The 288,358-nt window shown below is 34.8% G+C and overlaps 4 protein-coding genes and 1 non-coding gene across 6 annotated transcripts; 4 read left to right on the forward strand and 1 right to left on the reverse strand.

Moving 5' to 3' along the window:
• Positions 1–808: 808 nt before the first annotated feature.
• LOC120624779 (leucine-rich repeat-containing protein 70) lies at positions 809–165,374 on the forward strand. 2 transcript variants are annotated; one of them, XM_039891509.1, is made up of 12 exons: positions 809–1,014; positions 76,806–76,855; positions 143,998–144,084; positions 149,893–150,076; positions 151,551–151,719; positions 153,409–153,518; positions 154,997–155,109; positions 156,896–157,032; positions 157,843–157,995; positions 158,242–158,422; positions 162,148–162,287; positions 164,071–165,374. In XM_039891509.1, the coding sequence occupies exons 4-12, from the start codon at positions 149,903–149,905 to the stop codon at positions 164,334–164,336; spliced, it is 1,443 nt and encodes a 480-aa protein (XP_039747443.1). In that variant the 5' UTR covers positions 809–1,014; positions 76,806–76,855; positions 143,998–144,084; positions 149,893–149,902; the 3' UTR covers positions 164,337–165,374. The 2 variants fall into 2 exon arrangements, with proteins under 2 accessions (XP_039747443.1, XP_039747444.1); XM_039891510.1 differs by lacking the exons at positions 809–1,014; positions 76,806–76,855 and adding an exon at positions 135,769–136,124.
• Positions 165,375–172,780: 7,406 nt separating this feature from the next.
• Positions 172,781–181,200, forward strand: LOC120624269. The gene is made up of 4 exons (XM_039890718.1): positions 172,781–172,838; positions 175,456–175,516; positions 177,775–177,994; positions 178,829–181,200. Exons 1-4 carry the CDS (start codon positions 172,781–172,783, stop codon positions 180,668–180,670), a joined length of 2,181 nt encoding a protein of 726 aa, XP_039746652.1. The 3' UTR covers positions 180,671–181,200.
• An 18,317-nt stretch (positions 181,201–199,517) lies between these two features.
• Positions 199,518–209,158, forward strand: LOC120624543 (troponin C, isoallergen Bla g 6.0101-like). The gene is made up of 6 exons (XM_039891159.1): positions 199,518–199,682; positions 200,348–200,375; positions 201,120–201,263; positions 205,760–205,879; positions 206,930–207,061; positions 208,640–209,158. Exons 1-6 carry the CDS (start codon positions 199,680–199,682, stop codon positions 208,672–208,674), a joined length of 462 nt encoding a protein of 153 aa, XP_039747093.1. The 5' UTR covers positions 199,518–199,679; the 3' UTR covers positions 208,675–209,158.
• Positions 209,159–225,022: 15,864 nt separating this feature from the next.
• Positions 225,023–231,708, forward strand: LOC120624586 (troponin C, isoallergen Bla g 6.0101-like). Its single transcript, XM_039891223.1, has 6 exons — positions 225,023–225,143; positions 225,253–225,280; positions 226,938–227,081; positions 227,665–227,787; positions 230,435–230,566; positions 231,435–231,708. The coding sequence occupies exons 1-6, from the start codon at positions 225,141–225,143 to the stop codon at positions 231,461–231,463; spliced, it is 459 nt and encodes a 152-aa protein (XP_039747157.1). The 5' UTR covers positions 225,023–225,140; the 3' UTR covers positions 231,464–231,708.
• Positions 227,344–227,415, reverse strand: Trnah-gug. Its single transcript has one exon. It is a non-coding gene; the product is annotated as a tRNA-His (tRNA).
• Positions 231,709–288,358: the final 56,650 nt, after the last annotated feature.

A 288,358-nucleotide genomic window follows, 5' to 3' on the forward strand; every position in this document is an offset into this window, starting at 1 on the left:
TTTGTTTTCCTGGAATAAAAAGTAGCCTATTTTACTCTCCATACTTTCAACTAACTCTGTGCCATATCAGGTTGAGTGGTTGCTTAGTAAGGACGTGATAAAATGACGAACAAACGAACAGATTTTTACATTTATAATTTTTAGTAAGCATTCACATTCGAGATAGAAAGTTATCAATTATCATTAATATGATTCCTAGAGTCAATATTCTGCTTATGGAGACACTGTAAGTTACTTTGATACCTCAACGGATAAATAAAAACAAAAAAGAATATACGAGTAAGTATGCGGTTACAACCAGGTCTAAAAATAATTACTAAAGAAACTTTACTTTAGTCAAAAATTTTAGGTTTTTATATATTAAAAAATATGAAACTGATATTAATGAAAAATGGAAATATAAAAAAATCTTTATGATAAAACCTACAAAAAGGAATAGAGTAAGCCAAATGTATAAAGCTTTTGAAAGCTCCCTCAATACGAAACTATTTTAAAACGATCAAAGAGAAATTGAAATCAATAGAATATTTCCAAGCTGTAAAGCATAAAGCGGCATAAAATTATTAAAAAAATACATGACTGTTATACCACTTTTGACGAAAAAAAAATATAAAAGGGAAATAGGTTACAGACAATTTATATAGTGTAAAGTTGCCAAAAGCATTCGCTTTTGAACAAAAGGTTCAAGTGTCACAAAGGGCGCGAAGACTAAACGAATTCATGAAGGTTTCATGAGCGAGGGGTGCGGGGTGTTCGACGCGGGGTGCGCGGCAGAGTCGAGCGTGTGATTGTGGCGGAACCACGCCGCGAGTTTCCCCAACAAAATTCCGAACATTTTGATACAAGACATTCGAAAATGGAACATTTATGAGTGAAAAAATTCTAGTTGAACGGCTATGTGAATTGTTAGTTAAACAATTAAATATTTCTACGCGTTTTGTGCAATAACTTAGCTGTTTCCCGCCTTTCTACAGAGGCTAAGCCGCGCCTTGCATTTTCGTCGATATTTTAAAGGTAAGAAAATTATTTTTTGTTTATAGAGTCGATTACAAACCACCCAACAATAGCGATAACTAGTTATAGTAATATTATTATAATTGAAACATTAATAAAACACGACTCCAAGAAGTATTTTAGAAGTAAATTATATCTTAAACTTTCCCGCTATGCGCAAGTTTAATATTATAGGTATCCATTCAAAACGTTCAAAGTTCACTTTTTCAATAACGATTTAAGTAAGTTTTATATCAGTAAAATGATGATTTTTAAGAAGTCTTTGGATGTTAATAGCAATGAGGAGCTCTTAAAGCGCTTTATTATTCAAAAATTTTAGGAACACTCGTTGAATATTTTGAATGAACTATAAATTTTTAAGGCATATAGTAATGATAATATTCAGTGTTTATCGTATCTTGATTTGAACTTCAATTTAATCGTCTGCTTTACTTAATCTCTCTTTTTAAATTATTAAACTCAGGATTTTTTTGTTAAAAGTAGAAAAATATTATTCATTTGAAATTCATAAATACCTTTAGGCAAATAAATAGGTAACATACCCAACGGTGATTTTATTATTGACACGGTTCAACTTACAATATTTTTGGAGAAGCAACCAGTTAGCGGTCCACCATTTTGTTTTACTCTCTTTGTGTTAAGCATCCTATACATAATATACTGTGCTAATATAAAACAAAGAACATATTTTAAGTATAATGCGAATTATATATTAAATTACATATTTTTACTCAAAGAGTTACTAGTCAATTTATACAGTTATTTTTAGATCGCAAACTTTAGTTAGAATAGTTTTGATAAAGGATTCGTTAATAAATGCAATCGTTTCTTTATATATTTATATCATAAGATTATTTTCTTTATCTGTTTTTATAATGCAATTAAGTAAATACCTACTATTTATTTGCGCGCCAAATTACGGATTGATTTTGCAATGACTGATTTTTAACCAACTTTAAAAAGGAGGAGGTTTTGAATTCGCTTGTAAACAAAAAAATTTAACTGCAAGTGCTTATTAAAAAATAGCACTTGAGTTAAAATTGGCCTCATGATGTCACAGTTGCATAACTAGCTAATTCAAACCTTATTTTATTTAATATAGGTCTGGATTTTTAACTTAACAAAGAATTTGAGATAAAAGAGTGAAAATAGGATTAAATACTTATCTTTTTATGTGATCATCGGGACCCTACTTAGATGAATTAGATAGAGAAATTTTCTAAGTTCAAGGGATTGGACCCGTGTTAATCTTATCAAAGTGAGGGAGTCTCTCTTAGGAGCAGTTGAGCCTCATCAATCTTAGGTACAATTAGGGTCGAATGAGATGATAGTGTCAATCTTCCTTAATAATAGATAGGTACCTAAGAGCCCAGAGTTAGGAAAATGGTGTTGTCCACCGTCGTGCCCAGGAATTCTTGTTAAGCGTTGCGGTCCATGTTATAACAAGTGCTAAAAGCTTAACCTGCATTGGAGCAGCGTGGTGGGCTTACACGCTGACTTTGCTTTTCTTGCTGGTTTAATATCGCTAGAATCAGTGGCGTGCATAGAGAGTATTCACCGTTCTGGAAAATAATTAATTTTACCGTTTTGTGGTGGCCATCTTGGATTTGAAATTTGAAAAAAATGTATAGTATTCTACTAGTCATGTCCTTTCATTTAATTCTCATATTGAGGGACTTGTGAAATAATATGTAATCCAACATTTTGTAGCGGAGGCTATCTTGGACCGTTTTTCTCAACATAGCTAAGAACAATTCACTTTTTAGACAAAAAAAAATCAAAATCTGTCCATCCGTCCCGGAGCTACGATGCCACGGACAGACACACACACACAACTAACTAATGACACCCGTCGTTTTTGCGTCGGTGCTTTAAAACCCAATAGATACGAAATCAAGTAGAGTTTCTCCATTATACCTTTTGCCAGCCAGTCGTGCGTGATCCTTTAATGTGCTACGCAGAATGGCTAGGTGAGCCTAATAATATATGGAGATTTATGATAATACGAGCTTTTCGATCCGAAATAGCTGTACAACCTTTCGTGAATAAAGTTAGTTACAACTTAGAAGTAGCGAATTTAATATTGTTTTGTTTAAAATTGGCACATATATACGTTAATAATGTTCTGAGCCCACCCAACTAAACTTGAGTGGTGGTTTAATCATCTGAAGTACGCACCACTTTTCAAAGAGAATCTTCTCTCTTGGTGTGAATCAAGAGTGTGCTCAGAAGGAGGAATTACCTGAGTATGATGAACGCCCTGTATTTCGATCTAGCATCGAGCGATCGATCGCTTTTGCAATTTAATACAGAGGATTTTTCTCACTCTTCATTAATTTTTGGATCTTCGATCAGTAGATTTTGGATTAGACAGATTATTGATTTTAGGCGTACGCGAAATTAGGCGTAGCACAGCTACAACAGTAGGTACACGAAATTGAAATAATGTTCTGAACGAAAATTCTCTAGTACATTTATATGAATGAGTAGGTGCTGAATTCAAAGTATAACTTTTAACAAGAGCAAGCCGTCCCTGGAGGTATGGAGAAATGGCAATCCTACGATTAATACGTAAAGTCATAACTTGATTTTACTACTATAAGTTTATTTAGGCTAGTTCTCTGTATATTAATATGAGTGTTTAAGAGCATAGACCTGGTGGGTCTATGCTCCAATGTTATTATGAGGGCTTCTTGGAAGTCCATCCCTGCGAGTTTGTGGCAACTGAAAACCCAGCTAAGCTTATTTTAGACAGCTCCTCAAACCAGAAACATTCGTAGCTTTAGTTTTAGATAGATAGATAAAGTCTTTACAACAAGATAACAAAACGAAAAAAATATATACTCGTATAAAATAAGGAAAGGCTGTCTTTTCGCTTTAAGCGATCGCCTCCAGCCAACCCTTTATGGAAGAATCACCTAAAAGAAAACTGTAACAAATAAATAAATAAATTAATAAATAAATATACTACGACAATACACACATCGCCACCTAGCCCCAAAGTAAGCGTAGCTTGTGTTATGGGTACTAAGATAGCTGTTGAATATTTTTATAAATATAATACATAAATACTTATAATATACATATAAACACCCAGACACTGAAAAACATTCATGCTCATCACACAAACATTTTCCAGTTGTGGGAATCGAACCCACGGCCTTGGACTCAGAAAGCAGGGTCGCTGCAAACTGCGCCAATCGGCCGTCAAACAATAATGATATTACATTATTTTATACAATGATAACGAGTATTATTAAAAGCTTCTGGAAAAGTCAGAGTTTTTACTTCGAAGTTTTATGTCTTAACTTTAAAATTAAGGTTACAATTATTTCTCACTGAGGATTCATAGACTTTCACTAGTGCTAGCAGCACTATTTAAAGGTCGTCCATGTGAAGTTTTATCAGAGTCCACGTGTGTTTTATGTGGTGGCTCCGAACAGCTTTATGATTTAGGACATTTACCTACTAAGCACAGTTAGTGGAATACATAATACCGTAGGCGCTTGGCTCTCCTTTGAGACTAGACCGTTATTCAAACTCGTTAAAACTTCGTGACTCGTATTGCGTGATATATTACGTCACAATTGTGCGTACTAAACAAAGAACTTAGCCCAGCTGAGAATAATGAAAGATTGTCGGTCGTTCATCATAAAATATCAAACTATAAGATATTTGACTCATGATATTTTTCAGTCGAAATAAAAAAAAAATGCTTCTTCACACTAGAAGAATTTAAAAATATTAAGTTACATAATTTAGTTTATGTTATACTAGCGGACCCTCACGACTTCGTCCGCCTTATTTTAGTTGACACATACTTACATACATCCATACATCCAACCTCACAAACTTTCGCATTTATAATATTCAGAAGTATGGTACGCATGTATTCGATCGTCCCACATGCCTTGCTACTTGCTGTTATTTGTGAAGAATTATTTCCTTTTTCTCCGACAATGTTTATGAGATCTTCATTAAAATTAGACACTACATGTTTTATAGTATACACTTTAAAATAAAGAAATAATTATTAAAATCCGGAGGTTTTCCGGAGGAAACTTATTGTTTATCGGGATAAAAAGTATCCTATATGTTGACCCGGTATATCAGCTACCACTGTACCAAATTTTATTAAAATCCGTTCAGTAGTTTTCGCGTGATGCGGACAGACAGACAGACAGACAAAATATAAAAAAAAAACTATTTTGGACTCAGTATCGATTATAAAGCTTCCCCCGGTCAAAATTTTCAAAATATATTAAATGTACAGAAATCTTCCAGTTACAGTTTTATTATAAGTATAGATTCGGAAATAATATATCTGAGAAGATGTATGTAACATTGCACCTACGAGTAAATTATGTGACATCATTATATAAAAAAAAGGATGTAAATAAATTTAGTAGTAGTAGAGCATTTTGTTAGGGCTCAGCCGAGGAAAGAAAGAAATAAAGAAAAAACATTTATTCATGATAAGTGTTACAAACAGTACATCTCATAATAATAAAGTAACAACATAGTATATAACATACAATGTCTGTGTGTAACACCAGACTGAAAGGGTGTACAGCTCAGCATTGCCATTGCATTGTACCTAAGTACATGCATGCCGCTGATTTTCAGCTGAGACCCGAGTGACGATACGGCAAACTAAATATATAAATAAAAATAATGAAACAAATAAATAAAGTGAAGCACATGTTATTCCCATTAAAGTAGGTAATAAAAGTGATAAAAGCAGCAAAATTATGATTATACTAAAAAATTATAAAAATACTGTTAATTACATAATAAATAAATAAAATGTTGCAATTAGTTGGAAGTACCGCCACGCTTATTTCTGCCGCGAAGCAGCATTGTTGCAATGCTGTGTTCCGGTCTAAAGGGCGTGATTGCTGGTGTAATAATAGGTACATAAGGCTCAACCCCTACACCTCATGTAGACACAGGGCGACACATTGCAGGACGCGTTATTGTATACCCTTAGAAGTGTTGCACTGTTTATAGCCATCCATCCGCTTGGTCTATTTACCATTACTATAATTTTTTTTTGTATCCTCAATCTATTATGAATGTATGTTACCTACGAAAATGTGACGAAGTAAAAAAGGTGACTTTTTCACTGTAAACTTGAAATTCTGAAACCAGTGAAAGACAGCATAGTTTTTTTTCATTCATTCGTTGAACTCAGTGGCGTGCATAGGTCTTCGGCCAGGGTATGCATAAAGCAGATACATGGCATAAAATGTAAAAATTCTCCTCCACTACGAGCTATATAAAATAATTTGGGTAGGCAGTGCTTTTGCTCATGTATGAAGTGCACGCCACTGATTGAACTATACTACCTGATACTTATTTACCTTATTATTACGCACTATTACACAGTGCCATAAGCTATAGGAAAAACTGTAATAGCGTAAAACAGACAACGAAGTAATCCTATCAAAGTTCAGTTTTCCTTTTTTTCGTTAAACTCTAAAACGTCACCTGGTTTTAGAGCGGGTGCTGTGAAAAAAATAATTTATTCAGGGCTTTTACGATTGTACGGCCGTAGCGCGTAGTTAATCCAGTTATGTTACTTTTATTGCTTGATCTGGCGACGGCGGCGGTGCCAGTGGTCTGAACAAGATTATAATGCAAAGCAATCTTCGTTTTTATCTGCGAGGTTTTATTGTTTCTTGGAAAGTTGTTACATAAATTGCTTATGTTGAAACAAAGAACATATTATTATGTAGGGGACTTAGTAAAACACAACTAATCATATCATAATATTATGTAAATACGTTATGTAATCGTATGCTATGGTTTTTAAGGCAAAATCTAAGTAAAGTGTATGTTATTTATTATAATGTACCACCTGCAGTTTGTTCTCCTTTTTTCCCTTATTAACCCCCGACGCATAAATGACGGTTTGTTATAAGTTTGACGTGTCTGTGTGTGTATGTGTGTATGTGTGTGCGTGTGTGCATGCGTGTTTGCGTGTTTGTTTGTGCGTGTGTGTGTGTGCGTGTGTGCCTGTATCGTGTGTGTGTGTGTTTGTGTGGCATCATATTTCCCGAACGAATTAACCAATTTTGATATTGTTTTTTGTTTGAAAGATGAATTAGTCGGGAATGTTCTTAGCTATGTTTGATGAAAAACAATTCATGATGGCTGCCGCCATTTCGCAACTTTCACAATATAGGTATCAAATGAAAAGAAAGGACTTGACTATGGCTTGGTATTTCAAATCCATGATGGATGCAACATAAATCACATTTCTTTCAGAATTTCCGTCAAATTGGTATGGGGTATCAGATCTTCCAACTGATAAAACAAATTACAAAATCACAATCTGTTCATCCGTTCTTGAGCCATGACGCCACAGCAGACACAATCACACCAACGCACACACACACACATACACAGCTGCGTCAAACCTCCTCGTTTTGAGTTGGGGGTAAAAAATTGTAAGCCTTTATTTTGTTTCACTTTTCAGTTAGTAGTTGTATACGCGGTACTTAAATACATCCCATTTAATCTCCTATTGCTTGGAAGAAGACACTCGGGCTGCTGAGATCATTTATCTTTTAGAATGTGCTATTTCACGTGTCACCTAATTGAGCTATAAAATATATACAGTGTTTTAAACCGTGGCGTGGGAGAATAGAGCAAGTACGAAATAAAACGATAGTAATATTTTAAATCAATGGTAATAAAAAACAGAAATGTTGACGACCTTCTTGGCGTAGCGGTGAGAGCTTTGGATTTAAGTAGGAGGTCCCGAACTCGATTTAAAATTTGTTAATTTTCTCGTCTCTACTGGTTGGAGGCAACTGCCGTGGATAGTTATCACCCCACCGACAAAGATGTGCCGCTGTTATATTGGACGTTCCGGTACGATGCCGTAGCTTAATACTAGCGCATACGTCACGAGGATGTCGAGGTCAACGGTGACGCGAGTGAAGTTTTTCCCCTACATAAAATCCATTGATTACCTTCTTCTTGAATATATCAAGTTTTTATTGAGGTAACCATCGATTTTCTTTCAAAAAAAAAGAAAAGGAATAACATATAACTACATATTTTTTTAGAAAACTTGTTTCAAGTAGATATAAAATGAGATCCGCACTAAGCGAAATCGTGATAAAATTACCTTTGAAGCAGGTGAGTAGATACCTAATTTCCTTCTTAAACCTGCTGAGTGTAATTAAGCTTTCATTTATTCACTCCATTAAAAATACTCAGAAAAATAAAAATGTACCTTTATGTAATATTCTAGTAGGTTAATTACCTGCCAAGAATATTAAATTCACGAAATAGATAATTTATATTTTGAAATTGTTATTATATTAGCTCGTGATTTCTGGGATTATAAAATTCTATGAGTTCACGAAGCCTTTCGGAAAGGTGTTTATAGAACACCATCCATATTAATTATATGAAAGTTGGTGTTTTTTTTTAACAGAGGCATCCTCCAATCCTTTCCAATCTTCTCTATTTATAGTCAGATTTTTTTCTGCTGTCCCTTCCTCTTCTTTCCCTCTCTGGGGTACCACACACTGACTTCATTGCTCCGCTCAACGATCCCATTATGAAGAGGTATATCCCTAAATATATTGATCACAGGAAAAGGTTGTGATGTGAAAAATGTAATATCCTCGGCATAGTATCCCATTCCAACAAGTCTTAAATAAATAGGTATTCAGTATGCGATAACACGGAGGGAACAGGTTATTCGGTTTATTACCGAGCGGTTACTGTCTGACGTTTGAAGCCTATCAAGGTCGAATTTACCGTGTGATCGATGAATGAACCGAAATTGCTTTACCTAATCTTATACATAAGGTGTTAATCAGTGTTCCCTGAATAACATCAGAGCAGTAGGTAGGTTTATTATCTTTAAGGTACAGAGACCATTTGTGTGATTGAGGGCTTTTATAACACGAGTAATAATTGACCTACCAATGCATCATCATCTTCATCACCTACTCCAGGGTACGTGCGTTCAGCGTCTTCAATACTGCCTTTCGAATCGGTGGTAGAGGCACTAAAAACATACTGACAACTGAGAGATCTCTATTAAAGCTCTCCAATAATTATAAAGGCCTCCAAATAACCCTTGACCAGCGTTGCCGGCTTTGACCCTTCTCAATCTGCGGATACCCGTGGCCCGTGCCCTGTAGTGGGCAGGTAATTTTTTTAAATTTTTTTTTGTTAAAAACATATTATGACAAAACATAAGAACAAAAACCAATAACAATAAAACTAGTTACTCTCCACCACGTGTATAAATGCAGCCAATAGATGTGACGGACTTACGTTCTTGGATATTTTCTTTAAATGAAAAAAAAACAATTTAAATATCATATAAAAGAATATAGTATAAGAGAATACAGTGTCGAGTTAAATTATGAAAACATATTTAATTATTGACATTTGTGAAGCGAGTGCTACAACTATGCAGAGATTAAATGAAAGAAACCGATTTAAGATTAAAGATGTCAAGATTTCCTGTCAAGCAGGAGGAAACCTACTCGTTATCGTTATCGCTATCGTTATATACGTCGTCGGTATGTACAAAGAAGTGTGGTTTTTGTATACGTTAAGACTAAAAGTTTTACTGGTTTTGGGATATCTGCTACAATATTTAGTATTAATACCTATCAACGACAGCAGTAGGAGAGTCAAGATATAGGTTGATGATGATGATGATGATGATAAAATGACATAGTATGGATGAAATTATAAAGATTAATATATGTTGTATATTAATTGCTCTGTTTATAGGCGACGGTTTTCCATTTATGCTCAGGTGGCCCATCTGCTTGGTACGAGTACGTTAATTATTACTATCTAAATAAATATATATTCATATAATATATGACATCCCTAGCCATCCTGTAGTTCGTATCTATAATATAAACACACACACACAGTCACACACTAAATCTAGTGGAACATTTGTATAATTACTGTACTACGAGTATAACTCTGAGGTGGGCGGTGGTACATGCAGCACAGTTTTTACTATTGCAGTGCCACCCTTGCTAGTATTTTAAGTGCCATTGTAACTGTTCCAAATAAAGATTTATTATTATTATTATTATATAAGAATTTATTGTAAATTATTCATAAAAATATTCATCAGTCATTTTAGTACCCATAACACAAGCTACGCTTAGCTAGATGGCGATGTGTGTATTGTCGTAATACATTTATTTATAATTATTTATAGTAGTTGGCTAATATTTCGACCCAGTTACAAGGATCGTTGGTACCACAGACAATAATTTATGGAACTGGGTCAAAATATCGACAAACTATGGATTAATATTTGTCGTGGAATGTTACACCTGTTTTTGGTTAATTATCCCGTATATAATATTTACACCGTTATAATCGTTTGTTGGAATCACAGTAGACTAGTTGCTTTAAAATTATATTGGTGGGTAAAATGAGGGTACTGCGATGTATGGCTACGAATTTCCATCTCTTACTCCCGTCTTTAAGTTCATCGAGTTTGAGTGGGCTCAGGCTTTACATAACCACTGCGTTTTTTTTGCTCAACGGAGGGGTATGCGTCAGGCATTTTCTCTACTTACATAAATAAACGTAACTTGTATAAAACTCAATACTTGTAACTCAAGATATTAAAAATCAAGATTGAATCAAGCGTCCAAAAGTAAAAACATGTCGTTTATATTATGAAAACTAGCAGAACTCTGCGACTTCATCTTTCTGCGATAAGCAATTTTTTCTCTTTCCTTCCCATTTATCCGCTTCGATCCACTGCATCGCATCGCTCTCCGGTTCATTTACATCAGCGATGTTTAATATATAGAGAAGTGGATTATCAAATACATCCATTGATAATCCATTGCTGTACTAAAGGCCTGTCCCGATGGGAGGGTTTGAAACTAGCCACCACCCTAGGAAGACGAGTTGTTGTAGATTGTAGGAGTAGTACAGAGGCCGCTGCTGTGCAATTTCCGTTATATTCCTTTAGTAGCCTCGCACAATAACCGCGTGACAACTGTCTTCTGTTCTGCAGTCACCGCACGGCACTGTCAAATTAAAAAAAGATCATTCGAATCTTACTTTAGACGGCCGATTGGCGCAGTGGGCAGCGACCCTGCTTTCTGAGTCCAAGGCCGTGGGTTCGATTCCCACAACTGGAAAATGTTTGTGTGATGAACATGACTGTTTTAAAGTGTCTGGGTGTTTATATGTGTATTATAATTATTTATAGAATAGAATAGAATAGAAAAACTTTATTGGAACACAACAGAATAAGAAAAGTACAAGGAAAACAGTAATAGTACTTAGTGCTAGGGTGCAAAGGCGGCCTTATCACTAAAAGTGAACTTTTAAAGGCAACCTGAGCGTACGAAGCCGATAAAAAAGTGGAAAGTGGGTGGTGCATATTTATGTATATTATTCATTCAAAAATATTCATTAGTCAACTTCGTACCCATCACACAAGCTATGCTTACGTTGGGGCTAGATGGCGATATGTGTATTATCGTAGTATATTTATTATGGTATATTCATTATTTATTTACGGGTAGTTCAACACATTAACGCGTTTAAACAAAGAATAAAACAAACTCTTGTTAATATATTTCTTTTATTTAATTAAGAATGGCACAGTGAAAAGTTTTCACCGTTCCATTTTTAACCATGTTTTTAATTTGCTTCAAAAAATATTCTACGGTCTTTAATATTTCGTATTTTGGTAGAATAAAACATGAAAGAAAATAAAACATGAATAATTTTCATATGGCTTATTCTTAAAACGAATGTTAAAATATACTGCGTTGTGTCTAGTTTGCCATTAGAACGTCATAGGCAGAGAGCTGGTGAACAATTATTTCTATAAATAAATAATAAAATTTATAACAGTTATAAATTTACATAGTATTAAATTTACTGAGTAATAATGAAATTTTTACTTCTTGCAAGTCTGTATTTCTTGTTTTTCTCTTTGATAATTTTGGAGAATACTTGGATTTAAATTCAACACAGAACTTGAATACTACAATTATGATTATAGATGGATGGTATTTTCAGATATTGTTGTACTCTGACTGAACTCATAAAGGTTGCTTTGTGGTGCATTTGCTACTCTGGTAAAGTTTAGTGTGTAGATAGGCATCAATATCTACGCTAGTGCATTAGGAAATTCCTGTAAACTAGTCGTAAGTTGGAAATAAATAAATAAAAAAATAAATAAATAAAAATATTTAAAATTATAAGTAAAAAAGGTATTCATATGATTGAAATGAAAAAGAACATAATTATAGGTGTTTTTATAAATTGTGACAGTCGGAGAGTCAAAGTGGCAGATGTAGTATCAGCTCATACAACAATCCCATTACATTATAAATATGCCTATAAAAATATGCGTAGCGATAATAGCCTAAGGGTTAGAGATTCGGCCTCTCAGGGAAACCGAATTCAATTCCCGACATGCAAAACTAACTTTTCGGAGCTATTTGCGTTTTTGATTTAAGCCATTAAAATATATTCGCTATAACGGTCAAGGAAATAGTCGTGCAGAAACCTGTACGTCTGTAAGTTTTCCCGAATGGTTTTAAAGGCGTGTAAAATCCACCAATCCGCACCTGGCCAGCCTGGTGGACTACGGCCTGAACACCCTGTAGCGGGCCGTAAAGGGTTGACAATAATATGACAAAATAATTGCACTCTTTTTCCTTAAAACTTTTTTTTTAATTAAGTCGTTCAATTGTTTTGTTAGGACCTGAAGGAAGGACGATAATAATCATATAATTAACCCATTCCGGGGCCACTACAGGCTGCGGGTCTCCTCCGACAATGACAAGGGGTTAAGGCCTTAGTCCACCACGCTGGCCCAGTGCGGGTTGATGGACTAAGGACGACATTAATTAGTGTAAAAATACTAATGTTCCTGTCCACCCTTGGAATCTGTTGTTTTTCCAGGACCAAAAGTAGTCTATATTGCTCTCCGTCCTTTCCTTTTTTTACCATGACAATACACACAGCGCCGTCTAGCCCCAAAGTAAGCGTAGCTTGTGTTATAGATACATAGATGACTGGTGAATATTTTTATGAACAATGTATATAAAAACTACACCCAGACACTGAAAAGCATTCATGTTCATCACACAAATATTTTCCAGTTGTGGGAATCGAACCCACGGCCTTGGACTCAGAAGGCAGGGTCGCTGCCTACTGCGCCAGTCGTCCGTCAAACTCCTTTCAATTAACTCTATACCAAAATTCAAGTCCATTGGTTGTTTGGTTAGGGTAAACAAACCAACACACTTTTGTAATTATAATATAAACATGGATTGAAGCCAGTTTTAACGCTTTGAATAAATTGCTAACCAGCTTTCACACTAGCACATAGAAGAAAACATGTTTTAATGCATCCGCCGGGAAAATTTCGATGTGAGCGGTTGCAAAGTTATGATAGTTGTTAAAAATATTAGCCCCGTTCCTCTGTAAAGTTCTCGCAGCTCTTTCGGAATAAATTTGTTTTTAAATAGATATTGGATTTTTAGTTCCGAGTTCTTTACCACCCCGCGCTGTTCTGGGGCAGAGTAAAAATAAACTAATATTTTCTTGGCTTGAGTGTTTCATAAATTGGAATTTCTCTCGGTGTTTACCTTTCACGAGCAGATGCTCGGGTCTCCACCTGTGCAGTCGTTGGAAAATATTAGAATCCTTTTGAGATGACTGGTTACACTGAACAAAGGTATTATATTCAAGGATACTTTACCTAAAACGCAATGTCAAAATAGGTTTGCTAATTTTGGTACCTATGTGGTCCCTACTAAAAATCAACAACATGGATGCAACGTAGATTTTAATTGTTTTTGTTTTTCTTTTTCTTCTTTTTTATAATCCTTTGTATGTTTATAGTTGTGTTTGTGGTAAATAAAGCATTTTATTACTATTATTTTTCTATCATTTATTCTTTTCAATTCTTAAATATCTTAAATTATAAAAATAAGAACAATACTAAAAAAAAAAACATTTACTTCTCTGCTTGCGGGGCAATAAATTTTCATTTACTTCTTTATTTCATTTTTATTGTTATTATAATTGGAACACTTTATTACACCTTTTGTAGTGCGTAATAGTAGCGTATAGTGAATTTTATCATAACTTGACTGAATTTCATATTGATTCCAGCTATAGGACTACCTAATAGGTTTTCTAAAGAGATATGTGATATTCGTACCAATTTCGCTTATCCAAAACTCGCAATTAAACTGATTGTTCCAAACGTATTTTATTTTGAATGTTATGTGTGGAAAAGAACAGCTTTCAATAATCTGATTGGTACTTATTCTTGCGTGTGGTTAAACTTCAGGACTTTATACTAATGTTTGTGAATAAGAGTATAACTTCCTTACAAATTAATACTGGTTTTCGTTAAATTACTTGAATGCATTCTTATGGTAAAAATCATATGTAAATACAAGCTTTTGTTCCTCGTAATTATTTGTTGCGGTTTTTAAAAATCCCATGGGAACTGTTTGTTTTCGTGGGACCTATAGAAGCCTATGTTCCTTTCAACTATCTCTATGCCATAAGTCAAGTCGATTGGTTGCTTGCTTAGGACGCAATGTGACGACAAACCAACAAAAACACTTTCGCATTTGTATGGATTACCAATACATCGATATGACAATGTTTTATTTATTTATTTATTTATTCGTAATCAACAGCGTTACAATAAAAATATATTTATAAATAGTTTCACTTAAATCCAAAAACACATGTTACATAAACATTTTGAATAGTACAGTCTCGGATTTAACATAAAAATAATTAGGTGTTTTGAATAAATAAATAATTAAAAGAGGTAATAACCTAAAAGTGTGAACAAGACGTAAAGAAACAAAGAAAACACTTAAAACTAATCGATCAAAAAAAAATCAGACAAAAATGTATTCGTCGCAGCATGTGAAAATGCATATTTGTGTGTGCGAGCGTTGTTGCGTGCGTGCGTGCGTTTGTTTCGATAGATATGGTAATCAATAAAATATCGATAAATATCTAGAACTTTTGCATTTCCTGCCGCCCTCGATTGAATTAAGTATGAGCTGAAAAAACCCTTGCTTTTCTGCCTGCAGGGAATGCTTAACAATGATGCGAGCGCACATTAAATCACATGCCCAATAAGCATACGACACGTGAATCACAGATGTTACAGGTGGGAAGCGTAAATAAAACATGAGCTCGACACCCTTGCGAATAAATATGTGCCGTAACAATATAAAACACAAAATATTTGCCCTAGGGAGTAAAGTAGGTACAGTCCGTTCAAAAATGTTTGCAGGTGATGTTTAATTAATTTAATTTATGATTAATGCTTGTCCTTTGATCATACTTCCTTCATTTGCGTTTACTTTAAATTAATTAAATATTTTTATAAATAAGGAAAATTTTAAAATTAATGTAATATCAAATTTGAATACGGAATGACGACGTCATAATATAATTAAGCAGATATTAAAAATAACTCTAAATATTTTTTTTTTACATTTTTAGTATTATGGCTTTTAAATTAAAACTTTGATATAAAAATGCCCCTTTTACTATTAAGTATGAAAATTGAAGCAGCAAAACCCCTGACTTAAGGCTCAACTATACTGAATATATAAAGCGTAACTCTTATATAATCCATTTACTTAGATCAACATTGCTTACCTATACCTACTAGGCCACACATTACTTGCAGTACTTTGTGATAGGGAATTCAAAGAACATTAAGTAAAGTGTAACTGCAGTAGGTTCCTGGGACGTACGTTTGCGATCGGCAATGCTTACGTGATTGAAGCTCCAATAGCAAGCAAATTAACATTAATTGTAACAAATTATATGTTTGAACGCTTCTCATCTCTGTCTATATGAAAAAAACATTTTTTTTTTTAATTTACTATGCCAATCTGTAATTTTTTTTACGTTAATAGCTCTTTTTGTGTAGATTTTAGCAGGGCTCATCTAACTATAAAAATGATAAAGTTCCCTGGACGGTTTGAGACACCAACTGGTATAACCAGTGAATGTGTGTCTAAACACTTTTACACAACAGGTCCATAAGGTATTATGTTTAATGTCCTGTGTTATTACTTTATGTTACGAGGCTTGCCGTAAGATAAAACAGATATAATGCCGTAACAGAAATTATTACACTGTTATGGAAGTAAGGACGAACCTAAGCTTCAGCAACAAAGTCCGCGCATGTAATGATTCAGTTCTCGTGTTTAGGGTTTCATAGTCAACACTTAACCTAAAAAAACGCTGTACGAGTATCTTAAATAATCGTAGACATTCTGTAGCAACATCCGTTTGTCTGCACTGTAAGTAAGTCATGGCGATTTTTAACCCTCGATGCAAAAACGACGTGGTGTTATAAGTTTAACGCGCGCGTGTGTCTGTGGCATCGTAGCTCCTGGACGGAGGCTTTTTTTTGTTTGATAGATGAATAGACCGGGAGTGTTCTTATCTATGTATGATGAAAATCAGTCCAAGATGGCCACTCTCTGAATATGCGTATCAAATGGATGGGCTTGACTAGTATCGTGGGTTAATTCAGCCTGCCTTAGCCTGTAGAAACGCCCGAGGTAGTGGTCACTCGACTGGTGGTCAACGCAAGTTTTATTGTCTGTGCAAGGTAGTGGACGTATTCCTCTACACACATCTTGATTACCGAAGATTTACTTTTTTTCTGTCGAACCTCTATGTTTCTACAAACAGGCGCTGGCACTAGTTCTGCTGAACGATTGGTAGATCGATTTGCTCTAAAACCATAATGGTGCCCGGATCTTGAGCTTCATTTTCAAGTCACCTTTAAGGTTATAGACAAACTCACTAGGAGGCTATGGGGGAGCTCCTATTGATAGTCGGTCAAATCATCATCAACCCATTTCCGGGCTACTACAGGGCACGGGTCTCTTATCAGAATAAGATGGCTAAAGGCTGTAGTCCATGACGCTGGCAGAATGCAGATTAGTAGACTTTACGCGTCTTTGAGAACATTATGGAGAACACTCAGACATTTCCCAACGATGTTTTCCTACACCGTTAAACTTAATATTTAATTCTTAAAACGTACTTACCTTAGGAAAGTTTGAGGTGCGTGCCGGAATTGAAACTCGGTCCCCAAAAAATAAATCCGAAGTTCCACTTACTAGACTATCAACCTACGACCTGGGTCAAATAAAAACATTTAGTTATTCGTTGAAATATTTAAAAAACAGAAAGATTTATTCTGAGCTAAACAACAATTATTCCGTTTATTCCGTACATTACTAGGTGCGTTACAAAACACAGAATAATCACTTTTACAATATTAAAGATATGTTGTCATTTCAGGAAGTAATGGCAGACATAAGCTTCATATACAAAGTCTATCCAGGCGTGTAATGGCTCATTTCCCATTGTGATATAGGAAGGAACAATATCGCTTTTATGTAATATAAAGGTGCTTTCATAATGCGGATGTGTATTGTGTGTTGGCGAATAGGTGGAGCTGTAATCCGGGCACGCAGTTAATTGAAGTTCAGGTTATTATGCAAGAAAAGATCATGCGATATTTTATTAGCTAACTTCGCTTCGCACGCCCTCACTATTCCCTAATTCCCTGATAATTATAGAATACAAAAGTTGCTGTGAGGGAGGCTATAACCGAAATGTGTATTTATAATATTAGCACGTTTTTGAGATACCGAAACTTTGGTTGGCGAGCATGAAGGTAATATAAAATTATTGACCTATAAGACCTATCCCGTTAAACATTTGTATAGAAATGCCTTTCTCACTCGTCGCGACAAAAACTGGATATGGATCTCTGTACAAAAGAGTCGGAAAAACATTTCGATATTACCTACGCAGAAGAATAAGAGGTATGATAAATAAGAAACGTTCTTTGCTTTAAACCGCAAGTGATAATTAAATTATAAATCTATATAAGGTATTCTGAAGCTGAAGAGAAGTGTTCTAGCATAATTATCTCGAGTAAGCTTTTAGTTTTACACGTGCCTTCTCTTCGTTATCTGGAATAAATGATTCCTTTATAAAAGCAGGTTAGTGTTCATTAAAATGTAATTATCGTGTGTTCGAGAACAAGTTAAGCCGCCGGTCTCGGTTATTATTTTTAAATATGTAAGTAACACAATCGTCCAAGCCCGTAAGGGTTAAATCTCTCTCTTTTGTGAGGTAATGCTCATGAGATTATTATTTATTTTATAGGTATATATATCAATGTACCACCTAACTATTGTCTGTTTTGTTTTCTTCGCCATTGCCTAGAACTATCGCTATGAAACGATAAGGCCACCGAATTGTATACGTTGTTTTGTTATACTTTTCTTTTTTTATGTACTTTTTGTGGTGTGCAATAAAAGTATATTTATTCTTTCATTATTCCCACAAATGGACATGAGCCTCCTATCTCACAAAAGAGGATGATGATGAGGATGAAAATGCAATTAGTACTCAGATTTAAAAGTTCATTTATTTCAATTAGGCCTTATCTTATAAGCACACGAAACTGCCGGTCTGTCTGTTATGTTCGTAGTGACCACCGGCTCCCAGCATTCGAGTTGTTTAAATTTGTTTTTCTTTTGTTCAATTATTTTATATTCCTTACTAATATGGTAAATGCAAAAATGAATTTATTTGTTTGTCCTTCCTTTATATCCCACCTAAGCAACCAATCAAATATATTTTTAGCATAGAATTAGATGAAAGGGAAGAAAGAAGCTTAGGCTGATACTATTTCAGTTAATTTTAAGAAGTTTTGAGCTTTAACAGTAAACAATATCAGTATATACATCATTAATAGTACACAATTGAAGTATATTCTTTCGTGGTAGAATATCTGTTATCCTTAATACAGTACTAGCTAGTTAAGAGTCATGTCATGACCCATGGCCAAAATAGGACTTTTTCTTTAATGTATTCAAATATTTATGAATCATAGAAAACCTTGTTTATATATATATACATACTATATTTATATTAATAGAAAAAAAAAAACTTTTTACCTCAGGAAAATACACAGTTCCCACGGTATTTGTTAAAAACCGTAATAAACGTGCTATAAAGGTAAAAGAACAGATTAAATGAAGGAAAATAATTCCCCAGTACCTTCTGAATAGATAATAATAAAATTATAAAAAAAAGATTTTGAACAATAATAGTAACATCTGTAATTGATTATTAAAGCGAAACTTCTTTGGTGTGATTCAATAACTTGGCGTCAAGTTTGGTATATTTCGTTACATGAGAGAGCGGAAAGATATATCGTAGAAAGAAGGAAAAAGAAAGCGTGCGTGCGGTTAGGAACTTAACTCTGACTATTTTATTATTGTTATGAATCTGGTATAACTACTTAGCTGATCTTTCTTTCGTTCATAGTACTACTGCACCTTAAGTTAATTCCTGAAATAGAAGAACCATAAAGAAGACAAGACAATCAGTTAAACATTCGGATTTAAATAGTAATTTGTGGAAATGGAAAAATAAATGGGCTGCTTACGTGAAACCTCTGCGGGGATTGGTTGTAGAATTGTTTGCGTTCCGGTCTACAGGTAGCTTGTCTTTTGTGAATATATAATTTTCACTCTACCATTTTATTTGAATTTACTATTTGATTGAAAAAAGTCTCGGCGAGACCTGCGTAACTTCATCTGCACCAAATCGGTTACTACAAGTATTAATATCTGAAATAAACCTAGAAACTAATATCAGCGCCACCTACCGGGTCCAGTTTTACCCGTCGTAACTTTTTGCCTTCCCGGAACCTCTCCACAAAATTAACTTCATAGTATGATTACGTATCGTTTGTATTGGAGTATAAAAAAATGTTGTTTTTACACTTTTTCAGGCAAATTTTGAAACTATTCATCCTCAGTATTTTCTCAGTCGGTCAGTCTTGGTCCTTATGACTAACATAAATTATTTTAAATTAATATAATAATGTTTGTCATTAAAAATTAAATCTGAATTAGTTACGAGAGCCTGCCAAGTCGCATTATATCAACGTGGTGACTCAAAGCTCTCTCCTATGTGAGATAAGTCCTATACCCAGTGACAGAACATTTTAATCCGTGCCATTGAGATTTAACACGACTAATTAATAAACTCATATTAGTATCTATATTCTAATTAACTGACCCACGTGATGTTAAAAGGAAAACCATTGCATATAAAAAGAGCTACTCTTTACAGAGCATGCAAAAAACGTCCTACACAGTGCCCCGTTGTTTCCATCCACCTGAGGCGTAGGTTTTAACTATCATTTGCCTGTAATTATACCTATATATGATGTTTAATGGCAAATAACAAAATGATCAATACTGTTTTTTTTTAATATTCACATGAATTGTTGTGTCCTAGAAAAGGATCGCACATAAATAATAATAACATCAGTCCGAAGCCATCGAGAACTTCACTAAAACAAGAAGGTATAAGGTACTCATGCCCCGAGAGTGGTCCGTACCTGCCATTACATGTTTTACATTCCACCAACTGTAGTTTTATTTTGCGAGCGTACACTCAAAGAAGAAATAAAACAGAAAACTTTTGTGTAGCGGGCCAGATGAATAATAGCTGTCGTACGTACCAGCTCAACTAGTATATTATTGGAATGTGAGCTTTTTTATTCTACTACAAGATGGCCTTTGACTGCAATCTCACCTGCTTTGATGACGCAGTTTAAGCTGGGAACGGTCTAGCCTGTTAGGGATATGGCAGTCATAATAAAACAACTCTCCTAACTCTCCTACTTTTCTACGTAACATACAACATCTATTTATTTTTATTTTATTTATTAAACTCTTTATTTGTACACCACTATAAAGTAAGGAAAATAAAAGAAGAATAGAAATACAAAAAAACGCGGCCTTATCGCTTAGTAGCCATCTCTGCCAGGCAACCTTAGGATTAGTAAAAGATGAACGAGAACGGACAGGTGGTGTAAATTTATTATAAACCAAAATTAAAATAGCTAAAAACAAATACATAAACAAAATTGCACAGATCAGAAAAATATAATAAACTAATATATACTCAATAATACATAAATAATTAAGAACATAATATAGATAATGAAAATAAAAATAAACTTAGTTCTAAAAGTCGTCATTGATACGATATGCTTTAAGACAAAATGCTTTACATCACAACAACGTAGCGGAACGCTAAATCGCTTAGCGACAAGTCTTTGTCGGTAAGTTGGTAACTAGAAAAAACCTCCCCCAGAACCAAACTAGAGCAAATTCAAATAAAAGTTTACTTTGTACCATATTATGTGGCAAAGTACTGAGCAACTTGATAAAACTTTTGGTCGTGTAAGTATTACAACTGAACTCAACATGTCCTAGTTTGATTGAGCTTTAACAGTATACATTTATGAAATGCTCTAACATTTTGAGTTAATTACTAAAAGGTAATGCACACATGTGGTGAAAGCTTTCATAATTTAGCTACGTTTAAATAAACGTAAATTAACACGTAAATGTTATTCATTTCAAGCTTTCCAACTGATTATTGTTTAGTTTATTAGTATGATTATGAATGCAATGTAATAAATATTTAATTTGGTCTGGCGAGAGGCTTTGTTTTGGCTAGATACCGTATCGATAAAGACGTTCCGCCAAGCGATTTAGCGTTCCAGTTTTTCATTCATTACTTTTTTATTTCTCTCTGGACCCATTCCGAATGCAATGCAGCTAAGCTAATAGAGCTATGTGATAAAAACTACAACGGGTGTATCCTAGGCAACGCGGCTAAAACCACTGGGCACGGCAGTTGAATCACATCAACCCATTACCGGCCCACTACAGAGCACGGGTCCCACACTGAAAAAGGGTTAAGGCCGTAGACCACCACGTTGGCCCAATACAGATTGGTGGACTCCACACACCTTTGAGAACTTTATGTAGAACTCTCCGCCATGCAGGTTTCCTTCACCTTTGAAGCAAGTGATATTTGAATAATAATATAATTTAGAAAAGTTAGAACTAGGATCCGAACTTGGCCCCACGAAAGTGAGGTCGAGCTCCTACACAATGCGCTATCTCCGCTTCCCGTTAGTAAATGATATGTTATATTTATAAACAGATAAATAAACTGTTCTTTCGCTGTGGTATTTTTAAAGAGCAGAAGTTGGTTTAAAATGTCTGAACATGATATTTTGGGTAAAATATTCTTGTTTAGTCCGACAGATGAAACCGTCTCACATGCACAAAAGCATTTGCAATTGTGATCGCTTCCGAGTGGAGTGGTGTTTACTTATGCAGAGATAGCTGCAACAGTTTGTTTCTATTCTTAATGAGTAGCGCGTTTCCATTAAGGTTCAATCGCTGTGAGCAACGATGATTACTGTTCCACAATTGAAAGTATATTTCCCGTATTCCCGTAACCCTTCAAAATTAAAAAACTCATCTTTCATATCTCTGGTAATCGTGAGCGGCTTTTTAATATAGAGAAAATTACTGACGCATACCAATCAGTTGAGGAAAACGGAGTGGTTATGTAGAGCTACTAAAAGTATTGGCAGAGCTTTTTGTGATAGAGGTCATAGGTACAGGGAAGTGCTTAACGGTACATGCTTATGTCTTCCGTCACTGTCAAATAATGAATAATGACGGTGCATAGTCAGTGCATATTTGAAAATTTAATTTATGTCCATAAAAATCTAAAAAAAATTAAAAAGAAAATGGACTGTAACAATGTATTAGGAGCAAAAATAAACTCGTTGTGCAGTTTACTACTACACAAAATTGCTAATTCATTCAAGGGCAATTGTATATTATTTTATAACAAATTACCAAATGAAATCTTTGAGATGTCTCTCAATAAGTTCAAATTTTATATGGAACGTAAGCTTACAGAAAAATCCTATTATAATATTAAGGATTACTTGAACGATAAAAAAGCTTGGTGTGAATTGCTCTCGCTTCATAGCTTAATATAAATAAACTGTGAGATGGTGATAGCAAAAAAAAAATATTATATTATTTTGTTGTGGGCTCTTCTTAGACCAGGGCGCGTTTGGAACCCTCGTAGCTTTAGGTTTAAGTTGGCGTACGAATTTATCACCATCCCCTTTCAATTATTTAGACATAAATGTATGAACGCTTCATAAGTGCCTGTGATAGGCCTACATGAATAAAGAACTTTTGAATTTGATTGATGCGATGCTGGTTTCCGGTTTGAAGGGCGTGAGGACGTGTTCCTTTCATAGCCTGCGATGTGTTGCCCTGTTCAGAGCGCCGACTGGCGCAGAAATAAGCATGGCGATAGTACTTCCCCGGACGAGCTCTGACACAAAAAGCTTTACTACTACTAAATAATATATGTTATATCACCATGATAATAAACAATCGAATTACTAGAAACGATCATAAATTTGTGATATCAGCCAAAGGAACCGAGCTTAAAGTCAGAATAAAAAGTATCCTATATTCCTTCTAACACTTTTAAGGATATGTTTACAAAGTTTCATGAGGATCGGTTAAGTAGTTTTTGCGTGAAAGCGTAGCAAACAAACTTACATTGACATTAATAATATAAGTAGGGATAGGGATAGGGATAGGGATTATAGGCGATCTGTCATTCACTACTATTAAAAAAAAAACTCTGCCTGCTACTATGGGCCTATGGGCCAGAGTACAGAAGCACTTGAGTACCTATTCATCACGCTTTCGCCAGTTTTTGAGCCACACTAATTATGTCAAGAACTTCAAGCAGTTTTAAGTCTGTGAAAATTAGATACAGATAATTGTAGAATATATGTTTGAATTACAATTACTATAAAAAATTTAGCTATAAATGTATTTTTCTTGCGATTTATTTATGAATGGCTAAGATACTTTCAGTTTAATACTTAGTCATAATATAAGTCCAAGATTTCCATTACAATATGATTAAGAATAAACCAAATTTTTTACTTTTATTGATTAGCCCACTTACAATTTTTTGTAAGTTAATTAGCTCTTAAAGCATAATTTAAGAAGTATAATAAAATATAATTTGTACAATGTTCTTGTTTTAAAACTTATATTGTTATTTTCTTACCGATTTGTAGAAGTAGACGAAATTTCTTTAACTTGGCTATTAAAATTACTTATTATTTTTTTTTTACAAAAATCAGAAAGGCATCTGTAGCGGCCGTAATTTGTTGTAAAAATACGAGTAAAATTGTGAATTTGCATCAAAAGCTTTGCCGTCCGTATAGTCGTGCCAGTCATTACTTATGCAGGGGATGGCTTGTTAGAAAATAACTTGTGCACAGTCAACTTGTTCCCAACACAACTTGGAGCAGCGCTCAAAGAATTTATTATTGTTGTTGGCGTGCTGGAAAACATCTTTTATATCTGTCTCAGCTTTATGGAAGTTATATTGAAACTCACGGCGAGAAATGGCTGTGAATCTGAAGACTGGTATTTTCTACTGAGAAAAGATATTAACTAATATTTTGGATCAACTATTTGTAGGATTTTTTTTTTTACATTGGTAATGTTAAATTTCATTTAGTTTCTGCGTACAGCATGGTTGTGGTAGAAAAACTAACTGCTTCTTTGTTATGATGAGCTTAAATTACTAAACAATCATATTAAAGTACCTATTCGAATCGCAACTCTAGAAATTCTCATTATGGTGTAATTCCGGTAGCCACCCGTAGTCTTCAATATCAGTTTAAAATTCGAGCTACATTGCACTCATCTGGTGGAAGGTCTCATCTTTATAAACAAATATATAAAATATACTACGACAGTACACACATCGCCATCTAGCCCCAAAGTAAGCGTAGCTTGTGTTATGGGAACTAAGATGACTCATGAATATTTTTATGAATAACTAGCTGTCCCAGCGAACCTCGTACCGCGGGTTTTTTTTTATGAATGTTATATTTTAATACTTATTATCCTATTCCGTTCTAAGAGGAATCCAAAATATCAAATATCATAATAATTGGTCCAGCCGTTCTTGAGTTATAAATGGTGTAACTAACACAACTTTCTTTTATATTTATAGATATACATAAATACTTAGAATATACAGATAAACGCCCAGACACTGAAAGACATTCATGTTTATCACATAAACATTGCCCAGTTGTGGGAATCGAAACAATTGCCTGTGACTTAGAAAGTTTATGTTTGGTACTGGTATCATAAGTCTTACGTTCCCCAAGTGGGGTCAGGGCGTATTCGTCTCGGGCGGGGTTTGAGACCAGACTGTCTTAAGCCTAGCTAACTTGCTAGACACTTTAAGCCAATTTAAACGTCGACAAACGTTCAACAAAATAAAACGTTAACTTCTTTATTTGTGGTGTTTGTGATACTAAAGTTACATTTCATTACATATAGGATGCTATATTAATATTAACAAATTAAGATCCGCGTTGTTTGTTATTCCTATGGGGACCACAAATTTGCCGTTGCGTGATATCGTGTGAACATTTCAAGGATGCGGGTTATGTAAAAATGGCCAAAAAAAGAGCGGCAGGTGGCAAGACAGGACTTAGTTTGTAAGTTCGGAGTTAGCGCTGAATATCTTCGATGAATGTCGCTTTGACGTATAGATAGTGCTTTGCTCACTAATGCTTGGCGAGAGGATCAGCGTAGCTCACGTATTTATGACAGCTCTTTTAAAAATGCTAGTTATTTTATTATAGTGGTAGGTATTTTTACGACTTTGGTCAACATGATCATCATCATGTCGTAATAATACTTTATTAATATATTATACAGGGTTAAATAAACGAGTCTCAATCAATCTCGTTAGTTTAACGCCCACACATCAAATAAATCTGTTTAAGCCTAAGAACATTGAATAACTTCGGAATTTTGACAAATTATGTCCCAATGAGAAGGGGTTAGGGCCGTAGTTTACGCTGTGCGGATTGGTGGATTCCACATACCTTTGAGAACATTATGTAGAACTCTCAGGCATGCAGGTTTCCCCTCGGTACTCTTTAACCGTTGAAGCAAGTGATATTATAATTACTTAAAACGCACACTATTTCGAAAAGTTATAGGTGCGTGCTGGGATTCGAACTCACCCCGAATCACCCCGAAAGTGAAGTCAAACTCCTACCCAATGCTCTATCACCGTTTCCCAATTTACCAGTGGTGGAATATGTTAATATCGTATTTATAAGCTCACTAGTAACACATGAAGACGATGTTATGAAATCGGAGAATATTGACAGTTGTCTGGACATTTTCTTGAATTCTAGAACATTGGAAGTTCACAAAATGAAACGAAAGTTTTTTTTTTGACTACGTTCTGAAGTACTACCGTTCGGTATGGCCCTGATATCTCTGGATATACCATAAAACAAAGCCTCCATCAGAGCATGCAGACCTTATCATAACAAACATAAGGGCCACAACGGATCATTTCTCTAGATTATTCGAGTAAATTTTCAGCGGACCTAATCTTGTTTGGTACAGATGAAACCCCGGAGAATTCTCATGGGAAACATGTTTCACGGTAACTTCGCAAATTATTTAGTTGCCGACTTCCTTTATAAAAGTTTGGGTTATTTTTTTATTGCCTGCCCTGGTGAATAATAAATAAAAATCGCGTTCATTGCTGACTGTCAGTACCTAAGTGTGTTTATTACGCTGTTGGAATATGAAGATGGGGATTTCTTAAGAGGCCATAAATCAGCTTATCCTTAGTGTATAATCGAATTGCATATATAGTTTAATTCGCTCGAAAATTAATTAAATAGAAATAGTATAAGAACTATAACCTCTTAAATATAAAATATGGTCTAACTTTCTAAACTCGAGCTTCTTGCGTCAAGCTGAATCTCGAATGGTGTCTTAACCCTGGCGATGTGAATTTAGTACCCAGCTGCAGAATCGGTGACATGACATCTTGCAATTTACTTCATTTTATTAGTGCTGCTATTTCTGCTAAAGTCACAAAACATGGGTACCTTTGTCGATAACAATAGTTCTATTTAAAACATTATAATCAAAATTTACCAGATTCAGTAATTTTGTTTGTGAAACATTCATAACCTACAAGAGGACTGTTGATACATGTTTGTTAGGTTAGTCGTATTTACTTTTTTTTATAGTTGTAATCAATCGGCCAATCTGAAGGCCCGCGACAACACAGCAACGCTTCACAGGGCAAGCAAGGAGCAGGTCCTTCAACATGTGTCTATCAATTGAAGGCGTAGCTAGGAGCCTCATGTGCCTTTAATTACACCACTAACCACGTCCGTTAGTCCGGAACGCAGCAACGTAACAATGCTGCTTGGCGGCAGAATAAACATGGTGATAGTACTTCCCCAGACGAGCTCTGTCACAAGAAGCTCTAATAATACTACTTTTAAAAAACACACGTTACATTTTGTATACTTATCCCCGCCTTATTCATAACGTGGCGTAACGACGAAATGCAGTGTTCTTTCACGCTCTGACATCGGAAAGGTGCTGTCAATTGAAGTGTGTCAAAATAGGCAATCGGAGTTATGAAAACTTTCTCTTAAAATCAATGTGTGTGCCTCAATATGTTTCGGGTGTTACTTTAGTGGATCATATTGAATCGTTGTTTAATATTAATAATAAAATGTACTCGTGAGTAGTCAAACTCAAAATAAAATATAACGATAACTTTTCTCGAAACAATTCACAAATATGTGTTTCTGCATTAAATTGGTAGATTATCTTGAATTGTTCTTAAATAATAAAGTGTAATCGTGAGTAGGTATTGATAGGATAACACGACGCTCTTACATCACCGATTTATTTTACTACCAGATTGTATTTCTTTGCCACTCTGATACCAATTTAGATCTTCATCGAGGCAAGGTTAATTGTACGGTCGTTATTTGATTTTATTGGGGCGAATGCCGAAGGGTCGAGGTTAGCACAAGATTCGGGTCAAAGGGTTCGTGGATCGTAAAATAAAAATAAAGCAGAGTCACAACTCGCTGGGTAAGTGTAATTGGTAGCCTTCTTGCCGTCATTTAATTGCATTGGGCAGTGTACACAATTTAGCTTCATATATCTTGTTGATTTACTTAGCAACGATACATGAAAACATAATAACAACTAGTAAAAAACAGAAAAAAAAAAATTTTTTGTGGGCTCCCATACTACAAACGTGATTTTATTTGATTTTTCTAAATATAGATAACGACAACAGGTCGCTTTAAATATTTACATAATATTTAGTTATATATTCAGATTAGAAATAAATATTGAAATGAAAATAAAACCAATATTTATTGAGTACCTATATTTAGGGTCGCAGCAGGGTACGGTTTAAAAAGATGTTAAGACTAATATAAATTTATAAATCTGAAAATTTCATTATAAATTATTACATCATTAAAACTAAACTTATTAACTATACTTGGCCGATTTGTGAAACGAGCTCCCGAGCCTAGGTCTTATAATTAATTCCCATAGGAAGCGTGGTAAAAAAGGAAGCGTGGCATAACGATTCAAAGCTTGCCTCCGGAACTCGCTGCGCCGAACACAACTTAAAAAAGATGCGATACGGCCGCTTCTTGGTAAGCAGGCATACTATGGCTAACCCGTAGGTATGGCTATGTAACAGAGGGCTCTCGAACAATAGATATCATTTTTTGCCGTTATTATAGATATTATTGCGGCTTCCTTAGTGCCCAAGTGCAAAGCTAAAAGTTTTTTAATGTACGTTTTCTGTTCTACCTTTCTTTGACACAGTTATATACGAGTATGTACCTATTATCAGATTACTCGGTAAGCAAAGGCAAGTGTACATAATATTTTAATTAAATTCGAGTAGTAGTTTGCCTACACCGTTGATTGCGGTTTGATCGTATTTCACGACACAGTATCAGGTATACCATCGTCGCGTATTCATGTAACATCCTAGATAGCATCAGGTAATTTTATGCGGGCATGTAAATTGCAGAACTAGCTTCACTGTGCTACCTACACCTTATTGCGTAAACGTATTTATTTTCCTATAACTAAGATACGAAGTTATTATTGAGGCACGATACTGATTATGGGTTGCTTTTTTAATGCTGCTCATAGGCGCTGGTTAACCAGGTGAAAAAATTATCGATTAAACATTACGCCAGGATATTAAAAGCTTTTAACGGCAAAATTACAGTTTTAACTCAGTCAGTAAAGCTTCACAAAGTTAGCTGCGTCCGGCGAAACAATTAAAACGTCGAGAGTTGTTCTAGGCGGCGAGACAAACTCGAACAGTTAACAAGTTGCCTGTAGACAGATATTTTTAGTATATTTTATCTCATTAATGAACTATGACGTTGAGAGGCGTTAACGATGCATTATGGCTACTTATAGTCGGAAAAATGTAATAGGCCCGTTTTGACATTTGTGCAAGACCATAGAATGTAACTTGGAACGAAACTGAAAGAAACAAAAAAATAAAAATCAATTAGATACAGTGTTTTAAAAAATACGTAAATTTTTTTGGGACGTTAAATAATATGAAAGAATATATCGCGAGTATTCTTTTTCCGCTTACTTCATAGTAGCATGCAATTTATAATTGTTGCGAAACGTTCCGAAAACAGTTACGTTCTGTCTTTTTTTTTTTTTATACTAGAGCTGTAACCATTTTTATACTGAATATCGAAATTAAATATTGTGTAGTTATCTTTACTGCAAAGAATGAGCTTGGTTCTCAAAATGGGTTCTAAATAATGAGTCTGAGATAATGTATCTGACCAAGAGGCACATGACTGAAGCGTCCCCGCGCGCACTGCGCAGTTTTTCGTTCCTCATCTTGTAAAGTTGACTGTGCGCTAGTTTAAGTTTGATATATATTGTTTACTATTACGTTAACTATGGCTCTTCTATTTTGGACATTAATTTAAACATAGTGATTTGACTCGTTCGAAGTTAAAGGAATACTTTGAACGAACGAACACTTTACAATACATAATAATATCAATCAAGTACTGATACAAACTTGAATTGATTTATCGTGAGTATCGAGTACAGAGTCTTATGGTTCCATAACTAGTTAAGTCGCAATGACAAATGTCAAAACGGGCCTATTACATTACGACTTTACGACTATAAGAGTATGTATTTTCCTCATTGGCTTACTATAGAGCATTTTTTACTTCCGATCATGATATCCTGGTAGCTTCCATTACTCGTTGAGTCCAAAAGTGGTTAGGGGGATACTGCCGTCCTTAAGCTAGTGTCGTTAAATACAAAAACCAAGTTTCGAGATATGATCAAAATATTTAAACTATTTTCTAAGCGAACTATTTTTTATTTCAAACTATGTTCGAAAGGACATTCAAGAAACTTAAAAATACAATGAAATACTGTTAAAAAACAATAGAAATCGACTTACTATCTATAACAGAACAGCTCTAAGGGCGTTTTTAAACTATATTAAATAAAAATAAACGTTACTTTCGTAAACTGGTTACGAACGTACACATTTGTAATGCGCATAGGTTATTGTTGTTTTATAAATAGTTCTGTAGTAGTGTATTTCCACAATAGGTATGGGATGTTGAGGGTCTTAGCTAGACTACGGAACTGTGACTATTTCCAAATGCTAAGCGCGCTTGTATAGCGCTCGCGCCCTACCGATTACGTAGCCCTCATACTTAGCTCGCATCCATAACACGCATTTTTCTATACAAAAAACTTAGCTTCGTTTAATGCGCTTCCAGCAGTGATTAGTTAATCTATCTATCATCTATGCAAATAAAAGGATCTTATTGATGGGTATCATATAAATCTTTAGCCATACATAACATACCGAATAAGAAGTCAGAATCAGTAGTAGCTCCGGTTGCTAGAGGAATTTCTCGAAATTAATTAGAGAGTTTAACGGCTTCAAATGTCCAAGGTGCACTAAGGATGGTGAAATTTTGACGTGAGAGTCAGTTTACTTGTGAGTTTTCAATGTACAAACGATATATAGGAGACCAATTTATGAAAAACTTATCAAATTACAACGATTCGCTGTCCGTGCAAAATGACAGATTAACTTTAACTCCAATAACAGGGTAAGCTTGCATGAAAACTCCGATGAAATGTTTTTACTAAATATTACGTTACTACGAAAAGATTCTATACTATTAAAAATATTTTTTTGTTACCAACAGTGTTTCTCCCTAGACTAAAGGAGGTCGTTTAAGCTATTAGTGTTTATTGAAAAGTGCAGTGTAAAACCAAAGTAATAAAGTGGAAGTGTCAGTAAAGAGTAAGGCTGCCATAAAGATTGCTTGAGAAATAATTGTACTAATTTAGTTAATAGAAACTGCTGCTACTCTTGTGTCATGTTAAAATGTGGTCATATTTTTTCACCTTCATCATCATTCGCATTTCGTGATATTTAAATGAAGTGTCAGTTTAAAAGAGTTTTAAGATAGTATCATAATATGAGTGATAACTAGTTAGACACAGTTTTACTATAAATATATATTTTTTAAACTCGTACAATGCATACGTAACATAAGCTTGAATTGTTTCTGTTTTTGATATGTTGGTCAAAAGTTTTAATGTGAACTTCTGACCAACTTAACGCAACTACGGGAACCCCTTACTTAAAATAATGAATTAAGTTATTGCTGTCCTGTGACATCACAAAATAATTACAGCAGCACAATTTAAAAATTAGCATAATCTAGATACATGATTCAATATTGATATATATACCGCCTCTCTGTTTGTACGGGTTAGCGCTAACTCAGTTTTTACGGGACTTCTGCAAGCATCGGCTAGAATGTTTGTTATTTTTTGCCATACAACAGAGTTAACTGATTTGAACGAAAGGTTTTTAAGTTTTGTCGGAAGTTGAAAGCAGTGTTCAAACGGGAATCCAGTTTTGTAGAGGTAATCGTGCGTAATTTATAGGTAGTTATTAAATTATACAAGTAACTGAATCATTCAGTAACCGAATCATCTAGTAACTGAACTACGAGAATACGATACGCTTTGGAGCAGGCCATTGTTGCATTCCATTTCGCCGCCTCCAGCGCCACCGCAAACTACACCGCGCATCCAGCAATATCGACGGCTAAAAGCGTCGAACTGATCTCTAGTATGGGTTTCGAGTTGTATCCTAAAACTGCACCTATTTCAGAGAGGTTTCAAGTTTATAAGGTAACTTTGACGCCTTCGCCTAGTTGTTGCTTCCTTAGCCGAATCTATGTCTTCCAAACTTGCATTGATCAGGATCTATGATATGAAAACTTCATTGGTTTATATGATATAAAAATACGGCATTACTCTTATGTGTAATACTGTTTATTTCCCTTGAAACGCTAATAAATAGATACATTTTTTTCCAACTTTATGGGGCCGTTAATGGGTTGATATGATGACTAAGATGATGATGAGTAGATCGTCAAATTTTTTTTCATCAGGTGGCACTGGAGTGGATACAAATCACACGTTAACACGTAACAATCCGCACCAACTGAAATGACTAACGTGGGTGTGGATTACATACGATGCTATTCAGCGCGATAAATTGTTTACCACGCCGCACATACGCCTATCAATTTTGTGTACCGACATGGAAACTTTCCACTTTACCGAGTGACATTATTATTTTAGCGATTAACGTAGATTTCGGAATTAAAACTCCGCCTCAGTGTCGTGTATTAAAAGCACGAGATAAAAGCGTGCATGGAAATAAGCCGAACGTGATCAATTGATAAGTTTTACTAGCCTTATAACTATAATAGAGTGATAAGAAATCAATCTAAATTTTTTCATAAACTACACTAAACTACTGGGTAGTTTATATGAATAAATAAATAAATGTACTACCAGTGGCGTGCATTGCATATATGCAAATAAGCAGTGCATACCCTACCCTCAGGGTCTTAAAGAACCTTCAGATAGGACCATTAAAGTTTTGTAATTAAAAAAACACTAAGTAAAAAATATACGAAAGCGCCATCTAGTAATGAGCGGCCAAACTTCTAGGTCAAGTGTCGCTAGACAGGCGACAGCGCACGCGAGGCGTAGGTATAGCTTATAAAATAAAAATTTCTACTTCGTATTTTAATTTTTAACCGTAAATGCTAAACATTTACCTTTTAAAACACGTAAAAATACCTATATTATCATTTAAATCTCATGTTATCGATTGCAGGGTAAATCAATTATTATGAATCACTCGACATATCACGCCATCTACTGTTGCATAGAAATATCAAATAAAATAAGCACGCCCAAAGAAAGAATCGTTCTGCTAGATGTGTGCGTGCAAGTTAGTAGTGTGTGTCGTGTAATGTTATAATCGTGCGCTTGTACTTACAAGATTAGCATCGGTCTTGTGTGAACAGTTTCATTCATAAATTCTCTATGTATAGGTGTCTATAAGCACTGCTTACGGAAGTGGATAATCAATTACGTGTTTGATTTTTTTATGAAAAGTATTCCAGGAATTATTGGAAAGTGAGAAAGTTAACAATAAATATTGTTTCTATTTATTGTTGACATATCAAAATAAAATAGCGTTCGTACCCATACTTACAAAAAAATTAAAGACATATTTTGACTAATTTCGATTGCAATATTATCATTAGCATATTCAATCGCCATTATTGTTTACCTTCGAACAATGCTCTATGGCGTTGGTGATAAATAAACGGTTAAAGTGCATAAATTCAGCAACTTATAAAAGTTTGAGTAGTGATAGTTTAATGTGTTAACGTTATTTTATAGTTTATTCATTCATTTTATAATGAAAGCATATTCGGTATTTGTTTGGGTTCAGTGTGCCTGGAAAAAGTACTTAGAGACAACTTTAATTTCTATCCCTTTATCGTAAAATTAGAAATCATTCGCAAAGGAAGGTGTGTACCAATGTTACAAATATCCACAAAAAAAGGCGATAAAGTTAAACGTATGTGTAATAATAAATATTCCGAAAACTATTCTTGACTAAGCGGCTTTGTACACACCAATCGATTATTTTGCTTTCCTTTTGTTTTATTGTCCAATATACGTAAAGTTTGAAATGATAAAGGATATTGTGATATTAATAATTTTCATCAAGACGCTAAAAACATGTTGGAAAAAAATATTATCATCTTCAGTGTGCTTAGAAAATGCTGCCGAATGGTGTGTCATAATTTTGTGACGTAAATCAGGGTATGTACTTTTATTCAATTAGCAGTAGATAGACGATAGTATTAAATCAATCAAAAATATAACTTTCGTAAAGTAATTTGAATATAAACCGACATATCTAAAATATAAATTTTACTTTATGTTTGTGCTGAACACCTTGTGCATACCCTGGGTCCAAGGGCTATGCACGCCACTGTGTACTACGACCATATACACATCGCCAGCTAGCTCCAAATTAAGCGTAGTCTATGTTATGGGTACTAAGATGCCTGATGAATATTTTTAATGAATAATATGCATAAATACTTATAATATACATATAAACACCCAGACACTGAAAAACATTCATGTTCATCACACAAACATTTTTCAGTTGAGGGTATCGAACCCACGGCCCTGGACTCAGAGAGCAGGGCCGCTGCCCACTACGCCAAACAAATACCAGTAAATTGCATAGGTACTAATCCACCTAAAAGCAGTTGAAAATGCCAAAGGTAATATGCAATACTGCGGATGCAGAGGAAATGTAAACGTGGGAGTCACAATTTTATTTGGAATTACCTTATACGTGTAGGTAATTCACATTTCACTGTGGGAAGATTTCATTTAAAGGTCATTAATATTCATGCAACCTTTTAAAATCTCGTTTTAAATATGAATAAAAATATAGCGAATATCAGTGAGCTCAATACATCTATTTTATTACTTAATAGCTGAATTAAATATCCTTTGTCCAGGAGTGTATACTGGCTTTTAGTATTTTCCTGGTCTATTCAAATGTTCTTTAACTTTTCTAAGTTACGTGTATTTTAAATAATTTAATTATCACTTGCGATGTTTTGCACCTGCATGCTTGACAGTCCTACATAATTTTCTCAAAGGTGTGTGGAGTATGATGATGGGAGAGATGAGAAGTGTTGCTAGCTAAGTGGGTAGGACTTCGACTTCACTTTTGGCTAAGCGATTTCGAATCGCGGCACGCTCTTTCTTACTTTGTTAAGTTATGGGCGTTTTAAGCTTTTAAAATATCACTTGCTTCAACGGTGACGAAAGGTGTGTGAAGTCCACCAATCCGCACTGGGCCAGCGTGGTGGACCCTAGCCCCTTGTTATTGTGGTAAGAGACCCTTGCCCTGTAATGGGCCTGAAATGGGTTGGTAAGATGATGATGATGATACCAACATACATTTTTTTCATCCACTACTTTTAATTGATCTAATAAGTAATGAATTTGTGAGACAAGTTGCTAGTCATTTTACGGAATATATTTTGAAGGTAGTCTGTCGCCCTCTTGGGAAACGGTGCACGCTGTCACGAATGAAAACTGGACACGGTTAGTTATCGGATTAGACGGTAATTGTGTTATTCGAGCGGTGCACGGTGTATCTGCCATTGGGACAATTTGACAAAATACCCGTACGTTCGTTGAGAGGACATCGCAATACGTGATAATGGCTATTCAGCTAAGCACATTTGAGAAACTTATGCGATAATTTATACCTGTACAAACTTTTCTGGTTATTATAGCTGGCAATATCGTGTTTGCGTTGCTTAAAATATCGAAACTTCACTGCTTTTATCTGGCTGCTGAATGAATATTACTCTTTTCGGAAATCGGAGAACGGGTTTATTATAATATACCCGACAGATTTTAAGGGAACTTCTATAGTTTAGTCTGTCCCTTAAAATCTGTCGATCTTAAAATTCCCTATTAAATCATATCTTCCTCGGTGGACACTCCCAGCTCATATTTTTGACGACCTGCCTGAGTAGGTTGCGGTTTCTTTTTCCGGCAGGGGCAATTTGGAAACTCATAATTTGTGAATTATCTCAGTTCTGGTCTGGTGGGAGGCTTTGGCCGTGGCTAGTTATCACCTACATAAAGATATATATACTACTACGACTATACACACATCGCCATCGAGCCCCAAAGTAAGTGTAGCTTGTGTTATGGGTACCAAGATAGCTGATAAATAATTTTTTTTTGAATATAATACACATAAATACTTATAATATACAGATAAACACCCAGACACTGGAAAACATTCATGTTCATCACACAAACATTTTCCAGTTGTGGGAATCGAACCCACGGCCTTGGACTCAGAAAGCAGGGTCGGTGCCCACTGCGCCACTCGGCCGTCAAATATGCCGCTAAGCGATTTAGAGTTTCGGTGCGATGTCGCTTAGAAACTAATAAGGGGTATGACTACCATCCTCCCGAACCGGTTAGCCCACTACCATCTTAGACTGCATCATAACTTACTACCGGGTGAGATTGCAGTCAAAGACTAACTTGTAGTAGAAAAAAAAATATTCGCGATCTTCTAAGAACGCAACAGTTTGCAAGAAGTTACAACTTTCATTTTGGTTTTCTCTTAATGTTGTTTTGGGGAATGTTGGATCTCGCTTTTCTTCGTGACAGATACTTAGAGTTTTATGGTTTTTGGGACCCTAACTTTTAGTTCTTAACTATACTGTTCAGATGAAACCAGTTTTCGTTTCATCAAAATATAACTTTAATCTTATTTTTACTAACGAGATTCAATTCTTGCTTTTTTTTTTATTATTATTAGCTTTTTGTGACCGAGATCGCCTGGGGAAGTCCTACCGTTAAAATGGGTCATGGGATCCGTCAGGTAGTAAAAATGGGTATCCAGTTTTTTATTAAATATAAAGAAAAAAAATCTTACAAAATGAATATTATGGCCCTGGATTTGACAGTTTTAGCCTTTAAAAAAACTCGTAGGTACATACGGAGGTTTCAGATCCCAAGTTTTAAATGATGTTTGCGTAGCGTCAACTGCGGCATGGCTCCAATTTGCTCTCGTTAGAGTATTTTTGGTTTTTCCTTTATTTTTTCTCTCTATGACTAAGCCTTATTTGAAAGACGGCCCTGATTCTAAGAGACTATTATAAATTTCTCTTTTACAAATTGTTTGGAATCAATCCAAACGCTTAAAGAGAAAGTAAAACTTACAACTGAAAAAAAAATTATTTAGTAGCTGATGTCCATGAATTTTTCGCGGGACTAAGTCAAAGTTCTTCAATTTTCTATGATGAAAAGTATCCCGTGTAGGATGCAATCTATCTTCTCGTCGAATTTTATCAAAATTGGTTCGTCCATTTAGGCTTGGAGATGACAGAGAGTTTTTCGAATAATTTATAGTTTTAGTTTGCTATTAGTATCTATCATTGAATATGTTACTGTCGTAACATATCAAAGGATATTTTCCAATATTCCAATATTTTATATTTATATTTTTCTCCGTATTCATTCTCTTCTATTCTCTTCACGAGCGGGTGAAGATCATTATCTACACCCATGTACACCCAACAATAGAATATCATCATAGTAAATAGAAGCTGTATTTGACAGTTTGACAGTTCAAAAATAGGAGTGCTCCGATCGTCACTAAACTTTACGGGATAACTCGCCAGGTCAATCCGGAGATTCCCTGAAAGTTTCATTGAAATCGGTCCAACCGTTTCGGAGCCTATACGGAACATACCCACACACTTTCTCTTTTATATATATAGATTATGCTTGAATAAAATATTTTTGTAGGATTCGAATTAAGCTTTTCACGAAATAGAAAAGTAGATCTTCCTAGGTTATAAATAGCGCAGAGATAATTTATATTCGCCATTCGGATTTTCAGGAAAAGCATTGCATTGTTAGTTTTGATTTATATTCTCTGAGTTCACTTTCCTAGCTTGTGTTCCGCCAATTATACTGTTCTACCTAAAACTTCAAAAAAGACATAATCTATTCATTATGTTTTTTTAACGTAAGTATTTGGCATTACCTGCCCTTTACAACTGGTATTTGAAATCTGAAAATCCTGGAAAAAAATTATAATTACCCAAATTATATCTCCGCTTCTAAAACAAACAAACTAACATGTATTTTGCTGAGTGCCTGTTAATTACATAATATGAATTATTTCAAATTCCTAGCTGACTTTTAAGAAAGTCCGGAATGAGTTGTAAAACAAAAAATGTAATGCAAAATGCATTAGTTATTTACAAAATATGCATAGATTATCAAAAGAGTATTTTTTAGCTTAAGTTTGTTTTATTTTGTACTTAAAAAGAAGACGCTCTCTTGTTTTTTGTTATCAAAATGTAATCGCACGATTCCTTTCATACATATTTGATTTCATTTTCACGAATACAAATGTGAATACGGCAGAAATTGAGGATTTCTACCTTCGCCAACAATGTGGTTATAGGTTTCTGTGTGAATAGATTTGTCTTCTATGGCCTTGTATATTTCTTTTACTTTCATATCTTTTTACTTTTTGTATCTAGTATTTGGTATTTATAATAATAGAAAATAGGTAAAATTCGACAACCATTCTTTTGGTTAGTTGTTCGTAGTACTAAACGTAATAAGATATTTCAGATTAAAACTATTTTCGAAAATAAATATAAAACTCAATACAATAAATATTGACTAAACGATTTAATTGCGTTTATTATAATAGTTTTATTGCATATTTTCCAAAAATTAAAAAGTTTGTACCCTGTACTATGGCGTTTCTAGCATATTACATCACAAACACAAGGACGATTTTTATGCCTAAACGGCAGTACGCAACGGCAAACTCACTTTTTGGGTTTTCACTGTTCTTCACAGTTTTCGCATTTTCTATCAATATTCTTTAACTTTATCAAAAATATTGCATTACATCTTGCAAGTAGGTACTCAAAATTGTTTCGACTGCTTTGGATAATTAATTTTGTTTCGTTAACCTCATCTTAGGTGGGTGGTTTAGGAAACAAAAATGAAAATTCAAATTACAGCAAAAAATTACCAACAAATGGCGCTATTCCGGTGCAAACACTAATCAGTGATCTAGAAATTTATTTAAAAAAAAAGCGAGATTATTATAAACGTATAGCTTTAGCGTTGAAGTTACATAATATATATTTATATATATATATGAACATTTTAGTTGCAGTGCTTACCAAAAGTAGGTTTTGTCCTTTAAACTGAGATTTAAATTCCCTTTTACGTACTGTTTATCTGATGAAGATATTCACACGTTCGTGGTTTCCGCTTATCCGGATATTCAACTTAGAAGATCCACCGCCTCAGGCCAAACGGCTCCGATAAAAAACAAATATTGTGTACTAGCTTTTCGTTATTCTTTTTCATTTAAGCGGAAATGCCATCGTTTTGCAGTAGCTACAGCTTTTACTAAAGATAAAAATAATATGAGCGTTAAAATAACAAAACATAACTTAAAAAAGGTATGCGGTCGGGGGACCCCCGCCGTACACAAAGATCTGTAGAACACCATCGGAAAAAAAGTCACTTTAAATATGATGGTAATAAATATGGCAGACAGCACTTAAAGATATAATATTTGAACAACTCTGGATGGAACGGCACTACTTATATAGAGGGAGTAAATATAACTATACTGGACGTATACATGTGATTATTTATATAACGTGTAACCGAATTACGATATCCTGTTGAAGAGTGCGTATTCATAAAAATAGTATTAAAAATATGAAATCAAAAGAAGCATATATATTTATATTTCCTTATACACTAATTCAAAACATTCTAAGTGTTTACTTATGACAACAATATTGAAGATGAAAGACCGAAACGAGCATAATACGCTACCCCACGCGTACCTTATAAAGTAACAGGAGTCACATGCTTTTGACGGCCGATTGGCGCAGTTTGCAGCGACCCTGCTTTCTGAGCCCAAGGCCGTGGGTTCGATTCCCACAACTGGAAAATGTTTGTGTGATGAGCATGAATGTTTTTCAGTGTCTGGGTGTTTATGTGTATATTATAAGTATTTATGTATTATATTCATAACAATATTCAACAGCTATCTTTGTACCCATAACACAAGCTACGCTTACTTTGGGGCTAGGTGGCGATGTGTGTATTGTCGTAGTATATTTATTTATTTATTATTTATTTTAATTTTGCATGTGATGTTAGGGCTGTCTCTGATTTATTACAGTAATAATGATTAGCGTTTCGGTTGCACAGATAAGTTTCAGAGACAGTACATAATGTACCTCTAACGCCTGTGAAGTATTATTTAGGTTTTATTTATACGTTGTATAAGTTAACTCCTACTGCTAGTCGTTAAGAAACTTCGTTATAAATAACTGTAGTACAGTGTATTCGAACCTCTTGATCAACGATCGAGTTATTAATCGACTTCCCATTTCTTAGGCACATACCGTCTCTCTCATAGGATATCCACAACACTTAAAATGAAATTCTTATACCCAAAGTCAGTCATATAAACAAAGTCAAACTATCACTCAATCGCCTGATTCTCGTTGTCGCATAAAGGCACTTTTATCGTTCACATAGACATTATAGTATTTGAAGGATAAATGCATGGATGGAATCGTGTTTCTTATGCATTGAAAGAAAAATACTTAATATCACTTTAAATGCACAAATATACAATAATGTAGTATTAGAGCGCCTGACGGACACGGATGTGGAAACCGCAGTGACTAGGCGGATCTGGTTGATTACCGGATTCCACGGTAATCACGTTACCCGGGCGGCGCGACGCCAGAACAATTAAGTACAATTCGGAAAACTTGCCACGGTTATACGGCGTTTGGTCACACTTGACGCTTTGTGATTGTTATTTTATTCTACCAGAGTTTAGCTAGTTGTCAGAAATATCACGGACATGGTGTTTATTTTCTCGTTTGCAAAAACATTTGCTATTTTAGCTGTGTTTATATGCATATAAATACAATACATAATATAATCTTAAAAATATAATAAAGGTAAATATAAATAAAGGTTTATTACCGGATATGACGGTAATCACGTTACGACGTCACGTTAAGACGGTAATCAACGGGCCAGAAGAATAATAATTAACCTACGTTTTTTGAGATGAGTTACGTATACATTTTGAAATTATTGTTTTATTCTTTACGAGTATAAGCTAGTAGTAACTAAAAATTAAGTCAAATGGTCTTATAATGCAATTGACGCTATATCAGTCTGGGTAATCTAATTTAAGACGGCCACGTATGAGGAAACCGCAGTGACTAGGAAGACCTCTTTAACCGGAGATGACGGTAATCATGTTGCCCAGGCAACCCAACGGGTCAGAACAATTAAGTATAATTTGGGAGACTTGTTACGGTACAGTTATTTAGCACCCACCAAGTAGTATTTCATCCTACACGACTAAGATACGTTAGTAATAATCAAAAGTATTAAAGTAACGTATCTTTTTACCATTGCTTAATTACGCCACGCCATAATTTATTTATCTATAAATATAAATGTATACTTAAGTTAGATTAATTTTATTGTAGAGGGTCTCTACGGACGCGGAAACCGTAGCGACTTGGTGGAAACGGTTAGTTACCGGATTTATTCGTAATCACGTTACCCGGGTGATGCGACGGGTCAGAACAATTAAATATAATTTGGGAGACTTGCTTTTTGGTACAGTTGGTCACGACTAACGCACACGCTTTGAAATTTATAAATTTAAGCTAGTAATTATTAAACATCATCATTAACATCGGCTGCTGGATCACTGGTGGACATCCAAAATCCACGGTCCTGGGCCACTTATTTCCAGAGGCTCCCAGCGACTCGTTTGATGTCGTCTATCAATCTTATCGGGGGCTGAGCAATACTGCGTTTTCTGGTGCGGGGTCTCCATTCCGCCCACTGCCACTTCAGCTTCGACTCGTGGTGGAGCCAGTACCTTGTTTAGGTTCGAGGGAGCTCTGGCTGTCCAAATAATAGTAGCACTGTAGTAATAGGTTTGTTTATTGTAGAAATACTAAGTAACACAGTTCACATAAGGTTATCCGACTAACATAATAAAGTGATTGCTATGCGTATGAAGGTAAGACGCGCAATGTCCGTAGCATTCGTAAGTAACCGCTCGGCGCGTTGTTTCCCCCCGAACCCCGCATACTGGTGGCGGCCGAAGTTATACCGCTATCCGCGTCTATAGGTCCACTAGATTTAAATCCAGGTGCGCAATACTGTCTTGAACAGCTCGTTGAGCTATATCGATAACTCTGGATCATCTACGGATCAGAAACGTAATTTCCGATTTTATCACATAGAGATCTCCTAATATCTAGAGAACGTAGAGAACTCCTAATATAACTCTCTCCATCGCCCGAAAATTCAGTCACTAAGACTCTGAGTTTTCATATAAGGCCCGTTAAACATACTTTACTCGTAGAACTTTTCACCATTAAAATAACAATTATCGATGTAACTTTAAAAGTTAGGTAAACTGTACTGTAGAGGGCCTCTACGGATGTGGAAACTGTAGCGCCTAGGCGGAACCGGTTAGTTACCGTATTCAACGGTAATCATGTTACACAGGCGACGCGACGGGCCAGAACAATTAAGTATAATTTGGGAGTCTTGTTAAAAGATATTAGCATGCATAACGTACACATTTTGAATTTTTGTTATGTGTACACATTATTCATATATACAAGCTAGTAATTAACGAAATAATTCCTTTCTCCATTGGAAAAAGTGTTCAGAATAGTTATTATGGTAACTGTTAAAAGTATGTGGATTAAAATGTTTACGTCTATTAATTTAAAATCAGTGCCATGACCAAAATGCACGTTTTAAATTATCGAAGATATACTTTTCTTAAGACAAGGGACGATAATTTTTAAAATGGTAATAAGTGAAAAAAAATTATAGTAGGCATCCTACTATTATTTTTTTTGGTTTCAAAAATTATCGACCCTGGCGCGTTATGAACATTGCTAGTGCTCATATTTGATTTTCATTAACTGGTTATATGTATACTTAAGTACATAATATTATATTATAAACTAGCGGACCCCGCGACTTCGTCAGCGTATGAGTCAATCGACAAGCTAGAATATATCTAATCATCATAATCATCGTGGGTAACTATGTACCTAATATTATTTTACGTGGTATTTTAGTTGATACATACATACATCCATCTATACATCTATCCTCACAATCTCTCGCATTTATAATATTAGTAGGATGGTACGCATGCATTCGATCGCTGTCCCATACGCCTTGTGACTGCCAGTTATTTGTGAAGAGTTATGTTCTTTATCTCCGACAATATTTATCAAATCCGTATTAAAATAAGACCAAACATGCTTGATAGTATACACTTTCAAATAAAAAAAGAATGATTAAAATCGGTGCAAATTTAATATAGATATTAAGTAAAATTGATAAAAGTTTTCATCCCATTTCCCCGAGGAAACTTATTGTTTATCAGGATAAAAAGTAGCCTGTATGTTGTCCCGGAATATCAACTACCACTATACCAAGTTTTATTTGAATCCGTTCAGTAGTTTTCACGTGATGCCCGGACAGACAGACAGACAGACAAAAATGAAATAAAAATCTGTTTTGGACTCAGTATCGATTATAAAGCATCCCCCGTTAAAATTTTCAAAATTTATTAAATGTACAGAAATCTTTCAGTTACAGTTTTATTGTAAGTATAGATATCTTTCGGGACTTTGGCCAATAAAGTTATGTGCAGAAAGTCTTGGTGGGGACCGAGTTCCATCCCCGCATGCATTTCTAACTTTTCAAAGTTATTTGTGTTATAAGAAACTAAATATCTCTTGCTTTAACGGTGAAGGAAGACATTGGGTTGAAACTGAAAGCAGCATTTGGCGAGCCTGGTGAACAAAGGCAAAAACCCTGCTCGTTTAAGAGCAGACTCGTGTCTTGGAGTGGACAGTAAAGTAAAAATACAGAACGTAAAGACTGATGGGGGAATATACTATATTGCAACATTACTCGCTATGGTGTGATCACGATCGTCAAAAGTCAGTCGTGCGGTACTACAGAGAGATCAGCATAAATATGGAAATTAATTCCGAGTACTGCAAGTGGTAATTGGCAAGGGCAACGAAACGCAGTCATGTGGCAATCAAAGTGCTAACTGGATGCCGCACAGCGTCCAATTTACTCTCCTCAAATTTACGTCAATCGTATATATACCAAATTTTGAATCGTTTCTAGTGACACGTTTTCGACGTATTATTTTTAAAATTGGTTTTGAAACTTTTTCGCAGGTTCGCAGTTCGAATTAAAATTTAAAAAAAAATTTGAATTTGAATTGTGATACCCACCTGGTGGTAAGTTATGATGCAGTCTAAGATGGTAGTGGGCTAACCGGTTCGGGAGGATGGTATTCATACCCCTTATCAGTTTCTACGAGACATCGCACCGAAACTCTAAATCGCTTAGCGGCATATTTTTATGTAGGTTATAACTAGCCACGGCCGAAGACTTCCACCAGACCAGACCAAAGAAAACTCAGAAATTATAAACTCTCAAATTGTCCCTGTCGGGAATTGAGCCCGGGACCTCTACTCATAAGACCAAAGCGCTCACCACTGCGCCACTTGTGAGGTTGCCTCTATAATATTTTCAGAGTAGGTAGGTAGAAGTGTTTTGTTTTTAAATAACATACCATAGCGGGGTATATACAATGAGTTTGCGAACGTACGTGTACCGAGGGCTTCAAATGATTGTTAATTGTTGCTGTAGCCCGCCGTTTCACGTGATTACCGTCGAATCCGGTAATTATTACCGACCCCGCAGTTATACTGTACCTTTTGTTCAGCCCTTTACAGTTTATCCATTATCCAAGAATGTGTATTAAATAATACCGTGAACGTAAATGTTTGTTTTGAAGCGGTGATAGCCCAGTGGGTATCCACCAATCCGCACTGGGCCAGCATGGTGGACTACGGCCTTAACCCCTTCTCATTGTGGAAGGAAACCCGTGCTTTGTAGTGGGCCGGTAATGGGTTGAAATGATGCTGATGATGTTCAGTTTGGGAATTTATAATGTTCGCATTCTCTCCGTTCTGGTCTGGTGGGAAGTTTTAGCCGTGGCTGGTTACCGCCCTACTAACAGAAACGTGCACCAAGGGATTTAGCGTTTCGGTACGATGCCTTGTAGAAACCGATAAGCGATATGAGCTTGAGATACCTAACTGCCATAACCCTAAAAGGTTAGCCCGCTGTCATCTTAGAATGCTACGTCACTTACTTTTAGATTGTAGTCAAGGGCTCACTTGTAATGGGATAAAAAAGAGGAAATGAAAATCTGACCACAGTAACTCTATAATAATATAATACTAACTTAATGTAATAAATCGTAAGGAATGGGTGAGCTCAAGATAAACAAAAGTATAAAGATTTAACATAAGTGGGTATAAAAGATCCACAAAGAATATTCTCTAAGAAAAAATAGTATTTATAAGGGAACATTCCGCATATCTGGCGCAGAAAATCTCTTCAATAAGTAATTCATTTTTATTTTATATTTATTCTTTTATTAAAAGGTTATACAAATATTTATACAAAAGAATATCTAAGAATAATTTCGATAGGTATACCATAACCTATTTTATTCCTTGAATGAGATTAAGACGCGATTGTTTGGTGGAATAATATCAATTTTTTTACGTCCCCGAAAGTAATAAATCGTTGATATGGAAATTTATGATAATGTTTGCGTGTTTGCCATTTTAATAAAAGAAGTTTCCATTTATTTTCAATTTAAAAAATATAAAGAGAAACGGGGTTAGCCGAAATCTCAAATACTAGGTGACACCACAGATTTAAGAACACATAGAACCCTCATTCAGCCATGCAATAATGATGAATAATGTGTGCACACACATTGTGTCCAACAACAGTGAAATCGTCCCGCACACGTCTCTATTTACACCCGCGGAATTCTGCTAGCTCACAAACTTTTTTCCGATTTCCCCTTTCATGGTAAACGTTTAGAACAATACAAGGAAAATAATTACTATATACCTGTTCGAGACGCACTACTAAAGTGGAGTGGTTTTTGATGCTTCAATATGGTCGTTTGCACGGTTTCCGTAGGTCCTCAACTCTGTGGCTACGCCGTATTTCTCAAACAGCATTTCCTAGTAAGCTCGTTAATAAAATGTATTTCCATTCCATTTCTAGCGTAAACTCAAAGATAAACCTGACATAAAGCAAACCGCAGAGGCTAGAATAATATTAGATATGGAAATCGCAGCATGTGAGAGCTTTAGGCTATATAGGTATTAAACCTCGCAGGTGCCTTGGCGGATATTCGATAACGCTTTGAAGCCTTGCCATGGTTTTTATTACCTAGTGTCAGTGTTTATTGCTTGCAACTACGTGCCTAATCTACTACAGCCAATCTTCAATATCCGATTGCATATTTATGTAGGGTTCTCTTTTATATTCAGCAAAAAATTCGCCCAATTCATATGATATCAAGCGATGCAGTATCTACGCGACATCGTACCGGAACGTTGGGTTTATAAATCATCTCTCTATACGGTGCTCTAATGTTTCGATGATGACCTATTGGGCCTCATAATGGCTCTGAATCGCAGATCACTTAGCGGAAAATTAAGACATTTAGAGTAAGACTTCGGCGTATCTCTATGGGATGAATGAGAATGATGAAGGTGATTTTGGACCTGCCAATGCACAAGTTTAAAGAATTTGTTAAAACACATTTATTACAGCGAGGTTACTATACAATTGATGAATTTTTAAATGACAAGGTTGCTTGGAAGCATCCGGCTCCGCTTTCAGCTCTCACAAGATAGAAAAATGAATGTTAAAATGCAAAATGTAAATTGTTGATGTTGGAAAAGAGCAACTGCTGAGTTTTATGCCAGCTTCTTCTCGGTAGAATCTGCCTTCCGAACCGGTGGTAGAATCACTACAAACAGACAGACTTGACGTTTCAAAAGTGCTTATATTAGGCCTACTTGAAATAAATGAATTTTGAATTTTGAATGAGTCAGGAATGAGGAAATCACAGCGACGTGGCCCCTGGTTCGATCCCCTGCAGGGGCATTTTTTGGAATTATTATTTTTAGAAATTTCTTCAGTCTGGTCTGGTTGGAGGCTTCTGCTATGTCTAGTAACCACCATACCGACAAAGATAAGGCTAGAGATTTTGCAGAAATCGATTAGTGCAGAAAATTATTATTAAGACCATATTTCCGAAACAACTAAAAATAAATTTATTTCTAGGAAAATAATAATTACAAACTAAAATTAATATTTACAATAAATATAAGCCTTCTAACTGTTCACCCATAGTTACTAATAATTTACCACAATTGATTTTTAGAAGGGTCCATTGTTTATGTTATTGCAGTAACGCAGTAGATACCTAAGCGCTATGATTAAAAATTTTCACGATGCCATCATATGAGTTGTTTTTTTCAAGTTTAGTCTATACAGCTATAAAGAATTAATATTTTAAGGTAGAGACCGGAAAAGGAAAAAAAAAACCTACATTAAAATTACGACGAAGATACAAAATACATGAAAAATATCTTATTCAGCCATTACTCATATTTTTATATGCCGCTCTTAAGAACATAATATGATGTAGCATCCGCATACTTCACATTGTGTATTGCTGACTCGGCGAAATCACGCTTTACGACCAAGCGCTGCTGTGTACGTGCCAATGGCTGTGCAACTTTTATGCAATATTTTTGTTTCATTAGTCTTTGAAGCGCGGCGTTCGAGTTTGCGTTCTATGTGGGACCAATAGCAAGACGCGCCCGTTTCAACAAGCCTTGTGATTGGTCCAAGCCGGACGCAAACTTAAACGCCGTGGCGTCTTCTGGCGCAGAGGTGAGCGCTCTGGTCTTGTATGTAGTAATTTGGAAATTGTACCTTTTGAATTTTCTCTGGTGTAGTCTGGGCTGCAGCCGTGGCTTGCTTCCACCATAGCGACAAAGCCGCTTAGCTACTTAGCGTTCCAGAGCGTCTTGTAGAATCCGATTAGGGTTATGGGTTTTATATATATTAGAACTGTAGTAGGATAGCGATGAGGCCACGAAAAGATGCAAATAAACATACCATACCAATTTCACTTTATAAACTATGACAATATGGACTTATTGTTTACAATCTCGCATTTCACTCCCTGACCCTACAGAGAACGATCCAACCCGCCAATCAAAGAAGAAAACAATCTCCCGCCAAAACTCACAGCCGTCCAGGTAGGATACAATCAATTTGATTAGTTCCCGCCGTTATGCGTCTACCGGCGTTAACCAATCGAAGAATGACAACCGATAGTCTCGTTCAAAAATAAGATTAAATTAAAAAATAACAAACAAGTGGAAATTATAACGCTAGTTAAATTAAAATCCTAACATATATAACTACCGTACTCCTAACAAGTTAGTCGGCTACCATCTTAGACTGAATCATCACTTACCAACAGGCGAGATTGCATTCAAGGGCTAACTTGTAGTGCATTAAAAAAAGGTTACTTTTGTAAGAAAACTAAAATAATGAACGTTATTTCAAATTAGAAGCACTTGAAGTATTCTTTATGAGTGGTTCTAGTACTTCTCCCCTTTCGAACTAGCCTTGTATATACACGAAATAATAGTTTAGTAGTTTTGCTAAAACCATTACTCACATTATTAAATTTAAAACTCTAGCCACGTCAGTCGACGGAGTGTAACTATTTTAAGTTTTATGTTTTTGGTCCGGCAAAAGCTCTCTTTACGACCCGTCGCTGAGTACGTGGTAATAACTACTCTTTATATATTATACGAGCTCTACCTCTTACTTTGAGTGGGTATACTATTTTTGTGCACTTTCAAATTCAAAATTCAAAGTTTTAAATTCAAAAATTCAAACCCCATTTTATGAATGTTGTGCGGACGGAGGAGTGTAAATTTTCTGACACTTACAATTTCTATAGAGAAGGAGTCCAGAAATCTATTTTTTTTTTTAAATTAATCATAAAACATACATTAAATCAAAAAAATTAACAAACACTACAGTATATTTGGAACATACACGCATATATACACTTTTTTAATAATTAAGGATTAAGCATAGTTTGTAATAAAGAAGGCAAATTGACAGTGTAGCCTTGGGGAAAACTGTGATTAAAGAAGTATATTATTTAACCATAGAACTTTAATAATGTTCAAAATTTTTATTTAAATTAATTATGGTCGATTTTCGCCACGTGAGCGAGCACTAGTTATTATAAATATTTCAATATGATATTTTAAAAAAAAGTCTATTCTAATTCAAGATCGTGATAGCGTCTAGTGTCAAGACCTTTACAAGATAACGCAAATAACTGTGGATTTGTCCGCAATTTAAAAAAAAAAATAAACACCTACATATATAATATACAGAACACATATCTAATTCTGGCGGTGGTTCGTATTATATTAGAAATCCGGGTAACCGGAAACTCTCGAGCGCTTAACTCGGGTACTTCTATTACAAAGGATCTCAGTCAACAGTCAGGTTGGGTGACATTCGTAAAACGACAATTTGGGGTAGCTCTGCCGTTTGCTTCGTATAAATCGATTCTTGATTCTATACAGAACGCTAAGGCCTATTTATACGGCATATTTCTGTTGTTGTGTCGGATCGACTGCAGCAGGCACCAACACCCAATGACCTTGTTGTTGGCGATTACCATGGTTACCATAATAGTTGTTAAAGCGAACCGAGAGGTAGAGTGAATGCGAAACTCATCAGGAGCTACAACATAAAAAACTATAGATGTTACAGCAACGACTTCAATTTATATCAATATGCTACAGAGACAAAACTTTTGCTCCACAAAAAGTAGAACCCGACTTCAATAAATAGCAGCCACTGGCTTTAAAAAGTTATGTAATGCTGAAATAAATAAAGGCGGTATGTACTTTTAGCAAACTTTATGTTAGTTTCATAAATCTTAATGATAATTTTTCAATCAACAAAAGAGTATTTTCTAGTTAGTGTAGAAATAAGGAGCAAATTATTCCACGTTTTTATATTAGACGCGTTACGAAATGACGTACCTACGAGTACCATCGCCTACATTTTATATATGTGGTCCCCGCAAAATCACGGTTTACGACCGACCTCGCCGTGTACGTGGTAATATGAGCGAAACTTTTATACTTATGAACAATATAGGTACGTTTTTTTGCGCAACGAGAATCTAGTATGTTTGTTTCTTACCCGATGTATATAATGTGTTATTATATTTGTCGCCGTTGTTAGGTTTATCGCTGTAACTATATGCCTTTCTGCTGTTTATAAAAATATAATAAATGGATTAAACTCTGGGCTTTTTATTAGATTTTTTTTTTAGTACTACACACAATAGTTTTGTTCTCTGTTTAACACAACACAATTTGGGTATATGCCACTATCATTCGGTGTCGGGTACGTGTGAGCCATGGCTGCCATGTTGGCAGGATGACGAACGAGATTCTCTGAAGTAAGGTGCGTAAATTGTGAATCTTAATTTAAAAACTGTGATTCAATAATTCTGAACTAGATATTATTGATGTAGAATATTAGTGAAGTGATACGAAACGTAAATACATAAATATTGAATGTCGTAAATAATTTGTACTATATAACTATCACAATGTTCGAGTAAATCGCTAATTTTTCTCATTACAATCTCATGCCTTTTATTTTGGCTTACCCTTTTGAGATGATATGACATCTGTTAGGAATTTATATATTTTAACTCTATTTCAAGTCGTATTCATGGAAGACAAAATATATTAACTGAAAGAAAAGATGTTGTTTGGATTCACTAAGTTGGTATTCACCATATCACGAGCAGGAGAGCACCGATGTATGACTGAGCAGGAAGGAAGTTGGTCAAAGAAACTTGTTTCCATCTTCATCTTTGTTATTAAAGATTTTGAACTAAGTTTTTTGTGGTTAATCAACATTTCTTAACTATAGTTCAACGGGTACATACAACTATAATATTTTTGGATTTGTCGGTATTTCGATCCAGCTGCATGGATCGTGGTCACGACGGGACTGAGTTCATCTTTGTTGCATGAAAATCATTCATCAACATCATTTGAGCTTAGTGCTCAAATAATTCCTCAACCTTATCCATACGCAATTGTGAATAGACTTTATGAAATTAACAATTTATCTATTTTAAAACAAACTCACGGTTTTCCGTGTCTATGTCCAAGATTTTTGAAGAAACCCGTGTATTCAGTTTCTTTTGCACGGGCTTAATATCCCAGAAGATACCAAAAGCTTAGGTAGACAGACGGACATACAGTCAAAAATTACATTAGATCTGTGTCGGGGTTTCTGAAAATATAAATAATATTTAGCATTCCATAATTAAAATTTTTAGAAAATATTTAATACAGGAATTATCCAGTTACAGTTTTATTCACCACCTTCTGAGAAGTGTCTAAGTTTTGTTACTTTCTTAATTTCTGTAATTTGCACTACAGTGTAAAAATTTGTATGTACGTAAGCTTGACTATAGTTAAAAATATATTTAACATGAAAATATTATTTTTTTTCCAATCCAAAAATCAATAAAATAATGAATTAATATGTAAGTATAATATGCAATTCACTGAAAAGCCGACGTGCATGATCTTCAACTCGTACGTCTCTATTCATGGAATATATTGCTGAAATTGCTGTAGGCGAATAAGGTATTGTCGGGTAGTGTGATTCACACTTGTGACTTAATGCAATTTAGTTCAGAATGAACTATAAATATATCGCGCTATCGATCGTGGTAAAAGTTTCTAATGACACAGTAAAGAAAGAAAGGAAGAAAGAAAATTATGTCTACACAACAATAAAAAGAACGATGTGATCCCGAAATGGTTTTCACTCAGCACGTTGAGTACTTAACAGTGATGGACGAAAAAGGAGTAGGTGCATTCAACCGAAATATTAAGATGGATGTGGGATATGACAAAAATGGATTAAATTAAGCAATCAATTTTCAAAGAAGAAGAAGATTAGAAGATAATAAGTTTATTTCAATAAACAGTTACACAGTAAATTAAAAATAGTAGATTGTTAAATATGTATGTGGTTGAGAAGTAGTTGAATACCAAATTAGAAATATATATGAGACACCCCTTCTCTTCCCGCAAGAGTCCTACCTACGGTGACTTAAGGAATATAACGGGAAGCAAATAATTTAGTTGCTTAAAACGCACATAACTTAGAAAAGTTAGAGGAGCTCCCCCTGAAGTCTAAGTCATACCCACTTGGCTATAACCGCTTATATTGTGTGTCCAGCTCTCCTCGGGCAGGCCTGGAAAACCATGAGTGGAAAATGCTACTCTCAATCTCTACTCAAAAGCTAGTTAAGCCTCATGAGCCTGTCATTACACCGGCAACTACTCCCTTTAGACCTGAACACAGCAATGCCTGAAAAAGGCATTGCCTTAGTACTTCTACGGACAAGCTCTGTCAGAAAAAGTATCTATCTACACTACTAAACTTACAATCAACTATTGGGTACTTAACTTGTTGGACTTTATAGTGAAGTGATTATATTGAAGGAGTAAGATTGGTAGTTCCATAACTTTTATTGAGCATCACCTTCGTGTCCTATCTCTGGAACGAAGTTTGGAGGTCATTACGGGAAAAGTTTTCTTATCCAGCTAAGAAGTAGCTAAGTAGCCACTTCTTTTAATTCAGGGCAGGTGAGTCAAGTTCGTCCCCTTTTTTTTTGTCCACCAACTTGCTGCGATGTCAAATTTAATAGATTTCCGTTGATTTATTAAACTGCATTACTAGTCTAGTGATTAGCATGTTCGAAATCGTATAACAAATTCTGTGTCAAGCCAAAAATCACCATTTGGTTTTTTTTTGGCATTAAATAACGGCTTATAATAATAACTATAATCTTTATTTACAGACATTACATCCATTTATATAAATAATATAAAATTGAAATAATTACAAATGCATTCGTTAAACAATAAATAGGTACCAAACCCATATCAGTATGTTATTTGGTATACCTTCCATTTACAGAGCACTGCGAAAACACATGCATGCCCATCGAGTGCTGCATAAATGGATTTTCTGGTTTTTGTGAAAGCGTATTCAGAATACCGTTGGAGCTTCCGCCCATTCTGCTTCTCACTGATGCTACTCTTTTTCTCATAATACCATAGAAATCATTGGTTTGAGCTTCAGCAAACATCAGAGATGCATTGCTTAAACGCCGCAACCCCATCAACACTCTGAAACCATTATTATAAAGGATGCTCAGGTCGTCGTAGGCCCTTGGCATATATGTCACCCACAGGCTACATGTGTAAAAAGTTATTACCCGCGCCATTAAACAATAGATTTAAGAAAAGCGGCCCAAATCGCGTTAACTCTTCTGCACAAAATACGGGCGTAACCATCTCTATGAATTTATTATTTCTAAGCTTTTATATAATCTACATTGTTTTATTGTTAGATTTTAGCGTCGCGTCGACGCGTTAATATAATGTATGAATTGTTTGATTAACTCACCTGCGTGTACTTTAAAATAAGGTCAACCATTAAAATATACGACTCAAAGGAAAGCTCAACAGGTTGTGTATAGTACCTAAAATGTGTTAACTCCTTATCTACGAGTAATAAGTTAAATACCACTACAGTGAAAGCAGGTTGTTAATAATTTAACAAGATCGATTAGTTGTGCTAACATAATAGTTATAATAAAACCCGTAACAAATAATCGGCAATTAAACAGCTTCTATTTGTGGAAACAATGTACCAGTATTAAAATATCTTGGATAGAAGCAGCCGTTCCTACGTACATTTTAAAGCCAACATCTCCTGAGGATTCTCCCGCGTTGCGCATAGAGAGCTAAATTTGGAAGATATGTGTTGTGTGGTGTATAAAGATTGAAGGAAATACTTGCACCGTACAGGACAGACAGGCTTTCTCGGAATATAGCAAATGAAGCTTAATGTCAACAATTGTATCATAGGGTATAGGTATAGTTAATATGCCCTGTAGTGATGGCCGATCAGTATACAGTTTTCACCACCCCTCCATCTGCCACTGGATTCATATACTATCAGAATATTACAGGAAACAGGCAGCAGGATCTTCTGTGCTACTACTACCGTCTACTGCGATCACAAACTTATTGATTATGAGCAAACTCTCCTATCGGAAGATGCCTTTGACCCAGCATTGGACATAGGCTCTTGTCGATTATGATATACCTATACCATTAACAACAAAATATATATATTACGACAATACACACACCGCCATCTAGCCCCAAAGTAAGCGTAGCTTGTGTTATGGGTGCTAAGATGACTGATGAATTTTTTTTTAAATATAAATATACATAAATACTGGTAAAATACATATAAACACCCAGACACTGAAAAACGCAATCACCAACTGACCAGAAATACCCTTCTTTCTGACTCAAAGGCAGTTAAAGACTGACTGACTGACTGACTGCAGTGGCAAGAGACCCTTCTTGCCCACTGCGCCAATCGCCCGTCAAATAAATGATATTTAATAGGACTGCTAGAATGCCAAATGTTTATTAGAATCCAGGGAAAGAATGTTGTGCCTAGGACAAAATCACAACGTTCACTTAGACATAACTATTCAATTATTATATTAATCTACATTATCATATAGTATTCTATTAGTCTACAAATTCGCATTAGGTAAGCGTGGTGGACTACGTCCTAAACCCTCCCCATTCTGAGAGGAGACCCGTTAGCGAGACCTTTAGTGGGCCTGTAATGATTTTTTTTTTTTACTTAGTTCGCAAAACTGACAATCAACTGCTTACTCTAATATAAATTATAGGACTATTTTGCATGTGTTATACAATTGTTACTTCTCGATGCGAACATAGCATGCAAATCCGTTGGGTACCTACATAAGACTGCTGCAAACAGATAAAAAAAAAAAATTAAACTGGTCGACGACAAAATGATCATCAACGACACAAAATGGCCTATTCACTAATTTGTTCAATGAAATTATCGTTTCAAGAAACTGAAAGAAAAGTTGTGTTTGAATTTGTCCAAAAACTGTTGCGTGTACCCTATCTAATGAAATAAACTTTGTTTTCTTTAATTATGTCTGAAATACTTGTTTCATAATAAAGTTGTTTGTACAGAAAGTCTGAGAATTAAATTTATTCTTGCGGCTTCAAGTAATAAACTGAACTAAAAGGCTAATGTATAACGGTATCTTTTTAAGCCTCAGGGCTTAACAAACAGACAAATGTCAAGACATAACTTTATTAATTTGTTTGAGCTGGGTAAAACTTTATACAATGCAGAACGCTTTTTCTGTATTATATTAAAACCGGTAGAATATTTTTAAAAAAACCTGTACAACCTGTGTTTTTAAATAAACCAACTCATCAGAGTACTCTAAAAAACCTGTTTTGACACTCATCAAATATTCAAGATTACTTTATATAAACTTATGATGCGTATATTACATGAAAAATGTTTAGGTACATGATAGAGAGATGATGGAGATGACCATATTCGTAAAACTAGCTTTAGTTTTACGAATATGGTTCTAAACAAGGGTTCTAAACGCACTCTGGTCTAAGAAGAAGCGCACAACAAACATAGACGGGTGTTTTATTTTGCTATTACCATCCCACATTATTATTTAGAATTATAAGATGAGCAACCTGGTAAGACAATAATTCGCACCCAAACTTTTTTATTGGTTACGTAATCTTTTAAGATGTCAACCTGTTGGTTGGGTACTGGCAGTGAAATAAATTTATCTCAGTAATTACAGAACAAATGAAAGTGATATTAAGGAATATTGTATGTTATTGTTATGTATTGTTAATGGTGATATTTAATTGCATAAATTCCACATAGCTCCGAAAAGCTATAGTTCGGGGGATTGAACATGGTCTCCTGAAAGGGATGTCTAACCTAAAGTTGTCTTACAGACAGACAGACAAAAACGAAAAAGCATTACGGTTTAGCTTCATTATCTTTACACATACTATACAGTGCCCGCCAAAAAAATATTAATTGTATGTTTAATGTACAGAATTCAACCCATTACAGTTTTATTTTAAGTATATATATAGAAAATAGCTGTTGCCCGCGACTTCGTCTGCGTTTGATTTTGTTTTTAAAGTATTCAGTATCGCTAAGCCTTAAATGAGTATAGTAGTATATATATATATATATATATGTATAACATGTGACTGTCAATTAATTATAGACAAATAATTTGCAATAAAATAAAATTGCGACTATAATTAAAGATATCCTATCTCTTAAGTTGGACCAGACTGCTCACGGTGTGCCAATTTAATTCAAAATCGGTTAAGTAGTTTAGGAGTCTATCGCGGACAAACATTTTGACAGGAGATTTATATATATTAAGATATACATTAAGATCTTTAAGACTTACGAGTACACCTTAGAATTACTTTACAAAACTTGTGCTGTTATAACTTGCTGTAATGAAATGCTTTTTTTATGATTATGTCGAATCTGAAATCTGAATACGACAACAGATATTTCGAATAGGTAATAGTGTAGGGACACGTGTATAATTCAACATGACACCGTATGGATTATAGGTATGTTAGTAATTGCTCACCGGGAATGCATACAGCCGTCAATATCCAACTACGTCCGCTTACACGCGCAGCTAATGGCAAATGTAGTAAAAGGGAATTATAAATTGAGTGAGTTATTTATGAATAGATTTGTATTAGGACTTCACCGTTTTTAGAATCATATTCTCTACCCTAAGTGGTATAAAAGGTAAATATTAGGTGTGCTCATAGTTAGAGTTAGTGGATATATAATATATGATACATTATATATTGGAAAAGCGAGAGTTTATAACAATCCTGTTTATGACTGACCGTTTACCGAGAGATGTTTTACGCAATTTTTTATAACTTGTTTGATTATGTAAACAATGTTTTCATAACTTGTTAGCGTCATCTTCATCATCAACATTACCGGCCTACTACAGGGTACAAGTCTTCTCTCAGAGTGAGAAGAGTTTAGACAGTAGTCTACCATGCTGGCTGAGTGCGGTTTCGTAATTAGTATAAATAATTTTATAAAAATCAAATTAAAAAAAAAGTGTGATAAAAATAAAATGATGTTTTTTTTCTATTAATATGTAGTTTTTAATCAAACCATAGATACAATTAAAGTATTAAGGTTAATATTCGAATCCAGCACGAGGCAGCGCTCAGTACATTGCGCTTCTGAACACTGTCTCGTGCTTCTCAACACTGTGTCTCGTGCTACTCAATATTGTCTCGCGCTAGTTGCCAACAGTTAACTGAAGAGAACAACAATGTGTCATTGTGTACCTTTATTTATGTTAGCAAAGTAAAACAGTAAATAATAATAATAATAATCTATTTATTTCAGGCAAAGCCCATATTAATACATTTAAAATAACAATATTAGAGAAAAGAAAAAATTAACAATATACAAAATAATTAACAATATACAATATCGAATTAAAAATTAAAATTACAGTATAAATTGATACAAATGGCATGTCATAAATTTAAAATTAAAAATACATAAATAACAGGACAGTTATTATTACGAGAGGCCAAGTCACAGATGAGTATCAGCTAAAATAATAATGGTCAAAAATTACCATAATCCAAGGGGATCCCCCTAGAAGGGGGCTCCCCTTGGATTTAAACCCGATAACTTTACAGACATGACTCTAGAATAAAACTTTTTATTGGTTTTGCTTGTACTTCATCTTTCGCTCTAAAGCTTAAAGTATCTCTTGAACTTTGGTAGGTATCCTATATTTAAACCGACCTTTACTAAGTTGGAACTTTTGAACTTTGCTACAGATTATTTAGCGATAGGTTTGTAAGAGTTTGTCTCAAATAGATCTCGTTGACATATCCCAGTTCTCTTACTATTTCTGATATAGAATGTATGAGATGTTTATTCGTGGCAGACGATGAAAGATAGATCACAGTTATTTTGTTAATGCATTATGTGAAAATATATATATATATAGATTTTGCAACTGTATCAACATCATCATCATGAAACCCATTCTCCTCTCTTACTGGATATCCAGTACGGGTTGGCAGGCTTTAACGATTACTATGACATCTTAGCGATTATGATCGGGACTGATGTCCAAAACCCCGGGTCACAGGGGTGGACAATGCCCTTTTCAATATGTATGTAATGAGGATTTCGTAAGTGACAACTTTTGGCCAAATCCTAGAATTAAACTGAAATTATGTCTATATATTCCTTTATTTAACGTTTTGCATCGATGACGGATGTTAAATATCGTACTTATAGTTCACAATTTTAAATTTTAAAAGCGGACTTTAATCTTTGCTATGGACTATCCAAATAGACCGCATTAAATAAATTGCATCCTTGCGTCCTTTGTGCTAAAATCTAGATTTGTTTAACAGGCTGCGACTATACGAATATCACGTTTGCAACGTGCTACGCGATACGATAATACTGTTAAACATTAGCAATAGATCGTCTAAAATATCTCAGCATTAAAGACTCGCTGTAGATATTCAATGAAATATCCATAAACAAATATGGTGGACACAATAGTAGGTACACTCCAGAGTATATTTTAATCCACTCTTAGGGGACGTAACGATCCACACCCCTTTAGGGTGTAGATCAGGCTAAGAAGTTTTGAAATAATTGAATTAATAAGTTTTGAATTAACTACATAAAAAATTTACTGTATTGGCACATAAATTGCAAAAATTATACACGTAGTAGTAGCATAGTTAATACACGCTTTTGGCACATTTTTCTAGGAGTCATTCCGGATCCAATGAGCTATCGCACATAATTTTAAGAGCAGTATCTCTATTTTGTACCATTTTCAACAGCTCGACTAGACTAATAGACATATGCTGTACCGGACTTTTTCTTCGAGCTTTTAAAGGTGAACCACTTTGTCACACATGATTTTATAGAAAATTTAACCGTTTACGCAGCGCACGTAGCGGAAGCTCTTAAGAGGAAAAAAAAACCCGATTTTGATACAATCTTCATTAGTGATATGCTACTAGTGATATTAGTGGAAGTTAGTAGAAGTAAGAGAGACCTCTTACTACCTAGTGGTAGTAAGAGGTCTCTCTCTGAGAGGGTAGTCCTCCTACTACCAAAAACGTAGGACTTTCATACAATCTTCCAAAGCATCCCGATAGTAGATTTATGAAATAAAAACAGGCTTCATCATTGCAAAAAAAAATCCGTAGTGCGTTATAGTTACTTCGAGATTTTCAAGTGATGAGTTTCTGAGAATCTGTGTCATTGTAGATTTGAAATAAAATAAATATTTAAATTTGTACGCATCGTCCAGGTTTTCCTAGCTGTGTCAAATAAAATTAAAAATTTAAATTATGTTGGTTCTTGAAAATTCTTATAAAGAGACACGAAAGGTGAAACCCTGAAGTTAACTATCACGTTTTGTTTAGACGTATGAAATCGCTTCTAAAGTTAAAAATAAAAATATCCCAGACACACAGTCCAAGTTATCCGTGAGCTTCCGAGTTCAGAAAAGATAGGCCATCGATTAATACAAATTTGGCTCGCTTTCGTCTTTTAAGAGGATTGTACGGGCATGGCTACAAAGGTTGAAGGTTAAACAAGCGTAGTACAGGTGTATTTCGTGTTGTTAATAATAGGATTTTGTATTAATCAGATGCTTATACTTTCGCGTGTTTAGCATAAGTGTGTTTGTTTATCGCAGCCACGGATCGGTGGTTCCTTTTCGCAGATTTTTATCTGTGGTAAAAAAAATATTTAGTTGCTGCTGGTTCGGTGAAAATAATAGCCGTTTCTCAACCCAAGCATATTTAGCGTAAAATAATCATAATTGTATTGAATATTTAATACTTCATTGATATTGTAGGTTTATTAGTTTCTTTGAAAAGTTTGTTATTAACTACAAATTAACAGTACTCATAAAGAGTAACGGCGTAATAAAACTCGTAATACGGTGTTCTAACAAAGGTATAATGCCTGTAATGGCGTTAATGTTTAATGAATGTATCCAATGTGGTGCCTATAGTGGTATTACTTTGGATTCTGCGACTTATTCAAATGGTTTTAATTAAGATTCAACTACGTATAGGCGTTCGTAATGTTGGCCTCTTGCCAGTGTTGTTTTGTAGTCGCAAAACTGACATATTAGTATTGCTTAATTCAGCTACGTTTTGTCTGCGCAAATTTGTGCGAGTGGATAAGTAATGAGGGTTAAACAAAATATCGATTGTTCCAAATTTGGCTCGCTGCTCGGCAAAATAACATAAGGGACAATTTAATCACAGAGTGCAGGTGGAAATTGGAACATGGCTGGAAATACATATAATATAATGTTTGTTCAACTAATGTCAAGGCAGCTAGGATTCAGATGGCCTGTAGACGTTTGCAGTGTTTGTGTTATTCCAACAATAATATTTCAACACCGGCATTTGATTTTAAAACCTTTTATTTTGGTTGCTTAATAATAGATATTAATTCATATACAGAAATATTAAAAACTACATAATTTTAAATTGCAGCTTTAAAATGATCTGTCTACTAGATAAAATAGATACCGTTATAAAATAATTGATTGCTACGTTTGCGGAGAAATTAGCCTAGATAAACGCTGAATAACCCGAAAGGTCTTGCCTTGCTCTAAAAGACAAACCAGATTCTAAAGTTCTCGTTGAATAGATTAGAGGGTTGTTCATATTATACACAGGCTTTACCTCTGAATATATAAAAAGTAACTATACACGATGCGATGCATCGTAACTACTGTTCTTTAAAACTCAGAGGAGGTAATCATATTGTAATCTATATTGTATGACAACCAAGAACAAGCGACATTTAGTTAAAACCGCATACGCGCGCTGTCATCCATATAGGATAGTTTGTTAGTGCAATGTTATATCTATGGGTAAAAGAAGGTACTTTACGTGTAAAAGGTTCTATTTCAATAAAATTAATTTATGCAGTAAAGAAACGAACAATTTAACGCGCAATTCCACTAGGGGAGAGTTATGATATAGTTGTTCCGTGTATACTGTTACTAAATTAAATATTAAAATACGTGGTTGACGTGGGCACCTAGGTAAATTTTTGTTAAAGTAGTTTCAATGTCAAATGTTCTTAGAGATTTAATTTCAAAGAACTAAATACATTTTATTTTTGTACAGCACTGTTAAAAGTAATGAAATGATGGGTTTTTAGAATTCAACTAAAAACAAAATATTTGTGAGAAAGAGACAATTTTATTTGACCAATTTAATAATCCTACGGAACGGTATAAGTACAATAGAAACTAGTATACAGAAAAATGAATAGAATAGAAACATAACTATATAACAAAAAAATTAGAAGATTGAAGCACGTAAACCGCATAAAAAATTAAATTCGAGCTAATAAAAAGGCATCGTACTTCAATGAAATGACAGAGTTCTTGCACGAGCATCGAGTTTCGTGTCTCTATTCAAGAGGCATATTGCTTCGGCACTGAATATGTCGGGTAGAAGCATTCTTTACGACGAAAGACGTCATTTGATAGCCCAGTGTCGTCAGTTGGCTTTTAGTCTTCGTTCGCGGCGGACGTACCAGAAGAAAGGTAGGAACTTTTTAACTTTTACGTTTAGTGACTTCTATTTTTAATTAAAAAATTTGAATAACAAAGTAAAGCACCTATGCTTTTTTACCCCATTTGTGCTCGTGATAAAGTAATGATTTGTTAATGTTCGCAACTTAAAAGTTGTTTAATGTTTAATTAAAAAAGACATTAGTTGTTAATGTTTACCTTTCGGTTGCTAGGAGAAACTGCTGTAAGGTCAAAACTTAAACCTATTATTTTTAAATTCACTTTGGTCATACAAAGGTAGGTTCTCACAACGTTCTGTAGTTTATCACGATTTTAAAAGTATACTGTTTCAATTATCAGCTTATATGGGTATTGCAAGAGCTTCCTTGTAATAACTTGTTTTAGCTTAGCTTCAGATTTATTTCTTGTAGTAGGTGAGGTTAAAGTACCCGATTTAATATTATGAAGTGTCCATTACTCGCCATGTAAGTTAGGGTTGCTTTAACATCCATCACAGTTTGTAAAATTTCCTTTTATTAAATGATAAGTTCATAAGCAGTGATATTATTCAGGTCTGTGTACGATGTTATTTCAAAAAGTGAAAGATAGCAAGTTTGTTGGATAGTTTCACGCAGAGCGCTCGGCATTCTAGAAATGCTGTCTAAGTTAGAGATTTAGTGACACGATTGCTAAAGTTTTCCTGGAAACGCAAGTTTATACGTTAAAATGTATAGCCGGTTTATCTTGCACTTTTATATTCAGAAAGAACGTATAAGATTATTAAACACAAAGAATTTTTAGGAGTTCTTTTGATAATAAATTTAAATCGAAAAAAAAAATGTTTTTATTAAAAATATGAAAGCTCATTATACTCTTAGTTCAATAGCATCGAGACCTTTTTGTAACATAATGTACTTTTCTTAACATTTGAATTTTATTTAGCAGTGGAATAGCTTTTTGTTTCTTTAAATTATAATAACAACTAATTTCAATTTAATACTGATCTGATATGATTTAAAATATCGTTCTGCTCTTACCATAAAGTAATTTAAAAGTTAACGTAACATGTTGGTTTAATACCACTACAAGTTAATCCTTGACTGCAATCTCAACTAGTGGTAAGTGATGATGCAGTCTAAGATGGTAGCGGGCTATCCTGTTAGGGAGTATGGTATTCATACCCCTAATCTTTCCCCTAGCCTTACTTCTTGGGAGCATTACGTAAAACAAAGAAACTGGGAGAAGGTTAAATTACATAGTGCAGTTGGCACACGTCCCGTATTACGCCCTAAGTGGTTCTGAACAGTTATGGAAATTGGAAGACGGGAAATATTGTCTAGGAATCATAATAGAGTTTAAAGACAAGATTATTTTGGTTATGCACGTACCTTTTCTTCAAGTTTTAAGTATCCAATCATAATAAAAAATGGTGGTTGGTAATTATAAAAATAAAACAAAGAATGAAATTATAAATTAATTAATTTAATATACAGTGTCTATAAAACTGATAAAAATTCAAACTATTTTCGGTATGAATTTTTTCGGATTTCGGTATGGTTATATATGAAAACCGAAGCTCTGTTGGTAAAACGCACAAGCCGGGATTGCCAGCTGAGAGTTGGAGGTTCAAATCGTGCCCAGCTTTTTACATATATTTGAAATTTGAACGGCTGATTGGCGCAGTGGGCTGCCTGCTTTCTGGTTCGATTCCCACACCTGGAAAATGTTTGTGTAATGAACATGAATGTTTTTCAGTGCCTGGGTGTTTATCTTTATATTATAAGTATTTATGTATTTTATATATAGAAATATCATCGTCAGTCATAAGGCTACGCTTACTTTTGGGACTAGATAGCGGTATTGTCGTTGTATATTTATTTATTTAAGAAATAGAAGAAAATAAAAATTTATAAATTTGTAATAATTAAAGTTCAAAAGTGGGTTTCTAATTTATTTCCCAATAAAGCTTGATAAAGGTCTAGTCTATATGGTGTGTATTTTTGAATAAACTTGTGACACGTCAAACTTATGTACTTATGACAACCTGTCTTTTTTCTGTCGAGGGTTAAAAAACATACACAAAATATTTCATTTTAAATTGGTGCACAGAATGTTGAAAGCAAAGTTATAAGTATAGAGAATAGCACTGCAGATTGCCTTTTAGGTAACTCGCATAGGATAATCGATTTGAACGTTTCCAACTTCAATTGCACAATAAGTTTCAGTTGAACTACTCGTTGTCTTAAAAGTTTTCAATACGTTTAATAGAAGCTGGCGTTACTTTGCGTCACATACCATGCAATGCTTTGAATAATTAACATGTGTTACAGTAAATTTATAAAGTTGGTAAATAATTAAATTTTATATAACTATAAATTCATATTTGATAGATATTTTATTAAATTGATGAGGATTATTACAAATTTGATTAAAAACCAATGTTCATGGCATCGAATTGGTGGGTTTTTTATGTCATAAAAATATGACTGATTTTTCGATACATTTTAGTCTTATATGGACATGAACAATGCAAAGATACCTACCGGTGTCTTAGTCGTGGTCACATGTCTTTGATAACCAAGAAACATCTAAAAACCAATCATGTATCTATGTTTGGTGCATGTAGCTAAAGCTACTCGTCTGTTTTAGGCTACTTCCATATTTAGCTTGTTATAATAAAAATTAACTTTGATTAAGAACCTAAAACCGACATCTATTTATTTCTGTTTCTGTTTTGTACAGAGTCTGTACTATTAATACTGAGATAATTTTAACGGTATTAAAATTCTCTCAGTATTAATTATTCAGGATATTCATAATTCCGAAAAACAATATGGTTGCTTTAGAATTCAGGATGATAGTTTGAGTTGATTTTAAAATATAAACATATTCATGTCATATCTAAACTGATTTTAATAAACCGTTTTTCGAAAAGTTTTATTATCAATTTTGGTTCTGCTTAAGTTATGTGACGATCCAGTTTATTATTGGACATAAACGAAGACACAAGGAACAGCAGAAAACCTTCCACTTAAGTCTCAACTCATTTATGAGGCATGTTTGTTTTTACTAAGTATAGTATCAACAAACATGCCACATAAATGAGTTGATAAATCTGTGCTTATTATAATAAAGCTCAAAAACTGTTTGTATGTACTTCTAAATTCAGTCTTGATTTCAAAAATCCTATATATTGGGGAAGATGTAGACTGTGCGTGTGCACACTGCGACCCGTAATTGGCGCAGGTGAAACCGCAGGGCAATGTTAGTATCCAATAAAAACAAAAAACAACAGGAATATAATTAAACAAAGAAGACAGTAACATAAAGGTTATCAGATAACTTCGACGCTATGTTAGGAACTTTAGAGGACAAAAGGTAAAAAAATAAGTTGTAAATCAGTCTAGAAATGTTTGAAAAGTCATATAAATACACATAATAAAAAATTATGATACAGATGAAATCTAAAAATACCCTTCTGTTTTTGCAGTAATTTAAAAAAGTCGCCTACAGCTTAATTTCTTCCCACACTCTATATTAAAATATTTTGTGATTATATATTTTTAAAAATGAAAATTTAAAATAAGATATTTTATTTCATTTTAGTTACAGTAATTGAGAAGCGAATTCGATGAATTTTAAATGAAACATTGTTTAAAACACAGACACAGGGTACTTTAAAAACTTTGTGGTTTTTGCTATTAATTATCTTTGTTTTTTAAACTCTTTAAAACTCAAAATGTTGTTTATCTGAATATAGTTTCGAAACGCCAAGTGTTGAATTATTTTAATTAGAATAATCAGCTAAATAATTGTATTTTTTCTGTGTTTACTTTACTTAAAAAGCTTTTTATCACATGTTGGGTTTGACATGTTATTTATTTTACGTCTATTATATACAAAATAAGTCAGCTATGCTACGTTTATCTTTTATATTTCGAACAATTTGTGTGCTAAAGCAGAGTGCAAAGCTAGGACTGGTCCTAACATCGCACAGTTGACAGTTAAGTATATTGTCGCGTGGAGTTCAATAGAGTTCTTGAACAAGTAGTATAGAACTAAATGTGACAATCTGTCTGCAACAGATGAGCAGGAAAGAGCCGGTGCTGAAAATACATTGTTAAATGAATAGATAAACTATCTAGAAAGTGAAGTGAATAAGATATACTAGAAAGTGAAACCGGAACTCTTTTTAATATCGTTATACGCATGTTTTTAGAGATTGAAAAGTAACTGACTTCTCAGTTTGTAATGGATGTACGAGTAAGTAGCTGTTTGGAAATGCTGCTATGGGACGTAAAATCGTATCGTTATCAACGGCATTTAAAGTTTATTGACATTCGATATTCAGTAACCTCATAATCTACATGTGTTTGGAAAGTAAAAGTTACACACGAGTGATTATATTTTTTACACTATTCTTACTATTTATTTAAAATTTTCCGTTTTTCACGTTTGCTTAAGTAAAAGTTGTTCTTACGCATTATTTAACTAAACTCTTAGATTTTATATTGCCAATACCTGATCTTTAGCTTGAAATGTTTTAATATCTCATCCGCCTCGGCGTTATTTATTGTGTATACTCTTACCTAGTGCTATGATATCTACTCGAAACAAGGGATATACAAATCCGATATCCCCAAAAAGCAATTGGCACGGTTTACTCGCTCAGTTTGTTATCCGTAGAACAATCGCTTAGACAAATAAAGGTATGTAGTACAACCAGAACCAATCTGCGCCATGCGTTCATTTCATGTGCCTACGTTTGTGTTTATCCAATCGATCAGAATAATTGGTTAACTTCAGTAATTGTTAAATAACGTTTCGTTATTTCACTCCCTATTTGGTAACGCTTACTGATTTATTAAAACACTTTTGAGTAGTAGTTTTTGTGCTTTTAATGATCTCATATTTACTTCTGATAAATTATATTACAATTTTTATTGCACTCATTTCTTAATAATAAATTATAACCTTAGAATTGGAAGCGATATCCCAGTGGGTAGGGCTTCGACTTCACTTTCGGGGAGCCGATAATTTACAAATATAGTTTTATTTTATACAGACAGAATTAGACAATTTTATTTTATTTTATCCGTACCTATAGAATAATGGCGAAAGAAATCAGAAGTTTCTCAAACCTATCATTAGATAATTGTTGATCAGAACACACAATGTAAGTTTATCTTCATCTGTCATAAGTCATTACTCATTACATGGTGTGTGGGTCCTCCCTCATTTATGTCCAATAATGACTTAAATATTTTTAGTATAAAAAGTGTTTAAAAAATCTGGAATCTGCAGTTAAAATTGGATCACGCATCTCTATTTTTATAATTAATGTGCGTTTTAGGCATTAAAAATGTCATTTCTCTCAACGGGAAAGGAAAACATCGTGAGGAAACTCGCATGGCTGAGAGTGCTCCGTAATGTTCTCAAGGTACATACCTTGAGAACCGAGTCCACCAATCTGCACTGGACCAGCATGGTGACTACACCCTTACGGTCCTTCTTATCGTGGAAGGACACCCGTGCCCTCAACTGGGCCGGTAATGCATTGATATAATGATAATGATAATGATGTAACTTGAGGACTACGAGTATATTTTCTCTGAACTGCGAGTTCTCAATTACTATTTTATATTCGTCTTATGTTAGTGTCTTTGTTTTTTGTGACACTTTGAAAGAATAGTATTTTCGACTCTGCATTCTGTCTTTCGTACGACTTGAGAATTTGTACTACATTATTTTTCCTCCTACATCAGAGTCAAATTATTGTATCCCCTTCTATGAGCCATTTTATGATATTTTATTATGGCGCATAACTAAATTGGGTTGTCAGAATTGGTTAAACATACTCCCATCTGTTACACACTAAGATAATAAGTACCTAGCAAAGAATAGGGTCATATTTAGCTGCAATCCCACCAATGTTGTAAATGCGAAATGGATTGACGTATTTTTGCATAGTGACAATGATAAATTCCTCGAAAAGTCTGGAGTTTTCAGACTGCATACGAGTTATGTTATTCGAAAACCTGCACGTTGATTTGAAAGGGTCCGAGAGCGCACATTTCATGAAATTTACATTTCAAATGAAACCTTATTTAAACTGACGGACTCACATCTCTTTGTCAGAACCCTTCCACTGTTGTTTTATTATCTTGCAGACTGTTTATTAAAATGTAGACTGAAAATATTAGTATACAATCTTATTCAATTACATAATTTTTTGCTGGTTTTATTGCAGCGTTAAAAGGAGTTGTTATCGTTTCGACAGATTTTCGTTTCATACGATTGTTGAACCGTTCTTAATCTTCTTTCTTTCGAACTGCCTTTGTAATAAGGACCAGGCTCAGGTTTTCTGTAAAATTCTTAACGCGTTTGCAAGGCATGATGTTAAAGCCTAAATACACACTCATACAAAAACTACTCTTCAGTATAAAAGGCATAAGTAAGGAATAGGTATATTGGAAGTGTTATTCTCGACTCGCCGTTAGATATTATCGGTAAAATATGTTACGAATGTTTTTATTTTAATAGAACAGCTACGTGCTATTTTTGTGGTTTATATTAAGAAGTAGTCTAAATTTACGATCCAATACAATCCAATTAAGTAAGGAAAAAGATTGTAAATGTTGTAACCATATTACTTCGTTCAAAACACATTTGAATAATTTTATTCTTTTAAATTGTAAATTTTATATATTGATTTAAGTATTTATTTTATAGGTTTACATATATTTATTTGTATATATTTTTAGTAGATTGGGGATCATGTTATTTAATCTATATAAAATATATATATATAATAGTAATACATTATATTTATATATTTGTGTAATGTTTATATCATATTTATTGCACCACCTATCTTTGCTATGCTTTTTCCTTTTACGCCTTTGGTTGCCTGGAAAAAATCTCTATGTAGCGATAAGGCCACCAAATTATACCCTCTTGATATATCATTCATTCATTCATTCATTTGTATGTTAGCATTTAAACTCCCAATTGTTTTAAAAACTTCACGCCAAGCATCTCTGATGGTGTTAACATACAAATAGGAATGTAAATTATACTAAAAACTATCAAAAACAATTGCTTTTTGAAAATTACAATTTATTTTTATTACAAAACATTGAATTCACTAATAAAATCAGAATTACCAAAGCAAGCGCGGGGGTAAAATGAAAGTTTAATAAAACTGGCACTAATCTTTCGTTGTTCCGGTTCCGAAGAACGAATAAATAAGGTGAATTAGCAATACTGTTAAGCTATTACGGCTTAATGCATATATATATAAGTAATGGAAAATTACAGGCTGGGGTTACAAAGAATTGCAATATAGCCGAGGCCCCGATACCGCATATTTTATAGTTTGGGGGGCGGGGTGGGGATGCTGGTATTTGCGACTTATTTTGAATAAGGTGGTTCATTGGCTTTCGTATAATTTTCATAAGTATTTGAAGTAAATTAAGTGCGATATTTTGCATTCTTTATTTTATGAAAAACTAGCTGACCTGCGCAACTTCGTCTGCACCTAGAAAAAAATCTAGAAACTAATTGCAGCATTACCTACCAGGTGGACCTGTTTTATTTCCAAACTATGTTATTCGCGGCCGTACGTGTTAATCTATACGCTCCGCAACTTCTAAGCGATAGGTTCAATTTGAATATTTTAAAACTGAATTTGCATGTATATAATCAAAATTAATATTTATATTATTTTATTTCTTTAGCATTTATAATATTACTATTTAGTAAGATGATACGCATGCATTCGATCGTTGTCCCATATGCCCCGCGTCTGTGAAGAGTTATGTCTATATATATGTTTATCTCCGATAATATTTATCAGATCTTCATTAAAATGAGACAGAACATGCTTGATAGTATACACTTTCAAATAAAAAAAGAATTATAAAAATTGGACGAAATATAACGGAGCTATGAAGTAAAATTGATAAAAAATTTCATCCCATTTCCCGGAGGAAACTTATTGTTTATCGGGATAAGAAGTATCCTGCATGTAGACCCGGTATATCAGCTACCACTATACCAAATTGTATTTAAATCCGTTCAGTAGTTTTCACGAGATGCCCGGACAGAAAGACAGACAGACAGACGGACAAAAATTAAATAAAAATCTATTTTGGACTGTCTCGATTATAAAGCATCCCCCGGTCAAAAATTTCAAAATATATTAAATGCACAGAAATCTTTCAGTTACAGTTTTACTATAGGTATAGATAAGTTTCGGTAGTTGACAATAGTCTTATAAATGCCATATTATTTTGTTTTCTTTTATTTACTAAAACTGAAAGTAAGAGTAATTTCAACATTTTCAAGCTGCTCTTTTGATGAAATAATTGACTTAAAAATGGAGCAGTTCGTTGTTTGTACACCTTGAGCTGTATACAATCTCCTGTTCCTTAAGATGACATTAATCAGAAAAAATTGTCAATTTTCATAAAACTCAATCTAATGGTTCTTTGTATTATTTCATGAATTTAAAGTATCATGTATGTCTTTTTTTACATTAGAGTGTTTAAATTGACTGCCAGGGATCTGTGACTTCATTTTGCAATGGTAGAACATAACAACGTCCTGGATTTACGATCGGGATGGAGACTTTAACGACGCTTCTTTGAAATTAGTTCGGAAAAAACAAGTAGAGATTAGATTACTACGACCAAATGAGCTCTTCGGTAACTGCTTTGTCTTTTTCTTTTATTTTCGTTTGTATTAAACCAAATTAAGAGTCTTTTGTTACATAAATGGTGACCGTCTTACCGTTGTCGTATTTAAAATGTACTCAGTTTACTTAACTATTAATTACAAAAAAGATATATACACTTTTTAAACATTTTTATAACTGGGGTTGTGAGCGGAACAGTGATTGATGGCGCTGCCACAACACATCACTTGTGCTCAATATGCGTTTCTTAGTGCACTGACATTAGATATATTTACTGACATGGGAAGATCAAAAAACATCACATTATGAAATAGACTATATTCTCAACAGTATAAGAATCTGGCATCAGGACAAGTCACAAAAAACAGACATATTTGACTCGACCTTAACTCAGTCTATATTTTATGACCCCTTAATACTCCTTAAATTTCTCGGGATGAATATTATGATCCTATATCCATCTCCTGTAAGTTATCTTGTCAGTTCAACGATTGTGCTGAACATAGGTAAATAGATGTTAATAAATGTTATTGTAGAACTCGTAAGGACTCTTTGTTTTCCCGGGATAAATAGTATCCTTTGTCCGTGTTTATTTCTATTTCAAATTGCATCAAAAAGTTACAGTAGTTAAGCTAAATATAGACATACGTATTAATACTACAGTTAAAAAGCAAACAAACAAACAAAGAAAGAAGAAAGAGTCAAATTTTATCTTAGTTTTATAATTTCTTTGCAAATCAATAAAATTAAAATGTTTCAATGACTGAAGTAATAAAAAAAAACTTGGTTATGTTTGTTTTAGCTTCTTCTTAGAACAGTGCACCTTTCAAACCCTTAAAGCCTTATACTGCGAATGCTGTTCATCTCACTACCGTTTCCAATTATTTTATATACGCAACAGAAATGCATTCTATGGGCCGGTTTGAATAAAGAAGTATTTGAAAGCTCATATGATTTTTAAGAGCACAACCTAAACCATTTAAAATGTTTTTGCCTGATTACCAAGGCTAAAATTTTAAATACCTAAACCAATTTTGAAGGGAGATAACTATAAGAAACACTTTAGCAAGCGCTTAATTGCTTGTGTAAAATAATAATGCTAGCGCCGACATTTTTATTAGAACTAGCAAGTCAAACTTTATTGTCGTATTGCGTGTAGAGGTAGCATGTCTGGGAGTTCTGAAGTTTTGTTCTCGTAGCACTCGTAGGCAGCGTAGGTTCAGGCTACGTCATTCCTTTGCCTTTCGAATACAATGCAGATATACTTTATTGCAATAAATAAAAGAATACGCTATCGCCACCTTTAAAATATATGTACAAATATATAAAACTCAAGAGTTTGTTTGTTTGTTAATTTGAACGCTATGATCTCAGAGAGCTTCCGCTGCGTGCGCTGCGTAAACAGTTAAAGTTTCAATAAAACCATGACAAAGTTCTTAAAAAAATCTGCGACAGCATCAGTCTATTTTTTATATTTGTCTTACGAGTAACCGCGGACGAAGTCGCTAGGGACCGCTAGTAAATTAAAAATCAAATAACAAAGCACTAGCGCTGCACCGGTTCGAAAGGGAAATCGCCGAGAAGAATCCGACTTGCTCTTTTCCAACATCATTCAACAATTTTACAATAGTTTTTCGAGATGAAACCACGGACTTTTCATTCATTTATTTTATGTAGAACTCAATTATTATAAAAAAGGATGGGAGTTTTACAAGGGCAGCTAGTCTATAAATTATTTCGTCTCGTCGTCCAACCCTACATTCATAAAAGTTTCGCTGGACTATAACTAGAAAAGTTTATTTTCCTACAATGTTAGGGTTATGTCCCTGGTGAATTTCATGGGTCTAGTGGCTCTGCGGCTGTAAATTTTTGACCCTTATATGTGGGGTTTTACTGCTATAGCTTCAAGCTCAAATTGTATTAATATTTTTTGAAGCGGTTATATTCTAGCAATCAATTAAAGAAGCGACAATAGCGCATTGGGTAGAAGCTCGACTTCACTTTCCGGGGGTCGACTTCATCACTTTCTTCAACGGGAAGAATAACAGCGTGAGGGAACCTGCATTTCTGAGAAATCTATATAATGTACTCAAAGGTGCGTGGAGTCCACCAATCCGCACTGGGCCAGTGTGGTGGATTACGGCCTTAACTCTATCTCGTTGTGGTTGGAGACCCATGTTCTGTAGTGGGCCGGTAATGGGTTGATGTGAAGAAATCAAATATCAATTGCTTTCACGTTGAAGAAAAACATTCTGTTGTGGTTTTTTTACTAAGATCCCCATTAATTTTTATTCCACAAAAAGTTATCCCTTTAAAACCACGTTTCCACGCGGTACAGTACCGCAGGGTGATGACGTATCTCTCGTCTGGCTAGCGACAGGCGTAATTCTTGCAACCTTTGCTGTCTAACGTCGCAAATGTATTACGTTTGACAGCAATGATCGCGGGATTTACGCCTATCGGAAGCCAGTTGTGAGGTACGTTATTACCGTGCTGGAACACATCAATTGCTTGGTGGCATTGGCTTTATCGGTAGAGTGGCTAATGTCTCCCAACGGAAAAAACGTTGCTACCTTACGACTCCATGATCAGATCAGCTCCACGCCATAATAATGTTGCATTGTCTTCCGATAAATCTGTATGCTTTTAGTACTCGTAGTAGCCATGCTTATATGTGCCGCAAAGCAGTATTGTCGCAATGTTCTGTTCCAGTCTGAAGGGCGTCGTTGCCGGTGTAACTGCAAACATAGGGGGCTTAACTGCAAACATGGGGCTTAACATCTACGCCTCAGGTTAATGGCCACAGTATTACTCGCAGAAGTGTTCCTTACCCTAGGAATGTTTCTCTGTTTTGTTTGATGGCTATCCACTTACGAATAGTACTGTTTAGTTCGCAAAATTTTAGCTCAATCGGAAACCAAGTAAGTTTTACAGAATTTGTTTATAGTCTGACCGACACCGAGGCAGGTGAAACAAAATAAAAGCTTGTAATGTATTCTATGGGCTATGGATCTTATAGGAAGAGGTCAACCTCTGACGACCACCCCTCTCCCTCCTCCTTAAAAATTGCAGGTTCCGCGTTCGATTCCTAGCAGTGGCGATTTGGGAATTTATAATTTCCGATTATTCTCTGGTCTGCTCTTGTGGAAAGCTTCGGCCTTGGCTAGTCACCACCCTACCGACAAATACGTGCCACTAAGCTATTAAAAGCATTCCGGTACTTTGGTCGCGTAGAAATCGATTAAATATAACTAAGGTTAGCCCGCTACCATCCTTTACTGCGTCAGAATTTACCACCAGGTGAGATTGCAGTCAAGGGCTCGCTTTTAGTAGAAAATAAAAAGGGACACTCAGCGGGTGTTCGTGATAGCAATTCTCTAAGTATCTCTACGTGATCAAATCAGGAATGTGACGATCCGTAGAAGAACATAGCTCATCGAGTGGCGAAGCTAAAGTAGCAATGGGTAGAGAACAGAGCTCGGAAAACCAATGGATGTTTGGGTTCCAAGGTGCTGGAACGGTGACCTCGCACCGGTAACCGCAGCTTTGTTAGACCCCCGACGAGGTTGACAGATGACATCCAACGGGTCACAGTGAGCAGCTGGACCCAATCGGTAAAAGGCTTTTGTATTTGGAACTCCCTAAAAAAGACCTATGTCCAGCAGTGGACGTCTATTGATTGACATTAGGTATTCGTTTCAAATGACACAGCATTGGGCATAGGGATTAGGTAGTAGGCACCCCAGATTTACGATGTTAGGGGTCGCTCATAACGCTTTTTTCATATTGGCTTAGCGATAAATAAGATTAATATGACTCTAGGGCCATTAATTTATTTTTAACTTCCTGTTCATAATGAATTTATGATGGCCGCTATATTTTGTCAGCGCGGCTTTAAAAGCTTTTACGATACTCGCCTTTCTTACTTTTTTGTATGAGAATAAGAATATTTTTGAGACGAGATTAATATTCGCCTTCTATCCATTTAAAAGTAAAGTGAAAGCTTTTTCTTTCTATAACCTTAATCTTTTTATTCTAGTAAAGATAAAATAATGAAAAATTACCTAGACCTTTGCTAGAAGAAATTGAAAATAAAAACCTGAAGCAAATCAAAAACAAATTGAAACGTTATTACATTCAGGGTACGTGCAAAAACTACTAGGCGGAAGTTCATCCAGACCATTCCTACAAATTCCATTAATTATCACTATAGAAATGTTTCTTTTGTTTTTTTTTTCCTTACATTATACATTAATTAATATATAATAATCAATATATATTTGTGCAACCCTCTCAAGCGCAAAAATCTTCCATAATGAAGATTAGCGTAATGTAATTGAGATCTAAACAACCATGTATTTTTTATTTATAATAAACAGATTTAATTTTTTTTTTTTTTTAATGTATATCTGGTACAGCGAAAAAATATTTTATACACGATTGGCTATAAAAGTAGAATTGTGATTCGACAATACAATACACATCGCCATGTCAAAGTATGCGTAGCTTGTGTTGTGGGTTCTAAGATAATTGATGAATATTTTTTGAATAATTTACATACATACTTGAATACACAGATAAACACCCAGACACTGAAATATATTCATGTTCATCACTCGAAAAAATCACTGCCAACTGCGCCAATCGGCTATCAATATGTTTGTATGTGAGTTTGTTTGTTCGACCGAAATTCTAAATGCCTGAATTGAGTTATATGACGTATAGTTATAATTTTTGCGCAATCCCCAGTGACACTGGCTAACAATATTTTAAAAGTAAAATCAGAATTTCGAGTGGAGTTTTTTTTTATTTTGTACTTACGTACTATTTCAAAAACTACGATAAAGTTTCAATATTCATGTACGAATCAGTGAATCCACTACTAACCGATTGTAAGGGTTTACAAGTTAGCCCTTAACTGCAATCACATCTGATTGTAAGTGATGGTGCAATCTAAGATGGGCTAACTTGTTAGGCTTATAAGTTATAAGGCATACAACCAATGGGCTTTTACGCAAACTCGTACAGGAACGCTAAATTGCTAGGTGGCACGTCTCCGTCGGCACGGTGGAAATTACCAGCCACGTCCTAAGAGCCTCTCATCAGACCAGACCAGAAAAAATTAAGAAATTATAAATTCCCTAATTGCCGCTGCGGGAATTGAACCCGGGACTTATAAGACCTGTGGACCTGCGCTTATCACCGTCAAAGTCAAAGTCAAAGTCAAATATTTCTTTATTCAAATAGGCACATAGATGGCACTTTTGATGCGTTATTATATACAAAATGTGTACATAGCAGTGAGTAGTGATGGCGATAACTACAATCGTAAACTTAAAACTAAAGCTACGAGGGTTCCAATCGCGCCCTGGTCTAAGAAGAAGCCCACAACAAACTTAGCCGGGTGTTCTTTTTGTTATCACCATCTCACATTGTCATTAAAAACGTCAAAATTTATAGTAACTGAAGATGCAGTCTAAGATTGTAGTAGGCTCTAACCTAAATAAACGCACTTATATTAATCTTCGTCGCTGCGTGGAGATACGGAAAACTAACCAAACCAAGAATAGGATAGGATTCATTGTTGGTATTAGTAAATATATCAATTTTATGGATATATCTACTATCACAATTAACAATTGACATGAAATATATAATATAACTAGCTGACCCCAGCGCCATCTGTCGGGCTGATTTGTGAATTTAAACCATCCGGATTGCCACCCAATGCATACCGAAAAATTCATTCAAATTGGTCCAGCCGTCTATGAGTAGTTCAGTGACATACACACGCACACAAGAAATATATAAAGATTAGAATTTTATATATTAGATAACAATTTATTATATTATATATTTCAATTTATTACAATAACAATTGACATGAAATGCTATTATTTATAATCGTCACTGAAAAACGAAATATAACTCGTATTATTTCCGTTCTCGTATGGTTTTCCGTTGAGAATTTCCCGTATACGCGAATCCAACCAGATTTATTTAAAAATTTAAACGGGACTGGTAAAGTGACAACCCCCAAATTAGGGACGGATAATGCCGGCAAAGATACCGGGTTGACAGTTATTAATATTTAATGCGACGTTATGTAACTGCGGTTAGTCGTTTATTTGAAATTATCATGATATTTTCAGATCTCCATTCTTTGCTTGGGTAAATTAAGAAAAAGATCTTTTATTTTTCAATGATTAGTATGTCTTTTAAGTGCGGATTAATATTTAATGGGATGTTATGAAACTGCGGTGAATCGTTTATTTGATATTTTCAGATCTCTATTCTTTGCTTCGGTAAATTAAGAAAAAGATATTTTATTTTTCAATGATTAGTAAGCCTTTTAAGTGCGGATTAATATTTAATGGAACGTTATGTAATTGCGGTTAGTCGTTTATTATTATGGGGTTATAACGATTAAGGTTACATAGAAATTAGTGTGTTAATAGTTCGTTAGCTTAGTGTTTAGGCTAACATACTATTCCTGGTTGACAATAAATTATGAGAAGCTATGAGAGTAAAACAATATTTCTCCTCTTTTCAGAATTGAAAAGTTGCGTATCAACCAAGAATCTTCGGCTAAGAATTCTCAAGGTGAGTTTGCATTTATTAATGTTTTATTTCTTATTCCCAGTCTTAGATCTTCAGGGAATAGTAATATTGTTTCCTTGAGTAGAAAGCAATGTTACGAGTATATGAGTCGAGCAGCGTACAAAACTCTAAACTAAACTAAATTGAATTGACAGATCTAAAAATAGTGCTACCCTTTTCCACAGGGAACATTGTGAAAAGGCATTAATTTAAGTTTGCTCAAAGATTTATGTTCACTGGAATGAGCTGTATTATATCTTTAGATTACGTTTCAGTTTAATACATCGCCATGCTTATTTCTACCAGCAAGTAGGTAAGGTATTGTTTCAATGCTGTGTTCCGGTCTAAAGGGCGTGGTAATTACAGGCTTATCACATACGCCTCGAGTTGATGGACACAGCATGCGTTGCGGCAAGTTGCGAGACGTGTTCCTTGCACTGCGAAGCTTTGCTCTCCTTATGGGTGATTATTTACGCTCACCACTTGGTCTTGGAGTTTGTTTGTTTGTCCTACCTTCACGCCATAACTTAGCAACCAATTAACTTGATTTTTGGCTTAGAGTTACTTAAAAAGACGGAGAGTAGCATAAGTTTCTTTTTATCCAAGTTAAACATGTAGTTACCACGGGATTTATAAAAAAAACCTTAATAAACAGAGTAGCGTAAGTAGTAAGCGTCGCTCTGTCAGTACCCACCGTCCAAACTTCACGTCTGGCTTCATTGAAGATCAGCGGTATGTCTTTAACAGGCACTGCAAACATGCTGGGTGAAGACCATTTTGGGATCACACCGTTCCTATAATTTTTGTGACAAGTTGTATTTTAATTCTAGTGTGTGTATATGCAAATAGAAGTTTTTTCTTTCTTTCTTTCTTTCTTTTTAGTAGTAGAAGTTTTTGTGACAGAGCTCGTCCGGGGAAGTACTATCACCATGCTTATTTCTGCCGTTGAGCAGAAATATTGCAATTGTTGCAAATTGTTTCGTTCTGAAGGGCGTTGTTGCCTGCCTGCTTAATATCTATGCTTTAAATTGATGAATACAGGGCGGCATGTTGCAGATTATTGCTCTAACCAGGTTGCTCTTCTAATAATTTTAAATTACATTGTGAGATGGTGATAACAAAAAAAAAACACCCGGCTAAGTTTGTTGTGGGCTTATTCTTAGACCACGACGCGTTTGGAACCCTCGTAGCTTTAGTTTTAAGTTTCCGAATGTGATTATCGCCATCATCTCACTACCGTGTAATTCTTATGTACGCATCAAAAGTGCCACCAAGTGGGCCTACTTGAATAAAGATATTTTTGATTTTGACTTTGGCGTGCTCCTTGCATGCCCTGATAAGTGTTGCTCTATTTATAGGCGGTGGTGGCCACTAACCATCAGGTGGCCCATCTGCTTGGTCCGACATTTATAACTATAAAAAAGACAGAAGAACGCGGGTAACAGCTACTTATTACTATAAATAAGTAATAGTTTAAAAAAAAACTAAAAAACACGCTTTTTATAGAAAACCGAACTAAAAAATAGAAAATAAATTATAATAAATTTAAATTAAAAATAGTGAGAATAAAAAAAAAAAATTTAACACTATTCTTAATTTCAATTTATTAAAAAGAAAAAACTAAAACAATCTTATTTTTTATATTGAAAATTGGAATAATCTTCTCAAATTAGTGTATTGTCATCGGTCCTCGATATGTCTACAAAGTTTGAACAGAATCTGACCGTTTAAAGTGGGTCAAAATAGCGTCCAAAGAAGTCGGTTATAAACATAGTAACAAACATACATGCAAACATACAGGTGAAGCTAATAAAAGCGAGTTAAAAATTGTCTCATCTTAATTGTGCCATCAGATATCGTCGAGCTTTTAGCTATTATCAAGGAATATAAAAGCTTTGTTGGCAATGTGCAAAAGACTTGCTAAATACCGACGCTACCGGTAGAATGTCAGGCTCAATTAAAATCTGGTCCAGAACAAGCGTTCTCATTCATAGTTCGTTATCGTGTCAAGTGGAATTGTAGAGAAAAGACTTTTTCAGTTCGCTTCACAGTTTTGCAAAACAAACTAAAGTGACTTTATTTATGGTTATAAATAATATACTAGCTGTCGCCTTCACACTTCGTCCGCGTTTATTACGGTTTTTGGAAAATCCCGCGGGAACCGTTGGTTTTGCTGGGATATAAAGTAGTCGTGCTCTAAACTTACTCTATAAAGTCTGCAATAAGCCAAATTCAAGTCGATTGGTTGTTAAGTTGAGGCGCAAAGTAAGGGAAACAAACAACACACACTTTGCGTTGATATAGTATTGATTTTTGCTCTAGCCGATTACTTACATTAACAATGCCAAGTAGCGTGATGATTTATATTATAATGTATGATGACCTTTCATTATAAACAGGATATTTAACGGCCGATTGGCGCAGTGGGCAGCGACCCTGCTTTCTGATTCCAAGGCCGAGGGTTCGATTCCCACAGCTGGAAAATGTTAGTGTGATGAACATAAATGTTTTCAGTTTCTGGGTGTTTATCTATACATTATAAGTATTTATGTATATTATTGATAAAAAATAAAAATCAGTTCTCTTAGTATCCATAACACAAGCTACGCTTACTTTGGAACTAGATGGCGATGTGTGTATTGTCGTAGTATATTTATTTATTTATTATTTGAACCACAAAAATACTGAGATGGCAGACTAAAATATTGATGGTGGTGGAAAACCTTCAAACAGAGCTCACAGGGCCGTTCAGCAAGCTGAGGCATAGGTTATCATTCTCCTGAAATAAACCGGCAACCGCGCCCTTAAGACTGTTTTCGAGCAAAACTGCTCGACGGCAGAAATAAAAGTCGTTCTTGTTTCTTGACTACAAAGAGGACCTCTGAGCATCCGCTTACTATATCCAAGAGTTTTGGCTGAGCATTGATAGTCCGCAAAACCGCAGCGTGGAGCAGCGTGATAGGACAATGCTCTAATTCCTTCCTTCCTTGACTTCATTCACACACTCTCCAAGCTCTGAGCTACGTGATGAGATTTTAAATAAAATTGTTCGTACATCTACAAAATTCTAACACTAAATCTAATAAATTCCTGACAAAATCTAGAACGTAAATGTGGTTCGTAAAGAACCTTCGTTATCGTGCCACGTTGAAAATTGTTGGGAACAGCCTTTTTATTTCATTGTGAACTTTTACCGAACAGAATACTCTAGCCGCAGGCGGTTTAACGTAGCTGAAATAGCTTTGAAATTATCTGTCACAAGATAACAATCAACTAAGTTGGTGCGCGAGTTGTTGACATATTCGACTACGGATAGTAAGGTTCTGGGTTCAAATCCCGAGTCGGCCGAATACTCTTATGTATTGAATTATTCTGTTAAAAATTCTCAGTAGCAGTCTGGAGTGAGGGAATTGGAAGCCCATCAAACTTCTTTAAAGCAGCGTGGTGGAGTTTTTTGAGGATATTATTCATCATATCGACACATTACCGGCCCACTACAGCCCACGGGTCTTCTCCCACAATGAGGAGAGGTTAAGGCCTTTTAGGCGTTAAGAGAACATTATGGGGAACTCTTAGGCATGCTGGTTTCCCCACGATGTTCTCCTTCACAGTTGAAGCAAGTTATATTTTTATTTATAAGACGCACATAAGGATATTATCAACGTATCCTTAGTAAATGAAATAAAATCACCCTTTCTTAATTTTATAAGATTGAAATTGCCTTTATGTACTTAACAATTTAATTTAGCGTGATATCTTTAGAACAGTGACTTTTTTAATAGTTTATATGAAATTTGTCACGAGGTAAAGTCACATAAAACAAACAAACTTATCGTTTCAAAAGTGCTTACAAAGTAGGCCTGCTGTTTTTTTCAGCGGTTCAACGTCTTTTTCTGTACTGTGGTAATTAGCCAATTCGAGAGCCTCCCACAAGGTCACACCACAAAATTGACCAATTCCGCTTAGACGTTAAGCGATGTGCGCTCACCACTTCCCTGGAGAGGTCGTCAATAAGTGGTTATGTTGTTACCGACGTTAGCAGATGCATAATATGATATAGGCAGATCAGAATACAGTTGTTACTACTCCTCCGGGCGGAAAACGGGCAGCAGTGTCCGACCGCAGTAAATAGTAGTAACCGCTACTAACATTTACTGCGGTTACCAACCAGTCTGCCCAGCGTGGTGAGTATGGGCAAACCTTCCGTTCGGAGAGGCCTTTAGCCCAGCAGTGGACTCTAATAGGCTATTAATGGAATATATTATCTGGATTACAATAGAGTTTAACAACTCGTCGCTTATGTGATCTCCGCTTTATGAGCATTCCCGCAGAGCGTCGCTTCAAGAGCCCGCCATCGCTTTGCAACATATAAAATAGTTGCCAGTAAAGAGAAAGTCGTAATGAAGCGTGTGAGTGCTCATTGAGTTATAAAGTATCGTTCGTGGTTATTTCTATTTAAAGTGAATAATTATAAAACCTCTTTTGAACTGGAACTTTCGTAGTACGTATTTTTTATTTTTTTCAGACCGGAACACAGCATTGCAACAATGCTGCTTAGCGGCAGAAATAAGCATGGCGATAGTACTTCAACCGACGAGCCCTATCACAAAAGGCTCTATTACTACTGAAAGTCCTTAAAATATGTGAAATATCAGTTGCGTTATTTTAGTAACTATGGGAAAAAGTTTTGTTTATTCGTACATTTGTTACCCACCTTTGCTAAACCGATGTTCGGATCTTCATAAAATTGGGTATAAGGATAGTGGTATCCTGACGCGGACGTGACATTGTCGGATATACATTTTCCTTGGAAGTATACAAGCGACCATTTCTGTGGGATATAAAAATTACTGCTGTACCTATACACTGGTTAACAGTTTTAACTATGTTGACGAAGTTTATATAATGTCGCCAAGATACGTTGCACGTGCTGACGGACATAGCCCGGGAAAAAGCAGTTTTTGTGAGACTGTTATAAAAATGTAATAAACCGGACGAAGTCAGCGTAAACAGCTAGTAGATACAATATAAAATATATTCTATTTTGCAGTAATATATCCGTCTAACATTGTCAAATTTCATACTCGTATACACCCTAATAGATTTTATACGCAGTTACCTTTTATTCACACTACGCTGGCCTATTATAGAATAACGCGATGTGAAAACGTGTTCATTCCTCAAGAGATATTCGCGACGTGGTTTTGAAAGAGTTAGAGATGTGACGCTGTCTTTCAAGTTTTGCATTTTTTATCGATAACAGCATTGGCTTGATTAATTTCCATCGTGCATACGATCAAGATGGAGGTTTTTATAGTGCCTAAATCTGTAACCGAAGTCACGAAAATATTTTCTAAGCATTTACTTTTTTATTTACACTACGCGGGCCTATTATTGAATAACCCGATGTGAAAACGTATTCAGACCTCTAGAGATATTCGCGGCGTGGTTTTGAAAGGGTTAGAAACGTAACACTGTCTTTCAAGTTTTACATTTTTTATCGATAACAGCGTTTGCTTGATGAATTCCCATTGTGCTTACAATTAAGATGGAGTTTTTTTATGGAGCCTACAAAGCTGTAACCAAAGTCACGAATAGGTTTTCTACGCTTTCTTTTTAGACTACGCTGGCCTATTATAGAGTAACCCGATGTCAAAACGTGTTCAGTCCTCAAGAGATATTCGCGACGTAGCTTTGAAAAGGTTAGAGATGTAACACTGTCTTTCAAGTTTTATATTTTTTATCGATAACAGCATTTGCTTAATTAATTTCCATAGTGCATACGATCAAGATGGAGTTTTTTTATAGAGCCTACAAATCTGTAAACAAAGTCACGAAAAGATTTTCTACGCGTTATAGAATATATATCCTATTACAGAATAACCCGATGTGAAAACGTGTTCAGTCCTCAAGGATATTCCGATTTGAAAGTGTTAGAGATGTTACGACAGCTTTTTTTACATTTATCGATAACAGCATTTGATTGCTACAATGTAACTTGCATTGTGCAAATGGTGTAAGATGGAGATTTGTACAAAGTCTACAAAACTGCATTCCAAAGCCATTTAAAAAAAAAAATAACTGGCTTGTTCTTTTTAGTGGTTAGCGTGTTCGTCTACCGATCAATTCAAGTTAATTTAAATATTTCCTTATTCAAATGGGGCTTCAAACAAAATGGTAATACTTGAATTTTTAAACTTAAACCTAAAGTTACGAGGGTGACAAACGCGCTATAACGAGCAATAATGCATATATATACCCAATCTTTTCTAAATTTTACGTAGTTCACTATATTATATTATGACTGGATACAGTTCATTGTGGAATTGTATACAATTTCTTGAAAGAAGTTGTTAATTTTATAAAGCCCAGTATACTGTATAGTAACTGCAAGTTAATTGTTGCTTCTAATTTTGAAATTAATGCAGTCATATTTTGACTTAAATTTTAAAATATTTTTATTAAGATTTTTTGTATATATTCCATTGCAAGTAAGCCCTTGACTGCAATCTCACCTGGTGGTAAGTGATGATGCAGTCTAAGATGGTAGCGGGCTAACCTGGTATGGTAGTCTAGCCCCTAATCGGTTTCTACGCGACATCGCACCGGAGCACTAAATCGCTGAGCGGTGTCTTTGTCGGTAGGGGAGGTAACTAGCTACAGCCAAACCAGACCAGACCAGAGAAAATTCAGAAATTATAAATTTAAAAATTGCCCTGACGGCATTCGAACCCGGTACCTCCTACTTAAATTCACAGCGCTGACCGTTGCGACTTTTTTAGGTATTGTGTTAAAGTCAAGAACTCCCTTAGTTTCGGAGGACATGTTTAAGTCTTATGTCTCGGTTTTAATACACCAACAAGTGGTGGAGTTATGTCCCAAATCCCTCTCATAGGAAGGAACCGCTTTATCCATTATCCCTGCAGTAGACTTGTATAAAACTAGCTATTGAACTTTGACTACACCCGTGTAAAATTTGGGTCAAACTGAATAGCGGGTTCTATTTATAAAACGTCCTATCGAATCGATTTTGGACAAAGTTGAAGCAGTACTTGAAATCGTCAATAAATCTGACTAAGATAAACGCTTTCAAACTGCGAGAGCTATGTCTTAATTATTTGTCCACTTTTTTGCTTGGTTTGCGTTTTTGATTTAATTTCGATTTTCATTTTAATGAAAAATAAATGAAGTTGTAATCCAAATAGAAATGGTAAGTTATACTCGATAAGGAGAATAAATCGCCATTTTCAATTTGGATGGACATTGTCCGGCTAACTTTGTTACTTAATTTTAACACACCAATATTAGCTACATACTCGTATGTAAAACTTATAAAAAATAATTAGTAACATCTATGTTAATATATTGCATGTCCTACCATATTCTAGCAAAATAAAAATTGGATGATAATTTTATTAAAAATCTGAAGGTGTCTAAAGATAAATCTTTTAGATCAATGCATGCTTTAATGATTTACGGCTCTAACGGGTCGTTAACTATGGACCCGTTATCGAAGTTAAGAGTCACATATCAAGTGATCGAAAGAACTATGCTCGGAGTATCTAAAAATGATTTATAAGGGTACCAGGTTTTTCCAAAGCTAAGGCTAAATATACATTACTAAGTTTTCGAAGTAGTAAAGCTTCTTGTGACAGAGCTTGAGGAAGTACTAGAGCCATTTTCATTTCTAATGCCAAACAGCCTATGTGTTCCGGTCCGAAGGGCGCAAACTATATATAGGATATAATACTATTGTTGTTTCGGAAAAGGATCAGGAAAATATTACCACGGTGTTTAAAAATAGGCCATTGCTGCTATGACAAGCAAATAAAACTGTAACTGGAAGATTTCTGTACATTTATTACATTTTGAAAATTTTGGCCGGGGGATGCTGGATAATCGATACTGAGTCCAAAACAGATTTTTATTTAATTTTTGTCTGTATGTCTGTCCGGGCATCACGTGAAAACTACTGAACGGATTTAAGTTTTATTAAGTTTGGTATAGTAGCTAGCTGATATCCCGGATCAACATATAGGGTACTTTTTATCCCCTAAGGTAAGTTTCCCCCAGGAAATGGGATAAAAATGTTATAAATTTTACTTCATATCTTTTTTTTCAATTTGCATAAATTTTAATAATTCTTTCGCGGACGAAGTCGCGCGGTTCCGCTAGTCCGCCTACGCAGTAATGTACACACAAACAATGTTGGTAACTAACGTACGTGTCCAAAGCTTACGTGACTAGTGTTAATTACTTATACGGATTAACCGACATGTCTGACATGGCAGTGTTACAGTTATAACCCTTTGCTATACTCAAACTACCCCAGAGAAACACAATTCGAGTCCCCACGTGCAATTGTTACTTTATGTACCTGCTAGATGTGAATAAAGCCATTAACTGAAACAGTATTTTAGAATTTGAATTAATATATAAATAAACTTTTATTTTACACCGAAGAAAAATAATAATATGATAATAATATATAGATCAAGTTAGATATAGGATAAAATTTAGTGCCCGACCTACTTCCAGGCAAGGCAGGTAAAAGATAACATATAGCTATATAAATTTAAGTAATTAATATTATCTTTTTTTTTTCTAATTCTAAGGTTGCCTGGCAGAGATCGCTATTAAGCGATAAGGCCGCCTTTTGTATTACTACTTCTTTCGATATGTTTCTGTTTTTGTTATATTTTAAATATGTTAATGTTGTGGTATACAAATAAAGAGTTTAATAATAATATATTACTTGCTTCATCGGTGAAGGAAAACATCGTGAGAAAACCTGCATGCCTGAGAGTTCTACATAATGTTCTCAGTGTGCGGAGTCCACCAATCCGCACTAGGCCGGCTTGGTGGACTGCCTTAACCCTTTCTCATTGTGGGAGGAGACCCGTGCTCTTTAGTGGGCCGGTAATGGATTGATGTGATGATGATGATGATATAAATTTTACTTAATCAAAGTACACGCAATATAAAGAAAAACTTTACACAGAACATTTCACAGCATAGCAAATATACAGATAAATATATACATATCCGTTTTCACTAACGATCAGCAAATAAGTAACATCTTCCCTAAGGAGTAACCTAGGCATTCTTCAACCGTTCATTAATAGTTATAACCTAAGAGTTGGTGAAACGTTTTTTTAATAGACATCGCCTAAATCATTATGAATTCTTAGATTTAGTGAAAACGGGCAAAACTCTGCTTAATACTTATGTAGAAACTAGTATCTTTACACAAGGAAGACGAACAAAGTAATATTAATAGAAGTGATCCTTTTTTTATTCTTATTTATTCATCACTTCCTTAACGATACTAATGTACAATTTTATGTTACTTATTTAAAAAAGACTTGGGTGTTTAAATGACGATGTATAGTTATGGCGATCCTCATTATAAATCTGTACCACATCGGCGATTCTTCTCTTTTTCTGTTCTTCATTGGTAATCTTTCTGGCAAAGTGATATATAGTGATAAAGTGATATTTGACGGCCGACTGGCGCAGTGGGCAGCGACCCTGCTTTCTGAGTCCAAGGCCGTGGGTTCGATTCCCACAACTGGAAAATGTTTGTGTGATGAGCATTAAGTGTTTTTCAGTGTCTGGGTGTTTATATGTATTTTCTAAGTATTTAAGTATATATAATTCATAACAATATTCATCAGTCATCTTAGTACCCATAATACAAGCTTCGCTTACATTGGGGCTAGGTGGCGATGTGTGTATTGTCGTAGTATATTTATTTATTTATTTATTTATATATGCTGTGGCTTCAAGTGGAAAAATTGTAAAGTGGCTTAAGCGATTAAGCTGAAAAAGTTCTTCTTTGACACAAATTAAATTGCTTTACATAAAACGAATTGAAGCTATAGACGAAAGCTTAGGTTGGTGTTTTAAATTATTGCGAGCCTACATGCATTTGGAAAGTATACCTAACAATGCCTGGTATTCGAGTGACTGTTATTTATACGATGACTCGTGCCGCCTAAAACTAACTAACTATACATTGTAGTCAATCATTTCCTAGTAATTTTTTTTTTTTAATTAGCGCAATTCAATCGCAATGGAGCGATCTGTCAAAAATTATCTTAGCGTCTTTCAGGTTTTTGTATATTTCATTAGAAGTATGCCCTTGACTGCAATCGCACCTGGTAGAAAATTATGATGCTGTCTAAGATGGTAGCGGGCTAACCTGTTAGGGGTTTGATGGTAGTTCTTAAATACCCAAACACCTACCCGGTTTCTACACGGCATCATGGGGAAACTAAGGCTGAAGCTGGCCACTAAACCAGGTTAGAAAATTTTCGAAATTATAAATTGCTAAATTGCTCATGTCGGGAATCGAACTGGAACCTACCACATATAACGTAGGTTGGAGGTAAAGCTAAAAATGATCTGTCCTGTCCTACGTCTGCATCCGCCCTTTTTATTTTCTCTAATCAATGTCGACAAACTTTCCCATCGATATACGCTGTCACTACCGGGTCTCACCACTAGCTAATCCCTGTAATAAAATCTAATCACGTAACCCGTGCACGGAACTTTCTCTGACCTCGAATATTATAACTGAAACGGGGCAAGACTTGCATAATGGCGGACGCCGGAAATAGCAGTAAACATTTCAGGCTTTTTTTTCGTAGGTACGTACGCCTTGGCCACGGCCGTTTTATTTCACTGCCTATAATGATGATTAAAAATTTTTAGGTTTCCATTTTAGTTTTATAAGTGTCTTATTTTTTCAATATTAATCAAGCATAATACATTTTGAGATTTTTAGTTGTGTTAGAGCATTTTATGACAGAGCGGGTCGGGGGAAGTACTGACGCCATGCTTATTTCTGTCGTCAAGCATTGTTGTATTTCTGTCAGGTTGATGCACTAGTATGGGTTCCTACCCTGCGAAGTGTTGCTTTGTACAAAGGCGATGGTTTTCTAGGTTAAAAACCAGGTTATATATATTTCAGCGAACCATATAAAATCCAAAACCATTTTTCAACCAAATAACTATTTTTAAGTTTATTTACAATTCTTTGGTTCGCATAGGAAAAAGAATTATTTTATAGAACCCCTGTTTATGATTCTGAAATTATAATCGATAAATAATTAGTTTGAAATGTCATAATTTTATATTATATGCCAAATTGGTATTATTTAATGTTATTTTATTCATTTTAGTATGCGTATTTATACACGAAATTATAATTTGGGCTACTTAGTATGTAAATTTAAAATGAAGCTGGAATATTTAAAAAGCCATCACAATTTACTGCGGCGCGACGATGTGAAAAGAAAATAACTACCAACTGTAAAGCGAAAACGATTACAAAATGTATTTTAAACTAAAAAATGGAAATAGTCATACAACACATTTTTATTTCAATCTCGCCCAAATAACTTTAACTCGAATATTCCAGTAACTTTTTTAGAATTGAATATTTTAACAAGGCTTGGAAATGCAATTTTCTACTCCGTTTTATTCAATTTAAATAACTAATAACCTTAAATTTACTATCGGCCTCGTGGTAAAAACTCAATGTGTCTTTATTTAGTTTCGCGTACAATTTAGTTAAAATAATATAAAATAGTATAAACAAAATTTTGTAATATTATTCTTTGGTTTTGGTTACATTTTTTATTCAGTAATGTGATGTGAGAAGTACCACATAGAAGAAAATTTAGAATATAGATCTATCACGCTGCTCCAAAATGTTGAGGTAGTATAACGTTTTACGAGTTTTTGCTGTGTGTGTTTGTTTGTGTGTTATTCCTTCGTGCCCTAACTAAGCAACTGATGGTTCAAATAACCAGCACATAAGAACCCGATCAGCAGGTCCCCAAAAATTACAGGTACTAGGAAGAAGAATAAACGACCAAATCTTGCAGCGGAGTAAAACGAATTTAATTAAAATTTTGGTATTTAAACTTTCGATCATATACAATTTAAAATAATCGAATAAGATACTTTTCTCACTATCTAGTCACAAACATAGTTAGTCCACAAATTCAAAATTCAAATTCAAAAATCATTTATTCCCAGCAGGCCTAATATAAGCACTTTTGAAACGTCTCAAACTCGTCAAAACTCTACCACCGGTTGAAATTCATTTTTCTATTCATTTTTACTGTATCACAATATCAGCTTAATCGTGCTGCTGTCATTGGCGTTGACAGAAACCATCAACATGATTTTTGGCATAGAGTTGGTTGAAAGGACATAAAGTAACATAGGCTACTTTTCATACCACACGAGTAAGTAAAAAACGGGAATAAACATAGATTTCAGAACATGGGAAATTGCGAGTATAATCCCTTACATCTAAACGGTTTCTACCCTGCAGCGTACCGGATTGCTAAATAGCTTAGCGGTACGTCTTGGTCGGTAGGGTGAACCCCCACATCGCTCGACCAGTGAACGTTTCTGTAATAATAAATACTCAAAATATCCCTGCCGTGGATTTAACGTCCTGGGTTCAAATTAGTTAATTCTCCTAAGGAGTCAACTTTTTTTTGCTTTTGATCAACTTAGATTAAAACAATTAACTACAAGTAGGTAACCCACCTCGTCTCAACCCACACAGAGTCTATGTGACTAGGCGTAACTATATTAATTTCTTTATCTTTAGACTAACATCTGTAGGTATATGCCTACCGGCAGTCAGGAGTTTATGATTGCAACTTATACACTAGCACACCAAATTTTTACCCCACGTAACATTCACAATGATGAAATCAAGTTTAAATAGGTTCTATTTAGAATTTGGTAAGCAATTCAGTTTTATATATTTAAGCATTTCATCGACCAATAGATTCCTAGGGATAGAACAATTGGTGTTGCACTCTGGGGACGTGCATTATTAACGCATTTATATTTTTGTCTCATAGGGCGTCGAAAATTCTAAGCGAAGTAGTTGCGAACAACGTTACGTACGTAAAATATAATATAGGTAGATGGGTGCGTAAGTGTGACCTTCATAACGGAAAATAACTTTGTCTGACATAGACTAATGATCCTGCTTTTATCTAAATATACCTACGGCATGAAGAATATGCCGTAGGTATATTTATTTTACGTTCCACCTCGAAGTGGATAGACGACATGAAACTAGTTGCTGGGAGTCGCTGGAACCTGGTGACCGTTTTGTCGATCATCCTAGCTCAACGGTGAGCGCTGTGAATTTAAGTAGGAGGTCCTGTGTTCAATTCCCGGCAGGAGTAATTTGGGAATTTATAATTTCTGAATTTTCTCTGGTCTGGTCTTGTGGGCTTTGGCCGTGGCTAGTTATCACCCTACCGACATAGATGTGCTAAGCGATTAATTCTTCCGGTGCGATGTCGCGTAGAAACCAATTAGGGATTTGACTACCATACGCCCTATCAAGCCCGCAACCATCTTAGACTGCATCATCACTTACCACAGATGAGATTGCAGTCAAGGGCTTACTTGTAGTGGAATAAACAAAAATTGCGGGCCAGTCTTGTGGATTTCGGAACTTTATACGAAAGTCCAATATCCAGCAGTGGACGACAAATCATTTTAAGGTAACAATATTGTATTGAACAGCGACGTAAATAAAATTAAAAAAGTGGTAATAGCCTAATAGACAAGGCTTCGGTTTTCCTTTCTGGAGGATCGAGTTCGCTCCCCAACACGCACTTTTAACTTTTCGGAGTTATTATTAGAAATCACTTGCTTCAACGATGAAGGAAAACATCGTGAGGAAACCTGCAAGCCTGAGAGTTCTCCGTAATGGTATCAAGGGCGTAAGAAATCTACGAATCCGCACTTGACCAATGCGATGGACTACGGCCTACACCCTTGTTGTTCTTAGAGGAGGCCAGTGCGATGGATGCAGTGGACGGGTTTTGGGTTCATAATGATGTCCATAATAAAAGAAAAATAAAAACTCATTGCAATGCAGAGGGCTAAATCTCTCGTGTGCCTTTCAACATTGATAGGTTTAGTTAAATAATTTAAAACCAGTAGGTAATTGTATATATTTTATCCCATAATTAAATCAATGTTTCGTCAGATATTTAATATTTTCACAAATATTAACGTCGAATTTACATATTTCACGACGGATTGGACCAGCAAGAACTATAACGAGTATGCTAATGACTTTTATAACACACAGGAGTTTCAGGCCTCGCAATATTGTAGGCATTACAAACGCTCCGGTCAAACTAAAGCACAATGGGCAATTACTCTACACCTGACCGGGCACTGTTAGCTCGAGTTCAAGCCACAGGAGACAGGTGCTTTGGCAGTACGTGTGTATACCTACTATACATTGAATGTAAACTTACAATGTCTATAAACTTAGCGGTCTAACTAAGTTTGTAATGGTGTAAACTTTGTATACTTAAAGTTGCAACGACTCGTGGCAGCTAGTTTTTTTTAGTCTCGCAGTTTATTTTATACTATTTTAGATAAAATGTTTAGACCTGTCAACTTAGTCTCAAAAAGCAAGTGTATTATTTTTAAATGCAAAGCAAAAATAGGGGGTTATATGTTCTGTCTTGAATACTTGAACCCGAAATATAATATCTTATTTTTTGTTATTTTGACTTCCCATCGTGCACGAATTTTACGCACCTGTAAGCAAAGCGATGCGCGCGCGTAACGATCGACGGCTTTCTAGCACTAGTCAAAGCTTTGTATGAATAACTACTATCTGTTTTACCCATAAGATAAGATAAGATTGTTAATTTTTCCAAAGTTGGTCATTCTTGTTGTTACATTATCATACACAGTCCGTCATATTACTACCAGTGTACACATATTTTACAATGTGATATACTACAGTCGCTATCAGACTGATTTAAAGACATATACTAATTTCGGCATCGACGGTAGGAGAACCATTGACAGAGAGTCGCAGGTTCGAATTCCATCAGTTTCAAAAATTTTTATATGCGGTTTAAATTCATTAAATACTAGATATTCCTGCGGCTTCGCCCGCGTAAATTTCGGGACGCAGCGTACATAGTCTACACCTATAGTCATACATGAGATTTTCGACAAACATTTTGTTATCAATCGTAATTTTTTTTTAAATAAAATGTATCCTATATTACTTCCGATAACTCTAAGAATACGTGTACAAAGTTTCATGGTGATCGGTTAAATAGTTTTCGCGCAAAAACGTAACAAACAAACTTACATTCACATTAATAATATTAGGAGGATAATATGGAAATTCATTTATAGGTCCGATAAGGGGTTATATTACTCTTTGATTAATCTTTGACCGAGATTGAGTACCTATTAGTTTCTGGTGTAAAACTGTCCTAAGCAATTCGGATCAGCTGTATTTAAATAATAATCCAGTAGTAGTTATTAATGTTGTACACAAAAAAATATGTATGAATTAAAAATACTCCATGAACTCTACTCTAATCTACTCGACGCTGCAGTGTGATGAGAAAAAATAAATATAGGCATGTATCATCGTCATCATTATCACATCAACCCATTACCGGCCCACTACAGAGCACGGGTATTTTCCTACAACGAGGTGGGGTTAAGGCCGTAGTCCACCACGCTTACCAAATGCGGATTGGTGGACTCCAGACACCTTTGAGAACATTATGTAAAAATCTCAGGCATGCAGGTTTCCTCACGATGTTGTCCTTCACCGTTGAAGCAAGTGATATTGTAATTACTAAAAACGCACATAATTTAAAAAAAGAGGTGATTGCTAGGATTCGAACTGAGCCCCCCGAAGGTGAAGTCAAGCCAAATGCGCTATCACCGCTGTGTAAAGGCATACATATGCTGTGTTAATCGAACAAAACGGGCGCATAGCTAGTAAACAATGCAAGTGTTTTCATGCGTTAATACCGAAAATAAAAGAGAAGACCGTGTTTGTATTGAGAAAGTAGCCTACAGAAAAAGCAACAGTGATACCGTATTTTAGAAAGTATTAAGTAAATAAAAGAAAGAATAAACTGAATAGGTATGTGAATTGTACACGGAACTGATTGCGATGATAAAAATGAATGATTTTCAGGAATAAAAGCAGCCTATATTACTCTCTCTGTCCTTTCAACCGTCCATTGCCAGAAATAAAGTCGATTGGATCTTGCTTAGTTAAAGCGCAAAGGAGAAAGAACAAACAAAAAACACGCTTTCCCTTTTACAATATTAGTTAGGACGTACGTCACACAATGATACAGGAGCGGAGATACAATATACTATAACTAGCCTGTCTTTTGTGGTAGGTACCGCAGCCAACTGTATCTAGCACGTCGAGCGTGAAGCGAAAAGTCCATTTTGCTTTAGACGATCGAGCGTTTGTGATTCTTGCACCCTACAACGTTGCAAAACAAACAGACTCTCCCGTTGTCACAAAGCCCGTTTGAAAACGCAACAAGCATTAAACACAGCGAGAAATAAGCATTCTTGGTGTTTGCTAATTAGCGTGACGTCGAGTTCAGTTCATCTTCTTTTTTATCATAGCTTGATAACCTGCCCTCTACCGGATACCGCTTCTATACCGGATAGCGGTCTCCTCTAAGATTTAGAGAGGTTTATACCGTAGGCCACTACGCTGGGAAAATGCGAAATGGTTTATTTAAATACAATAATTGATTATTGTAATGGCACTAGACAGAATTTGGATACACATAATGTTTTTTTTATAAATGTAGTTACAATTAATTGCTGGTGTGTCTTATAAATAAATAAATACATCCAATCATATTTTTGAAATCGTAACAGTGTTCTATATGAATAGAATAAAAGTTTGTAAACGGACAAACAAGCCGATATTCCAAACTACTAAAATCCTTCTATAATTCAATGTTCGAGCTTCTACAGCATATAGTTTTAAAGGAAATTGTATAGAAATTTACAATAAACTGTCGGTTGATATATTGGAGCTTAAAAAAGTTCAAATTTTATTTTAAAGGTAAGCTTATAAAGTCGTTTTATAGTATAAAGGATTACGTAAACGATAAAAAGCTTGGGTCTGAATTGTAGCTCTAACCAGATTGCTTCTTGATTAGTTTCAAATGACAATATGAGATGGTGATAACAATAAGGTACACCCGGCTAAGTTTGTAGGGGGTTCTTCTTAGACGAGGGAGCGTTTGGAACCCTCGTACCTTTAGTTTTAAGTTTACGGATGTAGTTACCGCAATCATCTATGCACACATTTTGTATGTGATGAACGCATCAAAAGTGACATCAAGAAAAATTTTACTTTGACTTTTACTTTACTTTCTTAGTAGGTACCTAACTAAAATCCACTTGAAATTTTACTTTGATGAGTCCCGCATTATACAAGGGATTCCCTAATTAGTGTTTGCTAGCAGTCCATTTCATAAATTACAAATTAGCTACCTAACTTAGGTCTATCCTCATTCGTACAGAAGCCGCTCGGTGTTGTAAAAAGGTTTACTTTTGTAAAATTGTTATGTTACTTATTCAAGTCACTCAGCTCTCATCACGTTGGTGCATAAATACTTACCTTTCTGAGATACGGCGTCGCAAATTTAGTTTTACACAACTGTCTAAGCTGAATTGATAGAGTAAAAAAAAATGGATCTTATATTTATATTTTAGCAAAAGTTATTTTGATTTATTTTTCTAAGAAGAAATTACAAATGTAATTATTACTCAAAAGTTAATGCGTTAAATACAAACGAACTCACTTTCGCATTTATAATGTTAGCATTTTCACGGATTTTTGGGATATAAGTTTTTACGTGATTTATCCCAAGACATAAGATATTTTAAGTATATTTTATATATATATTAAGTTATATGAAATCTTTTAAGCCATTTTAGCATTTAAAGGTAAACAGAAGTAGTAAACAGAATCGGGTTTTGAATCTGAATATGGAAACAGTGTTTTAAAACATAATGGTTTTTTCCTTATCAAAGTAACTTAATAAATCATTCCGACAGTCTGTTATGATTCTGTACTTAATAATACAGTGTCCAATAAAGTCCAATAAAGTCAGCTTGATTTTGATGCATTTGCGTTTTACTTAAGTTACAAGTGGCGCAGTCAGTAGGATTCGATATTATAGTACTCCTATAAAAGGGAGTATGATTTTAAAAACACAAACACTTGAAAACAGTTTTGCATTTGCTATATTAGAAAAAAAAAATCAAACATACGGGCATTTACTAACCGATCGATCTTTCAAAATGACTCAGCATACTATATACAATTCTTTACATTCGTAGTAATTTAATTGTTAAAGTTATCAATATTTTATTAACATAAAGGAATCACAAGGTATTGTGCAAAATAAACTAATTTTATGGAAAGCACAAACCTTACTCTATGTATGTATTTTTAGGGTTTAGGGATTATTTTTGCGCGACGTTATTTTAATAAACGTAAGAATTATGAGAAAATGAAGTAGTTTATCTTGTTGCAAATGTTATAAATTTTGTTGTATTACTAACCTTTCTGAACGCTTAAATGTCAAAGACTTTTAACTAAAGGCCCCGGCGTGATCATTAGTCTCCGTCGAGCTAAATTGAATTTTTTTTCATCGTGCTTAATACCAACTTATAATGAACGTATTTTATTTATTCTTTTATTTGACTTTAATATGGAAAATTTATAAATATTAACGTTTGAACGCGCTTCATTTTTATTTTGTAGTCAAAAAGATGTTAATCAACATTATGTGTCTTTATGACAGGACTATAAGCGAGACATACAAGCGGACATATAAACTAGAACTGTATGATGCAAAATTCGAACCATCAAAGACGTAGACACGTCTTTGAAGGTTCGAATTTTGTAGTTACTTTCCCTGACGTCATAACGGTGAGCCGTGGTTCCCAGTCATTATCACTGGCACCTGATAACAAAATCATTATGGTACTTAGGAGTCGTAGTACGCTGAGTAAATAGAAGAAGAAGAAGAAGAAAAAGTCTTCATTGCACATACAAATATAAAACCAGGTTAACAAAAAATAAAATAAAAACGATAATATACATATGCACAAAGGCGGTCTTATCGCTTGATGCGATCTCCAACAACCTTTGGTTGAAGAAATATATTAGAGAAAACGGGATAGTGCAATACTTATATTGTGCTAATTATAAACATTACATACTAATACTACATATATATATAGTAAAAACATATATATTTATATATATGTATATAAATATAAATATATATATATATAATAAATAGGTAAATAGGTTAGTATTGAGCAGTGAAAACTTTACATCAATCTTTTTATGTGAGAGAAGAGTTATGCCTAGTTAAGTGGAACATGTATTAGGTTGTTAATAATAATGATGGGAAATAGACGTTTGTTATTACAATAATTCAATTGTTAGGTTTAAACTAACGATTGGTCTCGAACCGTAATATTCTTCTATCCCCCAAAATAAATAAATAAATAAATAAATAAATATACTACGACAATACACACATCGCACATCTAGCCCCAAAGTAAGCGTAGCTTGTGTTATGGGTACAACGATGACTGATGAATATTTTTATGAATAATATACATAAAATACTTAATAATATACAGATAAACACCCAAACACTGAAAAACATTCATGTTCATCACACAAACATTTTCCAGTCGTGGGAATCGAACCCACGGCCTTTCACTGAGAAAGCAGGGTCGCTGCAAACTGCGCCAATAGGCCGTCAAATAATACCAGATTACTAGCTCTCTGAATCTCATCTACTGTGCTTCCTCCAACAAACTCAAAAAGACTACGCCAATTACCTCAAAAATACATTTTCAACACATTTTCAATACATTTACAATACATTTACAATACATTTACAATACATTTTCAATACATTTATAATACATTTACAATACATTTGGGGATGTTCATTATCAATATCCGCTGCCTAATTACGCCCCTCTGCTGGCTACAGGCCTTCCTCGAAGGAGATACGGTTTTAGGGTACAGGCTCAGGACACTGCTCCGATCGGACTTTAACCATTATTATCACAAATTAGTGATGACCAAAACCGATAGCTTAACGTGCTCTGTTAGGCCCGGGGGAGGACACTCGGGGTGTTTATGTTCAGACTATTTATAACAATATTGTGAATTACAGTCATCTTTTAACCTTAGCGGTTTATAGAGGTATAGAGGATTTTCATGAAAGCTTGTTGCTTCCAATGGCATTTTATTTAAAGTTGGCCCGCTGCCAACATAGCAGCGAAAGTTTGATTGAAATGTATGCAGCGCTTTTTGCTCTTTCCAGCTAAAAAATGAACACAGCAGTTACTACAAAGTTAATTTTCAGATTGAATTTTAACGATGAAAAGTGTTGTTAGTTATTTTGTGAAAGGTTTGTAAACCACAAATTTATTTCATAATGTATTACTATTTATAATAAATATTTATGGATGCAAATCATAGTAATAATAGAAAGCTAAATATAAATCTAGTCCAAGAAAAAATTTGTAGGTTAAATTTACAGAAATTAAATAATTATATATAAAGGCTTTGTCTCTATTAAAATTCAAAAAAACAAACAGCGCGAAAAAAAAACAAACCTGAAATTTATAAATGAATATAATAAGTAACAACATTTATAATAAGTAACAGAAAATGTTGTTATCTAATCAGTTATTAATCTATAATTTAGCTTTAGTTTCTGCAGTTATTTTACTTAATAATCCTTTTTAACCCTTTTTTGTCATCCACCTTTTTTATCTCTTACATTATTCATCAACGAACTTAAGAGGAACTTAAACACAACACAGATATTTAAATAAACCAAAGATTAAGTTTGATACAGTAATATCACTTGAATTATCATTATTTCCAAGAAAAACTCTATGAATTATTTATGTCCTTGAGCTTTGAGATCCAAATAACTGAATAAATGATAACAATCAAAATCAATATGAAATGTGAATCATTAATTAAATTAAAGTCGTGGATAATTTTTTTCTTTTTATTTTAATAAAAATAAACTTAAACTTAAACCTAATGCATATTATGTCATAAACGTAACCACTTATTTATAATTTTTGTTGTTATTTTAATTAAAACGAGTAATCGTTCAATCACATTGATTCTGCAAACGATATTATGTTACGTAGTTTAAAGTAATTGAAAAAGTAGTTATTAAATAAAATCAAATTATTTCAGCGTCTCTTGAATACCTACCTATGGTAGCATAAAATTATTTTTAAAATGTATTAATAAAGTTAAATTTGGCAGAGCTAAGCGGGGTGTCTATGTCTGCATATCTTTACTGGGATAATTTTGTATATTGCTCTTTCATCTGTCTGAACCAATACATTCCACAAACGTGAAAGCCAAAAATTCTTTATTATTAAATTTACATTTATAAGAAATAGGACTGCAAAGTCCCCCACCGATTTTTAAACGAGACAGCCTGAAGAAGAGGTTCTTGACCTAGCCTTCTTTTGTATTGAACAAGTAGTACTTGCCTTTATGCCTACATTTTAATAATGAAATATAAAACCCGATTTTTTAACTTAATGTAGAGTATCGATGGAAAGATAATATCATAACTGACTTGTTATTTAAAAGCGAAGAGTCAATCTACTCGTGTGGAAAGTCATCTGGGGCATTGATGAAAATTGCGTGACGTTTAACTGATGTTGGTATTTTTAACTTAATTAAGGTGTTAGTAGCTCCATGGAAATGGTGCAATGGTATTTCATTCGAGATTCAGTTTTGCGAGAACGATAGAGTAAGCGGACCGGGAATTCCTAGAGGAGGTGAGCTACATTGCACCGGTGACGCCATACGCCTTTGCGAAATATCTTGTGACCGGAGGAATAGGAACGAAATATCTATTCGAGATGGTGACGACGGGTGTTATATATATCCGTGGACCGAAGAGGAACCGGAACGGCCGGGAGACATGGATTCAGTTTTGCGAGAACGATAGAGGAAGCGGACCGGGAATTCCTAGAGGAGGTGAGCTACATTGCACCGGTGACGACACACGCCTTTGCGAAATATCTCGCGACCGGAGGATTAGGAACGAAATATCTATTCGAGATGGTGACGGGTGTGATATATCCGAGGATCGAAGAGGAACCGGAACGGCCGCGAGACATAGACATTTCGTCAAAGGAGGAAAACGTGAAAACTTAGTAAAGTTCAGTGGAAACGGGAGTCAAGCGATTTATCGTTCTGGTATGACGAATACAATTAACCGTTAGACCGCTACCAACTTGTACTGTATCATCACTTATACTTACCTTATCTTATCATGAATTGCAGAAAAGGGCTACCTTGTAGTAGAATAAAAAACCTTTTTGCAAAGTACATAATAGTAAGTAAGTAAGTAGTATTTAACTAGCCATGTATATCGGCTACTTTTTAATAAGCTCTAATAAAAAATTGCTCAAGCATCTCAACGTGAAAAAACATGAGGTTGATGAGGCAATATCTACGATTTACATCGTTGGTGGTAGTCGTAAAAAATAAATGCCCAATCCGAAATGTGTCGTGGAAAAGTTGAGAAGCTGTCACCTGTTGATTTCGCGGAGCCGTAACATTTTATTGTGACAAATGATCTGTATTTGTCCCATATAAAAATATTAGTATTTTCGTGGATCACCATGAAATCATTGCACGTGTCGCATTTTTCGGATAATATAGATAGTAGTATATTTTTATGAAATAAGCAATTAGGTACTTTTTTTTATTTAATCTCCTAGGAGGATAAATATCTCGCAGACTATTGATGTCTATGCACTCTTTGCAAATGTAAGGTTATAAAAAAAACAGTCGCATACAAGACATGCCCAGGAAAACGCAACGACAAAAGTTTTTTTTTTGTTTGGTGGGCATCTTTTTTTAAACTTGGTAGTTTTAATAAAAATATAGAAAATCAGTCTCATTCAAAAGTGTCTACAACTGCTTTTGAAAAAACGGATTATAATAAACGAAAAATGTTCCTTTGTGAGTTGTGACGTGGGTTGTTATAACTTTTAATTTTGTTATTTGTTTTTCCATAAGTTCTGTGTTCCAATCAGTTCATTCATTCATTTATTCTGTCATCAGTCCATTAGTAACTTGTTTTGTTTGTAAATTTGAAAGCCTTTGTGCAGATCCAAATTATATCAAATTAGTTTGTACAAAGCATTATAACGAAATTCTAGTATACTTAACTGTGCGGCTTTCTCCATTAATACACGTATTCTGTAGTACACTTTAGTCTAATCTTTTTACAAAATATTCTCTCAACGAAGTCCCAACTAAACTTGTCTCGTCAGGTTTGCTATTGACTACCAATTCTATTACCGCTTACGATATGCTAAATTGTTCAGGTTGTCACGCAACAACGGATAACAGTCCTACAGTTGGCTGAGTTAAAATTGAGGTTATTTACCACCGAAAAACAATAGAGTTCCTTCGGTATAGGGGTAAAAGTTTTTGACGATTTTACACTCTATCTCGGTCTTTAAAATGATCCAACAATTTCACTGGAGGGTTTGTATCAGCTTGGATATGCCTAATTTAAGTAAATAAAATAATATTCGCTTCTCCTATCTTGACTTTGATACTAAGTAACTCTTGTTAGTATCTGCATAGATCCACATTACAAGCTTATGCTCTTTGTAAAGAAGAGACTGCAACAAGGTTGATAAGCTCCAGAGGTTCCTCAGTTCTCGACTAACTTTCGCGTTATCTTCAAACAATGTCATAGCAAGATAGTGTCGACGTGAACGGGAACAAAAACGCTTGGTGCTCAGTTGATCTACTTTTAAGTAGACTAACGTGTTGCTTTTAGTAATTGTATTTAGAAATGCATCAATGTTTTTTATAATGCTTTTGCCTTCGTTTTTCTATTCTTCTTTTATTTATTCATTTTGTAGTGGTGTGCAAACAAAGAGGGTCTATAAAAATAATATATTTATTTATTTACTGTTTATTGTTATTAGGTACACACAAAAGATAATAAATATAGTTAGATCTAAATATAAATAATAGGTAACATGTTTTGCTCTAAGCGAAAACCCAAAGTATGTGGACACAATCTGGACTTAAATGAAACAAAAAGTAAAAATGAAATGAAATGAAATTAAAGTTAAAAACAAATAAAATATTTGTAATTATTAACCACTATTTCAATTAATTATCATCAATTTAATTCCAATTCAAATAAATCTAATTCAATTACAATCAACCGCCTGGTTGGCGTTGACCCGCCTTGAAAATTTTATTTTGTTCGTGAAATAACTTCCACATTTAGGTTAAAATGGGTAAGGTTATAAACCCCTTGTAATCGCCAAGTTAGCATCCGCATTCTGGACGCACAATAAGTAACATGGTAAATGGCTTATCTTGATATTATTTTTAATATAAGAAGAATAGTTTACTACCGTTCAACAATAGCTGATCAGAAGAACTTAATACGCTTACTGAAATAAATTAATATCTTCATCATTTTTAAAGAAGATCACAAATTTACATTATTTCATTATTAAAATAACTGTTAATTATTGCAAACTAGCTTATTAATATTATCCTTTTTCTTGAATATTTTGACCATAAAAGTGTAGCAATTTAAACTTCACGTTTTAACACGTACTTGAGAACAAAGACAAGTAGGTACAGCAGTTTACTGCAATTGCAAAAGTTCGGAGCAATAGGTGAACAGTTTATGGAGCACTGTTAAAGTTTGCATTTTCTACAGCGAGAACATGTTAGCACATGAACAAGTTTTATCTCGTGCGGCTCATGTGGGGTTTAGTCGGGCGTCGAGTGATTGCTCATTGTGCTTTCGATCAAGTTTCATGCATTATGTACGCTATGAAATAATATTTGTGATAAACTTGTCACTGCCATTCGTATTTGTAATTCAGTCGCAGAATATGTGTACCACCTATGAACCATTGTGTCTTTTGTTGAAAACTTCATTGAAATCTGTTACGAAGTTTGAAAGATCTAAGCGTACAAAAAGCGGGCGTAACTTTGTTTTTTCTAAGTAATTATTGTTCCGGACCAAGCAGAAAGACCAATCTCCAGTATTATTCCCATGGCCCATGGTTAAAATATATAGGCAGAAAGTACAGTCATAAAATGAAACGTTAGTATTTCGCCGTGTCGCTGCTGAGCTGAAAATCGATATACGATAAAATCTAAAACCCCCCCCCATCGCTCCCTTCCCAGGAGTCTCGGGTGGAGTGTGCTTCTTTATCGTAATAGGTTTTGAAGTTCTATCGACATCTTTTATTTTAACTTATTATTTTAACTTTATTACAAGCACCTTTAGCTTGGGAGCTATCAAAGTCACAACCTTTTGAATCCTCCATAATCTTCGGCTTCTCATAGCCCCCACACACCGGCTACCTTTTTCATCCCGGGGATACCAACCATCTCCTCAAATGTGGGTTACCTAGCAACATTAAAGGCTCACAACGGCATTATGATTATTGTGTTGCTCGTTATATTTTTATCAAAATAAAATATATTCTGCCATCCTTTTAGAATGTTTCTTGCAAATAAATGCTATAATTATTAGCATTTATTTTCAAGAAACATTATTATTATTGTAAAAGGATGGTAAAATATCTTTTATTTTTATTAAAATCTAACGATCAACACAATCATCGTCATCAACATCGACAGCCTTTAATGTCGCTAGTCAAGCCACATTCATGTCGCTTGTCTGCGGCTTCGTACCGGTACGTTTAATCACTCTCGATTTTGTCGGTTGGTACCTAGTAAGTGATGGTGAAATTTCAGGAATAATAAATCCCTGAATTCCACTGTATTGTATGGGTTTCACGGTCAGTGGGTTAAACTGTCAGTCCTAGCTTAGTATAATCTCAGCATATTAAGTCTATAAATTCCAAAGACAGAAATATATTACGACAATATACACATCGCTTCTAGAAGTATTTGTTCTTTTTTTTTGTTTTTCAGAACTTGATGTGGTGTACAAATAAAGAGTTTTAATAAATAAATAAAAACTCCATCTAGACCTAATGTGAGCGTAGTATGTGTAATGGGTACTTACATAACTGATGAATATGCTATGAATAATAAAAATAAATACTTATTATAAACGGATATAATAAATTCAGTTGTGGGAATAAAACCCACAGCGTAGGACTCAGAGTGCAGGGTCACTGCCAACTGCGCCAATCGGTCTGAGCAGGTTCGCTTCACAGATCTCAGCTAAATGTCAAGTCAAGCATCTTCATGTTTACAATATAATTGACTAAGTTACGTTCGTGTATGTATAGTTCAGACAGCCTGATTCGGAGTAGAATAATTTGAAAGGCATTGTTTACCGTGATAACGTTTAACTTACAATATCACTGCAAAGTTGTGTCAGTCTGTAAAGTTAGGTATATTTAATAGCAGTATCGAATACTTGGAAAGGTTCAACTGTTAAATTATAGGTTAGCTAACTTCCAGTTAATTAGAAGGCAACTTTTGTCTTGTACAATTTTAGAGATACTAACTTTTGATTTTACATTTGACCTTTAATAAAAACTTGCCAGTCTTGCGAAAATAGTTCTTATTAGAATCATTGACAGAAAACTCCTATAATACTTAGTATGAAGGCGTAATGGAAACGATAAAAAGTTTTATTGGTCTAACCAGGTTGCTTTTTTGATAATGAAATATGAGATCGCGATAACGTAAAAACATCCGGCTTAGTAAGTTGTGGGCTTCTTCTTAGACCGGGGCCCGTTTTAAACCCTCACAGCCATGTACCTATACTATTTTATGTAATGTACGCATCAAAAGTGCTATTTATGTGCCTACTGGAAAAAATATACTTTTTGTATTTGACTTGAAGTCAAATTTTTAACGCAAAAATTTTTGCAAATTTTTGAAAGCGCGCTGTAACAATGTCTCTTGCAGACAATTCACACTATATTATTAATAATACCTTTTATCTGTTGAACTTCAACACCGATCGTGATAAACTTTGGCACGCATTAATACATACCTACCGTTAATGGACATACAATACTGGAAAAGTACCAGAAAATTTTAAATTAAGCTAAACCGATTATATTGAACTTTACCATATAGACAGATTACATTCTAGAGACTCCTGTGTTAGTCTCTAGGGAAGGAAAATAAACAGCTCCCACAGGATCTATAAAAGAACTAACTTAACGCGGATGACTGCGTGTAACAGCTAGTTTAAATAATGAACTTTAAGGCGCATAGAACTTTACATTAAAAGTTTCCGCATAATAGGTTCCTAATTGGGATCCTGGTAAAGACAGCGATATTTAAAAAGATTCCAGAACAGAACTCGCGGAGATTGAATTTAGAATAAAGGTTTTTCTTTACGAGCTCGATCTGTTTGTACATATACCTTCTACAGAAAATTAAAGTGACTGTAATTAGGTTTAGTTTCAGATATATCTATCTGGTATTTGGCGAGTACGATGATGAAATCAGCGCTGTATACGAGTACGTAGTAAGAAAATACTTTTGTTTTTTCATGAGTCATGTATTATTTCTAATTATTTTCAGATACTGTTATATGCAATATATGCTTGCAATCAATATCCCTGTTTGAAAGCGATGATGAAGTTAAGGCGTACTATATGTATACTCAGGCACACCAAACTCAGGTAGTTAAAACGAGACAAAGTTATAAAACTGTCTCGTCCTAACACTAAGGTCATGTGAATAAACTGACGTCGAGATTAGAACAGGCGGTCAAGTATTTATTTTAAACGAAAGAACTGAACTAAAAACCGAACTTAAGAAACTGTTCTTAGCTTAATGCTAGGTTATTGCTAAGCGGGTCTAAGTAAATCCCGAGCAACACAAAGTACTCTCTATACTCCTTAGATTATGAATAATGTAAATACATAGTAAAACATAGTAACAGTAAGAACTGAACTACTATATTTTAAATCATCAAGTACGGAAATTTTCGTTAGGTGTTTTAATATCTAAGATTTTTAAATTGGCAGAAAACACAGACACCAGTAGAAAGTTTTATAACTCAAATTAAAGACATGGATTGTACCTCAGTTTAAGCATTTTATCGTGCCAGCCAAATAAAGTGCAGAAATGGAATTTTCTATCCTCGTCAATTACTAAAAACTTTGCAGTATAAAACAACCTTTATCTACACTTACTATTCCAGTAACTATAGTCAACTTCAGTCCAAACCAAACTTTTTATCGCTAGTCATTGTTTTCAGTGACAATGACTAGCGTAAGTCTAGAGTGTAGCCAGCTACAATCTAGACTTACTGACTTGAGTACTTATCACTAATCACTGTTTCTCTTCTTCTTCGTCGTTTACTTCATTACTGAAGTTCGTGTCCGGAATTACGCGCACGTAATAAGAAAAAAACCTTGTTTTTTTGTGAGTCATGTGTTTTTTCTAATTATTTTTAGATATTGTTATATGCAATATATGCTTTCAATCAACTTCAGTCTCAACCAAACTTGACGGCCGAGTGGCGCAGTGGGCAGCAACCCTGATTTTTGAGTCCAAGACTGTGGGTTCCATTCTCATAACTGGAAAATGTTTGTGTGATGAACATGAATGTTTTTCAGTGTCTGCGTGTTTATTTGTATATTAGAAGCATTAATGTATATTATTCATAAAAATATTCAACAGTCATCTTAGTGCCCATATCATATCCCAAGCTACGCTTACTTTGGGGCTAGATGGCGATGTGACTGATTTGAGTAGGTACTTATCACTACTCACTGTTCTGTGACAAGCCAAGTACGTCAAAGTCACCTTTTATTGCCACTCACTGTTTCCTACATTGACAATAGTCAGCTACAGTCTAATGTTTTAACCAACCTTTATCGCCACTTATTGTTTCTTGTGACTTTAGCCAACAACAGTTTAAACCAAACTTTTAGGTTCCTAATTATTACATTAACCCTTTACCGGCCCACTACAGGGCATGGGTTTCCTCTCACAACGAGAAGGATTTAGGCCGTAGTCCACCGCGTTGACCCAGTGCGTATTGGTGGACTTCACACGCCTTTGACTCTATTCGAACTCTGTCTTCTGAAAGTACTGCGAGCTCCTACCCACTGGGCTATCACCGCTTCATTGATATAGATTAAAATAAAGGAAAAAAAAAAAGATCTTTTAGGTTACTGTTACAATAAAGCTATAGTCCAACAACCTTTAGCGCAGTCTGTGCTCAAAGAGACTGTAGCCAGCCATAGTCTAAACCTGACTTAAGGATCTTCTGCATGAACAACTTTATGAACAGCATGGTAATTTTTGTAAGAAAAGTAATCTGGTTCGACATTCGTAGTGTTGTTTCTAAAGCATTTTCTCTGTTCTGCTTAGATATTTTCTCACAGAAATAACGTTTTGTTGTGCATCGTAACTCATTGTAGTAAGATATAATAAGAAAACGTATTGTTCCTTGAAATTTCCTGTTTTATTTTAGTACCAGCGGACCCCCGCGACTTCGTCCGCCTATGAGTCAATCGAAAAGCTAGAATATATCACCTTAGATTATAAATAATATAAATACATAGTAAAATAGAACTGATCTACTATATTTTAAATCATCCATATATGTACGAGTAGTACGGAAATTTTGGTTAGGTTTTTTTATATCTAAGATTCTTGATTTGGCAGAAAACACAGACACCAGTAGAAAGTTTTATAACTCAAATTAAAGACACGGATTGTACCTCAGTTTAAGCATTTTATCGTGCCAGCCAAATAAAGTGCAGAAATGGAATGTTCTATCCTCGCAAATTACTAGAAACTTTGCAGTATAAAACAACCTTTATCTCCACTAACTATTCCAGTGAATATAGTCAACTTCAGTCCAAACCAAGCTTTTTATCGCTAGTCATTGTTTTCAGTGACTGTAGCCAGCTACAGTCTAAGCTCACTGAATTGGGTACAAATGCACACATTCTAACACTTCATTACACATTATTTAATGTTGGATGCGTAAGTTATTATCGATACAAAGACGGCTATATGTGCATTAAGGACACTTTTCATTCTTACAAAATCTAACATTCCCAAGGTAAAACAAGCAGGCAAAGTCGCAGCCGATTACAAGTTCGTTTTTATAAAATACTTATTTTCTAGAAATAACTAGTATTTACTGCGTTTCATATGACATTATATAAAATATTATCTGAGAAATAATGTTTCGTGTAAGTCAACGATTTTTTGCTTCTCGAAGTACTTAGTCTAATGAAAAATGCTCTCGCTTGGAGCAAATTTATGTTTTCAATACAAGCAAACCGGCCAATTATCTAATTATGAAGATATACCCAAAGAATACTATATTCTTTACAAAAAGTTTGTATTTTCTAGATTTTAACGAAAAAATGGCTGATGTTGTAATATTAAGAGATGCGCAAGTAAGCATAATTATTGGTATTCATCATCATCACATCAACCTATTACCTATCCTATATACCCAACCTATATTCCTTCTCATTGTGGGAGTCTCCTCCCACAATGAGTAAGAGTGTAGAGGAGTTAAGGCCGTAGTCCACCACTCTGGCCCAGTGCGGATTGGTCTCAGTGCGGACTCTACACAGCTTTGAGAACATTATGAAGCACTTTCAGGCATTCAGATTTCTTCACTATGTTTTCCTTCACCGTTGAAGCCAGTGATATTTTAATTACTTAAAACGCACATAACTCAATAACTCAGAAAAGTTAGAGGTGCGTGTTGGGATTCGAACTCGGCCCCGAAAAGTCAAGTTGAAATCACCGCTTATTATTGGTATTGTGGCTAAGTAATTAATAGGTAGTTTAAAACGTACCACGATAAGTCGATATACCGCGGATGCGTACGAAGCGCTTCGCATCTTCGTTTCTAATCCGCACCGCTAGGATCTGGAATGCCCTTCCTTCCAGCTATCATTTTCCCCAGTGCCTACACTATGAGTATCTTCAGATCAAGAGTGAATAGGCATCTTCTAGGCAAACGTGCTCCACTGGTTGCATCACCGCTTACCATCAGGTGTGATTTCTCTCAAGCGCTCGTCTATAAATATTTAAAAAAAAGAAAATATCACGTTATCACTGAGTTAATGACCACCTTTATTAGAAACCTAACCGCCAAATTTAATCTTATACCTACTTGCTCTTTTGTGTTTGCATTTGTGTTATTTTACTTCGTGGTGTGTCTTTTTTCCACCTCTTCGTACAGAGGTCCTGTATTACATTCCCAACAGTGGAGAGTTTTGGGATTTTTGACCTACTAATGAAGTAATAATCTGCTAAAGTACTAAGTGGTAGGTGGATTCGGCCGTGGCTTAAAACCAACAGATTTAAGCCTTATTTTATATTAATCAATTTAAAATAAGCCGAAAGGACTAAAAAGTTTTTGTCCAAACTAAGTACATACGTTGACCCAGCCAAACCTTTGTCTAGAAAAATAATGCAGATTCATTGGATACAATTTCGCAATAAAAACCATAAATGACGGTAAGTTGGAAAAGTAATACCTTAAGTTATTAAATTTGATGTTGACTTTAATAATTAAGACTGGAATTATTTGCACTTACCGAATACGTTAAATATTCTCCCCACGTCCTGTTCACTTGGACGACAAAACTAAAATTGTCTCTCGCAATAGAAATTCAAAAGGCATCGTTCACCGACGCTCATTCTTAATGAGTCGGTATAACGTGTTTGGATAGCAGTAGATTTTTATGACGTCATTAAACCTTTGGCCATAACTACAAAACAGGTAACAAACTTTACAAAACTTTTACAAAGCTTTTTCGCGCCATTTTTAGGGTAAAACGGGGCCTTTTTACTAAAACTCCACCGTCTTTCGTCTGTCTATATGTCTGTTAAAAGGCTGCACTCCATGAACCGTGGTAACAATTGGAAATTTCACGGATGATGGATTTCTGTTAGCAATAAAATAATAAATACTAAAAGACAGAATAAAATAAATATTAAGGTTAAGGGGGCTCCCATACAACAGAAATGTTTTTTTTTCGTTTATATAGATAATCTTACAGAGCCCGATGTGCGAAAGTCTGTCTCCCACTTAGATGATTCTTTTAGGCATGTCTTGCTGGTTTTATATCTATATTCTGTGGCATATTGGAGCCAAAAATCACATGTCTGTTGGCTCAGCTATAACTGCTTCCATATCACTTGAATACTGGAAATTTATAAAGGGTACTTTTTATCCGGGATAAGCACTCTGGAAACATTTCGGTGGTGCTTAGTAATATAATATGCACAGAGACAGCTGTTGTTCTGGAGAAACTAGGATATTTTTCAAACTGTAGAAGGAAAGATTCCCGCAGGATTACAAAAATACTGGAGTCCTCTCCAGACCTGTACCCTGTAGTGGGCCAGTAATGGATTGGGCCAGTTTAAACCAAACTGTACCAGTAAGAGAATGTTTATTATCGTAGTGCGTTGATTGTATAGGACAATATACCAAAACCAATCAAACAACAACTCAAACCATCTCCTTTATGGAACCACAATAATAAAGAAACATTTGTACAATAATAATTTATTTATAAAGCGAATAACAATTTCTCTCACAAAAAACGCTCTCAATGAAATTCGTATTTCAAAAGGTTTTAAAAATTGCACTGACGTTCAAAATAAGCCTTAGGGTGAATCTCGCCAGTACTCTCTCCCCTCTGAAATAATTATTTTAACATGGCTTGGTTGCCGGCGTAGGCAAATGAACTTTGAAATAGGCGGGCTAACATTGGTCGACATGAGCTTCTCTTTGAAAATTCGCTTGTCTTAGTTATCATGTATACCTTTTATCATCACATGTTCTTGTCATCATCTTCCTCAGCCAATAAATGTCCCACTGCTATATTCATTAATTGGGAATTATCATAATCATCGTTATCAATCCCTTAACCCCTTAGGCTAGGTAGGTTTTCTTGCAAGGACCCCTGTGCTTGCGAAAACCACTTTTGTCTTCAATATCGATTATTGAAGGCCCTCTTTTCTTATTTCTTAAATCTCTCCAAATAAAATAAAATTGCTCAAAATTTTATTTTTATTTTGGAAAGCTTTAACTTGAATTTTAATTAGCACCATAAGCGTTCCGGTACGATGCCTGGTGGAAGCCAATAAGGGCATAACTCTAACAGGTTAGCCCGCTACCATCTTAGACTGATCTCTCATCATCATTAACATGCAGGTGAGTTTGCAGGCAAGGTTTATATGGTTTTATTCCTCTACCATTTAACCCTTACCTTAACTGTCCAAGTGTGGAGACAGGCTCAGGAAAAGGAAAGAAAAAGGTTAAATGGTAGAGGAATAAAAAAAGTCGAACGAATAAGAAAAGTCAGTAGTAGGTATGTGTTCCGCCTTACACTTTATTTCCCAGAATAGCGAGCGTAATACGCTAACAAACTTAATTATACGTGAACCATGTGAATATTTGGGAACCTTTATTACATTTATGTGTGCGAAGGCGCTTCACTTACTAGCATATCGGAATATCTCAATACGGATTCATTATAGGGGTGAAGAGCTTTCCATGGTTCTGTGAACCTTTTCCTTACATGAAGTTCATACATACAACTTTTATCTGGTTTATTAAGTCTTCAATCTCGCAAATCTTGGTATCTCAGATTTATATAGCATCTCCCTTCGATCAATAACCTACTAGATATGAAGTCACTTACCAAACTGAACAGAGAAAAGGTTTGTTTGCTCCTTTCGCACAAAGGTGTCCGGTTTTTGTTTAGCCTTTCATTGGTTTAAGAATTTTTTTAAATCTTCTTATCTATTTATATAAAATAAAGTTGTGTTAATTACAAAATTTATAACTCAAGATCGACTGGACCAATTTTTATCATATATGATTTTTTGGATTTCTCTTAGGCCGGAATACGATAATAAGTATTAAAATATAACATTCATCAAAAAAAAAATGATTTGCGATACAAAGTTCGCCGGGACAGCTAGTTTTAAATATATCAAACATTAAGCACACTATTATGACTATGAGCAAGCTAACAGAAAAGACGAACAGTTCGTGCCTGTGCGTGATAACATATCTATTGTTCTTGATTGAAGGTCTCTCGAAGGTTGTAAAGTAAGAAACACATAATATGCAACACCCCTCCTAACGCGACGTGTCGTAACGGGTGAAACGTGGATGACTCATAGCCCACACATGTATAGTGATTATAGTCAGTGGGATAAAACGATACTAAAAGCTTACCAAAAGCAATGATTAAGACTAAAACAATCACACAGTTAAAACACCTTAGCATTACTATAATCAATGTGAATCATTTTTGGCTCATTTGTAGATAGTATTAAATGATATTTACTCACTATCTACCACTGACTTCTATTTTACTGTAGTACAGGTATAATAAACGTTAAATTTATTTTATCTTTGCCACTACTTCCAGATTAATTGGGTGACTGGTTAAGACTGGCTGACTGACTTTTGTAATGTGTATCTGGGAAATGTTCTACTAAAATTTGATTTGACTTAAAACACTTGGACGGTAATTGGGGTGGCGCTATATTATTATTTTTTATGGTAGGACGTCCGATCTTTACTAAAGCATGCCATGTGATTACGGCAGATCAGAATACATTTGGCATCACCCATCCTCCTCGCGCGGGTGTCATACGAAGTGCAGAGGGAATAGAACGGGCAGAAGTGTCCCCTGTGCTACTGCTAACAGCTGATCACCAACCCATGTTCCCAATGTGGCGATTATTGGTCTAAAGGCCTCTGGGAGAGGCCTTTAGTCCAACAGTGAACTTTTTTTTATGATAAATCTCTTCATTACTTTGCTTTAGACGCAAATTACGTTATTAATAAGTCTGAATAAGAATGTCATATAATAATACGGTAGATATATTTAAACAGAGCTCAATTAATTGCCAAGCCAGTATCTATATAATGTTGTGTTCCAGTATATATTTTTAATTAAGTACTGTAAACTAGGAAACGTTAACTGTGCTAACTTGCCTAGTCTTAGCAAACAAGTCGTTCAATATAGACGAACTGTCTATCTTAGTACTAAGTTAGAAAATTGCATTCCACTGAATTCAATCTACATCGCACCCAGTGATAATGTTATTATACTATCCAGATAGTAGATGTAAAACGTAAATCTATCCCTACTTATACTACAAAAAGGAAACATGATTTTGTTTGTTTGTAAATGTAATAATGTAACGTGGATTTAAAGTTTGGAAGATCCATTCCAGCATATATTATGTACCAGATATTAAATAGGCAAGGGCAAGGGTTAAATATAATTACTTGACCGTTCTAAAAGGTTAGCCAACTTCCTCCTTAGACTGCAACATCTCTTACCAGAAAGTGAGATTGCAGTCAAGGGCTAAACTCGTAGTGAAATATAAAAAAAAGAACAAATCAAATTTAAAGCAAGGCAATAAAAATGCATGCAGTTGTTACCTTCATGGCGATCTGTCAGCAGTAATTTGATCAAAAATGCCACGTGATATTTTTGGCAATTCAATCCATTGTATATGATATGGCGATAGACAGACAACGTCGAAAGAACATTAACGGTAGCATTTCATTTGAACCAGCGGCAAATTAAATCAATGATTTGATCGATCAAAAATTGTGTTAATTTAGTCACTGTTTTTATATGTTTGTAAGCTCACTGCTTTTTATTATTACCTAGCTGAACAACTTCGGGAGAACAGTGAGTTATGTATATCTATATTTAAAATGCATATCCAAATTTCGGAACCTACAGTAGGAGACACAACCGATAGTAGGAGGACATTTCGGCATCGACGGTAGGAGAGCCGTAGCTTAATTGGAGAAAGCGCTCAGGCCGCGATTGCCAGAAAGTCGCAGGTTCAAATCCTGTCGGTTCCGAAATTTTGATATGCATTTAAAATATATAATATTTAAAATTATAGCTTAGGAAAACTCAATATGGTGGAGGTGAACTGCACACGCTTTTGAGAACATTATGGAGAACTCTCAGGCATGCAGGTTTTCTCACGATGTTTTCCTTCACTTATGAAGCAAGTGATATTTTAATTGCTTAAAACGCATTTATCTTAGAAAAGTTAGAGGTGCGTGCTGGGACTCGAACTCGGCCTTTCGAAAGTGAAGTCGAGCTCCTACCTACTGGGCTATCAACGTTTTATTGATATAGTTGGAACAAAGGAGATTCTTGATACACAATACCGAACTGCATTGTATTGTGTATCTCGAATGATCTTTTGCGTGTGCGTGTTTGCAAATTTGTGTTGTTCAACTGAATTAGAATCACTGTATCTGTAAAATCACGATGTCAGACTACTAGTCTAGATATTATTGACACTACAGTCCTTTGTGGACCTATCGATTTCTCCGCTTATCTTTGTCCTATGTCCCAATTTCGCATGCCGATGGCTTTTGCATCTCGGTCTATTCTACCCATTGCCACTATGGAAAACGAGCAACGATCATGCACACTAAGCTGTCACCTGATAATCTGTTTTGGTTGGCGAAGTCAGACCTACGTAAAAATTGAAACTAGATATATTTTTTTGATTATCATGCTGTTTTCCAGTTTGGGCGTGGGTTCCTATGTCATGAGGCTTAACACCTACGCCTGAGGTTGATGGACACAGAGGGGCACTTTGCAGGACATGTTCTTTACACGCCCTGCGAAGTGTTGGTCTGGTCCGTCAATTATTATTATAAAAAATAAAAAATAAAATCTTTTACTAAATAGCACATCTAATATAAATACAGTTCATTATTCCCTAGGAGAGACATACACTGCTAGATGATATCCTATGTCTAGCAGTATATGTCTTCGAAATATAGTAAATACCTATATTTCGAAGGGACTGTAAAGCCAGACTCCTTGGGTAATTTTTGACTTCTGTTCGTCTAGTTAGGGGGACCTGCTGACACTGTGTTTTCCGGTGTGGTGTCAGACAGCTCTCTTGGACCCTAATACATATGACCACTTTTTTGACTTGATCACGTAAAAGTATTCCGAGCATATTCATTGCCCGCAGCATGATTCTGACCTATGAACTCTATGTAAAAAGTATGTGTACTTCTATTTATGGGTAATGGAAAGAGCAACAACTTTATAAACATTTAATTTTCCGCGCGAATTAATCAAAGTTGTGTAACATGATATTACAAAGTTGTTATATCTACCCACAAGTTTAGCTATGGGCACTTTACTTGCAGAACTTGCGAATGCATTAATAATAAGTGTTATAACTTTATCTTAGGTAAGGCAGAGTGCACCTCATATCCAAGTAGATGGAAGTATTAAACATCTCTGAGTTTAAATTATACTTTATATTGGTTACTTGAAGATCTATCTTCACCTAAGTTTAAACAATGTATTAAAACACATTTAACCAATCGTGGTTACCACACGATTAATGAATTCCTTAATGAGAAGGCTGCTTGGAAGCAAGCCACCCAACAAGCCGCTCTCATCTCTTACAAACTGCAAAATTCTAAAGATTGTTAAACTATAAAATGATGTTGGAAAAGACCAATCTGATGAGTTTATTGTCGGCTCCTCTCAGTGAAATCTGCCCTCCGAACCGGTGGTAGAGTCACTACAAACAGAATAACTTGACGTTTCAAAAGTACTTATAAACTAGACATCCTTGAAATAAATAAATTTTGAATTAAATGCTATAAATTCGACCCGAAAATAGTAGTCTTAGTAATGTACATAATAAGTAAAGTAGCATTAAAGTAAGTACAAAAAAATAAGTAGTTTTATTCAAAACCTAACAGCAAAAATGACCAAATTATAGTAATAGCAAAACCCAAGAAAATAATAGCAGAATATACGTTTTGCTCAAACTTTTTAAGCTAGTATCAGTAGGAGATAAGTTCCCATTAGGGAGCTTATTACCATCGTTAGTAGTATTATTTTAATTTTGTCGACGCTCTTTGAAATTATAATCTGTTTTAGACGGGCGTCAAAGCACATAATATAAAACTGTCAATTTAAGCGATGACATGATGCCCGATAATATTTGCAGTGGCATTTATAATTCTCCAAATCCATACTTAAGATTATCATTTCACGAGTAAACTACTGAACAGATTTCAATAAAATTTCACAACAAGTTAATACATGATACCTTCTAGCTCAAGAAAAGGTGCTTGCGGGAATAAAAAAAAAGCAGACCAAGTCACGGTGAACAGCTACATGTCAAAAAACTAGAAATATATGAAAAAAACATATCCCCTATAGATCATGTTGGGCATAGTGACACATATAGCACCGTTATCTATCTAGAACGCTATCAGAACGTTCGTACTCGAGCCAAATCCCACATGAATTGGACGCCATACGAATTTATACGGCCTTGTAACTGTCAAGATAATATTTATTACTGTTGCACCCCGTAAAATACTCTCTGCATTGTCTGTTTTTACTTGTACCATCGATTCTATATCGTACAGTTCAGCAACTGCTAATATTGGTATAAATGAAAAAATCATTTCAAGTCCGTTTCGAAATATAAGAAACTAGTTTCGCTTGCATAATAAGGACTGGGAACACAAACCTTGCATTTTTCAGTACTAAAATTACGTCGTAAGCACGCGTCGATGCAATTTATTTTATTTATTTATTTGGGTTCACAAACAACAACACAGTATCACATTACATAATGGTATACATAGTACAAATACTCAACGCGGCGTCAACTGCGTAAACCACATATTACAAGAAAAAATTGTTACGTGGGCTTATTCAAAACCTAATAAAACATTATTATTGCATCAATTTGCATAACAATACAAACAAAAAAAAATGTTGGAAGGAATCTTATAATTATTTCTTAATATATTGTGATCGCAAAACTATACAGTGAAACTAGTTTCTTATATATATTTATAAGAAACTAGTTTTACTTGCATAATGAGGACTAGGAGCAAAACACAAACCTTGCATTTTTCAGTATTAAAATTACGTCGTCAGCACGCGTCGATGCCATACTAAAGAAGTGATTATGAGGACGGCATTTGAAACGGCACGGTTCAAGAAATTGCGAAGACATACAAGATATTTTTATAATTTTTATGAGAATTAAGCATGTGGGTGTGATCATGCATTTACCGGGATTAAAATGGGGGTTGATGTATTGAAGTTTATATCATTATTAAATGCATTTCTCAACATTTCAGGCAACAAAAATTAACTATCACCCTCTTTTGGTACCAAAGAGGACGATAAAAGAAGGTTCACATTTAATATGTGAAATAAGCCCCAATATAAGTGGGCAGAGTTAAAAAGTTTTAATAGATTTAAAAATTCAATGACTTTTGGTCAATTTCACTTCAGGACTTAATAATGATTAACGCTTCCTGAATTTTAAAAGCGCTTATGAATAATTTATGTACTTACAAAGTTTGTACGATTACGCAATATTTGAACGTCTGATGGTAAATGTTACTGAAGTGAAATCATACGAGATAATGCGTTATAATAAAACTTTCAATTTATTAAATACCCCACTTCTATTGTTAGTGTGGTTTTTTCTACAAACGTGGACAGATTAAGGCGAAAGATAAAGTTTTTGAAAAGATTTTTGTTATGTTACGCAGAAGAAATAAAACTTCTAACGCATGTACAAAAGTACACACACTTTCTTTTATTGTCTTAATGGGTGGAGATGGCCCACCGTGTGCAGGGACCAGAATATGCAAAGAACACGTTCTGCAAAGTGGTGAAACTTTGCAGAACGCTTCGTTCACTAATCTGAGGCGTAGATGTTAAGCCTTATGTCATGTCTGTAATTACGGCGGCAACCGCGCCTCTCAGCTTGGAGCACACTGCACAGTGGACAGCAATTTGACGACCTCCCTGGCGCTGTGAATTCAAGTAGGAGGACCCGGTTTCGATTTAGGGGAATTTAGGGAATTTATTATTTTAGAATTTCCTCTGGTCTGGTCTGGTGGAAGGCTTTGGCTGTGTCTAGTTACCACCCTACCAACAAAGACGTGCCACTCAGCGATTTTGTGTTCTAGTGCGATGTCGCGTTGAAACCGATTAGGGGTATGACTATCATACTCCTTAACATGTTAGCCCGCTAACATCTTATATAGCATCATCACTTACTACAAGGTGAGATTGCAGTCAAGGGCTAACCTGTAGTGTAGTAAAAAAGGCAATGCTTATAAAGAATAAATAAACAGCGTTAGTACTTTCCTAGACCATCTCTATCATAAAAAGCTCTACTCCTTCTATTTTACTATTTTTGGTTTAGCTCTTGCGAGTCTACATAGCCCTGAGTGATTAAAGGTGCGGGCATAAGTATACATATATAAAATATACCAGTATGCATAAATTTTGAATCTGTACGAAACTTATTTGAAAGTGTCTGAATGTGTAGGGCTAAATCATTTTTCACCAAACAAATATTACTTCCATTTGCTTCTTTACTCCGTTTCTTTGTATATTATTATACCTACTCGCTTCTTTTATGAATTGCTAATGTCGCCTCGAAGCCGCCGTTCTCGACCCAGCTACATTGCATCGTCCGTAATAAAACCGTTTTAGGTAACATATTTAATTTTGTGGTGTTGGTACATTCTCTGTGGTTCTCGACAGATCTTAATGATCTTTGGTTTCTTTCTTACACACGATGTTCCAGTGTTGTACTGTTCTATCATTAATTATTATAATATTATAGTGGTATCCCTTGATGCCAGTTTGACAATTTCAACAGAACTTCTGTTCTTTACTTATTCGAGTATACTTTTAATAGTTCGAGAATTCTATTTAATTCCTACTACATGTAACACTTATCATCATCATTAGCATTTTTAAGTTCATTGCTGGCACAAGCGTGGTCTCTAATAGGAGAGAAGATTATAGAGCATAGATCCACCATGCTGCTCCAATGTTGGTGGGTGGGTTTTGTGATTTTTATATCACATGATCTTGATAATAACCGAAGCTGAATTTCGAGGCACAGGGGCGGATATCTCCAATTTCTTAACTTCGGACTAGTACTCAGAATTCTTAAAAGACATCCATTAAGCCAATTTAATCCAGACTAGGGGAATCCAACCCAGGATCACGTGATCCGTAGTTGAACACCTAACCACTGAATCAACAAGGCAATACTGGTCCATCGATAGCCTATAAGCCCTAACGGGTGTGTTTGCCAGCGCGCTTGGCACACTGGTTTTCGGGTGTTTGTTGCGTGATCGCAGTAGATTGTAGCAGTAGAATAGAGGTTTAATCGCCTCGTCCAACACCCAAGAGAAGAGAAGGGTAGTGACAACTGTATTCTGATTTGCCGTTCACCAGACGGCACTTGCTAATATATCCATCTAAAATGAGTCTTGCTTTACGTGACGAACGACATTTTAAATTTAACGAAGCGTGTAGTCTACCTTCTACTCGTACATGCTTTCATCGTTTTATGACTCACGTCACATAAACCCATGGACCCTCTTATTTCGTGTAAAAGGGTTGATTTACGACTTCACTCAGTAGTTTACTACCTTCGGGGCCAAATATCAGGGATATCACGTAGAGTGATATTATCCACATAGATTTTTGACTTAATTTATGAAATAGTTAACAAGTATTTCGTTTGTTGCACGTTAGCGTGTTTCACAACCTATTAGGAAGACCAAGCTCCGTCGAGGCATGCTGTTATTGTTTATTAGGTAGGATAGGGTTGACATGTACCTGTTCTGCAAAAGCCCTTAGGAAAAAAAAAGTATTTCGTCATTATGAAATTCGATTGTTTTTGTGTTGCATAATAATGACAATTATTCTAATACAAAGACGACCTTGAATTGATCTCAATTGTGAGCTTCTTTTTTATCCTCAGAAGTTTGTGTTAGGTGTTTGCCCATAAAACTACATCGATTTCGGAGTTTCCATGCAATCTGGTCCATTTCCACCTGCAAGTAAACTCACGTAGGTTATGCAAACTCGTGAAGAGTTTCTTGGGTGAGAGAAAGTTGTGAGACTCCAGCCAATGTAACTGTTTCTTGGGTTGCATATCTTTATAATATATAATTTTATGCAATAAAAAAAAACTGCGAGGCGCCAGCAAATCGAACTATTGCAACTTATTGCGGAGGGAGATGCAATTATTTGCTTAAGTTACTGGGGCATTCTGCACGCGTGAATTTTTGTGATGTCCATTTCGTTGCAAGCGAGATAAAACGATCTATCGCAACGAAAAAAGCGGCAGTTTTGAAGCAATGGATCGCTGCGATTAGTATGCAATCGATCACTGGGGCGGAGGGCCCGTGAACGCTGCCCTTAAGATGTATAATATGTATGTTTTATTGTTTGTACGTGTGGATATGTCTTACCGAATTACACATAAAAAACCAGTTAATTAGATTTTAAAGATTTGGGGAAAACCGATAGTTACTTAAATCATGTTGTTGTTATACATAAGATGTTTACTATCTTTTTTATACTCAAACAGAATTTAGGTACACGTCGAGATCGATTTAATTGATTAATCCCTTTCACTACATATGTATTTTTTATATTAAATTCTCAGTCGTGACAACCAAAGCTGTGCCTTTAAACCAACGTTGCAGTAGTTAAATATTGCAGCATAATTTTGAGGTAACATAGCTGAGTAACGTTTCAGCTGAAGCACCGCTAAGCGAATAGCTAATGCATTTACTTTGTAATGTAGCATCTTATTAGTTTTAGTTTAGTTTGCTTAAGTTCTGTATGAATAGTGTGGATATTGAATACATCTAGGTGTTTATATATAAAACGCAAAGGTGACTGTCTGACTGATCGATAGTTAATACAATGTAGGAACCCACCAAGAAAGGATTTTTGAAAATTCCAATCCTAAGAGGGTTAAATTGGGAATAAAAGTTTTTATAAAATCGTCCATTTATCAATTCAATTTTCAAGTTAATCCCATGAAACTTTGATTTTAGGTTTCCGATTAAAAAAAGAAAAACGTGTAAGAAAAACATATTTTAAAAATTCCCACTCCAAAGGCATCAAATAGGGGTTGAAGATTTATATGAAAGTTTCTGATTTTAAGTAATTTACGTTCACCTGTTTCTATTAGCAGCAAGACATTTTTTTAACCTTTGTAGCTAAAATTTACGAAATCAAACATTGAACTTAAAGTGAGCGAAGCCGCGGGCAAAAGCTAGTTATGAATATAATAGATCATCATCCTATCAACCCATTACCGGCAAGGGCATGGATCTCCTTCCACATTGAGAATGGGTTAAGGCCGTAGCCCACCACGCTGACCCAGTGCGGTTTGGTGGACTTCACACACCTTTGAGTACATTATGGAGAACTCGCAGGCATGCAGGTTTCCTTGCGATGTTTTCCTTCCCCGTTGGAGCAAGTGATATTTGAGTTGCTTAAAACACACATATCTTTTGAAAGTTATAGGTGCTGGGATCCGAACTCTGTCCCCCGAAAGTGAAGTCGAAGTTCTGCTTACAAGGCTATCACCGCTTCTCACTGGGCTATCACCGCTTATATCTGACAAAGCAAATCGTATGAAGCAGTGACAGCGGTTTGTGTTCCCCTCATTGAAACGGATAGCCGTTAAGACGTGAAGGGCATCTCATTTGTAAGAGCTGTCTACTCCATCGTCGTTTGAACTCAGCTGTCAAATGGAAGGCTGCTATTATTCCTTAGACCGAAATATACCAGAACAAAAAAGTATGTAATGAACTGAGCTTTTATTTCCCAAGAAAAAAAGGAAATGATTTTGAATAGTAAAGTTATACTGTGAACGAGCAACTGCTCATTATTTTTTTTTATAGTAGTACAAAGGAGATGGCTTACCTTATGGAATTCAACATTGTATGGACGTTGGACCCTCTCCCTATCAGAACACACAATCAACCTCTGCACAGCGTCTTCGCCGGCGAAGACGAGGTCCCCGACTTCTAACGTCAACCGGACGTGGGCTCGCACCACGTTCTCGGAAGCGTGCGGATTAATCACCGTCCGTAACCCTTTCACTCCAATCGTCGCCTGAGCCGAGGTTCGGCCTCACATGAGGCGACCTCAGGCCGACGATCCCTTCGCTTCTTCGAGCCCTAGGGTTCAAACTCTTCCTGGCAGAGCCCCATTCCGAGGCTCGCCAACAAGCCCGCGTTACGCTGTTAAAGCATTAGGGTTAATCAGCTACACACAATCCGAAAAAAAAAAAAAACCTTATGGTATAGGTGTTAAGTATCATCATCATATCAGCCCATTACCGACCCACTACAGGGCATGGGTCTCCTCCCACAATGAGAAGGGGCTGAGACCGTAGTCTACCACGCTAGCCCAGTGTGGATTGGTGGACTGCACACACCTTTGAGAACATTATGTAGAATTGTCAGGCATGCAGGTTTTTTTTTAAATTCCACCACAAGGTAGCCCTTGACTGCAATCTCACCTCGAGGTAAGTGGTGCTGAAGTCTAAGATGGTGGCGGGCTAGCCTGTTATGAGTAGTATGGTATGACTATGAACAGTGGCGTGCATAGAGGGTATGCACAGATTATGCAGATGATATAAAATGAAGAAAATGTCCAGTACGAGTTATAAAAAAAACCTACCCTTAAGTATTTATAGCGTACTGGAGATTTTCTTCATTTTATTCCATCTGCATACCCTGTGCATACCCTCTATGCACGCCACTGAGTATGAGGAGTATGGTAGTCATACCTCTAATTCTTTTCTACGCGGTATCGCATCGGAAAACTTAATCGCTTAGCGACACGTCTTTGTCGGTGGCGTGGTAACGAGCCACGGCCAAAGCCTCCCAACAGACAAGAACAGAGAAAATTCAGAAATTGTAAATTCCCAAATTGCCCTGACGGAAATCAAACCCGGGACCTCCTACTAAAGTTCTATAGCGCTCACCATCGAGCCAGGTAGGTCATCAAGTTCCTCACGATGTTTTCCTTCACCATTTCATGCAAGTGGTATTGGAATTGCCTGAATTAACCCACATATTTCTAAAAGCCATTGGTACGCGCTGGGGCTTGAACTCAGTCTCCTCGAAGGGAAAGCTTCACCACAAACACATATTTTCTCATTTCAGAAGCACTTGTAAATAATTAGGCTATACTTGAAATAAATGAACTCTGAATTTTTAGAGGATCCGCAAAGCTGCTTAGTGCATGACCTAAATAAATCGTATTTCATAATAAAATATTCGAGAGCCATTTAAAACATTTCTCACGTAAAGACGCTGCTACGTTCTACTCCCTCATTATTTTGCTGTTATTCATTTCGAAGATAAATATTTTTCCGGTTGTGTAACTCAACGGAAGAATTTTCGTCCAACTCATTTTGTTCATATCACCGGAAACTGCTATGTAGGGTGCTCAATGAATGTTTTTCTTTTTGGTATTTCGTAAATAAAATACCTTATCAATTCGTTGAATTTTGTTTTCAATACAGAATAAATTCCGAGGCAGGTTTAATTTTACGTGTTTCTGTTGCTGTATTTGAATATATTATTTTTCCATTCTGTGCTATATTTTATTTAACTGCCTTTTATCGATCTAGTGGTTACATATTCAGTAGTAATAATATATACCCTGAGGCCATCCATGCGTTTGATTCCTTGAACGAGCTAAAATTTTTACTGATTGGGGTTTTCTGTCAAGAAGTTAACATAACCAACCCTCGTACCATTGTGTGAACGTCATACCGTCCGCCTCGGTTATTAAATAAATACATTTGCTACGATAAAACACACATCGCCATCTAGCGCCAACGTAAGCGTAGCTTGTGTTATGGCTTATGAAATATACATGAATAATTATAATATACACATGAAAACCCAGACAATGATAAACTTTCATGTTCATCACACAAACATTTCCAGTTGTGGAAATCGAACCCACGGCCTTAGACTTAGAAAGCAGGGTCACTGCAAACCGCGCCAATGGCTGTTATTCAATCGTTACATGTCAAAATAATAATCATTAAAACCCGCCAACCCACTCTGGAGCAGCGTTGTGTAAAGCTTTCTCCTAGTGTCTTGTCGGCAGCAGTGGGACTTTAATTGGCTGAGAATTATAAATTATTAATCTGTTGTATGTAACGTTTAGGGCTATTAACGTCAAAGCTGATGTTTAACATAGATAAGAAAAACTGAAACGAGCGAGCGCGTCAATCAGTTGAGCCATAGTGTTTATTTTTAAATGTCATAGCAAAAAAAAATTTATGTTTGTAATGAAGAGAATTAATGATTCTTTTGAAGTTAACGCTGACGAATCGTAATTTATTAATGTCAGTAAATATTGCTACCTAATTTATAGTATCTTTTTGGTAATAAATTTTACCAACGTCTTTGCTCTAGTACACGCCGGTTAATTATGTTATGATGATAACTAAACTGTGAAAACTATAACGATTTGATCAAAAATGTCAATGTTATTCCCATTATTGAAGTTAGGTTAAATTATTCAAACATAACAGCAACCGAAGTACGTTACCGTCACGGTTTGGTCGGGAACAAAAGTGTGAACGAAAAGCCAAGTAATTACTGTAATTGTGCCCCCGATGCCAATCTCTACGCTTTTGAGACAAAGAATGTTTTTAAAAAATTTCATCTCTGCTTCGTATGGAATACCAAAGATATTATGATTACTTGGACAGAGTTCCTTTGTTTTACTCTCAGCTGGATAACTGTTTTGTTAAGAAATTGAAATAAGATAGAATAACTTTGCAACGGTACACAAAGGCACAATACAAGTGAACAAAGATAGTACATAGTGCAAAGTTGTAAGAAACTTCAAATGATCTTTTAAAGCCAATCTGAGCGGAAAGTTTTTAACGATGAATGGATGTCTGTTACCCCTTTACGCAAAAACTACTGAACCAATTTGAACTGAATTTTGAAATGGTGATAGATTACGCCTTGCATTAACACATGGGCTGCTTTTTATCCCGGGAAAATTTACGGTTTCCACAGGATTCACGAAAAACTACAAAACTGCGTACGAAGCTGCGGGCAACAGCTCAAGCTGGTATAAAGTAAAGAAAGTGGTAAGTAAAAAGGCGGTGCCCGCGATTTTACAAATCGAGTACGATATCGAGTACATACATAAAGTTTTCCGATAAAAATCTCATCCCTTATTGCACACCCGGGTATTATAAACAGTCGGGTTAGCGGGTTATCTTCATAAGTCATTTAACTACATCAGGATTTTTATGTTCTTACTCCAAAAACTTTTAGATAAGCTTCCAACCCCTATTTCACTTAATGGCCCACACAAAATCATTATAGCTGTTCCAAAGATAAGGTCGGACTAACAGACAGGTAAAACATTTTAAAACGCTTCTTTGGGTCATGCATCGAGCAATAGCCTGAGCTCATTAAGAGGAGCCAGTTATTTTAATAATATATAGTGACAACTGTAAATATGAGTAAAATCATCATCATGACCATCAATACTTCTTTTCCACAAAATACTTACGACAAGATTGGAGTATTAAAATGTAAAGCTGGGATCTCGTCATGCAAAATTAAATTACCTATTTCGCATTGTTGGCTTTTGTGGAACATAAACAAATTTTCCGCAAGGAATTTTATAGATGTGTTTGCACTAAGGGAATGAACCATTTTACGGGCAGCAGCGCTCAATGCCACTACCACTATTGCGATCACCGAACCGTCGGCCCAACGTGGTGATTATGGGCACACCCTACCGTCGAGAGATACCTTAAGTTCATCTCAGTGAGCTGTTATAGGTTATTGATAATTACTGATACTTATAGGTTACTGAAAAAAAAAAAAAACAATATACAGCAGAATTAGAAAAATAAGCTCAATGTATGTAAACATTTTGTCAGAGAAGAGCGAGACCTCCTGGTACAAGTATATTATATGTATGTGGCACAATAAAGACAATTATTATTATTACTATATAATAATAATAATAATAATAATAATAATTTATTTGCAAGAACGTTTGTACAATATCAAGATGTTGGTAAACAATATAGTTAGTTTAGAGAGCATAACATTCTACTAAATGAATAGTGTGCAAATTTGGTTCAAGGATATTCATTTATAAAAAGATCAACATTAATTAAATGTCAAATTAAATTAAAATAAACACTACAAACACATGATAAAATTAAAAATGACAGTAAATAAATAAATAAATCATCAAATCGAAATATTTGATCCATAATTTATATGGAAAGAGAAAGAGAGAAGAGAGAGAGAAGCATTTTACTTTATTTATTCTTTAACATATTAAGATTCATGTTTTCGAAATCGGTCGGTAGTTTATTATTTATTTTTACGATCATTTCATGTATGTTTAAAAGGAGATCTCAGCGTAATAATTAAGATATGAATGTAATTGTTAATGAAATAAAATTTATTATTATTATTATTATTAAAAATATCACGGAAGGACTGGAGTCGCTAATCAATAAATTCTTGCAATAACAGCTAAAATGTAGGAACTGTTACCTAGAGTTAATAACCTTAAACTGCGGAGTACAGAATCTGAAGTTACTGGTATCTAAAGTGTGAACTTCTCTTAATATTCTAGACCCTGAGAAGAAACTGGGAAACATATTGATTTTGTTAAAAACTGAATAAAGTAGGAATAATAGTTATGTAATTTATTAGTTTCTGCAACCATTTACCTATTAACAACATAGTTAAATCTAATTATGTTTCAAGCTATTAGAAAAATATTTATTGTAGCGCGAGTTCAAGTTTACATTAGGTGTTACTCGTAAGTACTCGTACCTATTAACTTTAATGTTATTGAAATATTCATAAATTATACAAAATTATGATAAAGGTTTATGTTTATTTGTTACTTTTTTTATTGATAATGTTACAATAAAACTTAGGTATAACTAAACTAATTATTACCGTAAACCTTTACGGTAATAACACTCCCGCTATAATTTAACGTTGTAATACAAACAATTAATTAATGCAATAATTAAATTAATACATAATAAAAACGTTGATTTTGGTCTCTCAAGGTAGTATCCCTTAAACTAAAATATTGCGCACCTGACTCTAAGGTAAATTTCACGCGTAAATGCGGAATGAAAGGTATTGATCGCGTATAGCATGATCTTAATGTATTTTTCCATATTATGCTATAGTAACTAAATCCAATAAAGTACAAAAAATATATGTACCGTTATAATTTTAAATAAAGAAAACTAATATTTTACACTTTAGTGTATTCTCCTTTAAAAGCTTTTATGTTTGAAATACCCTGTAAAAGCTTTTCAATAAATAAGTTAAGAGCATTTTTTCGCAACGCGCTATGAAAAGCTATGCTTTCTCTCCAAAATTGGCTTTCGAAAGTATTGTTAGAGATGTGTGTGTGTGTGTGTGGTGTATCTCGTTTATTTTGGTGCTGTCATTTACATCGTTTATAATATTTTTTTAACAATAAAAATATAAATACGAAACGGTTCTTAAGTTTGGAGCTTAAATAGACACATACCTACCTGGCTTTTTGGATGCCAGACAGACAGATTTAGGCGATACCTACGTTAGTGAAAACGGCCTTTCGAAAAAAAATTATTATATCAGAGCAGATTCTTAGTCCTATAGTCCTAGAGGGGTGGAGTTTTCAAATATAAGTTTTTCACTTATACCTACGGCTGAAATTTATTCATCTATAAATTTTGACTGTAAAATATATGGCTCTTGAATAAATATAGTTCTGATACAAGAGGACCATTATTTAGAACCTCCTTCATTAGGTAAGTCCTAACTCAAAGTGTACACGCTGTGTGCAAACGGAGTTAATGGGCTAGTGGCGTTCACTTAAGCGAAAAAAGGAAGGGCATAATCGATGAACGTTAATCAAAGTGCCACTGTTATGTCTACTAGTCGACCAAGCCAAGTAGAAGAATGTAAAAACATCAAATAAAGCGAAAAAAACGTTCATACTTTCACTTTGTAACAATAATTTTAGGCTTTTTTTTTCGTCATCTTTATAAGAGTATTAAGGGTTGTGAAATTTGCAGACAGATAAGCCTTGCCTATTTATATAAGAAAAATCGCCAAACCTCTAAGACCGCATTGGTATTTATGCTTGCATGGCTGTTTACATGCAGGCTTATATTCGGATTAGATAATAATCTTGTTTTGTTGGAGAAACTTTTCAGCGCCATAACAGCTATGCTTAGTCGGTTAACTACATATGTTACAGCTATCAAGCCATATTTGAATATAATTATTATTTCAATGGTTTAACTTCCTTACGCCCTTATGCCACCTTTCCACTAAACCAACGTTATTAATCTAAGGTCTTAATAGTTAATATAGTGTAGTAAGTACCCGGTTGTAGACTCTGCACAATGTAGAAGTTGCATACAAAAAAAAAAAACAACCAGAATGCTATCCACGTTGCATATTTGAGTACCGACCTAGAACAGTCTTCGATCCTAATGTCGAAGGAAAAAAGGAAGGAACAGAATATAAAAAAAAAACGCCTTAGTCGAATGCCTCATGTTTCAGGCATTCTATTAAGGCGATGTCTATTAAAAAAAAAGTTTTACTAAGTCTTATCACCAACTCCACCAACCAAATCAACTATTAGGAGGATTTGTGATCAGTTGAGGTACGCTTAGGAATCTCCTTAGATTAGGCGTTACTTACTCAGGCATTGCCTAGTTCGTCGTTAGTAAAAACGGACAGTTATGAAATATTCATCTTATTCTATTATTTCATTTGCTTTGTACATACTTTTAAAGATTTGTGTTTTTTTGGGATCTGATGATGAAGTGGGAAGGTGCCTATAGGAACATCTCAGCAACACAATTCAATTCAAACATGTGTTTGAACATGATGTTTGTGTCTTGACAAGTGTTATATTACTAGAAATATAATACAATATAAAATGTTTTTTTATGACAGAAGTGAAATGCGACCATATAACAACACAACTAAACAAAACTCTTTGTGCTTGGATTTGCTAATTGCACATATATTGATAAGTAATTTATGATTGTTGTTTTTGAGACAATAAATTTATAAAAAAAAATAACTTTAGAGTCTCAACGAATTTAATGATAATATAGTGGTGCGCTTAATGTCAAATTCTAATTCGAATAAAAAGTTGTTCCGAATCGTATCGATTGTATCTTGTATCATCATATGACGCCAAATAATTATTCATTTTAGATAATTATATTATATGTACAATCAATTCGAATTATATGACACTTTCCGTAATTATTCAAATAGCGACACGTCAAATTAACTGTAGTAAATATTACCAACGCATAGATCCGATTTGTAAATCAAATTAATGTATTTCATTCCCGATATGCAATCAATCACAATTACCAGTAGGTATTAATGAATTGCCACTATCTATTGCTTTAGCAAACATACATATTTGCGCTTACAGAGTCGTAATATTGTCATTTAATTTTTAATTATTTTTACTAATGTGGTTTATTACGTAACGATTAATTTATTTTATCATATCAACCAAATACCGTCCCACTACAGGGCATTGATCTCCTCCCACAATTTGAAGGGGTTAAAAGGCCGCAGTCCACCACGCTGGCCCAGTGCGGATTGGTGGACCAGGGTGCAAGGGTTTATGTTCTTAGTATACTCATTGCTAGGCACCGGCCACCTCCCTCATAGAATTCCATCCAGACACACTTAGAAAATGCTCGTTAGCTGTGCGAGTGCCTGGTAAAACGGTACGAACTTGCAGGGAAAGATTACCACTATTTTCACTCGATTCGTTACGTACGCACTACGCTCGAAATGCTCCAACATTTCACACGCTCTCGTTTTTTAATAATATGATTGCTCAGCACCAACAAATTGATATATTTAATATAAGTTTAGCTAAGTTCCTAAATTATATTCAGACAAATGAATGAATATTTTTGTAATGTACATCTGTAACTGACTTTGTATACGTTTTGGCTAGTATAGGTACTCAGGATATTCATAAATAAATAAATAAATAATAATTAAATTGAAGAGAGGGTTTTATAGCTTAGTCCAACTACGCTGCTCCTTACAGGTTGGAGGGCTTTAATGACTCTTATCACATTTAAGTTTTATAAACGGGGCCGCGGTTTAATGTGTTCTCCGGGGCTAGCGAGCACCTCTATAATTCCCTAAATCCGGACTGGTACTCAGAATTGATTACAGAAATGTATATACCTATGAAATCTTGGCCTGAACCCAGGACCTCATGCTACTACCACTAGACCTACGAGCAGTAGATATAGATATAAAGATTCAATCGAAGTCAAAGTGCACTTCATAGATGCAAAAGCACTGCCTACCCTAAAATTTATGTATAACTCGTATAGGAGGAGGATTTTTGCCATTTGATGCAATCTCCCTGCTGTATGCATACCCTGGTAGATAACTAATTGCACGCCACTGCACATAGATGGCACTTTTGTTGCGTTCATTATGTACAAAATATTTACATAGTGGTGAGATGATGGCGATAACTCACCACACAATCAACTCTTCTCTTCTTCTTGCTCTTGGGCCTGTCTCCATCCGCTGTACGTAGTGTCACTGGTACGGCTCCCCGCTGGAGCAGTCCATACAACGGAGCTCCCTCCAGAAGCTCAACTGGCCGCCCAGGTCGCCATGTGCTTCAGGTAGTGATACTGAGGAGCCAAGGTATGCTGCGCATTGTTCTGCTGCTTCGTTGCATCGGATAATTACGTGTTTCACCTGCCTCTATGCGTTCTCTGTACGGAGGACTCTCGGTAATACCTGCAATAAAAAGGTGTTTGATTTGTGGGCAGTGCCCCAAAACTGTCCTTGCAAATATCTCAATTATTAAAACACCGTGTTGCACGGCTCTAACCGCATAGCCAGAGGAAGGTCTCGCGAAGTTAGTTTGTTAGATGAGCTCTAATTATTCACCATCAGCCTCTGGAGCAAAGTGAATAGGTAATTAAATTATTTGCTTGCTCAGTTGGCATATCCGGAATGTTCACAGACTCAACAAGCCGACTTAATGGGCTGTCTGAGTTCACTTAAGTGAAAATGGGAACGGCATAATCGATGAGCGTTAATCAACTTGCCTGTCGCTTAATAATAATAATTAGTTTTTGCCGGCATAATGTAATTATCGTGTATTAATTATCCAGCTCAAATATGAGCTTAATTTTATTAATAAGCCCGTATAATGGTAAAAATTAGCGCGTGACCGCAGTTGCGAAAGAGCTGCGCAGTAAAAGATAAAATGGGTGGGGTTCGGAATATAGTTTCACAAGGAAGCGGTGATAGCCCAGTGGGTAGGTGCTCAACTTCACTTTCGTGGAGTCGAGTTCGAATCTCAGCACGCGCCTTTTTTTTTTGGTTAAGTTTGTTAACAGCTTCTTCTTAACCCAGGACGCGTTTGGAACCCTCGTAGCTTTAATTTTAAGTTTACGAATATGGTTATCGCCATCACTGTCTCTCACCATCTCTCATCACACTACCGTGTAATTCTCATGTAACGCATCAAAAGTGCCACATATTGGCCTGCTTGAATAAAGATCGGTTATCGGTTTAAAGTTTAATGTATTTTGATACGTTTTTATGCATTTAACGCTACACCCTATAAAAATATACGGCAGTCGAAGTCACCACTGGCAATATTTAAAAAACGTTGTTAAGTGTTTTTATATGTCCAACTTAAGGCAATGTTTAATTGTTTTTTTTTTTTATCAAGTATTTATTATATTGTTTTTTTTTTAATATTCATAATATATTAGATGCATTTGTGTATATTAGTTTATGTATTACTATTTACTTATTTGTATGTTTGTATTTTATATTTCGTACCACCGGCGGTTTGTTCTCCTTTCTTTTTCCTAATTCTAAGGTTGCCTGGCAGAGATCGCTACTAAGCGATAAGATCGCCTTTTGCATTCTGCTTCTATTTTTATGTTTCTTTTTTCTTTTATAATTATTTTACTTCATGTTGTGTACAAATAAAGAGTAATAATAATAAAAATAAAACCCTAGGGCATATTTTTTGTGCATAAATTATAATATTTACTGCATTATTATCAGCTAATACTATTAGAAAAGTTTCTGTGACATAGACTTAAAACGTAGTTCTATTATAACCTCTTCACACTTGTGTGCTTTCTGAAAAGCACACCACCGTACACCGTGCATCGTATACCTCATCTACCCTAAAGTAAATAATAAATATACTCAGACAATACACACATCGCCATCTAGCCCCAAAGTAAGCATAGCTTGTGTTATGGGTATTAAGATGACTGATGAATAATTATATGAATAATATACATAAATACTTATAATATATAGATAAACACCCAGACACTGACAAAACATTTCATGTTCATCACACAAACATTGTCCAGTTGTGGGAATCGAACCCACGGCCTTGGCTCAGAAAGCAGGGTCGCTGCCCACTGCGCCAATCGGCCGTCCTATTGTGTCCTAAAGTAAAAAATCTAACTGTAAATAGTTTGATTCTTCGAATAATTGACTGTATATCGTGTTGCAGTCATGTGGAATGATGAAATGAATTCGTTAGTACGATGTGACTTCTATTTTGGATATATAAAATAATTCTAGGTATGTGTCACAAACGAATATTTTTTTATTGCCCGTCCGACTATGATTTCCAACGAACAAAATAAATTGTTTTGTTAATTTCGTTGAAAATTTGACACGTATGCTACAAGCTTGCCATTTTTTTAGAAACGGTTCCTTTATTCTTCTAACAATGCAGTAATATGCCAGGAGCATGCACTGGAATGGTTCAAAGACAGAGTCAAGTTATTTCACATCCTTTGTGCTCTTACTGTCGGGCTATTGTGTTCAAGCATTTCTTTGTAATTCTTATAACCTACAAAATTTGCAGGAAAAACTATTAAAAATATAACAGTTAATACCTACGTACATTATGACTTTATACATTATCGTCTTTTTTTTAAATTCCACTACCAGTTAGCCCTTGACTTCAATCACATACGGTGAAGTGATGATGCAGTCTAAAATGGTAGCGTGCTAACCTGTTAGGGAGTATGGTAGTCATACCCCTAATTGGTTTCCACGCGACATCGCACCGGAACATCAAATAGCTTAGCGGTACGGTAGGGTTGTAACTAGCCTCGGCCAAAGCCTCCCCAGGCCAGACCAGAGAAAATTCAGAAATTATCAATTACCAAATTGCCCCTGTCGTGAATCGAACATTGGACCTTCTTCTTACATTTATAGCGCTCACCGTTTCGCCAAGGAGGTCGTCGTACATTATGACTGCAATGTGCGTTTTACTACTACTGGACTGGTGTGAAAAGGATACGTTTTGCTCAGTGGCGTGCACTGGGTTTCTTGCCAGGGTATGCATACAGCAGGAAAATTGCATAAAATGTAAAAAATCCTCCTCTTATACGGGCTATATTTCATTTTTAGGGTATGCAGTGCTTTTGTGCATGTATGAAGTGCACGCCACTGGTTTTGCTGTAGCTCTGTTAATTTCGTCATCCATTTCTTAATTTCTATCATAGATGTATATCAAATGTATACCAACTTTGTAGTATCAGACAGAAAATACTTAAATATAGGTAGAAATAGCGGATAGCCTTTTGGTTAGGACCTCACTCTCCGTTTCGGGGAGGCCCTAAAATCTCTATGCTCTAAAACAGTCTCCCCTCAGAGAGACCAGGCCTGTGCCCAGTTGAACGTTAATAGATGGCGCTTTAAAATATTAGGATTAAATTCTTAATTCAAATGTACCCGTGTATTTCTACTCCTTTGTTTTCAGTAGAAAGAACTGCAATGGTTCATGCACGCGAAGTTCGCGTTTTTGTCCAACTTGTTTGCACAAATGCACATTCTATTCACCGGGCTGTATCGGAGAAAAATAAAATAGTTTGCGGTCCGACACGGTTTTCACGTATTTCCTTGAAAGTACTTCATGTAATAATTTTCTACACGAAATGTATAAAAATATGGCAGAAAATTTGTTGCAAAGCTATTGTAGTTTGTCTAACCTTCAGTGCTTCGTGCTTCAGTCATTATTACTAGACTAGCGGTTGCCCGCGACTTCGTCTGCGTTTATTTTGGGTTTTTAATGATCCCGCAAGAACCTTTATTTGCCTGGAATAAAATAAATCCTATGACCATAAATATATACATAAATGTTCGAGATCGTAGATTTCAAATCGAGATAAATATAATCCAATGGCCATCTCCAGGATGTAAGCTACATGTGAGCCAAATTTCATCAAGATCAGCCGTTCAACGGTTTAGCCGATAGCAAACAAACAAACAGACACACTTTCATTTAAAATGTTTGGCCATACATGGCTTTGATAAACATTAATATATATAGATAGTATATTAGCATGGATATGAATTTAGAGACCTACAAGGATTAAAATTTGAGATATCTAAATTAATTGACATACGTAATAAACCTTAACCTAAGCCGGGATAATAAGCTTATAAGTTTAAGGCTGGAGTTCCACTAGAGCTGTATAAGGCAGCTTCGCGGTTCGATAATAATAAATATACTACGACAATATATACATCGCAATCTAGCCCAAAGTAAGCGTAGCTTGTGTTATAGGTACTAAGATAGCTGTTGAATATTTTAATGAATATAATACACATAAATACTTATAATATACACATAAACGACCAACAAACCCACACAAACATTTACCAGTCGTCTGCGCCAGTCGGCCGTCAATAATGCAAAGCCAACGTGAGAAACTGTTTATGTTTATTAATTCGTCACTACAATAGTAATGGGAATCCCCTGATAAGTTAAAAAAACCGTGTCTCAGGGCGGGTCACTGAGACACTGTTTTTTTTCTTCTCTTCTCTTCTTCTCCGTATGCAACTTATCGTACACAGTTTCAGTCGAGTATGGTTCTTATTTGAGTGAATAATAAGTGTGTTGTAGTTTTTTTTTACCATACTGCCTCGTTGGTTAGCATGTTCAACTACGTATCACGAGGTCTTGGGCTCGATGTCCAGGTCAGATCAAATTATATAATGCATTATTTATTTTCTATTATAAAGATTTTTTGGTACAATACCGAAGTTAGGAAATTTGGGTGTCAGACCCCGTGCCTCGGAGAGCACGTATAGGTTTACTTGCTCTCCGGTTCTGGTTATTATAGCTAAATTAAAGTGGTTATAGTGGTTAAAGCCCACCAACCCGCGTTGGAGCAGCGTGGTGGGTCTATGCTTTAAAACCTTCTCCTATGGGATACCGAGCTTGTGCCCAGCAGGGGGAGGCGGCGGATAATTCTACTCAAATCCCATTCTTAGCCATGGAAGCATCGCAGCTCTCTTATGGTGGAACACCGCCGTGTAACTTGTAATCACAACGCGTGCTTACCGGTACAATCGTGTTCACATTACTAAGTAGGTAGTTTTTACGACCAGCATCAGCTATCGATTCGGTTATCCGGATCTTAATGCTTTGAGATTAGAAATGAAACGTTGAAATGATTATACCTGTAATAAAATGCTTTTTACCGTAAGAAATATCTGAAAACTATACTATTTACTTAACGCTACATCACATTGCAAATTGATGGATGCCGCAGATCGAGTGGAGTCGACAGATTTTTAATAGATTTTTTCCAAACTTATATCTAATATAATATCAATAGTAAAAGAAATATAAAGTTTTTTCGTGCACAGTGCTAAAGGGTCAGTGGCGTGCACTTCATACATGCACAAAAGCACTGCTTACTGTAAAATTGGTATATATCCTTTGTAGGAGGAGATTTTTTGCCATTTATGCAATTTTCCTGCTGTATGCATACCCTGGTAAGAAACCCAGTGCACGCCACTGTAAAGGGTTATTTCAAATAAAACGGTAATTCGATGAAACAACTTCAGTATTACACATTTATATTTTCGGAGAACTTTAAAGAATTTCGATATTTTTTTATCGTGAAAAAACAACCATTTCATGTTTTAACTTATAAAAATGACTTTCATATGAATGTTAAATATATACTTACCCATTGCCAAGGTACAAAACATATATTTTCTCTGACTTAAAGAAATAGATTTGATAGATAACATTATATACGTGAACAATACGCAAAAATGTAGCGGTGATAGACTAGTGGGTGAGGGTTCGGCTTTCCTTTCGTGAAGACCGTTTTCCAAACCCATCATCGTATCGCAGATTTTTCGTAATTTTAAAAATCACTTGTTTTAAACGGTAAAGTAAAAACATCGTGGGGAAACCTGCATGCCAGCATGTTCTTTATAATGTTCTCAACGGCGTGTGAAGTCTACCAATGCGCATTTGGCCAGCCTTGTAAACTACAACCGAAACCCTTGTCATAACTCATCATAATCACTTCAACCGATTGAAGTCCACTGCTGTACATAGGTCTTTTGTAGGGAGTTCAAAAATCTGTGCTCTGTATTAAGGCATTAATGGGGTTGGTGATGATGATGATGACGTCAGAATTAAAGAAGATCAGGCGAGGAAAGGAAGGAAGGCACATCATCGTACGATTTTCCAACGGCTGACCTCCGAACTTCAATACGAAAATAGCACCTAATGATGATCTAAAACAAAATGAGCAAACCATCCTTTACAAACGTAGTTATGTAAATCGGTATTTTCAAAGCCGTCTAACAAATATTATTAATCAAATATCAGCTAGTTAAACGCTTCCTGGAAAGGAACGGTACCCTCGGTACGTGTGTCTAATCCTATAACACCGGCATGATACGGGTGCTAGTATTATCATAGCACTGCTGCTAGACTCTATCCGGGTTGTACGATATTTGTAAATAACTTCATCCCAGGAAAAAACAAGAGGATTCTGCTTCAACACGGATAGTTAGGTAAGTCGGTAAACAAAAATATTACCTATAAGATACTAACGTCCTAGCCCAGGGTTCACCGACTCTCCCAGTCGTTCATAAGCCGTGAACCGGCAGTTCGTCACAAAATGAGATTACTCGCACAATGACACTCGGACGGAGATGGGCTATCAAATGATAATGGATGATCCGAAGGGGCCTGGGCAGTCGCTGTCAATCTGCGAAACAGTCACGTAACGTCGTATATAAATAAATCCATACTAATAACGTGCGAAACAAACATTAGCATACAAAGTGAAGAATACAGTGTCGTAAAATACATTTTGTTAATCTTTCGGTGTACTATTCTGTCCCTTTTTTTACTTTCTGTTTTCCACTAATCTTGTAAACTCTGACGATGTTGCGAGTGAATGAGTACCCAAATAATGATTGTATAAGAATTTTGGTATAGAGGTGGTCAAGTGCAGTGATTTCGTGTAACAATTTGTGATATATTTATTGTGTGGAGGATATGTCTTGTACCAGATTATAAGTAGAATAATCTACTCGTGTTTCAACAAGTGTTAAAGGGACTTTTAGTAAAGGTACTATTAACAAAGATTTTTTTTTCGTTCGAAATAACCTTCTTCGTATCCACTGTCATCCATTTGAAAATTATATTTTATTCCTGATATTATTACATTATATATATATATATATATATATGCCTAATATTATATACGGATTTGACGTGGCAAGGTTTAACTTTTGGATGTTGTCCTATGATAATTACAAGTTGATTTTAATAATTTGTTTTAGTAGACTATAGAGTACTTACTTGATGGTTATTCTTTTTCAAGTTTATCTATGGATTAAAACAATTATTGTGAAGTTATTTACAGAATGGGATCTTAGGAAATTCTACTAAGAACACTTATATTGTGTTTATATAATTCCTGCTAGTAAACACGTACAACACATTTGTTAGTAGTTTATTTTAAACAGACAGTCCAACCTAAGTAAACTAAACTACAAATTGTAGCTATTTCGATGGAGATGTTGAATAAATAGCATGTACAAAACACCTTTTTCTTGAGAATAACATTCTTAAATGTCTTTACCATTTATTGGTAATTGGTTGAAGCTGAAGCCACGGTTCGCTGCAACAGACTTAACACTTAAAACGACGCAAATTAAACTCGCAAGCATAAGTCTGTCCCGTTTTAACACTAACTTTGTCTAGCCGTCAAAGTATGGTCAGATCTGTCTTTAATTTTATTATAGATCATACTTTAAATTTATTTTTCACATCATTTTATAGCCATAAAGAGCCAGTATGGCTTTAAGCCAGTATACTGGCTTTTTTAAAGTAAAGTAATTTTAATTTATTCCGGCTACGTATTATTGTGCATATCTCAAATAATATTTATCATATATTTTAATAATAAGCTTAACAAAAATTTTATACTTGAAAAACTGAACATTTCAAAAGTACTTACAGTTATAAATATTTATTTCAAATAGGACTATTTTAAATAAATATACATTTGAATTTTAATTTATATTTTAATTTTTATGAACTTTAAACTTTTATTATATTAGCCACGCATCTTCTTTCTATAATAAGAGTATTAATCATGTCATTAAGTGACCTGAAAACAACTTTATGCGTACGCTAAAAATATAATCGCGTAATAGTATATCCCACGCGTATCCAAATGGATTCAAATAATATTATTTATAAATTGAAATCATCCGGGAGTAAAAGGCCTTGGGTTACGAACAGGAATGAGTATTTTTAGTTTGCCGTAATAGATCGGTAACGTTAAAGGAAAACATCGTGAGGAAACTTGCATGCATCAGAGTTCTGAATAGTGTTCTCAATGACGTGTAAAGTCCACCAATCCGCCCTTGGCCAGCGTGACGGACTACAGCCTAAATCCGTGTGGTGACGGCAGATCAAAAACAGATGTCACGCGGGACAATTGTGACCTCCTCTTCCCTCGTACGAGGCGGCTAAGTCATCATAAACCGTTCTGTGTGCCTACCAATTACAACCAGCGTGGTGTTTGTGGGCGAACTCTCCCGTTGGGAGAGGCCTTGAGTCCAGCAGTGTTATAAGCTTTTGATGATGATACCCGTAGCTCTACTCTTACTCGTAGTTATACCCTTGGGGATCGAAGTGAAGGTTTACTCATCATCATCACTAGTCAATTAACGTCCGATTGCTGGGCACGTACCTCCGCTATAGTTCAGAGAGTTTCAGATCTTAGATCCACTATGTTGCTCTAATAGGCGTTGGTGGGATTTAGGCCAAACACATGCTAGGTATTTTAAACGGGACTAACAGCTTAAAAGGCCGCCTTTTGTAACCTACTACATTCTTTAAGTGTTAGTTTTTTTTTTTGTTTCTCTGAATGATGTGGTAAATAAAGAGCATTTTTATTTCAAATTCAAATCTTTATTTGCGTGATTGTAGGTTAACAAATTTGATCTTATACTAAAACATAACAAGTTACGTGCTACAATCTGCCATTCTATGGCATGCAAATTGTAATAACACGGAACACCTTAATTATAAAATTATTTTTCCAATTTATACAAAATGTCAGAAAATTAAGGTATCAAAAATTGTGAAATTAAATTACAATCTCAACTTAAAATTAAATAATGTAAAGTATTAAAATTAAATAATGTAATTATTAAAAAAAAAAAAAAAAAAGTGCTCCCAGAGGCATGGGGTTTGGTGGTGGAGATATTTTTGTTACATAAAAACTATACAAATTATTGTCCCGATCTGGAAATCAAGCCCAGAATTTCATGATCAACTGCAAGACAAACGGGACAGTTTAAAGTTTTACTCACACAGTCGAAAAGCTGTAGGACAGACCAGATATTATTAATATTTTTTTTTAAATGTCGTTTTGATTTCTGACGATTTTTTTCTGATGAATTTATTGAATGCCTCACTATATGTAATACTAACCTTATACGAGTACATACCACAGATTTAGGAACATATAGAACCCTCATAGAGCCTTTGATGCATGCAGTGTATTGTGTCCTAAAACGTGTAGAACATTAGAGGTAAAATAATTACGGTCAACTGCTAAATGGAATGAAGTGTTCGAGAAACACTAACTAAAGTGGAGTGTTTTATGATACTACAATATGAGTTGGTTTCTGCATGTTCTTATTTCTGTGCTACATACAATACGTTGTTGTATATATTTATAAGGATTTCATCAAGACAGACCAGAGGTTAATCCCAACTCATTGTAAATTCATGGCGCTGCGAGCGGTTAATGTTCTTTTGTTTCTGTTTAATATTTTATCTTTGTAATTTTTAAAAGGGTGTCTATAAATCCTGGAAATTATCTATGAAATAAGGTCTGCTAATAAATGCGCAACTTGTGTTACACGAAAGAATGTTAAAATAAGTAAATATAAGATTTATTATAAACTAACATTTGCTTGATATTGCATACGCAAACTTTTAATACAAACGATTGCTTATTTGCTGCGTGTAAGGAGGTCAAACCAAACAAAACTCAGCCTAGCCATTTATATTACCTATCAGATAAATGTTATTTCGGATTTGGAGTAACAAGACAAGTGAAGAAAGGTTCTTAGGTAAAGAGTAGGTACTGTAAATAAACAGACAAATTATATGTAGGCATTAGGTAATAGTTTTTGAAATTTAGTATAGTAAAGTAGTGATTTCCAACAATCCGCACTGGACCAGCGTGGTGGACTACGGCCTTAACCCCTTCTCATTGTGGGAGGAGATCCGTGCCCTGCAGTGGGTCCGTAATGGGTTGATATGTTGATGAAAGAAGTGATAGATCAGAATGAATAAAGTCCTTAGTCCTTTGTGAAGATGCAAGATATCTCCACATAAAGTTTCTTTAAGATCGATTAAGCTGCCATGCGTTAAAATGCTATATTTTTAATCTAGTAGTTCCCAAGTGTTATCACGTTTCCATCTCCAGAATGCAGCTATCAATTGCCAAACACACATACATACACTCTTTCGCATTACAGAATAATAAATCTTTTATTTGAAAAACAAATTGAATGCATCAAATAAAATACATATGTAACATAACAACATTATACATAGCATAACATTCATAATATTATTTTATTAGGCAAAAAAGAGAGTCCACTGCTAAACTGTTGTTTATGAAAAACTTTGCTGCTAAACAATTAATACTAAAGGTAGAAAAACTGTTTGTAACTGTTGTGCCTAAGTTATTTTCTCTAGAATGAATGCTATTTTTTTGTAACTTGCAAAATTATCGTGCAACATTACATTGTTATAAATGAAGCTCAGATTTTTCTTTTAACATTCGTGTCATACTATTTTTAACACTTTTAACGTGTGATAGTATCAGTTTTTCATTAGTGTTTTTACTGCCTTTTGAGTGTACTTTTTTCTAGCAAATTCATTAACAAATTGCTTATTCATACAACCTTCGAAACCTGAAACATTTTCAGAAGTTTTTCTCGTATTTCTAATGAAACACAAAGTATTTCCACTGAGAGATTATTCTTGGGTCTCTTCAATTATTCCTTTAAATCCACGTGTTCTACGGGCATTCGCTTTGCTAAATACATTTTCTAGGCGAATTAATAAATAAATAATAGAAGATGTTTATTTCTGCCTGCTATATATTATTGTAAATTGTATGGAATGTTGCTTTTACGCTGATTTATAAATAACTGACTGTCCGCGTTTGTTCGGGATTTGTAAAAATTCCGCGTTAAAAAGATTAATTTCCTTGGTATTCGTAAAATAACATCTTGTATCTTCAGAATGCAAAATTTAGTTAAAATTGGTTAAGCTGCTGAGCGGTATACAACGTGTAAATGAAAACTGAAATAATAATTCACAGGCTTTAGAGGTACATTATGAACTCTCTCTGAGACTTATCTGTTAAACCGAAACCCTAATAGTTATTGAGTAATGTGTTGCCATAGTTTTTACTAAAAGAAATCAAATACTGCCCTAATATCTCATGCAAAATTAAAATCATGTAATCAGGTACGCGTCGCGTAGCGGAGGTACTATGCGCGTTTCGGTATTTTATCTTCAATAGGGTTGACATAAGTGAACACTTAGAATATTTTAAAATCGCTTGCATGGAAAAAAATGCTTCTTTTGATTTAATATTGTTACAGGGTGATTACTTATGCATCCTTCAATATTATTTAGTAATTCTGTTGCACTTTGTATTAGTCAAAATAACTATTTTTTTATTTCATGGACAAATCCTGGGTGCTATTACTTTATAAAAGTGTAATATCATGTTCGTTAATATAAATTTAAAAAACATTTACTTCAATAACATTAATTATATCGGCTTATTCTTGATAGTTACATTGTGAGGAAGAAATTATACGTCCCGAGTATTATTTACCTTTTTTATATTTTCATTTTATAAGTGATCCATTATTTCAATTTCAGGCCTCCAATATCCATATTGAACCGAATATTATTACTTAAGCGCCCATACAATAACGTATAACTATTTTTTTTAACTTTATCACCATTGCTTATAATCTCATTGATTTATAGTGTTCTATTAAACCTGCCTCTATCTTGATTATTTGCAGGTATATATATGTTTTCATTCCAAAACAATAATACGATAAAATACTCTAAAAAATTACATATTTGACGAACAAAAGAGGTATTTCGTCGGTAGATACCGTTCGACAAAGGAACGGTACTTATCGTTATTCCATGTCATATACAAGAAACACGGAGTTCATTTTCCAATACTCTGCAAGTAAAAGAAAACCGTGAAGAACGTCGCAACATTGCAACCCATAGATTTTTTCTTTAGATTGCAGATAATAGTAAAGTAAGCTTGTTAGGTACCGGTTGGCGAAGAAAAATTAAGTTTATAAAGAAAAATGGCACACAGAAAAAATGGATTCAAAAAGTAGGTCACCAAAATAAATATTTCCTTACATACGCTCCGTATAATGTAGCGTGAACGATATCTTTTGCCATTTTGATAACGATCTACTCTAGAACGTTCGAAGCTTCCTAAAATATCTAGCTTTATGGAAACTACGTCAATAGAAATGTGAAAGTTTAATCAATAACTTCAAAAGCTACTTCTCACCAGCTACTTTTATATAAACTAGTTCTTGCGTTTTCGTATGCGTTCGTTTTAATTTTGAAAACATCCCGTAGGAACAGTATATTTGAGTGACATGTGGCATTTAATTAAGGTGTAGTTCTACTGATAATTTTAAGGTGTGATATAAAAAAATATCTGGTGTAGATTTTGAAAATAAATTTTTCAATTCACTTAATATATGGAATGAAATATCAAATAGATTATTAAATAAATTACTCCTTAATTTTTTATTTAATTTGCTTAACTTTTAACTGTCTTTTTTTTCTAATGGCTATATTATAAAAAATTAAAACACAAAAGCTGCTAATGCGACTCAATTATGATAGTTAGATATATTTCCTCGAGAACTTTTCTGTAGGTAATAATGAGTACTTTATTCATGTTTTTCTCAGCGCACGCTAAGTAATGAATTTTATGAGGAAAGTTTTGACTCTTCGACTTTATAATATTATACCAACAAAAACATATTTCGACTTTTAATTAGTATAGAAGTATAGACTGGCTCTTCCCAGCGGTTTACCTAAATAAATTAAATGAGGGTCGTTGCGTAGTGTTATTTTATCATATAACACCTCTCTCTCCTCTCCAGTTCGTATTATAATTTTTCATAATTTCCTGAACTATGTATACCTGTGCATAAAATAAACATGCTGTAAAATTTATCTACATTCTTTTTCTTCATAATGAAATGATTTCTATTGTAAGAATTAACCTATTTTTTGTGCCAAATATAATACTACAGGAATATGGTTTCCTAAGTTTTAAGATCAACTAAAGACCCAGTATTTCTTAAGTTCACTACAGTATATGTGTTATGGACCATTAATTTAGCGCACGGACAGTGCCATCTTTAATGTACACAAATCGATAAAGTAAGCTAAACGAATTGGTCTAAAAATTGTTGTCTTTTTCTAAAACTTCCTGTCAGGCATGGCTATTTTACACATTGGTTGTTCTGCCAACAAAATTTGTAGTACTAGAGCACAGAACCAACTATATTATATTATGAAAATAAAGCTTAATTTGCTATGGGTACTCTGGGAAAAGTAAGAGAATCTGTTTGGTGTAATTTATAATTTCTTAAATTTTTATATTCCACACCTCTTATACCTCTTGCATGTTTCGTTCTGAAACCGGAGCATCCTCAGGAGATGTTTACTTTACAATATTTAACATTGCCGAAAATTTGTTTGGTGAGGAATATAAAGATTGAAGAAAGAAACCGCGGAGTACAGCAAGTCAACCCTAGTTTTCATAATATATCATGGAATTCCGCAAAGTAACGCCTGCTTCTATCCAATACAGAAATTAGTGTATGGCTGTACCGTTACGTAGTTGATATCGCGTGGGCACGTACGAGCACCTTGTTTTCTTGGGTCTAATACGCACCGCAATGATCGATGAAGCCCTTCCGGTGTTCGTCTTCCTCGCCATTTTAATATATTGCCAACCTACAAATCAAGAGTGAATCTTAGTTAGATAGATAGAAAGTCTTTATTGCACATCCAGAAAAAAACACAAATTAAACGAAAAGGTAAATAAACATATATGCGCAGAGGCGGCCTTATCGCTTGAAGCGATCTCCTCCAGACAACCTTTGGTTGATGAAGCATGTTTGGTACGGAAAACGGTATAGTGCAACATTCAATTTAAAAATAAATAATTTCTATACATTACATGTACTTTACATACTAAAACTTCGTTATATAAAGATAAATCAAATACAAGAATATATGTATATAAATCATGACATATTTTACTACATATTAGATAGGAAATAGTCTAGTCTAGTCATATTTCCCTCATTTCACAGGTTAACCACCTTAACTATAAGAATTGCCATACGCCAATGAACGACTAGCAGGAATCTGTAACTGTAACTTGTTGTCATTATCAAATCTCAGATTTAAGTGAGCATTGCTACCAAGAAAGGTGCATCTTCTTGACAAGCTTGACCTAAGGTGCTGGGTATTTCAAAATGAGGTTGAAACAATATATTACACTAGGAGTATTATTAAATAATTTAATTCTTGGCCATTATATGACCAAATTATATTATCTCTACCAAAAAAAGACCTGTAAAAGTTACCTCTAACTGAAAGTTATAGTATAGATTACTTAGTTATATCTATTGCAGTTTAGGAATTAAAAAAAACAAACATCTACGATATACTGATTATTTTGATTATGTTCATTTGTATTAAGGCAACAAGCGAGAGATCACGTGTAGCGTTTGAGTTCGCAACGTTCTGAAATCGAATCCAATCATGTCGCGCCCAATTTAAAATATTGTTACTGATGTGAGTAATCTTACTTGTTCCAGGGTGGTCAAAGGATGCCTAAGAACATGACCTAGTGCCCCATGAGTGCGGCACTCCCCTTCACGCCGACCTGACTCACACATACACACGTGAGTATGTTGTGTCGTATTAATACAAACACGGAAGTCGTGTATAATATGTATCACTTTATATTCGTTCGTGATGTTGTATAGTGCCATTAGTAAAGGATTTGGTTGAAGTTTTTTTTTGTATTAGCATCTAGCAAAAAAATTTGTATACTTCTTTTAACATTTAAAAGTAGCGCTACCCATTTCCATACGAAATGAAAAAATGAAAATCAAATTTATTGTTAAAATATTCTTCAGTTTACGACGAAACCTGAATTAAGTTTAAAAAAACCTGTCTCAGCGTCCCGGATCTCCTTCGTACCTATAAAATGTATCTATCTTAACAATGAAAACAAAATACTTATACACACACTAATATTTGCATGTTAGATATGCAAATATGTGCGTAGTTTTTTGTATATGTGAAGGAGTAGGATGGCCTTATTTTTCAGGCATTTAATGCACACAATTTTATAACATTGATTCTCTATAAACGGAATTATGAAATATTTTTCACTATTAGTGTTAGTACTACTACGTATTAGTAAATTATGTAATTTTTTTAACTCAAAGATAAGATAATTCTGTTGGTAGTACTGATAAAAATATATAAATAAATTTCCAAACCGTAAGATAAAACGAACATTAAATGGGGCGCAAAAAGCTTTAAAGGTGTATTTATGTAATGTGCTGCCAGAAATATGACCTTTTATTTGGATTCACGTACACGCAAACAAATATTGGTCAATAATGAATCAGTAAATTAGGAACTTCTCTGTAGGTAATATAAGAGTTTCGTGCAAATAGCATAGGTAAGCATACACTGAAGTAATTAATATAAATTATAACGCGTAGCCTTGAACCGTTTCGTGATTTACTCGGAGGAACTTCCGACCTTCGCAAATACGGAAGGCTGTATCGCACAGCTATAAGTAAGAGTTTTATAATCTTTACATTTACTAACTTGCATTATCTAGTAACATAGCAACTTGGTCTTCGTAAAGTTTTTTGCTATTATTCTACTACTACACTTGGCTGCAATCTCCCAAGATGGTGGAGTCAATGATGCAGTGTAAGGTGGTAGCAGACTATCTTATTAGGAGTATGACAGTCATATAAAACCCATACCTCTAGTTTTCTGCTAACACGCTTGGTGGCATTTCTTTTTCGGTTCGGTTCGGTTTTTCGGTCTTCTGAATCGGTTCGCTCTTTTCTGAGCGGTCGTGGTCCTTATTTAAAGGATGTGCACGCGCGAATATCCGCACACTCTTCGCAAGTAGGGCCTTTATTTGGTCGGACCATCTCATGGGCGATCTTCGGTGTGCTCTGGTGCTTTGACTCTTCCTCAACTAGACATTCTATGGTGTCATATCTCTTCTTGATACGTGGCCAAAGAAAGTGAGACTACGAGTTTGTACAATGATAGACGCTGCGTTATGCCGAGTTCCTCAAGAATGCACAATATACTCTTAACATTCTTATCAGCACCACATCTCAAAAATATCTTTATCTTCTTCTCACTTTCCTGCAGAGTCCACGTTTCCAAAGCAAAGATAGATTATGGCGCTCTGACTAGCAGGATTTCCGTGGCTATGGTTATGTTATGGTTATTTTCTCCAACTTATTCATAGCGGAACTAGATATCACCATTTGGGTAACAATCCACGGCCAAAGAATCTTACCAGACCAAACTAGAGATAAATTTAGAAATTTTAAATTCCTAAATCGCTTCATTTAATAGACCACAACGGTAACTACTGCACCAGAAAATTCGACAAAAAGTAAGTATAGAAGGCCTCAGTATCGGTTAATAAATACAGCATTTGCGTTTTTTTCGGTTTAAAAAAAAATCTGCGGTAATTCTTTATTTTTCTGAGCTACAAAGTATTAAAACAAAACACAAAACAGCGGATAACAAATTTCTAAAATTTTTATCAGTGACTTTTAAAACAATTTTATGCATTTAATAAATTTAAAATCCAATGAAAGGAAGTCAAAAACATAATGTACGCTATAATGAAAGAGAATAAGGAATTACCGCAAGACTTGAAAACGATTTTTTGACGCCCTAGATTGATGATGGGACATGATGGGAAATGGAGGGATTACTGGTGGGAGGTTGGTAATTAGTTTGAAAGATATCTATCTGCACGATTTGGTTACGATCGATTTGGAAGGTATGTCATAAGCAGTCTTATGATTATTAAAATCCCGTGAGAACTGTCCCTGATTTCCCTCAAATTGCTTATTACCTTGGTCCTAAATTATATTAATATAATGCACTCAGCAGAAATTTAATTGAAAAAAATTATACTACTTATAAATGTAAAACAGAGCTGATTAAATACCTTATTACCCAAAATTATAACGAAGTAGAAGATCTTCTGAAAAAAATTATATAATTTTTAACACACTGACACATTTAAACACACATAATACAGGCACCATCACTCATAATTTTTAACACACAGACACATTTAAACACACATAATACACGCACTAGCACTCACTCTCAAAAAAAAAAAAAAAAACCATCCATAATATATCATAATTAGATGCACTTCATTTTTATTAAAAACTGTAACAAACTATCGTAGTATGATAATACTTTGATACTTGTAAAATATCACATTAATTACTGATTATCATATTAACCAATTACATACTAACCAATACTTACATTCTTAAACTTTGCCATATACTGCCAAAGCAAAAGTGAAGTGGCGGGTGGATGGTTAAACGTGTCTCATAAGATTTTAGCCACCTACCCGCTATTACTATTATTATATTATCTTAAAACTGCACACATATTGTTTACCTATTCATAATATAGAATAAAACGTATAGACTTATAGTAAGTACTTGGGCACGAGGAATGGCAACTCACTGTGATACAGTTTTAACTAGTACAGGAGTTGGCGTAACTGGAACCTGGTCTTACAAACATTTTGTACATTCCTATATATTTTCAATTACTAACCTCATTTATTATGTAAGCAGGTATTATTTTTGGTTTAAAGGTCGCTGGTACTTATAAAACTGTGAAATCTGATGAAGGCACCAGCAACCAAATCTTATGTTTCAAGAAGTATTGTTTCTTTATAAATCATAAACGCAATGTTTTTTTTTATATACTTAATCTAGAACTCTGCGTACAAACTATTTTTGGCCTAAATAAAGTTTATTATTATTATTATTATTATTATTATAATATACTTTGTCGGCCTTAAGTATAGCATATCTGCGCCATATTTCATCAAGATAAATGGAGTGGTTTATTTAAACATAGTTAGAACAAACAAACAGATAAAAACTTTAAATTCGTTTGTTTAGTTTTTAAAGATGTAAGGTGCAGGGGATGACCGAACGTAGGAAACAAAGGAACAACCAAATAAACAAACAGAATATACCTTTTACATTCATAACATTATGTATATGGAAACGAGCGAATAAAACAAACTAGAACTTGAGGGCTTCAAGATTGCTATCTGGGGCATTGCTTTGTAGAAATGTTTTGAAGGAATGCTTTACGAGCTTATTATAAAACTGTTGCTTTTGTTGTTCTTTATTAGGTCGTAAATACAAACGAAGTCAGGTCAGGTTTTTAACTAAGAGATATATAATTCTTCGTTTATTATTCTAAGGCACAATGGAAGACTTAAAAGGAAAAAGATACCTCAGAATAACCTCAATAAAAATGAGTTTGTCTGCGCCAGTGTGTGAATTACAAGTTTAAGGTGTTTTAAATATTACAATTTGGTTTAACTCAACACGCATTGTCTGGCTGTATGCAAGGATTTTTTCTGTCCCTACTTCAGAAAATAAGTGTCAATAGCGCTGTAGCATCTACTAAACTGGGTTTCCATTTCAGTAAAATTAAGTCGCTGATATTAAAAAGAAAAAAGAAGAAGTCGCCTTAACAATGGCCAAAGGTCATGTTAAGTATAATGTTTCTGAATTTGTACCCTTTTTTATAAACTTTATTGCATTAGAAAAAATACAATGTACAAAGTGCGAACTCAATGCGTAGCTCTCTCTACCAGTCAATTTTGGATCATACTAAGAACTTGTCGTAGGCGCAAAAAAAAAGAATAATAATAGCAATAATATTAAAAAATATAATAATTCCATATTTATTTCCTTTAATACACAACCTACCTTGCATGCATATTTCCTGTAACAGTATTGATGCGCAATATTTGTTTATAACATTTCTTTAATCCAGATAAATGGACGGTATTATTATTTGTACATAAAGATCTAACGGAATCTTTGAGATGTCACGAAATCCAATTCCGTGCTAATTAGTTTTGACAATTGACGCTGTTCTAATTGTGTCCGCAACTCAATTTACCCAAAACTGTGTTATTGGCGGAGGGCTTAATTAAATCGTGTTGCTCTTGTTTGACGGCAGTGGTTGTTTTGCTAAACTACTGGGTTCAAGTCCCAGGTGGGTCATGTTACAGTGAGATTCTATGTATTCGCATATGTGCAGGAGAGCTGTTATTAGGCGATGGTTTTCCAATTACCGCTACGTTAACTAACAGTAAAATTAGAATAGAATAAAAATTGTTTATTTACCAGAACAACACAAACAGACTTACATACGGAGTAACTTAAAATTTTAAACTTAATTATTAATAGTTTAAGTCTATGATGTGTCGTGCCAATAAAAAGGTTCTGACTCAGCTTAAAGTTCCGGATACTAATGTACCCACAACGCTGGTATTCTGGCAGTACCTTTTGAGTTGAGGGTCCGGTTACGAAATCTCATATAAAACAAAAGTAAACTTCATAATGGAAGTGAGATGAAAATTCAATGTATGTGTAAGTTAATAAGTCAGATAATAATTTTTAGTTTTTAGAAGGTAGTTATTGTTAGACAAAGCGATATAATTTTTTAAAGCAAAACTTTGTTTTGGCATTTCTAAAAGGTGGTGGGATGTCATTCCAGCATTTGGTGGCAAGATTATAATAAGAATTAAATTTTAATTTTAAAAGTCCCTAAACATTATGTTCTTGAAGCTAAATAAAAAATAATTCGTTTGGTTCTACATACCAGTCGAACCTCCATTTCCCATCAATCCTGTCCCATCATCAATCTAGGGCATAACTGTGAAGCCTCAAATGCATGCAGTTCCACCGGAAACTGCGCCGTCCAGGCAGAACGCAGTAATACTTCTTGGCAGAAGAAATAGCATGACGTCATGTAGTTTAAGTCAAAGCTCCTACTTTTCATTACTTAATAGCCAATAGCAATAGGAAGTGGTGATAGTCCAGTGAGTAGGACTTCTACCTAACTTTCGGTGGGCCGAGTTCATATCCCAGCACGCACCTCTAACTTAGCTAAGTTAGGTGCGTTGTAAGGAATTAAAATATCACTTGCTTCAACGATGAAGGAAAACATCGCCAGGAAAAATGGAAGCTTGAAAGTTCTCCATAACGTTCTAGAAAGCAGTCCACCAATCGGCACTGAGCCAGCGTGGTAGATAACGGCCCCCCCCGGAATCAACCACGCTGGCTCAGTGCCGATTACCTCTGCCGATAACCCTTCCTCAGTGTGGAAGGAGATTCGTGCCCTGTAGGGTAATTAGCTGATATGATGAACAGTCCTCTACTGATCCATAATGACTACGCTGGGAAGACGGGTTGGTGATCGTAGATGGTAATAGCACAGAGGATGCTCGTTCTCCATTATTTTCCCTTAGTCACCTCGTACGACCGCGGGAAGAGAAGGGGTGGTGACCGCTGTATTGAAATCTGCCGTCACCACAAAGCACACGGTACTTTTCTGTGTTCCCTCTAATAAGCAAGATATTATATGTCCAGGTACTTCAACATGGTGCCACGTTGGTTGCTGGCCTGCTGCGTGGTGCTGCTCGCGAGACCCGCACACCCGCAGGGCGCGCAGCAGTGCCCACCGCAGAACACCATCACCCCCTGTAGCTGTACCGTGAAGAAAAACGGCCTTGACATACTCTGCGAGTTCACCGAACAGCAACATATTCAGAAGGTAGGCATTGAATTGAGAATTTTATATTTTCTTAATATTGTCAGGTCTGGTCCGGTGTGAAGCTTCGGTCGGAGAAGAAGTGCCGCTAAGCGATTTAGCGTTCCGGTACGATTTACTGTAATTACTTTAATTAAAGAAGCTAGCCCATTACCATCTTAAACTGAATCATTACTGGTGATTTTGCAGTCAAGGGCTAACTTGTATTGGAATGAAAGAAAGAATCTGCAGGACATATGCCCATAAAAAAGAGGGTCCTTAGATTAAAAGCACACTAGAGAAAGTGCCCGTGGAAAATGAGTTTTTACTAACGAATTGGGATTTTTGATGGTTTACTTCTGAAATAGCCAGTGTTTTCGTTCTTAGCGTACTAAAAACAAATAAAAAGATATCGCACATCTCATTTTAGGTGAGAAAATACAATTTTAAAAAATGTACTTTAAAAAAATCCGGACACTTTTTCTGCTATGATTTTGTTTGTGACTAAACATCTAAAATATTATTGATTGGAGCTATTATAGATCTTTCATGGTGTTGATAATTCGTTATAATGGTGATGAATAAGCATGTCATCAAAAAGGGACCAGAAATATCTTTATTTAGACTATAAAATATATCGAGATCATTCCAGAAACTGTAATATAAAAGTAATAAAATGATATTATTTTACGAGGGAAAGGCAATACCGCTTTATTGTTGAATGCTGATTTCAGAAAGTGGGATAATATACCTACTAGACTTACCTAACAATACTAGCTGCTCCTGCGTTGTCGTTCTCATTTTTTCAAAGTTTTTCTTTAAAACTGGTGGAACAAAGTTTCAGTGGGGTTTCCCGGTATAAAAGTATTACGTGACATCTCCGTTCGCACAACTTTTTCACGATCGATGTGTGGTTGAGCCAAACAAAGGTAAACAACTCAAATGCAAACAAATAAATAGTTTACCTACTACTCTTGCGACTACTTTCAATGTCATCATGATCATAGAGTTCTTCACAGAAAAATTGCTCTACCTGCTTGACTGTGTTGGAACTACATTTTTGGCGTATGGCTGGATTTATAAAATCAAATTTATTGACCTCGCCTTTATTTGGTCAACCTATACTTTCTTTTATTAAGCTAAACATTTTATATGTATGTCTGCACGCTTAAATCTCAAGAAGCACTTCTTGAATTTAGTATTAGACAAATGTTTGATCGTTTTTTATCCTATTTATCAGTTATCAAGCGTTCACGTCTGTCTCGTTTATCGAAACAGTGAAACGTCTAAGTTAGCAAAACAATTTGATTGAAGTCCAAATTCATATTGTAGGCATTAGTTGAAATTGCAATTCTAAATCTAGCTGGATTAAGTCAATTTTACTGTGACGTATATTGTTTCGATAATAATCGAAGACGAATTTTACTGTGAGCATGCAAATTATATGCTAATGGTACATTATATTTCATTCATTATTAATACCTTTATCTTGTTACAGGCAATGAATACCTTACGATCGAAGCCCATGATCATATTCTATCTAAAGCTGCGACATAATAACCTGGCGAAATTGCCTTCGTACATATTCCTGAGTCTGGATATCCGCCACCTCACAGTCCACAATAGCAGCTTGGCAGTTATTGAAGACTCGTCACTTAGTTCTATCGGTAAGTTATTTGTTATTGTTAAGGATGATTTTAGACAGAGTATACGTATTCTATTATATCTACGTATGTACGTATGTCTAGTACCTATGTATATAGTCTATTATACAGTATAGCTTTGTTCTACGCAATTCAAACTAAACTATTTCCTATTTCTTGCCCTCATACTACGTTATGGGGGTCTACGCAACATATTGTTTGTTTTGTCTGGTGGCAGGATTCGGCAGTCGCTATTTACCACTCTACCTAACATATTAGCGTTCCGGTACGTTGACGCGTACAAACCTATTGGGGGTATGAGTTTACTAAAATTGCCATTGCCATATTTATTTGCCTGTTATCATCTTAGATATTATAATGACTTACTATTAGAGATTGCAGTCCAGGGCTAACTTGTAGTAAAATAAAAAAATAAAAAGATGTCTACTTCGAACTAGAACACTGATTTGTTGATTTGGTATATTTTTGACGACTGGCCGACATTCCGACCCTGGATAATGGGCTAAATTTATGGCATTACCGTGCAGAAAAGGAAAACTGACAATTTAGTTTAGAGATTGTGTATAGCACAATGAGCTACAACTGTACCTGTGTGAGTAAGTGGCAAACCATCGCATATATACAGAGCAACTCTTCGCAGGGCATGTACGGAACATGTCCTGCAACCTGTCACTGAGGTTCCATTAATCTGAGGCGTAAGTGTTATGCCTCATTTGCCTGTAATAACATCATTGTTTTACTTGTGAAGCTAATATCGGAAAGACAGTATTGTTCACTTTCGAGTGTTGAGATAGAGATGCATATCATGTTAAAGACCATCGAAGTGAGAAAGTTTATAAACCAAAGTGCGTGCTTAATTTATCGAACGTGCCATAAAATTTAGTCGATACATTGATACCATTAGTAGCCACCGCATAAATAAATAAACTGCTGACACATTATTTTTGATTTTGATTGGTTGACAGCATTTGAGTGATTTAAGTGTGAATCTGCAACACGAGTGTCCAGGGAACTATAAACATGGATATATAACTAAAGTACCATGTTATTACCAGTTACAAAAACTCTCGCATGTAGTATGTGCTGCAATTTGTTTAGAGACTTGTAAATATGTTGCATCGCAGCCTATAATATATATTTTATATTACGATGCTAAAAGTGTAGTCATTTGACGGGTTGAGTAGAAGAAGAAGAAACAGTTTATTGCACGTATAACATGCATATAGGAAAATAAACATTAATGAAACAGTAAACAATGTAAACATGCAAAGGCGGCCTTATTGCAAGCAATGTCTTACAGGCAACCTTTGTAGAAAGGACTTAGAGCAAGAGAACGGGATAGATCGATTGAGGACGGGTTGAGATCGATTGGGGAGCCTAATTGATACATGAATACATAGATCCGATCTAAACACGAAATTAATCAGATTTTTAATTTAGTGAACATTGATAGATTGAGAAATCAACTGGAGCAGGAGCGAGCAAACAATGGGCTGCAGTAACGATGATGATGAAGTGGTACTTCTTCAAATTACTTAATAGAAACTGACTAGTTAGTCATGAAACTACCAAACATTATCCAGGAAACATTTCCATCTTGAGCACTGGCGAAAGAGCCAAGTCATGATTGAAACGTTTCTAGAATTTCTCAACCAAAATTACTTGTAATAATCATTATTCACTTTTAATTAGGCAACAAGTTGACTCAGCTCGACGTGTCTCAAAACAACCTGGCGACGATACCAACCTCGTCCTTCACGCATCTTAATCACCTGCTTATCCTGAACATGAATCACAATAAGGTAAGAAGCTCCAAAGTAAACAAGAACAATAAACTGAAAATTACGGGCGTACTGTTTCGTAGCAACGGTATATTTCTCACCTTGGCTTAAAAGTTTTTAATCAAGTGAAATAAGGAGTAGACTCTCGTTGGTCTATAGTCTATTTTTTCTTACCTGGATAAAATTATTATTTTTTTTCTTTAAAAGGCGTCGTCCATTTTCGTTATCGACTTTCTTATTGGGAAAAAAGAAGCGGTGATAGCGTAGTGCTTAGGACTTTAGCTTCTCTTCTGGCCGATCGAATTCGATCACTGGCACGTACCTCTAACTTTCAGAGCTATGTACGTTTTAATAAATTAATTATCTTGCTTTACGGGTGAAAGAAAACTTCGGGAGGATAGCTGCTTGCCTGAAAGATCTTCATTTTGTTCTCGAATGTGTGAGAAGTCTACCAATCCACACATTCTGGGAGGAGTTCTGCACTCTTAATGGGCACGATAATGCGTTAATAATTATTACTCACATGAGGACTGCAAACAAAAAAAAATTACAAGACTGACGTGTTAATCTACATATACAATAAAACAATCTATCGTAAATGATATTATTTTTGTTTTAAAATAACATGTTATTAATTATTAAGAATATATATATACTACACAGGCTGCTCATAAATTGTTTGAATTCACTGTCTTTACATTTCTCCGGCGCTATATTTACCTATTTCCTAATACGTAATACTTCGATAAAAGCTAGGGAAGTCCCGATCGCATGTTTTCACGTAGAACATTTCTGTTACATCAGTTTATTTTTTCTGACGGTCTTTGAAGATTAATGTGAAAAAGGTTCAGGTGTCAAGGGGCGTTGGCACGAGAAAAAACTTTTCCAAACTAAAAGTCGCGTAGTAGGTAATAAAAAATTTAAGCACACAAAAATGCTGGAGGCTAACACACTTTTTGCAGATTTGTTTTCTATTTACATTTAGTTAGTCTTCATTTTCGTCTGTTTTTTCTAAAAGTAAATTTTGTATAACAAATTTTAAACATAGTAATGTGATTTTAATTGACAATTTCTTCATTCTGTACATCCACAATAATATAAAGAACTATTACGTGGATTGAGGTCGTAATTTTAATGCCAATAATCGTAAATGTATTAAGATTTTTAGATAACCGAAAAATAAAAGTCAGTTCTTACATTGAACTCAATTTAAAATAACTTCTGATGATTCAATGCAGTCAGTTACGAATTTTCTTTGTGAATTTATGATTAGCTAAGCATAAATTCCTACCGATTAGGTTGCTGAAGTTTACATTAATCGTTTGTTAAGAGTTGACACGGGAAAGCTAAAACCGCTTTCATTAATCGCTTTGTAAACAAAAGCAAACAAGAATTTTCCTCTCGCAATAAAAAAGTTCTTATCCCCAACATTATTTTGGCAAATATTTGCTAAACAGCTTAAAAGAATTAAGTTTCTAAAAGCGGTATTTTGTTTAAAGGTGACGGCGATACACAACAGAGCTTTCCTCGGCCTGGACACTTTGGAGATACTAACTTTGTACGAGAATAAAATATCGGTCGTAGACGGCGAGGCTTTTAAGGGCCTGGAGAAGTAAGTGATATATTTTTAATTGAGTTTGCACCTGAGCGGAAAGTTTGCCGGAGTATATTGATTAAGGCGGTTGATAAAATCTTTGGCTTCGAATAACAGTGAGAATTATTTTCTGAGCTCAGCAAACACGTGAAAATCCTGAACTAAAGGCCTGTTTCAATGGGTGTATTTGCCCATAATCACCACACAGGCGGGTCGTTGATCGATGTAGATGGTAGAAGTAGCAAAGAGGGGGCTGCTGCCCGTCTGTGTTAAATTTCCTTAGTCCTGTTGTGTCACATTGGAAAGAGGGTGGTGACATTTATATTCTTATCTACCAACACCACACGGTATTAATAGTAAACCGTTTGACGGCCGATTGGCGCAGTTTTCAGCGACCCTGCTTTCTGAGCCCAAGGCCGTGGGTTCGATTCCCACTACTGAAAATTGTCTGTGTGATGAGCATGAATGTTTTTCAGTGTCTGGGTATTTATATGTATATTCTAAGTATTTATGTATGTTATTCACAAAAAAATATTCATCAGTCATCTTAGTACCCATAACACAAGCTACGCTTACTGTGGGGCTAGATGGCGATGTGTTTATTGTCGTAGTATATTTATTAATTTATTTATTTATTTCTCCAAAATTTGGGATTCTAATTTTCATGACCAAAGAGTTGAAGATGTACAACTTAAGATAAAGCACTTGTAATAAAGGATTTTAAACTTTATCATTATTCTGGGTTGCCGTATACTAAGAGCTCATCTTGAATTCACACTTCTCGTTTTAATAACTTTAGCCTGTACTTTATAGATAAGCGTTACTACAAAAGTTTAATAACAAACAAAACCTCAATCATGGTATAAATTTTAAAATGTCGTGGCAACATTTTCGGTTGGGGTTTTAACGTCTTTGGCAGTTATAATTCTCAATGAAATGAATTATCTTTCTATTGTTTCCTTTGTTAGTTCTTTTGGAAAGTAAGATAGTCATTATGTAGCGTAGCACGAAATATACATATACGGAACTTCTTGGGGTCATTGGTTTAATCGATTCACATTCGTTTTACTCCATTTAAAGCATGCCAAATACAAGTTATATTTCGACTATACTAAACATGAGTATTATCAATTTGATTCCTTTTTTCTGTTTACGTGTGTATCTAGGAGTTAAAAATTGTAAAATGGTTTAACTGAGCCGTTAAATTTTAGTGAGATTTTGTAACCGTTTTACAATGTTCCTTAAAAAAATATGGCACTGCTTTTAAACCTGCCAATTTAGTTAAGCTTGGAGGTATAATATAATATGTTCGAATGATATAAGCTAAATTAGCTTTAATGAACATCAAGCGAGCAATTTGATTATTTTATTGTGGCAGTTCTAGAAACATAAATTATGATTATGGCTTATACACATGTCAAGGTCATTGATCTGCCAGTATCCATATAAGCGCAGAAAAAGTGTCTCCATACAATTTGTATCACACGTATATAAGCTTTTAAACTGTGTCAGTACGATTCGGTTTTTGACTGATGAGACTGTGCAGAAATTTGTATAACTCTTAAAAACCCGTATGCAGATTTCCCTTATACATGTAGGTATTTGTGAACAAGACAACTTACGGCACAAAGCCAAAAAGTTGGTCGGTTCTGTTGCCTAAAACTCTACTGATATCAAACTGAGAATTTCCATAACACAATAAATAATTAATGTCGGAGATACACTCTAACACTTAATGGGGATTTGTATTTTATCAAGTGTGTAAATTATCTGAGGGGAAAATAAAACCATTAAAATTTTTCAGAAAACTAAAGCGCTTGAACCTCGGTGGGAACGAGTTAACAGCAGTACCGCAAAAGGCTTTAGCTTTACTTGAGAACTTGAAAAAGCTCGAGATGCAGGAAAACCGCATTACGACTATTTCGGAAGGGGATTTTGCAGGTATGCCCTTATTTTGTAACAGGCTTCTAAATAAGTTATATTTTATTTATCTCCAAAATCCCTTTTATGAACACGGGTGTAAGTATTTCAGATACTTAATATTTACAACCGTATTCAAAATATTACCATGATAACATTACAAGAAGAACATGAATGTTGAAACAAGGCATAAATGTGAATAAAAAGAACGAATATGGTTTTGGGAGACAGACAATCTTTTACCACTAGCTTGATGCTGTCGTCTAATTTCCAGGAGAACAACATGTTAACATAATTAATATTTCATAGAATAGAATAGAATAGAAGAAGTCTTAATTGCAGATACAAATAGAAAGCTGGGTTAACAAAACAAACGATAATAGGAAATATATACACAAAGGCGGCGCTTGCAGCGATCTCTTCCAGACAACCTTTGGTTAAAGAAACATATTACATAAAACGGGATAGTGCAATACCCAAATTTTCTAATTATATACATTACATATACTACAAATACTACATATGTGTAGGTAAAACATATATCATATATTTATATATATATCAATATAAAACTTAAATACATAAATATTTTCCAACATACTAGACAGGAAATAGTCTTTTAACCGAGATTTAAGGATGTTTAATGATTTAGACTATCTTATTTCCCTCGGCAGCTCATTCCATGGGTTCCACCTTGACCGTAGAAGAAATGCCATGAATATTGAGAGTAACGTGACAGCAGAATACGCAAATGAACGACTAGCTAATACATATTGATAGTGATATATTATCTCAGTTGGTTTAGTTTAATAACATTCTCTTACTATTTAGGTTTACGTAACTTGGATTCCTTGGGACTGGCACATAATCAACTGCGAGAGGTTCCAGCAAATGTCTTCTCACACTTGACGTTCCTCAACTCTTTGGAACTCGAGGGCAACCAAATTCAACGAATTGACGAAAAGGCTTTCGCTGGATTAGAAGGTATTATAATAAAATCTCTCATGAAAAAAGTTCGTTATTAGCAAATTCGTAAGAACAGTATATGAGATGACATCAGCTTATTAATTTTTTGATTTTATATACTTAGGAAAGATAAAAATGTATGAAAATCAAAACAACTCTTCAAAGTTACGCCTTGAAATACAAATACCTTATAACTTAGACACAATTATTCGTATTTTGTTGTTTTAAGCAGGCCGTAGATTAAATATTGTTGTTTTTTTTCAGAAAACCTGCAGTATCTACGATTGGGTGACAACCGTCTACATGACATTCCATCAGAGGCTCTACGCCCCTTGCATCGCTTACGTCATTTGGATCTACGTTCCAATAACATCACTTATATAAGCGAAGATGCTTTTACAGGCTATGGAGATTCAATCACATTCCTCAATATGCAAAAGAACATGTAAGTAGCTATAAATTGTTTATTCCAGAACTGGCCTCTCTTAACCGACCTTTTTCGTTAGTTTCTTTATATAACTATTTCTCGTATTTATTGTTTCACAGTTTCTTTTTCCAACCCTTTATTTTATTTTATTTTTCGCAGCAGTAAATTGAATGGTTTTATTGAAGTTTTTTTAGAAAATATATGTTAAAGTATGTAGGATTTCTCCTCGTAAAATATTGACTTAAAGATATCCAAAAGTAACAAAAACCCTTGGGTTTCTAAGAATATGAAAGGAATACTCGTTATAATAATCACATAATTTATTTTATATGTTGTAAACAACATTATTGTTTACCTACGACGATTGATCCGAAACGGAAAGAGCCGATAATAAAACATCAATCCATTAATTTTTATCCGCAACACTTGCAATGCTTCAACTATAAAAAGTTAATGTGGTGTAGGAAGTCGTAAAAGATGTTCATAACTTAGCAAATGTATCTAATAAATCATATCTACAGATTGTGTTTAGAAAATTTGTTATAATAAAGTGGCCTCTCAAAGTTCTCAAAATCACATAAATGCTTTATATTTCTTTACAACTTTGAAGTAAGACCATATTTTATGAAAACACAAGGAAGGAACATCTACTGAAGTAGTAAAAGTTTAGTAATTTATTGGAGCGATAAGAATTGTTCCTCGGTGGAAAGAACTTTCTAGAGACCGCATTTGCATTACTTCTTTTGCAGTTTGTACCCATTAGCGCTTGGGAAATTACTGTAGGTACATCTTGTATGTCTGAATCGTAAATAATTTGCTGTTGAATCGAACAAAAATAAAAATAAACTCTCCGCTTGCGATCCTTATAATATCGTGTAGACTTTAGTAAACCTTACATTAATTGATAATTCAATCAATCTTAAATTCAATCTTAGCTTAGTGTGTTTGCTAAGGCGTATAGCAATTAGGGTCATAATAAGATGTTTCACAATAAACAATAAATGATTGGTAAATTTGACACTAAAGTTTTCATGTTGGAAATCTGTCAAGATGTCAGATTTATCCTAGTAAAGCTTGCTGGGCTATAGTGAAACAACGCCCTTAAAAATATACTCTTGGAGACAAAATATACTTTTTAAAAGACATTATTTGTTATAATTAAAATTTGGAACTGAACTATTTTGGGGCCTTTTGATTTTTTCTCAGTCATCAACTTCGTTATCGACCCATTACCGGCCCACTACAGGGCACGGGTTTCCTCTCAGAATGAGAAGGGTTTAGGCCATAGTCTACCACGCTGGCTAAGTGTGGACGCCCTTGTGAACATTATGAAAAACTCTCAGGCATGCAGGTTTCCTCACAATGTTTTCCTTCCCCTTTTAAAGCATGTGATATTTAAATTGCTTAAATTAAAAACGCACATAACTCGGAAAAGTTAGTGGTGCGTGCCGGGGCTCGAACTCGGTCTCCTCGTAAAAAAAGCCGAAGCATTCTTTAATGTTTATTTAAACTAAATTCAAAGGATTTTCCAGGAGTTGATTGTCAATTCTTAATGCAATACATACTCGTACGCTAAAGTGATCGTCTTTGATTAATTCGGGTAGTAACAGAGTTTCGCAGCTCCCGGCTGACTATTGGAACTTGTAACTTGATTAATTGAGATGGGTGATTTGCAAAACGTTTGAATATTTAATGTTGAAAGGTGTTGCGGTATGCCATTAGATTACCCTCCACCGTTTCCATTGTTGATTGGTTCATTTTTAATTTCTTAATGAAAAGGGGAACGCGTGGGGGCGAATGTGCCAATCTTCATTAGTTATTATATTGTGTTTGAGTTGAATTAAACCCAATTGTTTAGTTTTTTTTTAATATATATAGGTCACGCTATTGACGTTAGATGGTGATGGTGATGCTACCTTAGATGGAGCGCCCTTGCCTAGAAGATGACTTTCATTCTTGTTGTTCACTAATCGGGAAAGGATGGGCATTCGATTAATGCGGTGCGAATCGGGAATCAGGTAGCAACGCTTTATAAGAGTACATGGTATACAAACTACGTAGGTACTACATAATAGTAGTAACAAAATCTAAATAGAATAGTTTCTGAGCACATTGTGAAATATATCTTGGATACCGACAGACAAGCGACTTTGCAACGGATGTTTTCCAAACTATGTCGTCTACTGAATCGTACGGTTAAAGTATACTGACCTTACTAATATTATAAACGCAAAATTGTGTATGTTTGTTTGTCTGTTCTTACTTTACGCCCTAACTAAGCAACCGATTGACTTCATTTTTGGCATAGAGTTAGCTGAAAGGACGCAGAGTAACATAGACTTCTTATCCCAGGAAAACAAACGGCTTCCAAAGGCGTTTAGAAAAACTGTTTTAAACGCGGACTTTCATTACTATTTTTGTGTTTTAGAGTTACAAGTTTGAAGGAATATTATAAGTATTGAAAAAAGATGTTTATATACAGAAGAAGGCATAGCATTAATAATATTACGATGATTATGATGTAATAGTGCAAAATTTAAAGAGAAGACAAGCCTTACTTAAAACTAGTATTGTATGAACCTTTACTTTAAGTCTAAACCTAGACCAATATTTACAAAAGCAATGTGGCCGGTTCTCAGTCGAAGTGCATTCAGCTAATACAACTTAGGACTAGGCTGCCGAACTATAAAGAAGTCTCTGGACTTCCGACACATTGGCTAACTGCTATTCTTTGTAAATTTGATTTAGGAACTTGAAAAACAATCCAATTCTAAGTGTTTTGGGTGTCATATCAGTAAATACTAACACATTTAATTTTAGGATGGGGCTCCTATAAATGTTACAATAAAGATAGATGTAATCTCAGTGATATTACCAATTCCATATGAAAATCTTTACTACATTTCTATCTTAATTAAAACAAAACTTTCGGTAAAAATAACAATATTTTCCATTGATTAATAAATGTATACTGTAATTATCTACAATCAGTGCTATAACAAGAGTCATAAAACGCCAAAATGAACTTATTCTTTAAGTTGTTATCACACAATTAGCCTAAATTTCTTGGTGAACAAGAGCAGATAAAGATGTCAAACAATCATAAGATTGTCTTTATTGTTGCTGAGAACATCCTGCAAAACTCTTAAAAAACCACATTATTTTGTAAAAGTGGAATGTCCTGTGATATTTGAATACTTATCTACCATACCACTCAGTTCCTGTGCAAAGACGATTGATTACGCTTCGAAACGTTGTTGATTTAACTCGGAATTGGAATGAGCATTCGCTTATACAACAATCGCAATGCATCTAGAAAACCAGTTTATATTTTTTCCCTGGCTTCATCATATGTAGTTTGGTGGGTATAAACGATCCCAGCAAAATATAGAATAATTTCGTCAAGCAAAACCATTACTTTGAGTGATTTAACTCGGAATTTAAATGAGCATGCGCTTGTATAGCAATCTTAATGCATCTAAAAAGCCAGTTTCATATTTTTCCCTGGCTCTTTCATATTTAGTTTGGTGGGTAAAAATGATCCTACCAAAATATAGAAGTTATAATAGGGTTACTTGGCACTACTAAACCACACGAACAAATGAGGATTACTTCTTCTTCTTCTTCTCAATGGGCCGTTTGTTATACGTAAGCGTTTTGGTTTTTTGTACCTTAGTCGAACGTCGATGTTTGTTTGTTTGTTGTTGAGGATTATTAAAAACTTCTTTTTTTTTTTTTTACAGGGTTCATCAACTGCCGACGATGGGTTTTGACAATCTTAACTCTTTGGAAACACTCAACCTACAGAACAATAAGCTTCAGCATATTCCCGAGGAGATCATGGAGCCTATACTTGATACGCTGCGAGTGGTTGATATTATGGGTATGTATTTTAGCTATATGAGCTAACCCTGGCGCAGCGGTTCGGCCTTAAGTGGTTTAAAAATATCGCTTAGGAACCAATTAGGGGTATGAGTTTAATATAACTACCATATCTTTAACAGATTACCTCGAAACCATTATTTTCCAGCAGGTGAGATTGCAGTCAAGGGTTAACTTGTAGTGTAATCTTTATATATATAATTCTTGTGTGCGTGTGTATGTCACTGAACTCCTGCTAAACGGCTGGACCGATTTAAATAATTTTTTTGGTATGCCTTTGGGTGGCACCCTGGATGGTTTAGATTCACAAATCAGCCCGACAGATGGCGCTGGGGTCCGCTTGTAAATAAATAAATAATTTCACAACTTACCTCATCTGTTCACCTGAGAACTGTTTTTTTTACCTCTGGACATTTGCATTTTTTTTTTTGCGCGGCGTGAAAAAAGCCCGGGGAGTATCGTTGTCCTGGTTGCCGCTTCCCGTGTGATTTTTGTTACATTTCGTAACTGTAGTAGATCTTTTTGTGTCAGAGCACGTTCGGGGACATACTACCACCTACCTACTTATTATTGCCGCTAAGCAGCATTGTTGCAATGCTGTGTTCCGGTTTGAAGCGCGTGATTGCAGGTACACAATGCTTAATAATCACGCCTCAGGTTGATGGACACAGGGCGGCACGTTGCAGAATACGTGCCTTGCATGCCTGCGATATGTCACTCTGTTTATAGCTGAAGGTTTTCTACTTACCATCTGGTGGACCGTCTGCTTGGTTCGTCAATAATTACTAATAAAAAAAATATTTTAGTTGCTAGTTTTAGTAGTCTTGCCGTTCGTATCGCGCGATGAATCGGTGCTTGATCAATTTTACTTCAAAAACCTGTAGATTCTACTAGAAAATTTAAACATTAGATATCGCGTTCCTGCGTTTTGCAAAAACTACGATCTCAGTTAATCTAGAATTCTAGTAGCAGCTGCATGAAATAGCGGGCGCAATACATATAGAGTGGAAATTATGTTGTTCCAAAACTGACTGAGAACTATTTGGGAATAAAACTAGACAGGCGACACTATTTTAAAGCGAGCCCGAATAACTGCATCTGTCTTATTCGAGTGTATTCGATATATTATTTGTTACGGTTGAATGAAGTCCGTTCACTTAGATGGAACTTGTACTTTGTTACTTCTACCGTCGGATCCAAATAACGACGGAATATTAAACAGAATTTATGTTTATTTATTTATTTTTGCAACTTTCCATTTACATGACAGCTTTAACATTTAAATTATTTTAAAATTTGTAATGAGTTAGTTATTGGTTGTAATAGTTGTATAAAAAAAAAGAAACACAACAAACACATAAAAGTAGAAAGGCATATAACGGAGATCGGTCGCTAGCGTCCCCTACCGGAATGCTGAATCTCTTAGGTAACTAGCCACGGCCGAAGAAAATTGAAAATTCCGACACTATAAATCTCCATCCTCTGTTGGGGATCTTACCCGGGAATTAATACTAAAAACTCTTTGCTGCGGCAGGGAGGTCGTCAAAAAATAAATAATGAATATATTACGACAATACAGATGTCTATGTAACTATCTAACCCTAAAATAAGCGTGGTATGGGTACTAAGATAACTGGTTAATATTTTATATATATATATAGTAATAATATAAAAACAAAAAAATAAACACTAAAAAGTCAGCAGCTGTGGCAATCGAGCCCATCGCCTCGGACTCAGAGAGCAGGGCCACTAAAAATTAGTAACTGATAACTTTTTATCTCTAGATAACCCGTTGATTTGCGATTGCGATCTGGCATGGTACGAATTCTGGCTGGCTGGTCTCCGCGAACGAGATGACGAGATGATGCAAAAGAAGCGCACCATTTGCACCATGGTAAGCGAACACCGAGAGTACAGTGTGGCGAAAATGCCCCTGGACAAAATGAATTGCTTAAGAAAACCGGGTCATGGAGGACGCAGCAGCGTTTCCAACACATGTCCAATTTTAGCAACTAACGTTGCTTTCGCTGTTATCGTTAGGTTATTCTAGAGTATTTTATTATGTACCCAATTCAGTTACCCTGTTATGTTAAACGAAGGGTCCCCATCGAGTTAGCTGTGGCCGGATATCTCGGTGTCGGATTCTTCGTGAATTTGAAAATTCTGTTCGATATAAAAGTGATGAATTTGTTCAATAATATACGATACATATCAATTTTTGGCTGATTACAAAATTAGTATTTTGGAATGGCAACTTGTGATAAGTAAGGACTTTATGAAGGCGTGAATTAGTGTGATACACTATGTATTTTTAAAATTAGAAGACCTTTACGGTAGGTATGCCTTACTTTAGAATAATACCAGCCAAGTTGTAGGTGAAGCCTTTGACAATTAATTCGATGAAAATCTAGAAGCTATGTATAAACCATCTTCGACTTTCAAAAGACGGATATTTTTAAAGTTTTCGAGCTGAAATATTACACGCAATACAAATTGATTTTTCAAATTTCATCTTTCATCCAAATGGAAACTCTAATTATTTTATTACTAACCCTGCCTTTTCTATGTTTACTCTCGTAATATGATGTAATACTAAGCTTTTGCGCATTTACCATGTTGACTATTCAATATTTATCTGTATACTCGTAAGTACGTGTATATGGGGCTCCTATATTTACCAAATATTTAAATTACATTTAAAGTTTTCCACTTTCCAAATGTTTCCTTGTAATAATTCTACCTCTCGTTTATTATGATTACTGTGTTAGCTTAGTTATAAAAGATTATAAAGTAAAAGTTATTTATTAGAGCCCCTAAATGTTCGATGTAGATTAGTTATAAATAGTTAAGAGTTAGCTATATTATCAATATAAATTTTATGCAGTTGGAAGTTAATTAGCATTATTAATATTTGTTTCATTGTATCGACTCGACAGTTTTAAGTGTTATGAAAGTTGTAGTTATTTTTTTTACTTGAAACTCGTGGACTAAAACTTGAATGAATGGTCGAGCTACATTTTATTTTATATTTTTTTATTTAAAGTTTTTATTTAAGTTCACAATTATGTTGTCTCAGTAAGAGACTTTATATTAGTTCCTCTGTTTATTTGCCTTTTATAGATTATTATGTTATATTTTGTGTAGATTTTACTAATATACAATATACATATTGTAACTAGTGAAGTAATAAATGTGACTTTAAACTCTATATTATGCTATTCAGTTTTGTTGCATTTCCTTTTAAGTTTTTATTATTGCGTTAAAGCCGGAAACTTCGCTTCCCTAGATTTTCCCTTATAAGTCTATCAAGCGTTGAGTTCGCCGATCCATTATTTTGTCAGAATTATTAACTTATTCGTCATTATTAACTATTAGAGACTACAAACGTAATATTAATCGTAAATGTTGAAATTTTTTATTTATTTTAATATGTAATAATATATTTAAAACCATTTGTTTTAATGAATCATCAACAATAAAATATAAAGAGTGGTGATTATTATCTGTTGACGTTTAATGGGGAATTTAAGGGAAAACAGTGAAGTAGCGCAAATGGCAAGTTTTTTCAAAATTTAATACATAAATGTCACGTGCGTGTGTCATTATGTATGTTAACACTGATATTAAAGTATCGTGAAATCATGAACTTATTTAAGTGATAAAAATGTAACCAAAAACATATCCCTTAGTCTGAATTACATAAGTAAGTATAAGTATATTCACTAAATATACAAATGTTGCGAATAAAATGGAAGCTTTCAATGTGATACCTCCTTGATAATTTTTGGTATAAAAGTATTTATTGGGACGTAGACGTACCAAAGTTTGTGAAATCATAATAATGTGTCTCTTCTCATATATTCATTGTTTAGAAAATGTGTGTAAATGTACCTACAATTTTTGATAAAAATGTTTAACGCGTGTAGGACGCGAGATTGAATACCTATTTTGTATTCTTTTTACACGCGTTTATACATTTTATAACAAATATTATGTCTCTAAAAAATCTATTGGTGTGTATTGAAATTTATAGATGTTATATATTCACTTAAATATATTAATTAGTCATAAGTAGTAGTTGTTGCACAATTTATTAATAATCTCTTATGCACTTATCCATGTATTACATGCATAGTTATTACTACGATTGTATAATGGTCAGAGTCAAAAAAACCTGATTAATTATTAAGGTACACTATGCTGTCTTTATAAATGGTGTAGTTTTAAACGATATATTAAAAGATATATAAAAATTTCGATAATATGAATGTTGTCTATGAATTAAAATCTTTGGCCCTTTTTTTTCTTTTTCAAGTCAAAACGCGATTAAATATATTATTTCGAAATTTTCTTTGGAATTAAATTCAATCAAAACAATTATTTGGAATAGGTAAGTGAAGTTCATTAAGTAGGTAACATACCTCACTTTGAAGTTAGCATTTCGTTTTCTTAAAATTTATTGGTTGCTTAGTATTGAAAAATTGAAATAATATTGAAAAAACGGAAAGCCGCTTAGATACTAGAAGATTTTAATTGCGTTTTGACTTGTAAAATCCACTTGATATTAATCTGCTAAAATTATAGAAATTTTACTAGTTAAGGTCTATTAATATTCCTTGTATATCTGACGCAAGTTAAGTAATAATTTATGATCTTATACGGGTATTGAAGGAACCAACATCAAACATATCGGGAGAGTGGGAAAAGCAATAATATTTAATCATATGATACATCACTCACCTAAATAAAAGCATATCAATTTAATATTAAGGCATTTACATGTATATCATTGTTGTATTATTATTATTGATGTATTAACTGTTAATCGTTGTCGTGTATTCCTGGAGCTTCGATCAGTATTCGCAGTATATAAATGTCTTCAAGGGCTCCGAGAAGGTTAAGTGGCTTGAATAAAGCACGTTTTATTTTTCATTGAGAATGTCTACAGTGCTTTGCGTTAAGCATCTTACTGTTTACCGCATGCTGGATGCAATTTTATTTTTTTCGAGCCTGGACGCTAGCCCGAGCGTAAGCTGTTACGAATCGGCGAACAATCTTAATAACAGAAAAACATTTAGCTTCAAGATTCAGACAGGTTGCTGTTTTGCTAACTTAGCGACAGTTCATGCTCGTCATAAAGTCACTTGATCATCTTTGAGCCCCTTTATATTATCTATTACATGTAGTCTTTGATATAAAATTCTCGATATCAATTACGATGTATGTTAAAGTAGTGACTATACTTTCGGCAGCAATAATTTTGTATGACTGTGTGATTGGTAATTATTTTTTAGTTGTTCCTATCTCATAAAAATTGTTCTGGGTCGATTAAACTGATTAACGCATTTGTTTGTGCAAACCTGTAATACTCTAATATAGAGTAGCGTTGCATCTGACACATAAATACAACCTTAGCCAAACAGTCAGCGTGAGATAGAAGAACAATAAGTTGTTGTTTAAATTCCAAAACATGAGAAAAAAAACGTGTTCATAAAAAGTTTATAGTCACATTTATTATTGTGTAACGTATTTCTAATATTGAAATTTCGCTGTAAAGTTGTATCAAATTTTGATTTTAATAAAAATTTAATTATGATTAATATTGTGTTTTATTTAAAATAATCCACCTTATTTAAGCAATTTTCTTAGAAAAATACCTTCTATAGAAGTTACTGAAATAAGTACTTATATGTGAAATATCATCATCTACAAAAACCCATTACCGGCTCAAATTCAAATTCAAAATTCAAAATCAAAATTCATTTATTTCAAGTAGGCCTAATATAAGCACTTTTGAAACGTCAAGTCTGTCTGTTTGTAGTGATTCTACCACCGGTTCGGAAGGCAGATTCTACTGAGAAGAAGCCGGCAAGAAACTCAGCAGTTGCTCTTTTCCAACATCAACAATTTACATTTTGCATTTTAACATTAATTTTTCTATCTTGTGAGAGCTGACTTCAAAGTATCCTCTCAGAATGAGAATGGATTAGGCTGTACTCTACGATGCTGGACAATTGCGGATTGGTAGAGTTTACACGACCTTGAGTCCATTATGGATAACTCTCAGGCATTCAGGTTTTCTCACGTTTTTATTCACCAAAAACTTGCTCCGAAAACGCACATAACTCTGAGCAGCTTGCTCCGAAAAGCTTGGTGTGTGCTGGAGGTCCCTTGACAGGTAAGCCAAAGCCTTACCTACTAGGCTATCACCGATCTTACGTGAAACATGCCACCTTTTAATGAGTATAATACAGAATGATAAACTGTAAATTGCAGAATATAAATAGATTATCGTCAATTTGCCACTGGCAACTGTAGGTTGATTCACATGCAGTGGCATGCCTACTGATGCAGAAGCAAATTATATAAAATGTAAAATATCTCTAGTACGTGTTATAAACGGGTAGTAGTAACTAAAGAGGGTATAAATAAATAAATAAATATGCTACGACAATACACGCATCGCCATCTACCTCCAAAGTAACCATAGCTTGTGCTTTGATGACTAATGAATATTTTAATGAATAATATACAAAAATTCTTATAATACACAGATGAACACCCAGACATTTAAATCAAATGAAATCAAACCCACGGCCTTGGACACAGAATGCACGATCGCTGCCTACAGCGCCAGTCGGCCGTCAAATATGTGCATTGCAAAAATTATAAAAAGCCTACGTACAATTAGGTTATTATAACCACCTGTGTTGATCTCACATAGCAGCAGACCTACAGAAGCTCCAAGAGCTTCACTAGGTATTTAACGTGCTGGCCACGGAATCACAAGCGCGTTGCGAACTGCAAAGCGTCTAATGAAGTCACGGGTAACGGCACGACGCTTTGTCTCTTATTATCTCTTATTGTAAATTAGTCGTTAGGAAAAAAGTTTAATAGCAGGTCTAATTCGTAGCAGCGCAGAGCCTTTAATATTAAATACTGTACATTTTCGATCAACTTATTTTGACAGCTTTTCCGTGGAACGTAGCTGTGAAATAATGGAACACCTAGTTCTAGCACTCTCAAATTCAAAGACTCAACGAGTTCAAGACTATATTTTAAGTTGCGGAAGTTTTCTTAAACTGCTTCAAGTTAAATAAATGAAGCTTGTTAAAAGAAAGTCCAATATTCCTACGACATTCTGTGACCCACTTTTACCATTTTTGTTTTTTTTATAATAGTTCTTAGTACTACGACTTAAGCAGTAATGCACTTAGCTTAGTGGTTAAGACTTCGGCTCGACTTCGGGGGGCCTAGTCCAAATTCCATCACGCACATTTAGCTTTTCTTAAAAAGCTTAAAACGCACATAACTTAGAAACGTTAGAGGTGTGTGCTTGATTCGAACTCGGACCCCCGAAAGTGATTCGACTTCTCTTTCGTGGGGGCCGCTCCTACTAGTCTACCGATTGGATGCATGTTAGAATTTAATTATGACACAAATTAATTTGCCTTTGCCTTTCTTATGTGGAATTTATATAATAGAATAATAAAACTATACCGTGGCTTAAAATTAACAACGTGTATTGCCACCAGGCTTCCGTTATACAGAAATATAGCAGCGATAAATAAGCACGCAATTCATTTACTACATGCTGTCTGAATTTACGACCATCGTTATTTCCTTTCGCATATCCGCCATGATTGATTGACTTTCATTCTAAAAGACTATTAGTTTTCACAAATATAAATGATCGTCGTAAAATTGACAATAGAAACCAATGTAAAACTATATCTGAATACATTATAGGCATTAAGAAATATGGTGTTGGCACCGAATGGAGAGGAGAAGTTGACTTGAGAAAGTTTGAAATAATAAAGTACCAACAAGAACGATAAAATTCATCAGAAGAGAGAAAATGATTGGTAATGCTATGACATGATGAATTAGTCACGAATGTAATTATGGGAAAAGTAGAGAGAAAGTGAATAAGATTACTGAGACTGACTTAGGTGGAACAAACAAAACCAAAGGTTTGGGTGGGACTAAAAAGAGGTGAATGGGAGGACCATGGATAGAGAAAAGGGTACATCGAAAAGAGCTTATCTTTAAAGTTAAAGAACAAGCATGCTATCCAAGCAAAATACGCTGCTGCTTTATAATATGTTCATGTACATTAAAGTTATAAACACTAATCTGAATGTGAATTAAAATAGTAAATTTTACAAGAGCATAGATCAAGCAATTTCATCTGAGATTTTTATCCATCGCAGACAAGAGTAGATATTAAGTCGAGGATAAAACGAGTTAAGGATCGAGTTGGTCACGGTGCTATTTACTTCGATTGCGAGGAAATGAAAAAGTGATGAGTAAAATTACTTCCTTTTAATAAAGTTAGAAATGAATTCGGAGACTGAAATATAGTAAACAAGGACATCGTACTTGATCCTTCTAGCATAAAGAGCAAAAATGAAACCGTCAACTTTACCATATGTTGTTTAAGGGTAACGTAGGTATAACTACGGTAAATTAATGTGAACGAACTTTACTTCACCTGAAGTAGGAAACAGGACAGTGGCCTTATTATAATGCTACTTCTACTCGTATAAGTAGCATTATAATAAGCATTATAAAGTAGTAGCAGGCTTTTTGTGATAGAGCTCGCAGCAAGTTCTACTGATATGCTTATTTCTGCCGCCAAGCAGCTACCGGTGCACGAAGCTTAACACCGACGCCTCAGATTGATGGGCACAAGGCGGTATTTTGTAGGACGTGTTGCTCTGTTTATAGGAATGATTTCCCGCCTACCGTCTGCCATCTGCTTAGGCTAAGAATATATACAAAAATAATACATATTTTTGTTGTTACACTTAATGAAAAAGTGAGACAAATGTCTTATCTATCGGTTCTGGGTTTTCTTTGCTTTGTCAGTCAGCAATCTCGACTTAAAGACGAATAAGTTTGATCGAACTTAGTTTACCCTCGAATTATTGAGCTTAGTGTTCTTTTTTTGGCATCAGAACGAAGCGCTTCATATTATGCCTGCATCTGATATTTCATTGAACATTGTTTTAAATAATAGACAATAATTAATTATACATTCAAAAAATTAAAAAAACCCCGACACATAATCATTCTTTCATTCACAACAGGGGGTTGGGAAAAAAAAGCCATTTAATGGTGGCCATCCTTTACCGATTTTTTACAAACGTAGCTACTTACACTTCCGACTAATTCATGTTTCAACCAAGAAAATAAAATGAAAGTCGGGAGTCGGTTTTCGGGAGCTACGACGCCACACACTTACTTACAGACACGTCAAACTTATCCACACATTCACATAAATCTGCATATTACGATACCTGGCTCTCGTAAGCAAACCTCCATGTTTCACGTTCCGCAATCGTGAAAAGAAATAAGATACTTAATGCAAATCGTATTTACATTTCCCCTTTTGAAAGAGAATTTTTAAAATTGCAGTTAAAAATAGAAGAGTGACTGAGAACTAAGTGTTTTTTTTTTATTCCAATAAAAGTTAGCCACTGACTTTAATTTATAAATTTAAAATTTATATTTTTCTGAATTTTCACTGATCTGGTCTGGTGGGAGGCTTTAGTCGGTGCTAGTTATCACCCTACCGATAATGCATGCCACTACGCGATTTAGCGTTCCGGTACGATGTCACGCAGAAGCCGATAATATAACTACCATAATCCTAATAGCCCATACCACCTTGGAATGCATCATCACTTACCAGCCGGTGAAATTGCAGTCAAGGGCTAAGAAAAAAACCTTATCGTTTATTCAAGGCTAGATGGACTCTAAAAACCTACAGACGGAATAAACGCATCTAAAAAACATTATTACACTAAAATAACCAGATTAGTGATAACTTTTACGGTTTATCTCTTGTTGATCTAAACTTGTATTACCATTACACATGAAAACGATACTGAGCAAATTCTTAGATATAATTGTGATATAATTTTTAAAGACCACCATTAAAAAATTCATTGCTTACACTCGTATCTAGGACACATGAAGTTTGATAAGATTTTGTCTCGAATAATACTTATTTGTTTTGAAGCAAGTAAATAATTATTTTTTATTATTATTGGCTGCTGTTTTGGCAAAAAATTAAGTTGTGGACCGTAGGTGAACCAAGCTTCATACTTACATATTTAAACCTCTTTGAGAGAAATAAATGTGTATTCACAAATAGTTGTTTTCATTTTTAAAAGTATATACGTACCATTATTAATAACGCTTCACGATAGAAAACTCAAATTCGTTGGTCCAAAACAAACAGTTCCCAAATAAAGACGATAAATGTGGGAACAAACAAACTAAGCTGTAGCGAGTGCAACTGACCTCTTTTCTATGTTTTTTCATTTTACGACTTTGGTTGCCTGGAAGAAATCGCTATGTAGCGATAAGGCCACCAAATTATACTCTCTTGATATGTATTTATATAACTACTTTTTTTCTTTGGTGTACAATAAAAATGTATTCATTCATTCATTCAACTGATTTATTACATTTCCTACCGGGACTATGGCTCGATGTAATATCTACAATTACGTAACAGCGTACGTACACCTCAAGCCTGGGGGTGTGTGACCTACTTTATCACCAGGATCCTGCAGCATTTTGGAGAGAGCCCAAAAACTGCACAATGAGATACATTCTTATTACATTTAAGAGTGGTTTTAACATATTTTGTTATCGAGATTACACTAAGCTCTAAAACAATTTCAAAGTCAAATACTTCTTTATTCAAATAGCCACATAGGTGGTACTTTCGATGCGTACGTCATAGTCATCACATCAACCCTCTAGCGGTCCACTACAGAGCACGGGTCTCCTCCCACAATGAAAAGGGGTTAACGCATTGGGTAGGAACTCGACTTCACTTTTGGGGGGCAGAGTTCGAATCCCACCACGCACCTCTAAACCTTTTGAAGTTATGTGCGTTTTAAATAAAATATCTCTTGCTTCAACGGTGAAGGAAGTGAAGGAAGCCATCGTTAAGAAACCTACATGCCTGAGAGTTTTTATAATCAAACTTCATAAACAAAAGTGGGTAGAGTCCACCAATCACTGGGCCAGCGTGGTAGACTACGGCCTTAACCCCCCTTCTCTTTGTGATGCGTACAATACATGTAAAATATGTAGAACACAGTTGAATAATGAATTAGGATAAATAGTTTGATTTTTTAGACTCCCGTCATCACTAACTCCCAGATGAGATCGCAGATTGCTGGACACGAATTTACTTCGTGATCCTAAATCGAACATGCACACCAGGCTGAAGATATCTCACTAGTCGCTGAGAGTTGGGACACAGAAAGCAAAAGGCCGCAAAGAATAACCTATGCAAAAGTCCACCAGTCAACAGACATTAATGATATGATGATTTAATAATAAATAGTTAAATTTGCTCACGTGACCGCAATACAGAATTTCTGAATTGTCGCATATACGAGTAGGTAAATCGGACAATAATTAATGGGAAGCTCAAAATTTTAATGCTCTTATTGGGAATTTGAGAAACGTGTGGTTTGATTTTTATGATTTTCTATTGGTTTGGATTATTGGCTACAACATGCTCATAGGGCGAGTGTTCATAACGAATTTTGAGCATTGTTATGGAGCGTTAAATGCGTTAAATTAAACAGAATCAGGTCTCTATCCTTTAGGTACATTTCTTTTTCGGGGGTAAAAAGTAGCCATGTGAGTCACTTAACTCCTATCGCCTATCTTTTGTCTATCCGTTGCACTATTGTTGCATGATTGAAGGAGAAATTAAGAAACACACACGCATTTATAATATTAGCATAGATCTTGTTTCGAATTAAAATAATATTGTGTCTGTGTAAATAAATAATCAAAAAGGCAATATTGCACCATAACAAATTGTCGCTTTTAAAGACAGCAGGGATGGATATTTTTTTTGGAAAATGGTTATGTTACAACGCAGTTAAAAATATATAAATCGGTTAACATTAGTATTAGTTAACACTTTTCAAAAAGTTACTAAAGCGGCCGATACTGGTAAGGACTTTGGCCTCTCTGTCGGGGGACCAAGTTCGATCCCCAGCAAGTAACTTGCCTAAATCGCTTACTTGAAAACTAAGGTGAAATTTAATAACCGAAAATAACTTACATTTTGAGTTACATATTTATGTTTTATTCAAATATTTTCACCATGAAAATAAAATACCGATTGAACTAGATGTTGTAGACAGACGGAGATTAAACGTTTTATTGCGTAGACTACCTCGAATGTCGTCTTAAAATCTTATCTTATATCTTTAAACGAGCAATTCTTGTATATATATATATAATTGGAATTTTGAAATCGGCTCCAACGATTTTCATGAAATTTAGTATACAGGGGGTTTAAGGAGCGATAAATCGATCTAGCAAGGATTCATTTTTAGAAAATGACATTTTATTCGTGTTTTCCGGTAATAACCGATTTGGTGCAGACGAAGTTGTACGGGTGAGCTAGTAAATATAATATCTAAGAGCCGCTCAAAAGTACAAAATTAATAATTAATCAAACATGCTATTTAAAAACTAAACAATGATATACAATTTCTAAGCTTATGTAGTTCATCTCTCAATACCAACTGTTTCCTACATAACTTAAAAAGCAATTTCTTTTAAAATATCTTCTACACTATAAAAAAAAAAAACAGAATTTTGCAAAAATTTAAAAATGTATGGTGTAACTACAGCTTGGTTGGAATTGCTAACGAGCCATGGTTTTTCGAAATAAGTTATAAAACTATTATTTCGTTCGGGTTTTAAGTCTAGGATAATTTCAAAAGATCACTAGAATTCTTGGTGTTCCTTACGTTCGAGGCCTCCGTTATCATGTTACATTAACACCACTTTTTGTCCATTCAATTGCCTTCTCGATCATTATTATTGTTTGCTAACATTATCCTCTCAAAGCGCCCATTAAAAGCGCGATACATACTTTATTATCGTACCTTATCTCGACATGGATTATTGGAAATAATATATCACACGTATTTCAGCAAAATGAACTCTTAATAGTGCCGGCAGATACGAAGTAGACGCTTTTGAATATTTTATGAGTGACCCGCTAAAAAGGGCATTTTTATTGCTTAGTGTACTTTTTTAATAATGTTTTGAAGTGGATAATAATTAATTATTTGTACTCTGGAAAAACTACTGAAACAATAGTATTTCAAAAGATATGCATGTAGCTCAAGTAGGCTTTGTCAAGGGGCGAAACGTGGTATCAACAATTGCCAAGTAAGGAAACCTTTTTACATATAATCTAAATTAATTTATATCAAGTAGGCCTAGTTTATAGGCACTTTTGCAACGTCAAGTCAGTCTGTTTGTAGTGAATCTTCCACCGGTTTGCAAGACAGATTCTACCGAGAAGAGCCGGCAAGAAACTCAGCAGATTGCTCTTTTTCAACATCATTTTACAGTGTGCAATCTTCTATCTTGTGAGAGATGACAGAGGAGCGGCCTGCTTCCAAATAGCCTTGGAAGAAATTAATGAATTGTATAGTAACCGCGATTTATTAAATGAATTTTTAAAACATTGTGTATGCATTGGTAGGTAAATAACCCTAGAAGTCATTTGCGGGATTAAGTATATGCTTTTATAATATGATTATTTCTTTATTTATTTTTTGTTTATTTATTTATTTATAATATTACAAATGAGATCTGTACCTTTCTTGTCCATTTCGAGTAAGTTGGTAGTTTATATCCACTTTTGGTTTATAAAGAGCAATATTTTGTCTCACAAATACCATTATGTTATTATACTTAGATGCCCACGGAAATTCTAATCAACCGTGTGATTATGTAGGTAGCCTAATTTAAATTTATTGTTTTAAGTTAAATTTAATGGCACATGCCAAATAAAATGTATCAAACAGCCTTAAAGGCACACATCATAACAGCACAAATAGCTTAAATACCTATATTTATGCCGATTTGTGAAAGGCACTACAATTAGAACAATGTATAAAGTAGGTAATAAAGAATAAAATAATCCTTTTATTTAGAACTTGTTTATTTAAGTAGTCTTAACCTCTGACTCAATTGACACAACGTACTAAAGAAAGCTTCTAAAATATCATAAAAGATAACTGAGATCAAGTTTTTTTTAATGTAGGGTATAGCACATTACATAAGTGTTATGTGCAAAGCCTCTCATTTTGACGTTTTTTTCCTTTTCCTTTCCCTTTTTTTTTGCATTTCTCTGCAAATATATCCATTCTATTAATTTTCTTTCAAAAATATGTTATAGAACTGCTTTCCCTCCCAACATCACATTTTGACTTTTGAAATTAGCTTATCAGCGAATAATTACACCTTTGAAGGAATTTTACAAAAAAAAATTTTGCACAGAGAGCTCGTGAAAATAAATACTGGCCGCGGGTGTAAAAAAAATAACACTAACGCGACTGACGTTGCGGGAAGCAGCATCATTGGAACTATACAAATAGCACTAATAAAAACGGCAAAAATAAATTTTTCTTGTTAATTTTTTATGAAAATAAAAAATATAAATAAACCTCTTTTTGGGATACTTAGTTTTAAGTTTTCTGTATTATCTACATGGAATCATATTTACATGAAAGTACGATTCTACGTCATAAATACATACAAAAATATGATAGCAATATTATAATCTAATCTAAATTACTGTATCCTTAAAACTGTATCGCCTATTATTCCTAAAAGTGACCCATTACGCCCATTTGGCTGTATTGCTGTGACATATTATTTATACGTTCGTCATGTCTACCCATAAAACCGGTTTATCTAAATAGTCCAATAATAAAAATAGGGTTTGTTTTTTATTTGGCTAAAATTTGAAATTATTTGAATGTAATAGCCCAATTCTCGAATTATGTTTAAGGCTATTTAACATCACGCTTTGGGTGAAGTCGGTGGCCACATATTCCATTAAAAAAACGACATTGGTGATTTTACGCGGTCACAATAATTAGTAGTGTAGTTATCTTTTAACTGCATAGTCAACGCCACTAGGGTGGCCACCGGCTACACCTTTTTGTTAAATATAAGATCTGTGTTTCTATATCAGATACCAATTTTCAGCCTGCATGTAACCAAGTTTAAGATTTGTCTAGTCGAGTTTTCGTGTTGGAACTTTTACTTCATTTAGAGCTATAATGTCACTATTTGGCTTTAATGCATCAATCGGTCTAATGGTTAGCATCCTCAATTGTATGTCATTGCCATTGTGTTAATTCCAATGCATTAAGCTTTCAAATGTGTGACTACCAGCCTGGAGTTAAGAAAATGGCGTTATCTCCACAGAATGCTGGGATGAATCTTAGGCTGTCGGTCGGTCTCATTAATTACCAATAACATTTTATAATCATAGCAAAAACCTACCAACCCACATTGAAGCAACGTGGTGGGTGTATGATCCTTAGCTCAGTCTCCTATAAGAGAGGAGGTACGAGTATTTGTAGGATGTTAATATCTCACTATTAAAAAATATAATTTTGCATTTTCAGGAACACATCTTGCAACAATGGATGGCTTCGTCTGGTAGTCCAGATGATATTTGGCACCCTCATAGTGTCAAGTTTTATTCTCATAATGCTGATGGTTTTTGGGAAACCCGGCCGGAGACCAGGGCCTTCGTCGCGGTGCTCTGTTACAAATTGCCGAGTTATATGCAATAACGTCCCTTACTATGGAGATTATGAAGAAGACATCATAAATGCCGCTTCGGTACATTTTTATAACAATGTGTTATTTAATAATAAAGGCTTTTTATGTTTATGATGATAATATATCATCCATTTTTGCAATTGTTAGTTTTTCGAATATAAGTTATTCTTGTCAGTAGATAAAAATATCGCACAATCTAAAACACTGCGATAGAAACTTTAAATTTTGTCATTAAGTTTCTTCAATGGCGTAAGCACTCATTTAGAAGCATTTTCTTGAAATTCTGCTCCCAAAAGTTTGATTTTAAACTTAAACTTTAAATTTTTTGACCTTTTTAAACCCGTGGGGAGTAGCTTCGGGTGATATCTATGTAAATTAGCTTTTACTTGAAATTAAACTTTGTTTCTAATACTAAAATAATTGCCATTCACTAAACGCGGTGTATATCAGATTTATATGTGAAATCAATTTGAATTTTTTTTTATAACTGCCGGCTTGTTTCAACAAATACACCACCAGTCTTTCACAGGCAGATAGGTTATACAAAACGAGTAACATAAGCTTCTTTTTTATTTTAAAAACCTGTTCGCATTAGGTGTTGAAATTTGAAAGTCTAATTTTTTTAAGAATAACTTAATGTTGAACTTTTAAAAACAAGACATTCAACAGAAATTTGAAGAAATTTATTAAGAATTAATTAGAAATTCTGATAAAACTACGCCTTAATGCATCTTAAATAACCTTCATGGGTATAGCATTGAGAATAAAGTTTGTATAGGAATATACAAAATACGAAATTTTACGCGTTAAAACTTTTGTTTAAAACTAAAATTTTACCTATGAATTCAGTTCAAAATTAAGTCGAATATAGTAGATGTATTTTTTTCGTTACAGGAAGCAGATGCACACTGTGAAAGCATAGTTTTAAAGTTAATTGGACCTACATTTAAGAATTTTCAAATACCACAGAGCTGGCTTTGGAGCATGAGCTCCAATGTTCGGGAACTAGCAATTGTAGGCGGAAATATGAAACAAATAGCACCCGATGCATTTATGAGTCCGTTTGGTGGAAACATTAGGATTCTTATAATGGAAGAAATAGAAATTAACGTTTGGGAAAAGGATATGCTAGTAGGACTTTCAAATTTGGAAAAGTTGCTTCTTATCGATTGTATACTCTCCGATATACGAAAAGGTGCTTTAGCACCAGTTGACGACAGTTTGCAGTTCTTGGATATAAAATCGTCCAATATTTGGGACCCCGCCAATATCACAGGCTCTACAAGACTCTTGACACTGAATGAAGTAGATTTTTCGTCAAACAATTTTCGTAATAATCTTGGTAACGCAAGTTTTTCAAAGCTAAGAGCATGCAAAGTTTTATTTTTAAATTCTTGTCAAATTGTTTCACTGGAAGCTGGAACTTTTGATTATTTGGAGAACATACAACATCTATATCTGAACGATAATTTATTTGTCACCCTCCCTGTTGGGTTATTTGATAGGATTCTGCCACATCAACCAAGGATCACCTTACATGATAATTTATGGCATTGTGATTGTTCCAGGGAAGATCTAAGAAATATTATCCGTGCAGAAGTATTAATTGTTGATCCCGTTTGTCACTCTCCAGTTGCGGTGGCCGGTATGGCGTTTTCAGATTTTGAAGGATACTGTAAAATCAATTATAATAATGATGAAAATATTTCAAAAAAACTGGATATTGTAAAGACACAACCGCGTGTTAAAAATAACTCAGAAATTATATATATGAACGGTGCTTGTGATGGAAATGTTTCAGCAAAAAATAGCACTTTACAATTTAAAGCGACCCCTGAACTTCCAAGATGCTTATTGAATAGAATGAACAGACAAGATTTTAAATTATTCTCGTATAAAACTGAGAGAGGACTTGTTTCAACAAATGGTAACTGGATAAAACCCGTGTTTTTTGTTCAAAATAACCCATACTCGATGGTTGAAATAGCTTCATCGGCTTTGCCAGGTTTTGGTTTACTTTGGTATCAGTCATCATGTGCACACATGGTTTACTGTGTTAATACTGTACCACATATATTGAAAGTATTTAACGTAGAGTTGGAAAACTACTTAACATTTTGTCCGTTCAATTTATCTTCCGGCACTGTGAAACATTCTTTCTGCGTGTCTTATAATTTAGCGAGAATGGCAACGAATAGTAATTATACATTTAATTATCATGAACTTATTTGGTTCGTTTGCTTATCTGTTGGTTGCCTTACGTGTGGAGCCATTTGTGTATATGGTATGATCCAAAGAAACCCCACTCTTTTAAAAGGCAGCAAAAGAGTTTTGGTCGTTAAGCATAGATCTGTCGAAGCACTTATTCTTCCACCGAAGTTGCCTATGAGGAAAATGAATAGTGTATCAAGTGTCGCAACAGAACATAATATATTTGATAAAAAGAAAATATTCGTTTTACCACACAAACCAGATGCATTAACGTGTCATGACCTTACTCGTTCTATTTCAATGAAAAGCAATGAGAGTAATGATGCAAGTTACATATCAGCTTTACAACCTACTGAAGAACAACTCACTGAATGGCGGACTAATAAACTTTTAAAGCAATTGGATAAAACACCTTCATCTGACTTGAGCATGATCCCATATACCAGTATGTACGGGCGAGAGTCGTTTCCTTATTATTCCTGTGATAACGAAGAGAGAATTTACGAAGTTCCCAAACAATATTGAATTGAATACCAATAAGTGCGGCTTTTCTATATCTTCTTTCCAGGTATATGCAAAATAGCTTAATTTTCGTACGTAATAAGAAAAAATAAGCTATTTCGACAGCATTTAAATAACCATAGTTTGCGTTTCAACTCTTTGCGAAAGTTATTATCGTATTTCAACTGTCATAAATCATAACGAGGAAGCTCCGGGACCATTTATTCTGGTCGCACGCGTCGAGCAAGTCGGTCAACCATACGAGTCCGCCGGCGCCCTTACAGCGAATCGATTCTATACAGCTGTTTCTAATGAGGTCCGCCAGCGTAGATTCTCTGCATTGTCTTTGCCAATCGACGACCGTTCTATTTTGATTGTACACTGAAAATCGACTGTATCCTTTCTTAGAGCAATCACTAGGCATTATCGAGTCACATGCATCTCTTGGCACTTGTCTGTAATTTGTTTGATTGTTTTAATGTATTACCATACTGTATTCTATTTAATCGATGTCGGAAATATCCTTTTAATTCGCAATAAATAATTTTGATTAATGCTGATATTTTGTCTACTAGTTCCAACACAAAAAGTATGTAATACGTTAAAGTTTACAATACCTAGTTTAAAGCTTAATAATTTTAGAATATGATAAGTACAGAATTAAGAACTGAACCCTAATTCGGCCATAATTGTTGCATGCGGTGCATTGTTTTCAAAAACTGTGAAAACGCCGAATTGATGCTTCAATTTGTGTAGTGTTGCCGCTTTCTGTATATTCTTAATTGGGTACATGAAGAGGGGGTGGTTTTACGTTTTTGTTTGGTAATAATTTGCGCTGTCTGCCATGCTTTGGAGAGTTGCTATCACTACAATGTGATAATAATATTTTAAGCCCAGTAACCCGCATTGGAGCAGCGTGGTGGCACTATGCACTTAAACCCATTGACCTTTGTAGTGACACGTGAATTTAATACTGGGGAGTTGATGACTGACCATCATGATTGACCAATGAGTCAAAATAAACTTCTGTGAATTCTATTTATAATTCTCGCTATTATCTTCTAACATAAGGGGATATTTACATTGTTTATTATAAAACGGAGGTGACAACGGAGCGATCTTATGACGGCTCCATCTTTTTCCCTAAATCATTTACTTGAAAACAAAGAAACAGCGAACATAGTGACATAGAGATCTGATAACGAAGATAATTGGGCTATCTTTTAATCTCCATGAGAGAAAAAAAAACATTAGCGTACAGTTTTCCTGAGATCTTGCATATTTGTTCTATCCCATTACTAATACATAAATTATCTCAACACTAACACTGGCAACTGGCTGACATCTAAACACTGACATTTCTGCCAAAAGCTCTCTACTTAGCGATAAAATACTCGTATCTCTTACTAACCTAACTCGTATCTGTTATCTATATAACTCGGACATTTTTCCCGCAAAACAACTGAAATTTATGGAGCACTTACTACAAGAATTTTCTACTCGACTTCTCCGCTTCACACATTCAGCTACATTTATATTTTATCTCGTCCAATCTCTACTATACAAGCTTTATTTGAGCGCTTTACAAAGCAGGATCTACACACGAGAAGCTGCTCTGTAAGATGTCAAGGCAAAATAAAAAGAAATTTAAGTCCGGTCGCTTTATGTTTGGATAGTCTGGTTCTTTGCTTTTTATTTGAATCTAAAGTAAATACTGTGTATTTATAGTGATTTTCAAGTGACCTGACATGTCCTATTGAAGGCTACAGGCCCCTTTTTGTACATGAGCCGGCTTTAGAGCAAAGATGCTCCAACGCAGTATCGCTTAACGATTATTATCACAATATGCCTGTATCGATGGCCTAAGGTGCTAGCAGAAGCATGAAGTCAAGCACGTTAAGCCATCGATAGCATCAATCGCATGAATCAACATCATCATCATATCAACCCATGACCGGCCCACTACAGAGCACGGGTCTTCTCTTACAATAGGAAGGGTTTAAGTCCACCACGCTGGCCTAATGCGGATTGCTGGACTCTACACAAGAAGAACATTATGGAGAACTCTTCGGTCATGCAGGTTTCCTGACGGTGTTTTCCTTCACGGTAGGAGCAAGTGATATTTTATTTGGTTAAAAAGCACTTAACTTTAGATTTGCGTGCTGAGATTCGAACTCGGCCCCCGAAATTGAAGTCGAGCTCCCACCCAGTGCGCTATCGCCGCTTCTTAAGCATGAAGTGAACATAGCTAATTCCTTATCTATTAAGTATTAGTTCAAATTATTGACCCGCAACTAAGACCTTGTGATCCGTAGTTCAACATGTCATCACTAAACCCAGAAGGTTCTATAGTTCATTTTGTATATATACTAGTTGTACCCTGCCACGCTTCGCTGTGGCACATTGTGATTGAATGGTTGTGAAAAATACATAAAAACAATCCTTGATGCGTATTATATATCATGCTAAGATTTCAGCCCAATCATTGCAGCACTTTTTGAGTTTTTGAAGCGTACACGAACCAACATAACATTTATATATATATATATATATGTGTGTATATATATATGTGTGTTTTAGCACTAAAGATGTCCCTCCTACTTCCAGAGGCAACCAGTATTATTTGGAAATTATAGATAGTTGCAATCAATGACTGCAAATCTTACATAGACTCTTCCGCACTTTAGTAGAAAAGTTTTAGTAGTAGTACCTATTAAAGCATTTTGTGGCCAAGCTTGTCTAGGGAAGTCCCTAATACCCCCATGCCTATTTAAGCTGCTAAGCTGCGTTCCAGTCCGAAGGGTGTCATTTCATAGGATGTATTCCTTGCATGGCATTCAAAGTGTTCCTCTGTTTATGTAACAAATTAGGGTTTTTCACGAACCATTAGGTTACTACAGCTTGGTCCATCATTTATTACTATAAAAAAACCTTTAGGATGTTATCAATAATTATAATTATATAAATAATTTTAACGCCCCCACAATATCCTCTATGGCTAAAATTTTTCAAAACATGAAATTTTTATTAAATTTTAAGTCTGTAGGAATTTTGCGATCCGAACCGATTTTGTGATTTAAACTTCATTCAATACATTCTTGGTTGCTCGTAACATAACCCAAAAAAATTCTGTCCAAATTTGATGTCTAAAAGAGTTAAAATACAATAATCATTAACGCCCCCGCTATACACTTCGGAGATTTAACACTTATAATAAAGTTAGCCTGTCCATTAAGTCAATGTATCCTCTACATGGATGCAAAATTTCAATTCAATCGGATGTATAGTATAATAGTTTTAACGGAACAACCGTAAACACTATAGATTTATATATTAGTATAGATACTATTCGTGTATACGGGATTGATTAATAATCCCACGGGAACAATTCCCTGCTGTTATCCGGAACCAAACTGGCGAGGTCGTTATTTAAGTGTTGTAACAAAATTATAAAATTATAATAAAAATATTTTTATTGCTCAATAAAAATGACAACATTTATAGTAGGTTTGACCACTGATGCAAATATTAATAATCAACTAAGTTTTAATAATTAATAACTCGTATAGTCATCAGAATTAAAACATCACAGGCGGTCATTCAGACGAAAGCTAGTTATAGTTAAATCTATTAACTTCCTCAAATGACAATCTAAATGTACATTAAAACCTTTCTGGCGGTTCTTCAAATTGTTTATTGCTGTTTGCGGGGACAATTACGCATTTTATAGACAAAACTAATTTGAGGCACCTGTTCGATATAATTGATCTGATGATCAAATTATTTTAAGGCAAGCTTGCCGCCAACGTGCCGGATGGCAGCAAATAGGTTTTCTATTGTCATATCTCGCTGCCAAAGCTGGAATCTTTGACGGCCGATTGGCGCAGTGGGCAGCGACCCTGCTTTCTGAGTCCAAGGCCGTGGGTTCCATTCCCACAACTGGACAATATTTGTGTGATGAACATTAATGTTTTTCAGTGTCTGGGTGTTTATCTATATATTATAAGTATTTATGTATATTATTCATAAAAAATATTCATCACTTATCTTAGTACCCATAACATAAGCTACGCTTACTTTGGGCCTAGATGGCGATGTGTTAAAATTAAAAAAATTAAAAATATTTATTTCGTTTCGTACAGCAAAATAATACATTGAAATTGGGGTCATCCTAGTAAGTTACTAGTATTACTACTAGCACTTGTGGCAGGCGGCCCCGCTCTTCCATAACATCATATACAAATTGAAATAAATAAGTAGATCAAAGTTATATAAATCAAAATTAAGTATAATTCAAAGTTATAAAGGTAAACCAAAGATAATTACAACATGTGTGTCTACTTGAGGTGCGTTAGTGTGTGTGTGTGTGTGTGTGTGTGTGTGTGTGTGTGTGTGTGTGTGTGTGTGTGTGTGTGTGTGTGTGTGCGTGTGTGTGTAAGTGAGTGTATGTGTAAACGAATGGATGTATAAGTTATAAAAGTGTGCTTGTGTGTCTTTTCATGACAATGTATGGGATGCAAAATTCATACGTTCATTTGTTGCATCAAATCCTCCGTTTCATAATAGTTCAATTTATGCAACCACTCCGTAAGCACTTTTTTGCAATTATGAAGTGCTAATGGATAAATATTTAACTTACTGTTAATTATGTTGTAGAGATAAGTCGATTTCCTGGTAAATTGTTGGGAAGCAAATTTAGTCCTACTTGGAATTGAGTGTAAAACCATATTTCTTCTCCTCGTTTTAAGTTTGCCAGTATTGTAAGGTAAATTTTTATGTACTCTTAGTAATGATGAAAGTAAATATAATTTTCGAACCGTTAGTAACTCACAATGGTTATATAGGTCTACAGTTGAAAATCTGTATGGTTTGAAAGACATAACTTTTAGTAAAGACCTTTGACCTCTTTCAACTTCTAGAAACTTTGTTTTTGAAGCAGCACCCCATGTTGAAATGCAATATCCCAAAATGGATTGACCCAATGTTACGTAAATCTGAGTCAATAATTTTTTTGTTGTTACGTGTCTCAGCGTTTTAAAAATCCAGACAAGCTTCCTTATTCTTCCATTCACAAATTCGACATGAGGGTGCCATGAGAGTCGCCAATCTAACATTACACCTAGATATTTGTTTGTTGTTACTTTGTTAATTACAGGACAATTACAATTACTAGAATTTAGATTACTACATTCATGAATTTTAACAAGGAAATTATTGTGAGGTTGTGTTTTTGAATTGATTGTAAAGCAAATATAGTTTGATTTTTCAGTATTTAGCGTTAAAAGATTAGACTTTAGCCAAAGAGAGATTTTTGATAGGCCTGATTCAGCCATCAATTTAACAGAGTTCCATGATGTGCTTGAAAAAACTAAAGCAGTGTCATCGGCATACGAGAACACATGGCCTCCGTCAAGTTTTAAATTGCATAAATCATTAATGTATATTAGAAATAAAGTTGGTCCCAATACACTTCCTTGAGGCACACCAAATGTTAGTTTAGAGTCCTCACTAATGTAATCTCTAATTTTGACACGCTGAGTTCTATCGTGTAGATAATCTTTGAGTAACAGCAGTGATGTGCCTCTAATTCCAATTCTTTCAAGTTTTTGTATAAGCAGAGGTACGGAGACGGTATCAAACGCCTTTTTAATGTCTAAAAAGACAGTTAAACATTTTTTTCCTTTGTCTAACTGTTCTGAAATTAGTGACGTTAACGCTAATACGGCATCCTCTGTGGATTTTCCGTGTCTAAAACCGTATTGTGAGTTAGAGAGAATTTAAATTTATTAAGGTAACTAACCAATCTAGAATTTATTAATTTTTCCAATACTTTCGCAATGGATGGTAAAACAGAAATCGGTCTGTAGTTATTAATATCTTCACTATTTCCACTTTTGAACACAGGTGTAACGATAGACTGTTTCAGTATAAAAGGAAAAACTCCTACTTTGAAACAGAGATTAGCTAGATGACAAATTATTGGTGCGACTATGTGTATGGCTAATTTAAGAAATTTGGTTGGAATATTGTCCCAGCCTGGCGCACTGTCAGATTTAAGATTCAAAATAACATTTTCAGTTTCATATAGATCAGTATCCAGGAGAACAAATGAAAATAATTGACTATCAACAAATAGTAAGGGATCTTCAGTTTTGGGGGCATTCAACATAATATCCTCTGCTAGTTTCCTTCCAACACTAGCAAAGTAGCCACTTACATAATTAACAGAGTAAACTGGAGAGGGATTTATATTTAAAAGATTCAAACTTGGAGTTCTAGTTTTATTTAAATTAGCTATAGATTTAATTTTACTCCAAAGTACTTTGCTATTATTTACAGAAAGAGCTAATTGTTGTCTATCATAATTCCGTTTTATCTTTTTAATCAGGCTGTTACAGTAGTTACGATACCGCTTAAAGCTGATTTTTAATATTTCATTATCAGGATCGGCCCTTAGCCTTTTTTGCATATTATTCCTGTTTCTTATACATGGTAGGAGGCCAGATGTCATCCAAGGTTTGATATTGCGTTTATTTTTAGGGAGGTACATAACAGTCGAGCTCTCTTTCAGTGAGTCAGTCAATTTCTTTACAAGTTCTTTAACTACCAACTTAGGATCTTCAGAGTAAAGCAATGTATCCAAATGTTGTTCCATAAGTATTCTTATAGCTTTGTCATAGTCTACGAAGAGCTTGGTTTTTGGGCACTTGTGGTTACTATGCAATTTAGCTATGCATAAAAATATCATGTAGTGATCGGTAATCGAAGTGTTGATAACTGATATGAAAGGAGATACGTTATTTTTCTCTAATTTTAATATGAAATGATCAAAGCAGTTACTACCTCGAGTTGGAAGGGAATGACCTGTGAGTAGGCCATACATAGAGAGCATGTTTAGGTAGTTGACCCTATTATTGGATTCATTATTAGATTCGTTATCTTTGATGTGTGTATTGTCTTAGTTTAAAAATAAAAATAGGTAAAAAAACTTTTTAAGTTAAACGGTTTTATGTTAAACATACATTGCAATGTTTAAGATAAATGTACTAAAAACCAAAAAATAATAAAATAGATACAGTCGTGGGAATTATAAACATATGCATAGACTGGACTAAAATAAAACCGTGGTGCACGTCAATTGTCTACAAATTATCGACTTAATGTGCGATAGAAGAATCGTTTAATTCGTCTTTCAGTTGGCCCGCAGACGGTGAGGAAATTACTTACTATTTTCTTGCTCATGGAAATTCCAATAGTTATACACTCCATGGAAATAAAAGAGATGTTTCAACTAGTTTATCGTTTGTAGAGGCCGCCATCTTGGATTTTAATTTTATATAGTACATTGTATTATACTGGTTGAGTACTTTCATTTGATACCCATATTGATGGGATCGATAAAACCTACGTTATCCGCCATTTTGTAGCGGCCGCCATCTTATATTTCAATTTTTTATAGTATATTGTATTCTGCTTGTTGAACCCTTCCATTTGATACCCATATTGATGGGATTAATAAAACATAAATTATCCGCCATTTTGTAGCGGCGGCCATCTTGAATTTATAATCATAATGAATAAACATAATTGTATTGTCACCAAAATCCAAAGTGTATACAAAATTTCAGATTAATCGGTTGACAGGAAGAGGGTGAAATTTGAATTACTAAATTTGACCCAAGAATAATGAATAAAACAAACGGGGTGAGCTAAATAAAACCGTTTAATAATAAAAAAGCAATCTTCGAGACTTCTTTAAGCCTATGGTAGAATTCGAACCTTAGAGCGTAGAACCTTATTAAAGGGCGAATATTTTAAAATATTAGCATTAAACAATGACAATATTTTTATATTTATTTACGCTAATGCTAAGAGTCTTAAGCTTTCCTATTTATTTATAAATTTTCATTTATTTGAAACAATTATAAATGTATGGTTTCAGACTAAATCTGTATTCTTGCTAAAAATAAAGCCGTACCAGTGGCACTACGCACAACGGAAGATTCCGGCCGACCAAGTACGGAGACAAGCCCAGAGGAAAGAATAATATGAAGAAAGATAAAGAGTGTGACCCTTAGGAACCAAGCAAATAGATATAGTATGTTTTTAATATAGCAGAAGAAAGTTTGTGTCTTATTGTGTTACTTTTTTTGGTGTATTTAATAAAATTCAATTAATAAAAATACCATAAAAAACAGTCTGTAATAATAATTATGGTGTGATGTGTGATTGCGAATCCAAAAATTCGTAGTCTCATTTATTTATTTATACACTTTATTTGTACACCACAAAAAGAAAAACACATGGACAGGAAAACATGAAAATTAATAGCCGTTCTTGGAAGCATTATTTAATTCAACATATATTCAATTTTAAGCAAAAGATACACATCACAAATCAGGCACTATTTGCAAAATGGTGTGTTGTAGCTTTAGGCCATGAGAAGGGTGCGGAGGTTGATTATTCAATTATAACTTCCACGCATGCCGATCCACGGTCAAGAACTAACAAGCTGTATAAATAATTCCAAACGCTAAATTTACTCAAACCATCAGCATTTATTATTATAGCGTGATGAAGAGCTCTATAAATTATAAAATTTTCACATGTTTACACAGTTTCAAAGTTGATCATAACATTTACTGGCGCCCGTATTTATAGACTGGAGTTTACATTTAGTTCTATTAATTTCGGGTGCACCTGCATTTGCGATTAGCATGAGATTAAAAGTGGATTAGACGTGCGCGGGCGCAGATGCCAAATGCTTTGGACTTGGGATTAAATTATTGGTATGATTGAAATGACATAAGCACTGCACGGAACTTCTATAATAGCTTTAGTAAAACCCAGAAATTTCCAAAGACATTTAAACATACTTATGTGATAAATGCGAAAGTGTGTAAGTATATTTGTTCATTATATTATTATACACCACTACACAGCGGTACGGAAGCGGTGATAGCTTGGCTGCACGTTTTAAGACTTTAAGGCAATTTACTATCACTTTTAATGTTCTAAAGTTGATGGAAATAATTGTGAATAAATCTGCTTACTTCAGAGTTTCCTCAATGTTCTGAAAGGCGTGTGAAGTCTACGAATCGTTCTTGACTACGTCTTAAACCCTTCTCATTCTGAGAGGAAACCCGTACTCTTTAGTGGGTTGGTAATGGTGTTTATAATGATAACACCTTCTCAACTACTGCGGCGTACTTACTGATATTTGACACATTTATAGCGTATGGTTTTGTATTCCGGGAAATCCGAAACAAACGCGGACGAAGTCGCTGACAGCAGCTAACATGCAATAATCCGTGTAAGTGAAAAGACGAACAGTGTGAATGTCGCGTGATTAAAATATTATGAAAAAAGATTTTCTTTGATTTATTTATAGCAGCCTTTATTTCACTTCGACATTCCTTTCGGGTCCGTATTCGATCCCCGGCATCACAAATTGTGATAAAAGCAGCGTCCCTGAAAGTTCTCTATCATATTATAAAAGTCTGTTAAAGTGTTATGACCTACCTTCTATGACCTTCTCATTCTGAGAAAAGACCCGTGCCCAGTAGTGGATGACAATGATGTTGATAAGTTCACTGAAGTTTATGGATCACTAAATCATTAACTGCCATAGTCGCTTTGACAGCAAACCGTTTCCGGACATAAATCTCTATGATAACTTTAAATAGGATTTGAGCTAGCGGTTAACGGTTGTTTAACTTAACAATCCGCTGTAAAAAAATACCTTATTCAATTCTAAAACTCTATAAATAGTGTTATCCTTTCCAATAGGGCACAACAAGTAAGTTTTGCCACTATTTTTATTTTACTGTGAAATATTTCCAAATTCTAACCATTTCAGTTAACCTCAAGTTTAATTAAGCTATGTGGAGTTTTATAAAAATGCAATATTGACAAATTGCATTCCTTTAAAACCTCATAGGCCTCAGATAAAAGACGAGAGATAGTATCTCTGTCTGTGTCTCTGATATCTCTGTTTAGATACTGTAACGGAAGTAAAACCGTTGTCTAGCCCTTTAAAATGTTATAAATAATCTATTAGCATGGCAACCGATATTTCTGTACGCAAAAAGTAACTCATGATGCCAGATGAGATTTAAAACGTAAACCTGTCAATTATTAGAGAACTGTTTCACTAGGACACCAGTCGCGCAAATTACCAAATCTATACAGCTATATATGTAATGAGAAAAGGCTCGTATCCTATGTCATTTTACTTTGAGATTTATGTTCCAATATCAGATAATAATAGAACAGAGAGTCACCACGATGGGCAATTGGCCATTTGCCCATCGTGGTGATTCTCTGCAAACCCTTCTCTTGGGAGGTCTAACAGTGGACTGTTATTGATTTTTCGTGATTGATGATAGCAGAATGAGCAATACTGACGATCCTGGCGTCTTCTATGGTTCTTGTTTGGCAGCCCAAGACAGGTGGTGCCACTACGGTGTCTTAGTTACATATTGACTTAAAAGCAAAGGTTTTCTCGGCCCTAATAGTTTTACTTCTAAAAATTGTAATGAATCCGACTCATGTATCATGTCAAGTGAATGCATTTGAAACTTTTCTGGCAGCCGATGTTCGACGGATATCGTCATCGACGATTTACTATCGTTTGCTAATACCATTCTTTTGATCGTCGAAAATAATTCTCACACCTGCCCAGTGCTATTGATCTAATCGACAAAAAATCTCGATAACGTCACGGTCACATATTAATGTACTAGCTGGGACCCGCGGCTTCTCATCGCAGTTTTTAATGCATCCCGCGGGAACTGTACATTTTCCCGGAATAAAAAGCAGCCTATGTGCCAATTCCACATTGAAGTCAAAAAGGTCTAAAAGTTTTTGCGTGAAAGAGTAACAAACATCCATCCATCCATCCATCCATCCTTACAAACTTTGGCATCTATAATAAAGCATTCCTACAATGCTTGATGACACCTGGGCAGGACGGAGGTTAGGTGGGACTTATCTCTAAAGTAGGGTATACCCAAACTAAAAACAACCACGGCATGCCTCTCTTGTTGGTTTTGTCAAAATTCCCGGACTTCTACCAACTAACCCAACTGATTCTTGGGGCTCTTGCGCTTAACAAGAAGGGGATCAGTACAGCTTGAACCTCCCCACAGACAGTAGAGAGGCTTGTATCATGACGGGTAGCTACCCACCGCCTCCCAAGAGAAGCTAGCGAGCCGCGAATTGCCACCTTCTTCCCATCCGTCTACGCTGGAGCGGATGCGTGTCTGGAGTTTAGAGCATAGACCTACCGTGCTGCTCGAATGTAGATTGTTGGGCATTAATCATTAATACAAATAATCTTAATTCAGCTTCCACACATAAGTAAACTAATGAAAACTAATTACTAATTACATTAAAACTAATTATGTAATATAGTGTATAATTAAATGCCTTATCGAAAGGTGCTTCAGCTGAAAAGGCTGCTACCTCTGCAAGATGCTGCAATATTTGACTACTGCAGCCAGTGGCGTGCATACAGGGTATGCACAGGGTATGCAGATGATATAAAATGAAGAAAATCTCCAGTACGAGTTATATAAACATAAGGGTACGCTTTTAATAACTCTTAAAATGTTTATTTTTAAGTTTTTTGTAACTCCTACTGAAGTTTTTTTTCATTTTATGCCCGCTTAATACCTTACCACCATACCATACCATACCCTGTATGCACGCCACTGACTGCAGCGCTGATTTTCAGGTATAGCCTTGATTGGTGTCACGGTTTTGCAGGTAAAAGTTTAAGTAGATGCGAAGTGAACTTGACAAGGGTGTATACGGAATAATAAAGTAAAATAATAGATTTAAAATTATCGATACAAGACAACCACCACCGACAAAAAAAAAATCACATGTTAGTTAAAATGAAGACAGAGAGTTCAAAGTGTGCTGGGCACGTTTTACGCTTAGGCACGGGGATGGACATCACCAATTTTCAAACTCCTGGCTAGTACTGAAAATATTGAACAGAAATACTTAACAATTTTTGGTCTGACCCAGGAACTAGTTTAGTGGAGTATGATCGTAGTTAAAAAATACCTGTTAATCTGATAAAACACTAGAGCACATCTTCATTCAATTTAGCCAGGAACCATCAATTTTGAAGCAGCGATGCCACGGACAGACACATGACATTGATTGTCCACCATATGAGCTATAGTGAATGCTCAACTTATTACAGGTTTTCAGAACGTTTACAAAAACACTTTACACTATAACTATAAAGTTACCAAGCCATTAGAGCAGCACATAAACCCTTCTATCCAATTTTATCATTTCTTATCATCACTTAAACTACGTTATTGCAAAGTATGTAACCGAGGTCCTATTCCTAGTCATAAATACTAGTTTTGTTTTTGATAACCTAACTCTTTCTTTGGAGGTAAATTATGTTGGTAAACTGATCTAGTTTATCAACATAATTTACTAGATCAGATCAGTTATGGATTTCAGTCTTAATGTCATGAAGAAATTAATTATACTTCATATTTTAGCTGTAAAGCGTTCAAAAGTTCCCATCCAGAAGAATTTTGGTAGCAGTCAGATTTCCTTACAAACGTGAAAATTTTTAAATAACTTACTGTTACGTACAGAGGTAACGAAGAGATTGTTCAACGTGACCTTCAACAATGGGAAACCAACACTATCGGTAAGGTATCAATTTCGACTTTCCTATTCTCAAATACTCATTGAACTAATTTAATTGCAGCTGTTTACTAAAACGACTACACAAGCACGGTTTTCGTTACATGACCAAGGTAAGCGAAGGTCGATGATAGAAACCAGCGAACATAATAAATAAGTCACTATCTAAGTGCGCCTACAGACGCACAGTACCAACGATAGTGGTAATTGCAGCCTTTGACACGACTATGGGTGTCACCCCCTCTAAAGGGCGTATACAGCTCTCCTGCGTACAAGATCTAAAAACGAATCTCCTATATTGGGGACTCCCTAGGCTGTAACTCGGTTTTTTCAAACCATGTGTTAACGTAAGCGTAAGCTTTGGATGCACGTTAGAGCTGACGGATGGTGATGGTGTTATGTTTAAAGTATACATGTCCAGTTTTTTTTAATGCAAGTGGCCCTTAATATCTGGGTGAGACATTGCTTTAATACGTTATATAGATGCACGTAACTTGAGCACGTTATTTTAAAACGTATGAACGAGGATGGGACTCTCAATAGATCTCTCTTTCTATCGACAGGTTTGTTTTGGGCTTCTGCTTAGACCAGGGCCAGGTGTTTGGAAACTTAGTAGCTTTAGTTTTAGGTTACGAATGCAGTTATCGCCATCACTACTCACTACTACGTACTTTATTATTTTGTTTATAATGAACGCCTCAAAAGTGCCATCTATGTGCCTATTTGAATTAAGAAATATTTGGCTCCGACTTTGACAGCTTCCAGTGATGATTCAAATCGTCTCGCAATACCACCGACTACTACAGTCAGACATGTCGTCGGTAATAATCCGTTCGTCTGTAAGCACGCTAACGCTTCTTCAATGCTCCCCCGTCGTAGTTTAAGCTGATTTATAATGTAAATACAGTTAACGTTCGATACAGTACATTTGAACTTGTTAATATGTTGAAATCTTAAAATTAGTTCGAGATTATCACTGCTTTGGAAAACTGTTAGCGTTAAATTAATTATACCTACTTGTTCTTTTTTTAAAGGAGATTGGTTAGCCAATCACCTTTGCACCTGTAAAACTATTGTATCGGATAGATTGACTTAATTTTTAAACAAATTTGTGACAACCATCATCCGTGTATTTTCGCGGGAACCACTTCATATTACCAGGTCCAAAAAGTATTGTGTTTCTAGAGTGTGAGCTGTTTTGATAGGTACAAAGTTAACCAACAAACACGCCTAAATATTTATAATATTAGTAAAGGAATTTTCTTCCAATTCAACTGAAAGACAAATTCATAGAATGCAAAACAGCAAGGTTTTTAAAAAAAACTTATGTAAAAGCTTTATTGATTTTTATAAAACAATACTACTAAAAATATAGAAATACATGAATATGAGAAACAATAAATCATCAAGTCCCAAAACTTATAGCATTACAGCATTTTCAAATATTGTTAATGACTTTGCCTGCCATATGTTTATTGGTAGAGCAGAGCAACACATCTCAATAATTGGTTCAGTGAACGAATGCTTTTGGAATAGCAAAGAGGCGTGCTCAAAGTTTACGTGCGGTACGATTTTAGGTTCCTGGCAGAGGCTCTGATTTAGGAGCTTTATATATATTGATTATATTGATTTTTCCATAACAAGAACGATCGAACGAACGATCCTGGGACTCGATCACCGTGAAAACCGTGAAACAAATTTTCACAGAAGTAGCAAAACATTAATCTCGAACCTCAGAAAACCATGATAACGCTCAAGCACTGCAAAATTCAAAAAAATTCAAAATTCAAAATTCATTTATTTCAAGTAGGCCTAATACAAGCACTTTTGAAACGTCAAGTCTGTCCGTGTGTAGTGACTCTACCACCGGTTCGGAAGGCAGATTATAACTTGATTAATAAAAATATCGCTTTTCTCTTGTACAACATAATTAAAGTCTGATTATGTTGTATAAGAGAAATTGAGATTGTTTGAAAATGAGGATCTTCAACAAGACAATATGATCGTTAAGGTTTTAGTTTTTAGTTTTGCTAATTAGGAATTGTTGAGTAAACGAGAAAATAAATAGATAAATGACAATAAACGAAAATATTAACAGTTTTTTTAACTTACAACACCAGGTTTGGATCTAAACAATAATTTGAATCATCATCATCATCATCATCATCTCAACCAATTGACGTCCACTGCTGGACATAGGTCTTTTGTAGGGAGTTCCACAATGCACGGTTCTGGGCCGCTTGCCTCCAACGGCTCCCTGTTACTCGCCTGATGTCATCTGTCCACCTCGTTGGGGGCCGACCTACGCTGCGTTTACCGGTGCGGGGTCGCCATTCCAGCACCTTAAGACCCCAACGTCCATCGGTTCTCCGAGCTATGTGCCCCGCCCATTGCCACTTCAGCTTCGCGACTCGCTGAGCTATGTCGGTAACTCCAGTTCTTCTACGGATCTCCTCGTTTCTGATTTGATCACGTAGAGATACTCCTAACATAGCTCTCTCCATCGCCCGCTAAGTGACTCTGAGCCTTCTCATGAGGCCCATAGTTAGCGACCATGTCTCTGATCCGTAAGTCATCACTGGCAACACGCACTGTTCGAAGAAGAAGAAACCAGACGATAATTTGAATAGTATTAATAAAACATAATCCAATTTTCTAAATTTACTCTTCTAATCAACTCTTACCTTTCGTACTAACTAAAATACTAAGCACATTCAACCCTAAAAGTTCATCATAGTGCATCTAACATTACTAATCTCTATTTATTTTGTGTCAACGATGATGTATAGCGCTCAACTAGTGGTGTTAACAAAATGAAAAGTTAGATGTATAATGGCATAATAAAGCATCACATTTTGTGACACAACTTGGCTCTGGAGCCGGGTGTTAAATTATGAAAGCACTCGCCGTGCGATGATGGAATAAACATGATGCGATGTACCTAATATTAATATTGCAATAACTTATATGAATAATGAGACATATTATGTTTTTGACGACCTCTGGCGCAGATGAGCTATTATTGTAAGAGGTCTCCTCTTTGCTTGGCCCTGCAGGATATAATTATGTGCCTTAAATTCGTACCTACGCGCCAAATGCATTCGATAACGTCACAACTTCATATTTATTCTTACTATAACCATCTATATTGACGTCGCAGATACAAGTGACAGCCGGTTGGCGCAGTGGGCAACGACCCTGCTTTCTGAGACATAGGCCGTGGGTTCGATTCCCACAACTGGAAAGTGTTTGTGTCATGAACATAAATTTTTTTCAGTGTATGGGTGTTTATTTGTATATTATAAGTATTTATGTGCATTATATTCATAAAACTATTTATCAGCTATCTTAGTACCCATAACACATGCTTCGCTTACTTTGGGGCTAGATGGCGTTCATTGTTTATTTTAGGTATTAGGTACACAAAAGAGGTAATAACTAAAAGAAGATCTAAATATAAGCAATAACAAGTTTTGTTCTAAGCAATAACCCAAAGTATGTTTTCACAACTTGGAGTTAAATTTAAAACAAAGAAAAGATAAAATTAAAGTTGAAACAATAAATAAGCATTTAAAAAATAATATATATAGATATATAATTTCCCTAAAGTTATGTGGAATTGTGCTTAATAATTTGATATTTAAAAATATTTATCCTTTTGTTAAAAAATTTAATATTACGATTACTTGATACTGCATAGTACATTTATTTATATTTATATTTATGGAAGATATTAATTTTATGGAATACTAGCTGATGCCCGCATTCTTCATCCGCGATTATAACGTATTTTTACCAGTCCCGTGGGAACCGTTTTTTTTTCCTGGAATAAAAAATAGCCTATGTTACTCTTCGACCTTTCAACTTACTCGATGCCGAAAATCCAGTGGATTGGTTGCTTAGTTAAGGCGTGAGGGAATGACAAACAAATAAACAAACAAACAAACAAATTTTCTCATTTGTTATATTAAGTTAGGGTGATTATAAACTGATAGCTAATTTTATATTTTATATGATAGGACTTGTTTCATATATTCACCTGTTAACTGTTCAACTTAAATTAATTGGACTCAAATGAGTACAATATGAGCCAAGTGCGTAATTTTTTTGTAAGCATTTTGGGGACTTCTGAGTCGCCCTTCAGGCTAACAGTTTTACGGCAAGCTTTTTACAAAATTTCAACCAAATTGGGACAACATTTCTTAATCAGCTCCGTGAGTACTTTTTCACGAAATTTTAGATGGGTATATGGTACTTAGAAAACCTATTCAAATAATAGGTGCAATTAGGTGCAATTTGGAAAAAATGGTATAACGCGAAATTATTTCGTTTGTGCATTAGGGAAGCTTATTTTTGACCATTACGTCTCAGTGCCGGAAGATCAAAGTTTTTGTCCAGTATGTGTTGCTGGCGATGACGTTTGCTTCGATAAATGGTCGCTAACTAAATGCCTTACAAGAAAGCTCAGCCAGTGAGCATCCAGATATGACCAAAGACAAAGTTTAACCAGTTGAAAAGCTAAGGTGGCAGATGAGAGCGCGGTCATAGCTCTAAGGACTGACGTTGAGTTGACTGGGTTATTGGTTGAATTGACATTAAACGAGTCGCAAGGAATCTGACTGGAAATCCTTATTGTAGCGTATGACCAAAAGAATTATGTGCCCAGCAGTGGACGTATTGCGGTTGAGATAATAATGTAGGACAGACTCTTAATATCCTTCAGGCCAAAAGTAATAATTTTCAACAGTGTAAAATATTATCGGTATGCTATCTAACCACATCTTTTCACAATGAACTTGAATCGCTAAACGTAGAAACAGTGAATATCATGAACATCTGATAGATTTCATAACATTTGCCGGAACTCTATATTGTGTTTCTTGCCAAAAATAGTTTAGTATACACGGGACAGACAAAACCCTGAACTATATTTGGTTATAATGGCATTCATCCAATAGAGTGTTAATTAATTTATGTAATAAATTTGAAATAAATGAGTACCCCGCATGGCCTGACTGTTTCTCAGAGCAATATTGCATTCATCGGATCACCCAGCGATTTACTTTTCCAGGACAATGTTTAACATTTATTTTTTACCAGGGGTCGCCTGAGACTTGACCAGCGTACAATTATTTCTTTAGAAAACTTCACATACAGGGAAACAATGCAAGATACACAAAAAAAGAAGGAAACCCTAACCAGTATGTATAGGTTTAGTTGTTTAGTGGTGGTCTTATTGCTAAAGCAATTACTGTTTAAAAAGTAGATTGTATTACAACACTTTCTTAGTGGAGGCCACCACTAACTCACACACTTAAACTTGAAAATGATAGGACAATCAATCAACTTTCTTGCCCGCATTCCGTCCAGATAATGTATCTACTTAACTTACTTGCATAAACTTCTACCTGCTTGCGAAATTTCAGTTAACTTAGAGAGACATATATTATATTATTAAACCTGTACATGTATCTTTATTTTAAAAACCTGTTTTGGTTGTGATGTTTTAATAATCATTGTGAGCTCGATTCAAATTTATATATTTTTTTGTAGATTTATTCACGAGCTAACGTTTAAATGCAATCTTACCGGATAAAGAAGTAGTGGAAGGTAGAAGTCCTCTACGAGCGAATATAGTATACATTAAATTATAATATTTATCCATTTCTAAAGCCTAGTTGATTTCTGCGCATAAATCTGAAACTTTACGAATATTTAGGTTAAGGAGCCAAAAAAGAGCATATAATAGAGATATTAACTGAAAAATAGGGCAGAAAAGTGCGAGATGGTCTTAAAAATTAATGGCGTTTCAGTGGTCGGCCATGACAAATCTTGGACAAAAATATGTCAACAGGTTTTGATTTGATATGAATTTTGTTTCAGTTCAAATAAACTTTCATACTTTGTTAAAAACTTGTAATTTCTCTACCATGCATGCAAAAAACAATGCAACCACATGCTGGTTGCATTGTTTTTTTAACACACAAACAGGTTCCGCTTTTTTTCTGGAACCCTTAAAACAATAGTTATTTTAAATCAGAATAGTTTGATGGTAGAATATATTTCCGAAACAACAATTCGGAATGTTGATTTTCTGTTGCTTCCGTCAAACATGGAAACCCTAACCAAAGATAATGTATTGCGGCCTCAACAATAACTTTTAAAAGCGATCGCGTGGCCAAAATCAGATTACTCGTGGTTTGTGCGGGATGAATGAATCCGAGCCAACCTGGGTGATATAGTAGCGCGTCTGAAACTAGTCGCGCAGTTTATACAGCTGAAAGGGCTTGTGTTCCTTGTACTTTGGTTCGGTATCGTCTATACCCTATCGCTGTTCTTTTAATTCCAAACAATGGTGAGAGTTTTTTTTGTTTTGTGTTTAGTGTGGTGATAGTTTTAAATATTTGTGTTGATTTTAGTGTTTTCTTAATTAAATTCACTTAAAATTTTGAGAATGATGCTTGATTATACGACGTCTTACGAACTTTATGAACAACACATTTGCTTGAATTTTAAAGGATGAATGGTCAAGAATCGAAAGAAGTGCTTCAATTTACCATTTTAAATAATTCAAAGCAATTTACATCATTGTTAGTAATTTTTAGCAACATTTTGTTTAGGCTAATAAACGTTTAGTTTAATAAACGTAAAGTTTTTATTCAAGGTCAATATCGACCGTTAATATCGTTACGTTAATACGTTGAATAATTTGAGGACTTTTTCATTACACAAAAATTGGATGATGAATTAATAAAAAATGAGGTTAAAAAATTTAACGTAGTGTTTGTTGTAATTCTTTGGCGGATGGATTTGTAACATAAATAATAAAAAAATCCTTAATCACCAAAGCAGTACACAAAATTAAAGTAAAGTATTGTACAATTTTCAATATACCCTGTGAAGAAAAATAAGAAACCGTACCGCAAAATCAACTAATCGTCTGGAAAACCTAAATGAATAAAAATAATTAATTACAACCCAAAGACAAAATTTAAACATGATAAAATTGTTTATTTGCAGGATGAACTTAACAAGGACCAGATTGCAAGTACGTTTTTCATTATAATACGTTTGTTTATTTTGCTTGTACCTACTAAGATGTTTTTATATTTAATATTGCGTTAGTATTGTAGTTTTGTATGGCATCAGGGGCATATAAATGTACAATGCCTCGTAGAATCATTAAGCTTACTTACTGGATACTTTGTGGAGCTCGTTGACTGGGCCCCCAAATCTTATTAGCTTGGTGGGCGTAAACCCCTCTCTCCTTGGAACACGGTTCATATGCTCGGCATATTTTTATCTAATGATAACGATAAATGATCACTAGCCTATAATAAATGATCAACATCCCAATACTGGGCAAAGCAACCGATTCAGCGTGTGGGTTTTAGTTTTCAGGGTGGGTTGGTGAGCTTAAACGATTATTAGCATGTCATGTTAGTGTTAAGAGCTGGAACTAACTGCTTACCGTGCTCTCTGGACACAGATGGGGCCTTCAATTTCCAAACTCAGAACTTTTTAATGACAAAAACTAATAACTGTAACTTGCTCGGTAGACCTGGGAATTGTATCTGGGAACCTCGTTATTCGTATTTGAACATAATAATAGTCCAAAGTGATAAACAATCATGAATATTTAGAAGATTAATCACAGTGTGCTGTTTAAAATAGTGTTCATTGACATAATATATCTACCGAGATATTGATATATATTCTCGCACAAGTCATATTGATAGTACATTATGTATTCTCGGAGTATTTCCTTTGAAAATTAACTATTATTTTTCAGTCCTCCGAAAGGCTTTCGAAGCTTTTGACCATGAGAAAAAGGGCTGCATTGGTACTGTGATGGTTGGCACTATACTTCAGATGTTGGGACATACAATCACAGATGATATTCTCAAAGAAATCATCGATGAAGTGGATGCGGACGGTTAGTATACTAATGTATTATATTCTCTTAGCTGCTCCCCATGGTTTCAACGCGTTAACTGAGGTTAATACATACATTTATAAATTTATTACTACTTTTTGACATTATATAGGTACTAAGATAACTGATGAATATAAATAATACCATGCTTTAAATAGAAAAAGTTTAAATAATTAATATTTCCTTGACAATCACTTTTGACTCACACAAAATGTAGGCTTTTTTATACAGGTAGGTATATAGTAGTGCGGTCTTTTTTTGAGATGTAATGAAAGGCACACGAGACTTAACATCTGAGCTTTAACGGTGCACATATCGCAGTACATTGCAGGACGTGTTCCTTGCATGCTCTGCGAAGTGTTTCTCTGGTTACAGGCGAGGTTTTCCAATTACTATCTGGTGGTCAATCTTGGTTCATCAACTTTATTACTATAAAAAAAAAAGAATTTTTTCTTTTAACTTCAACTCTTTTTGGTTAAAAAAAAGTAAGAACAGTCTGCTCTTTAGGGCACAGCCGATTTTACCTGATCAACTCATTGCGATAGAAAATCAACGACTGTTACCTCTATATTTACCAGTTATCAATAGTAATAACTGGTAAATGTAGTTAGTTATAGTTTTCGATATTAACTTACTTTTAAAATTAAATATTTTAATACTTAATAATATTAATTTTTAATTTGATAATAGTATGTAAAATTTAATTTTGTTATATTTTAATTTATTATTTCTCATTTTGTAATTTTCAAATGTATACGTATAACAATGGTCTATGCCTGATAAAAAGATTAGTATTATTTTTGTTATTGTCAAAAATTAAAAAGATACGTAGTAGAGACTTTGGGACCGTGGGGTCCGGAGGCAAGAGCCCTTTTCAAAGAATTATCGAAAAGGGTTATCGAGTCTACCGGTGATCCTAGAGCGGGCAGTTACCTTGGCCAACGAATTAGTTTGGCCATCCAGAGGGGAAATGCTGCCAGCATCTTAGGAACTGTGCCTCGCTGCGGTGGTTTCGAGGACGTTTTAGATTTTATTTAGTTTTTAAATAGTTTATTTTAGGTTATGGTTATGTATTAATAAAAATTGAATTAAGAATAGCTGAGAAATAAATTAACTTACCACAGCCGAAAAAAAAAAGATACGTAGTTGATATTCCTATTTTTATCAGCAAAGCTTCAAGTAACATCGGACAAGGTGTAACTACTATTGAACGTCAGCAAACCTTGCACTCAGACGCAGTAAAAAATGTTACTACGAGTACATCAGCTAATAGATACAACAAATTATGAGCTTTTAAGCTTTGTGTCAATTACTGAATTGGCAAAACGACAAATTGAAAAAGGAGCAAACGAAACAAATTCCATCCAAAAATTTCATAAATAAAAACAAGATTAATCTTTTTACTAATAAAAAATTTTCATTACGGCACTGAACAACAATTCTGTTAGGACGACTGAGTCATATATAATAAAATTAAAAGCAAGTATGTTAAAAAATATAATAAACTCGCTCAAGTTAAAACTTAATATTCTAATTATTTTTCATATTTCCAAAATTGTAAAACAAAAGTAAGTTCAATGTCTCATGAATTCAAAAGTTATAACTGCTACGACAACCCAAACATCGCCATCTAGCTCCAAAACGAGCGTATCTTGTGTTATGGGACAAAGTCTGATGAATATTTTTATGAATAATATACATAAATACTTATAATAAACAGATAAACACACAGACACTGAAAAACTTTCATGTTCATCACACAAACATTTTCCAGTTGTGGGAATCAAAAGGTTTTATAAGATAACCTCTATAATTTGCTTTTTTAGATAAAAGCTTAGCTTTAAGCAATTTGCAAGGAAATAATGTCAATAGTACCTATGCTTTTAGTTTTGGGACTATTAAGTTAGTTCATAAAACATAATTATTTTCATATTAATCTGATAGCTGAAGAGCGACATCATTTATTTTGCATAAGATATCCAACTTGAACCAATAAAAATATCACATGCTTCAACGGTGAAAGAAAACATCGTGGGGAAACCTGCATGCCTTAGAGTTCCCCAACACGTACTCAGTGGAGAGAAGTGGAGTTTACCAATCCGCACTGGGCCCGCTTCGCACGTGGTGGACTACGGCTTGAACCCTTCTCATAGGAGACCTGTGCCCTGTAGTGGACCGGTATTGGGTTAATATAATGATGATGCAACCTGACCTAGTAACCTTACGCTAAAACGAACAACGTTTCAGCTGGCAATACTTCAACGTGCAACATTGAACGGGAATTGAAATCATTGATTTTCGGATATTTCTGTTCAATTTATCTTAAAGGCTCACCTGAAAAAGGTCAACAGGAAGTAGGTACTTTATAAGTCTTGAGTGCAGTCAGTAAATGGAACTTTAGGTATCAATGTATTGTTTTTAAATAGAAATAAGTATTATTTTGATTACAATCTATTGATTTTAGTAAATATGTTTCTAATTAATACCTATAGTCGTATCGAGAAAAGGGCATTAACACACAGAACGTATAGAAAGACCAAAGTGATTCTATAATAATTATATTATAACCGGTTCCATTTTTTTCCTCTTTCGGGTTAGGAACCTAAATATTTTCCGTGCTCAGCAAATTCTTTTTTGTCCACTATTTTTTATTTACTACATAAATTATAATGGTTTTGGCACAAGATATGAACGAATCTGATTGTCATTTAAAATGTTCCGTATTCGAAACTGCAGTGGGTTGCCAAAGTATGTCTATAGCTCGAGAAGCTTTGAATTTCTAGTATCTGTATCTAGCCAATGTTCTTTGCTATAATCTATCAATATTATATCTATAGTGATTGAAACTGGCTGCACTAATTTGAATATACTCACGTATTTCTTGTTATTTATTCTTTGTTCGCCGGAATGGTGGTCAAGAAAAAAAGGTTACAAAAAAATTGGATTTTTTGTAGAGCTGTTAAATGGGATTTGCCACTACGGATTTCTTTATATTATTTCGCTATTCAGGTAGAACGAAATTTATGGGGTCTTCTAAGATTATTCAAAAAAGAATGAAAAGTTAAACGGCAAAATTGGGATATGTATTGTGATATGACCTACTGAGAAATAAATAGGTTAGGTAAGGTTGTACCTATTAATAAATTGCGTGAAACAGCGATGCTGTCTGCAGTGAATGTCAAGAGGATTCGATGACCTTTATAGGAAGTAAATATTCTCTTTCACGAAGTGAAAGTTCTATAAGATGTCCAATCGACACCTAGATCCCATTAAATACATTTTTTCACATAAATGTTATATCTGGTTTTGAACCCAACAAGGAGTTCCTATCTCTATGCCTATGGTAGGTACTTGCACTCGAAAGTCCAGTGCGTCAGTAACCACATATTATACTCCCACAATATTTCAGATCTGCTGTTGCTGAAAGCTATGATCATTATTGGTGACCGCATGCCATGTTAAAGGAAGGGCTGTCGCCTATTTATAATTTATTAATAAATAATTGTAATTGTAAGTAAGCGTGGAAGTATTGTTTCGCTTGGCGCAAGACCGCGAGAAGTTCGCTGAGCTGACGTCCAACCTCCAGTAGTGGAGAGGCACAAAAAGAGAGAGAGAATAAATAATTAATAAATATTGGTTGGGACTGCTTTGACTTTTATATGTCCAGAGAATCCAGAGAATCTTTCTAAGATGAATTATTATTTTTAATTATTTTACAAAGCATTATTTTTGAAATTAAATGCTTTCAAACAATACAAATGGGCTGGCTTTATAATGTGAAGCTGTGAAAATTCTAAAATAACTTAGATTAAACTATGGAGCATAGTAATGGATAATGTCTGAAAGACCTTGATCTCAATCTGACGTTTAGTATCTACTTAAATCCGCCAAACTATCACGATTAAAGCGGTTACATACTGCAGAGTATTTCTTGATTCTCTGTTTTCAGTTTTGACATTAATAGCGGATTTGCGTGCGTAGCTACGCAGGTAGATACGGGAAGTTGAAGTACGTGGGAACCCTAGCTGTGACTAATGACTGGTTATGACAGAATTATGACATGCCAACGTATTGGATGATATATTGACTATTCGATGTTCGCATTGCGGTATTAAATAGCATTTAATTCGGTGGCGTAGCAACGATTTACGACGATTCATTACGATTTAATAATGAGGAGGCATACGATAGTTATTTGTTGTGTTTATTATGACGGACAAATATTTAAACATCATGAACTGATTCTTTCAATGTGTCTTATGTTACATTTTACTTGTGTCCTGAAGATAATTCGTATTGAATAATCATGCTTATCAGTTTGATAGAAATCGTAATGACACAAACTGCAATAACGACTGCTGAACTAAGCTAAGCCATGATTCTTCATAACCACATAATATGATATACATAATGATATAATATTCTGAGTATAATTATTTAATGTATTCCAGTATATATGTCAATTTGTAAGTATTATGTTATGTTATCAATTTCAGGTTCCGGTGAGTTAGAGTTCGAGGAGTTCGTGACCTTAGCATCTAGATTCATGGTTGAGGAAGATGCGGAGGCGATGCAAGCTGAACTGAAGGAAGCATTCCGTTTATATGATAAGGAAGGTACTGTACATCTTTTTATGCTTTATTATGTACTGGGCAGATTTTACATCAGATTTTTTCGTTTGCTTTCATCAGACTCACGTTCAGTGTCACTAAATAATCAGTTCGGGATTCCCGGGATTTGAAATCTATAAGGTTTAAACCGATACGCTTGAATGGGATTTACTTTATTAGTGAGGAAGATGCGATCGGATTGGAGCTTTAAGGATTATTGTGCGATAATGTGATAAAAATGTTTAAAAATGTTCATATTTTGTCCATAATCTGTTTATTTATTGCTTTATATTTCCATTTTACAAAATTTTAAAGATTTATACAATACGACATTGCATTAGTCATACGACACTTGTAAATGTAATTGGTATTCCCTGAACTACCCCCTCACTACCATCATTTATCCAGTATTATTTCAATGCCATTTTAAAATAATACTGTTTTAAGCGATGGTAGCAAACCACCTGTTTTCGTAATCTTTGCATATTGACTTGAAATTAAAGTATCATGACTCTATGATATTCATTCGTAGATAGACTAGATCAAGATTATAATGCAGATAAAATAATGGATTTTTACGCATCTTGCACCCGTCAGGTTGTTGTTTCGCAATATATAATATAGTAAAATTTGTCTACGACAATTGTACCTGTAATCATAAAAGGTGCTTTATCAAAGTTATAAAATGGGACCTATTCGAGTATTAATAATAGTATAGTCCAGTTTTTAAATAAAGATAAAAGTTCAGTAAATTGACCAAAAATTAACTAAAGTAGGTATACCTTTAAAAAATGCATCAAGTGTGCCCATCCGGTTTTGACCGGCAGTAAGGAAATTGGGGAAATCTAAATATTACTAACTTACTTGAATATATAGGAAAAAAATCTTATTCTGAAAGCCAATAATCTTTTCGAAAATGGCATGATTATATCATAAAGGTAAGAGCTGCATCAAATTAGTATGTAGGTCTACAAATTCCCTCTTTCCTAAGTGAGAGTGTCTGAAAACGATAATGGCTTCTTTGAAATTGTGTTAATAATTACCATATTTCACCAGGTAACGGTTACATCACGACAGCTGTTCTTCGAGAAATCCTAAGAGAGCTTGACGACAAAATCAGTGCTGAGGAGTTAGACATGATGATTGAGGAAATTGACTCCGACGGCTCTGGAACCGTTGACTTTGATGGTATTATCATTATGTTTTCGTCATTATTATCTACCCATGACAGGCCCTTAGAGCTAGGGCACACACGATCTATATTAGATTTAAATGTTTAAAATTTGAAAACCAATATACAAGATTCATACAATCATCAAAGCACCGTTTCACTTTAGGGTGACATTTTAGAGGAACTTGTTTAGTTTTAATATCTCAAACCTTTAAACAATTGTGAGAGTCTCATGTTTCTCCATAGTCTTTTGACAGTTGGGGTCACCCATGTGGGGGCAGATTTCCAAACCTGTCTGTTAGAGCTCTGATGTTCAGAGTTTTCAATCGTGCCAGCGATAAGCCGGTACAAATAGTTGGACAGACAGACAAAAAGTCGATACGTATTTTTGTTATAAGTCCATACACTCAAATATGTTAAAAATTAAAAGCTGTTATTTTGGGACAGCAAACAGACATTTCTGTCAGACAATTTTGTTTATTTGTATTGTAGATATCAAAAGATAGAATAACTTTATTGCAACAACACACAAAGAAACAACACAAACAAAGACAAAAGTACATAGTGTTAGACTGCAAATGCGGCCTTATCACTAAAGGTGATCTAAATAGATAGATATGGCCCTCTGATAATTGCTGACCCTCATATGTGGCTATACAAATGTATTAATGCATCGAACTAACTACCTTGTGGTACAAGATCAAGGAAATGATACTCAAGCCAAATACTGTGCAATTAAAAATTAATAGAACATGATAATTGATCGTTCAATAGAACGAGCCGGTTTGAAATACTGCCAGATATATATAAGTGTCGCTCGGCCTCGTCGGACAAAATAAAGCGCAATTGAGTTTGGCGGATTGAGGGTGCATGCCAATAAACTATTCGATGGAAGAGGTATTCACGGTTGACGTGAAACATACAAGCAACTTCCATCGTTTGCACGTTGCCAATATTTGAGACCTCATCTCTTGAATATTATAATTTATCATTCATACTAATACATGTGCGGTGGGTTGCCCCAAATAAATAAATAAAATAAAAATAAATATACTACGACAATACACACACCGCCATCTAGTCCCAAAGTAAGCGTAGCTTGTGTTAATAATTATCATATTTCAAACCATCTTATCTCATCTGCATAATAACTCAGCGTGTTGATTATGGGCAAACCCTCCCATTCGATTCGATTGGCGCAATGTGCAGCGACCCTGCTTTCTTAGTCCAAGGCAGTGGGTTCCCACAACTGAAAAATGTTTGTGTGATGAATGTTTTTCAGTGTCTGGGTATTTATCTGTATTTTATAAGTATTTATGTATATTATTCATAAAAATATTCATCAGTCATCTTAGTAACCACAACACAACGTACTCTTACTCTGGGGCTAGATGGCGATGTGAGTTTTTTCGTAGTATATTTAATTATTATTAATATTATTTATTTTTATCCATTTCATTATTACACCAAATAACAATCAAATCATTGGAAAAGCTTTTATTTTCGGATCCACGGTATCTTTCATGACACGATTAAATTCGTTTGCGCTACGTGACTTATGAAATTTTTAAGATTTATTTTGCATTTCTTTTCAGAATTCATGGAAGTCATGACTGGAGGAGACGACTGAAAATTTAATCCATATCAGTACTTATGTATCTACATTCTAAGAATACTTCTAATTCTATACTTAAGCGATTTTGGTTTTATTTTTACTATGTATTTTGAAAAAAGAAGGTGGTTTTAATTCCATGCGATTTTTTTTTCTTCTTTGTGATATGACTTCCATATTTCCGTCAAAGCTAAATCAATTATTTCTATAAACGTTTTATTTCATTTCAAAGGATTCCTCTCTCTTAATTCACTATAGATAAATCAACGTTTTAGTAAACAATCTATAGTATGCTATAATTCGAGATACGTTTTATTTTTTTAATCCATTTTTAAACTTGGCCAGTATTTTGATGTTTTTTAGATATTGATCGTAACAAGAAGGAAGTATATTCGTAAACAATATCGAAAAAAAACAAAGTACAAGTACAAGTGACTTACCTCATTTTCAATGTGAAAATTATTATTTTAAAATTACAATAGCTATTAAATGATAATTAAAACATTGATCGATGTTTTATTTTACTCCTTTTCAAGTGTTAGATTTGAAGCTCGACAATTTAGATAAAATACGATTCATAATAATTTATAGCTAAATTGTATGTGTTATTTTTAGTAGTAGTGGAGATTTTAGTGACAGAGCTCGTCCGGGGAAGTTCTACCACCATGCTTATTTCTGCCGATTAGCAGCATTGTTGCAATGCTGTGCTCCGGTCTGAAGGACGTTGGTGCCGGTGTAATTAGAGGCACATGGCTAATCACCTACGTCTCAGTTGATGGGCGGGGCGGCACGTTGCAAGACGTGTTTCTTGCATGCCCTGCGAAGTGTTGCTCTGGTTATTGAGTCCTTCAATTACTAAACTAAACAACATTACTAAACAAAAACTAGACATTTACTGTAAATAGTGCAATGTTGTTCATATAGATATATCTGCAATCTTATATACACTATTGATCATGGTTTTAATTTACATACACTATTGGTATTGGCAGGTCCCTGGTTCGATTCCTGGGTCGGAGCAAGAATTGTTAGGTATTGTATTTTTCTATTAAAATTCTCTATACCAGCCCGAGTTTGGGAATTGGCAATATCTACCTGCGAGCCTAGGAGAGCGTGATATGCGCTTAAATGTGACAATAACTATCGAAGCCCATCAGCCCGTATTGAAGCAATATGGTGGGTCTATGCTCTAAACCCTTTATTAATAAGTTAGAAGCCTATACTCGTTGCCCAGTCGTGTGTCTTTAATAGTATGGCAAGGATAAAGATGATGAATTTAATACATTATAGTGTCCATTCAAGAAGGATCTTAAAGTGAAGTGAAAATACACTTTATTAAATATCAAACACACCGACATTATATCAATAATTTAACACAAGTTTAACACGCTTAGCGACAATTTTCCTGCTTTGCCTGCTATATGTATATATCAATTATAGTAATATCAATAACGCTGAACAGTTGGTTTTTCCAAAACTTTTATCGCTCTTAACTCTGAAAGTCCCGGTTGGATTTCTTTCTTGCATTTAATAACCCAATTCCCGAGACTGAACTGCCTCGTTGGTCTTAAGGTCTAATGCATGTTTATCTACGGATCACGAGGTCGCAGGTTCGACCCTCGGGTCAGTCAAAAAACTGTCTCGATATTGTGTATTTAGTTAAGGAATTTTCAGTAGGTACCACTCTGGAGTTAGGAAATCGGCGGTTTCAACCCCCTTGCCTCTGAGAGTACGCCGTCGGTTATTTTCATCAAATAATAATGATCATAATCGTTAGAGACCACCAACTTGCATTGGAGCAGCGTGGTGGGTAGGTGCTCTGGAACCATCTAGTCCATGACAGACGAGGCCTGTGCCGGGGACGTTATTGGACTTCGGATCATGATACAAATGATGATTCCTGAGAAAAGTTGTAAGCTATTTAACAATAGGTAGATACGTTATAATCTTTAGCGAATGAATAACAAGAAGGAATAAAATATTCTCGTGGTACGTACCAGTTGAACTATATTTAAGAAATATTGATTAATCATGAAAATCTTTAAGATTAGAAAGAACGCCTTACAAAACTGAATAGCACGGACGTACGGGCGCTGAATTATCCAAAATACTTTGTTCTGCAAAATACTGTCCGGAAAATACTTATTAAAAGTAAAACAGAAGGGGTTGGTTTGGTTGAAAGTAGTTTGAAAGAGGGTTTCGACGCATAAATTTATATTAAAACGTTTGTATGAACCTAAGTAGAACGGGTTAAGGATTTCAAAATCCTATCAGTAATTTATACGTCCTTACTAATAAGAATACAAAAATGAATTATCCAAAGTTCTGCAAAATACTGTCCGGAAAATACTTATTAAAAGTAAAACAGAAGGGGTTGGTCTGGTTGAGAGTGTTTTGAAAGAGGGTTACGACGCTTAAATTCATATTAAAACGTTTGTATGAACCTAAGTAGAATGGGTTAAGGATTTCAAAATCCTTTCAGTAATTCATACGTCCATACTAATAAGAATACAAAAATGAATTATCCAAAGTTCTGCAAAATACTGTCCGGAAAATACTTATTAAAAGTAAAACAGAAGGGGTTGGTCTGGTTGAAAGTGTTTTGAAAGAGGGTTACGACGCTTAAATTCATATTAAAACGTTTGTATGAACCTAGTAGAACGGGTTAAGGATTTCAAAATCCTTTCAGTAATTCATACGTCCATACTAATAAGAATACAAAAATGAATTATCCAAAGTTCTGCAAAATACTGTCCGGAAAATACTTATTAAAAGTAAAACAGAAGGGGTTGGTCTGGTTGAGAGTAGTTTGAAAGAGTTACGACGCTTAAATTCATATTAAAACGTTTGTATGAACCTAAGTAGAACGGGTTAAGGATTTCAAAATCCTTTCAGTAATTCATACGTCCATACTAATAAGAATACAAAAATGAATTATCCAAAGTTCTGCAAAATACTGTCCGGAAAATACTTATTAAAAGTAAAACAGAAGGGGTTGGTCTGGTTGAGAGTAGTTTGAAAGAGTTACGACGCTTAAATTCATATTAAAACGTTTGTATGAACCTAAGTAGAACGGGTTAAGGATTTCAAAATCCTTTCAGTAATTCATACGTCCATACTAATAAGAATACAAAAATGAATTATCCAAAGTTCTGCAAAATACTGCCCGGAAAATACTTATTAAAAGTAAAACAGAAGGGGTTGGTCTGGTTGAAAGTAGTTTCAAAGAGGGTTACGACGCTTAAATTCATATTAAAACGTTTGTATGAACCTAAGTAGAATGGGTTAAGGATTTCAAAATCCTATCAGTAATTCATACGTCCTTACTAATAAGAATACAAAAATGTCCCTTTTTATTTTAAAATGATAAAACCCAGCTTTGTTCACACGCGTATAAGAACTTTTTTGGGGGACCAAAATTTCTGAACGGAACGTTAAAAATTGGCCAATGCTCTATCCAGAAATGCTTACGGCAACAGCCACTCGTACTTTCTATTTATGTTTATTTATGCTGTTCCTAATTACCATAATTATGATACGTTGAAGTGCATACTGCTATATGTTATTTGCAATTTAGCGAAGCTAATTACTTGGTTTGTTAATTAGAGTAAAATAGGTCATAAGAATTAAGTATGAATCTGTTTATGTTGTCCTGTATTTACTAACACATTTTAGGTACCTTTAATACTCCTGTGGAGACTATCGGCGAGACCTCTCGCAGCTCAGCGTAGTCCTTGCCATGGTAAGCAGCGACAACTTTTTGAAAGCCGTGGTCGAGGAAGCGGGTGCTTTAAGAAGCTCCAGACGCACAGCGGAGGGGAAGAAGACGGTGACGATTTGCCCTTCGCCAGGCGTCGGGTATCTATTGGGCTACCTACTCGTCACTATACAAGCTTCTCTACTGTCTGAGGAGGGGTTAAAGCTGTCCCGATCCACTCCTCGTTAGCGTGGTTTACAACTTCCGGGAAGTATACAACGGCTTCCCGGGCGTTTAACAAAGCCAACAATAGGGTCATGCCGTGGTGGTTTTTGTTTGGGTATACCCCCTTTAGAGGGGGGGGGTCAAACCCTGCGTCCTACCCAAAGGTAGGCGGGAGCCATAAAGCTTTCCTACCTACTTCATTAAGTTTTCGGTAGTGTGTATCTGCCCGTCTATTTCGTGATTTCGTTTTCTAAAATATTTGTGGTGCTCATATAGGTATAACTCGTTCCCGCCGCGGTCCAGCATAAATCATCCTTTTATTTTTAACGGCTATCCCAGTTCGAAACATTTGCTACGTGATAACGACTAAGACTCTGATGTATCTCTAAATCGTCTAGTCTCATACAAGACTGAAGTTTATCGAAAATGCTTCCGTATATAAAATTCAAAATTCAAAATTCATTTATTTCAAGTAGGCCTAATATAAGCACTATTGAAACGTCAAGTATATCTGTTTGTAGTGACTCTACCATCGGTTCGGAAGGCAGATTCTACCGAGAAGAAGCCGGCAAGAAACTCAGCAGTTGCTCTTTCCCCACATTATTTTACAATTTAACAGTCTTTGTTCTATCTTGTGAGGGATGAAAGCGGAGCGGCTTCTTTTCAGGCAACCTTATCATTAAGAAATTCATCAATAGTATAGTAACCTCGATGTATTAAATGTGTTTTATACATTCCTTGAACGTATGTAATGGTAAATCTAATATTACATTCGGTAGCATGTTTTAAAAGCATATTCTCAGCCCCACAAGGGTTTTATGTACTTCGATTGTTTATGTCCACTTTTTTTATATAGATTAATGTTTTGTTTTACAAAGATTAAATTGTTATAAATATATTGCGGAGCTACTCTAAGTATTTAAATTTTTCACGGAGAGATTAGCGTGATCGAAGTTTGTATATTGATCGGACAGCTCTTTTTTGTAATATAAATATAGTATATATCAAACTACCCAGAACTCAATTAAAAAACATTGGTTGTGAATCAAATATAATTTTAATTGTTTCTGGAAAACTCAATGAAATAATAATTCTTAGCACATTTGTAAAAATACTAATTAAGTTAATAAAATATCTGGCAAATAAGAATTAATAATAGTAATCAAAAGTTTACTTATTTAAGAAAATATTATAACATACATCATCATCATTACATTAACCCATTACCGGCCCACTACAGCGCACGGATCTCCTCCCACTATAAGAAGGGGTTGAGGCCGTAGTCCACCACGCTGGCCTAGTGCGGATTGGTGGACTGAAATGTTTCACGTAACACGTAAATAATATTTTAATAGTCTAAACAAATAAATATGACACGCAGATGTAAGTATGACCATTGTTACTATATGTATTCGAAACTCAAAGCAACAAACTCAAAGCAAGCATTTTTTAGGAGAAGGTCAGATGGCAATTTTATTTCCACTAAAAATATTTTAAAGTTAGCTTCAAGTGACATATTCGCATTTCGCAGTATTCAAAAATATATTTCTACGCTCAGCTATAGGTAAATTTCATTTCTAAATGTAATTTTGCATGTCGACGCTAGCGGGGAAAAATTTCCTCGTGTACCCAGTGAGATGTTATTACCTCCCTGTAAAAGCTTTTCGAGTCGGCGCTGTTTGAACAAAGGAGTTCAACCTTGGTGTTCACCGTAAGTAAGATTACCAATACATTTACCAATGATTCCGAAAACCTTGGATGATGAATATATATTATATTATGCAAAAGTAAGACTGAATTTTATTTTGAAAAGAATTAACATTATACCATATAATTGTACGTTCTACCTTATTGTGCTGTTGTATTTGTATCTCTGTAAATTTTCTCTGTGGTGTACAATAAAAGTGTATTCATTCATTCATTCATTCATATAATGTGCATTGTAAATTTTGGCTTTAATATCTTCCACATAAAAGCTGGACATGCTGTTGTTAACTCTTTTATAGGACTTATATTTTTATAGGATTTATAATTCTACCTTAGGTAGGTACATTATCTTAGCCTTACTTTTACGGTTTGTACATCAAACAAAAGATGCCAGAATTTACTCAGACTTACTTGACACTTATTATTATAGTTTAGCCAATTTATACAATATATCTATTTATAAATTATATGTATATATACCCTTAACGTTATTCTGATGTGTAAGCTACACTACTAGTAGTGTTTTTGTGAAAGAGTAACAAACATCCAAACAGTCATCCATACAAACTTTCGCAATTATAATATTAGTAGGAACACAGTAGGAAGGATTTATTTCGTGAAATTGTTAGAGACAAAGCTTTCCTGCTTTGAGACCCACAACGCCATTCACATTATGTTTGCGTCCTCAATGCGACCAATCACAGCGAGCGCTTTCTGTGATTGGTAATTAATAGGTGCAATCTTGAACGCTACTAAGGACACAGATAAGACTACGCCGCCGCTTGCCTTTCCAGCCACTATTTTATTAATAAGTTCAAATAAGTTCAATTTGCTTGTGGCCACGGTGCGTGCAAATTGGACATATCGCGACGTGTGCTAAATGTCAATAAAATATTGACCTTATCCTGATAGTCCCAGCCGAATATAAATTAAGCACCACACCGTATATCTTTATCATTAACGCACACACTTACTAGCTGAATTACGGACATACTGGTATGTTGCAAGCACAGTTGCTTCCTCAGTTGTTAGAGCTCAGACGTTGCTGGCACCATTTAGTGATTCGTGCTGGTTCTCGCACATTAATCAGGTATCACACACTAACTTGTTTTGAGATCAAACTGCAAACCAACCGCAGAGAAGGTGAATATGAAACTTGAACTGTGAGTAATACCTACTAGGAGAATAAGTAATCACAAATACCGTGCTTCACTGAGCTATTATTTTTTATTATTAAAGTATCTATAGTGCAGTACATTGTGATTTTAGTTGTTTTTATTATAGATTTGGACTAGAAGCTTCAAATTAAATAAATTGTACTCAAACTAATAACTAAATTAATTCGACGTAATAACAACTCACTGCGTGTACCTACGTTATACTATCTCGCAAACAGTCTTCGTCGACAGTTGATTGAAACTGAATACCCGCGAATAAAGGTTTAATTCGACAGTTAGGGGACTTGATACTGGGATCTAAAAATCTTCTCGTTCAATTTGCACCCCGTGGGCTGATTACATTCATCATGCCACAATATTATATTTAGTTAAAAACAACTTATTTATTTAAACTCTTTATTTGTTAACCACTACACAGTTAGGAAAATAAAGGGTGAATAGAGAGAAACACAAAAAACTGGAGTAGAATACAAAAGGCGGCCTTATCGCTTATAGGCGACCTCTGTCAGGCAACCTTAGGATTAGGAGAAAACAAGAGCGAGAACAAATAGGTGGTGTAAAATTATTGTAAGCCTACATTCTAATAACTACATACGAATACATAAACAATATACACAAATAAAAACATGAAATAAAATATTTATATATATATATATATATATATATGTATATATATAAAATAAATATAAAAATAATAAACTTATATATATTATGAAAAGCTATGTTAATGAATAGGTGATATAAAAATAAAAACCAGTCGTCTTATTGCGCAAGATAATAAGCTTAAACTTCATTTCATCGTAAAAACGTATTTTATACTACTTTATTCCACTACAGGTTAGCCCTTCACAGCATTCTTAAACCGCGAGGTATCACAATCCTTGTGATACACGAATACTTATTTGATATCCCATGGACAGTGGCGTGCATAGAGGGTATGCACAGGGTATGCAGATGATATAAAATGAAGAAAATCTCCAGTACGAGTTATAAATACTTAAGGGTGGGCTTTTTATAACTCTTACAATGCCTATCCTTAAGTTTTTTATAACTCGTTCTGGAGATTTTCTCAATTTTATATCATCTGCATACCCTGTGCATACCTTCTATGCACGCCACTGCCCATGGACCCGTTCAAAGCGCTTTGCCTCAAAATAAAACAAACATGAATTGTAAGTACCTACCTTCAAATCAAGAGAGCAATCTTCTACGCAATAAAACGCGCATAACTTAGAAAAGTAATAGGTCCGTGCTGGGATTCGAACTCGCCCTCCTGAAAGTGAAGTCGAGCTCCTACCCACTAAGCTATCACCAGAGCGGTGATAGCTTAGTGGTAGGCATTAGCAATCAACCAATTTTATCTGGCAGTATATGGTGTATATTCTCTTGCGGTATATATTATAACGTTTTAACCATATTTTATAAAGAAAACTTATTCAAAGCCATTACCTGAAGGAGCTATGTAAAATAAAATCTCTAGGTGAGAAAAATAATATATTCTCGGAGGAAATCGATACTCGTGAGTCTCGATCTAATTCGATTTCCGGCCGCGGGATTGGTTGGCGTCGAGAAAATTAAACCCTTAAACGAATTACTATCTCGGATTTTCTTATCTTATTCCTTTGATTTTCTTAATATTGTCACTGGGAAAAGAAATTTAATATATTATCGTCGTATGCTATAAAAAGAGCCTGATAAGTATATCTGATATTTTATGACTATTTGCTATAGTTTATATATAATTGAGTTAGAGAGAAACGGTGATAGCCCAGTGGGTAGGACTACGACTTCTCTTTCGCACCTCTTCCTTTTCTAAGTTATGTGCGTTCTAACCAATTAAAATATCAATTGCTTCTACGGTGAATGAAAACATTGTGAGGAAACCTGCACACTTGAGAGTTCTCCATAAGGTTCTCAGAGGTGTGTGAAATCCACCACCATTCCGCACTGGGCCAGCGTGGTGAACTACGGCCTTAACCCCTTCTCATAGTGGGAGGAGTTCCATGCCCTGTTGTGTTGATATAATGATGAGTTACAGAATATATATGTTTACAGAATAGGCATCGTGAGGTGACGGCAGATCTGAATATAGATAAGACCATAGATTTTTTAATTACCAACTAACCTCTCGTCCCAACCTCTTGGCCCAACCTGGGTGTCGAACCCAGTCTTTATTTGTAGTTAAACAGGAGTATCACTAGACCCACTTCGCATGTTATCGTATTTTAAAACTGGAACTTGGAATATTTAAGAATAATTCTTTGTAATAAATGGCCTAGTAATTGATTGTTTTAATTTTCATTGATAATAATTGTAAGTAAATTGTGCAACTTCTAAAACGAAAAGCGAAGAGTATTCTCTGAGTGTTTTAATTAGTTTTAGGTTTTAATATTCCTAGCATCCGTTCCGCGCCTGGAAAGGGGACGAAACGTGAGTCCCATAAAAGATTCCCCTCTAGAGTTGCTAACATAATATTTTGTATATTAGACACGGTTTATATAGATGTAAGTAATATTGTGCATATTTAATTTATTAATTTATTTTACTTATATGATACAAAATTCACAGACGTACTAATAAGTGCATTAATAAAAAAAATCTGGACTAAAATCGGGGTTTCTTTTTCCATCCGAGCTATTATAACTTAGTGGACCGTTTTCTAAAAATGAACCTAACTAGATTAATTTATCGCCGCCGAAACCGATACGTACCCTGCGTACTCAATTTCATGAAAATCGTTGGAGCAGAGATTCAGATTTTGTTTATATTATATACATATATAGAAGAATTGCTTGTATAGAAGAATTGTGTGTAAAGGTATTATAAGATATATAAAATACGCACATATATAATATAAATAGGCATATAATATACTAATAATATAATATACTATTAGGCATCGGCGTAATCTGCATGTCCTTTCAATCCTGTATTCTACTCTTTTTCATCCTTGGACACCACTCTACCTTAAACAACGCTTTAATTTCCTTTGCCCGTGTCCGTCTCAAGGATCTCAGCGTTCTGCTAGGGAGAATATTCTCCGGATGAAATGTAAGTCTCAAAGTTACTCGGAATCCTTCACAATAAAAGCTGCAACGCTGTGGAATGCACTCCCTGACGATATTCGTCGCTCTAAATCCCTAGCTATTTTCAAAAGCCGTGTTAGACATCACTATTTGTCATTATAATTTTGTTGTTCGTATATGTGTACTTATGTATCTATAGTAAATATATATAAATATTTGTTAATATATATATATATATATATATTTATATTTATTTATATCTTATTTTATTTATCTCTTTTAATAATTTATTATATTAGTTATTAGTAGTATGTACTTAAGTGTGTAAATTTATGTATTGTTTATTTTAATTGCGATTTCCCGTCTCTCATGTTTTGTTGTGTACTATCGGTAAGGTTACCTGGCAGAGATCACTTTTAGTGATAAGGTCGCCTTTTGCTTTTAATTTTTTGTTTAACTATATTTGTAATTTCTCCTTTATTACGCAATAAAGATGTTTAAATAAATAAATAAAATAAATTTATCAAATAATGAATGAATCATCATTTCAACCGATGCTGGACGTAGGTGTTTTTTTAAGGATTTTGAAATAATGACATATTTTATAATAATTAATATTGCGTTTATGCCGGAATGCCGCTAATCATTCGAATCAAATTTTGTATTTCAGTAAAATAAAAAGTTAATTTAAATGTAATGTAATTGCGAAAGAAAAAAATTAAAATCACATATATTATTATGGATGTTAGCTTAATATAAGTCCATTGTTGCTACAGGATGTAATTCACTAAAATTTTGATTGTAATTACCCGAATAAGAAAACTTGAGATTGTGATTAGTTTGAAGTTTATATTTAATGAAACGTTTTACTTTTCAAGTTTATTTCAATAAGTATCATCTCACCACTTTCAAAAACAAATGCCTAGCAAAGTTCGGTCGCCACCTACTAAATATTTAATGTGTAATATATTGCTGCTGAGTCCAGCCTCGGGTAGATACAACCGCTAGACCAATCTCAAAAGTTCTGCTTTTAAAGTGACGGAGTCCGAGTATTTTCAGTGTTGCATTTTAATTGGTTTTAGGTATTAATGATGCAAAAAGCACAAGGTAAGAGCCCAAAACTAACTGCTTACTATCGTATGTACATCTTGTTACCTGCTGCAATTCTAACAAAAGCCTCCCATAAAGTAAATATTCGTAGGCTTGGTAATAACTGTTGCATTTTCTTATAATAAATAATAAATAAATATACTACGGCAATACACATATCGCCATCTACCCCAAAGTTAGCTCAGCTTGTGTTATGGGTTCTAAGATAAATGATGAAGACTTTTATGAATAATATACACAAATACTTATAAAACACAGATAATCACCTAGATACTGAAAAACCTTCATGTTCATCACAGAAACGTTTTCCATTTGTGGAAATCGAACCCACGGCCTTGGGTTCAGAAAGCAAGGTCTCTGCACACTGCGCCAATCGGCCGTCCAAGCAATTTGTTTATACAAAGAGGACACGTCCACCCTAAGTATCTGCTTTTTCTACTGTGTGTAACCCGCGCCTTACGTAAGTACCCTAAGAGCAACGACACACGAACAACTTCTATATAGAAAGTTCGTCACCCTATTCAAATGTTAGGTACACCTCACACGCTCAATATTATTTAATATTATTTGAGTACTGGTAATAATACTGCCTGACAATTCAATTATAAATATAAATAAATATACTACGACATTACACACATCACCATCTAGTCCCAAAGTAAGCGTAGCTTGTGTTGTGGGTACTAAGAAAACTGATGAATAATTTTATGAATAATATACATAAATACTTATAATATATAGATAAACACCCAGACACTGAAAAATATTCATGTTCATCACACAAACATATAATATTATTTGAGTACTGGTAATAATACTGCCTGACAATTCAATTATAAATATAAATAAATATACTACGACATTACACACATCACCATCTAGTCCCAAAGTAAGCGTAGCTTGTGTTGTGGGTACTAAGAAAACTGATGAATAATTTTATGAATAATATACATAAATACTTATAATATATAGATAAACACCCAGACACTGAAAAATATTCATGTTCATCACACAAACATTGTGCAGTTATGGGAATCGAACCCACGGCCTTGGACTCAGAAAGCAGAGTCGCTGCCCACTGCCTGAAAAGCCTGCTGTAGAATAAATACGCCTGGGCTTGGTAGGTTGCTGTATTTTTTAAGAGACAGAAGACGTGGCGGCAGATCCACCCCATTTACACTTAAAGTGGGGCTAGATTGCGATGTATATTTTGTCGTAGTATATTTATTTATTTATTTATTTAATTTTCAAGACCAGGTAAAACTTTTAAGGTTGGCCTTGTATATAATGCATTTATACCGCCAATTATAAGCAGAAGCCGATTTATAATAACACGAAAATAAGGGATAATTATTCCTTTTAAAGAAAAAAGGCTCTTATACCTTTTTATGTATTTTCTACGCGCAGACCATTTGCAGCCTCTAGACCACCAAAAACATTAAGTAATGACAAAGGCGGGGTTTTAAAAGTGCTTACAAAGTAGACCTGAAATTATTGAAAATTGAACCATCTTGGGAATTCGTGGAGTTACGTCTGGTATACAGAAAGTCGCAGGTATCTCAAACGTTTTAGCATTGCCGTAAGGTGCGTAAATAAAAAAGGTTAAAGTCAAAGTCAAAGTCATGATATGGGTTCAAAAACACTTATTAATGTAATAATAATTTATCCCCGGATCCCCATATTGTATGGTCACGCTAGGTCATCGTCACGTGACGTTCAGTCATGTGCCAACTTTTTATCAAATAAAAGAAAATTCTGGATACAAAGAAAAAGCTCCCGAAATAATACTTAGTAGCACATTGTCTCGAAGTATGATAGTTACCTACAATAATTAAAACTATATTGAATAGTTACTGTTACACGTGACTTAGTCGCGCTGCGTTTGAATTTTAACCCCCGACGCAAAAACCACTGTGTCTGTCTGTGGCATCGTAGCTCTTAGACGATGAACCGATTTTGAATTTATATGAAAGGTGAATGAATCGAGTGTCCTTAGCTATATTTGATGAAAAAAAGTCCAAGATGGCCGCCTCATGCCCATAATTTTCCATGCACGCCCGATGGAACTCAGTCAATGTGCGTATAAAATGAATTAATAAAAAATCATAAAATATATCTAGTACATCTATAATTATAATTTCTAACAACCTATGGTATTTTAGTTTTCTTAAAAATCTTATTTTTTTTTTTAACTTACTTTTCACATATTTTATATAAAGTTCGTTTCGTCCGAATATCTATAATAACAAAAACCCAATCCCTACTAATATTATAAATGTCAACGTAAGTTTGTTTGTTACGCTTTCACGCAAAAACTACTAAACCGATCCTCATGAAACATGGTACATATATTCTTGGAAGTGTTAGAAGTAATAAAGGATACTTTTTATCTCGATATTAAACTCGGTTCCTTTGGGAGAGGGGAGGAGTGTTTAACGATTTTATACCATAACTCCGACAAATTATAACCGATTTAAATAATTATTTTTGTACTGTAGAAGTTATAATATGTGTTTCATTTTGCCCAAACTGTGATTGGAGATAGAGGACAGAACTCCTCAGCGGACAGCAGCAAACCCCTCATTTAAGGCTTAGCAATACTGATTACTTTAAAGTTTTTTAGATCTACAACTAAATTTAATGCTACATCAAAAAACAAAATCAAACTGGCAACAGCTAGTACTTAATAAAAACAGTAAAACTAAGCTGAACTTATGCGGTTTCGCCGATTGTTATGAAAAGTTAGTGATGATAACAATGTTCCGAGGGCTTTATGCGTTATACCGCTTATTTCCTTACTCTTTTGCTCATGATAATTTTAGACGAACTAGGACAGCATGATCCGCAGTTAAACATGCTGAACACCAGACCAACTAGGCAATCAATAAGTTTAATAAAGAACAGTCATTCCGAAACCACAGACAAACAACTCTATTGCACTTTTTAGTATAGAGTATAGATTCGTATCCTTCACATCCAACTGCGCCATGCACCAATAGCCAATGTTTTTGTAAACAACAAACACTGTAATACTTGGATTGCGGCTGATAAACACAACAAGCGGCAGTAATGTAACTCACTCACACATCATTGGTTTAAATTCGGCCTATCATTACCATCATGGTGAGATTCCTGGCGTCTCTCTACGAGACAGGGGTTACCAACACTTCAGTTATTTGTTATAATTTATCTATTTATATATGAGATCGATTATGCTCCAATGTTATATTGCGAGCGTTTACGATTATTATGACATAGTAGTCAAAATTATCGGGTCCAACGGATTTATGTGCTCTCTAAAGCATGTGTCGATGACGCCAATTTTCTAGCTCCAGACTCTTTTTTTTTTTTGAATTATTTTTTTAGAAAAAACATTCCCGTTTTTTAGTCCTTCCCCGAAATAAAAAAAGCAGCTCCTTTATGAAAGTATTAGCCAATAGGATAACCATGTAAACCGCTGAAATCGAATAGGTATAAACAACTCAAAATTAATTAAACCAATGTTTAAAATTCAACTACGAATTTTATTTATTTCTTCGAGTACAAGTCAGCCTTTGAATGTATCCTCACGTAATGGTAAGTGTTGATGCAGTGGTAACGGGATAACCTGTTAGTGGCAAGGAAGTTAATAGCATATTTACCCCTACGGTTTCTATGCGGCATCGTACTGGAACGCGAAATCGTTTTGGCAGCACATCTTTGTACCGACAAAGACGATGGTTAGTTGCCGAACTTACCACGGCCAAACCAGTCCACTACACGAGACTAGAGAAAATTCAGTAATTTCAAATTACCATATTTCGTCCTCCGGTCACCGAAGCCAGGACCTCCATATTTAAGACCACAGCGCTGTCTAAGTTAAGTGAGAACTAAGTTATTTTATGCTGTGAACAGAAAAAATCAGAAAAGCAACAGTCGAAATTTTCTTCACGCCGATTACTATATTTGTCGAGTAAAGTATCTTGGAACTTCCACGAGTGTTCTCTGTAAAAATATGTTCCAGACCGCTTTTTAAGATGGCATCCATATATTCGAGAAGTAGAAAATGTTTCTGGATTTCTCAAACATATGGACTCAATTTCGGTAAATTGAGTAAGGAACGAAAAGAGCCTGATTTTAGTATAGTTAAATGTGGCAAATACAATAAACAATACAATATGTCAATACCTATATATATATATACCTATATGTATATAAATATACAATATATACAATAGCAACTATAATTTATAATATAATAATATTTGCAACTTTTGTTAAATCATTTTGTATACAAAATTTCATTCTACGACATACCGCGTTGTATCGTCCACCAGTAAATGCCCGATTATAAGATTGCAAAAAAACCTGTAGCCTCCCTCTAGATTTAGGCTACTAAAAGAGGACTTCTAATTAGGCTGGTGGTTACAAAGTTTAGCGGGTTCTAATAAATAAACCTTTCTTCCCTAAATAGCTCTTGTGTAATTGAATTTTTTATACAACCTGAATCATGTGTTTTTATTATCATGTCATGTTAATTGTCAACCTATGACTAAATACAAATTTTCATCGATGTAGCATGAAAAATTACAAACTTTTCATCCCGTATTTAACTCCTTTGGGGGTGGGATTTTTAAAAACTGCGACCTTTTCTATCTATAAGGAAACTGTGCATTTCCGGAATAATAAATATTTATAAATTTCTGTTTTTCTATTTTTGAATATTGCACACTACATATTACTTATATTTTTTAATTATTTTCAAGGTACACTTGATACTACGTACGTTATTCTCGCACAAACGGAAGTATTCTTCTTCTAACGCTGCTTCGGCATTGGGCGTGATTTTTTTTTTGCTTTTTGTTTCTCATATCTCAGGTGCTGTATGGTTTGAGGGCATTCGCTTGGGGTATTTTGTGAGTACTGCGTCATAAATCTTTGAAAAAAAAAAAAACATTCATTCAATATTCTAATTACGTAACTACACTCGTGGGGGACCTACGTCCCCAACAGCACGTACCTCCTAAACTATAAGCTGTGCTGTAGCTCGATGTTAAGTTACCATTCGGTTGCTTTCTGGCGGCACAAGGAATACACAGACTCGCGATTGCGTGTCATTCATAATGACAGAAAAATTACGCAAATGTGTATAGTGGGCGAGCCTATTCCCCCACGAGTGGTGCTAAGTGTTAAAACGACTTAACCTGCTATCTGAGGGATTAGGGATGTGTTCTTTCAAAAAGTTCATTTCTATTAACTAACTTACTAGTTAAATAACTTAATCATACTGACCAATTACTAATTAACTAAAGTTGGGAGAAATTTGTTTTAACTGAAAACCTGAAAATAACCTTTCACCACTAGGTCATTATGATAGTAATGTAATAAATTAATGTCGAAAATATTGCAACACCCCTGAAATATTCCACCTAGGCGTAACGTCAATCGAAATAAAGATATATAAACTGTCTGCGTTTAGAGATCTAGACCGAGTAAAGTCTAGGAGTGCATCTCAAGTCATTCAGTGTTAGCGTATTTTTGGAGCATTATAATCTTGTCAACATGGTCAGTGAACATAATATTAATTAATCATGACATAAATTATTTTAGATTAGTTTTATATCAAGCATTATTTTTTAAATACAATAAATAACCTTTTATGTTTTATATACAGGATGAACTGGACCAAAATCAGATACAAAGTAAGTGAACAATGTTCTTTTAATACTTTTTTTAAGACTAATTACAAATTAGTTCATAAAAAAAATTACTGCCTTTTAACAGTCCAAAAAAATAAATGTCCTGAATCCATATATATGCAGAGCGTAAGTTTCGACAATGTTCACGCACGATTAAAGCCGAAGTTTGTTACTTAATAAATTGTGGGGTTGAGACCTATTTATAAGGTCTCTTAATATTATGATTCCGAAGGCAACATACTACCTACCAATGGATAAGTTTAAATAAAGTATTCAAACTTATTTATTATTATTATAACAAGTCTATTAAAAATAAACAGTTGTCCATCCATACTATCATATTAAAAGTGTGAAAGTGTGTTTGTTTGTTTGTCTTTAATATACGCCTTCTCTAAGCAACCGATCGACTTGTATTTTGTCATAGAGTTGGAAGGACGGAGAGTAGGCTTATTTTCATCCCAAGAAAAAGTTTCCAAGGATTTCTTTCATTTAAATTGTCAAAAAAAAAAGTTTATAAATTTCTTAAAGGTCTCTTAAGAGCTTTGATTTCGCTTTCATCAGTACACGCGATAAAATTATGATTACGAAATTGTAAAATGTCTATGTTGGTAAAGACGATTTGCTGAGTTTATGGCAGAATTATTTTCGGTTATCTTTTCTACCTTCAACTGGTGATAGAGTCAAGACAAATGTACTTTCACGTGAAATAAATGGTTTTTTTTTTAAATATTATTAAATATGATTAGAATAGAAAACTTTGTTACAACACAACACAAAAGGAAAAACACAAGGAAAACAGTAATACGATAAAAGGTCGACTCAATAAAAAGTAATGCGTGAACATTGACGAAAAAGTACAGTAGTGATCTGTCCATCTTATCCACGGGGCCCAGTTTTTCCATCAGCTTTATTGTTATTTTCAGCTGTCCGAATTGCTACATATTCAATTTCGAATTAAATAGAAAAAATGCATTTCTTAGTAAAAAAACTTCATCTAAAAACATATTGTAAAATAGAAAAAAAACAATTAAAGCTATACGTTCGGAAATCGAACCTGTTGCATGCTAATCGACTAATAACATCACTGCGTTAGAGGGAAATGGAATTCCTAGTCCCGTTTCAGAACGCCATTAGCAATGGCCTATGACATAATTGCTCAATGTCGACTACTTTGTGCCAGACAGGTATATCCGTTGAAACATTGTTGGCAATCTCCGCGGCCCAAAATGAATTTGTTTTTAATGTCATTACAATGGTAGAAGTCAGAAGACGCTATTATTAAATTGCATTTCTTAAATAACCTACCATTGGACTCAAAATAGAAACTTCACCGATATAAATTCTTAATAGCGAATTCAAAAGATTGTTTATTTAAGGTAAAGTTGTTGCTGTATATTGAAACGTTTTATTCGATCACCAAACTGAAAGTCAGATGACATAAGAAGTATGGGGCCTCTCACCGTAATGTGCTAATACCATCGATATAATTGGCAAAACTTTTATTGCGCCTTAATTATTCAATGAGCAAATTTTCAAGCACACTATTTTAAAGATATATTTTTAGTCATTTGGGGTAGCTGTAGGTGTGCCTAATCAATTCTCAATCTCTCAATGTTATCTCTTTATTATTATTGTTATTCTTATAATTTTTCTTTTACAGTGCTAAAAAAAGCTTTTGATACTTTTGATCGTGAAAAGAAGGGTGTTATTGGAACGGACATGATTGGAACTATATTGGAAATGTTGGGCCAAGAAATTGATGATACAACATTATCAGAAATTATTAAAGAATACGATCAAAATGGTGAGCATAAAATTAGTCATAAACAAACCTTCATAGTTATATAGTTTTTATAACGCGTGTATAGATGGCGCTGTACACCCTTTTTTGTATTTTAACATACTGTTTTCATGTAAGTAATAGAGATGGCGCGGTGAAGCAAAATATTTTTTATGTTTATTATACTTTGCATGTGCTACAATCAGGAGAAATCAGAAGAATTAAAATATTGGAAAAATTTAACTGGTGACAAAAATATAGCCCCACCGCGACAATGACATGACATTGCCGTGACCAGGATTCGAACCTGGGTTACTACGGCCACAACGTAGGGTCCTAACCACTAGACGATCACGGCTGTTGAGGCACTTACAGAAGCGTCGAAATTTTGTATCGTAAGCCAGAACGCATAAACTGTTTTTTATCTTTCAGATAACGATAAAAAAGTAATATAATATTGTCTATCTTGTTAAACATAAGACACAGAGACCAACGTTCATTGTCGACCAACGTTACAGCTAGATTATTTTATTTCAAGAAAAAAGCTGTTAGTCTTTCTTTGAATCGTTTTATTATCGACCTCAACTTATCTTTTATTTATTTATAGATACCGGCACGCTTGAGTTCAAAGAGTTCTGCTCATTAGCATCGAGGTTTATGACAGAAGAATTAGACGCTGAAGCTATGCTTGCTGAACTTAGGGAAGCATTCCGGTTATATGACAGAGAAGGTACTTTATTTTTCTACGTTGTAGATGTTCCGTCAAACTTAAGTTAAGAATTTAGTGAGACTAAGCTAAGAGGAGATAACTGAGTCCATTGGAGACAGTTTTTTTTTTTAATTCCATTTCAAGTTAATGTCGTAAAATTCATGTAAATGTAGGATGGTTCTAGCGATGGCTGAAGGATCCCACCAGACCAGAATACATCATCAGCATCGACCCGGGTCCTCCAACTTATAAGACCACAGCGGTTACCACAGCGAGTTAGCAAGTTTTTAAGGCTGTTGATATGATTATGAAGTTTTCTATAAGTTTTTGGGGTAGTATGGTAGATGGATCGCAAAACCCAAAAACAGCTATAAAACAAAAAAATACTATTATGATACATACATAATACTATTTTATTATTCTTAACAGCTTATCAGCTTTTTCGAATAACAAGGTCTGAAATTAAAATTAATTAATTGTTTATATATAATACTTTTTTATATAATTAAATTAAATTATAATAAACGGAAGTATAATGCAATAAATGTACCTACAAAACATTTCAACCGTTTTTAACCTTGGGTAACCTTGTTAAATATAACTACAATAGATATCTTCTTATAATTAGATTAGGATAGATTTTCTAACAAAAGGTAGGTTACCTATTTTACGTAAGAGTCCGGAGTCGTTGATTGAATTCATTCCTGACAGGTCCTGACCGAGTGCACTTAGAAATGGTGTAGAATTTACGACAGTAAAATAGTTTAAGTATATATTGTGATATGACCTACTTAGGAATAAATAAAATAAAAAAGAATGATCATTATCTGACATTAAAAGAACTATATCATTACTTATAAAATATATAATTTGGCATTGCGACGATATTTTTTCTAAGGCGTAGGTTCGTACATACTAGGGTTTCTACGATAATACGCATTGTACGTAGTAGAGTAGTACGGTACATAGGATATGAAAAATGTTTATTATCATACATAACAGGTATTAGGAACGCGATTGAAGGCGCGCTTATTGCTATCTTGATGTCAGTGGCATGCATAAAGGGTATGCAAAGGGTATGCAGATGAAATAAAGTGAAGCAAATCTCCATCCGAGTTATATAATCTAAAGGGTAGGCTTTTTATAAATCTTACTGAAGATTTTTTTCATTTTATATCATCTGCCCGCTTAGTGTAACCCTGTGTGTACTCCGTCTGCACGCTTGATGTCATGAGATGTAGTCCAGTTTATGTATTAGAATGTAGTTATTCATAACTAGTTCAGTTTTTTTGTATGAAGTTTGACGAAACTTGAAGTCTTTTTTTTAAACCTTGAGATCACTATTAAGCGATAAGGCCGCCTTTTGTATTCCCACTCTGTGTTTGCGTTTCTATATTTTTCTTTTATTTCCTAAACTTGTAGTGGTGTGCAAACCTATGATTATTTTGTCGAAATTTCGTTAAAATCTGTTCAGTCAATGTTCCGTTTGAATTTTTACAATCGGACTGATTAATATTAACTCACCTACCTACTACTCAATCATCCATTAAGTTTTCGATTTGGTTCAATACTTGACTAACGAGTTCTTTTGTTAGTAAGTTTTGTTTTGCTCTTGTGTGCTATAAAAACTTCTTTTGCCAAAAAAACTATCTATAAACCAAAAAAACACAAATGTTGTAGTTCTTGTTCACGTAATCGTATCGAGTGTTAAATGTGATCACTGAATCGATTTTTATACAAAGAAGCACATGAATTGTTTGAGATTAAATTGTTTACTGAAATCGAAACGTGATTCATCTTTAAAAAACTATAGGTTTTTACTATTAAAAGTAGTGGAGCTTTTTGGGACATGCTCGTCCGGAAGTACCAACTACGACCAAGCCTAATTATTCTGTTGCCAAGTAGCATTTCTGTGTTGCGGAATGATGGTCATAGTTGCCAGTTTAATTACAGGGACACCTATGCCACAGGTTGAGAAAGTAGGGCGGTACTTTGTATAACGTGTTGATTGCATGTCCTGCGTAGTTTTTTTCTATTTATAGGCAATGGTTTCTCACTTATGAGCCATTTGCATAGTCCGTCAATTATTACTTTTACTTTACAACGGGTAAATGAAAACCGAAACAATGCTTCACAGGCTTTATAGGTACTCTAAACACTGTTTCTGAGACTTCTCTGTGAAACCGAAAAACACTGCCATAGTTCTTACTGAAGGAAATAAGATACAGCCCTAACATCACATACAAAATTAAAAACATGTGACTTCATTAGGTACGCGTTGCGTAGCGTAGGTACTATGCGTGTGTCGGTCCTTTACCTTCAATAGGACTGTCGTAAGTTATCATTTAGAATCTTTTGATTTTTTTTGTTTGAATCGTTATACAAAATTTGGTCAAGATCAGTGCAGTAGTTGTGCAGAACATCTTCATCATCAACATCACTTCAACCAATGGAAGTCCACTGCTAGATATAGGTATTCTGAAAAGAGTTTCAATTTTCACGGTCCTGGTTCGCTTGCTTCCAGCGGCTCCCAGCGACTTGCTTCATGTCGTCTGCTCTCGTCGTTGGTGGTCGACTAACGCTGCGTTTTTTTTAATGGAACTAACAAACAAACTGGCAGACACACTTTCGAATTTATAATATTAATATGTATATGGATTTTTTGCAGGAAACGGCTATATCACAACGGACGTGCTCAAAGAGATCTTCAAAGAATTAGACAATACCTTATCGAATGAAGAACTGGAGGCTATGATTACAGAGATAGACGCTGACGGCTCTGGGACCGTTGACTTTGATGGTACTTTACATTATCATAGTATAGTTGTGTGAACCGTTAGGCCAGATTAAGTTTGGCTCACGGAGTTAGAAGTACCATACCGGAGCTAGAAAATTAACGTAGTCCACTCCCGTACCTCAGAGAGCACGTTTATCTATCGGTTCCGGTTATCACTAATATGTGATAAATATGGCCTGTGCCCAGCATAGATAGTTGTGAACTGTGTATTCCAATATTTTAAAAGAGAAGCCTAGAAAGCCCTTTGCCAAGTACATAGAGCTTTCCAGGTTTACTTCTCTTCTCCTTTTTCTGTCTGTGGTATTCATAAGAACAAGCAGACAGACAAATCATAGTTAAATATAATCTTGGAACGAATTTCTTGACATCTCTGACTGTCAATTGCTAAGTCACAAAATTGAGTAGGAATTATTATACTAATAATACTTTATCGTAATACCTATTACCGATAATGACCGGCGGTGAAAGCCAAAATGGATGGATAACCTTTGATTTAAGTTTAGGGGAGAGCGATCCCCGTCACGTACCTATAATTTTCCGGAATTATGAGCGTTTTTAATTTAGACAATTAAAATATCAATTGCTTTAACGATGACGGAAAACATCCTGGGGAAAGGCGCCTGAAGTCTACCAATCTGCACTTGGAAAGCGTTGTGAACTACGGCCTAAAGAGTTCTCATTCCGTAATAAGACCCGTGTCCTTAAATGGGCTAGTAATGGTTTGATAATAATTACCACCGAAAGGCCTAGTAGTAAAATGGGAAGTTCTTGATCTTGGCCTAGTAGTAAAATGGGAAGACTTGACTTAGATATTTTTTTACATATAATTTTGACTAATTTCGTTATTAATAAGTGAATTTATTTATTTCAGAATTCCTGGAAGTAATGACTGGAGAGTAAAACATCAAAGCAAATTTTTTTTTTACCACTTATAGAAAAATTATGATAATTTATTATTTTGTAAATATACTACCCAATTTACTTAGGGGTAATAGTTTACTTATAGGATGTATTTAATTTTTGTTTTAATGATTCTAAGTATTGTGTTCTGTTAAAAGAACATTATTACAAATAATAACAACTTATTTGTACCTACTGAGACTGTATTTATTGTTCAGTATTATAATAAAAACGTTATTGTTATACATTGCATTTAATTTATCTTTTAATCATAAATTAATCTATTTCATCCATACGAAATTATAAAATTTTTGGTAAATTTACTTTATAGTTATTTAAATTCGAAAGTTACTTATTTATTTCATGCGGAATACGTTAAAATGATTTAGCTTATCGTTTTTTTATTCACATTACTCAAGTTATTTTAAAATAGTTTCTTATTTGTATTTTTAATTATGTATGTAACTAATTATAAATTCAAGTTAGAAACTATTTAAAATAGCGCTATATGAGTTATGCATCAAAATATAAACTTAATTAATTTTGTTTTATTAAATTAAGTTAGATTATTATTATTAATTTAGGCCATTTGTTTCCACAAAAAGCTTGAAATCCCTCTTTGATTTCAATATAAATATTTAATTGTAAATCGTAATTTAGTAAACGAAAAACATTTTATTCACCACTCTTTCGTCCTTCGTCTTCGTTATATTTTCCGTCTGTTTTACGATTATCTCAAATAGGTGAGTACCTATTTGGAATTTACAACGCTGGAAATAACATTGTTTGTGTATCTATATGAGAACGCACCGAATCTACCTAAGTCCTTATCACTAAAATATACAAGGTAAATTTTGCTTAGATTTTTTTTTACTTGGATGAAAAGTACATAGAAACATTTTTACATAAAAGTAAACCGGTATGTAAAAAAAATTAAGTCTATCCATTCACTATTTTTTACGTTTTATGGACACAAACATACAAAAGCAGATTTTTTATAGAAATAAACATGTAATGCGCTAGACCGGAAACTAATCCTGTTGCGCTATGTGTAACCTAAGTACTCTTTTATGTTATACAGGCTTCGTTACACATTTCGTCTAAATAGTAAGCAGCTAGAATTCGCTCCCCAGTAATTAATATTATTCAATATTTTTCCACAAAATAAATTTCTCATTATAGAAATGTTACGATTCGTAATGAAACTTAATGGGTCTGATAATAAAAATAACACGAGTTTATTTCGATATTGTAACCGTGTCGTAAAACCAGGTAACAAAAGTAAAAGCATTATCGCAATCAAATGTTATACAATTAGTGAAGTAACGAGCCGGTAACAGCGAAATAAAGTTTACTTCGCGTCGTCGGTTGGAAAATTTACTTGGATTAATTAATTTTTCAAATTTTTTTATCTTTTCTCTTATCGTTAAATTCAAATTATAACCTTCGAAACGAGTTTATTAACATACTCCAAATAAACACAATACTGAAATTTAAAAATAGAATTATACTTTTAAATAACATTATATTTATTTTTTACCACGATAATAAAACGATACAAGACTGGAAGACTAAATTCAAGAAGTTATTTAACATTTTGCTTAGCAACTAGGCTATCTCTAGTACCTAATAAATAAACAAAAACTTTTATTTCTTCGTCAGTAAAACTAGTTATTATTGAAAACATCATTATTAAGTTGAAATTTGCTTATTGGCAATATCTTTGCTGGAATCGCTTAGTTATTTATTTTGTAACTGAAGTATTATAGTTAGTCACGTTTATTCACAGTACCATTATTTTTTTTGAGTTATATTTTGTAACTCTTACCTGGCACTGGATTGGTGATATTTTTTTTTATCGAGCTTAATTTAAGATTTTTAAATAATGACCTAGCGATCAAAATGAATCTTATCGGCTCTCGTCCGTTTTCTTTATGAAATCTATCTGTAATCTATTGATAAGTTCCTTAACAAATTTGTTATTTTTTTTTGAGAATAACAACGTTGCTAAGTAATAAATCTGTGGATTATGTATAAATTGAATATTGAAAATCGCCGTTAGGAGATTTGGATGTCATTTTTTAAATAAATTTTATTATTTTTGATGTTGGAGTACCGGGGAAACAACTTAGGCAGCCGGCCCCCTAGCCTTTCGAAAAGCAATATTTTGTAAAATGTTATGAGTAGCTGACATTAAGCTCACTTAGATATAATTGCAAACCAACCCTCTAAAAACTTTGTTTGTACAAAAAGCCTACTATCACTTTTATTTTATTACTAAGTATCTAAAACAACAAATAGAAAAAAAAAAAAGAAATTACTAGATACTTTCCTTGCTACTGTAATATAAAAGGGAACGGTATACAAAATATATCTATACTTAGTAATTTTACATTTTACTTATAAGTGGCTTAAATATTTTCTACTTATTATTAATATTTATTTATTTCTTTACAAAGTCTGTTGTTTATGTCAAATTTTTTTTGTCTCTTTCACATGTCTTTACCCAATCCCTATCCCTATCCCTACTAATATTATAAATGTGAAAGTAAGTTTGTTTGTTACGCTTACACGCAAAAACTACTAAACCGATTATCATGAAACTTTGTACACATATTTCTGAAGGTGTTAGAATTAATATAGGATGCTTTTTATCCCCAAATTAAGCTCAGTTCTTTTGGGAGAGGGGTAAAAGGTGTTTGACGATTTTACACCATAACGCCGTCCAATGATAACCGATTTAAATAACTACTTTTGTACTTTAGAGGTTATAATGTCTTTTAAATTTTGCCCAAATTTCGTGTAGATCTGATGAATGTGATTGGAGATAGAGGACACAACTCCTCAGCGGACGGCAGCCAACCCGTCATCGAAGGCTTAGCTATCCTAAATACATAAAGTGCGTAGAATTACACCTAAATCTTTCGAAAAACAAAAACAAACGCAGACGTAGTCGCGGGCAACAGCTAGTAGTAATATAATAATTAAAATAGCAGTACATTGTCAACAAGAGACTTATCCATGATACTGCTGGACACATGGGAGATAGGTTTAAGAGCTTAGCACACGCACGTTGCTCCCATGCGGTTTATCGTGTGAAGGTTCTTTCCATCATGTCAATTATTATAAGTGTTACTTCATACTCAACAATAATTCTCGAATAGACAGTTATTTGAATACAAATATATTTCCGTCATAGTGAATGACTGGAAACATGATAGATGCCGCCACGCACCCAGTCGCGAAATCTATAAACATATTATTATGTTCTTACCTATCAACATGCTCTTATTTTAATAGTCTGATTTAAATTGGATTAACTTTAACTAAGTCCGTGTTCCAATACGCGAACAACGTATAATGGGCACAATAGGAAAGTTAGGCTTTCGACCATATTGAATGAGTGTGTGAATTATTTTATGTACTTATATATTATATATTTATAATACTTTGTACAGTTATTTTTTCCCAAAAGATACCAGGAAAAGTTGTAGATTATTATGTATACCTACTGTAAGTAGTCCATGGGTTTAAATTCAAAATTCATTTATTTCAAGTAGGCCTAGTTTATAAGCACTTTTGAAACGTCAAGTCAATTTGTTTGTAGTTATTCTACCAGCGGTTCGGAAGGCAGATTCAACTGAGAAGAGCCGGCATGAAACTCAGAAGATTTCTGTTTTTCTACATAATTTTAAAGTTTAACAATCTTTAGAATTTTTCTGTTTTGAGAGAGATGAGAGCGGAGTGGCCTGCTTCCAAGCAGCCATTTCGTTGAGAAATTTATTAATCGTGTAGTAGAACAACAAGGGAATGCAGGTTTGACGCCGCAATGTGACCTTTGCTTTAGATTTTTTCTTAATATGTCATTAAACAGCATTTCCGCATTCACGTGAACAGCAAGATGATATGTTACTGGATTTTCAGTTTGTAGATTTGATAAGGCGTAATAGCATTAGTAGGATTTCAGGTCATATCATCTTCAATGAAAGTTGTATCACAATTCGTGATGAACTTATCGAGCAGGAACATACTAGTTAGTTAAAATAATTAGAGCTTTCTGTGGTTTGTTATCTAATCACAATTGACTATCTAAATTTGATCTGATTCAATGAACTTCTTATTTTTTTAATAGAGTAATATAAACTCTTCAGCTGTGTGTTAAAAGAAATGGAGACAGAATCTCTGTTAATTCTGAGAATTAAGTTATCAGAGGATTTTCGGATCGCAGGAAAATACTCAAGGCCGTTTTTGAAACTTGGCTACAATGGCTTCAAAAAGTTTGTGTAAAAAGCATTGTCTAGATAACTAAATAATATTATGAAGTAAGTAATAACAAAAGCTAATTATTATTCTTTATTTTTTTATGAAGTGCGAATAATATAACTCTAATACTGTTATCAATTTAAAGAAAAATCGTGTGATTTGTCTAAAGTCAAAAATGTGATGTGAGTGACAATACACACATCGGCATCTAGAACCAAAGTAAGCGTAGCTTGTGGTATGGGTACTGAGATGATGATGGGTACAGATGACTGATGAATATTTTTATGAATAATATTAATATATATCCTACATAAATAAATAAATAAGCCATTTAAACCCAAGTAACATATAACACATTCATGGTCACCACACAAACATTTCCTATCGAATCGAACCCACAGCCTTGACTCAGAAAGCAGGTTCGCTGCCCACTGCGCCAATCGGCCGTCTCGCACTCCTCCGTATATGTTTGCGTTTTCTTGGAGACAGATTTAGAAAGACTCTTTTTATGCAATTCTCGTATACCGTACACCTATTAATTATAATTATATTTTTTAAGCAATTAATTAAATACTTTATAATTACTGACTTGACTTAATTTTTAACTGCAGTCACACACTTTTTTAAGCCTTTTCGTAGAGAGCCGCCTTATATAAAACTTTTAGCGAACAGTTTACATAATCCTAGCGCACCTGTGTCGGAAACTAAAAAGGAAAGTTTAGATTAGTGCTTTGTAATTTACTAGAAAGCTAAGGGCGATTTGTGGTCACATCGACGGAGTAATTTTTGGTTACCTATTTGGTGCGGTGAGTTTAAATTGCATCCAGAGTCAGGAAGCTGAAGATTGAGCTAATCAACGATGGTCTAAGCCAAATTTCCGTATCTATCAGTTATACCTATGGTTACGCATTCATAACTACATAATACCCCATTAAATAAGATTAACAACCAGCTGCAAATCGGTGTATAAAAAAAATATTTACAAAAAAAAATCAAATTGTTTATAAGTACAACTAAAAAGCGAGAAATAAATATTTTCTAGAACATTTTTAAGTATATTTTTATTCCATGACAGTGATATTCGAAAATGGTTTTCCGGTTGCGATCTTTTACAGAGATCTCTAAATATAAGATATATCTGAATGTCCCGACCTAAACCTTCCATTGTCCCGCCGAACCCTTCCTGACTCCTGTAGCCTCAGTCTCTATCCAACCTCCTATCCAGATGGTTGTCTCATTTCTATATCAGTTTTTTATTTAAACTTATTTATTAAAAATCAGACTGCATAGACAGATCGTTAATCTTACAAACGAATAACGATTACTTAAAAGTATGCTTATACATTTGTTTCTTTTTTTTATAACCTAATTCAACAATTATTAATTCTTCATTAACATAGCCGAAGAGTGCATGACCTCACCTCTCGCGATGCCTAATGCATTGTCACATACATCCTCACGCAAGACGCAAATACGGAATGGTCAGTTAAATGTGTACATTTATGTGTTTTTATGATTTGACTTATGTATCATGTCATGTTTGACCTAAAGGATACGTTGTCCGCTCGTCATATACTTAATACAAGCACAAAGAACTTGAAAAATTTGCTTTACGTCGCATAACATAAAACTTGATAGCTTGCGAACCAGGACGAGTGGACTAGGTACGAATGCGTACGTATACCTGCATATTAAGTATAACTTTAATGTGTCAAATCATGTAAATAACTCCTTTCAATGTTATATTTAGAGTCAACTCGTGATGATAGTGTGAAAGAAATCTGCGAACTATTTCACCGAGAGAAAAATCTGCGAATCTTCAAAGGCTAAGGGAAAATAGTGACGTCACCCACGCAAAGTCACTACCACGAATAAACAATTCTAACGACACGTCTTTTATAAAAATCTACCAAACTTTGATTTACGAGGTGAATAAAAAACGCGCCCAAAAAGTTATGTCGCTAGGTTTAGAAACACCGTTTTTTTTTAATTTATTGATTTTAGATATAGTACAGGTGTATGTTTATTCGAGTTTGGAATTTATATTTTTCCGAATAGCACGTTCGTCAGAATAGTATACTATTCTGTGGTAGTATTTCCTTAGAACTAAAATAAAGCTATAAAAAATGCGATTTATTGTTTTTACACGAATCGCATTATTACTACTAAAATATTATGAAGCCAAAGAATTGGCATACGGAAGTGTTTGTGAAATTTGTGTAGTTATACGAACTTATCTCTACTCGATTCATGAACATTCAGGAGAGCCAAGTTCGAACGCCGATACGCACGTCTAACTTTTCGGACTTATGTGCGATAAAAGGAATTAATTAATAACCCTTTGAAGAAACACATCGTGAGAAAAGCTGCATGCTTGAGAGTTCTCCATAATGGTCTAAAGAATGGTGAAGTCTAATAACCCGCACTTGAAATTCAAAAATTCAAAATACAAAATTCAAAAAAAAATTCAAACTTGGCCAGCATACGGCTTAAACCCTCCTCATTCTGAGAGGAGAACGTGTCCTGGTAGCGGAACGGTAATGGATTAATAATGATGACTTGATACAGTTTGTTTATTGTTAAAGGGAAGTCAAATAACGAATTAGCAATAACTTGAAATAATATATAAATACTACAAATGTGAAAGTGTGATTACTTTTTACCTCGTTCGGCTCGACTACTGCACTGATCTTTATGATGGAAATGGATTAAGTAACGTTCCTGGTGGATAAAAAAATTGCCTTTGTAACCTATTCAAATTTCCACAGCCTTACTTAGCGTAGCTTAGCGTACTGGAAAACTAAACGTTCCCGTAATAAAATAAAAAATGTGGTCGAAGCTTCAGCCATCTGTAGCTATTTATTAAAGTAAGAGAATGTTCCTGAATATTTCCCGCTGCATTTAACGTGCAAATATTTCATCAGTTGACATGAAATGACAAATTATGAACATTTATTGCAAAGCAATGACGTAGACTTTCGCATAATTAAAACTGGAATCTGTTTTCGTTCTACATTTATTCTCTCTGTGATTAATAATATTTATTCTGCCTCAAGCAATTGCGGTTAATTAACTTTATAAATGACATGTAAAATAATTATCGAATTAACTGTATTTTCCCAAGAAAATAATTATTATCGTATTAACAGTATTTTCCGAAGAAAGTGGGTCTAATTATTCGTGTACAAATAGCTACGTATTTCATAAGATTAATAATATTACATTGATTGTTGTAAAATGATCGTGTGCTTTTTTTTTTTTTTTGCTTTTTCGGAAGGACACTTGCCGATAACCACCTAAGGGGTTGCTACGGCGTCACCGGGGGAGTGGGGCGAGCGCGAAAGCTCGCCATGAGAAGAGCCCCAGGGCTCGACGACATCGGGGGGAGTATGGGAGACGTCGACCCGAGGGTGCCTCCTGCGAGGACTCGGACCTCGGCTCGGTTCGACGTTAATCTGACTGTTGGTGGACTTTTGGACTAATCATTGTTTAGTCCGAACGCCCCCGTGACCGTGGTAAGGATCCACGTCCGGATGACGTCAGAAATCGGGGCCCTCGTCTTCGCCGGCGAAGACGCTGTGAATGTTGCGTGTGTGTGTGTTGTTGGGACACGTTGTCGGTAGTTATTTTGTCGTCAGGGTCGTCAAGGACATGCTTCGGACGTCGCCGCTTTGGTTCGACGTCGGGGACGGGGGTATAAGTGGACGCCTCGACCACTAGGGGGTTGGGGTGTCGGACTGCATTTTCAAAGTAGGTCTTTGATAATGTTTTCATGTACTGGGCTATGGTGGGAAGATCGAGGTCTCGGTGGAGATCTACGTTGCGCATGTACCATGGACTGTCCGTGGTCATACGCATAAATTTGTTCTGCAGGACTTGAAAGCTCCTGTAGGAGCTGTGAGGGCGATGGGCGAATACGACGCTGGCGTATGTCATAATGGGACGTATGCACGTTTTATACAAGGTTACCTTGTGACGGAGGGATAATTTGCTTTTGCGGCAAATCATCGGATAGAGACGACCCATCACATACGCAGCCTTGTTGCGGGCCTTGCGAATGTGTGCGGTGAAGCTCATTCTATGATCGAACGTTACTCCCAGGTATTTGGCCTTGTCTTGCCAGGGTATGGGACGCCCGTAGAGGGTGACCTCTGCGGGGTTTATGTGGCGGTATGAAAGAGTAAAGAGTTGCATGGCAGATTCTACACTAGTATGGACCGTACGTAGATCAAATCGTATGTGTATCCTTGTTACATTTCGTTGAACTATTTGGGGAGAGGGTTCTGTTTGCGCGATTATAATTTTTTTACTGGATTATCAATCTTAATATATATAAATCTCCTGTCACGATGTTTGTCCGCGATGGACTCCTAAACTACTGAACCGATTTTAAATTAAATTGGCACACCGTGAGCAGTCTGGTCCAACTTAAGAGATAGGATAGCTTAGATCTTTAATAAAGTCACAATTTTATTTTATTGCAAATTATTTGTCTATAATTAATTGACAGTCACATGTTATACGAGTATGTATATACAACTATACTCATTTAAGGCTTAGCGATACTGAATACTTTAAAAACAAAATCAAACGCAGACGAAGTCGCGGGCAACAGCTAGTAATTTATAAATTTTTAGTTCAAATAAACACACAAAAAGCTCAGATTTAAAGGCTTTATCATGTCGAGTGGGTGTTAAGACGATATTACTACGTGGTGCTGAGTTAATCCTTTTATTTTATATTGGATAGAAGCAGGCGCTACTCTGCGAAAATCTATGATATATATTACAAAAATTAAGCTTAATTCTTAAGACAACAACAATATAACAATCATTCATTGTAAAGACAACATCTCCTGAGGATGCTTCGGTTTCGAAGCGAGACGTGCGTAGAGGGTACATTGCCGAAGATTTGTTGGACGTGGAGTATAAGGATTGGAGAAATTATAAATTACACCATACAGGTTCTCCTGCTTTTCACAGAGTATAGAAAATTTAGCTTATTTTTCATAACTTTTCTTTTATTACATAGTACGTTAGCACTTGAGTTTTTCACCCAGTGAAAAGTTATGCTGTCTAAGATGTTAGCAAGCTAATTTGTTAGAGGTATATAATTGGATATATGAATATTACAGTATATGTAGTTAGGTTATGTTATATTAAACCGATACCCCAAGTATTGTGAACTTTGCGGCGTCTTTGTCGCTAGGGTGGTAACTAGTCACGGCCAAAGCCTCGCATGAGACCTTCACGCGGCCCCAAAGGAAGAAGTTGCAAAGTGATAAATCACAAGATCTCGGTGGCCAATTGTGATCACCGCAACAATCTTTGAAAGATAACATGGTCAACAATTTTAATAATTTCAGTGCGTTATTGCAGCGTGTATCGTTCTATTTTTAGTTATGGCTTAGTTTCTTCTTGTCAAATGTCAATAAATTACAGCTTAAAAAGTGACATCACCCGAAATAGCGAGCTATTCAAAATAACACCTCTTATTGAAAAACCCTTTAAAACCAAATCAATGTCTAAAACTGTTAATAGCTAATTCAAGATAGTTAGATAGAAGTTTAATCAATATTATGATTCATATAACACTCAGTTCCGCATTTAGCTAAGAAATATAATTCGTTCCGGTTCCAAAGCTATTTACTTAACGACTCCGTATAATCCGGATATAGTTTTTAATTGTACCTTTGTTATGTATAACGATCAATTTAAATAGCTTATACAATTTATTGTGTGCAATGAATTATGTTACCTAAGTATGAGCTAAGTTTGATAATTTGGTATATTTCTGGCCAGTATAAATCAATCAAAGTAAGCAGCTCTGTCGGTAAAGGGGCCGGGCTGGTATTGAGTTGATAATAATGATAGTTAGTATACTCATAGTGGCCCACTACAGGACACGGGTCTACTCAGAATGGTACTAATGGTACTTAGGTCGTATAAGCTTGCCATAATCGGCTGCTTGCTTTATGAGTCTACGGCCGTGGGCTTAGTACCCATAACACCAGTGGCGTGCATAGCGGGTATGCAAAGGGTTTGCAGATGATAAAATAAGATTTGGTATAGTGGTAGCTGATATTCCGGGTCAACATATAGGATACCTTTTATCCCGATAAACAATAAGTTTTCTTCGCGAAACGGGATGAAAAATTGTATCAATTTTACTTCATAGCTCCGTTAAATTTGAACCGATTTTAATTATTATTTTTTAAAGTTTAAAGTATTTTAAAGTAAAACATATAGTTTCTAATTGTAATGAAGATCTAATAAATATTGAAGGAGATAAAGGACATACTCTTCCCAAATAACAGCAAGTAGCAAAGCATATGGGACAACTATTAAATACATGCGTACCATACTACTTAATATTATAAATGCGAAAATTTGTGAGGGTGGATGTATGGATGTATGTTTGTATGTATTAACTAAAATAATGACAACTTACTAACTCAGTATACCACGTAAAATAATAGTAGGTATATATCGAGCCACGAAAATTATGATGTTAGCGTCACATGTTTTCTAGCTTCTCGATTGACTCATACGCGGACGAAGTCGCGAGGTTCCGCTAGTAAGACTATAAGTACCCCACTTATAGTTTAACGTGTGCATATCTGTGTCTTTCTGAGGGAACATGGCTCCAAAACGAATGGATCGATTATGCCGCAGTTTTTTTTGTCTCAGGCATTTGAAGTTATATAGCTTGCAGGATCCCCGACCACTCAGCAGAGTCCTAATGAGTTGATGTTAACTATATAAAAATTGTAGCCTATGACGGATGTACAATATAACAATAACTTACGAATGTATCTAAGTATAATTTGAACATTGGTTATAAAAATAGGAGTACCTAAATCTCAGAAAAATCATAAAACATTTATTTATTTTATGGAGGCTTACTCTATGACACTTTTAAAACGCCAAGTCTGTCTTTTTGCAGTGACTCTACCACTGGTTTGGAAGGCAAATTCTATCTAGAAGGAGCCGGAAAGAAACTCAGCAGTTGATTTTTTCCAACATCAACAATTTACAATATATACTCGTAGTAACAAATGTCCCAATTTTTCCCCTTGAGCAACTTTATTAAATCTTAAAGAATAACTCCATTCAAAACTTTACGAGTACATTTGTACACTGTTTGTACACTGTAAGTAAGTATTTATATTTGAATGCGGCGTGAACATTTAATTTGCGTAGTATTCTGTAAATATTTATCGAAATATTTTAAATTAGCCAAACAAATTACCCACAATTTATTCATCGTACATTACAGTGTAATGAGACTAAAGTGTAACAATACAGTAACATAGTTAAACCGTCAACAATGTACATTAGTTTGCAAACCACTTCCATTGTGCGGAGCAAGGTGAAATGTTACGAAATTCTTTGATTTAAGGCTATCAACACACGGAGCAATCATTGACTTGAGAGCGTTGTGTGCAAAAACTGCCCTTGAAACATAAATTATTGTTTGTTTATATTATGAATACAACTTTATTATTCATATCATACACAAATAACCAAACTAAGATGAAGTACAACGAGGCCTTTAGTAGAAAGTTCAATTTATTACTAAAGATCTCTAGAAAACGAGATTTTTGAGGAGGCCCATAATATACGCATAAGCAGACGCATCGGTCTGCAATAGCACAGAGGATGCTCTTTCCGGATCTCGGTTATACTCCCTTAGTCAATTCGTAACACACCCGCAGGAAGAGAGGTCTTTATAGAGAAGGGTGGGGACAGCTGTATTTTCAGCAGCAAACAACAAACTTATATAAATCAGTGATACTGTGAAACAATTTTTTCGTGATTTCTTCATGGAAATAATATAGTCGTATGCTTTAATGGAAAACGGCACGATGCTCTCTTACCATCATGCCACCTTTCTTGACTACCTTGTTTTAATAGACGCGTACTTTAACCACAGAACATATTTTTGATTTTATTAAAGAAACTCTTTACTTTGTTTTATTATTAAACCTACTCCATATCTTCTTTATTCGTTTCAATTAATAATAAATTCTAAAATTAACGTATATGTTACACATCTTCTGGGTTTCCCGTGATAGCTAACGGTGATTTAAGTAAACATGAGAAGTGGCGATAGCTACGTCACCTCTCATGTTTACATCAAAAATGTTTATACTCAACATGTTTATACTAAGTAAACTAGGAACCTACGGTATTTATACAAAGCTACACCGTAGAAGAAGAATAATATAGAACCCAATTAAATTACAACTTTTATTAAATCACTATATGTGAACAAGTCCTAAACATAGTTCGAATCGTTCTCAGCTATAATAGCGTTTGTCATGCTTTTTATACGAGGTTCAAATGTTGCAACAAGTTACTCAGATTACTTGGACCTTTGCTACTCGCTCCAGAGCATATCCATGTTACTGGGACTAACCTTTTGGAACATCGACTTAATGCTTGATAATATAATGCCTCCTATTTACTTAAGTAAATCAACCGTTAAGCTTTAATTAAAAAAGAAATAATAAGAACAGTTTAACACCGTGGCAAATTAATTGTGGATCAATGTCAAGTTCTTTATTGGTTTATTACGGTGGCGATTATTTGTAGTTTTAATGATCATCAACATGAGCCTAAAATGGTCCAATGCTGGAGCGTTACCTTTTCCAATGACCAAGATTATAACCTAAGTTCACTCTCACCCTCACTCTCTGTTGAGGTTTCCTTGGACAGACCAGTTAAGGGACCCCAACTGCAAATTTTACACCATTGCTAGGCTGCTGGCCTTGGATAGGAGCTGGTGGAACGTTGGTCCGCACGGGGTTACAATTAAACCAAGATCAGCAATGAAGGATCAAATAGAGAAAGAGAGAGAGAGAGCAAAGTTCACTCTCAGTTTTTGGTCATCTGCGAACTTAATGAAAAGTAATGGAACTAAAAGAAATCTTGTAAAGGATATTTGAGCTACGACCTCCGGATGTCAATTTATCTTCAATAACAGATGTCAATTATTTGGGTAGAAAATTAATAGTCCCAACTTAAACCCACAACAATGAATTCAACGTTACACCAACGCCATAATAGCTCTTTGAAATTAGATCAAAACTTATTCAAAGGCCTCTTGCTGTTCTACCAACGGAGTACTTTTGTTTGACTACGGACTTGAAAATAAAGAGATCGCAGATGAAATTTATAACATAAACAATGACAATGGACTGAGAAATATTACATCTTAGTGTTGCATGCAATTCTGATCGTGACTGTTCAATGCCCGGAAGCTAACTGGCCTACTTCGGACTTTTTGGACATTTCCATAAATTTTAACAACAAAGAGCCCGTGCCATGACGCTTTGTAGAAATAAAGCGTTTTATTGTTAAGTGTACAATTAACTGATCTAATAAATTTTACTGGCGCTAATGGTGGGCTGTGAAAACGAGAAAATAACGAAACAAATGTCTCTATTTATTGTGTTCATGTTAAATATCTATTTTCTGAATGCTGACCTAGCGAACCGTACATATTTTAAGTCAAGAAATAGCAGTAGACGATTCACTCTCCGTGTGGTAGAGTCACTACAAACAGAAAATAGCTCTCCTTGACCAGCACGAATTGGTATTTATATTTTTAATTCATCAAAGCTTGATATTTTTCATTTTCAAAATATCGTGTCGATCCGGTGCTTCGGTGCTACCAGATATATTGACATTTTTGTATTAATTACTTAAAAAGTATTCGAATACTAATTTTAAATGATTTGGAGACTTCAGCAAAGCAACTAATTGATGAATTCAGCATTTGAACTTCCGGTATCAGCAAACGGCATTCATAAGTGAAATTGAAGATGTTTTCTCGAAGCACGAACATTTGCGATGTAGGTACACCTTAATGTAAGAAAAGGCTCTCATAAAACTAAGCCTAGAAGTTTGCACTCCAAGTCAAATGGGAAGTCTTCTTATATATCCTATGTGACCTATTTCGATCATAGTTTCAGAGCTATACTCGATTAATAGCACACTAGCACAGAATAGATAACTAGTACTGCTCTGTATCCATCCATCAAAAGCTGGACTGTTAGTGTAAATTGCGTGAGCGTTGCGAGGGTACTTTTCCAACAGACGACATACATAAGGTGTCAAAACATCTTACTTTTGTTTTTTTTCTTGCAAAACCAAATCATAGTTTAAATATAACTAGAATAACACTAAAAATAATCTTATCGCGGCGGCTTTATGATATCTTTTTGCTATAGACAAAGCAAGCCCTAATTAAATGATAAACTCTCGTTCCTTTAGCAAAATATAACAAGATTAGTGTAAGTTCAAAAAAACCATCAATAGAAAGTAGATTAATAAAATTTGCTAGTATAATATTAAAGTCGGACGACTGATCGTTTGTAAAATACATATATATTTTACAAACGATCAGTCGTCCGACTTTAATATATCTATACTTATAATAAAACTGTAACGGATTGAATTCTGAACATTGAAGATATTTTTAAATTTGTTTGGATATTTATATAATTAATACTGAAGCCAAACAGACCATTTTTTTAAATATTTGTTTCTATAAATTAAAGTATATTACAATATTTAAAAAAATTGTTTTAACTTAAATTTTTTATTTTAAGTATAGATTGGGCTATAAGTAAGAATCATAAGTGAGTGTCTAGAGCTTGCAATTATTTAAAATAAATCCACTAGGCCTAAGAAATTAAAACACCAAAAAAAAAAACAATGCATAAGTCTACGTTTAACCTACGTTGCATTTACATTTCGTCCAACATTGCTTAACGTTTCTTTTAATCGGATGATTACCTCCAAGGCGCATGTGTGAGCGTTGTGGTCTAATAAGTTCCGGGTTCGATCACCGGCGGGGGCTATTTGGGAATTAATAATTTCCGAACTGTCTCAGATCTGGTCTAGTCGGAGGCTTCAGCCTGACCTAGGTACCACTTACTGACTGATTTAGCGTTCCGGTTCGATGACGTATAGAAACTGACCCCAAAAAAGTTAACCCACTACAATAACAGACTGCATCATCACTTACCACCAGGTGAGATTGCAGCCAAGGGTTTATTCGGAGTGAAATTAAAAAAAATTGGAAAATCTAAAAGTGCACGACTCATAATGCTCATTTAATTATCAAATATTGAAAAAAAAAAAAAATCGTTCAAAATTAGTTGCCGAAAAAACAGCTGTACTAGGAAGGTACTGCACAAGCGCCCCTGGTGGAATAAATGTACATAATATCTATAGATATAGATATATCACCATCCATGTTCGCATTCAGTGACCTACAATCGTCGATTAGAATTTAAAAAAAAAAAATTTAACTCAAATAATGGATTTTTTCACAAGTTTTTGACCTATTTTGGTGTTTTTAGTTGTTTGGTGCTAAAGTATGGAATTAATCTCCATTAAATTATCCTGACAAAATTTGCATAGCAAAATATCTTGATTCCGTGAACTAACAAGGCTATAATAATAAAAATAGCCGCCGAAATGAGGCGAAAAAAATTTTTCGCCTCATTTCGTAAAGGATCGTAAAGCACTCTCTGATGCTTCGCATCATGAGTCGTGCAAAAGAAAGGTTTAATATCGCATCGTAACGTATAATAGGAGCTTATTTGGCATGCCACGCGACACTGACGCTGATTTATAGCATTACACGACTGGGCTTTCGGTCGCTTCCCACATAAACTATTACCGTTTAAAATAACGAACGCCATATTTGAATATGTATAATAGTAAAACTTTCGAGTTTACGACTTTTTTATGACCAAAACATCTACATTTTATTTCTTATTCTTATGAAATAGATGAATTGAAAACAACTTTAATAACTATTATCAAGCCCTAACGGCCCGTTAAATGGGTGGCAATAAAAAATCCAAATTATAAAACACACAGTACACATCATTAATTAAGTAAATATGGTGTAACATGATATTTTTATGCACTATCTTGTACAATCGAAATAAGGGTGTGGCCTTGTTGCGTCAACGAAAATAAAGTTGCGCTGGTTAAGTCAAAACTGAATGGTTGATCGGTTTCGTAGGTCCGAATATCTTGCCTTAACCTCGACTGAGTGTCTTAAAGATCCATGGATAAGAAGATATGATATAGTATAAAGGATTACGTAAACGATAAAAAAGCTTGGGTGTGAACTATTGCTCTAACCAGGTTGCTTCTACAATATTTTCAAATGACAATGTGAGATAGTGATAACAAAAGAACACCTGGCTAAGTTTGTTGTGGGCTTCTTCTTATTCCAGGGCGCGTTTGGAACCCTCGTAGCTTTAGCTTTAAGTTTACGAATGCAGATATCGCCATATCATCCATACTTACTACTATGTACACATTTTGTAGGTAATAAACTAATCAAAATCATTCTTGTGCCTATTTGAATAAAGAAATATTTGATTTTGTCTTTAACTTTGATCACGTTAAAGATAATTCCCGCTTAGTATAACTTACTCCTGAAGACATTTTCGAATACAACCTAAGCATACATTAACTTAAAACAACTTAATCACTTTATAAAACGAATATAACTAATTAGTTAGAGATAATATAATAATTAATACAACTAATAAGAGAGAGGTGGCGCTACCCCTGCGTAGTAAACACTCAACTCCTACATGTCTTTCTCAAAAGTGTGTGAAGTCTACCAATACGCACTGGGCCAGCGTGGTGTACTACGGCCTTAACCCCTTCTTATTGTAGTAGGAGACCTGGACCTGGAAATAGGTTGATATGATGGTGATGAATATGTTTTTTATGGTGGGATGCTTTGGCAGTGGCTAATTACCAACCTAGCGACAAAGACGACGCGCCAGGTAATTCAGCGTTCCGATACGACGGCTTCTTGACACTGTACGGGTATGGCTTTAATAGAATTGCCATACCTCTTACTGCATCATCACTTATAATCAGGTAAGATTGCAGCCAAGACCATCAGACAGAGGAATAAAAAACTATGACTTAAACGCTTTACAGCCTAGAACGCTTCTCATAAATATTTAAACATACCTACCTACCTACCTGGTTAATATACTACATTTCCATAACTGCCTCGTTGGTTTAGTAGTTACGAGTAGCATGTTCGACTGTAGATTACGAAATTCTGATTTTGATCCCCGGGTCGGGTTTTCTATCAATAAATTCTTAGTACCATAGTTTGAAAAGGCGCGTAACCGGCAGCTTGACTGGGACTCTGAGTCTGATATCTTTTCAGTCGTGTCGGGCTGCCTTCCCATCGGACTATGCGAGAGAGGGAATAGAGGTTGCACCTTTATTTGCGTGTGCACAAACTCAAAACTTCTGCACTCTAATATCTTCCTCGTAGATGGAATACATCTCTGGAGATTGACTATCGTTGCTAAAATCGGCCTGGAAATTGTTACTTTTTTATTGCACACCCAATTATTTTCGGAAGTAGAATTACATTGCACGTAGGTAATAAAGTTTAAACTAAAACACTTCATCGAAAATTGTTGGACATGAATTAACTTAATTGCTATGTGTCAACACTCAACGGGTAAGATCTTAGTCCAACCGTAACAGAAAGTTTCTACTCATAAAAATTCCATTAAATTTTTCGAAATATCGATTTCACCTAATACATCCGCGTTTTTACATAGTTGCGACTTTTAAAATTAATTTGTTTTTAAATCACTTCCGCAAAAAAAACTTCACAAAAAAATGTCATCAAAATATCTGTTCATTTTAATTGCATCTTATTAATATAAGTCTAATGCTAACATCGCATAGGCTACCACGAAATATTGCACAGAAATTTCTTATAGTAGTAAATATAAAGAAAGTGAGCTCTAAGAACTGCCTCGATTGCCAGATGTTTGTATGGTTGACTATGGATGATGAAGTCCTGGGTGCAAGCCGATTATCGTAAAATTGTATGAAATTGGGATTTTTTTTAAAGGAATTACAAAATATATCCTGGCTCGAGTTCCTTCGCCACAGGTTTAATAAAAGCACTCGGTCACTTTTCAGAGCTGCTGCGTCTAAAATTCAGGTTGCCAGAAAGATCGCCGAACTTTGTTAGAAGAGGCACTTTAACATGAATAAGATTAAGAATCAATATTCGATACCAGTCCGGAGATACAAAATAGTTGCTGTTTACCATGTGATAATATTTCTGAAGGTGATATTATAGTTAAGGAAAGCCAGAGGCGCACGAAAAATTTTGAAAAGAAATTTTGATTTTTTCTTTGCCGTTAGATAAACAGATGCAGTTGCCCAGATTGTTATTTAAGTTAAGGTATCATTTTAATAAATGATACCTTAACTTAAATTATATAATATTTCTTACAAAAAGAAACTAAACAAAAAATTTAATTTTTATTATATTATTATTTTCTATGATTTATTGTTTTTTTCAATTCTTAACAATGCTAAAAAAAAGCACTTAAAAATTTAAAAGAAAAAACATCCACTCTTCGCTTGCGGGGTTTTTAATGCCCTAGCAACCGGCGGTCAAAGCTCCAGAGTGAGGAACCTCGTCACAATACGGCCGTTTCAAGGACTACTGCCTTCTATATCCGACCCTTGATCCAACAACCAAGCGAAAGCTTCTTAAGATGTTATTATTATTATTATCTTCTCTATTTATTGATTTTAATTTTTTTTTAATTCTTAACTATGCTTAAAAATGTGCGTTATTAATTATTATTTTTATTATTCCATAATAATTGTGGAAGTCCAGCAAACCGCATTGTAGCAGCGTGGTGGGTATAGACACACAGTTTCGCCGCTTTAAAACGTTTCCCTGTAGAAGAGCCCTGTGCCCAGCAATAGAATATTATAGGGTTGGTATGATGAAGTATGGAAAGGCGTTGCGAAAATCCTTAAAATAAAAATGGACTTGGATTTTGCGTGCAAAGGTGGTCATACTAAGTAGTTTTGGTAGTACAGAAAAAATGTATCGTCGATTTAAATTACGTAATATAGATGCCGTTTGATTTAACTTAAGCATGATAAGCATGATAAGTCTCGTCAAGTCAATAAATAGCTTCACTATCTATCGGACTAAGAAGGTGATTATGATTAATGTTTCAGTCTACGATGACAGTATTATCTAAAGAGCATCGGATCGAACAGAGTATTATGCAAATTTTATTGATCTATTCAGTTCAACAGCTTGCTGAAATTGATTTAAATCAATAAGATTTATGGTTATATAAAAAGGTGTTAATTTATTTTTAAATGTTCCTTTTTAGTGTTCCGTACCCAAAACGTGCCAACAAGCCAAGCCTTACCAAGCCTTGATTGTCTGTCTGTCCGTCGGCGATTAAGTATCGCCACTCAGTTTGTCTGCGGGCTGTATCTCATAAACTTTCATCATCACATCAACCGATCAACCGGTCCATTAACGGGCACGCGTCTCCTAGTACAATGAGGAAGGTTTAAGACTTAGTGTGGATTGGTAGACTCCACACGCCTTTAAGAAAATTATGGGGATCTCTCAGGCATGCCGGTTTCCACGAATTTTCCTTCACCGTTGATGCAAGTGATATTTTAATTGCTTAAACGCGCATAACTTAGATAAGTTAGTGGTGCGTGCTTAGATCCGAACTCGGCCCCCCGAAAGTAAAGCCGAAGTCGTAACCACAAAACTCTTACCACAATAAAACATAAACCGTATTAGGTATGAAATCGAAATTGAAAATTTTTACGGAACGTGTATTTCTAATGGCGTTAAACTAATATATTTTGCTGGATCTAATTACCTTGGTATGGAACCCTTTAAAGGCAAGTCCAACTTCCACTAAGCCGGTTTTTAAATACACTTAACATATAGTAACATTTTAAATTTGCATATGACATAACTCAAACGAAGTTTTTACTTAATATTACTATTAATTTTGATGCGAAAAGTTCAGTTACTTTTATTGAAGACTGGTTTTGCATGCAGCTTCGCTCGTGTATGTTATTCGCATGTACTTACTGCATTTTTAATTCCCTACTAAAGATAGAAATGCGCAAGTTTTAGCATTTCGTATTGAAATACGTGTTTCGAAATCAAAAGTAAATCTGCATTATATTTTGTAGTTGATATGTATTGGCTTCAGTAGTCAGTAGGGAGGAGAGTAAGTGATAAGAACGGGACTACCGAGTCTCTACTGATACTATCTTGATAATGGCTACTGTACCTCTTCTTTACACTGCAGTAATATACAAGTTTATAATAGTAAGTAAATAATCGTACAGACGCAATATTATGTTGGTAATAAATAATGTTCATTTATGTAGATACCTTCAGCGATTCTAAACAAGCAATAGATCTAAGATAGATACACACAGTTTATTTAAAGCTGCCCACAAACTTAAATATGTAGGTAAATATAGGCAATTGTGTTTGTTTGTTTATGTTAGTTAGTTAGTTACCTAAGTTCGGCGAAATCACTGTATCTACCTATTAATCTCCTAGTGTCCGGAATTCGGAATATATTGAATCCTTCAGATGGGCATAGGATACACATTATCCTGTAAGAGTACCAGACATACACATGGAAATACTGGTATTCTGGAGACGGACATAAAATATGTTGTTTGTGCGGGAAAACCGCGGATGAAGTCTCGTTTGTATAGAGAATATTCTGTAATCCGTAGATTTAGCCTTAATTAGATGGTATGGCGTAAATAAGATATAGATATCACCACATCAATAAGTTTGGTTAGCTTTTCTTGCATAATTATGCAATCTAGGGCTAGAGGGCTAGATTATCCATAAATTTCTTATTTAATTTCTAATTAATTTGTAAAATAAACCCCCTAGTTTTACTTAACAAATTAATGTTTAAACAACAGCCGACAGCGCAATTTATTGTTTTACGCTATCACCACCCTCATTCTCACAACGCAATAACTGATATGAAATAATTTTGTCCAATTTCTGTGATTTTACCTAGAATTGATGCGCGTCTAGATAGACGACATATTAGTGGATAGCCTGTACAGGGTCTGGGAGTGTACTCATGTCCCGCATTGGATGCTGGATGCTGGATCGGTAGGAATGAGGCCTTCCAGTAAATTTATTCGTGTGAATACAACCTAATCAGATAAAATCTTACCGTATTCAGTGTTGACGTTTCTGAAGCAATCGCTATATATTTCTGTAGGAAGTACACCTGAGCACAGTTTTAGCGATTACCAACTGAACTGATTACGCAGTTACAGTATTGCGAACTGTTATTACATAGATGACAATTTATGCAAGTAGCGAATAAACAAAGTAAACCGTTCCCTCAATGTGTAATGAGGGCTTTGGGACACTGTAATGTTGGCAGGGTTGTCGCTCGTGACTACCTGAATGTATCTACATAGCACGTAGTCATAATCAATAGCTTACTGTCTTCTGCTGGACTTAAAACCTCTCCGAACGTGAGCGTTTGCCCATTATCACCACGTTGGGCAAACGGGTCGGTAATCGCAGGAAATGGTAGTAGTAGCACGGAAGACGCTGCTGCACTTGTCCATTTTATCGCCTTAGTCTTAGTTAGGTAAGACAACCGCAGGAACGCGAGGGGTTGTGATAACTGTATTCAGTCAAGTCACCACGCGACATGCAATAAAGAATATTTCTAGTATAGTCCATTTATTATATTTAAAAATATAGTTAAAGGCTGGCTAAAAAGTCCTTCCATCGTAATGTTCTAATTAAAGCTCAGTTAGTTTGACAACACTAGATCAAATAAAACGCAAATCGTATCATTATCATTCTTATTTATTTATTTATTAAGGACACTAACAATATACATATTTACCAATTACTTGTACAATATTCTATACATTTACCTATATGTGCATCGATAACAAGTGACCATGACAAAAATAATCATAAAGATAGTCTTAAACAATTACTCTAAGAAAAGACGGACTAAACTTGTTCTCCGACTGAGGTACAGGGGTGAAATGCATAGTATGTCTTTGTCTACGTCAGTTATGTAAATCTGCACATTGTTCTGGAGAAGAACAATATACCCTATATATATATATATACATATATATATATATATATATATATATACCCTATATATATATATACATATATATATATATATATATATATATATATGTATCTGAAGCCGCGACCCCGAACTGAAATCCAAAATATCCTAGTTTGACCTCTTTATGACTGCCGATTGGCGCAGTGGTACTATTAGTTTTAGATTGTGTCCAGATTTTGTGACAACCCTAACGGGATACCGATTTTGGTAATGACTATAAAGACCTAATTATATGACATAACAAAGTCTTGCTACTATTTTCAAGTTAACTCTGAATTCTAAACGTTTTGTAATCAAAGACTATCATACGTAGGTTCTACTTAGAGTGGCCTGCAGCCATTTTATGAAAAACACTAATTAAGCTAAAAGTACCTACTAGTAAACATTTATAGATTTGTTATGATTACTAGGCTTGTCTTTGACTGCAATTTAAAATGATGGTTCAATGAGAAAAGAAGAGATAATATCCAACTTCAATCCCCGGATGCTGACAATCGAACTGCAAGGATACAAGCGCAGTAATTTTGTGAAACATAAAAAAAACCACACGTTTAAAATAGACAGAATAAACATGACTTAAAGAGAATTAGGATTTTGCAATACTAAGATTTATAAAAATTATAGTGCTATAGTTATATAATGTTTACCTTTTGACAATCACCTTTGTGGATCTTCCAAGTATACGTGACATTGGCGAAGTACAACATGCCGATTTGGCACACCTAAAAGCCGACAAAGCAAATGACGAAGAAGAAAGAGAGATAAGAAGTGCTTCGTCAAAATCAGTGGTCCAAAGATCATCAAGCAGAGTATGCAAGGTGTTTTAGTCGTTAGGTCGTTGGGTGACAATCAATGGAGTCGAACATTTCCTAGGCATCATGCGAGTTTAATTCTCTCCCACATAAAAAGAAGATGAATAAGAAACACTTTATGGCATGTTTAACCTACAGCAAAAGAAGTATTCAGGAGTTTACAGTAAATAATGTAGGTATACAAAGACGGCCTTATTGCTGCAAGCAATCTTTACCGGCAACCTTTGTAGACAGGACTACAAGGGAACGGGATAGTGCCAACAGTGTTGTAAATTTAAATAAATATACATATTATATAAATATAAACTTAATAATAATAATAAGTAGATTTACATACATAGAACATAAAATAGCCTATTTACAAGAATAACTGGCTCGTTGAATACTAAGAAAAATCTAGAAAGATGAAGAAAAATATAATGATATTTTCTTGGCATTTCAAAGACAAAGTGCCTACTTAGGAGTGTTTTAAAATTTGATAGGCTCCCATTAACTATTGTCATATTATATACGCACCGATTGCAATCTGAAGATTCTGAGAATACTCTCCTTTTGTTGTTAAAAATTTTCATCACATGGTAGTAAGAAATGTGGCAAATTACGGAAACCGACAGCTCAAGAAGGTAAATTTTCCATTCTAAACTGCATAAATGTAATTTTTTTTAAACTTGAACAGATCAATGATACTTTAACAGCGCAGTCGTTTCGTCTGGCAAGTACAACAAAGGTTCACAAAGTTAATAAATTATGGTATGCAGTTGATAATAAAATAGTTTTTTTAAACATTACAACTGTATACCTGGAACTAAAGTTCCTTGTACACTGTAATTATTTAATATTTTTAATCACATTTATGTTCAAAATCATGTCTTGTGATTAGATATTGATTGGTAAGTTGTATATTGGGTTATTTTTTGCTCTTCCTCTCGCATGGTTTAAATCCTCCATAAAAGATTTTGAAACAGGTATTTTTTCATTAATGGAGCTTATTAGGATGTTATTATAAGACTGTTGGCAACATTAAAGTGCCCAATGTCTTAATAACCATAATATCATCGAAACGGAATAATGTTGTACTGAACGGAATGATGTTGTACTGAATTTCATAATAACACTCGTTTTTTACGATTCTTTATGTTCAAAGCGTTTACTCAACAGATAGCCAAATTCTGACTGCTCGATGCGTGGTCTCTGTATAAATTTATAATAAAGAACATCTGTATGAACATTTACTCACGCGTTACACTACACAAATACAAAATAAAAATTACATAATTCGAATCCATCGCTATTTTTCTTTGATATTTTTGTTATTGTGTTTACAAAAAATGAGTAAATCAAATTTTAAAGCATGAAAGTAGATAAAGCTTGTATGCAACTGCTGATAATTAGGTATTAAAACACTCTTGTGATAGGTTCTATTATCACATATGCTGTTATGGGGTAGTGAACCCCTTGTTATACAAAAGTTGCATTCCTACTAGCCAAACTTCGTATGTGCTGTAATATACACTCTTGTATATTGTCTATGTCATAGGGTAACATGTGTCTATCCTAGATATATCAACAAGTTGAAATGGCAGGACATCTTTGTTGTAAGATGGCCGTGGCAATGTTTAAACGTGCAAGAATATTTAAATTAAAGTACCATAGTGTATGTCTCCTAGTGTATCATGTGTATATGACACAAATTACACTTGGGGGTTGGAGCGATGGCCACTGAAGTCGGAAAGTACTTCGTTCTTAATAATAAGCATTGAACGTGTTTTAAGAAGCAGCAAAGATTTTCACAGAACATCTTTTCAACGTCTCCGAAGCTAGGTGAGCAAACGATGAATAAGAAAAGCTGAGGCAGCAAGGTGACCACACGACATAGCTCGGAGAACCGATGGACGTTGGGGTCTTAAGGTGCTGTGTCGGTGAACGAAGCGTAGGTCGGCCCCAAACGAGGTGAACAGATGACATCAGGCGAGTAGCTGGGAGCCGCTGGAGTCAAGCGGCCCAGGACGGTGTATTGTGGAACTCCCTACAAAAGACCTATGTCCAGCAGTGGACATCAATTGGTTGAGGTGACGATGATGATGATGATGAATCCACTTTTTAACAGGTATACTTGGTGATTCAGATTGTTTGAATTTTTGACAGTTTGTTTCTTTGCAGAAATATAATTGCGACTGAATTAATTATAATATAAATATAACGACTATTGCGACTGCTAGTAACCTTGGTTACTACTAGAGCGCCTCAGTTTCTTCCGCGTACATTTTGGGTCATAGCGTGATAGAAATAAAGAAGATTCGTGGATTCAAAGAAGAAACAAACAAATTCTGCCGCTTTGTTTTGTCAGCATTGATATAATCAGTGTTATTGTTTTTTTGTTTTATCTATAGATACTGTGTTGTAGAAAATAAAAGCTTTCGTATATATAACAAGGCCCTAACAAATGATTGTGATACCAATCCAGACCATGGTATGAAAACAATTAAGATTATGGTCAGTACTCAATGCGGAACGGTATAATTATATTTTTAAAACAATTGAAAGGTAAAATATTTATCATGACGGAAGTTCATATAGGTTTAATAACTTCTGAAATGCGTTTAATATATGTTATAATTCTTTGTATGTGCGCAATGGCTATAATATGATGCCTGCATTTTTATATCTTGATGATTATATATTTTCTATATTATATGGGGCAAGAGGAGCAAACGTTTGCAAAGTAATTCCTACCACAAATTAACCTTTGCATGACCGGAAGAACAACCTATGCGATGAACAGTTGTTCCTTAGAATTCTAAGGAAGACAGTTGTTGGAAGATTGATCCACAATTTACAAGTGCCCTGCAGAAATGATTGATAAGAGCAACATTTCGCAGATAATACTAAGTACACGTCCTGCAACGTGCAACCCTATGTCCATCGATCCGAAGTTGCATTGAGGTGTAGATGTTAAGCCTCATATTCCTATAATTACAACGGCAACCACGCCCTTCTGATCAAAACACAGCATTGCAGCAATCTCAACGGCAGAAATAAGCAAAGCAGTAGTACTTCTCCGAGCTCTATCACCAAGCTACAAATAAAATTTGCGGATGTACGAAGAATAATGGGCATCCAGATGGTGGTAATGAAATTTGTTACGGCCATATTATGCAATTAGCTCTTCATAACACTACACGTTGAAATGTTAATGGAAGTTAACATAATTCCTGTGCTCGAGGGACTGCAAGGTATTATTAAGATTATAACACTTGGGAGATATTCGATTGTCGATGTGGAGTTTGGTTTTCATGTATTTTATATAGAAATGGGTGGGTTATCAATAAATTTAACAATGAAGTTATATAGAATTTTTTAATATCAACTATAACCGATAATATAAATACATAAAACATATAGATAATAAAAATACATATACATAATAAACTCAGCCGGGTGTTGTTTTTTGTTATCACCATTTGCCATTGTTTTAAATTATTAGAAATCAACCTGATTAGAGCAATAATTCACACCCAAGCTTTTTAATTGATTACGTAGAAGGACTACTCTACTATAAACTTTGAACTTTTAAGATACATCTCCAAGATGCCGATAGATAGTTTAAATATTTATGTTGGCTTTAGTCTTAACCATTGGAACTTACAATATAATTAATTTTGTTAATCACGACGTAAGAGTATAGTCACATGTTTTGCACAAATATTAGATGAACTTCACTTCTTCTCCGAACGGAAAAATAATTCTCGTAAAAAATAGTTATCCTATTTATAATAGCTATTATATATTGGAAAACCAAACGGTTCCCACGGGGTTGGATAAAGAACAATCTCAATAGCTAGTTGGGCTATAATGAGACAAGAAAGTAAAGGTAGAAGAAAGTTGTAGTTTTGAAACATTCGGGAACGAACTGGTATATCCAGTATTGCAGAGCTTTTTCCACTGGCGGTAGACAGTGATTTATACTGCGAGCATACAGTCCTTCAGTAATGAAGCAACACGAGATGTATTATTGATATGTTTATTTATTCTTTAAAATAAATAAATTGTTTTATAAATATAACCTAAAATGAACTATTTAAACCTAATAAAATCTAAAACGTCCTCGAAACCACCGCAGCGAGGCACAGTTCCTAAGATGCTGGCAGCATTGCCCCTTTGGATGGCCAAACTATTTCGTTGGCCCGCTCTAGGATCACCGGTAGACTAGATAACCCTTTTCGATAATTCTTTGAAAAGAGCTCTTGCTTCCGCACCCCACGGTCCCAAAGTCTCTACTCCAAAAGGCACAAAAATGAAGCTGCTATCCAGGTTTTCATATTTACGCCTCTTGGCCTGCTCGGCACTGGTAGCAGCCGCACCCACTTTGGATTGGATAAAGAACAACTCACCCACATTATTGATATGCTTTTATGATTATTTCTAGTAACGTTAATGGAGACCTCCTAACCTAACGTAACAATTTTAAGTCACTTATGGAAACATACCTACCTGACATGCAGGTTTCTTCACGGAGTTAACCTTCACCATCGAAACAGGAGATATCATAATTGCGTAATACGCCCATAACGAAAAGTTATAGGTTTGGATTCGAACGTACCCCTGAAAGTTAAGTCAAAGTCCTACCCACAAGGCTATCACCGATTCTTCCTTATCGCTATGGTGAATAGTAAAATGATTCATTCATTCATCCCACATAAAGGACCTCAATCTGTACCTCAACTGGTTGGCCACTATACTAACGAGGTATCATAGGCAGCTGCAGAAAATCTAAAGCATATTATCAAGATACGGGTTCAATGCTTGGAATTTAACTAATTTGCTATTGCATTAACTAACCACAAGGCTATCACCGATTCTTCCTTATCGCTATGGTGAATAGTAAAATGATTCATTCATTCATCCCACATAAAGGACCTCAATCTGTACCTCAACTTGTTGGCCACTATACTAACGAGGTATCATAGGCAGCTGCAGAAAATCTAAAGCATATTATCAAGATACGGGTTCAATGCTTGGAATTTAACTAATTTGCTATTGCATTAACTAACCACAAGGCTATCACCGATTCTTCCTTATCGCTATGGTGAATAGTAAAATGATTCATTCATTCATCCCACATAAAGGACCTCAATCTGTACCTCAACTTGTTGGCCACTATACTAACGAGGTATCATAGGCAGCTGCAGAAAATCTAAAGCATATTATCAAGATACGGGTTCAATGCTTGGAATTTAACTAATTTGCTATTGCATTAACTAACACAGCTAACTTTAATGAGTGCATGCATTTATCTGTGGAGATAATTATGTATACCGGATAATTAGCGGATTAAATCAATTGAATGGTTAAATTGAATGTTGTATTAACAAAAAAAACTACACCGACATCAATGGGATATTAACCCCATACCTACATAGTTTAAAGTTAACACAACGATTGCACTGACGCTTAATGATATGCGTCCACTTGCGACATTAGTAATCAATCTCATACAAAATTCTAAACTGTTAAATGGAATTTAATCTATGTTAATAATAAATGTGGCTAGCAGAAAAATAAAAACCCAACCGTATGATCGAGAAAATGCTTAAGTTGCTGATGTATTGAGCAAAATTTTAGGCTATACATAAATAAATAAATAAATAAATATACTACGACAATACACACATCGCCATCTAGCCCCAAAGTAAGCGTAGCTTGTGTTATGGGTACTGAGATAGCTGATGAATATTTTTTTATGAATATAATACACATAAATACTTATAATATACAGATAAACACCCAGACACTGAAAAACATTCATGTTCATCACATAAACACTCTCCAGTTGTGGGAATCGAACCCACGGCCTTGGACTCGGAAAGCAGGGTCGCTGCCCACTGCGCCACTCGGCCGTCGCGCCGCGATACACGCCGTCTCCTTAAGTTTATGCGGGTAAAACTGCAGGCTATAGCTAGTAGGTGTAAGTAACAGAACTTTGATGGTTGTAGTGCATTATAAGTTATGTACAACTGACACGATATAAAATACCCTTGTACGTGATCTTCTTAAAAAAATAATCAATCTCATCCGAAATTCTCAAATGGAATGCATTGCTATCACTTTCCGACTCTGCCCTGTAGAGAAAGGTAAACTACTAAATTCAATCTGGAATTTTGGATTAATTGGATAAATAATTTTCAAGAAGATCACGTACAAGGCTGTGTTATATTGTGTCAGTTGTATAATGCACTACGAAGTTCGTCTTATTTCCTACTAGCTGTGGCCTGTGGTTTTACCCGCATAGAGGAGACGGCGTACTGAGACATACTCGTAGTCTACAATCTTCCTCAATAAATCAGCTACTTAACGCATTTTTTCGAACATACGGTTGGTTTTTATTCATCTGCGAGCCACATTAACGTAGATTAATATATGTTATATTACATTGTTATATAATATCTTTAAATATATATTTTTTGTATGCACGTGTATGTCACTGAACTCCTCCTAAACGGCTGGACCGATTTGAATGAATTCTTTGGTATGCGTTTGGGTTGTTTAGTTTCACCGATGGCACGGGGGTCCGCTAGTAACATATATTTATCTGTCGATGTCTACTAGCCGTATTAAATGTTATAAATACGGCTAGTAGATAAATTAAATTGTTTAGGACGATTTTCAAAAATATTAAACTAATTTGAGTTTATAACATCTTTAAAAGCATTCCATAACAACACATCCTATAAAAATTTGAGTGACTTAGGGAACATTGTTGGAGCTTGTCATGCGAAAAAAAAAACGAAACGATAAGCGGCAATAGAAGTCACTAAGAACGGTAAAACGGTCTTTCATATTTGGAGAAGTGTGAGGAGCATACAGAATAAATCACAGTAAAGAGAGAGTGTGAAAATATTCGATGTAATCTAATAGGAATCCAATTGTGACGAGCAATGTACTGATACTGTGTCACTGATAATATGGCCGAATGGTCGAATTTCATTAGGCAAAATAAAATAAATCTGATACATAGATCTTACATGCGCTTAAGCTTGTTTAGTAACACTTCATTCAAATCTGTGTCGCTTACGTAGGCATAGTCTAATACAGGTAAAAGGAGTGTTGCCGCTAAGGATATCTTCCACAGTTGCAAAGATTTTCCATCGTTGCAAGGAGTCTGAAGCAGCTAAACTTTTTAATTAACTTCATTAATTTCTATCAGTGAATCATTAAGTCAGCGAGTCAGTCAGTTTAGTTCATGGCAACGGTACTGTTGTATAGGTAAAGATAGCACTTTCACTACAATAATCCGTTTCGATGTATAATTTACGCTAACATAATTACGATCTGAATGTTTAGCGTGGAATGCAGCGCGGCTTCCGCGATTGCGACACTCTTTGATTGATTTAATTACATATTTCTCAGTAGGTAACCTCAGCGAGCGAGAAATCGATTTAGAACCCTTAGTATAAGATTTGTACGCTCCCAATCGAAGGTCGAAGGTTTCGACTTTCAGTAGTCTGTAAATCAATCTGTATGCAAAATCGAATTATTTTACAATGATTTAAAGCTCAAATTTGCCCAAACTTTTACAGTAAACGCGCTTAGTAAAAAAAAAACAGAAATAGAATTAGTGACTCTAAAATTAGTTGGTTAAGGTAAACTTTGCTTTGACGTTATATTGGTTCGGTACTCGTAAATGACTCTACGTTTGCGAACGTGCAAATTTTATACCAAGCGCACAAATTGTACTCGTTTGAATCTAAGTCCGATCTAAGTTTAATTTGCCTTATCATTCGATGACGACAATCCATATCGAATCGTATTGAACATTTTTAAAATGCGTACGATTTGTGTGTTCTTTTTTACGCATGGCTAGTGTTTGGAACGCCCATACGAGTTCAGTGTTTCCCGATTCTAACAACCTGGGTACCTTTAAAACAAGAGTGTATGGTTCCCCTGACTACGGGACTTCTGAGTAGCTCTGAGTTCGGTAAAAAGTTTGTCTACAATTAACCTTTTGCCCAATGAAAAATATCATCATCATCATTATGACGCATCAATTGATGGATCAAATGCTAAAGATAAGATTTTCAAACTCCACAGACTTGTGCTGGTTGTATACAGTGGATCCATGTAATTCATTCAATTCAGCCCATCATCTGCTGTTACCTCAGCCGTTGACTATGTGCCGATCTTCTGTAAGCTTTTATCTACAAGTAGATATGGTATTTATTGGTTGAGCCTTTTGTATACAAATACAGAATTCGATTTTTTTCATATTAGTATAGCAGATTTTTGTACTTTTTTAGGTGCCTCTCCAACTAGTGAAGGTTGGCTGTCAGTGTTTTATACTACGCCTTTTTCCTCGCGACGCTTAGCAGCTGGGCGGCACTCGCGATACCAGTCCACTCTCTGATGTTGCGCAACCAAGACTTCGTCTTGCGACCGATGCACCTCTTTCCAGCAACTTTGCCCGTCATTATCAGTAGCAGTAGTCTGTATCTTTCACGCTCTAGATATGTTACCTTTTTCTTTCCACCGGTCTTCCAAAGTTTGCGCTGACAACCAACTCATCGCAAGTCTTCCTCATTAGTAAACTTTTGAGTTCAACTGATTTTTAGCATGCATCGATAGGCCCACATCTTTGTTGTATACAATATCTTTAAACTAAACTTAATTTACAAGTCTGAAAACATTGTTGACTTTTTTTATATTTCATCCCTAAAAAAGCGCTATTATTATATATATTTATCAATTAAGTTTAGCTAGCAAATATCTGTACATTACACAGATACTACAGAATTCTCACCACTATCAAATTATGTAAATCAAGATCATCGGCCAATTTGTTGAATTCAAACCTCGATTCTGAGAAAGTCTTAATCTTTCTATCAAAGCCACAAGATAAATAAAGAACACGGCACTTCCGTTCGTGAGTAGCCGTAGGCTATCTTAGATAATAAAGATATATTTACATGACTAAGTTCGCGCTGTACGTTTTTTGATGATAAAACAAAGGTAGAAAGATATTTTATAACAAATTTAATAAAGAACAAAAGAAATGGATAGTATGTAGTCCAAAAGGCCTATCGATAAAAGTGATCTCATTATGGCTACTTTAAACTAACTGTCTTTATTGAGGTCATAAAGTTATAGATAAAGTGGGATGAAATAATTACTAACCTTTTTCTTAATATGTAAACTATTCAATCGCCTCAACCATAAAATGGCTCGTATGTTCTCGACTATGGATTCAAACTTTTGGGCTATAGAACGACGTATTAGGGTTTTAAGAATCTTGCAAATTTCATAAACCACTTTGACCTGTTGACTGATGTGTGCCTAGGTGTAAAAAAAACGGCGATTCCAGACTTTTGACTTTGCCTTTTAAAGAACTATTCAATCAGTAACATCTTGTGAAAGCCTTTTAATCCGCAACTGAGCAATGTGGAAGGTTTAAGCATTTCTGGGGACTGTGCTCCATAGTTGCTTGTTATAGTTACTTATTATAAGTAAGTATGATCAGAAACTGCTTGTAACGATGACGACAAACTGTCACAGCTTAACTATGCTCAGGTGCACAGAGAACATGAAGAATTCATTAAATTCCGTAACTGCGAAATCACAGGTTACGCATAGGAACAGGGTAGATAAAATATTAGCTTGCCTCGTAATAGATAAGAATTATTAGTATGGAATTGGATTAGGGCACTTGTCAGGCAGTATCAAATTATAATTTTATGTAACGCCGACAAGTAATTATTTTAGTAATTACTAAATACGATGAACGATCCAGTTAAGTCGTGGCCTCTTTCATAGCAGTGCGTAGGTAGGTTATCGTAGGGCTTTTAAAAAAACAATATTTTGTTTCCTGTACATCGGTATTCTAAAGAGATAATAACGTTGCTTGTATTCAGGAGATGTAAATAGTGTACTTTCATCCCGGAAAACACCATAAAGTTGTTGAGATATTTGCAAAAATGCTTTGTTACTTCTGTATAGCTTTGGCCGTAAAGACAGCCACAGTACTTTTTCCTATGAAACTAACTGGTTAGTGAGATTTTTGAAACATCGAAATGATCGTGGGGGGTTCATGGGCACTGTTGTGGCCACTAACCAAAACCACTGGCGGACTATAAAAAGCATACTCTGCACTTATGCGTCACACATCTCTCTGTGTTTTGTTTAAGCGCAGCGTTGGTCGGCCCCCAATGAGGTTGACAGACGACATCAAACGAGTCGCTAGGTGCCGTTAGAAACAATCGGTTCCGGACCGTGGATTTTGGACTCTCTCTCTCAACCGACTCATGTCCAGCAATAGACGTCAATCGGTTGACGTGATTATGACATTTATGAAAAGTATGTACCTATCTATACTTTTCGATACATGAGACATCACTAGTGTCTTACCGATAAATGGTGAAGGCCTTGTGATAAGGATGCGAGGATCTTCACTAGAGTGGGCGTCAAGGTGAGTAAATTCCCTTAGTATATAGATATAAGTACCTACCAATAACTATGCGCGATCTATTCGTAAAATAAAGTAAGTCAAAGTATCTACTTGTAAGGTCAACATTTCAGCTTTTTACTAATTGATATAGATATAAGTACTATACATATAAAAAATATATTTTACATTTTTAAATTTACTTTTTGCGTGTTAGGGAAAAATGGTGAGAGTAAATTTTTACGATGCGCGCGCACACCGTCACAAAAAACCGACACCATGAAGTTAGCTATATTCAACATTTTAGTTTTTCTAAATAAGGTTTGACAGTTGACTTTCAATAATTCAAACAATACCTTTATTCCATTTTTATTGTCGTTTTTCCTACAAACGTAGAATAAGGCGAAAGATAAAATCTTGTTACGCGAAAGAAGTATAACTTCTAACTCGTGTACATAAGTAAACACACGTTTTTTTTTTTGGGAAACAAACGATTTCCGCGGGATTTGTAGAGAACCGTTATAAACGTGGACGAAGAAGGCGGGCAGAAGTATTTAATATTTTCACATCACTTCACAGCTCTTATTCGCGCACTGGTTTTATCTCAAAGGAATTGAAGGTACTTAAAGCACACAAATCAGTTCAACCAATCATTAAGAGGTGGCTTTATAGTCAACGTAATAGTTACTCAGGAAAGTAAATGCAAATCAGTGCAATACAGCTTATTAGGCCTCAGATTGCACATAACCAGTGTGATAACAGAAAGTACGCTGTACAAAACATTATCTGGCGGTATAAAGCCGTAAATATTATTTGCCGTAAATATATTTATTATTAGCCGAGTTTGATGGAGAAAATGCTATCATAAAATAAAGTTGCATAATAAATATTAATTAATATAATAGGTGTTTGTACCTTAAACACTTATCTATACCAATGTTATACAGAGGAAAGATTATTTTGTTTGTTTGTTTGTACCGAAGAAGCTCCAAAATTACTGGACCAATTTTAACCGTTTCTTCGCCAAAAGAAAGCGCAACTATCTCAAAGTAACATAGGCTATAATTAAATATAATTAATTATATCCTTAAGAAAATTTATAAAAATTAATATGAACAATATAACCTGAGGTAGCAACATTTTACGTATAAATTCATTACTTGGCGTGCGCTGAGAAAACGATTGATGATACATACAAAATGTAAAGAACATGATTAAAGTACTCAATATTACCTACAAAAAAGGATCTTAAATTTTAAAAGATTCCCGATAGGAACAAAAGTGGGTCACATTAGTATCGCAGTATTAATTATCATTAAAAATAGCAGTAAATCACTTTTTAGAAGTTATCGCGAATAAAAAAAATGTGAGGACTGCGCCTATAAAAAAGCAATTCTTTTAATAGAAAAAAAAATACGCAAAAAGTTATTTTTAAGAACAAGAATAAACAACTTCAAGTAAGTGTAGAACTATAAAAAAAAAATTTAATGCTACATTATAAATTTAATCCTGTATTTAGCAAAATGTTCACCTGCCTACAATGTTAACAAATTTCCTTTATCTACAAGCTACATGAGACCGCTCTATAACTTTTAAAGAGAAGACCTGACGCTTTAATTATTATTAAGTTATAAGAAACTTCTATAAAATATTACCTTACATGTTGTATAATCTATCCTACAAACAAACTACGTAAAAGTGTGTAGACTTGAAAATAACTGGATTTTACTAAATAAGCTCGAACTATACAGAATTATTTACATTTCCTTAAACCTGTCTTCCATTTTTATTTGCTATTGTTGTGTGTTTGTTCGTCTGACTTGATACCTGACTAGCCGACTTTTCTAAACTTCAGAACCGATGTTAATAGGACTACCAAAAGCAGGAGCGTGCACAAGGTTTTACCAAGGTAGCCATGAATCAGGAAGATTACATATAAATGAAAAAAACGGGTAGGCAGTGCTTTTGCGCATGTACAAAGTGCACGCTACTTACCAGAAGCAGCTATAGGACGGTAAAACAAATAAAGCCCTCTTACAAATAAATAAGATTGTAACGATAAATTGGTACACTGTTACTTAAGCTAACTAAAGAACTAAACCAGTTTTGTTACATAAACAAATATCTAAACTGAATTGACAGTTCCATATAAGTAGAGCTATCCTTGTCTACGTTGTTTTTTTTTTTTAATTCATAGACAAGTGCTTGACTGCAATCACACTTGATGGTAAGTGATGATGCAGCCTAAGATGAAGCGCACTTGCCTAGAAGATGCCTATTCACTCTTGATTTGAAGGTACCCAGATTATAGGTACCCAGATATCGGGGAAGACGGAAGATGGGAGGGCATTCCAGGCCTTCGCGGTGCGGATCAGAAAGGAAGAAGCAAAACGCTTCGTACGTGTTAATGGTATTTCAACCATGTAACGGTGCAGATTCTTTCGGTACCTCGCAGTTCGATGGTAGAAAGGAGATGGTTTGACCAAATCGAATAGCTACTGAACACACTCTCCGAAATGTATCTTGTAGAAAACAGCCAGACAAGCAACCTTGTTCAAGGCTTTGAAGTCTACTAACTACAAGATCGTTGCCAATGAGTCTCCTAGCTCCTAGTTTGTAGGACAGAGAGAGATTTTTAGGACGTTTTTTAAGTACTTGTAGCTATTTTTTTATGTACTAGTTCTTTTGACAAAGCTCGTCTTTGGAAGCACCACCGCCATTCATTGTTCAGCTTTGCTTTGCTATCCGGTCTTAAATACGTGGTTGCCGCTGTTTTTACATGCACCTTGCAGGTTCCTTGCATGCCCTGCTAATTGTTTATCTGTATATAAGCAATAAATAGTAAGATCTGCTTGGTCCGTAATTATAAAAAAAAAACGTGTACACGCGTAACTTATGTACACGCGTTAGAAGTTATACTCCTTTTGGCGTAACACGATAATAATCTTTTCAAAATATTTATCTCTTGCCTCATTCTACGTTTGTAAGAAAAGGTATTTAATACATTGAAAGTTTTAGTATAAAGCATTATCAGTTAGTTATTTAGTTAAATAATGTCAAAGTCAAAGTCAAAGTCAAATATTCCTTTATTCAAATAGGCACATAGATGGCACTTTTGATGCGTTATTGTATACAAAATGTGTACATAGTAGTGAGTAGTGATGGCGATAACTACAATCGTAAACTTAAAACTAAAGCTACGAGGGTTCCAATCGCGCCCTGGTCTAAGAAGAAGCCCACAACAAACTTAGCCGGGTGTTCTTTTTGTTATCACCATCTCACATTGTCATTAGAAAAAATTTAAGAAGCAACCTGGTTAGAGCAATTGTTTACACCCAGGCTTTTTTATCGTTTACGTAATCCTTTATACTATAATAGGACTTTTCTATAAGCTTCCGCTTAATACAAACTTTGAACTTCTTTAGTGACATCCCCAAGATATCAACCTTTAAATTATTTAAATTTCGCAAAAACTATATAATTAAAGAAATGGACATAATAAACACAAATAAATTTGGAATACTAATAGACTCATTATCCAAACCAACCAACCAACATTAAAATTTGAGAGTTATGTACAATTGCATCAATTGAATCACCGGAATGCGCCCGTGTCGTTTTTTAGTGACGGTGTGCGCGCCCATCGTAAAAATTTAGTCTCATCTTTTTTCCCTTACGCGCCAAAAGAAGTGTACCTTCAAAAAAATATATATACAACATTATTGGCACATGTAATATCTTTTACTTCATTCTGAAGTTACGCTGGTTATAAAGTTAGGTATACAAGGACTTCGATCACTAAACAAAATAAATGTTTCGCAATTATTATTAGTAACAAGGTAATTGTATTAAATTAGATTAAAGGCACGTTAATAAATATTTAGTGCAGTTCCATACTGTATGTCTTGTCGAGCAAATGATAATCATACCTATAATTTAATGTTTAACTTTTGACTTAATAACCTTCATTTGAACTGCAGAAATCAATTATGTTTGTAATTTTACTAGTAATGTTTCTACTAAATGATTGCTTTACTAGAATGTAACCCGAGGCTGACCATTTATACTATTAGAAAACTATAAAACAAGCAGATATTTATATTTGATTGAATAGGTTTGTTATCTACTACGGGTATTTTAAATGAGCTCTTTATTAATACTTAACTTACCTAACAAAACTTCTTCTGTATTAAGTTTTCGTAATTAATTTAAATTTTTTACACGTCTTCTTAAAAAAGGAGGCTTACGTTTTCAAGGTTCACGTACGTGTACTTTTGCGAGATCCTTTATATCACCGTTACTTCTAAATGCCTAAAGAGATTATAACGTAGAACAAATCTAGTGGACCGTCAAATAGTGTCTTAATTTTTTCCAAAAAAAAATTCAATACGTAAGAATAAAAACATTAATTGATCATGGAGCAATGAAACACTCTGGACCTGGCTAGATGGCTTTGATACAATAAATACATTTAAAAACAATAGTCTACGGAGAGCACAGCGGAGTAAAAGAACAAAAATCTCCATTTATAAAAAAAATATTTCAAGGCCGTAAAATTCACTTTTGTTTTACGTCATTTTATAAGTTCTATTAGGTGAGAAGAAAAGGTAATCAAATCAAGTATAAGCCTTATTCCGAGGGTTTTGAAGATTATGAAATTACAAAGATTGCCTGGAATGCAGGCCTATTTATATCAGTATCTAAAATCAATATCTGTTAAAAATGAGCAAAGTCTGAATTTCTTGCCGGTAGAATCTGTCTCTCTAACAGACAGACAGACTTGAAGTTTTTTCAAATTCAAATTCAAATTCATTTATTTCAAGTAGGCCTACTTTATAAGCACTTTTGAGACGTCAAGTATGTTTGTTTGTAGTGACCCTACACCCGGTTCGGAAAGCAGATTCTACCGAAAAGAGCCGTCAAGAAACTCAGTAGTTGCTCTTTTCCAACATCAACATTTACAATCATTTTATTTCTTGCGGGGGATGAGAGCGAGGCTGGCTGCTTCCAATCTACCTTGTCATTAAGGAATTCATCAAATGTATAGTAACCTCGCTGTATTAGATGTGTTTTTGCACTTTTTTTAAATGTATGATTCGGTAGGTCAAGAATTACCTTAGAAATCATGCTGTAAAAGCGTATACTCAACCCCACAAAGGAGTTCTGTACCTTTCGCAGACGATATGCAGATATCACTTATTTATGTCCGTTTCTGGTAAGTCGATTGTTAATATCAGCGTTTTGTTTATAAAGAGTAATATTTTGTCTCCGAAAGACTATAATTATTATTATGAATATATTGCGAAGCTACTATAAGTGTACCTATTTGTTTAAATTTTTCACGAGGCGATTCGCGTGATCCAAGTTTATATATTGATCGTACAGCTCTTTTTTGTAGTTTAAAAGTGCTAATGGCTTACGTGCCTTAAGTGCTAGTGGTTAATTAATTGTATCTGATTTATACCTATATTTAAGGTCTGTTACTACATTGCATGTTGTTTATTTCAAGTTCAGAGCCAAGCCAAACCAAATGTAATAGCATCGGTCGGTGACTTTGACACTGTTTACATCTACACAATAAAACACAAGCCAGATAATGCATTAACACATTCACACCAATTCTGTGACACCTATATAATACTGGAGATTCTGTTCGTCTGTATGATTTTTTGTGTATATCAAAATTACATGTGGTAGTTTGATAATAGGTTGAACCTTCTCAGGATTCTTTACCACATATTTCCTTAACAAACGCTGGAGATACTATTGAAGAAACAGGAATATATTTGGGATTCTTCTTCCTTTTTGCGGCAGCGACTATGCAAGACTTATTGTCACCTACTGTTGCCTGGTCTATAGCTAGTCATCGCCGTTAGCTAAGGACTAATATGGATGCCGCCAGATGCAGCAGCTCTTTATTGCCTTTGGGTTGTTTTGCCTTATCAGGGTACACCATGTGTTTCCTAAGATGGATGCTACTTTTCATCTCGTTCTTCTCCTCGTTATTCGTCTTGATGGCTCTGCATATACGGTTATCTGTATCTTAGAGATTGAGCTTGTACATAAAAGTCTATTAAGTCCATAGTGCCTCTAAAGAGACCGCACTTGATGCATTGAGTGTTCCTTCCGAACGAAGTGTTTCTCTCTTTTGAGTGGTTGAGTTTGAGGAAGTCATACTATTAAAAGTTGTAAAATGGGCTATTATGCAAATTATTTTATAATAATGATCACTTCAACCGATTGACATCCACGGTTGGGCATAGTTCTCGCGTAGGAAGCTCCAAAATCCACGTTCCCGTGCAGCTTGTTTCCAGGGGCTCCCAGCGTCACGTTTGATTTCTTGGTTTGATCACGTTGAGATACTCCTAACATAGCTCTCGTCATTGCCCGCTGAGTAACTCTGGGCATTCTTATGAGGCCCGTAGTAAGCGACCTTTACTAATCAATAAAGCATTCAAAAGACCTCGCAAGCTACTGTACATGTAGTTTTCCCACTTTTAGCGGACTTTTTGGCATTCTGAGATTATCTAAGGGTGAGGTGACCTACCATGCAAGTCACAATATATATATATATTATCTCTAAACTAGATAGCATGCTACGAGTACTATACGAGGAGGTGCGAGGAAAGTTATCGATACCAATTTTTATTAAATTAGTTCATTGAAAATTGGTACAAAAATATTTTCGTTCAAAGGAAAACTATCATTTCGATAAGACGAAATTGCGGGAATTAGATAGTATATCATAAAACAATACAACAGCAATTCATATATCATTCTTATAACAGGTTCGTTAACGTGAAACTCAAAGATGCTAATCTTTACGAGCCATTTTAACAAATCTAATTAAAACAGTTGATATTTACCTTCAAATTCCATGGCTATTGTGCTTGTTCCCATAATTAAAACAATGAAATTAAATCAACTTTTATAAATCATAGGTTTCTAATAAAAATGTCAAAATGTTTTTTTTTTATAATAAATTTATATTATAGATTATATAATATACACAGTAACTTTTTGTCGTCTTACTGTAGTCACTTGGAAAATTGGTAAACTTGCTAAATTGGTAACAAATTGTAGAAACTTTAATTAATAATATTTTAGTGTTAAGAAGCAATCTATATTGATCGTAAGGGGCGCGGTGCGGTGGCGGTATGAATTCTATCAAATTCTGTCGTTTCATACAGTTAGACAAAATATTTCAATAGGTAGGTACTTAATTCGATCATGTCTGCGTCCCAATTTCTAAATGCAAAAATGAATGCTTTTTATTCTTTTATCACTAGTACTGTAAACATCAATTACTTTAATTAATATTGCCTAGACTTAGGTACTGTAGATCGGATAGATTAAACGGGATCTCGCTTTTCGACGATAAAACTTTATGTAGATATAATACTTACAATGTGTGCATACAAAATACCTATTGGCAGATATGATTTATGGCTTCGAGTAGTTTGAATGATATCCATATTATTAGTACCTATGCTTCAACGAAATGGAGGTTAAATAGTAAACTGACCTACAGCAATTTTTAATACTTTACCAGAACAACCTTGTAAGCAACATGATTTAGCAACGTAAGTTATTATATTTTGAGACTGTCATATTGCTTGAAATATTTTGCAATCCTGATAGTATAAGTACTTTATTCATAATCAAACAGATTACCTAGTACTTGATTGGCCGAGAACAATTTTGTTAAATAAAGTGCTTAACAAATAGGAGGTGTTTGCAGTCACGAAATAAATAAAAGTTCATTAGTCTCAATATTTATACATTGCTCAACCTTTTAATCAGAAGTGGGAAACCGTTATTTTATTATGCACGATTTTTTATGCTTATAAAAAATTATCTAGACCACGTCTATAATGGTTTGTTAATATTTGCCGCCAAATTGTATACGCTGTGTTGTGTTGTTATTCAAAAGTTTTGTTGGGTGTGCAATAAAATGATATTTTTCTTCTTTATCCATGGTTCTGTAAACGGCATTGGCTTTCTGAATAATGTATCTAAGTATATGAAAATAAGACCACAGAAGCTATTAAGCTAGATAGCTAAGAAATATATTTATAATGCAGAAAAACGGAAACAATGCGTCAAAGATAGCGATTTTTTAAAAAGCATATTTCTACGATAAAACTGTTCCTAATATCATTGGAACTGAATAGAAAGGCAAAAAGAAATTATATTATATTTTACAGATATGCAATTAATAGCCTAAAAAACTTGTACATCTCCTATTTATTAAAAATAAAACTTTATTAAATAAATATATTCTATTCATTAACTAAAAGCGAAATGTCGGTGTCGATTGATGATATTTTTTGCTAAGACAAATATTTTTCGCCAATCTGCGTAGATATTGTGTAGAATAGCGGTTTTTTTTTAAATCTAACACAAGTAAGCTGTTGACTGCAATTTCATCTGGTGGTAGCGGGTTAGGGGTGTGACAGTTGTATTAAACCACAACCTTAAACAATTAAAGCGGGTTGACAAAGCGGGTTAAGGTATGATGTACCTAAAGTTAGACGCGGATGAAGTCGCGAGTAACCACTAGTCAGGTATCATCATCATCAAGCGTATCAATCCATTACCGGTGCACTACAAGGCACGGGTCTCTTCCCACAGTGAGAAGGGGTTAAGGACGTAGTCCACCACGATGGCCCAGTGCGGATTGGTGGACTCCACACACGTTTGAGAACATTATGGAGAACTCTCTGGAATGCAAGTTTCCTCAGGAAGTTTTCCTTCACCGTTGAAGCAAGTGATACTTTAATTACTTAGAACCCACATAACTTAGAACAGTTAGAGGAGCGTGCTGGGATTCGAACTCGGCCTCTAAAAGTGAAGTCGAGCTCCTACTCACTGGGCTATCACCGCTACGCTAGGTTATATTAGTTAGGTAATAAGGGTTTAATAATTGAGAAAATATCGAGCCTTTACCGCCAATAATATTTATTCCAAAAGAAGCTTTATTTAATCATACAAATAAACCTTCTTTTCTAATATTTGTGATTTGTCGGATACAATAATTCGGTAATGGTCATATTATTTCTTAAACAGAGCCAACCAGTGTTCATAGCTGCTGCACGGCAAAAAAAACACGCAGGATATAAACAATTTAACTACTTTGTTTAATTATAAATTATCACTAACCTTTTAAAGTTCGGTGATCCTTCGTCACCGATATTAATCGATGTATTTTTTTACATATCAAATTAGGTAAACCTGCTATGTAAATTTTACATTTATTGCATTTTTTAATCAATACAATAAGATGCACGGAATACATACAACTTAATGTTAATTATGCTGTTTGTTTGCTGTGCATATACCTACAGCCTTTTTTACAGTAATTTGAACTAAGTAATGTCTCTATGTTATAGGCAGAACGCGCCCCAAATGGCGCGTGGATCAGGAAGAGTTTGGCTTTGAGGCCTATGGACACGCCTAGCCACAAAAGAGATTTCCTGGAAGAAAAACGGGAGGCCTTTGCGCTCGTCTGGGAGTTAAATACTAAAAAAAAAGTATGAAAGAAATTAATGATCATTTAAAAGCAAGAAAAGAAAAAAAAAATATATATATACTTACATAAAAAAGTATATTTTATAAATTTATAAATATTGTAAAAAGGATAACTCCTAGAATTATAGATTTATTTGTAGGTTTTAATAATTAAATATAAATTATATTTAACTTAGAAAATAGTATAGTAGATTGTTTATTGTTATACTTTATTAAAGTATTTTTCTTAATTTAGAGCCTGCATTTTTTTGCCGCTCCAACCCGATCCTTAACACTTCCTTTCATCAAAGGTTGTCTGGAAGAATTCTCTTTAATGATTAGACCACCTTTTCACTCCTATATTTTCTCCTGATTCTGTGTTTTATCATTTCCTTACTTTAAAATTTTCTACATAAGTAATAAATCTAATGTTCACATTATCACACTTAGATTGATAAAAAATTACAATAATACCAAACTAGGCTGTAGCCTAAGAACAGTGTGATGCCCGTTGACCTCCTGCTATTCTTTAACGTTGAAAAACCAGTTCAACGAACTCCAATGACATTGTGATCCAAACAATGTATGCGAATCATTTAATTACTATATTAAAGAGCTGTTTTTTTATGTTAACCATACTTCTCTGTTATCTAAAGAGAACACGCGCTTTATTAAGCAACATAAAAAAAAGAGGAGGATTTTTGGTTCGTTTATTTTTTTATGTTCGTTACATTGATGATAAAATTATGGCTAATGGATCTTTTAACTTATATGAGTTCAGGACTAATCAATAATTTTAGGTGCTCTCACAATATTTTAAGTAGCTATAACTTTTAGTAGCTATAATTTTTAGACTACTAATTCATAAATAAGACTGTTCATAAATCTTTTAACTATACTTCGCGTGTGAGCATTTTCCTTTTTTACTATGTAAATTCTATCTGTGAAAACTTGTAATTGGCTATACTTGATTACTTTACTTCCATTTTTTTTTATTAGCTATAAGTTTTCCTGTACAATAAAATAAAATAAAATAAAAATAAATAAAATTAAATCCCCGTCATTTACAAACCGATTTGGAAAATATATTTTTAAGGGCATCTATTCCAATTGGTCCAATTGAAATTCGGTTCGGTTTAATAAACCTTAGGTGGTAGGGTTATAAAGCAAAATAACTGAAAAAATGTGTCATTCAAGTAAACTAAATTGTGTTTTTTGCAAAGTATCCTTTGTCAATTCCAGGAGAGCAGTTATCTAGGGCGCAGCAGTGGCGTACATAGAGGGTATGCATAGGGTATGCAGATGATATAAAATGAAGAAAATCTCCAGTAAGAGTTATAAAAAACTTAAGGATAGGCATTGTAAGAGTTATGAAAAGGAAACCCTTAAGTATTTATAACTCGTACTGTGCATACCCTCTAGGCACGCCACTGGGCGCCAGGTTGGGTAACATTCACGTGTGCCTGGGTTAACAATTTCTCTTATGGGATATTGTTAGCCGATGGCTAATGATCCGACGACGTGGGGCTCTACAAGCCTCCCTCCGATCTCCAGCGGAGGGCATAGTGGATTGACCCAGGGGGACCCCACCTCGTTGAGTGGGCTGGGGTGGATGACGAATTTCGCTATGTTCTATTTGTGTATATACCAGGGACGCAAGGGTGTTTGCCCGCCACCCCTTTTGCTCCTGGTGCCTTCGGAGGACTTGTGGGTCATAGAAGAGGAGTGATCCGTCACTCACGGTGCAGCCCTCGAATTTGCTGACGTTCTGTTATTCCGGCACGCCTCTGCGAAACTGGGCACTTTCCCGACGTGCATCTGTTTCGGTGGACATCCACAGGTCGCGGTTGTTTGCGAAAGCGTTCCCGTGGCTCTGTCGTGCTTGAGCTTGAGCTTGAGTCAGTAAGAGTCTGATGTAAACTCCCAACGCGGGTTATCCATGAGAATTTATAGAGTTATCTTTATGCAAAAATTGTAAAGATCAGTTTTGTTCTTAAGGCGTACCGTAGTCCGTACGAAAATTGGTAACAAAGTGTATTTTTTAAATCTTGTATTCTTCACTAGGAAAAAAAGTACCTTTCCCGCATGGAGAGAGGAGGGGGGACAGATGTATTCTGATCTGCTGTCACCACACGGGTAAAACTCATTTCACATTTACAACTTTAGTAAAGACAATATGGTGCAAAACGTAGACTTAATATGCTAATCGGTAGTTACCTGTATGAATATAATTATAATTCAATGAATATTTCTTGGACAGTCCGATCGTTGCCTATCCAAATATTATAGTTTTGTGCCCACTACATGCATATATCCGTATACGTACCTAACTATTAGACGTAAGAGGTATGTCGCAATAAAAGATTTTAGTGATTGTTACGTTTTTAACTTGATAAAGTAACTTGTCGACCCTGACAGGTAAGAATTGCGTGTTAAATTTAGTTTAACCTTAAGCATACAATCCATACACATTGTTTCACTTAGCGATAAGACATTCAAACATAAGCACTTATTGTATAACAGGGGTATTTAAAGCTCACAATCTTTTATCTAAGGACGCTTGGAAACTCAAGTGAACTATATAAACCTATCTGGCCCCGGGACTCAGGGAAAAGTTGATTAAGGTTCAGCGGATCCATACTCTAATTCCTTTTCTTCTATCTTACATTTATGACATGGTGGAATTCATGGTACTCCAACTTCATCTCTCACAATGTAGAATAGGTTATTGATTGTTAATAGTATACTTATTACCTAATATTGATGTTGGAAATAGGCGACTGCTGAGTTTCTTGCCGGCTTCCTCTCTCTCTCTCTCAGAACAAACAGAAATACTTGACGTTTTAAAATGACATGATTTATATTAGGCCACAGGATAAAGAAAAAACAGAATCCATGAACGCGACTAATATTCATTTAACCGTTAGTCACTTCATACCATTTAGAAGTTGAAAATGGGATATAAGTACTTTTAATTTTTGTCGTTGTGCACTTAATGAATCCGAAACATAAAATAATCTATATATATAAAAGACATACATACACTATAAGACTGATATGAAAGGCATATACTAATTTCGGCATCGACGGTAGGAGAGCCGTTTAATTGAAGAAAGCGCTCAGGCCGCGATTGCCAAAGAGTCGCAGGTTCAAATCCTATCGGATCCGATTGATCCGAATGTTTATAAGCATTTTTAAATTTATAAAATATACAAGGAAGTTAGTTAGTTACAAAATTTATAACTCGAGAACGGCTGGAACAATTTTTATGATATTTGATTTTACGGATTTCTCTTTGTCCGGAATAGGACAGTATTAAAATATAACATTCAGCAAAAAAAAGATCCGCTGTACGAAGTTCGTCGGGACAACTAGTATTAATTAAATTCAATACTAACACTATTGTAGTTATTAAAGCTTTTTAGTTGAGTAAAGATATAAACAAATCTCTTCAACTTAAGATCGTGTGAAATACTAACCCGCCTGTACACCTGACACAAATATAGTTATTAAAATTTTTGAGTAAAGATATAAATAAAACTCTTTCGATCGTGTCATGACCGGATTGGATTTCGGAATGCAAAGTAATTTATTTTTTTGCCATTGCTGTTTTTGATGCATTCCTCCACTTTTTTATAAAAAAGTTTTATATTTTTATTTAGCTCTCGTTCTCTCATTACTGAACTTTATTATATTTTATTATGCTTCTCATGAATTTGTTATATAAAATAAACATTTTTACTCAATGAAGCAAACGGGACTTTAGCTAAAGATACATTTTCAACAAAATAACAACAAAACAAAGATTACAGAGATCGAATATGTGTAAATGCGCGGTAACCCAGCAATATTGAAGGCTTTACGATGTGTTATGACACGCTTAATGATCAGTTTCCTCAAAGATAACATCGTTCACACGAAAATGTACTCTAAAATTGAAAATTCAAGGAATAACATTTAATTTGCAGCCCATCACTTTTATGTGGACAAAGTTCAGTGCCAATAAAAATCAAATACTTAGTTATACCTATGTCCAAGAAGGTATATAATGAACATTAAATAAAATTAGCCTAGCAGCCTTTTATCTCCCCACTTTTGAGCACAGACCTCCTGTCTTGTACGAGATAGAGTTTAAGAGCTTTTGCTGTTTCAGTCAGTCAATTATTAAAAACCTGCTCGGTTTTTTTTATTCCATTACAAGTTAGCTTTTGATTGCTATATCACCAAGTGATAACTAATGATTTCATGATTTCTTACCTGTTACAGTATTATAAGCTACCCTAATTCATTGCGGCATTGCTTGGCGGAAAGGGGTAGGTAGGGTGGTAACTAGCCGTGGTACTAGATATTCCACCAATTTAAATTAAAGAAAAAAATTTAGGTTAGTAATAAAAATATAGCAAAAATTGGCTTTTGAAGTGTCGTTGACCTATTGCTCTAATTTTTATGTAATAAACCAAAATATGTTATAAATAATGATTTTAAAATGTTACTTTTGTAAGCTCAATGTAATAAAGTAAAAAAAGCGAGATTTTTTGTTACAAAAGATGTTCATCAATTTTATGGTTCAACTGGTGTTAAAAACTATTCATTTAATTAATTTTACTATGCATTAAAATAGTAATGGGACCATAATTTGTCTTTTTTTATTTATGGATGTATTAATACTTTTTTAAATCGATAAGCTAGATTGCTACCTATCCATATTAAAATAGCTAATATTAAAGATGACGCAATCTTTATGTTGAAATAAATAAAAAAATAAGCAGGTAAATATTACAAAAATGTGCTTTTAAACTGCTGTTGATCTATTGCTCTACCTTTGATGTAACAACCTAAATAAAAACTTATTTTGTAATAAACGATATTCATCAATTTTATTGATGGCTCTTTGATGCTAAAACTATTAACTTAGTTAATTTTACTAGCATTATTAGCATTATTTAACAGTAATGGAACCATAATGCGACTTTTTTGTTTGTGGATATATAAATTAATTAGTGAGATTGCTTTACTGCCAATTACATAAGGAAACCAATTATGTTTATGGGTCTATAAGATTACCAATCTTGTCTTCACTTTTCTCTGCACTATCGATAAAATAGTTAGAGTTACGAGATATCATACTCATTTCACTGTGGTAAGTTTTAGCTTCGATGTCCAAGGTGGGGCCATTTAGGAATTAACTATTTTTGAGGTATATTAGTAGGTTCACTGTTATCGAAATAGCTTCTAGATGATTAATTAATTTCTGACCTGAAGGTCTAGGCATTAGTTAGTTTGACTACTAACTAATGTCTAGACCTTGGTCAGAAGTTCACAAGTTCCTCAGTTCGTTACCGGGATAAGTTGAAAGTTGTTTTTCGGGTTGCCGATATGCCAAATTCACAGTACCAGGCTACAGTTGGGAAATGTCTGACCCCGAAGCTCAGAGAACACAATAACCCATCAGTTTTTATCACTAATCATCATCAACATTATCAGTCAATTACCGGGCATGGGGATCCGGATCCTGGCAGAATGAGAAGGGTCTAGGCCGTAGTCCACCACACTAGAATTGACACGCCTTTGCCAACATTATGGAGAACTAAAAAGCTTGCAGCGTCCTTCACGATGTTTACCTTAACACTTAGAGCTAGTTAATTATTTTATTTATGCCGGGGAGCAATGTTTGGCCTCCCCAAAAGCAAGCCACCTTTCCTTATCCCCTGGGCTATCACCGCTCATCACGCAAACTTATCACTAATACGAGACAGTAATTGAAAAAGCTTGCTAATCCATGTAGGAGTAAACATGTAGAGTATAAGCTTTAGATCTCAATCCAGTGAGCTAGGAGACCTGTTCCCATTAGATGGTTACATTTTACACATTTATAGGTTAAATAGCGACCCTCCCCGGCTTTGCACGAACGCAATGTAGCTACTAAAGTGGCAGCGCCACTTGGAATGTTTAAGAATACAAGTAGTACATTCATTTAATCTATCTCGTTCGGTTTAGCCAGCATTTGCAATGTAAGCGCAGAAAAACATGTTCTTACAAAATCCCATCTTTGAATTTATCTTTGATTCTTTTTCTTCTCTCTTCTTTATCATGACCAAAATATAATGCACGTTTACGACGTATAAACCTTTCTCTGGAATCACTCTATCTATTGTATTTTAATCCGTTGTGTAGTTCAAAAGACTTAAGCATCCAAACAACCGGAACGGCTTCGTTTTATACTCTGTAAAGCAGAAGAAGATGATGATGAATCTTACTAAAACCATTTACGAGAGAAACGATAAATAATAGTTAGCAAAGCATAAGTTGCTGGTTATAAAATCATTCCACATTTAAATTATGCTCAATCATGTGGCAATGTACTCGTAGGTTAGAATATCGTGACTACGTCAATTACCGAATATCCCTAACGAGAGGCTCGACCCATAACATGGCATTACCAAATTCAAACTGATACAACTTATTTTAACGCTTAAGGCTGATAATAAATACACACGAAACAAAAACCTTAATCCGCTAATGATATTGCAAATTTAAGCAGAAGAAGGTTAAGTTTAAATTCTTTCATAAGCTAATTACTTTAATAGGAAGAGAGCGTCATATTTAAATTCATACATCAATCATCAACTTAATTAATGTTTCACTTTTTTATCAGATCAGTAATTAGGAAAGAAGGAAGTCTCTTTCCTTAAAGCATAAGAGTTAAATACATAGCCTAACTTTCGTAACTAACCTCATCATGAACTAGAAGTTAAATATTTATATTATATATATTTCTTGAGTGCGTGTGTATGTCACTGAACTCCTAAACGGCTGGACCGATTTGAATGATTTTTTTGGCATACGTTTAGGTGGCACCCTGGATAGTTTAGATTTACAAATCAGCCCGACAGATGGCGCTGGGGCCGCTAGTGATATTATAAAATGCATTGAAATAACTGATCAACTTCAAGTTTGTATGGAGATGCCGATAGTAGTGTCATAGCTACCTCTAATACACGCACTAATCAAGTCCGTTTCTTTAAAGTGGTTAAGGATTTTGATTATGTAGCTTACCGTGCTATAAGGCCTTTATGATAGCTATAACGCAAACAAAAAGCTATAGAAAGAGCTAGTAGAGGTACCTTGTAAAATAATTATTAAGTTTCAAACTAAATACATTTTAATTTAAAACTTGTCATGGCTGAGAGGCAAATTAAACGCGGGCTTGAGGTCTAAGTGTAGAAGTTTCGTTCCCCTAATGGAGAATAAATATACCGGGAAGTTAAAAACGTTTCTCCCTGTTCTAAGTAGCATTGTCCATTTCATCCACTAGGGACGGTTTTAAATAGATCCTCTTCTTAAAGTGTCTTCTCTTTACGACGGTTTGTAATTAGGGGTTTTACGTCTCGGAACTCGCAAACTAGTTACTACATTTTACATTTTGATGAATGAAGTAGTGTTTGTTTTAATAGCGCTTTGAGAGTCATACGCTTTATGACTTGCAGACAAAAAGAATATGCTGAAAATTATAAAAACAACGTAAATGAAGCGGTTCCTAGTGATTTTGACTTCAGCCTTACGTTTGGAGAGACCGAGTTCCGGCCGGTACCTCTAACTTTTTAAAGTAATCTCAAATTTAATATATATTAAAAGAGTGGTGGTTTTGCTGTAGAAGTTAGAAATATTTGGCTTAAGGTTTTGTGTGGTAAAATGATTACTGATTCACGCTTATGCAAATCATGTCTCAATCTAATAACAAACCGATGAGTCAAACAAAAGTTATAATTATTTTTAAACTTTAAAGTGACCAGAAGCACGACCAAAAGCTGGTAATATAACAGTAATTGCCATAAGATTTTACTTTAAATAGTGTGTGTATTTTTGAGTTTTCTATCGCCTTAACATTACTGTGTGCTTGCAGTAGTGTGACTAAACAGCGAGAAAAAAGGTCAGCAGTTTGTGGATGCCCTTACAATCGGTAAGGATGATTAAAATTTGAAATCTTTTATGTCGCAATAAATCTTTGTGCACATAATGAGGCTATTGTTTTAATTCATTATAAACTATGTTATATTATTACATAAATATTTTATCTTGACCCACTAGAAACAGCTTTTATAATTTGTCGTTTGTGTGTAGTGGGTTCAAAACGTTAACATCGAACTCGCACGAATATAATGTTAAGATAGTTTTATAGAAGTTTTGTGAAAATGTATAGTGGTTACTACTAAGTTTTAGCAGCACACCTATAATGCTCTAATTTATTTGGAGATTTTTATGTAGTTTTATCTGGTTAAAAGCTGATGTAATCGTGATGGTTCTTAGCTGTAATTTTGAAAATTTAAAATACGCTTGAAGTTTTTTGTTATAGTAAATAATCGACGGTGCAGGCTTATGTTTCACCTGGAAACACCTCGCAGGTCATCAAAGGAATACGGCAGAGAAAGTTCGGCCCAGGGTCCATCAACTAAAATTGAAGGAGTAAAGCATCATGTTAATGTAATTACATCGGAAACCACGTCCTTTGGGTCTGAACACGGTAATGCTGCTTGACGGCAGAAATAAGCATGGCAATGGTACTTCTCCGGACGTGCCATCACATCACAAATATCTCTACTAAATAAATAAAAAAACATAATAAACAAAAAATATCATAATAAACAGAAAATAAATACATAAGAATATAAGCTTTTGCAAATTTGTTACGTTAAATATAATTTTTTGACAAATTGAGTTATGAAACCAAGGACCCCTTGCGGGTAAAGACCTCATCCATTTTCTGCCACTCAGCTCTGTTTCCCGCTGTTTCAAGCCTGCGCTACACCTCATCATGCTTTCTAACGACAATCATGCCCGTTAGAAAGCATGATGAGGTCTAGGTTAGAGCACGCTTGCCTAGAAAATTCTTATTCACACTTGCCTGGAAGGTAATCAAGTTATACGTGGCAGGAAACGCAGATGCCGGGAGGGCGTTCCACATTTAATTACTAAAACTAATATTTGACAGAAGGGTCTTATCAATTTCACCGGCCCAATCGATTTGACATTTCATGTAGGTACTGCTACTGCGGTGGTACTTTTAGGAATCCTTGAGCTTATGCAGCGTTAAGTCGTTTCATTTTATTTAGTTACCTAATTTTAAGATCTTTTCTTTTTTTGTTTGTGTTCTCATTGATCTTTTTTTTGTAGCGTGTATATGTTGATTCCTATGTGTTGTTTTTTTCTCAAATAAAATATATTATTATTATTATTATTATTATTAGTTTGCGGAATCACGAGCTTTTGAGCAACTTATAGCAGATATCGCGTTAGGCTTTAGTTGGTATCAATGAGTAGGTGTTGTATAAATAATGACCCCATGGTTAAAAAAACATCTAGCTCATATCGGGGGGCATTTAATCATATTGATATTGTTTTAGAAATAAACAGAAGCCATTCAGCACTTATGAATTTAGCGAATTCAGACCAGGTGACATGGTGAATATATATAGTTTGTACAGTTGTATCTAATACTGTAAACTTTTGTGTGTGCCATAAGAATAAATAAAAATCTTGTTAACTAAAGGTCACGAATATTAATGCAACATTTGGTCGTAAATATTAAATCTATTGAGGTCTATATGAGTTTCCGAATCACGAATTTATTACAGCTAGAGTTTCATATGATTTAATCGGTGTATTGCATACCGAACTTTTGTCAATATAATTAGGTAATGAAAAGTAGTGGTACATTTCATACTAAAACTACCCTAGTTGTTGATTTTGATGAAGTCTTTATCGATCGAACTTCAAGGTAATCCAGTCCGATTCCCGACAAGCACTGCTAACCTTTCGGAGTTATGTGCGTTTTAAGTAATTCAGTATCTATAAAATGCTTTACTGATGAAGGATAATATTGTAAAGAAACATGCATGTCTGAGAGTTGTCCTCAAAGGGTTGGCAGCTTACCGATCCGCACGTGTCCAGCGTGGTCCACCTATCTCATTGTAGCAGCGCCTATCATTATATTCCTTTAATTTTTATGCCTCCCTACTGGCAATATTTTAATTGCCAGTTGCTTCAAAGATGAAGGAAAACATTGTGAGAGTTCTCTATAATGTTGTTAAAGGCGAGTGGAGTCCATCAATCTGCACTGGGCCAGCGTGGTGGAGTAAACCTAAACTAAACCCTTTTAACTGTGGGAGGAGACTCGTGCCCTGTAGTGAGCCAGTAATGAGTTAATATGATGTACTTGCATAATTTTTTACTTTATCTAACATTCAGCCCATCAAGCGAAACAGCGCTCTAGGCACATAATAAACTACGAAAAGTAAACAAGCAAGCTTCAATTATTCACGGCACTCCACAAATCGGTTCAGATAGTATACAATTAGACAGAATAAGGGTGGAACCACTCGAAATTACTGAGTAACGCATACGTGTTACGTGAAGATTACGTTATAGAGTAAGAGACAGTGATAATTTCTTCTTTGAGACAACAATTTGTTATATTGATTATTTGCTGTGCCTTTTTATCATAAAAATAATGTACAAAGGCAAAATTGTACATTCTACTTTAACCTATTGTAATTATATTTTTGTGAATTTTCTGTGTGGTGTACCATAAAAGTGTATTAATTCTAAAGCGAAATAATCCTAATAAGAAAAACCTGTATCTTTCAAAGGGACTTGAATAGAAGAAAAAGAACGTTATTGTACGCATAATATAAAGAACTAGAGACTTTATTGCTGCAAATAATCTCTAACAGGCGACCTTTGTGGATAGGCAAGATAGATTCATTGATTGATTAATTTATTGATTGACTGAGTAGGTGGACTTTCTGGACATTCTGGTTAGATTAGTGAGCTGCACACCCTTTACTCTTAGAAAACGCTTTAAGGTGGTCCTGTTTACTATCACTAACGGAATCTTAAAATTACTTATAACGCAGTAGGTACTTATTAGATTCCGCTTTAAGAAAATATGATAAGGATGATATCAGAAGAAGAGCTTTTTGTGACAGCTCTTTAGGGAAAGTTCTATGGCCATGCTTATATGTACTAAACAGCATAATTGCTATGCTATGTTCCGGTCTGAAGGTCGTAGTCGGCGTTAATACAGGCACATGGGGCTTCACACCTACTCAGGTTGATGGAAACAGAGCGGCACACTGCAGAACGTATTCCTTGCATGCACTACGAAATATTGCTCTGTTTATAGGTCATTGCTTTTCACTTAACATCAAGTGGGCCATCCGCTTGGTCCGTCGATTACCTAAAAAAAATACTATGAAAAAATAATGATGTTGATAGACTTATATGACAGACTATATGACAAAAATTGTCTCAATGGACTCTTAGAGTATAAATATTATAGTTTCGAGTGTACGATGTAATCGTTGCAAAAGATATCATGTCACGCGTCAATTGCTCCGCATATTTGTGTCAGGGGCGTGTATTCAGTTTTAAAAACCGGATGCAGGTTTTGTTACTATTATTCCTATCTCTATTTATTTTGTATTATATAATTCAATGCACGCTGATGTAACATAATAGTTACACGATTTTAAGTGAAGTTGACATCTCTGTCAATATCGACGCCCATTGGTTTTAATACGAGTTTGACTTTAATCGTAATATGACCGATTTCTTTGTACACGGTACAGTTGGACAATTATCTATGCAGTATTAATTGGAGTGTCGGTCTGTGATTTTAAAATGATAGCCTCTTATAAGAAGTTTATATGATTGCACGAACGTTAACCAAACACATGTTTGAATGTTTTGAAGTATGTCTATTTGTTTGTCCAAGCTAATCTTTGGAGAATGAATCTTTGTGAAATGCACATGAAACGAGCATAAAACAAAACACGCAAACTCACAATTTTGCATTTATAATATAAGTGTTACAATGGCTATATGAAGAATAATGAACCCGCATATGGTCGATGATCTTTAGAATATAGTAAAAGACAGCATGGAATGATTCATGCTTTATACATATTCATGTAGAAGCTCAGGTAAACCGGTTTTTACGAGAAAACAAGTAAGTTTGTTGTTATGATCGACAGCTGATTAAAATAAAAACAAATGGCGCTAGACTATCAGGTGATTGAACCAATTGTGATTATTGCGGTTTATAAATGAGGTAAAAGTCGTTATCCCCTTATGACTTAACAATTATTCATTGTAAAGTCAACATCTCCTGAGGATGCTCCGGTTTCGGAGCGAAGCGAAACGTACGTAGAGGGTACGGTGCCGAAGATCTATTTGGTGTGGAGTATAAGGATTGAAGAAATTATAAATTACACCACACAGATTCTCCTGCTTTTCGCGGAGTATAGCAACTTAAGTTTAATTTTCCTAATATATCATGGATTTCCGCAAAGTAACGCCTGCTTCTATCCAATATCCAACATATATCATTGGTCACATAACTTTTATTATGATAACTGTAAGCTATATATATTCCGCTAAATTATATGTAATCCTTCGATATATGCCTAGTTAATGTATGTATAAAATTCCAAGGCCGCAATCCACTACGCTGATCCATTGCGGACTTTACATGCCTTTGAGGTCATTACAGAGAACTTTCAAGCCTGCAGGTTTCCTCAAGATGTTTTCTTTCACCGTTAAAACAAGTGATATTTTTTTTTGCTTAAAACGAACATATCTTAGAAAATTAGAAGTTCGATGCCAGTACGAATTGGCATTCGAACTCTTTAGGTATTCTGTGCAATGATTATATTACATGCATATTCGGTAACATCTTTACCAATGCAACGTTCAAAATGGTAGGAGATACAAATGAACAGAATATTCTAAGAACTGAGTAAATTATTTTGTTCAATAAAGCTCTTTTAAAAGTTTTATTAGGTCACATAAGGATAACAAAGTGTCTAGTGGGAGGCGTCGGTCGTGGCTAGTTACAACCCAAAGACGTGCCGCTAAGCGATTCAGCGTTCCGGCACGATCTATTGAGTAGAGAACGATAAGGGGTATGGGTCAAATAAAACTGCAAGAACCCCTAACAGGCTAGCCCGAGATTGCATTCAAGGGCTGAGTTGTAGTGGTATAAAAAAATATATACCATACCTGTTATGTAAGGGCTTTATACGGGCTGTTTTCCGTGTCCATGTTTCTTTCGGGGTAAAAAGAATCCCTCAGGAGCATTTTGTAATCCCGCTAGAAATATAAATCCTTGATGTTGCATCCTGGGAAAATATACTATGATAGTCACCAGGATGCAATATCTATGTAAAATTTTGTCATATCGGTTTAGCTCTTAAGCCTTGAATAGCTAACAAAGGCTATTTTTATTTTTCACCCTTCGTTATTCCGTCGTTCGTTAAAGACACACATTCGCTTTGGATATCGAGGAAAATTTTCATACACTATTAACAGCTGTCACTTACAAAACATTGATGCAATTCAACTAAACTCGCTCCGACCGCCTACGCTTTTCAAACAAGCCGGTATCAACGTACCTACTTTGTAGTCCTGATCAATCTTTACTTTTAATTACGGCCCCCGAGCGTATCTGTCCGTATATCGGTTACAAATTGCAGTAATAGTCTACAACACAGCTATGCGGCTAACGGTCCGAATTAATTTAAAAACTATCGACTTAATCTAAGCAAATCGGTATTATTGCAACCAAGCAATTTTTGCTTACACTTGTTTTTTGTTTGCATTTATATTAATAAATAGAAAGATGGTTTATGTGCTTACCTAGAACAAGGTTAAATAACGAGAACAAATTGCGACATTGCATTAGTTTAACCCTCGTTTTCAGAGTGTGTAAAATAACAACAAACAAAAAATCCTAACCCTTCCTTCACGCCCAAACTCTTCGACTCGATTTATGTTATCGAGTTGGTTGAAAAAACGGAGTG

Source organism: Pararge aegeria, chromosome 6 (assembly GCF_905163445.1).
Source record: "Pararge aegeria chromosome 6, ilParAegt1.1, whole genome shotgun sequence".
In the NCBI taxonomy this organism is placed as follows: Eukaryota; Metazoa; Arthropoda; class Insecta; order Lepidoptera; family Nymphalidae; genus Pararge; species Pararge aegeria.

Excerpts from the sequence above, each read along its gene's own strand:
- LOC120624543 (XM_039891159.1), top strand. Across the intron at positions 200,376-201,119 it reads TAACAAGGACCAGATTGCAA|TCCTCCGAAAGGCTTTCGAA; the intron begins GTACGTTTTTCA and ends ATTATTTTTCAG. Across the intron at positions 207,062-208,639 it reads TGGAACCGTTGACTTTGATG|AATTCATGGAAGTCATGACT; the intron begins GTATTATCATTA and ends ATTTCTTTTCAG.
- LOC120624779 (XM_039891509.1), top strand. The coding sequence starts at position 149,903 with ATGGTGCCACGTTGGTTGCTGGCCTGCTGCGTGGTGCTGCTCGCGAGA. Across the intron at positions 150,077-151,550 it reads AACAGCAACATATTCAGAAG|GCAATGAATACCTTACGATC; the intron begins GTAGGCATTGAA and ends ATCTTGTTACAG. Across the intron at positions 157,996-158,241 it reads GGCTTTCGCTGGATTAGAAG|AAAACCTGCAGTATCTACGA; the intron begins GTATTATAATAA and ends GTTTTTTTTCAG.
- LOC120624586 (XM_039891223.1), top strand. Across the intron at positions 225,281-226,937 it reads GGACCAAAATCAGATACAAA|TGCTAAAAAAAGCTTTTGAT; the intron begins GTAAGTGAACAA and ends TTTCTTTTACAG. Across the intron at positions 227,788-230,434 it reads CCGGTTATATGACAGAGAAG|GAAACGGCTATATCACAACG; the intron begins GTACTTTATTTT and ends GATTTTTTGCAG.
- LOC120624269 (XM_039890718.1), top strand. The coding sequence starts at position 172,781 with ATGGCTCGATGTAATATCTACAATTACGTAACAGCGTACGTACACCTC. Across the intron at positions 172,839-175,455 it reads CGTACACCTCAAGCCTGGGG|ATATGCATGTAGCTCAAGTA; the intron begins GTGTGTGACCTA and ends GTATTTCAAAAG. Across the intron at positions 177,995-178,828 it reads ACATCATAAATGCCGCTTCG|GAAGCAGATGCACACTGTGA; the intron begins GTACATTTTTAT and ends TTTTCGTTACAG.